Genomic DNA, 283,911 nt, shown 5'->3' on the forward strand with positions numbered 1-283,911 from the left:
GGGAAATGTGAAGAAATCATTAACCAATCAGTGTGAAAGAGGAAGGAAGTCACAAATATGGCAATAAGAGGAAGGAAGTCACAAATATGGCAAATTTGATTGTATAAATGCTACCTGAAAAGTTAGGGGGGTGTGCTCGATTTGTGGGAGACCACCGAGCACCCAGGCTTGCGCAACTCTGAAATAAATAAATAAATAAATGTCTCTCCTGAGTGTGTAATTATTGGCTCATTGCACACCGGGCAATGAATCCGCTTTTCGGACAACAGTTTTCTGGCACCCCAGATGGGACCCTCGCTGTAAAGCCTTGCCCGGATCGTCTTGCCAGTTCCAGCGGGGAGACACTGCTCACCGGACTCCAGCGCGCACCGACCGTTTTGTTCGGGGACTCCGTGAGCACCCTCCCTGGTCGGAACGGGTAAGCGACTCAAAGGTGCAACGCAGTAATTATTAAGAGACATTGCATAAAGGGTATGATACAAGGGTAATTGGTTGTGGTAACCAAAGGTAAGCTTTGTACACGTTTGGACAGTGACGACTGGAGTGTACGAAAGCGTAATTGGTAAGAACGTTCTTTTAAGGGTGGTAATATGGGAACAGGACAATCTGTGGGGGTATCCTCCTGTTCTCCTTTAGGATGCATCCTGAAACATTGGAGAAAGTTTGGTGGGAATCCTTTAACAAGGAGAAAATTAAAGGAATACTGTACTCAGTGGTGGCCAATGTATAAACTGGAGGATGAGGAAAAATGGCCAGAAATGGGAACGCTAAACTATAATACAATCTTGCAACTTATGTTGTTTTGCAGAAGACAGAACAAATGGGATGAGGTCCCATATGTAGATTTGTTCTTCTCTCTGAGAAATGATCATGAAACTAGAAAAAAAATGTAAGCTGTTGATCTCTGATTCAAATGTGTTAATGATGATGGGAAACAAAGAGAAAATGTCTCGGTGTTGCTCTGCTTGTAGCATTGGGAAAAGATGTTTAAAAGCGGGTGATGAGGAAGAGGATGTACAATTATTGGTCTCTCCTGAAAGAGATCAAGATAGTGTTAATAGCAGAAATAAGGGAAGTGAGGCATGTAGCCCGATTGCAGGCAGAACTCGGGCTACTCGGGCTCAACAAAATCCCGTGATTCAGGCCCCGCTGCGTCAAGCAGTCGGACCAGACGGGATGCCTGTGTATGTGAAGGTCCCTTTTTCAACTACAGATTTAATGAATTGGAAGGAGTCTGCCGGGTCGTACCGAGAAAATCCAGAAAAGATGTATCAATCCTTTAAAATGATAATTGAAAATCATAATCCAGATTGGCAGGATTTACAGGTGCTTTTAAATACTTTGCTTTCACCTGAGGAGAAAAGAATGGTATTAGATAAAGCTCAAGAGGAAAATGAAAGGCAAAATGCCAAAGACGGACCAGACCGTTTTATGCCGACCCGGGAACCGGGTTGGGATCAAAACACAGGGGCAGGCAGGTTAATGACTAAACAGTACCAACAGTTAATATTATATGGGGTAAAGCATGGAGTACCTAAGCCCCAAAATATTGCAAAACTATATCAAGTCGCACAGGGTAAGACTGAGGATCCCTCTGCATTTTACGAGCAGTTATGTGAAACTGCCCGAAAATGGACAGACTTGGATCCTGAGGACGAAGCAAATAAAATAACTTTTACTACATTATTTGTAGGACAATCAGCACCAGATATAAGGAGAAAGCTTCAGAAAGTAGATGGTATGTTGGGGATGTCGATATCGCAATTAATAGAAATTGCAGATAAGGTGTACAATAATAGGGAAGAAGTGGAGAGAAAGGAAAAACAAAAGGAGAAACTGAAAGATAAGAGGCAAAATGCTGCAATCTTGGCAGCTGCATTTGCCCAAGCACAAACTCCCTCTCAGGGAAGGAGTTTTCCGAAAGGACAAGGACGTAGAAGAGGGTATAGAGTAAGAGGGAATTTGGGAGATGGAATTCCGCTAAGGAGAGATCAGTGTGCAATTTGCAGGGGGAAGGGGCACTGGAAAAATGAGTGCCCGAAGAGACAAACAGACCGTTGGAAACCTGAGTCTGCATCTGTTCCAGAGGCAGATTTGCTCATGATTGGTACAGAGGATTCAGACTGACGGGGACCGGGGGTTGAGGAATTGGATTCCCCAGCCGAACCCCTGGTTTCAGTAAAGCTGGGGAACGAAACAGTTAAATTTTTAGTAGACACTGGAGCAGCATACTCAGTACTAAATAGCTGTAAGGGACCAATGAGTAAATTCTCTATGCCAGTAATTGGGGCCACGGGAAAGTGAGAGGTCAAACCTTTCTGTCAACCAATTAAATGTGAAATAGGAAATAAAGTGTTAACACATGAATTCTTATACATGCCAGAATGCCCATTACCCCTAATGGGGAGGGATTTACTGAATAAACTGGGGGCACAGATAACCTTTGATCAAAACAAAGTTAAGGTGCACATTCCACAAAGTAACGCCTGGAAGGCACAAGCATATATGTTGCAGAAAGCACTGGATTCCGAACAGGTGGAGGATGGACCAAGTGAAATTCCCTCTGAAGTAATGGACGCAGTAATCCCTTTTGTGTGGGCAACGGAGAAACCTGGAAGAGCCAGATGTGCAGAACCGGTAAAGGTGGAATTAAAACAAGGAGCTAAACCGGTAAGGTGAAAACAGTATCCCATGAAGTCAGAGGCCCGTGTTGGACTGGAGCCTATGATTAATAATTTCTTAAAGTATGGACTGCTGCGAGAATGTCAATCCGAGTACAATACTCCAATCCTGCCTGTAAAAAAAAAAAAAAAAAAAAAGAAAAAAAAAAGAAAAAAAAAAAAACTTTATGTACATGAGAGAGGGCACCAGGCTTTGGGAGTGCTTGTACAGACTTTAGGAAATTGGAAAATACCTGTGGCTTACTTTTCAAGACAGCTGGATAAAGTGAGTGCAGGGTGGCCAGGATGCCTCAGAGCAGTTGCAGCTGCTGTGCTGTTAATACAAGAGGCACGAAAATTGACGTTGGGACAAAAAGTGACTGTTTATGTGCCACATGCTGTTGCAGCAGTTTTAGAACAAAAAGGGCATCACTGGTTATCCCCGAGTAGGATGGTGCAGTACCAGGCAGTGATACTTGAGCAAGAAGATGTAACCATGAAGGTGTCTAATACCCTTAATCTGGCATCTTTATTGCCATTTCATGAAGGGGGAGGTTGGCTCATGACTGTCTGCAAACTATTGAGCGGGTATATTCCAGCCGTCCAGATTTGAGAGATGTTCCATTGCAGAATCCAGACTGCGAATTATTTACCAATGGAAGCAGTTTTATAATAAAGGGAGAAAGAAGGGCTGGATACGCTGTCATCACTTTGGAAGGAGAAATCGAAGCAAGATCACTACCAGCAAATACATCAGCCCAGAAAGCAGAACTGATTGCTTTAGCCCGGGCTCTGGAATTATCAGAGGGAAAATGGACTAATGTGTTTCAGAAGAAGCCCCCCCCAGGGGAAGTAGAAAGGGGCTTTATGCCCGGGGATTACTGGCAAATTGATTTTTCTGAATTACCAAAATGTAATGGATATAAATATTTGTTGGTAATTGTTGACACCTTTTCAGGGTGGCCTGAAGCTTTCCCGTGCCGTACCAATAAGGCCAGGGAGGTAGTAAAAATGTTATTAAAAGAAATTATACCAAGATTTGGGGTACCAGAAGGGTTTTCTTCAGATAGAGGACCTCATTTTATAGCAGAAATAGTACAGCAAATCTCAAAAATACTACAAATTAAATGGGACTTACATACCCCCTGGAGGCCACAATCCAGTGGAAAAGTTGAAAGAATGAATCAAACAATTAAGAGACAGATAGGAAAATTGTGTCAGGAGACTCAGATGAAATAGACTGATGTTTTACCTCTGGCATTATTAAGAATCAGAATAACCCCAAGGGTTAGGGAGAAAGTTAGTCCATTTGAGATTCTGTATGGTAAACCTTACACTGTAAATTTAACTGGAAATGAAATTCAAATGCACGTTAAGGGCGATCAAATTTTAAGTGATTATCTCTTGTCTATGGCAAAGGTTCTTACTTCTCTCCGTAGGTACATCCAGTTAAGATCTCCTGTACTTTTAGATTCACCTGTACATTCATTCCAGCCGGGAGATCAAGTGTATCTTCGGACCTGGAAGGACGAGCCATTGGTAGAAAAGTGGAGGGGACCGTATCTTGTACTGCTAACAACAAATACTGCTGTGAAACTGCAGGGAATTGATTCCTGGATCCACTACACCCGAGTGAAAGCAGTACCTCGAGAGACGTGGAAAGCTGAACAAGTTCAACCTCTAAAGTTAAAAATATATAAAGATATATGAGTTGTATTGGAAGCGAATCGGTTTTAAATTTAGATTGTATTCAGGAAAGAATTGCTTTAATCTGTTTGTTAGGAATAGGGTTAATATTGTTGTTATGGTATCTATGGTATCTGTGTAAAAATGTTCTCCCAAATAACCAGGGGAGAAATGTGGTGGTTAGTTTTTCTAAGTTACCTGAGCCAAACAATTAAAGGGAATCAGGAAGGATTTTGGAGCCATAATCTCCATTTGGAAGTAATTACGAAATCTATGAAGATAATTAACCAGAAGGATTGCTGGGTGTGTACCCACTTCCCTGAACATTCCAACAAGGGCTTCCCCCTAATTGGAGTGCCTCTTAATTTTTCCTTTATGGAATTTATGAAACAGATAAGAAATGATAGCGATCAAACAAAATATAATGAAACAACCGAACAGGAATGGGAAGTCCAGAGTGTGACAGGAGATTATTATCAATGCGTCCGAAGATGTAATAATAGTAATAGATGATGGGAAAAAAACTGTACCCTATGGAAAGCAACCGATCAACTGTACTGGAGCCATTAAGGTGGGAAGTTATAAAAATTGCTCTCATATACCTGAAATAGGTTATAAATGGCCAAGTAAGGAACTAAATGGATGGCATGTTCCGAAAGGTAGTGGATGGTATTGGTTGTGTGGGAACAAGGCACGAAAAGTGCTACCTCCTAATTGGTCAGGGATGTGTACTTTAGGGGCAATAATCCCTAATGTTACTATAAGAAAAGAATTGGATAATAAATATCAAAAATCCTGGCTAAGAACATTCATGAGGAGACAAAAGAGGGTCAATAATCCTTTAATAGATCGACCTACTAGGTTTCAGTCATTCGTAAGGTGGCTGTTTCCACAATTGGGAGTGAGTGAACTTGAAAAAGCAATAGTAAATATTTCAGCAGTTATTGAAAAAAAAATAGGGAATAAAACCTCTGATGCCATTGCAGCTTTACAAGAGGAGGTTTCAGAAATTGCTAAAATAAGTACCCAAAACAGGATGGCTCTAGATATGTTCTTGGCATCTCAGGGAGGAGTATGTACAGTAATAAATACTAGTTGCTGTGTATATGTGGATCAAAGCGGGAGAATTTCTACCGATCTAAATGAAATCTGGAAGCAGACTGAAATCTTACATGAGGTTCAGAAAGATGATACTTCTTTCGGATTTGAAGAAATATGGAAATGGTTGACTTCCTGGTTCCCTGATGTGAGCTCATGGGTTAAAAAATGTTTAACAATTTTAGGATTGGTGTTAGTAGTTTTTGTATGCGTTTATGTAGTGATTCAATGTATTTCTAAGTGTTATATGAAACTAATATGGGAAAGATTTTAAAAGAGTGAGACTAATATGAAAATGATCATATAAGTCTCAAAGGGGGGAATTGTTACAAGACAACCCTGAGAAGCTCAGAAAGAATGTTTGAAGTAGGTAGATTTGGATAACTTCTATCTTAGATAGAATTTATTTAGCATGAGTAGCCACACACTTGCTTAGCATAAGTAGCTAAATTTGCTGAAGCCTTAGGCCGTGCTCCTAGTTCGTTAAGAAAAGGCCTCAGAGCTGGTGCAGGCTGGAAAGATAAGGGAGTTACAAGCAGTCTGCATTCCTGTGCCCCACTCTCTGAAAGGGAGGATGCCAAGGCTGAGAAATAAGGCCTGTTTGGGCGCCAAGACCTTGGGAAGTAAAAAGCTTCCTCTCACTGTTAAAACAGTGATGATTAAGGGGTCTGGATTATGTCTTCTTCCTCAGGGCCTTGGAAGATAACACCTACTGACCCAGCTGGGGCAGTGTTAATTAATTGATCAGAACCTTGAGAAGCAGGGGTGGGACCCAGGGAAATGTGAAGAAATCATTAACCAATCAGTGTAGAAGAGGAAGTCACAAATATGGCAATAAGAGGAAGGAAGTCACAAATATGGCAAATTTGATTGTATAAATGCTACCTGAAAAGTTGGGGGTGGGTGCTCGATTTGTGGGAGACCACCGAGCACCCAGGCTTGCGCAACTCTGAAATAAATAAATAAATGTCTCTCCTGAGTGTGTAATTATTGGCTCATTGCACACCGGGCAACGAATCCGTTTTTCGGACAACAATATTGGGAGGGTTTTGTTACGATCCCAAGGACGAGATTAAGATGCTAAATCTGGTCAAATATCGTACAACCTTTTAACTTTATTTTCCACGAAGTGGGGAGAAAAGATGGGGGAAAAGCGAAGGGGAGGCGAAGGGAAGAGGGGAACAGAACAAGGGTAAGGGGAAAAGATAGAGAAAGTTGGAAAAGGAGAGAGGAAGCTAGCTACCACCACTCCGAGGCCGATGATGTTCCGCTGACTCCACTCGAATCACAGCTCAAGCTGGGGGCCTCCGACGAGGGACGAGGGATGAGGAGCGAGGGCCGAGAGAGGGAGCGAGAGGGGCCAAACAAAGAAATCCCTCGGCAATTATAGCTTTTTCAAGTTAAGTTTTCCCACCCCTCACATGGTAGTTCAGACCAATAGTAATATTTGGGTCTGGGGTCTCCTGCTCCTTGTTGGGTCTCATCACTGTCCCTAGGTAGGCCGTTTACTGTTGACGTTTCTGCTGACAGGTGTGTCTCCATTCTTGGGTCCAGCCATTAGCTCTCAAGGTCCTGACAAAGAAGGTGGTAACTCCAGCAATTAGCACTGTTTCAGCAGTGCACAGGAATGCAAACTGCTGGTAACTCCCTTATCATTCCCGCCTGCAGCAGCTCTGGGCCCTTTCTCACTGTACTAGGGAGTGCAGCCTAAGGCTTCAGCAAATTTAGCCACTCATGCCAAGCAGGTTTTATAGAAGTTGTGCTAAAAACGGACAATAATTTACAGTCCAGATCCCAAAGTCTCTGCCCGATTGTGGTCTCATTCAGTGCAGGCTCGGTGTATCCTGGGTGGTCGCAGGGAGACCATCTCGGGGGGTCACAGCAGCCCAGTCCTGTTTCTGCCAGGGACAGATGGCTTGTTCGGAGTTGTGGTCTGCCTGCACCCCATGCACCAAGAAATGTTTAAGGCAAAAAATTAATTCATCTGTCCGCCACAAACATATATGCATAAATATATATATGTATGTACGTATATGTGTGTCTATTTATTCCAGTATGTTTTCATCCAAGAGAAGATCAGCTAATATGAGTGGTCCTAACTGCCTAAGAAAATATCAAAAAAAATCTTGAACAAAATATCCTGAAAATCCTACTTCCAGGGTTCTTGGAGTGGTTGAAGTGTAGCTCTTCTCTGAAAAATAAAGCAGTAAAGATGCCTCGTGGGACATTACATTCAGAGTTCTCCAGTGAATCTTCCCGAGCGTGTTACTTCCTTGAGAGGAGGTGTTTCCCAGGAGCCAGCGCTACAAAGATCACTTAGGGCTCTGAGATGTGAGTCGAGTATTTTCCTCCTGGTACATCACTATCGATCTCCTGGTGGCTTCAGCCTGTGCTGCACTGTCGATGTCAACTCCAAAGTCCCCAAGAGCTTTGGGGAATTCCTTTGATGCTGCTTTCAGCTCTAAGTGTCTGGGTCTTAGCGAAAGACTAGAGGAGATGAACAGGATCCAGCTGGGCTGAACACATCCAACACTATAGACGAATTGAAATAGCAGATAAATGTGTGCGTGTGTAGTATTTGCCCAGCCTATAAACACATTGGAGCCCGATTCCCACCCTGGTGGCCTCATTCCACCCAGCGGAGATCCTTGGAAGGAAGGAAGGAGGGAGTTAAACTTGCCAGCCAGCTCTGGAGCAGGTTAAATTGGCTATTCGCCCAAAACATTTTGTTTGCCCAAGGGCAGTAGTGAAATTCTTTCTGCTGTTTTCTAACTTGCTGTTCAAGGAAGCCATGCTACTGTGTACAATAGCACTGGGGTGGGATTCATAGGCCGAATATGGGGGCCTTCCTCTAGGCTAGTTGCTTTTCTTCCTTTCTTAGTGGAAAACTCATCAGTGCAAGGAAAGCTGTTTATGCCAGGAAAACAGCAGTCCCCACTGCAGCTTGTGGTGCTGTAGCCTACTCTTTTTTGAGTTGCTTCCCACAATACTCACACTGTCCCCAGTCCCTCCTGCCTTACCCCTGCAATGCATTCTCAGCTGGTGGTACTTTTTGCCTGATTGCTAAAAGCCTCAGTTATGGGTTAATAGACCCATCAGAGGATGTGGTGTCAGCACAGTGGGTTCATCTCCCTTTTGGATCCTTGTGCCTTGAGGTTTGTACCTTCTTGTACTACTCCCGGGAGCAGAGTGAGCATCCCCAGCAGGTGACAGCTTCTCACATTGCTGGGAGCCATGGCTCAGTGCCTTTCTCTACCCCAAACCAGATCGTTCTCATGCTCAGCAGAAAGGCAGCCATGGATACTAGCAATGTGCTAATGCCACGAAGAACTCTACACTGGTCACTTGCCACTTGAGGACCCTGCACTGGGATCCATGAACAGCTGGTCACATTAGACATGTTATAGCCCCTTTGGAGCTGATGGAGGGAGAAACAGGCTTTCACAGGCAGGGTTTGGGTCCCTTAACACTAACTAGATGCCTGCAAGAGTTGTCTAGACCTGAGTACATCGCAGTGAGCTCAACTGGAGAAGAACCAGCACCCATCAACACACCCATTTCTCTCTGACCCATTCAGATGCCCCATCAACCAGGGACATATGAGGAGAGAGAGGAGAAGCATCCAGGAAAAGAAAAGATGAAAAGTGGCAAGAAAGGAGGAGAAAGGCAAGGCAAGAAATAGGATGTGAATCCTGGCTGTGCAACAGGTCATTTGTGAGGCAAATCAGCCTCTGTTGTGTGATAATGGCCTGAGGCCAGACTGGAAATGCTTATTGAGCGAGTCCTGGGAGAGGTGTGATGGAAGCTCTGGGGACAAGGACTGCCTAGAGACCTTAAAACGAAAAGACAGGTTTGATTTAGGACAATGATTCAAAAGAACATGCGGATTAGATGTGAGCTGTGGTATAAAGCTGTATCAGCCGAGCAGAGAAGCTGCCCATCAAGCGCCACGCAGGGAACAAGAGATTAACAACATCTGACCCATGGAGCAAAAGATGTCAGAACGAGTGCCCGCAGCCGGGAGACAAAGGGGTTCAAAGAACAGCTACTGGGGCAGGCGAGGTGCAGAAACTGGCTGTGGGCACGGGGGTGATGTTACTAGAAATGCCGCCAGCGAAGAACTGAGCAGGAGGGTGCGATGCCCGGCAGCAAACACTGGAGGGAGTGTGGGCAAAAGAGGCAGCAGCCAAAGACACAGGTGGTTTTCCTGCTATGCACGACCACAATGTGTTTTTTGTATTACTTTTGCTATTTTTGTTGTTATTACTGTTCATTAGCCTGGGCTTTATGGGGTGTGAGACTGAAGTTCTGCTCTAAGCAGTTTGTTATCCGAACGGAGAAAGGAGATGAGTAGCAGATGAAAGAGCAGCAACGGTTTATGGGGAGGGAGGGAAACTGAGGCAAGTCAAGGCGCTAGCAGCTTGCATTTTTTTGTGGAGATATTTTAAAGAATAAAGGAGTGCGAAAGAGCTGGATGCTACTGAGAGATTAGGCTCAAGTCAATAGTCACGGTTATGAGTTATTTCTGTTACAGCTGTTTTTTGGGTGGTCAGATTTAATGGCTGGACCATACTGAACTTGGCTGGAAGCACCTGCTATGGGCTATAGTTGTGGCAGGATGAGGCCAGGCACCAGAGGGTCCTAGATGGACTGGCCCAAAGGAGGAAGTCAAGAAGCCAAAGTGCCAGAGCCAGCAGGCTCCAAGAGCAAGCCAAGGTGTAGCTGAGAGATGGAATGAAGGTCAAGATCCCAAGGATATGGACAGCAGCTCAAGGCTTGAGAACAGCATCAGGCAGGCTGGTGTAAAAGAGAGAAAGGGAGGCAGGGTCAGAAACCAGTAAGGACCAGGCTGACCAGACAGGAGATGAGGTCGGGAGGAGGCCAGGAAACCAAGACATGGACCAGGACTGCAAGCTCTACAAACTGGTCAGGAGTCTTTGCACAGATGTGCCTTCAGGAACCATCAGCTACAGACAAAATTAGCAGGCAAAGGATGCAACTGTCAACAGAGTTGGAGTTTAGGAGAATTAAGAGGAGAGTGCGTCAGTCTGGGCCAATGCTTAATGTAGATGGGACATTAACAAGCCAGTATGAAGCAGTGTCAAGAGACTGAGGGACCTGCATGTTTCTTGTTTTAGTCTTCCCTGAATCCTAAGCAAATATTTGGTGCAATGTAACGATGCCGCTTTGAGGACAGGAAGAGAGGGCTGAAATGTATCCACTTGGAGGTTTGTAACTTGGATAAGGCCCAGCCTGGAACTTGGATAAGGCTCAGCCTGGAACTTATGGCACTAAATAATGTCTGAATCACTAATCATTATCATCGCAGAAAGAGAGTAACGATTGAGTCAGGGAATCATGGATGAATTACCTTGATTCCAATCCCTGGGAAAATACTGCAGAAGTTCTTACATAATCAGTTCCATATTTGGCCACTGGAGGACAATGTGGTGATGAAGAACAGCCTACATGACCTGCTGGGAGCAATTCTCAACAAACCACCCTAATTTCTATCTCTAACTGAGAAGTTGGCCTTGGTGACTAAGGTACTGAGGTTTTCTTCTAGGCAAGAGCCACAGACACATGGCCCGCACCTCAGCGAGCCAAGAGTAAGGAGAGCTTTGGAATCACCCACAGAGGGGAAAGGACTGGCGCTCTTCACAGTTCCCTGGCCGCAGGACAGGACAGGTCTGAGCTGAAACCCCAGGAAGCTTGATGGGGTCCCAAGGAGACGTGAGGGTGTCAGATCGTAGTGCTGACTTCCTTCCACAGCCAAGGAATTGGGCATCCCAGCAGCCTCCACAGCAGCATCAACTTGCTGCCAATCATGTGGCAAAGTTCCAATATAGGATTTGCTTTTGGCCTTCCGACAAACTATTTGCAGCTCAAAAAGTCACAGGTTGAGCATTTCTAGTGAAAAAACAATGACTTAAAAGAAGACTTTCAACACCGTCCCACATGCAGACTTATGTTCCAGACAGTATGCCCATAGCATGGGTGCACAATGTGTCTAGTCAGCAGTTTTTGAACAACCTCATGTGGGACAGACCATCTGCTGATATCCATATCAGCATAGAAGAACAGCAAGAAGTTTGGAAGGTAGGATCGAAATTCAACTGATCACTTTAAAGTGGAGGAATACCCTGAAAAAGATGAGGTAACAAGCAGCAGGAAAAGACTGAAGCCCTAAGCGCAGTAAATTTCACACAAACAGGATTTGGGAATTACCAGAAGGAGCCAAAACTGGGAGGAAATTAAAAAAAAAAAAAGAGGAAGGAGCAGAAATGAAAGATAACTAAGGAAGTGAGAACGTATGGTCAAATGCTGTTGGAAAAGGACCACATCAGTTTCGTTCTGGGCAACATCACCTATGTCAGAAGATGTAGTTGTACCTTGACTTAGAGATGGAGAAGCCGTAGCTGTAGCACCATGTCTGTATCTGGCCACTGCCCTTTAAGTAAGTTTGGGGGGAACTGGAGATGGAGAGGATAAGAATTGAGACAATCAGATGATTAGAAAGGGGAGTCTGAGGAACAGCTTGAAGGAACTGGGCTTGTTTGGTTTAGAAATGAAAAGCAGACAGGAGCTCTGGGGCAGGCTGCTGGGGATGAGGGTGAGCAATTGCTCTACTCGTCTGCTGTGATCTGGACAAGCAGAAATCAACTTAACTTGAAACATCAGAAAGTGGTTGGGGAACCAGAAACCCTGGGACTGGCTAAGAGGTGGTGAGATTGCCTTTCTTGGAGGATAAGAGCATGACGGTCAAATGTGTCACAGATGGTCTGTTTGACCCTACTGCGGAATGGGGAGGTGAGCTAGGTGGCTTCCTAGAGGCTTCTCCAGTTCATCCAGTTCTTCATGTCTACCATTTTTATGGATTATGTAATTCAGGAAGCCTTCTCAGAACCCGTATTTCCTCAGGTCCAATGCAATGTCTTAACCACAAACCCAATCCTATGCTATTTACGCTTCTGTAAGTGCCATTTACTCTTCCGCAAATTAAAGCATCCTATTTAATTCTGTGAAACACTCGCTTGCTTTGTTCAAAATGAGAGGGGAAAGAAAAAAGGGATTTCCTGCAGATACTCATTCCAGTTTCAAAATGAGTTCCCTTCCACCATCATTGTTTTTATTTTCTGAGAAGCAGCTAGGCAGCACATTTCATTCACACAGAATGTTTTGCTTCCAGCAGGGTTCAAGTGTTATTCCGCACACCTGAGGTAAAGAAGCAAATGATACTTTCGTATATACAAGAATTGCTCATCTGGTCAGGAAGCAAGAAGGGGAGTAGGTGAGCAGCATGTAACCAATGCCAATAGCTCAGTTCAGCATGATCCACAAAAAATATTCACGATGAAATTACTGAAATAAAAAACGTTCCTTCTCCAGATATCAAATACTTTTGGATTCACAAATGGATGTAAGGGAAGTTCATCACTTTCCGTTACAAGGAGAAAACACTAGGCATGTTTAATACATTTTTCGCCAGAAATTATATGCTGAGGCCTAGTCAAAATCCAGTAGCAGCAAATGGGGGTCAATAGTGAAAAAATAAATGGATCTGCAACTGTTTTTAAATTGTTTTAATGCGTGGAGTTTATAGCTCATTTTATTCATTAGCTCTGGATGTCTGCTAAGTTCTCGTGGCAGGACTGACGTTACTTCTGAAGACGTCAGAACCAACATTGCTCACATTCTCAGCAGGACTCATCTTTGTAAACACAGCAAGTTAGATTTAGGGCTTCTAAACAGAAATAGAGAGGGAAACGCACAAGGACATTGCTCACTTTTCAAAGCGAAGCTGCACTTTCAAGACTGACCCAATACTGTCATTTCGGGACTGTTTGAGCAACCACTGGAAAATAATAGAGCACTAAAAATAGCCAATAGGGGCTTATTAGCTCTTTAATTACACATTCGTTTTCCTTTCTTTAATCTACACTTGCCACTTTGCCCTGTGATCTCACCATGGACATTCATTGGGGGGTGCCCGGAGCTGTCCTGGGCTGGTGGACAGTACAATTTACTGCCAGTTCTCTGTAGGATCCAGTCCATCTTCTAATCCTTCCCTTCTCTGAAGACTGGAAGAATGTGATCCCCCCATGAAGCCCCCGGAAAGGCAAGCAGCAAGGAGATGAAAATGCAGAGAGAACAGGGTAGGAAGTGACAGTAACAGCCTCTGAAGTGCTCAAAGCTTGTCCCAGTACATGAAATCCACGTTGTCTTCAACAGAAGGCATGTGTTAAAGAAGCAGCCATGACTCCAGCTAAACAGACATCCATACAGCTTAAATATCAGTGGTGAGACCATTGTTCCCTGGGACAACTCCAGTTTTAAATCCTGCTCAACAGCTATGGTTGAGTAACATATTGCAAGTAAGCAATTCTGTAGTGTAGGATTCTCTACACAAAGGTGACCCTGAGAAGATCTAATTAGATGATGTAGTGGATGTGGCTAGGGTATTTCCTGCTACATCATTTTGACCTGCTAACCGCACCAACTCTAAAGCACTAACCTGGGCTCAAGCCCTGCAATGCCATTGTCCACACTGTTCAATTATTAGAGTGGTCCTTGGCCTGGTTTTGACCCAAACTCTAAACACTGCCCAAGGACAGTTTAGGAGTCAACAAAAGCCAGGAATTATTCCCAAGAGCAATGTGGATACAGCTACCCTGTTTTGGACCAGGGTACAATGCGAGTAGTGAAACACTGAGAACTGTTTGCTTAGTTCTGCTGGTCTTGCTGCAAGCCTGGTGGTGGCTATATCAAGAGAAAGCTGAGTGCCCTGGCAGCCACAGGGCTCATGGGCATGACTGGAGCAGCAGGAGGGGCAGGCAGCTCCGTACAGCCTTTTGTTATTGTCACCAGTAACATCCCCGAGGGTTGCAGCCTGGGTTGGGCATCTGTAGGACAGGGGGAAGAGAAGTGTGAATTTTGCCCACCAATCAAAGCAAAGAGGCTGTGCCTTTTTTACAGCAGGAGGCCTTCTCTTAAAAATGAGGGTACAGGAATGCATTTTCAGGCTCAGCTACCTAGTGATGCTTGGCAAAGTGGGTCTAAATAAACCAAGTGCTTCCCTGCATGAGCAGGTTAGACCCAGACTTATTGCTCCTGCAGGAAGGAATCACTGGAGGTGCTGAATCAGGCACCTCTCAACCCACCTGCTTTTCTGCTTGCAGAGCCAACCCAGAGCCTCCTGTTTGCCACCATTTCCTCCTATATCGCAACTGCTCCATTGTGGTACTCATGGCTGCAGGATGCTGTGGAAGGATACAGGGATTGAAAAGGTATCAGACACATTGCTGAAGGGCAGGTCCACCAGGAGCTATTGAACACGATAGTCCAGCTGCTACCTCCAGCTCAGAAAGGCTTTAAAGACATCATTACTAAGAGCCAAGGATATGTGCCAAACTAGACTGCTCTAGACTTGCCACGTTTCTCATGCCTTTTCCTAGACACCGACTAATGGGCACTGTTTCAGGCCATGTGCTGGGCTGGGTGGACCTTTGGTTTAATGCAACATGTTGGTTCTGATGAGGTGCTACTGAATGACGCTTAATGGTGCTTTCTGTGGAGCTCAAAGGCAACAAATCCACTGGTTTTCACAGCTTATTTAGCTGCTTGGATCCACAGCTCTGCTACCCCCACCTGCTGATGTCTGCCCCCACAACATACCTTGACAGACTGACAAGTTGGGATACAACAGCATCTCTGAGCTACAAGAAACCAAATGACTGAGTGATCTCATGCTCTTGCGACTTCCCGAGCAGCATGGAAACACTCTGTACCACATTCTTCAGGAGATTTCCGCTTTTAACACCACTAACTTTTTAATTTCCACAAGCTCCTTGTAAAACAGTAGCTGTGCCGGAGCTTTCATTTGTTCGCTCATGGTAGAGTCAATGAGCCAGGGAATGTATCATTGCACACTTATCCCACAAACACATTTAAATCCACATCTAATGCAAATGGCAGCACTAATAGCGCTTGTAAATATTGTTGTTTACTTAGCGTTCTCTGAAGCACTTGGAAAAGTGCTCTGCTTGAAAAGAAAATCTGCTTCAACTCAGCAGTCAGATCCCAACTTGTTCTATATTGAAAGAGGAATTTACAAACAGATAAAATTCACATGCACACATAATCAGATGTTTTATTAAGTTTTAGGCAAGGAGCTAGGAAAACCACAGCTAAATCTAGTGAGGTGTATCCCTAATAAATGCTGGGCTAGTGTGCACCTTCCCAAAGGTACTTAGAAAGAGGGGACTGCAAGGGTCACCCATGACAGGATCAGTGCTACCTAAGCTAGTCCTAGCTGAAACGCATCTAACCTCTTCTTCATCTCCAGTTATAGATACTCTACTCCTACCCAGATAACCTAGCCAACGTTGACTTATCCTAGCAGGACAAAGTTACTCCTGATTTATCACAAAACCCTCCTTTGCAGCCCGAAGCCCATTGGTTCACTTTTTCCTCACTGGTTGTTTTCTGGACTGTTTGTCTTATTGCAGTAAGTTCCCCAAGCGACCCTTGTGCCAGGCACCGTATAAACACACTGATCTTCAATTAAACAATTATTACGTGACTCGGCAGACTGCTCTGTGATTACAGAGGTGCTGAAAATGTCGGCTATTTCTGTAAAGGTAAATTAAACTTTGTCAGAACCCACATCTGGTTGCTGTAACTCTGCTGTTGCTTACCATGGTCCATACATGGTTTCAAGCTGGGCCAACTGGCAGTGACCCAAGCAGCCCTTAGACATTACTGAGGAGTTGGCACAGGTCACAGATCAGTCCCAACATGCAGTCTGGATATAGCCATTTGGACCCTCTCCATGGGTCCATGGACATATGTACCTCCACTCCTGTGAAAGGAATAATTTCCAAACCTTCCTCTTGAACTAAAGGCTGGGGGAGTCTCCAAATATTTCACAGTGAAATCCTGGTCCACATGGAGGGAACTGCTACTTTCCTTGTGCTATATAATGTGGCAGGAGTCCACTCTAGAGGCAGAGGAGGCATAGCAAAAAAAAGAGTCAGGTTAAAGACTGAGCTGAAGTTGTCCTCACCAAAGTGTTTGTCAGTAGCAAGTGAGAGAAAAGTATCGAGGAAAATTTTAAAAGTGAACTTGGCAGACAGATGAAAGGGTACAGGGAACCTTTTCTGTCAGAAGGATGTCCTGGGGTGGGTAATAGAAGAAAACATGGCCATGTAAAGCAATTTCTTTGCTTGTTTTCTCCCCCTTCTTCTAGGTGAAAACAGGGCTCTCCAGGGAATGCTGCTCTGCTCTGGCCTGGGTGTGAGTTAAAACCACTTGGTGTTCTTCCCTTTGCATTTATTTCTGCTTCTCTTCCCTTTCAGGACTGTGCCGTTCAAAGTTTGGATCATGGGATGGATGGATGAAGCCCGTCTCTGAAGCTCTCCTCACTCTGCAACTTTCTGGCATTGCACGTCTCTCTGCAGCTGCATTGCAGGTGGCATTTCCAGTCCTGGCTCTTCTGCCTTGGCAGAAGGTGAAAGTGCCAGTGCTGCTGCCCTTCATCAGCTGGTTTCTCAGCAGGAGTCACAGTCTCTGCAAATTGGAGGTGCTCCCACACTCGGTGCCTTGTGTCTGTGAGTTGCAGCTCGTCCTAACACAAAAAGGACCTGGTGTGTCCTGGCTGTTTTTTTCATCTTCTCTTTCCTTAGGTCCCTTCACAGCTTCATCCACTGTCCCTGGATCCCTGTAGCCTCATCCCTGTATTCCCCACCTCCTCTCCTCCTTCTTCTCCACCTCCCAGCATCAAAAACCACAGCACTAAAGCTTTTACCCCGGTGCTTGTGAGTCAGACTTGCGGTTCTGCTGGGATCTCATCACTCCTGACGTATCTGGGGAGCTGAGAGCACAGAGGGGTAAGAAGAGATCCTGTCTGAGGCTCAAGGCTGGTTAATCCATGAGAGTGTTTTGTACAGAGCTAGAGAGCTGTTCGGTGGCTCTCAGCCCACACTGCTGCCCCTGATGAGACATGCAGATCATCCCTATAGCCAGCAGCAGCAGCATGTACTGGGCTGTCACAGGGGGTAAGAAGGGAATGGTCTGTCTCCTTTCTGCTAGAAATATCTCTCTGCCCCTAGAAGAATAGGTGAAGCCACAGTGAGTACATGAGGTACTGTATAGTGAAGTAACCCCCATTCCCAAAATCACATAACCAAAATAGACTAGGACAGGGAAAATAAAGATCACCTGCATCTTAAAGATAGATAAAGAAGATGAGGTGGTTTTCCTAAATTCACACAGGGCATTTACAGAGCTGGCCCCAAGTCTCCTGAATCCAAATCTGATACCTTGTATGTCATTAATTAAAATGAGATCAGCTTTAGGGAGGATTTTGTTTGCTCGTTTTAAAACCAAGCACATTCCTTACCTCATGGAGAACCTGCACTGGAGTATTCCACGGGGTTACCAATGGGTTCCACGGTCCGCACTAAATTCTGCACTTTTGGCTGTCTGTCAAGGACAGGATCTTCTGATACATCAGCCCCACGTGACATACATGAGGCCTCGGAGTGGACTAAGGCGTAGCATTTGGATCGGGGGCCAGTCTCAGTCAAGGGTCTGAGGCACTGACACATTCCCCTTCCAGACCTCCACAACTCTTTCTGGTTGCTAGTGGAAGCTTGATGGAATTTCTCTGGGCAGGGTGTGGTGGTCAGAAAGGGAAAGATCTTCACACAGACTTAAGGCAATGGCGTGAAAAATCTGTCACAGATGCCACTCGCAGCACAAGTCCTCCTGTGGTGAAAATCCCATCTACCTCCTGTTGGGAAGCAGAGGAAGATGCCCACACAATAGCTAGCATACGCTGCACTGGTTTACATCCACTCCCAGAGGAAACAGTCTCCCTGCATGCCTTTCCTTAAAAGAAGTCAGGTTCTCCTGCAGCTTAGCTTTTCTGGCCATGACCTATTTCCTCTGACTCTAAAGCAGTCCAGCACACCTGGCAACATCCTTTGGGGAGACCAGTGTGTAGGGCTTGTTCTTCTGTCTGAGAGTCATGACCAGGGAAGACTCCAGCGCTCCCCCCAACCTGTGTCATTTTCCAGATGGCAATGTCTCCTTCCCTTCGGGAAGTGTGGATGCAATGTAGAAGGTGCCTGTCCTAGACTGGCTTGGAGAGAAGCATGAATTACTCATCTCAAAAAAGGTAGGTTGAGTAAAAATAAAGCAAGCTATCTGCACTGAGTGCCAATACTCCCCTGGTTTTCTTCACCCTGAATCTGATACCTCTCAACAGCCCATGCGTTCTCTGATGTCCCTCGGGTATAATTTTCAGCTTATACAGCTTCATGCTCCCAGCTCCTACCTTCTCCTGCTCCCTTGACCATTCAGTATCTCCCATATCTGACTTTCAAGGGAAATTTGGCAACGTCATGAAATTCAGATTCTGCCCAGAACATCCTGGAAGCCTGAGTATATTTGGTTCGGACCAATGTGTGTATGTCACAGCTCTCTTCCTACTGCGTATTCTTTGATAAGCAATGAAACACTGGACCTTCACAGATGCCTGGGGATAGCTCTGGAGTTATGTCAGTTCCTTTGCGAGCTATGACAGATACTGCAGAATAAGTTACACTCCTGCTCTCAGGTTTGTGGTATTTCCTTTCTGTTTGTTCTTTGTAATCACAGAGTTTTTTAAGGGAAAGTGGATACCTTCTGGAGAAGGTCACCTGCGATTTGGGACATCACTACAAGCAGTCCACTTTCCCATCACCTCCCAAGGGTCAGATGTTTGACAACAGGACTGGTTCCACAAAGCATTACAATTTTTAATGGCCTGGGCAAGTTTGATGAGGGACCTTCCTGCAGTCTGTGTACCCCGAATTTTCATTCTGCCCTGAAATACGTGGGTGGAGAAATTACAGGTTCATATTCCCACTGCTGCAAAACCCATTTCCAGAGTGAAGAGAACAGCAATTCCATGAAAGAAACAGGTACAGATGATGGCAGGGAATGTATTGCATGTCATGGACAATATTATCTGCTCTCCCTGATAATACCCAGAGGCTATCACCAAAGCACAGCACCCCACTGGCCCTCTGTAATGAGGGTCCACCTTCCCTTGTTGTTAGTGTGCTATGCAGTGCAGCAGGCCGGCACAATGTTCTCATAGGTTATGTCTATAGCAGTAAGTTAAACAGCTCCAGGGCAGATTTACGGGCACTGGAACTCATTCATCCATACCCTTCAACTGTTAGCACACTCCTCGGTACAGTTTTAAACCAGGTCAACAGGAACTGAGAATAAAACGACACAGCACACTGCAAACATGTTATTAAAATGAACTGTTTATATTATCTCAGTTGAGTCAATACATTATAATGTATTAAAATGGAAAGGTACAAAATTGAAATAAATACTTTCTGATTCATGTATAAATCTTCTGTCAAGATGACATTTTGTTTGTTTTTTCATCAGTACATGTTTCAATAAAACATTTAAAATGACATTTAAAGTATCATTTAAAATATGGTTCATGGAAGAAAAGGTTGAAATCAAACAACTTTTGGCTTGTTTTGGCATGAGATCTTGACACAATCTGGGTTCCCCAAAACCACGTAAATGGTGGTAAAATATAAATGCTCAAACTCATTTAAAAAAATAAACAGGCTTTACAAAACCCTCTGATCCTTGACTTAGCCACTTTTCTGTAGAGTCTGCACTTACGATATATACATTCATTAGTGTCCAAGGGAAGACAGCCACTGACTTTCATTTAAAGAGCTTGGTGGAGAGGCCTAACTAACAGTATGCAGCTGACTACAGTTAACACGGTTTAAAAAATTCCTGACAGTGCAAAAAACAGCTCAGAAATCAAAGCATACAAATGGGACAGGGAAGAGGCAAGTGCACAGGTCCAGATGTGAAGCAAAGCTCTAGGCATTTCGGCCAGGGCTACAGAACAGCTTTTGCCAGGATAATCCAACTGGTCAGCTACCCTGGCAAAGGATTGCCAGCATGCACTTAACATAGACTTGCAAATCAGCGCATTTGCTGACAGATCATTTCAGGTTCCCCTTCAGCTCCCAGTGGTATTCGCATTCCCAGGAATATACAGCTTGGCACACCGGAGACTTTTGCAGAGACTCCTTTGTTATTCACCGTGAATGCGAGAGCCATGCTAGCAAAATTCAGTCGTGTAAGCCTGGTCTGGGAGAGGAGGATGATCTCTAGACACGAAATTGCAGAGTGGGAAGGGAAGAGGGGAGTGTGAATGCGAGTTCAGGACCTTTGAGGAGAGGCAGTGGGGAATTCACTCCCAGCCAGCAGTTTTTATCAGGATCATGGAGCAGGCTTGTTCGTGTGCTTTAGTTTCAACAGTGTGCTTATTTCTTCTTTGTTGCCACAGCCAACGGCTGCTATGGTCCCTCTAACCTCTACCGTGTGCTTATTATTCTGGGGCAACGGACAAGGTGCTGTTTGGGTTGGACATCCCTGTTGGATAATGGTGACGTTTTCCAAATCTCAGTGCTTCAGGAACCTTTCAAGTTTCACCCAAAAGGGGAAAAGAAACACGGTTACATTAAAAATAACATGAAAAAGAACTTTCCTGCTAACCTCAGATGAAACTTCTCCATGCCTGGTACAGGTCCTGCAGGTAATGCTGCTGCTGGCAATCTAAACTGCATAAACTGAAGAGTGGGGTTTGGTTCCTTGGTTGGTTTTAAGGCAGTAAACGACTTCATCACCTCAGAAAGGAAATAAAACCACATCCTCGCTTGGATGAAGGACAGAGAGGATCAGAGATGGCTGCCTGTGCCAGTTCTCCTTCGAGCTCTGTAGGTTCACGGGGACTAACTCCGCTTGTGCACCTGGTTGCTCCCATCCGGCGTGCGAGGATCTCGCGGCACCAGCTGTTTGCAACGCTCTGAGCATTGCTGTTGATGCAGGGTTCCCACATCAAAGCAAGACCCATTTCAAAGGTTTGTGCTGCCTGTGCTAGAGGGTCAAGTGATGTGAAGGGGTGGAAGTCTTTCGCAGCTCATGAAATCTAACTATTGGGAATTGTTTGGAGAAGTCATTTACCTCCTCCCAAAAGAGCCAGTGCATCATAATTATAGCATCTTGTAGGAACATGCCAGATTCAAACTGTTCCCTCTTGAAAAACACCACAGCCACGGGGAAGTGAAGGACATGATTTGAGGCTGTTGGATATCTTTTCTGATATTTTCAAAATTAAGCATTTAGGGTTTCAAAACAGCTTTTCATTTCAAAATGCAGGGTAAATTTTTAAAAAAGGAGTATGCAACCAGGCAAAGATCAAAACAACCTCTCTCCAAGATACCGAAACAATGTTTTTGTTGGCCTATGCATTGTTTTGCATATTTTTATTTGTGTTTGCTGTTATCCTTGAGGTTTCCATGTCAGCTGGAAAAACAAATTCATAAAAATTTTTAAGGGATGGACAAATTCTTACCTATCCAGATCCCCTGTGCAGAAAACTTCATTAATCTCAGCAAAAGCTCCCCTATTCTACATTTTTGAGTTTGTGACTCAGCTTACAAAGGCAAAGGAAGCAGAAACTCTCTGAGTGCTGCTTTCTAGTTAGGGTGACCCATTTGAAGCTGCTCCAGGAATGTCCTTACATGTGTGGGTGAGAGACATTTTTTTTCTGCTGTTTTTACTTAACCGAAGTATGTGGGTGCACAAGAAGGATCTTTCATGAGCTCCTTTTCCTTTTCTGGGAGGATAATTTGCACATTTTCCTTTTTTATCATTTCTGTCCTTTCCATTTTTCTTTCAGCTTTCAAGAGACCAGTCTTTGGATCGTTGGGTCTATGGAAGGAAGCAGTGGAAATTCCTGCACTTGGATGGAAAGAAAACTGGATGAGACAAAGCTTTGGAAACAGTAACAACTTTGCTGACTATGTGGTGGGCTTGGAACCTCACAGGTTTTCCTCTTCTCCATTGCCAGTTGCTGGGATTCATGCTGTAAGTCCTGTTTGCCACAGCCCAAATCCATCGACTGCAGTGCGCATTGTCAAGGAGGGGCTGTCTCTGGGCATCAAGGTGCTATACTCTTAGCAAAGCAGTGCGATGATTCAAAGATGAGCTTTCTCCATACATCCTTTCAATAGCAACAGGCAAGAGGTTTCCCTGGGTGTTCCCACAGTGCTATATGACAACCTGGACCATGTCACAGAAAGCAGTGGCATCTAATACCCAACCAACATGTGCGCTTACACCAGATTCAGTGTTTCTAATGAGATTTTGCCACCCAGAGACTGGGTGGTCATGGTGACAAAGAGATTAATGATGTGGTGGTTGGCGGCTTGGGAGAATAGGGCAAAGCACCCTTCCTCTATGTGTGTTGGTACTTGGAGCTAACTCAGGAATAAGAGTGGAGCTTCCTCTGTTGCGCTGATCTCTTCCATGTGCCGTGTCCAGCCTCGCCCGGAGGGAGTTACTGCAAATGGCCCAAACTTTGGCACCAGATGAAAGCAATGAAAGCAGTGAAAACACTTATCATATTTCTTTTGCCAACACTGATGTCTTAAAGAGTTTGTCAGGATTGCAATGAGCTAATTTATGAATGCAGAGCATTTCTACTCCGCCCTCCAGATAAGGATCTCAATAACAGAGCCTCGCAACAGCCCCATGAGGTAGATATTATTATACCCAAGTGGGTAAACTGAGGCACGCGTAGAAGAAGTGGCTTGTTCAAGGTTACAGGGCAGGTGAGAGGAAAAGCTAAGAATAGGATCCAGGGATCCTTCATGCCCGTCTCTTGCTCTGAGTAACACTTCCTCTCTGAAAAAGAAGACACGTGGCTGTCTGCTGGAAGGTGGGAGAGACAGGCTGATGTGCTCCTGCCACAGCATTCCCAGAGATAACAAGCATTCATTTTTCTGTTTGAAGTCCAAGGTTTGGTTTGCTAAAGGCCAAGCAAGGACACTGAGCACAACAGCAAAGAAAGAGATGACCAAGATTAGATGAGAAACCGAGTCTGGAGGACATGGACAAAAGGGCAACCAGAACATAGCTCCACAGGGACATTTGTGGGCCCTCCACAAAAACACCCTCAAATAAACTTGGAAACTGTGATGGAAAGACTAAAAGGATTTGCTTTTACAGGTTCAGTGGCTTCCAGTGAACCTTTTACCTCCCCATCTCCCTGAAATGGATGTACTCGGAAAGAAAGAAAGAAGAAACGCACAAGGAAAGCCGTATAGTTTTCCCCATGTGTAATCTACCCATGCTTGGACAGACAAATGGGATATTTTCCCTTCCAACATTCTGCAAAGTGCTGCTAGGCAGAGAAAATACAGGGCAGACTGTCCCATGCAGAAGGTTTTGAGAGAGAGCACCTGGTGCAAGCTTTGCTACAGTAAGTTGGTTATTCTTACTGCGTTGGAAAGAAAACAGTCATGTAAAATCCTGCATAAATCCACAGCTCTGGCCTGTAAAATCTCAGCCCTGCCTGGTCTTTGCTGAATATTTTCAGGGCTTTAGTTTTTTTGGTTTTGTTTTTTCCCTTTATTTAGTTTCAAGAATGCAAATTAATGCTGGTTACAGAATTTATCCTTCTTAGGGTCAGGAAGGGGAAAGTCTATCTGTACAGGGAAATTCTAAGCAGAAGTGCGTGGGTTGCTGTTAGAGGGTGAGTGAAGCAGGTTGCCTGGCTTGTAAACCAAGCTACTATTTTTCAGGAGGGTTTTCATCTAACTCCAGAACACACTTGCATTAAGCAGAGCAAAGCCTGGTAGGCAACTAGAAGATGAATATCCTTCTGGCAGCTGTGGCATGCCCTTGGATGGTGAGTGTTAGAACAGCTCCAATTATTTCAGTGGGACTCTGATAATTTACATCAGCTGTATGGTTAATTACTTACATTAAAACATTTTCATGCTGGTCTTGAGAGAGGGGAGAAGGACTGACCATCAGAGACTAACTGGGAAGGGAATCAAAGATGTGCCACTGAGTGCTGAGCTGGCAGGTCTGCAGCACGCTGGTCTAAAAGCCAGCTTTCCCTCAAGGTATTTGGGGAGATAAAGGAGCAGATAGACCAAGGGTGAGAGTGACATTGCAAGAGCATACCTTCAGACTGCAGCTCTCAAGGAATAAGCTCTTTCCTAATAGGGCACAGCTCATTTTTCCAGACATCTTGAAGACACGGAAGGCCAGATTTCCAGATGTGAAATCCTGACTATTAAGAAAGGTCCTTGCAAGGGATTGAATATTGATGTCCTCTATCTGAAGATGCTCTACCTACTACCCTGAGGGATCTGAAGTAACTGATCTTGCAGCCTCTGAAAGCAAAACTTCATTTTCATTGGAGCTTCTCTATGTAAAGACTTAGGACTCAGGATTGACTGAATCCCTTTTAAAGAGTAGGAAAAAATCCACTGAGCATCATGCCATCAAACGTCAACCAGGTGATCTTCTCCTGTCACCCAAGAATCCTGTTTGGGCATTTCCACTCTTTTACGGGAGAATGTCTGGATCTGGAGTGAAGTAAGAAGGAAAGCAGATCACTTCTGCTTACCGAGCTGAGGAGGTGACCGCCACAAGCAGCTTCTCAGGGATGCAGCCAGTCCTGCAACGAATCACAAGGTTTGTAGTCAGCATCAAGCCCTCAAGTCAGTATCCACCAAGCTGTACGGTTTGGCCACGGGACAATCCATGTATCTGTACTCTAGGCAAGGATTCCTGCCAGTGCCTAATGTCAAGTGCTGTTTATTTCTTTCTGAACTAAAACCAGTTTAGTGGGACACCATGAAGCAGCAAACCCAAAGAGTGACTATGGTTTAAAACAAGTGGTAGAGCTCAGAAAAGATCAAGAGAAAGTTAATTGGACAATAGCTATGTATAAAGGAGGGAGACAAGGAAAGAGAGGATGAAATTGTCCTGTGTCTGGAGCAGAGGATGGGCTGACTTCTGTTGCCTGTTCCCCTGTTCAAAAGGAATGTTTTAAAAGCTTTTATGAAAGAAAAAGCTGATGAAAGCAAACTGGAGAAGCTTAGGTTACCCAGACATCTGTCATAGCCCAGCCCTGCAAGAACACGGGAAAGGTGAGTGGAATGACCCAGAAGGGGAAAATGAAACGAGCCGACCTGACCTCTCTGGTCATAGTGTGCACTTAGCCAGGAGTTGGGCCTGTTATTCTTAGGGAAGTTTCCCCTGAAGGTGTGGTCTATACCTCCGGCGCTAGACTGTTGCATAGAGTTGCGTGAGCTGGCGGACTTTGGGCGGGCTCTACCCCAGAGCTGGCTGTGTTTGAGTAACAGTGATCTGCCATTTATAGGCTGCATGAGCAAGATCGTGTTATGCTGGAAAACCCTTTGAGACCCTCTGGGTTGAAAAGCACTATGGAAATGAACAGCTCTATGTATCTAAGTCTAGCTCTATCTTATTTTTGAGAAAGGCCACTGGAGATTTTCAGGCATTAAGAGACAAGAGTGTGTCCGCATTAACCGGTGCGGGAGGTCAACCCCAGGAGCTGTTAAATAGTCACTAAAGCCCATGACTTTTGATGGTGTTGCTGCAATCCCTGCTGGAGGCTTGAAAATGTCCCCGTTCTGGTGGTTCAGCAGAAACGAAGCCTGGAGAAAAACTGAAGAGAACTTTGGTGGGGGCAGGAGGTGTGAAAACTAACCATGACCATCGCCCACAGACTCCCCGTTTCGACATTTGGTCCTAACTCTCATCATATTCATCGGGTTAGACTCAGCTCTGGAGGGCACAGAGCAAGCTGCTCTTGAACATGGAGGGCTTGTGCTTTCAGTAAGGGAGCATGGAGCTTACTGCAAAGTTTCATTTTGTTTCTTGTGGTAGCAAGGGCTGATCATCCACACTCCACTGTTGGTGCCCCGTTATTTCAGCAGCGTTAAACAGCTGTCGCTAAAAGCCAGATTTGTCCATTAGCTGGGAGAAAACCCAGGGGATGCCTGCCGTGATCCTGATAAAACGCATGCTGCCGAGAGGAAAATCCCAGCCTTGGTTAAGGAGGGAGCAAATCCTGCCCTCAAACCCCTCCGTTGTCAGAGACTGCCAGGCCTGATGCTGATCTCTTATGCCGGTGCCTGACAGGAGCAAGCCGCTCGGCTCATCCTTGTCTTAGTGGCACTCGCAGCCTGGCCTCTAGCATCTCCCAGCTGGCAAATAAGATCCCAACGGAAAGTCAAATCTGGACTTCACAGCAAATTAAATGGAATGCAACTGAATCAGAACTGTGATGCAAAACATCATTTTTGCTGGATGAAACGCAGTTTCCACAACCTGGTTTTAAGGAACAGTATTACATATAGATAGATACACTAGGCTAGATCTTGAGAAAAAAATAAATAAATATGCTAAATAAACTAAGGCATACAGTATAGGGGATATTCTGATCAACAAACCAATCACCATTAGAATCAAAAAGTAAACCAGCCTTTCACTTAGGACCCTAACAACATTTCTCAATGCACTAAGTACATTTTAAACCATGCAAGTTTACACAAACATCTTAACTAGGTTTTTTTTTTTTTTTTTTTACTTTTTAAAACACCAACATTATGCATTTCTTTGTTAATTATATTGGTTAAAGTTGCAGCCGTTTGCTGCCAAATATCAGATACATCATATACATATTTTTATACAGAATCTGGACAACACAACATTACACAGCCTAAAGAGAGAAAAAAAGATTATTTGTTCCTTTGTTTGTTTATTTTCACTTTTGTAAAAAATATGAAATGATGATAGGAAGGAGGGAGAAGGTGTGGGAAATCTTCTACCAAATTAAAGAATTATATCAAAAGAATTCCCAAATCACGGTACAACAAGGAAAAAAATGGTTCAAACTCAGCTCCACATTTAAGATTTTCTTAGCTGAGAAACAAGACTTTACACACAGAATGTATTAGTATTTAAAAATAGAAAGAATTGCAACACCATGCTGTCTGATTCCAAATACATCTTACTTAAAAAAAATTTTTTAAAGGGAAAAAAATCAATAAACTTAGTGACTGCAAAGTTATCTCGTTGGTTTGGATTTCCTACCTACTCAGGATGCATTGCTGTGCGATGGAGCTGGTCAGCCAACGTGGCCAGGACAACGCCAGGATAAAGAAATGACTCAGGATTTGCCCCCTGGTTCTGCTGGTCGCACGTTCGGGGCAGCGGGAGCTGTTAACAGCATCGGGAACCATCAAAACGGTTTGGGGTCTTTGCTTTTCCGTCTGCTGGGGTTGTTTGAGTGCAACTTTCTGACAAGAGCGGGGGTGACCTACTTGGTTCCCGTGGCCGTATCCTGCCCATCAACATCCCGTAGCAATGTATGTGTTTGGTTAGACGGAAAGGAAACAGAACCTGGAAATTAACCATGGAGGATGCTATCGTTGACATGCTAAGTATACAAAAATGTTAAAATTTCAGATATAATCCAAGATACAAAATCAGTTCTGACAAGAGTTTTGTTGTTGTTTTTTTTTTTGTTTTTTTAATAATAACTATTACAGTGCAAGGTTTCTTAAGTTAGTATTACAGTAAAAGGTGTGTATCTGGCTTTACAGTAACTGTATCACTGATTTTTGTTATGTATAGTAGGTCCCTGATGTTAAGTGTATGCACCAGTTTGAGAGAAAACCCCGCACAATAACGGCTCTTTGGCTTGAAATACATTTTTTTTTTCTTAAACAGTTACAAAATAACACATCAATTTCACAATTTCACAAGCACATACTTTTGCCTTAATAAAAAGCATGAAAACTTTGTCAAAACCCTGACACTTAAAGAAATGTAAAAACCGGTCAATGAGGGACGTGACTGTGTGTTTGCGTTGCGGCATTCTGCCACCCCACCGAGCTCCTCGAGTCTGAAGACGCTTTTGTGTTGTCAAACTGCTGCTTCTTGCCCATCCACCACTGTCTGGCCTGGGCTTCACAGCCTTGTTTGTGGCAGGCAGCCTGGTGTTCAGCTCCCACAGCTGGGAATTGAGTTTGTGCGTTTAACATTACAAATGATCTGCCTTTTGCATGAACGAGATCCCCAAAGCGAGATGCCGTCCATGCCCTGTGATTCCAAGCCACATGCGGATTGAGGGGGGTGTTTTTGTTTTAGAAATAATCAAGATGAGATACAAATGACTGTGCAGCCCTGGCAATCTCCCACCGCATGGGATTAACTCAAGGAAAATGCTGAGCTCCTACCCCAGAAGAACAACTTCACAGCTAAGCAAGCGGACTTGCAGAACGCACCACGAAGGAGGCAATTCAGGAATAGCTGGGGTGAAACTGTTTTGATGCCTTGGCATTTGTGCTTGGATGGCAAGATCACAGGGACCTAGAAATGGAGGAATGAAGGAGAAGTAGGATAGCTGTTATTTCAAGAAGGACTAATAATTTTGAGATGGACTAGAACAGCATTAAAATGTGTCAGTACTTTGAAAATTTCAGAAATCCACAAATTTTTAAGAGTTTGGACAGAATGAATATTATTGTTAAGATTTACTTTATCTGACTTAGATATTGAAAAGTTAACTTTCCAAGCCCAAGATAGTGACCCTCAACTTTCTCTTTGATTCTTGAAGAGTAATACCCACTCATCCTAGCAGAGATAGCTGAAGTAAAAGAGATGAATCGCTGTCTGGAGGTGCCTATTTCTCTCCAGTGACGACAAAAGGAGCCAAGGGTGATTTTCTTACAGGTTTACAGTCAGCTTTTCAACATCTAAAACCAAAGTGAATCCCACCTGTACTGCCATGACTACTTTTTGACTTAGAAAAACTAACACAATGGAGACATTGCATGCCATTTTTGCTAGTCGTGCAGCAAAGTCTTTTGTGTAAGGATGAGCCAACATTCCTGCTGTCCTTCTTCCACCCCAGCCCCATTAGAGAAGTTCAGACATTAAGTTCTAGGGGGCAAAATCACTGTAGAAGCTAGAGGTCTTAAATGTTTTCTAGAATAACTAGGCTTGCCCTTCTCAACTAGCCTCACAGACTAACTTCCCAGGGCTTCAGATAGTCCAGTTTTAAGCACTTGTCTTACCAGCTTTTGACTACTTCTGATCTAGCCTGGGAACTTGTGATCTAAGTATCTGAGGACTTTGTGGACAGGCAGTAAAGAAATCTCCATGGAGGTCCTGACTTTTCAGCCTTTTGGGGTTAGGCTTGTGGTTCTCTTAAGCTTACAGTTTGGGAAGAGAGGTGGTATATCTTTCACAGGATTTTTTTCCCCAGTTGAATTTCTCTTTGTCTTTTAAATTTATTTTTGCTTCAGAACAACTAAATAAAAGTGAGGACAGACTGCCTAGCACACCTAGCACATGCCTCCACACTTCTGCTGTTTTTCCAGCGGCTGATCAAACTTTGAGAGAAATTTCCCATTTAATGAAAACCCAAGACTGAGGAAGACCGTGATGAGAAAGTGTGTGTCTAATCCTTGAGCCTTTCCTCTTTAAAAGGAAGAGCATTTTTCCTGACCAGGGTTTTTGTTAAGTTTCCTCTACAACCCAGTGCACTGGCAGGTTTAACATGTTGAGGAGCTCCTCAGGCCAAGATTGAGGTGCGTTGGAGAGAGGTGTGGGTTTCGACAAGGACAGCTGCTGCAATGAGGAGCTGAGGAGCAAAGGCAGAGCTGAGTGGGGATGCTGGGCCTGACGGGAGGATGTGGTGTCTGACGGGACTGATGTGTGGCTGCTGGCACAGCCAAGATCATCCTGCTCTTGTGCTGAACTCATGCTTTTTTTTACAGTCTCAAAAGTGTTAGGAATAAAATCGAGGGGGTCAAGAGAAAGAGACAGGGATGGAAGATCTTTGAAAAAACGTTTGTCTTTATCCCCACTGAGCTCATAATATTCATTCAACCTCATTTAGCCTCTGGCTGGGATTTCATTTAGCCGAAGATTACAGATGCAATTTCTAAAATATGAGGGTGTTTTATTTCAATATAAAACATACCTTCTAAGTAATTCTGCAGCCTTTCCTATCTGAGTATCATGTATTTACCTACCTGGCCATTTGGAGTGGGGAGAGAAGCTGAAAGAGTGGTAAATCCCACTGAACTTTCACTGTCTAAAAATTAAAGTGCCTAGTCTAACCTCTTTACATCAGCTTCCTCTACCATTAGTGGAAGAAGACAGGCACCTTGGGCTAGGGATTCATCCCACAGATCTCACACAACTTTGTCAAGTCTAACTTTCCGGTCGGTGACATGAAGTGAGATGAATCTCGTCCATTTTACCTGAGTAAAGACAACTTGAAGAGACAGAAATTGCAGAGTCAAGCACTAAATTACTTTCTGTACTACTTTGAACAGTAGTACAGGGGACAGGGTCATTTCTGCTGTAAGCCTGTATTTTAGGTAGTTATGAGATTAGCTGAGAAACTCTTCTTGGAGCTGTGATTTAACCTTCAGCCTCAGATATTCCTGATTATTTTCTGACTACTGTTTTATTCCTTAGTTCAAAGTCTGGTTGGTTATAAAGTCAGATCAACCTGTTTGACTAAATTAGCAAGTTATTTTCACGCTTCTACTATTTTAAAGCTCGTTTAACTAAGAAGGGCCAAAGGTGACTGCAGTAAGCCAGGAACCCCTGCTAAACATAAGCAGAGTTAAATGGCATTGATTTCTAATTACAAAATAGCTACTCGGCCACAGTCTGAACATCCTTCAGTTCTACTTCTTTTTCTTTTAAATTACTTGCTCCCCTTTCAGTCAGTGAATTCTGCTATTTCATAATGGGCCAGGTAATGTCAATTAACAAGTAAGAGTGCTTATAACAATGTTTATAAGAGGTACATCAAAAACTGATGTCTGAGGTCTGAGGGACAGGAGCACTGTGTTGGAGGGAAAACTCAACTCAGTGGATCCTCCACCCTTCTTTCTTTCTATGTGAGATCAAAGATCAGGAACTGGCCAAGTGGAGATGCTTCCAGCCCCAGCGAGCACATGCAGAAACCAAGCTGGCATAAAACACTCTGGGTCCTTAGTGCAGAAAGCAACTCAGAGACAATGACTTGGAATAGGTGAAGAGTGAATCTCTCAGGAAGATATGTGTAACCTTTCATGGCTTTTGGCTTCGGTAGGTAAAAGATCCTGTGGGATTCCTGTGGGTAAAAGCTCAACCATTGTCCGTGTTGCTACAACCAGTGTAGATGGCTGGGGTCTCCAAATTTCAGCTGTCCTAATGCAGACATCTAGCCTAAGGCAGCTGTCTAGATCCATACTGTAGTCAGTAGGAAAAGACGGGCACTTCTGGAAAGCGATCTATCATATGCCTGCTTTAAGATGGGAGAAGGGACCCTAGGCAACCACCACACTTATCTTCTAGTTGGCTAAACATGGGTGCAGTGGCAACACTGAGGCCTTATCACCTACTCTGGAGTTGAAGCTGTGCTTCCTGCTCCCCCCTTGAACCAAGGGGGAAGAACGCCTTGAAATGGTTCTTCCTACTTTGGCCATACCTGACACATGCAGGTGACTATCCACTAGCCACAAAATCTTGGCACTTTGATATAGTCCTTATTTTTGCTTGAATTCTTGTTTGATTTAGTTTCATTTTGTTTCTTGTGGTAGCAAGGGCTGATCATCCACACTCCACTGTTGGTTTTTTTGGCCACTGATTCCTGTCCTAATTCACCCTAATTCACATCTGGTAGATGTAAGAAGGCTTTCCTTTTCCTCCATGCAGGTTTAATCTGATCCATCTGATCTGATCTTATCCACATGATCTCTTAGCAGGGGTTACTGGAGATTGCAGAGGATAGTGCTGTACAGATGCCCAAGTAAATGTTATCAGCTTTGCATCCCCCTTCTCATTGCTTGCCCACGCACACATCACCCAGAATATTTATCATTCCTCTGCTTAGCTGATGGTTCCTACAGGCAAAAATTGATTTATTCAACAATATTAGCCTAAAGCTATCCAAAGTTGCCCAAAATAAGAAAGGAACAGCGTATTATAGCTTTAAGCAGGCTGCTTCAGGGGGTATTTCTAAACTAAGATTTTACTTGCCAAATTTAGACTGCAGAAGGTAACGGATCATCTTGACCTATGTGTTTTTCTGATCTTGGCTAGAGGTTATGAAACAGCAACAAAATTCCTCTTACTTTTCGCAAACTTCATATAATGGACACGTTTCCTGGAAGATTTGGATTTTTCTTCAAGACTAAATTTCTTCTGATCACTTGCTGAGGACTCTAAAAAAAATACAGATGCCAGCTCCATTAGAGAAACGCTAGCCACAGAATGCAAACATCAGTATACTTAACTTTCCACCTCAGAATTAAGTCTCAATAACATATCACAACATATTACTGAAGAAAGCATGGCAAGTCTTGCCTGAGACATGTTACTGCATGATTTTTTTGCCACATTCTCTTCCCTTCCCATTTCCAACCTAATGTAATTTGAAAAGGGAGATAGAGGTACTTCAGGTCCAAAGCAAAGTCTGATTTAACATCATTTCTATGGTGAGCGGAGACTAATCAGGTCAGGGTCTACTGTGCTGTTTGTTACAAAACCATCTCTACTGGCAGAGTCTGAGAAAGCTGTAAAAAACAGGCAATACAAAATAAAACAGTAAACATGAGTGGATAGAGAAAGAAAAAAAAGTCACAGCAGATAGGCCTTCCACTTCTAGCAGTACTCAAAGTGCCTCCACCTGGATGTAGCATGATACATTGTAGGGAACGGCGATCGGAAGATCTCGCGATGGCACGGAAAGAGGAAGGAAGAGGAAGGATATGACGTAGAGATAGCAGTATGCTTGTAGGTATATAAGCAAATACATGCGTACAATAAACGCCATTTGCAGCATCCTCATATTGGTGTCAGTGCTCATTGGCCCGGAGGCAGGGGGAGCCTCCGTGCCGTCTCAGGCGAACGGGAGAGTGTCGCATCAGAAGGCGACAATACATCTATGTAAGGAAATTAAACAGCGGCAGAGCTTTACTATCCCTGAGGCCAACTGGAACAAACTGCCATATCTGTATTATTTATGTCTCCTAACTTCCGGAACAGAGCGGCTGCATCTAAACTGCTCACTAAGTCCCAAAGTTTGCTCAGGAGTTGCTTAGGAAAGCCCTTGTTGCTGCAGACCAAAACCATGTGGAGGACTAGTCTAATTTAGTCTAGTCTATTTAACAGCAGAGAAAGCAAGTTTTTGCGGCTTGGCAGATTAATGTCCTGGTACAGATGAACTCTTTGCATCCACAGAGCCTACTAATCTACAAGAAAGTCTTAGAAGTAGGTACCTGCTGTCCTACAAGAACTACTTTATTGGTCCTGTCCTGAAAAGCAATAGGCACTATGGGATTTTGTGCTCAATGACTCCAGAAAAAGCTATGCGGGTGTGATGTTTTTTTCTCCCAGCAGCAGCTGGGATGGGTAGGGCAATCAACCCATACCTTAAGGGCCAAGTTGAGTCACCTTTTTCATATGATTCCACGCCTGAATGCTCTGCAGACCAAGCTTTTTTGATGCAGGAATTACAGATTTCCACGGTTTGATAGGTAGTGCCACTTGATGATAGTCATTGAGCTAAAAATGAAATCTGCAGCCTGCAGTGGGAGAGTTTACTGCCAGAAAGCAGCCTCAGATCTACTCTTGCATTTACACACTAAACTCTACTGAGGGAAGGAAGGACTAGCAAATCCAGTTTTAGAATCTGCAGTTAGCTTGAAAAATTCTTAAAAAAAAGGGGGTGGGTCTATGGGGAAAGTGAGCATCACAAGGCAAAATATTCTGACCAGAGATGAGGTACTTCTGAGTCTGCTCTCTGATCCACTTGTGCTGAAGGGAATACTACTCAGCAATGGGTTTCTGCAGGGCTCCCTCCTGCGCCTCTTTCTTACAGCAAAAGGGGCACCAGCACCGCCTTGTGCTTTAAGGAGGAATTTCACTACTGAGCATAGAAATGTGCTCGTGTTTGCAAATAAGAGGTGTATCACGGCCTCTTCTAGTGACTGCTAATACCTCTGACGAGCTGAGCCAGTGCTGCAGGAATATTAATACACTTTTTAAAGCAATTCAGTCACAGCAATAAAGTTCCCTGGCATTTCTATAGCAAGTTTCACACAGATGAATATTCCAAAGCTCACTACACGGCTGGCATGTTTATCCCATTTTACAAATGGGAAGGGGATGGTCACGGCCCAAAGGGAGTCGTTCAGGACGACCTCCCTCCCCTTAGGACCAGCGACCAAGTTCGCGATGCCCTTGGACTGAATTAAGGTGAAAACGACACCAGCCAACCAGCTTTAAGATTTATTAAGGCAAAATGGAATCAACTAACTAGACATGTCTCGCGTCACACGTTTAGGAAAAAGAGAGGAAAAGGGGAAGACAGAGAGAGAGAGAGAAAGACAGATATCACCACCCGTGGATCCAGCGGCGTCCCGTTGGTCCTCTTCTCTTGGGAGTCTCAGCGGCAGCGGAGGTGGGGGGCAGAGGCGGGAAGCTCCCATCTGGTTCCGCTGACTCCGCTCGAGTTCTTCAGTCGTCCCAAGCAAGCCCCCCACCCCCCCATTCACCCAGTCTGCAGTTTTTATAGGTTCTTGCCCCACCTCTGGGCGGTGCTTCCTCACTTCCCATGCAGATTAACTGTCATGCGCAGTCCGCCCTCTCGGAACCTTCCAGAAACAGGCTGGGGCATCTGGGGGTCTCCTGCTCATGCGCAGATGGCAAATGAGTACGTGCGGTCCATGCCCTAGAGACGACCTTCTGCCCTTTTCACGCCCTTTTTACCTGTTTACCTCGCAGACGGCTCCTGGGGGCCCCGGCGCGGCATTGCCCGATGCGCCTTGGCAGCAGCGGCTTTGCAGCAGCAGCAGCAATGTCGAGACAAAACCTCATGGAGAGAACCGGTTCTCTACATCCCATTGTGGCCAGTGAAGGCCAAGAGGCACTTTGGGACCAGAGTGCGTCTTGGTCCAAGATGTCCTCCTAGGAAGGGGGAAAGCAGTTGTTCTCTGGAAGTGCTAATCTCCTTGCCCTGTGTGTAAAGACGGACAAGCTACCCAGCAACTGGCAGAGAGTGGGTGCCAGGTATGTTGTCCTGTGATGTGAGAATGGCAATCCTTTTGTTTTTCCCTCTTTCACCTTTCCCAGCAAAGGTGTCCATGTCCTTTGCTGCCTGCCATTGGCCATGGATGCTAGCCACCTTCCTCTTTGCTCTTGTGTTGTAACCAGGTTCCAAAATCTCCAAAACTGGAATGGAATCCCAGCACACGGTCATGGTTAATCACAGCTGAGATTAGGATTGAACCTCAGGGAATGGCCCATTTTAGCTTTCCAGGGTAGAGAGTGGGCACCCGTGGATAAGAAAGTGAAGGAAGACGTGGAGAGGCAGACGAGGTGCTAACAAAGGGTTTTCAAGATTTGTTTAGGGTCAAAGGCCTGTCTTTGTTGACCCGGCTGAATTGACGGCCATGGAATAGAAAGGGATCCCCTGCAGACGAGCTGCCAGGGAGAGGTGTCCCACAGACACTGACAGCTCCTCTGAGGGCCACCCCCAATACTGAATTTGGAGGTTAATGCAGTGCTTTACAAAGTTTCAGGCGTGGGGCTTTTGGGCTCCAGTTCATCTCACTGAAGGCTGTTTGTTGACCCAGGAGCCTTCTCCACCTGAGCTGACCTGCTGGGCTCCCTGGAGAGACCACACACAAAAAGAGGCACCCGGAATGTGCCCATCGCACTCAACGTGGGCTGAATCGCAGACAGGCTGGCACTGAAGTCCCTGCATGCAGGCATGAGTGCCCTTGCCCATGCACGATATCGAGGGCCCTTTCAGACTCCCTTCGGACTGCCTACAGTGCACACTTGCAGCACCGGTCCCAGCAGCTCCCTTCACTGTTTCCCCTCACTATCTCCCAGGAACCTGGCGATGTCTGGGAGACTCGAGGCCATCACAAATGACAGGAGACACCAGTATGTGTTTTGGCAACTCTACTAGTATGTGCATTTCCATTGGAGAGAAGAGTAGTGAGGGCTACGGGCTGAGGCACTGACTTCTTCCCTGCAAATATTCACAGCAGAGGGAGATGGCTTATATCTGAGGAATCCAGAGTCAGGAAAGCACTGTGGGTCTTGATCTTCCTTCCCTGTCTGCTCGCATTTCACCCCAGATGAATTTGCTCTCACTAGAGAAAGATGACACGGTTGCAACATTTCTCACCTGTAGCAACACTACTTTATTAGCTTTATTTAGAGAAGAGTGCACAACTGCTGTGAGCTCTGGGTGCAAGCCAGAGCTTTCCTGAGTGCTTTTCTGAGGGCCTCCCTGACCTCCCTGTTCCGCAGGCTGTAGATGAGGGGATTGACCAAGGGTGTGAGGACTGTATAGAAAAAGGAGAACACTTTGTTGAGCTGCCTCAGAGGGGCTGTTCTGGGCATCAGGTAGACAATGATGAGGGTGCCATAGAAAAGAGTGACAACAGTGAGGTGAGAGGAGCAGGTGGAGAAGGCCTTCTGCCTGCCCACACTCGATGGGATCCTCAGGATGGCAGCTATGATGCACACGTAGGATGCCAGAGTGAACAGGAAGGGGAAGACTACATCCAGGACACACAGAATAAAACTTACTATTGTAACCGCACGGGTGTCACTGCAGGCAAGGTCCAGCAAAGTGGTGAAATCACAGAAGAAGTGGTCAATAGCCTTGGGGCCACAGAACTTCAACTGCAATAGGAAAGAAGTGACTACTGTGCAGATAAGGAATCCCATTAGCCAAGACCCAGCTGCCATCTGGAGACAGAGCTTCCAGGCCATGAGGCTTGCATAGAGCAGGGGCTGGCATATGGCCAGGTACCGATCGTAGGACATCACAGTCAGCAGGAAACATTCAGTACCTGCTAAAGAAGCAAAAAAGTAGAACTGTACTATACAGCCATGAGCAGAGATGGTCCTGTCCCCGGTCAGGAAGCTGGCCAGCAGTCGGGGCAGGATGGTGGAGCTGTAGCAGATCTCCAAGGAGGACAGATTGCCCAGGAAGAAGTACATGGGGGTATGCAGACGCTGGTCTGCCATGACCACCACAACAATGAGGATGTTCCCAACCACAGTCACCAAGTAGATGATGAGTGAGAGGAGGAAGAGTGGTGTCTGGAGAGTGGGGATATTCCCCATTCCCAGCAGGCGAATCTCCACTGGCGATGTGCAGTTGTCCCATTCCCCTTTCTCCATGTAGCTCCCCGGGTCCCTCATTTTTCTTTTGCCAGCAAGGCGACCTAAGAGAAAGAAGATTTGTTTATTTCTTTTGGTCTTGTATAAAAGAACTGTGAAGGAAGCTTCTGTCAGAGAAAACATGGACTCTGGCAATTCTCTCAGAAAGTATTCACTCAGACTGTGACAGTGTCTCTACTACACCTGAGGTTATTCCAAAGAGCAAACTCAGTCCCTACCAGAGAGCAAAATACCTTTATGTGAGGGCCAGATGCCCTTTTTCCTCAAAGGAGGAGGACCGGCACCGCACCAAACAGCCGATCTCAGCTCTCTGAAACACTTGTTTTGGGAGGGACAGGCCATGTACTTCCTTTAACATGGTGTGGTCAGGAGTTCACATCCACGGCGCTGTGCAGTGGGACTGCCTGAGGGGATTCTCGGGCATCCTCCAAATGGGCTTTAGAGAGAAAAGTGAGATAGATGTGAGAGAAGGTGGATGCCTGAGCTCATCAGCCGATGTGAGGAAGAGAGATTTTGAGCAGGGTGGGCAGAGGGAGGAGGACAGGGAAGACCCTTTGGCTTGTATAACTCCCCCCAGCAATGGTTTCTGAGGGCTTTGGGGCTGCCTGGCGGCACAGCTCAGCAGGTGGACCTCAGCACCACCAGCTGTGCTCATGGGGCTCCCTGGGCAGCACTGCTAGGAGAAGGGGTGGGTATTTCCGTGGTGAGCAGCGGATGACATTGGGAAGGAGCATTGTTCTGCTCCTGTTTGTGGTAAGTGCCCAGGACGTACCTGTGTGCACGGCCAGGGAAAGTCCCTGCCTGAGGAACACAGCCCTCTACCCAGATCCTACCTCCCAGCAGAGGGGTGGGCGCCCCTCGGCAGGACTCTGGGCTGGCTCAGGGACAGCAAAGGCACAGACTCTAACTCCACACCCCCGGCAAGCTTTTCAGGACTCTGCTCAGCTAACAAGGGCATTGGAAGAAATGTGTGGAGGGGAAGAGGGAGCTGGAGTAGAGGACACCCAGGAAGGGAAATGCCTGTCACCTCTCTCACTCAAAGATGCCAGCATGCAAAGCCTCACCAGCTGAAAAGGAAGAGACCTGGCTCAGAAGACACAACGCAAACCTGCAGGCCTCAGGATGAGGTGACGATCTCTGCACTGATGGTGCCGGGCAATGACGACCAAGGTCGGGGTGTCACCCTCTGCCTCTTCCCACCACATCCTTCTCTCCCCTGAGCTCTCTGCAAGCCATGACCCAGGGCTCAGGCACTGCTCTGCCTTTGGTGTCTTCTTCTGGCAGCTCCTGTGGTGCACGTCCAGCAGCACCCAAATGCCCCCTGCTCTCCAGAGTGTCCTGGGGTTTATAGCACTAACGAGTCTCTGAAGGCTCCTGCTGCAGCTCGTCTCTCCCCAGGGTCTGCAGAGAGTGAGCAATGCATAATTGGCTCTCAAAGGAGACTGAAACCTCTGAGCTGGTGAGAACTTTGTAAACACTTCTGGCATACAGCTTTCCCCATAACTCTGGTCACTCCAAGTGTGGGACATGCTCCTTTGAAAAGGAAACTGAGGCAGAGAAATCATCAGGACTCCCCCAAAGTCATGATGCAAAGTCAGTAGTGAGCCCATGAATGGGATTCCCCTCACCTCCCTGCAGACAGCTGTGCATTCACTGACCCTCTCAGGTTTAGAGAGCCCTGATTGCCCGAGCTGGTCCCTCCAGCCTCCCCTGGTGGTCAGTGGGGAGGAAGAGGCCGAGCCACAGGCATTTCCAGGGGCCTCCTTGGCTGCTGTTGTGGCACCAATAGATGCCACCAGGCATGAGTCCTCTTGGCCCTGTTGGACTTGCATGTGATGAGATGCTGTCTCCTCGGCCTCTGCCCTGGATGGAAATGTAGGAAAGGGTGGCACAGTGGACAAAGACTTTATTGCTGTAGCTGCTAAGGACAGGAGACATGAATGTCAGGGGGAGGATTGTTTTTCATGAGAGGAAAAGTCATTTGAATTTAAACACGAAGGTGCGCGTGTAACATCTCAACGTGTTCCATCCTCATCCATTCAGGAGTGCTGGCACATGGGATGCCTTCTTCTGTGCATGGGAAGGCCATGTAGCTTAGATCTTGTAGTATGTCTCTGGCCTCCAGCAGCCTTTTGGGAAGGCTGAGAATCACCTCAAAGCTCTGTGTTACCTCTCCCGCCACTCGATCTTTCTCAAATATCCAAAAGCATTATAAATAGCCCTCGAGATATGTGTCAAAGGATCAAAGAATAACTCTGTTTTGGGAGGACTTCAGGAGGACTCTAGTCCAGCTCCAGTCAGGTTAGGTCGGATCAAGGTGCTCAGGCTTTATCCATTGGGCCCTGAAAAGCTCCAAGGATGGAGACTACGCAGCTTCCCCGGGCAACCTCTTCCAATGCTCGACTGTCTCATGGGGAAGCAGTTTCTCCATTCATCCAGTCTGAATGTCTCCTGTTTTACCTTATGCCCACTGTCTCTCATCCTCCAAACTTGCACTGCTGTGAAGAGCCTGGCTCTGTCTTCTTAACAGCTACTTTGTAGGCACTGGATGGATGATGTTATTTTCCCCCCTCTCCAAAGCCATCTCTTCTCCAGGCTGAAAAAACCCCCATTCCATCGCCTTTCCTCACAGGGAAGTGCTACAGCCCCCTTGATGCTCCTCTACTGAACTCACTCCACTTTGTCATTGTCTTTCCTTTATTTGGGACCCAGCACTGGTCATGGCACTCTAGATGTGATCTGAGTGCACTGAGTAATGGGGGGTGATCACTTCCCTCCATCTCCTGGCTGTGCTCCTGCGCATTCAGCCTAGGAGGCTGTTGGCCTTCCTCGCTGCCAGGGCACGCTGCTGGCTCACGCTCACTTGTCCATGCATCAGCACCTCCAGGGCCTTTTCTGCATAGTTGCTCCAGGCCAGTCTGTTGACAGAGCCCTGGTTGCACTAACAGGCTTTCATGGTCCTGACTAGACTCACCAGACGCCTGCACACACGCCCCTGCCCACAGTCCAGGAGTCCCATCTAAGCTCAGGCCTTCATCTTCTGTCCCATCTTGAGTTAGGTTGCAAGTGTGCCTGTCTGCAGCTGTATTACAGCTGTGCCTGTTCCTGACCACGGATCCTGTTGATCCGGAGTCTGACTCGCGGCCTGACTTTCTGAGTTGACCTTGGACCTACCTCATCTCTCTGTGACTGCCCTGCAATTACGGGGCTTTGTCTGACCTTGGTTACTGTCACTGGACCTGATCCTGATTTGCTGACTTGTGTTCCCAGCTTGACCTTGGACCCTCCTCGTCACCAAGAATTTGCCTGATGGTATGGAGTCTTGGTTGAACCTGGCTGTGATCTCCAGGTCTGCCTTGCTCGTCTTGCTCAGGTATGGTGGGGCTGGGCCCCGGCTGGTGGGGCCCCTGTCCTGTCAACCATTCTATCCCACTTGGCTCCCAGCATGCTATCCCTCCGGGAGCAGCCAGCTGTTGCTGCTCCCTGAAATCTGGCCCCAGCATATTTTGTTGCAAGGGGTTTTTACTTCTCAGAGACAAAATCTGACATCTGTCTTTCTTGAATTTCATGTGATGTCATGCTACCTGTTCATTGAGACTGTGGAGGTCCCTCTGGATGGCTGCCTTGTCTTTGAGCATATTGACTGGTATCCACCAAGTTTGTTCTGTTCTGCGGACATCCTCCAGGTGAGTGATCAAGATGTAAAATAAGACAGATCCCAGGAGAGACCCCTGAGGGACTGCACATGTTAATGGCCCCCAGGTAGAGTACAACCCATCAAACAGTCTATTGGGAGCCCAGTCACCCAACCAGTGTTATTCTTCTGGTTGTCCACCCATCTAGACATCACATCCTGACTTGAGAGATCATGTGGAAAGCCTTGTTAGAGACAAGGTGAGTGACATCCACTGGTCTTCCCTCTTCCACTGATCCAGTTGTTTTATCCTAGAAGGTAATAAGGTTGTTGGGGCAAGAGTTCAACTTGGGAAACCCATGCTGACTATTACCAGTCACATTCTTTTCCATGTGCTCACAAATATATTTCAAGAGGACTCACTCCATGATTTTCCAAGGCACTGCAGTGAGGCTGAGCAGCCTGTTGTTCCTTGGAGTATTAGAAGAATGATTAAAAGAATGGCCTGTACTGAAGAGGGGTTCAAATTTTGCTTTCTTCTGGGCATTGGGTATGCCTGTCCTCTTCACCACCGCCTCACAAAAATGATAGAGAGAGTCCTGGCAAGAACATTGATGACTTCCCTCAGCATGCTTGGATTTAGCCTGTTGGGTCCCATGGATTTTAGAAGTTGAGTTCTCATAACTAACCTCTTACTCAGGCCTCGTCCACTGCTAGTCCTACTGCTCCTTCTTGAACCTTGTCACTAATGACAGCGGAGTACTTCAGCCTTCTGTGTGTCTGCTGTCACTACGCCACCCACTCCATTCAGTAGGGCATCAGTCTTTCCTTGTTCAGCCTTTGACTACTGTCAACGGACGTCCTTGACATCCTTTTAAAGTCTCAGCTTCAGCTTTGGCTTTCCTGACACCATTCCTCCATGTGTGGGCCATGTTTCTCAGTTCCTCCTTTGTAGCTTCTCCCTGCTTCCACCCCCGGCATGCTGCTGCTTTGCATTGAAGCTCCACGCCAGCTGCCCCCACCCGCATTAAGGGAGGAGGAGACATTTCACATGAGGCAGTTTTAACACCTCCTGAAGGCCAGATGCTCTTTGGAAGGGGAAGCCACCAGTGCAGTAAACCTCCATGGGAAATGTTTTGGGATGATCTGACCTAACAGCCACCCCTAAAGAATGTCTCACCCCATAGCCAGAGCCCTTTCATCTTGAATAAATAAATAAATAAATAAATAAATGCAACCTCTTTTGGAAAGGAAATCCACAACCATCATAGCCCTCCGAATCAGCTAATCTCTTGCCCAGGTTCTGCCTCCTTGTCCAGCCTCTGTCTTGCAAGCTATGGAGATGGAATGTGCCTATGGCATGCTCAGTGGGCTGGTGCCTCCTCTCTTCTCTTCTCCCGCAGACAAGACCAGCAGGAGTTCAGTGGTCAGAAACCTTCCAGCTCAGAGGCAAGAACAGAGGATCTCCCAGAAATGGATCAGGCAAGGAGATCTGGAGGGAAGATCATCCCCAAACAAACACCACTGACCTCATATCGTGAACTAACTGAGAAGGTCAGGAGGCTCTGTTATCAAACTCATGCTCCTTCCAGGTCCCTGCTGGGAGCACAGCTTTCCTCCTGATCGACAGCCAGGACCCAGGGTCCAAGGCCAAAGCAGGATGGAGGGGTAATAGCTCCAGCCACTTCTGGGATTATTGCTCATAGTCCTGGTGTCCAAGAGGGTGTCTTTGTGGGATAGCGAACACAGGCCCCACTCTGATGTGGTGCAGAGCATCCTTCAACTCCCCTGCACAGGTCACTCCTAGCACAACCTGCTCCAGAGCTTCCCCAGGGAGATCAGAGTAGGGCTGGAAGTGGGGAACTCCCCAGGGACCCAGACTGAGCTTTGGGGTTTGGCTGGGTGCTGCACAGACCCCTTCCCCCTCCCACAACAGCATCCTCCCATTTTGCCAAGTTTTGAACAGACCCCTCTCCCCAGCTGATACTCGGTGCCCCTCTGACCCAGACCAGGAACCACCCCCAAATATGCTGAGCATGGGTCAGATTCCCCTGTTACAAAATATTGCCCCCCCCCCCCATGCTGGGCCCTTCACAACCATCCCCCATTTCTTCTCCCAAACCCGAGTCCATTAGGCCCCCACATCACCCCTTCCCTCAACATGCTCCCCACCCCAGGCCTTAAATCCTGCTGCCCTCCCATGGAATCCTGCCCTTGGGTGAAGTGAATCCTGCAACATCTCCCCAAGCATTTATGTCTCCCGTCTTGATGCCTCCGTCTGAGAGGGCTCCCCGGACTCCCATTAAGGCCAGTGGATGCAAAGAGGAAATCTGGGATCACAGTTCATGTCGGTCCAAAGTGTCCTCCTAGGAAGGGGGAAAGCAACTGCTCTCTGGAAGTGCCTTGTGAAAAGGCAGATGAGCTACTCTGCAGCTGTTACAGGATGGGCATCAGGTGTATTGCCCTGTGAGGTGAGAATGGCAATCCATTTGTTTTTCCATCTTTCACCTTTCTCAGCAAAGCTGCTTTCCCATTTCATGCCCGTTGCTGCCTGCCATTAACCAGGTAGAGCAAACAGAACCTCACTCTGATGATAGTCACATTCCTCTTTGGATTGTTCTTTCAATGAGGCTCCAAAATCTCCAAGCATGGAACAAAATTCTTACACATAGGTATCATTAAGCGTATCTGCCATGAGGATTGAACATCAAGGCCCAAAGTATTTGTAGCAATTTCCCGCTTGCTTTAGCAGTACCTGTGACGCTTTTATGAGAGCCTGGGTCATGTTTGCATTGAGAATCACTTCAGAACTACTTCTGAGAGGCTGCAAAAGCATCTCTGCAGAGCCCAGGGCATTTCCCACGCACACAGGGCATGTAAGGGAGCCATCGCATGCTTTTTCAGGGTGGAAGAAAGGAGGCACAGAAGTTCATCTCCAGAGATGCTGTAAACCACTCTCTTGCTCTATTTCTGGTAGTTTCAGAGGTCTGAGGATGAAGTGTTAGAAATGAGGTTCGAAGATGAAGTACAGGAGTGCGTGCCTTACTTTAATGCATAGAGTGCGTTGTCCTAAGGCCTTTAAGTTTACAGGAAAGAACCCTCACCTTTTTTGGAGAACTGGGAAGGGTTTTTTGTGCGACATGTGCTGAGAATAGGATTCACATATGGAGGTGCTGAGGACCACCTCTGTGGGTTCAGACTCCTGGAGGATGCAGGCCAAGGCTGATGGATATCAGGGGAATGGAGGCAGCACAGTCTCTCCAGCTGCTGGCATCCCAGGCACATGGGCCCCTATGACTCGTGCTCCCCACCGCAGTGGCTGGCACTGAGACCTTCTCACAGACACCTGCACACAGAAGAGACAGCCCCCTCAGCCCAGAAAATGGAGTTTAATGAGAAGGCAGGAGAGGCTGGGGGACATCAGGCGCAGGGCATGTCAAGCGTACTGACCAGCACCCTGTTCACATGTCATCCATTCCTTTCATCCCCTTTTCCCCTTTATTTTCTCATGCTTGTAGCCCCTCAAAACACCTTAATCCATCCCTTTTCCCGCCTTTGGTCTTTCCTTAAACATTCCATAGTAAGTCTTGCACAATCCCAAAATGCTCTTCCCAGCATCCCAGAATGTCTCATACTCCCATAGGCAGCAACCACCATCCTCAGTCTGCAAGGCCAATGGTTTATGACTGAAGGATTATGTGCACAATCAATCATAGATGTAACTTAGCAAAGTTTTCAAAGTTTCAGCATGCTATTAGTCACCTACTGAGGATCTGTTGCGGGTAAGGAATCTCTCGGCCTCAAGGAGTAACCTTGAGAGGCATCCCTGCTCAAGAGGAGGTTCTGCAGTGCGGCCTGCTGCCATGCAGGAGAGCTCCATGGGCTCTGGGCTGCCCCCTCTTTATGGGGGAGGAGATGATTGACTCATAGTCCTACTTACATGCTAGATGGGCCTTAGTTGGCGCATGCTCAATTAGCCCCTGCCTACGTGCTGTTTATGGGGAGGCCAGGTTGAGGGGCAGAGAGCACAGTGAGGTGGGAAGGAGCACAGCGTCACAGGTGTGTGTGCTGCTCTTGCTTTAGCCTATGGCACTGCTCCCGGCATACATCATACCTCAGCATGAACTGCGTGTTAGTCCCAAAGCTTTAGCAGGAGTGAACAGTCCCATCCTTGGTGACAACACAAATACTCCTTTTTTGGAGGAGAAGGGCATCATCTATAGGGGCATCTTCAATGTCTGTGTATTTGCCTGGTGTTCAGAGTCTGCGTGGTTTTAATGATCCTCCTTTCCAAATGGAGAGAGTCACCTTCCTGACTAGCCTCTAAAAAGCAAGTGAACATCTTTAAGATGTCCATTTGTAACTCAGTGTGCTGGGCTTTAGTTTGAGTGAGCTAACTGTGCTTGGATGCGAGTATGGTTGGAAATGTTCCTGTTTTCCCTAGCAGGATAGCACCTAGCTTGCAGTCTACCTCCCCAGTGGATCACCAAGTACTTTACAGAGGAGGTGCTGGTGGCTTGCCTGTTTTTCAACTAATGAAATAATGAAACCGATACAGTGAAAGAAAAGGGCTCTTGCCATGTGTTGAGGGAGGAGAGTGGGAAAGGACCTGAGCTCTTCCTTCTCCCCAGTCTTGCTGCTCTGAAAGAGTGGTGCTGGAAGCTGACGTGGTGGTTGCTCTTGTTCATGGATGCAACAGAGGTTGTAGCCACATGTAGCACTGCAAAAAGCCTTTCTTAATCAGGAGGTGGATTCATCAGAACTGAGTGTGACAACAGCGAAACAACCCATTTCTGTCTTTCCCTGCTTCTCTCAGGCGTTACCGACTAGCAGAAAATGCTCGTGACCAGGACAGACCCATGCAGCAGGCCAGGGCAGGGCTAAGCTTGTGGTGTTCGTTATTTCCATTTTAGGGATAGCCGACTGAGTGTTTTCAACCCTAAATGTTTGCACTCTTACATGTATGTTGTTGAGTGAAGAATGCCCTCATGCCAGTTGTGTCTTCCATGGGAAGGAGCAGCATTCTTCAACAAATGGCACTTTCACAGAGGTTTCCTGCGGGCATTTATTTCGTTTCTGTGTCATTCTGAGCACTCTGCTGTTTTAATCCTTTGCCTCATCTGTTCCGTAACACTTGAAAGGCCGCAGTGCACAAGCTTAGTTGACTTAGGGTACAAGATCGCAACATGTGTTTAGTCCTCTCCTACGTGTTTTGTGAGATATGTGGTGCATCTTTTTGACTTTCCGCTGTGATAAGGACTGAGATCAGAAATCCAAGCTTAACCATGGAAATGAGACTTCTTAGTCTCAATCTCAGCTGAAGAGCTATATAGGGAGGCTTTGATGGGCTGCTTAATGCTTGTTCAAAGCAAAGCAACTTGGTGGCTCTCTTGCCTCTATTTAACTGTGGAAGCAGTAGCACCTGGCTGCACATTTTGAGAGCGGCCATCCCTTAAAAGGAACTGGGGAGTACGGAAAAGGAGGAATTTGCTGGCTGATGGGGTGTACAAAATAGCCTTCCATTTTAGTCCTGAGCAAGACTTTGTGCATTGTCTGCTAGTCAAACAGTCTGACCTTGCTTTCTCGCACTTGGCTTGGAAAGGGCTAGCAAAACAGTGCTTTACTAAAGCCTGCAGACTAATGCTGCAGTCTGAGGAAAAAAGGGGAGGGGGGGGTTGTGTGTTTGGTTTACCCAGGTTCAAACAAGAAGGAGATTCTATTGCAGATCTGCGTATTTTATCCTAACGGCCCCGTGGTTTCTTTGCCTTCCTTAGGCAGACCGGGATGCCAGCAGCCATGTAGCAACCTGTCAAATGCACAGCATGGACTTATGATTGCCTGACTCCGGTATGGTCACCTCCGTTTGCCCTCGTGTTGTCAGCTGAGTTCCCTTTGAAGCTCACCGCCTTCAAGAGCTTCCAGGCTCCTGCCTTAGGTGCCTTGGTGTGGAGAATGCCTGCTGTGGTTGGCTGAAACCTCAGCGCTGTGAGGGCTGCGGCCTGATGTGGGAGAAGAGTTGTTGCTGTTCTTGTGTTCATTCCTTGGCTGCTTTCTTGTGTTTGCTAGTTCTCATGTCTTCTGTCAGCTTCCTCTCTTGCAGCTGTTGCCACTGATGTGAAAACAGACTGAAACAACCCTGCCCTTCCCAGCTAGGACTCGGAAATAAAAAAATAGGCTGCTCTTGCTAACTGAGCAGCAAACTGAGGAAGCCAGTTACCCGTGCTCTGAAACACTAGTGTGGTTTCCAAGCTCTAACTTAGGCTTTGACAAGCCTTGTTTAGCTGACTGCTGCACACGGGTTCATGTGCTCTCTACTCGGTCTCACGAGACCTTTCCTCAAACCATCAAACAGCAACCGCATGACCAGCACTGGCCTATAATGGCACTAGGCAGAAGTGACCTCACAAGCACAGCCAGCAGCCATGGCCATACCACTGGCCTAGCAGAGCCTCAGGCAGAAGTGACCTCAGAACCCCAAACAACAGCCATGTGACCAGTACTGGCCTATCCGGCACTAAAGCAGAAGTGACCTTGTGAAGGCTATTATTGAACTGCAACTGTCTAGAGGTAGCTGCTTAGCACAACTTAGAGAAAACTTGCTTAGCATGAGGAGCTGAACTTGCTGAAGCCTTAGGCCGCCCTCAGAGACCATGAGCAACTTTCACCTAGTTCCGTAAGAAAGGGCCCCAGAGCTGGTTCGAGCTGGAAAGAGGAGGGAGTGCCAAGCAGTCTGCATTCCTGTGTCCCACACTCGGAAAGGGAGGATGTCGAGCCTTTGAAATAAGGCCTGTGCAGGACATCGGGACCTTGAGGAACAAAGCCTGCTCTCACTGCTGGGGCAGTGCTACTCGTTGTGGTCTGGAATGACCTCCTCCTCGTCAGGACCTTGAGAGACACCAGTGGGACCCAACAAGGAACGATGGCACATCCGTCAGCAGAAACTGCAACAGCAAAAATAGGGAAAGAAACAGCCTGCCTAGGGACAACGATGGGACCTACTAAGGAACGGGAAGACCGCAGACCTGAATGTTACTATTGGTCTGAACTACCACGTGAGGGGTGGAGAACTTAGACTGAAAAGCTGTAATTGCCCAGGGATTTCTTTGTTCGGTGTCCGTCTTCAGAGGCACCCAGCTCAAGCTGTAATTACTGCACGCGCGTCATGAAAATTTATTTATTTAATTTGCTTTGATTTGGCTCTGAACTTCTCAGTGGGAGCCTAGGGTCGGACCCTGTAGTGGTGGCCGGTGAGCCTCCCCTTCTGTATATGACAGCCATAGCACTGGCCTATCAAGGGCCTCGGGCAGAAGTGACCTCACGACTGCAAAAAGTAGCCCTTTGCCTAGCACTGGCCTATTAGGCACTGGAGCACGAGGGACCTCACACCCACCACCAACAGCCATCGGCCTAGTACCTCACAGCCACAAGCAACAGCTACATGACCCTCAGTGCCTGATAGGCCAGTGGTGAAGAAGTGACCTCAGAACTGCAAACAGCAACCACATGACCAGCACTGGCCTATAACGGCATTATGCAGACGTGACATCACGAGCGCAGCCAGCAGCCAGGGCCATACCCCCGGCCTCTCGCGGCCTCAGGCACAAGTGACCTCACAGCCACAACCAGCAGCCATGGGACAAGGATTTCCAAGGCAGCTGTAAAGCCTTGTGCCTGCTACTGGCCTATCAGGCGCTGTGGCCCAGGGGACCTCACAGCTGCATTGAAACCATGTGCTTGCTGCTGGCCTATCAGGTACAGAGGCATAAGGACCTCACGACCACACATGGCAACCACATGACCAGCACCGGCCTATCCAGCACGGAGGCACAAGTGACCTCATAACCACCAACAGCAGCCCTGTGCCTAGCACTGGCCTATCAGGCACTGAGGCACAAGGGACCTCAAAGGCACAAACAGTGCTAATGGGTCTATTTTCTAGCTGTCACTTCCAGATGCACAAGTGGGCTAACGACGTGTAGCAAAGCAATCTGCTCGCTGCTGGCCCAGTCGTTCTGAGGAAGGAGTGACTGCACAGGCCTCACCGCAGCCACATGCCATCTGCTGGCCTAGCAGAGGGTAAGGCAAGAGTGACCTCCCATGCAAGACCAGCAGCCATGTGCCTGCCACTGGCCTCTCAAGTCCTGAAACAAAAATCCCCTCACAGTCTGCGTTGAAGCCACGTGCCTGTTGCTGGCCCAGCACGGACTGAGGCGCACGACCCGCAGACCCTAAACAGCACTGCTCTGCATAACGCTGCTCTGCCAGGTGCTCGCACAGAAGTGAGCTCAGAATCAGAAAGAGCAGCAATGGCTCTGCTGCTGGCCTATCCGATTCTTCAGCAACAGTGACCTCAGCATCTGCATCCAAGCCACGGGCTTGCTGCTGGCCTCTCCGGCACTGAGGCAGAAGGGACCTCACAAGCACAAAGGCAGCAATGTGCTTGATGCTGTCTACTCAGGCACTGAAGCCAAGGTCACCTCACGCGTACGGGAATGAGCAATGTGCCTGCCGGTGGCCAAGCAGATCCTGAGGCCAAATGACTTCACAAATACGGACACCAGCAATATGCATCGAGCTGGATTCTCAGCCGGTGCGGAGGCTGAAGTGACCTCACAGGCAGCCATGAAGCCATAGAGCTGCTCCTGGCCTGGTAGCAGCTGAGGCACAATTGACCTAAACAAGCACAAACAGCAGCAACATGCATGCTGATTGCCAATCACACACTGACACACAGCTGACCACAAAAGCACCACCAGCAGCAATGGGCCTGCTCCCCGTCTGTGAGGCACTGAGACACAAGAGGCCTCACCAGCATCACCAAAGCTGTGTGCGTGCTGTTGGCCTGCCGGGTTCAGAGGCACAACCGACCTCACAAGCACCAATGGCATTGACAGGCCTGCTGCTGGCCCTGTTTGGCACCGAGTCACAAGCGACCGGGAAAGTGCAAACCTTCACAGAGGAGAAGCTCACCTGGGCTTCTTGCAGGCTTCTGCAGATGGCTTTCCTCTCCTGGCAAGACTCTCTCCAGGTCATGGCACATCTCCACTCTGTCACCCTGGGTGCAAATCACAAAAGGAGACAGTGGATCTTGCTTTTCCCTCATTACCATCAAGTCCTGGCTGTGAGCCTTTGCACTGGAGCACCTGCACAGTGACAGCAGGATGACACTTCCATTTCTAGTGCCGAGGTAGAGAGATCAGCTGAGGGAGCAGCTGCACTGGAAAGGCTTTCTGACATTGTCAGATCAACTCAGCACTGCACCCGCCATCAGCCTGACGCCAGACCTCTGCTGTGCCAGCTGGTCTGCAAACACACTGTCTCTGCCCCCCAGAGCTGCCTGTTCTGCTAGGTACAACCACGTGCCAGCGAGAAGAGAGGGATGCAGGACACTTGCCGCTTGCACGCTCCCCAGGCACTGCTCTGCTCGCTGCCTTTCCGTGGCTCCTCCAACGCCTTACAGCAAATATGGCAAAGCAGCTGTCTGCATGTGGAGTCAGACTGGAAGTGGCTGGGGTGAACTGCATGGGGAATGGGGAAGGGCTACGGGTGCTACTTAGGGAAAGGGCTAAGGACGGGACTCTGCTGCCCCTCAGGAAAGGGGGATCAGGGCATGCCTGAAGAAGATCAAGAGACCCATTTGGCCCCATTTCCAGCCCTTTCAAGATTTCCAGTGTCTTCCCCTCCCAATCCCACTGCATACTCAGTTCACCCGCCAGCTCCTCTTCCCCACTCACCGTTCTCCCAAATGCCGCTGGCTTTTCTAAGTCCTTACACCACCACCTCCCACACACAGAGTGTTTCCACTCTGCTTCCAGAGCAAAACTGAGATTTTCTTTTAGAATCAAGATGCCAAGTTGATATTCAAATCTCTTGAGCAGAGGTGCAGTTCCTATGTAGGAAAAAAAAAAAAAAAAAAAGCCAGACAAAGGTGTAAAGACCTCCAGGTGGCTGAAAGATGGAGCCGGGCATATTTAGGAGAGATTCCAGATATGTTTCCCTGATCTGTAGTAAAGGTAGCTAGCCAAAGAAATGGTGTCTCCGTGTGTATACAATCTGAAAAAGTCCAGAACAGTTGAGGTTGGAGGACACCAGGAGATCATGTGTTCCAAATTCCTGTTGAAAGCAGGACCTTAGATGAGGTGGTCCAGGGACCTGTCAAGCCAAGTATGGAGCATTTCCAGCGAGGGAGATTCCACCACTTTGCTGCGTAACCTAGTCCAGTGTTGAACTGTTCTCACAGCGAAGAATTCTTCCTCCATCCAGATGGGATTTCCTCGGAAGCAATCTGTGCCCATTGACTCTTGTCCTGTCACCATGCATCCTTGGCTTGACTGAGTGTAGAAAATAGAGACTATTTTCTTCCCCTTTCTCATTCTGCTGGTACCTGGTCAGATGAGCTGAGCGAGTGCAAAAGGCTTTTGGTCTCCCTGCATTGCAAGGGATTCTCAGGATGGTGGTGATGATGCAGACAGAAGAGGCCAGGCTCAGTAGAAATGGGAAAAGAGCATCTATAAAAGAGATCAAGGAACTCAGCAGCAGGGTCATTGTAGGATCATCACAGGAGTGATTAATGATGGGCATGAGTTCACACAAGAAATTGTCTATCTCACCAGCACCAGAGAGACTTAGCTGTGACGTAAGGCACATGATTAGGGTACAAGCCACACATCCACCAATGTGGCTCACAGCTGCGAGGTCAAGATGTAATTTGATATTTGCTACTGAGATTCCTGCAGAGATTTGCCCCTTGCTCAGTACCAGGGGTAGACCCGTCTTGCCGGAAGATAACATTATGCACAGGCCAAGAAACCAAAACAATGAAGCTGTGCAATGCAGACCTACACAGAAACAGTGTACAAGGACACCAAGGCAAAAGACATGACCCCTGATGTGATCATGCAGCTGACATGCCCCGGATGAGCACAGTGTCCCTGTGGAGATGGTCCCCCTCACGCCGTCCCTTCAGAGGCATCCCCTCAGGCCCCTTTAGGACTCACACCTGGAAACAGAGAGAAGGTGATCCTGGCCTCTGCTCCTCCTGGCATCTCTGCTGCCCCACAGCCTCGCTCTTCAGTGCCGTCCGTAGCTCCCGCAGCAGTGTTTCCTCCAAACGCTCCCCTCTGGCCCCAGGCTCACCCAGCCCCTTGCGGCCACTTCTCTCTTCCTCCCATCACTAACTCCTCCCTCAGTCCCTCTCTCTCTACACCTCTTTTTGCTGAAATCCCACCGACAGTTAATGGGGGTGGGGGGTGGGGGATGACTAGGACAGGAGATAGCACACACTCTCACCCCCCTCCACTCTCTCTATGCCTCCGAAGGGAAAAGTGGACCAGGAAAACCTCAGGCAAAGAAGGCCCTGAGGGCCTCTGCCCTTTCCGTGGGGTTCAGGATACGGAATTATTGACAGGTTTCACCTTTCCACTTTTTTCTTTGCAGCAAAAAACAGTGTACTCAACTTTACACACTGCATTTATGAGGCATCATCTCCTTTCTGAAGTCTGGTTTCAAAGCTGGAAGTTGTGGATGAATACCTTCCTTTTGGAAAAGCTCTGAAGCATGGAGTGTTTGAGGCAGATTAATGCATAGGACAAGAAGAGCTGGAAGTCACTGCACAAAACATCGCTGGTTCAGCCCACTTCCAGTTAACTCCAGCTCACATTTGGTTTCCCAGTAAGAGCAGAGCAGGGTGTTACAGTGTTTCCCAGCCAGCGTAAGTCTTTGCTAGAGGCAGCTCAATCCATCGCCAGACATGTTAAGATGGAATGGCAGCTTTTAAGCTACAGTTGAAAACAGGAGTTTGGACAAGCATAGCATCCCCCTGGCACCCCCCGTCAGTCCTACATCAGTCAGCTGAAATTCCATGACCAAGTCAGTCTCTTTCCAAGGGAAAATCACAGAGGGAGGAGTCAGGGTTCTCAGCTGTGCTTTTTATTGTTAAAGGCAGGGTGAGCTCGGTGGCAAGTATGTGGCAGGCAAACGTCCTCCACAGCGAGGTGGAGTCACAGCTGGCTGTGCAGTGTGCCTGCACATGCCATTCCAGATGTGTGCAGCGGTGCCCCGGGAGAAGGGTGGTGCTGCAGGGTTGGACATTTGCGGGTCTGCACAGCGCCCAGCGTCCCTGTCACTCTCCACCCCACGCAGTGCAAGGCCAGGGGTATCAGAAGGGTGGTGGCCACGCTGGGCAGCTCCCAAAGGTGGACGCCAGCCTGCAGGGCAGGTCCCGGCTGATGCTGTCCCTCGTGAGCAGGACCAGGCAGAGCAACACGAGCTGCAGGCAGGCGAGGAGCACAAACAGCTTCCTGCAGGCCAGGAGAGGGTTCAGACAGCGGAGGGGAGAAATCTGTCTCATCTGTTTCCAGACATCACCTGCAGATGCCACCAGGCCAGCAACTGGCACCCTGCATCATGCTGGGCACACCACCCCCCTGCCCCGTTCCTGGGCCTCAGCTTAAGGGCCCAAGCATCTCGGCTCTGCTCTTCATCTCCCTACTGAGCCCAGAAACAACCACCACCTCCGCAACCCCGGGAGAAGGGAGCCTGAGCTGTGTCCGTGTTGAGAAGGGAGAAGCTGATGGATGCCTTGGGACCGCCAGCCTGGGCATCCCACCCCCCGCACACCAGCCCTGGCACGCCGAGCCCCACGCGGCAACTCACTGCAGCCAAAAAGTGATGCCCTGCCTCTTTGCCACCAGCTGCTCCTCCTGCAGGTCAAGGCACAGCAGGACACGTGTCGGTGTGGGCAAGACTGCTGGGCCTTGGGGGCTCAGAACCCCACCCTCATCCCCACTGAGACCAGTGCCCCCAAAGCCAACGGGTGCCCTGCACACCCTTTCTTCCCCAAGGCCCACGTCGGGCTTGTCCGTCCTACCAGCTTCACAGCCACCATCTCCCGCATAAGTGACGTGGACAGCCTGGCCGCCTGCTCCGTCTTCCCCCTGTTGTGGGCACCACAGGCAGTTGGGGTGTGAGGAGCGAGCTCGGCCGGCGTTGGGACTACCAGATGGGCAACAGGGACCCGGGGTGCTGGACAGGCTCTGCTGGGGCTGAGGCAAGGCACCCCAGGCTCCCAGCATCAAAAACACCCTTCCCTCCACTCCCTTCCCACGTCAGGCTCGGAGGGCATTTAGGAGAGGCTTGGAGCTCTTCAGAGCTGTTCAGAGCTGCTTCAAAGAGCCAACCAGTGTGCGGGTTGTTTGTTTGTTTTTCTTTCCATCAGGTACTTTGGAAAAGGCACTGGGCCCTTCCAAGAAGGTTTGGAGGACTCGAAGGGAGGCTGAAAGCTGTTGCAGAGCCCCTTAGGGCTGCCCAGAGCTGCTCAGCACTCGGCAGAGGATTTTAGAGCTTGCGCAAGTGGTCGACCGCTGTTCAGGGAAGGTCTGAAGCCACGCAGAGGCTGTTGGGAGTGCTCCAGAGGCATTCTAGTGGGGTTGGGAGCAGCTTAGATGTCATCGGAGGAGGATGAGATCAGGGGCTCTGTTGTCCGGGATTGGCACAGCCCTTCCCAAGCTGGGACTGGGGACACAGAGACCTGGGAGCTGCACAGAGCCCCGCCCCACAGGTTGGGCGCGGGGGCCTGTCCCCACTCACCCCACTGTCTGCCCTTGGAGGCCCTCGCGTCTCTCCCGGAGGCACTCGCGTTCTTTCCTCAGCACCTGGACGAAGGAAGGGCCCTGCTCAGTAGTCCACGCCAAGCCCACCGTGAGGGGGCTTTCCCCACACAAAGACCTCGTCCCGCCTTGCTTCCTACGCCTAGTACCTTCTCGATCTCAGCCTGCTCCCGCAGGGCCTCTGCCAGCTTGGCTGCTGACTGCTTCTCCTGCAAAGCAACCGGGCCACGTTGCAAAGAGCCCAGGTGGGACTGGCGATGCCCAGTCAGTCTGCAGGGCGCTGCGAGGCCAGCCGGGGCCAGGGAGGCAGGGACACAGGCGTCCTTGGGGGCTGGCACCACACCCAGCAGCTCTGCCCGCCTAAGCGGTGTTTTCACGGGGGTTACAGACCTGGTGGAGCTCCTTCCGGGCCGCGTCTCCCTCGGCCTTCACCTCCGTCAGCTCTGCCTGGGAGAGAAGAGGCAGTGGGAGCATCTCGGTGGGGGGAGCTGGAGGACCCCCAGGGACCAGTGTGGGCTCTAGGCCCAGGGCCCTGGCTGAGACTGGGCGTCCCCAAACCACGCAGTCCCCCCCACCCCTCTCAGGGTCCCTGGGGGAGCCAGCTGGACAGCGGAGCATCTGCCTCACCTGGAGCTGCGGGAGGACTTCTTTGGTCCTCTCCAGCTGCTGGGAGCTCTGGGCATGCTGCGCTGCCAAGGCGAAGTGCTGTGGAGATGAACCGGGGGTGAGGGCCAAGCGCGAGGGGGTCGTGGGGCAGCCAGAGGGGTGTCCGAGGGGGTGTTGGCACGGGGCTCTCGGTACCTCGGTGGTGAGCTCCTGCAGGGTGGTGCGGAGCTCCTCTTTCTCCTGCTCCTGCAGGGATGGGGACAGTGCTGGGGAGCAGGCCTTGGAGCCCCCCATGCACACGCCCGGGCATCCCCAGCACCTACCAAGCCCCGGAGCTGCTCCTGCATTGCAGCTGTCTCCTGCTCGCTCTCCTTCAGGCAGCTCAGGAGGGTGCTGAGCTCTTCCCTCAGCCCCACGTCGGGCTCCTCAGCCCCCTCCCAGGAGCGCTGCAGCCTGCGGGGTTGAGGAGAGGGGAGGCTGCTGAGTGCAGACCCCCAGGGCAGAGATCAGGCACCCAGGCAGGCGGGTAGCACCCAGAGCCCTCCGGGACGGGTGGCAGGGCCCGCCCCCCACCTCCACCCAGCCCCGCAGGGCCCCCATCGAGGGTCAAGGCATGCAGGGGCTGCAGACAGCCTCCGGGACCCGAGTCTCAGCCCCGAGCAGGATGGAGCCATGCCCACCCATCCATCCCTTCTTCCAACGCGCTGCTAGCTGCTCGCAGGACGCCACAAGCCTGCTCCTGCTCCAGCAGCTTCTCCAGCAGGTCCCGGCGTTCATCCTGGTGCCGCCGCAAGCAGAGCTGCAAGTCCTCCAGCTCCATGGGCACAGGCATGCACTGCAGGCCGAGGGGCCGGCAGCTCCTCTGGGCCAAAGGCGCTTCACCCCCTCAGCCCGAGAGAGCCCTTCTCCCAGGGGCCGCAGGCAGCTCGGTGTCCCGAATGCCAAGGATGCTGCTCTGCCCCACTGTGAGGTCGCCCCAGCCCGCCCCGCCTTGCCCTGCCCCAGGCTGCTGTGACACGGCTGCTCTTCTCTGACCTCACTGCTCCTCTCTGGCAGCACCGCTGTGGGGCTGCTGGAGCCCGAGGGGGACCCGGGGGTTGCAGAGGCCTCAGCCCCGCCCAGGGCTGTCTAGACACGGCCACCTCGACACCAGCCCGCAGGGACGTGCATTGGTGAGGGCAAGACTGCTGGGCTTTGGCGGCTCAGACCCCCACCCTCATCCCCACCGAGAGCTTGTGTAGAGAACTGGTACTAAATGCAATGTTGTCTCGACATTGCTGCTGCTGCTGCAGAGCTGCTACTGCCAAGGCGCGTCGGGCAATGCTGCACCAGTGTCCCCGGGAGCCGTCCGCGAGGTAAACAGCCTCGTGCACCTGCATGGGGGAAAAAGGGCGTGAAAAGGGCAGAAGGTCGCCTCTAGGGGAACAGCATGTCTGGCATGAACTGCACGTACACATTTGCCATCTGCGCATGAGCAGGAGACCCCCAGATGCCCCAGCCCATTTCTGGAAGGTTCCAAGAGGGCGGACTGCGCATGACAGTTAATCTGCATGGGAAGCGAGGAAGCACCGCCCAGAGGTGGGGCAAGAACCTATAAAAACTGCAGACTGGGTGAATGGGGGGGGCTTGCTTGCAAAGACTGAAGATCTCAGGCGGAGTCAGCAGAACACCATCGGACTCGGAGTGGTGGTAGCTAGTTTCTTTTCTCCTTTTCCAACTTTCTGTCTTTTCCCCTTACCCTTGTTCCCCTCTCCTCTTTGCCTTTCCCCACCTTTTCTCCCCACTCCACTGAAAATAAAGGTAAAAGGTTGTACGACATTTGACCGGTTTTAGGGTCTTAATCTCGTCCTTGGGATCATCACGAAACCTTCCCGATACTGGATCGGGACAACAGTCACATGCTTGAGGGCTGCCATTCAGAGGGACCTCAGCCGGGAGGAGGAATGGGCTGTCAGGAACCTTGTGAAATTCAGAAGGAGAAATGCCAGGCCCTGCACCTCGGAGAGACCAACACCCTGGAGCGATACACACTGGGGAGTCCCTGGCTGGGCAGGAGCTCTGAGGAGAAGGACCTGGGAGTCTTTGTGGGCAGCGAACTGAACATGAGCCAGCAGCATTCCTTGGCAGCCATGGAGGCCACAGCATCCTGGCCTGCATGAACCTGAGCAAAGCCAGGAGATCAGTGGAAGTGACTATCCCCCTCTACTCGGGCTTCTTAGAGCACATCTAGATCCTGCATCCAGTTGGGGCCCCGTGCAGAAGAATGCTGTTGATCACTCTGAGTGATTTCAGTGGCCAGACCCCAAGGTGCTTGGAGACTGGAGCACTTGCCCTGGGAGGAGAGGCTGAGGGAACGGGGCTTGTTCAGCCTGCAGAAGAGAAGGCTTTTGGGGTGACTCTTAGCAGATTCCCAACTCAAGGTGGCCACTGATAGTGAACCAGCCTTTTACAGGGATTCATGGCAGAAGAATGAGAGGAAATGGTTAAAAACTAAGATGGGATAGCAGGGAGAAAAATCAGTGAGGATAATGAAGCATTTGAAGAGCTTATGGCCTCTCTGTTCTTGGAGGCTTTCAGGACACTGTTGGACAAAGCCCAGAGGAACTCTAGTGTGACTTCAGTGTTGATCCCGATGAGAGCAGGAGGTTGGACTAGAAACCTCCCAAGGTCGCTTCCAACTGAAAGGGATGGGTGATTCTGGCATCTCTGGTGATAGCTACTGTGATTCTTGCACTCCTGAATTCCTTTTCTGTATGTGTTTTAGCACCACGCATGGCATCCCCAGAGCCAGGCCTTCCTCGTGGTGCGAGGTTACCTCTTTTTAATTATGGATGACTGCTTGTCCTCCTCACCATGTACAACACCTGTAACCACAACATGATGTCAAATGGGTGTGACGTATGCAGAATGTCATGGCATGAGGCTGATTGCACTCTAACAGGCCTAAGGTATACTGCAGATCCTGTAAAATCCAGAAGGATTGGAAGATCCATGAAACAACCTAGGCACACATTTGTAAGCTTGACTTTGTCACTGTGGGAGGCTGAGGGAGCTGGGTTTGTTCAGCCTGGAGAAGAGCAGGCTTTGGGCAGACCTAATGACAGCCTGCCCATACCTACCAGGAGGTCATCAAGAAGATGCAGCCAACCTCTTCACCATTGTGCACCATGGGAGGAGGAGTCCCAGGATGAGGCATTAGTTGAAACAGGAGAGGTTCAGGCTGGGGATAAGCAAAAACGTTTTACCCATCCAAAGAGTGAAGCACTGGGGCAGGTTGCCCAGAGAGGTTGTGCCACCTCCATCCTCAGAGGTTTTCAGGTCCTAAATGACTAAAGCCCTCAGCAACCTGGCAGGAGCTGACAGCTGAGCCTGCTGTGAGAAGCAGGTTGGGCTAGAGACAACCGGAGGTCCCTTCCAGCCTGAATGGTTTGGCATTTCCTTCTACCCTGGGTCTTCCCTAGTTGACCTTAGGGAAAACATTCAGCTTCCCCATGGCCATGGCTAGATTCAGGGCTGCTTGGCAGGTACCCCCAGTGGCCCTGATTTTTCATTGGCTTCACCTTCTTTGCATTGTCCCCTCTTTTCCACCTTACAAGCCCTTCTCTTTTACCACCCTGATCTCTTCCCATGCAATCAGCACACCACTGTTTACCCATTGACCCTGGTCTTGCTTGCTTTGTACCTTCCTTTGGCTTCTCTGAGATCATTGCCATGCTCATTTCAACCGTTTCTGGCAGTTCTTTTAAAACAGTGTGGCCTTTATTGGTTGGTCATGCTGTTATCCTGTCAGAGGCATGGCAAGATAGGATGAGCCATCTGCACACACACACATTCACAGCTGACACAAAGGAGCTTGAATTCAGAGGGACCTTGAGAAGCTTGGAGATGAGGCCAAGAGAAACCTCCTGAAGTTGTGAAAGGAGAAGCAGCAGGTTGGGCCTTGGGGGAGTGACCCTGAGGAGAAGGGCCTGGACATCAGGAGGGATGCTATATGGGTCTGTGGTGCATGCTCACCACAGATCAGACCAGCTGCATACGAGGCTGCATTAGGAAGCGTGTGGCCCCGCAGAGAAGGACAGTTACTATCCCCCTCCACCCAGCACTGGGGTGGCCACACCTGGAGAACAGTGTGTCCCAGTGTGGTACACCCAGTGCTGGAGGAATGGGGAGGACCTGGAGAGAGTGCAGAGGAGGTCTGCCAAGAGCAGGTATGGGTCATGCAGCACATGAGCTGTACAGGGAGGCTGAGGGACCTGGGCTACATTATCCTGGTGAAGTGGAGGCTAAGGGCAGTGGAGTAGCAGCCCGTGAGTGCTTGAAGGGAGGTTTCAAAGATTTTGGTGCTTTTTTTGGTGGTGGAAAGCAGCACGAGAAGGGGAAAGAGCTACAGTCTTCAGCTTGAGAGGTTCAGAATGGATGTTAAAAAAAGAAATGCCCCTTGAAGGGTAGTGCTGTGGTGCAAGAGGTCAGGCAGAGGGAGCCTGTGGTGAGCCCCTGGCTTTGTGTTTGAAGGAAAAGCAAGGGAGGGTGGAGAGACCTCAGTAAAGGTGGGCAGATCCCTGGGTGAGAGCAAGGAGGGGAAGCAGGCTGGGTGTCTACAGGCTGCAGTGGAGCAGGTGCAGGCATGGGACAGTGTAGGACAGCCTGTGGTGGAGAAGGCCAGGGGCACTGCCAAGGCTGAAAGCTTCCGACAGAACTGAGATCTTTGTCCTCTTGTCTATGGCTGCTGTACCTGCCACTGAGGCCTGCCAGAAGACACCATTTCCTTGTAGTCCAGGGCCTTGTTTCCTCCTCCTGCAGGGAGTCCTCTCGCTGTCCCTCACTCAGTGTGGCACACCCCCACCCTCACACTGCCCCCACAAAGAGCCCTGAGCAAAGCAGGAGGGAAACCATCACCCTACTCAGGGGCTGGGTGTCAGTGCTTGGCCATGTGGTATGATAAAACACATCCAGGTTTTCTAGGCATCAGAGCTACTCACACATTTTCTCTACCTACCTGTAATAACTGCCTCTGCTCTCATCAGCCCCTGGAGAGGCTTTGTGAGTAATGGCCCTCAGGGGGACCCATTAATACTCCAAGAAACTTTGGGATTTGCTTCTGAATTCAACTTCATGAGAGGTTGCTTCACTCTCCTCTCAGAATCTGAGGTTCATGGACTCAGCACCAAATACCCCTGAGGGGTCACTGCAATGCAAAAAGCCCTAACAAGCCATGTCTATCTCCATAATTTCCCTCAGTTTTTCAGATCAGGTGTGGCTAATTGGAGAGGTCTCAGGAGTGTCTTTACAAGAGGAAGACTTGAAGAAACACCTAAAAAAAGACAACAGATTCCTGCTTTTAAAGTTTTCTTTACTTTTCAGCTTACAGAACAAGTGATATGCATATTCTCCAATTCATAGGGACTCAGAGGGTCTCCCAATGAATCCTGATGTGTGAGAAAAGCAGGATTTTTGACAGCAGACATGTATGAACAGCCTTCCCCCTCCCCTCCCCAGCCCCACCATTTCTCTCTTCGGCCACTGGGGACCTACATCACCCTTGTAAAAATCAACCCTTTTTCCACTGGCGTCTGTAGCAGAGTGTTACAGCCTCTATGCACTAATTCCCACCTGCTTTCCTTTGAGAACTAGCTGCAAAGAGACATAGGAGGATAAACCTGAGCTGTGATCAAAACAACAAAACATGATACATTTGAATGAAAAATAAGATACACTCCTTAACTGCATGCTAAGTCCAAGGTGCCTCCAGTAATGTTCACTTTCCACAAGGAATAACCTTGCTAGAAATATTTTTGACAGCTAGACAGGAAAGGAAAGATAGCAACACAATTCAGGAGTTGTCTAAAGAAACAATGAGACTTCTGGAAGAGGAGGCAAGATGAGGTATGTGAGTGATTAAAGAGTAAGAGCAGGAGGAGAAATGGAAAACTATGGAAAGTTTCTTTCTACACATAGTCTGATGCAAAGATGACTGTAGAAATGATCAGTTTAATCAGGGCATGGGGAAAGATGCGAAAGATTGGTGAGGTTAAAAGCACAGTAGAACAGACAGAGCAGTGAGAATGCAAGTTTGAGGGAGACCAATATTTCTTGTCCTGGGATTCAAACCCTTCCCAAAAATTTCCAGGAGTTCCTCAAAGGAAAACATGGACAATTTATTAAAATTATTGAATTATTTCAGCTGAGGAAAAGGTACTCATATTTTTAACACATTTTTAAACAGTCCTTCACCTTTCCAGGCAGAGCTCAGGTGTCTAACCACAAGCATGCAGTGGCACTTGGAGAGGCCCTGGTGTATGTGAGGTACCTGCCTGGGCCTGGCAGCTCTCAGAGTTGACCTGTGGGAGACCAGAGCCCCTCTGAGGTGCAGATGGAGGCTGGGCAGAGGGGACCAAGGCACCTACAAAGACACCACATGTCTGTGTCCCTGTCACTGCATCTCACCCCAGGTGGAAATCACTTTCCTTTACAAAACACACACACACACACACACACACACACACACACACACACACACACACACACACACACACACAGAGACACACTCTCACTCACTCACTCACAGAATCCGCCCCAAACACCAACAAGGAGGAGTACAAGAACATAAAGACTGTTAAAAGCTGAAAAGTGTAAAAAATAATTCTTTGCTTTTTAATTTCTTCTTTGTTTCAATTTTATTGTCATTTTCTAAACATTTCTGTTATAATCAGGCCTACAGCATGATAAAAGACAACACCGAGTCCAGGGCTCACCAAAACCACTCCCTGCCCAGGGATGTCCATGCCACTCCTCGCTCTTTCCAAAGAGCCAGGCACACTCTGAGGGCTCAGGCTCTCTTGACCAGCAGTGGAAAACAGGGTGACCGGCTTCAATGAAATGAGATATCTTTGGATGGCCAAATTGGCACCAATCTCAACATACCTGTGCTGCAGTGCTGAGGCCCTAAACACCTAGCCACACTCCCGGGATGGTCAATGAAGTGTAACTGATTTTAGGCAGCAACAGGGAGGAGGCTGATCTCACCCAGTGCCAGACCCCTTCAAGGCAGATGTCTCTGCCTAATCCAGCTGCCTGCACTTCCCTTTCTAGGCAATAGAGAGAAATAAGGTGTCTCCCTGAGAGATCTTGGGAGACTTCTCCTGGTGACCAGCTAATGCTCCAGAAAGGTTCCCGTAGCTCCTGGATCACATTTCCCAGCACTGCCTGGGAACACAGCGACAACAGGGCATCTCGGGCAGCAGTAGCCTCTCTAGGTGCCCCAATTAATAAAGGCCTGAATGTAAACTTTTAGTCAAAAGTCCAAACCTATCCAAAGAAGAACTCTATGCAATAACTGAGAAAAGCCTTCCTTTCCAGAACTTCAAATGCTATTTGTCAATTCTCATGTTGTTTTTCCTTTCTTTTTTATTGGCAGCACCATGTCCATGCACTACAGTAATTACCTCCTCTGTTCGAGTATATACATATGTATGTACAGTTATTCATCACGCCCTATTTCCTACCAGCACTTTGAATGGGGAAGTTTTCTGCTGAGGAACACCTCTATTTAAATTGATGTACTTCTCTCTCTTCTGCCTCACTGCCCTGTCTTCTTCCTCGGCCTAATCTGTCTTTACAGAGCTCTCCCTAGAAACATGAACTGTGATTGAATCACAGCACCTAGGATGGATGAGACCTCTGGACGTCATGTCCCCCCAGTCCCAACTCCCTCCTCCATGCAGAGGGAACTAAATGAGCTTGCTCAGGGGCTCACTCCAATTGCACATAGTCCACAAAGGTACTAAGAGTGCGCTTCATCCCATGTCCCAGGCCATTAATGAAGAAATTCAACAGTGTTGCCCCCTGTGTTGATCACGGAGGGATGCCACCAGTAACCAGCCACCAGTTTGGCCTCCTCATACCACTAATCACAGCCTTTGGGCCTGATGGACCAGCCAGTCTTCCACCTGCTTTATGGTTGATTTATCGAGTGCAGATCTCAACAGTTTGGCTACAGGTAGAACATGGACGACTGTGTCAAAGGCCTTGCCAAAATGAGGGCACACCAAGTCCCCTGCTTTCCCCTTGTGCCCACAGTCTTCTGGTAGAAGGCATTCAGGTTGGTCAGGCACAGTTTCTATTTCCCTTTGCTCAGCCCATGCTGGCTCCTCCAATCCTTGCCCTCCAGATGCTTGGAGATGGTTTCCAGGAGCATTTGCTGCATCACCTTCCCAGGGACTCGCATGAAGCTGACCTGCATTCTTCCTCTTGCCCTTCTCTGGAAATGGGTGTGATGTCTGCCTTTTCCCAGATAGCAGGAACCTCCCTGCTTGCCCAGACATTTCAAAGACAATCAAGAGCAAAGTCACACGGGCACTAAAAGCCTTAGGGGCAGCTCTTACCGGTAGTATGTAAGGCAGAAAAGACAAGGAGAGACTCAGCTTTTTCCCTGTCCTTGTCACTATGTCCCCTGCCCCACTGAGCAGTGAGAGCACATTCTCCTTAGCTGCCTTCCTTCTGCTGCCAGCAGGCTTACAAAAGCCCTCCTGGTTGCCCTCCCCACCCCTTGTGAGCTCTGGCTCCAACTCCAGCTTTCCTAACTCCATCGCTGCACCCACAGGCAAGGTTTCTATCTGCCTCCTGGGCAGCCTCTTCCCTCTTCCACCCTCCGGGAACTTCCTTCCTGTGGTTGAACTCCTAAGTCAGGGTGCCCCTGGTCATCCATGCGGTTCTCCTGCCAGGCCCTGCTTGACTCCCATCACATCACACTGGCTTGTTCCTGGGCTTTGAGGATGTTGTCCCTGAAGATCCAGAAGGGATCCATGGCCTCTCTGCCCTCCAGGACAGTCTCCTGTGCCAATTAACCTGGTTCTGGCCTAACAGCAGCACTGGCACAGGTGACTTCCAGGAACCTACACCAACCAATCAGGTACTGAGGCAGAAGTGACCTCACAATCAGCACCGAAGCCCTTTGCTGGGTTCTGAGGTAGCAGTGACCTTACAGCCCCATATGTGAGCCCTGTGCCTGCTGCTGGCCTATCAGGTCCTGGGGCAGAAGTGACCTCACAAGCACAAACCCCAGCCATGTGCCTGCTCCTGGCCTGTCATGTTCTCTCACAGAAGTGACCCTCTCCTTGACTCCCAGCAAGGTGGGGAAGGTTGTTCTCTGGGGTTTGCTTGCTTCTGCAATAGCTTCTCAGGAGCTAGGAGAGGGCCTCGGAGGTGGCAGTGCCCTGGCCCCAGGCACACATCAGCACCTTCACTCTGCCAGCCATGGGACCTCTCTTTCCTCCCCGCCCAGTTCTCTGCTCTCCAAGCTGCTCTCCAACAGGGTGACAAGTGCCTGAGGTCCCCTTGCCCACACACAGGGCATGGTCCGGATGGATTCCCATGAGCACTGCCAGATGGTTGTCCCCAAGCACCTGACCCGGGAAGCGTTTGCAGGAGGGACACAATCGGTTATCACAGCCACAGGCAATGCAGTGCCATGAGGATCCCTCCAGGCCTGTTCTTCCAGCACTTCCTTGAATGACATGCTCGGGAGCAACAGGAAGGGCCAGGTCCCATCTGTGCCCATCCAGCCGGCTGCAGGGAGTCCCTGGGGTCCTGGTTTAGCCCAACAGAATGAAATTCTCAGTGTAGCGGCAGGGCTGCCACTCACTGCTGCCTTCCACACTGGTCCCGGAGCGTTGAGGTCCCCGACTGAAACCTTTGTTTGAGTGCCCAGCAACTGCCCCTTGGCTGGAAGGGGTGTCTCCAACCCTGATGCCCTCTATGCCACAGGGGGTGTCAGCAAAAGACCCGCCTTCCCCCAGGTACTGCTGCTCATGGAAGAAACAGCTCTGCCAGAGAGGGGTTAAATCCACCCATATTTGGAGATGTTTACCCGTGGGACTGCTGCCTTCATTCCCCCTCTTTGGAGATGTTTCCACTTTCTTCCTCCACCTTTCCCACAGAAACTTCTTGGACTCTGTGGTGGGTGTCATGAGCTGCTGTCATGAGCAATCGGAGGAGGCTGTACCCAGCCCTGTGGCTCAGGGACTGGGATCCTTGGCACCTGGGGAGGGTCCCTGCTCCTTGGCTTGCCCAGGCCTTTGCTGTGAGCTCTCATGCACACACTTACTCTTGCAGTGGGCTCCCCACGATGCCCAGATTATCGGCATGGCGTGTCCCTGGACTCTGTTCTTTCTCCAGAGGGATGATCCATGATGCAGGGGAGAAAATAGAGTGCAGTATAGACTGAGGAGTGACGAAGACACTGAGACACTGAAGAGTATAGAAAGCATCAGGTAGTTTATAGTCACCTGCCTGACATTCAGTCCTAATCCTTTCTCTTTCAAACCAAATGCAGGCTTCATCCCACAGCCACTGAAGCCAATGGGAAGTGTTTTTTCCTTCTTTTTTTTTTTTTTTTGCTTGCCCTCCCCCCATTTGGTGTGAGTATGAGTCCTAATGCTTTAATTAAAAAGCTAGACTTGCAAAAAACATGTTTTATCGCTAGAACATTATAATCCTAGCCATGCGCTTGGTGGTCGAGTAAAGAAATCATCTCTCTGGACCTCTCACCTTGAGCAAGCCTGGGTACCTCTGGCTCCAGCCACTTGGCAACTGGCAGAAAGGCCTTTCTTGTTCTGATTGCTTTAAAATGTTGGCAGTCCCTGGGCACTCTGTTGATCATACCGCTCTCCCCAGCATTGGTAGTCTGTCAGTTCTGCCCTTTATTTTGCTTCTTCTTTGGTGGAGGCTGCAGGGTATTTCATCTGTCGCACTGCACTTGCCCTGCACTTGTCTGTACTCTTGCTGATACAACCCATGATAATGGAAGCTGTCTTTGCTACAAGAGAACCCTGTTGCCTTCTTGTCAACTTGTTGAGCACCAGCACACCCATGTCCTTTCCTGCAAAGCTGCTCTCCAGCCAGTCCGCCCCAGCTTGCCCTGCTGCACAGGGTTATTTCCTCCCAGAGACAGGACATGGCTGAACTCCCCAGGCCTCTTTCAGCCCGCATCACCAGGCTGTCGCTGCCCCTCTGCTGAGCAGCCCTGCCCTCCAGCATGTCAACCACTCACCCCAGTTGGGGATCGTTCATGAACGGGCTGAGAGTGCACTCCATCCCACCATCGAAAACATTCCTAAAGACAGAAGGCATTGGCTCCAGTATTGACTCTGAAGAACGTCACTGGTAACCATTAGTCACTTGGACTCTGTGCCACTGTCCTCCACCCTCCGAGCCAGGCAGCCTCCACCTAGTTTCCCCCACACTCCACTGCTTACTCCTCCGTCCTCACTCTCCCCAGTCTGGCTACAAAGGTGCTAGGGAAGACCATGTCAAAGGCCTTCCTAAATGCAAGGCATGCAACAGGCACTGCACTCCCCTGGTCTGCACAGCCAGTCATCCCATCACAGAAGGCAAAGAGGTTGGTCAACAATTTGACTTGATGGCTTCATGCTGGCTGTTCCCAGTCCCTTCATGTGACTGGAACTAGCTTCCAGGAAGATCTGCTGATCCCTGGTGTGATGCTGACCAGCCCATCATTCCCCAGATCCTCTTTCTTGTCCTTCTTGAAGATGGATGCGATGTTTCAGGGGGAGTTGGGGAGGGCAGGGGCCAGGCAGCAGCTGTGAGGCTGTTCCAGCTCCTGCTGCACTGCTGATCCCAGCGGTATGGGGAGAGGGGACAGGAGATGGGGCAGTGAGGGGTGGGGCAAGTAAGCAGGGATGGGGGCAGGAGGGCAGTGGGGGCTGCAGTGAGGGGTGGTGGCCCGTGTTTCTGCAGCGCAGTGGCTGTTGTGTTAACCTTCCATGCAACAGTCCCACTCTGACCCCAGGCAGAAACAGGCCATTTCCCTGGTGCCCCTGCCACCCTCGCAGCAGGGTGGGGACATAGGAGGAGGGTGCTCTGCCTGTCCTGGTGCTCAGGGCAGCTCCCCGAGGCTGGCACAGCTTTGCCTGAGGGTCCTCTTGGTCCTCGGCCTCTGCTCTGGCATGGCTGGAGCAGGGACAAGAGCTGGTGGAGCAGGGCTGGGAGAGCTCGGGGAGCTTCTCCTTTGCAGTGGAGCAGTGAGGAGCATCGTGGCTCCCATCTGTGCCCTGTCCCTGCGCCTGCACATGGCCCCACTTCTGCTGTGCAGGCAGCGCACAGGGCAGGGTGCCTTCAGGGGTGGGGAAACACCCCCCAGCACAATATCCACAACAGCCCTTGGTGCCCCGTCCCCCCACAGCCCTCCTGCTTTGACAGCCTCCCTCAGCGCCTGTCCCCTGCCCTGCTCCAGCCATGTCCCATGTGGGGGTCAGCACACAGCCATCCATCGGGGTCTGCTGGGGTCTGGGCTGGGAGAGAGGCCGGGCAGGGCTGGCTGTTCCCCTTGATACAGGCCCTGAGCCCAGCAGGACGGAGCTGGCCACCCAGGGAAATGCACCCATAAACCTGGGGTGTGCGGCCAGGGCTGGAAACAGCCCATGTGAGAGGCTGGTCTGGGACGAATGCCTGGGGGCACCTTCTCCATCAGTCCGTGCAACCAAGGGCACAGAGCAGCCTTCTTTCTTCTGCACTGGCATGTCTTGGTTCCCCTGCATGAGACCTGGCTCTGCACCACAAACCCCCCAGTGTGTGTCCTCACCCTCCCCAGTCACACATCTGAGCTAACATTGGTGTTTCCCTCTCTTGGGCCCTTTCCAGCCCAGCTCAGCTGCTCCCCAGCTCTCCCCACCTCCCCTGCCCTCTCCCCTGCCCACCCAGCAGAGCAGACCAGGCTGGTGGTGGCTCCACAGCAGAGAGCTACAGAGCTCTGGGCACTCACACCACATCCCCTGACCCCCGGCAGGCACAGCAGGTCTGGGGGCAGGGGTGTGTGTGCCAGCTGCCCCATCAGCCTCCAAGCTGGAACAGGCCCCCGTGGCACAAGGAGGCAGAGCACAGTGACACTCTGCATCTCCCTTGTTCTTGTGCACAGGAGATTCCCTACCCCCAGACTGCCTGCAGCCCCCCGTGCCAGCCCCTCTCTCCAGCACAGCACAAGGGTCCCTGCCCTGGGGCTCCTCCGGCAGCTCCTGCTGCCCCAGGGACACAGCAGCCTGCCCTGTCTTGACCTCCACAGAAACAGATTTCTCTTTCTCGTTTATTCCTCCTTGCCAGCACACAATTGCTCCTTTGCTCTTCCAGGGATGTCCCTGCTCCCGGGAGAGTCTTTCCCCAGGGAAGTGCATCGGTGCTGCCCACCTGGCTGTTCCTGGACCCAACCCTGTGCTCCTCATGGGGCTCTGAGCTGGCAGTGCTGCTCAGCAGAGCAAGTGGGCTGTGGTGCACTGGGGCCACAGGGTGACTCTGCACCGGTGATTGCGTTGGGGGTGGGAAGCAGACCCAGCTGGATGGGCATCGTTGCATCTGACAACCCCCTACTGAGACATCTGTTGCCCTGTGGCCATGGACGATGCTCTGAGCAATTACAGGGCATTTCAAATGGCTCAGGCTGTGTTCAGGCGTGTCGCTAGATCCAGCCCATGGCTTTTCATTGAAGGTGACATGGACCACTCTGCAGGATCCCTTCCCTGGGCGTCCTTGGTCCCCACTGCCTCTCGTGGGATTGCAGAGCTCTCACTAGCCTGGACATTCACTGCTTTAGCCCTTTCCCTCTGGATGACTCCAGTGCATTTTGTGAAGCTCCATTCACTGCCCACCTCTAAGCACGTGGTGCCCTTGGGGATGCCCTGTGCTCTCCTGATGGATCTATACTCCCTTCGAGAATGACGACCATCAGTGTCCAGCCCTGTCCTATGGGAGATACCACTTGACCATTCTCCATCTCCAGGAGCACTGGGCACCCACAAGTGAGAGCTGAATCCAGCCCTCATTCCCTAACACATCACCTCTAAGCTCATTGCCTTGAGCCCAGGGAGAGCCCCGGAAAAGCACCAGGCCCTTTCAGGGGGAAAGTCCCTGAGCACATTCTTGGCTCCAGCTTTTGAAGGAGAGCCCAAGCTTCAAGCACCGCACTGGGGAAATCTCCTTTTATTACAGAGAGGCCAGCTGTAACACAGTGAGAGACACATTTACAGAAGACCTCTGGGTCAGAGAGACTAGGCTGTAAGGAAGTCGGATGAATTCCAACACTTCTGCACAAACATGATGATCACAGCAAGAATGCCCAAAGCACAAGAGTTTTCTGAGGTACTTAGAAACCACTTGTGAAGAGGGATGGGCAGCTCATTGCTGCTGCACTAAAAGCAGGTGAATCAGTTTCTTCAGGGCATCCCTGAGCTCCCTGTTCCTCATGCTGTAGATGAGGGGGTTCACTGCTGGAGGCACCACCGAGTACAAAACAGCCACCACCAGATCCAGAGGTGGGGAGGAGAGGGAGGGGGGCTTCAGGTGGGCAAATATGATGGTGCTGACAAACAGGGAGACCACAGCCAGGTGAGGGAGGCACATGGAGAGGGCTTTGTGCTGTCCCTGCTCAGAGGGGATCCTCAGCACAGCAGTGAAGATCTGCACATAGGACAGCACAATGAAGATGAAACACCCCAAGCCTAAACAGGCACTAACCACAAGCACCCCAAGTTCCCTGAGGTAGGAGTCTGAGCAGGAGAGCTTGAGGATCTGAGGAACTTCACAGAAGAACTGACCCAGGGCATTGCCGTGGCAGAATGTTACTCCAAATGTGTTGGCAGTGTGCAGCACCGCACTGAGAAAGCCACTGGCCCAGGCAGCTGATGCTATTTTGACACAAGCTCTGCTGCCCATGATGGTCCCATAGTGCAGGGGTTTACATATGGCAACATAGCGATCGTAGGCCATGACTGTGAGAAGAGAATACTCAGCCAACAAGAAAAAGGTAAAAAAAAAGAGTTGGGTAGCACATCCTGAGTAGGAAATGGCCCTGATGTCCCACAGGGAATTGGTTATGGATTTGGGGACAGTGGTGGAGATGGTGCCAAGGTCGAGGAGGGAGAGGTTGAGGAGGAAGAAGTACATGGGGGTGTGGAGGCGGTGGTCACAGGCTATGGCTGTGATGATGAGGATGTTGCCCAGGAGGGCAGCCAGGTAGATGCCCAGGAAGAGGGAGAAGTGCAAGAGCTGCAGCCCCCGTTTGTCCACAAATGCCAGGAGGAGGAACTCATCCAGGAAACTGCTGTTGGGCATTTGCTTCCTCTGAGCTTTGGGGACTGTCCAAGGAGGAAGAGGCATTGATAAGTTAAGTAGTTTTCTCTGAGCCAAACCCAAACTATTCTTAGTACAAACCTCCACCTTTCCTCTCTTCTCTCCCTTCATTCAGATCCCTTTTCTGATCGCTGGTTTATGCTGTCTGAGTGTGCCGTGCACAGCAGGGGTGTGGTGCTCTAGAGGAGTCAGTCCTGCTCTGCTGGGGTTGTAAATGGAGGTGTCAGACTGCCCCATGTACTTGGTGGGAATTCCTGGAGACAGCTGTCACAAGCTGAGTGCAGGGGATTCAGTCCAGTGACCCAGTGGGAATATCCTCTTTTAATCCTTGTGAGAGATGAATACAGCACTCATGGCAGCTGTCTCTGAAAGAGAAGACCCTTGCGAGGGATTCCTCTCCCCCAGCCTTGCCCTCCTGAACACAGGTGTCTGTGTCGGAATCAGCCCCACCAGCTCCCACTCCAGCAAGCCACAGAAACACTGAAGGGAAGGCAGGGCCTGACCCCACCCTTTCTAGACATCTCTGTTCCAGTGAGTTGGACCCTGTCCTCACATCAATTTACCCTCTGCACTTTTTCTGCAGGCTCTGCAATGGGAGTGGGATGTGACTAGCTCTGATGTACACACCCTGCAGCAGATTACAGCCACCCATTTTGTGGAAAGCTCCTTCAACAGTTTATTCAGAAAATGGGCTGCAGCGGAGGGATCTGATTCTATGTTTTTATGTTCTATGAGTTTTTAGATGCCTCCGTCACACCGTGGGAGCATTCTTTGATGCAGTAGAAATCTTTGGCATTTCAGTTTCTCTCAGCATTAGAACTTAAGTGTCCCAGCAGGAAAAGGGCTCACGGTGTCTATATGCTACAGACAGAGTCAGGGGATCTGGACTGTGCAGGAGTCTTGCTGCCCGCTGCCCTGTGCTAGCCCCTCTCCCAGCTAAAGGACAATCCCACTCCCAAGTTACTCTAAGAAAGGACCTGGGCTGAGGTGAGAGTGGAGGAATGTAGCTCCAGAGGGAAGATTTCCCCATTCTTCTCTCTCAGAGCAGACATGGAGAGTGTGCTCTGGAGAGCTCGTCAGAGCAGGTGAGGAGGTTTCTGACTTGCATGACCAGCACAAAGACTCTCTGCTATCACAGCTATGCTATGGCAGAGCTGAGGTCTTGTGGAGGGCAGCTTGCAGCCTGGCAGGACACCCCAGAGAGACAGTCAAGAGATCTGAAGATGGGGGGAGGAGGGGGGGCAGCCTTAAGGGAGAGTCAGATCACTCCCCAGTCAGATGAAATGCATTGCCTAGAAGGTTAGAAAGGGCCTTGGGCACATCACTGCCATGAAAATGGCTCCATGCAGGACCCACAGGGTCAGTGCCTTAACTGCAGCTGAACCCCTCTCCTTCACCCCAGAGAGCAGGACAGCAAGAAGCAGAGCAGCACAGAGAGGAGAGGAAACAAGCAGCAATACCATGACCCTGCCAGCAAAGGGAAAGCCAGGAGGGAGAGCCAGACGGGCAGTTAGGAAAGCCTTCCCCTTGCCCAGCTCTGCACACCACCTCCCAGGCAGCGGCATCGCAGCACAGTCACTCTCAGCCCCTTTGCCGTGCAGTGGGAAATGGGCACGTCACAGCAGAGATGCCTTTCTGCTCTGCTGCAGCTCATGCTGCTGAGGAGGGGGCTCCTGCCCTGCAGCCCATGGCCTTGAGGGCAGAGGCTGTGCTGGGTGGGAGAGGAGACACGGGGGGCTTGCTGAGAGGAAGATGTCTGCATTGCAGGAACTGACTGGAAGTTTTCCTAATTCCCCCTCCCACAGCATTTATGTCTCTACTTTCCTCTCACTCGCTGATCATATCTCCCCTGCCTGGAGCTTTTCCTCCTGGCAGCTCTTTCTCTGCCCCATCTCTTTTCCCTGCCAGTGCTCACAGACCCCATCCCACCCTCTGGGCACTTAGTCCTGCCCTGCAGAAACCTCCCAGCAGCAGGGCACTGCCCAGGGGCATCTCTGGCTTTGCAGGTGCTAAGGAGCAGGTCAGACAAACACTGGTGAGGCCAGGCAAGGTGATGGTGGTGCTTTCCGTAGGCAGAGCACTGGGTGAAAGGATGCAGTGAGGTCCCTCACAGAACTACTGATCTCTCACTGTAATGGTCTGGGAGCATCAGCCTCTTGTCCAAACCTCACAGCTCCTTTCCTCTCCCCTTGACCCGCCATCTGCCGGCTCCTGCAAAGAGTGGGAAACTGAAAGCAGAGACTCAGGAAAGGTCCTTCTCTTTCAGGGAACCCCGGCCATGGCTGTCTGCTTGAAAAGGTCCCCTGGAAATATCCTGGGGGTGAGGGAGAGCTGAGAGCAGCCCTGACCCCCGCAGCACCCTCTCAACAGGAGGATGAACCCACCCTTCTCGGGGTCGCTCCTTCCAGCCAGAGCTTCTCCCTGCAGCGCCCTGGGCAGCTCCCTGGGCAGGCTGAGTGCTGACCCTCGCAGGCGGCAGAGTCCCTGCCCCGGGCACACAGCACCCTGGGTCGCAGGGACACTGCTCTCAATTACAGCCCGCGCACACCTGGGGGCACTCCCTGGCTTCACACCCCAGCACCGTCCCTGGCAGAAGGTAGCCGTGATGGCCTGTCCCTCTGACGGTGTGGCTGGGAAGCCCTGCTCTAAAGCACCACCTGCTCCAAACAGGAGGAGCTGGCAGAGCCGCCCTGACAGACCCTCTCAGCTGTGGAAGGTGCCAGCTTCAGAGGAACCCTCCGGCAGTCACAGCAGCAATGGTGCCCTGCAGCCAGACTTACTGTGTTAGGGGCTGGGAAGATTTCTCCCTGCAGGCAGCTCTCAGCCATCCTCTGATGCCCCACTACCTTTAATTTCAGAGATGTCCATCTCATTCTGGCCCCTGCAGGCAGTGCCCGGAGTCCTGCTTCTCCAGGAAAAGGAGCTGCACTTGGACAGAGCTGGCTCTCTGCAGCGCCTGCCAGGTTGCCATGGGCTCCGGCAGCCCCAGGAGCCAAACCCAGCTCAGGAGCAGAGGCCCAGCTCATGACGTGACTTTCTCTGTCCCCTGGGCACCCTCGGGACCTTCCTGGGGCTCCAGGGCTGACAGTTCCTGGAAGGCAGCAGGGTCACCCCTGGGAAATAGCCACGGAAGTAGATGAAAATAGTCACCGAGGTTCCCTCTTGAAACAGTGCAGAGACTGACCCTGGCATTGCAGTTGGTCTCACCAGAGCATGGCTATCTAAGAGAGGTGGAAACGTCCCACTCTGGAAAGCCCTGCTCCCATCTCAGAAGAGCACAGGCACAAGAAGGGAGTTGGTTTGCTCCTGCTTCAGGGATGATTTAGAGGAGTTAATCAATACATCTAGTGCTCACTGAGAAGCCCCGGGGTGCAATAGGATACAGTTCCCTCCCGTGCTCTCCACAAACTCACAGGAGGTGGGATTGCCCTTGCCCAAGCTTAGTATGCACAAAATGCCTGTCTGCATGGCAGCTCCTTGTTTAAGCTCCCACTGGAATCAAGGGAGATGGAGGGAGGCACTCAGCTGTCCACGCACACACACACCCCCTTGGACATCTGAAGGGCTGGAGGTGGTCCAAGACATGTACCAGTTTCTCTGTGCTCTGATGGAACAATTATGAGACCCATATGCTTCCAGGACATCAGCTGGTTGCCAGGTGCAGAATCTCCTTGGCCATCTGAAATGACACTTCATGTCTACTACTGCAAGAGCTCTGCTCACTAGGAAGCCGAGACATATGCAGATCCCGACACTGCAAACAGCTCATGCAGGGCCATGTCAGATGCACGGGGTGTCCAGCACAACCACCAGGAAAAGCATGCCCTTTTGGAGTGGTTGCTGGGCAAACCCCCCCAAGGCATCTCGCATTTCCTACCTGTTCCCAAACAAGGGATTCCCACCACCGCCTTTAGGCAAAGTCCATCCCGTCTACATCCGAGCATGCTGCAAAGATGGAAGGCACATCACACCAAGGTCTCCACGCATGCCGACCCTCTCAAACCCCACTAGTTCGTCTCTCCCTAAACCTTTTCTCAGCCCTCATGCTATGAACAGGGATGGTGCTAATGATGCAACCACAGTGTGCCTGGCTTGCAGGCTGTTCAGGCCCAGGGACTTTCTCAGTGGCACCTTGTCTTTCCTGGAGATCTGGTCACCCCCATCACAGATGCCAAGGTGCTGCAGAGCCACCTCAGGGACCAAGCACCTCTCCTGCCATAGCTGCATGGCCAGCTCTCTTTTTTTCTGGCTTGTGAACAGGTATCACCATGACAAGTGTGCGCTCAGCCCTGGTGCCACAGCGGAGGTTCTGCAGCCCAGATGTACACAAATGCACAAAGCCTGGGGCACAAAGAAGAGGAAGTGGAGATGCACAAGCTGTCGCAGAACTGCAAAGGCTTAGAGCAGCCTGAGGAAGTCTGTGGATCACAGACCCCGGTTCTTATGGGGAGACTTGAATCTCCCGGACATTCAGTGGGAGGGCAATGCAGCAGGCTGCAAAGAGTCCAGGAGGATTCTGGAAGGTGTGGAGGAGAACTTCTTAGCACAGCGAAGCCTGATAGGTCAACAACGGTGACACATTCCTGGACCTAGAACCTGCCAACAAGGAACCACTGATGAGGGCTGTGATAATCAGTGTCAGCCTTGCCTGCAGTGGCCATGAGACAGTGGCGTTCCAGATCCTGAGCGACATGAGGAGGAAGAGTAGCAGAGTGCACACTCCACACTGTCAAATGAGAGATGGGGAGCAGGGAGAGGCTGCAAAGGAGGAATTGAGAAATGTTATCCAGGGAAGTAGGGAAGCTGTTAGGAAAGCCAAAGATCCTTTAGGGCTGATGCTTGCAAGGGATGTCAAGGGCAAAACAGATGATTTGCTATTGCTTCAGTAACAGTGAAAGCATGAACAAGGAAAATGTGGGCCCATGGCTGAGGACTGGGGCAGGTAATTTGGTAACAGCAGAGGTAGGTAGGTCTAGAGAACTCAAGCCCTTGGCTTCAGGCCCCACCAGCAAGGTGTCCTATGGCAGCCTGAATCACGGACTCCGATATGCTGGATCAGTATCAACTTTATTCAAGCAAGCAAGCCCTTTATATATCCTCTAGCCCAGGTTGGTGCTTTCCCGAAGGTCATGTTCCCATCATCACTCCTCCTCATTCCCTGCGGCTACTTCCTTATCCACATACTGCTATTTATTCCTCCCAAGGCTTTCGGCTCCTTAACTCTATCTTGTCCAATCCCTTGCTGTCTGCCCCTACAGCTTCAGGCTTCACCAGCAGTCTCCTAAGCTGTTGTGCATAGAGTCAGGACTCCAGACAAGAAAACCCACCCAAGGGATGAGTGAAGGGTGACTTGCATTAACTCAACCCATACAGATCTACGGGACTGGATGGGCTGCATGGGAGGACATTGAGAGAGCTGGCTGCTGCCATAGCAAGGCCACTCACTATCATCTTGGAAAGGTTGTGGACATCATAGGAGGTCCCAGTTATCAGAAGAAGGAAAATGTTGTGCCCGTCTACAAAAAAAGGCTGTAAGGACAACAGGGGGAGTTCCAGGACATTCCGCCTCCCTGGAGTGAGGAGTGTGTCAAGGAGCTCTTCATCTTGGATCACCTTTCTGAGCGCATGAAGGAGAAGAAGGTGCCTGGGAACACTCAGCATGGATTTCCTGCAGGGAAATCATTCCTGACCAACCTGGTTGCCTTCTGTGATAACAGAACTGTACTTGTAGCAGAACAGAGAGCAGTCGTTTACCCTGTTTTTAGGCAAGATGTTTGACACTATCTGCCACAATGTTCTCGTATACAAGTAAGGCATCATGGTAGGCTACAGTAGACATCCAGATGGGTGGAAAGCTGGTTGGATGATGGAGGTCAGATGGATTTTATGAATGGGTCAGGCTTTACCGAGAAGCCAGTGACAGATGGAGGGCGCAGGGGGATCTATACTGCGACCTGACCTGTCTAACAGCGTCATCAGTAACGTGGAGGACACACCTCTTATCTGAGTTGAAGCTGAAAGCTAATGGGGCAGAACAGTCAGGTGCTTGAGGGCTGCCATTCAGAGGGACTTCAGCAGGCAGGAAGAATGGGATGTCAGGAACTCTGTGAAATGCAACAAGGACAAATACCAGCTTCTTCACCTGGGATAGACCAACATCCTGCAGTGATATGGGCGGGAGTGTCTGGCCAGGCAGCAGCTCTGCAGAAAAGGATGTGGCAGTCTTTGTGGGCAGGGAGCTCAACATGAGCCAGCAGTGTTCCCTGGAAGCAGTGGAGGCCACAGCATCCTGGGCTGCATGAACAGCAGCATTGCCAGGAGACGGAGGGAAGTGATTATCCCCCTCTACTCAGCACTCCTCAGCGCACATCTAGATACACCATCCATTAAGGATCCCCTGTAGAAGAACGCTGTTGATCACTCAGAGTTCAAGGTGTTTGGAGGCTGGAGCACTTGCCCTGTGAGGAAAGGTTGAGGGAAGGGGGCTTGTTCAGCCTGGAAAAGGGAAGGGGTTTAGGGGGATGCGTAGCAGCTTCCCAATTCAAGGTTACTGCCAAGAAAGAACCAGGCTATTTGCAGAGATTCATGGCAGGAATCTTTGTCTCTGTGGAAGCATAAGGGAGCTGGGCTTGTTCAGCCTGGAGAAGGGGAGATCTAATAACAGGCTGCCCATACCTACCAGGAGGTCATCAAGAAGATGAAGGCAGCCTTTTCACCACTGTGTGCCATGGGAGGAGGAGGCCCAGTGGGCATTACCTGAAACAAGAGAGATTCAGGCTAGGGATAAGCAAAAATATTTTACCCATCCAAACAGTGAAGCACTGGGGCAGGTTGCCCAGAGAGGTTGTGCCACCTCCATCCTCAGAGGTTTTCAAGTCCTAAATGACTAAAGCCCTCAGCAACCTGCTTGGAGCTGACAGCTGAGCCTGCTGTGAGAAGCAGGTTGGGCTAGAGACAACCGGAGGTCCCTTCCAGCCTGAATGATTTTGCATTTCCTTCCATCCTGGACCTTCCCTTGTTGACCTTAGGGAAAACATTCAGCTTCCCCATGGCTATGCTCATTTCAACCGTTTCCAGCAGTTCCTTTACAACAGTACCACCTTTATTATCTGTAGTGTCCTGCAGTTGGTGATGCTGTTATCCTGTCAGAGGCATGGCAAGATAGGATGAGCCATCTGCACGCACACATTCACAGCTGACACAAAGGAGCTTGAGTCGAGAGGGACCTTAAGAAGCTTGGAGATTAGGCCAAGAGAAACGTCCTGAAGTTGTGCAAGGAGAAGCGGCAGGTTGGGCCTTCGGGGAGTGACCCTGAGGAGAAGGGCCTGGACATCATGAGGGATGCCATATGAGCCCATGGTGCATGCTCACCACAGATCCGGCCAGCTGCATAGGGGGCTGCATTAGGAAGCGTGTGGTCTGCCAGATGAGGACAGTTTTTATCCCCCTCCACTCAGCGCTGGGGTGGCCACATCTGGAGAATAGTGTGTCCACCTGTGGTACACCCAGTGCTGGAGGAATGGGGAGGACCTGGAGAGGGTCCAGAGGTCTGCCAAGATGGGGGTTTGGGTCATGCAGCACATGAGCTGTACAGGGAGGCCGAGGGACCTGGGCTACATTATCGTGGTGAAGTGGAGGCTAAGGGCAGTAGAGTAGCAGCCCGTGAGTGCTTGAAGGGTGATTTAAGGAATGGTGGCCCTTTTTTGGTAGTGGAAAGCAGCATGGGAAGGAGAAGCAGCCACAATCTTCAGCTTGAGAGGTTCAGAATGGATGTTAGAGAAAGAAATGCCCCTTGAAGGGTAGTGCTGTGGTGCAAGAGGTCAGGCAGAGGGAGCCTGTGGTGAGGCCCTGGCTTTGTGTTTGAAGGAAAAGCAAGGGAGGGTGGAGAGACATCAGTAAAGGTGGGCAGATCCCTGGGTGAGAGCAAGGAGGGGAAGCAGGCTGGGTGTCTACAGGCTGCAGTGGAGCAGGTGCAGGCATGGGACAGTGTAGGACAGCCTGGGGTGGAGAAGGCCAGGGGCACTGCCAAGGCTGAAAGCTTCCGACAGGACTGAGATCTTTGTCCTCTTGGCTATGGCTGCTGTACCTGCCACTGAGGCCTGCCAGAAGACACCATGTCCTTGTAGTCCAGGGCCTTGTTTCCTCCTCCTGCTGGGGGGGCCTGTGAGGTGCCATCTCACTGTCCCTCACTCAGTGTGGCACACCCCCACCCTCACACTGCCCCCACAAAGAGCCCTGAGCAAAGCGTGAGGGAAGGGATCACCCTACTCAGGGGCTGGGTGTCAGTGATGGCCATGTGGTATGATAAAACACATCCAGGTTTTCTAGGCATCAGAGCTACTCGCACATTTTCTCTACCTACCTGTAATAACTGCCTCTGCTCTCATCAGCCCCTGGGGAGGCTGTGTGAGTAATGGCCCTCAGGGGGACCCATACTCCAAGAAACTTTGGGATTTGCTTCTGAATGCAACTTCTTGAGAGGTTGGTTCATTGTCCTCTCAGAATCTGATCCAGGGACTCAGCACTAAATACCCCTGCTGAGGGGTCACTGCAATGCAAAAAGCCCTAGGGAGCCACGTCTATCTCCATAATTTCCCTCAGTTCTTCAGATCTGGAGTGGCTAATTGGAGAGGTTTCAGGAGTGTCTTTACAAGAGGAAGATATCAATGAGCACCTAGAAAAAGACAAAATATTCCGTCTTTTAAAGTTTTCTTTACTTTTCAACTTACAGAACAAGTGATATCCACATTCTCTGATTCATAGTGACTCCGAGGGTCTCCCAATGAATCCTGATGTGTGAGAAAAGCAGGATTTTTGACAGGAGACGTGTACAAACAGCCTTCCTCCCATCTCCCCAGCCCCACCATTTCTCTCATCAGCCACTGGGGACCTACATCACCCTTGTAAAAATCAACCCTTTTTTCCACTGGAGTCTGTAGCTGAGTGTTACAGCCTCTATGCACCAATTCCCACCTGCTTTCCTTTGAGAACTAGCTGCAAAGAGACATAGGAGGATAATTCTGAGCTGTGATCAAAACAACAAAACATGATACATTTGAATGAAAAATAAAATACACTCCTACTCCTACTACTTTCCTCTCACTCACTGATCATATCTCCACTGCCTGGAGCTTTTCCTCCTGGCAGCTGTTTCTCTGCCCCATCTCTTTTCCCTGCCAGCGCTCACAGATCCCATCCCACCCTCTGGGCACTCAGTCCTGCCCTGCAGAAACCTCCCAGCAGCAGGGCACTGCCCAGGGGCATCTCTGGCTTTGCAGGTGCTAAGGAGCAGCTCAGACAAACGCTGGTGAGGCCAGGCAAGGTGATGGTGGTGCTTTCTGTAGGCAGAGCACTGGGTGAAAGGATGCAATGAGGTCCCTCACAGAACTACTGATCTCTCACTGTAATGGTCTGGGAGCATCAGCCTCTTGTCCAAACCTCACAGCTCCTGTCCTCCCCCATTGCCCCCCCCCCCCCCCCCACCTCCCACCTCCTGCAAACAGTGGGAAACTGGAAGCAGAGACTCAGGAAAGGTCCTTCTCTTTCAGGGAACCCCGGTCATGGCTGTCTGCTTGAAAAGGTCCCCTGGAAATATCCTGGGGGTGAGGGAGATTGGAGAGCAGCCCTGACCCCCGCAGCACCCTCTCAACAGGAGGATGAAGCCGCCCTTCTCGGGGTCGCTCCTTCCACCCAGAGCTTCTCCCTGCAGCGCCCTGGGCAGCTCCCTGGGCAGGCTGAGTGCTGACCCTCTGTGGCGGACAGGACTTTTGCCTTAAACATTTCTTGGTACATAAGGTGCAAGCAAACCATAACCCCGAACAAGCCATCTGTTCCCGGCAGAAACAGGACTGAGCTGCTGCGACCCCTGAAATGGTCTCCCTGCGACCATTCAGGACACACCGAGCCTGCGCTGAACCAGGGCACGATCGGGCAGAGACTTTGGGACCTGGACTGCAAATTACTGCCGCTTAGCACAACTTTTATAAAACTTGCTTAGCATGAGTAGCTAAATTTGCTGAAGCCTCAGGCCGCACTCCCTAGTTAGTGAGAAAGGGCCCCAGAGCTGGTGCAGACTGGAAAGATAAGGGAGTTACAAGCAGTTTGCTTTCCTATGCGTCACACTCCGGGAGGGAGGATGTCCAGGCTTTGAAATAAGGCCTGCTTGGGCGCCAGGACCCTGGGAAACAAAGCCTCCCCTCACTGCTGAAACAGTGTTAATTAGGGGGGGTCTGGATTATATCCTGGTCGTCAGGACCTTGGGAGATAACACCTACTGTAACTGCTGGGGCAGTGCTAATTGCTGGAACAACACCTGTTTGTCAGGGCCTTGAGAAAGAAGGGCAGAACCTGAGGAATCAATAAATATTTGTCAGCAGACACCGTAGCAGTAAAGATAAGGGAGAAAAGCAGCCTGCCTAGGAACAATGATGAGACCCAATAAGGGAGCAGAAGACCCCAGACCCAAAAATTGCTAGTGGTCTGAACTACTGCATGAGGGGAGGGAAACTTCATTCGAAAAGCTATAATTGCCCAGGGATGTCTTTGTTTGGAGACGCGCTCTCTCTCTCTCTCTCGTCGGAGGCACCCAGCTTGAGCTGCAATTCGAACGGAGTCAGCAGAACATCATTGGCCCCGGAGTGGTGGTAGCTAGCTTCTTCTCTCCTTTTCTAACTTTTCTCTATCCTTTTCCCCTTATCCTTGTTCTGTTCCCCTCTTCCCTTCGCCTCCGCTTCGCCTTCTCCCCCCACCTTTTCTCCCCACTCCGTGGAAAATAAAGTTAAAAGGTTCTACGATATTTGACTGGTTTTAGCATCTTAATCTCATCCTTGGGATCGTAACGAACCCCCCCGCCGATATTGGATCGGGACACCCTCGCAGGCGGCAGAGTCCCCGCCCCGGGCACACAGCACCCTGGGTCGCAGGGACACTGCTCTCAATTACAGCCCGCGCACACCTGGGGACACTCCCTGGCTTCACACCCCAGCACCGTCCCTGGCAGAAGGTAGCCGTGATGGCCTGTCCCTCTGACGGTGTGGCTGGGAAGCCCTGCTCTAAAGCACCACCTGCTCCAAACAGGAGGAGCTGGCAGAGCCGCCCTGACAGACCCTCTCAGCTGTGGAAGGTGCCAGCTTCAGAGGAACCCTCTGGCAGCCACAGCAGCAATGTTGCCCTGCAGCCAGAGACTTACTGTGTTAGGGGCTGTGAAGATTTCTCCCGGCAGGCAGCTCTCAGCCATCCTCTGATGCCCCACTCTCTTCAACTTCGGAGACGTCCATCTCGTTCTGGCCCCTGCAGGCAGTGCCCTGAGTCCTGCTTCTCCAGGAAAAGGAGCTGCACTTGGACAGAGCTGGCTCTCTGCAGCGCCTGCCAGGTTGCCATGGGCTCCGGCAGCCCCAGGAGCCAAGCCCAGCTCAGGAGCAGAGGCCCAGCTCATGACGTGACTTTCTCTGTCCCCTGGGCACCTTCGGGACCTTCCCTGGGCTCCAGGGCTGACAGTTCCTGCAAGGCAGCAGGGTCACCCCTGGGAAATAGCCACGGAAGTAGATGAAAATAATCATCAAGGATCCCTCTCGAAACAGTGGAGAGACTGACTCTAGCATTGCAGTTGGTCTCACCAGAGCATGGCTATCTAAGAGAGGTGGAAACGTCCCACTCTGGAAAGCCCTGCTCCCATCTCATAAGAGCACAGGCACAAAAAGGGAGTTGGTTTGCTCATGCTTCAGGGATGATTTAGAGGAGTTAATCAATACATCTGGTGCTCACTGTGAAGCCCCGGGGTGCAATAGGATACAGTTCCCTCCCGTGCTCTCCACAAACTCACAGGAGGTGGGATTCCCCTTGCCCAAGCTTAGTGTGCACAAAATGCCTGTCTGCATGGCAGCTCCTTGTTTAAGCTCCCACTGGAATCAAGGGAGATGGAGGGAGGCACTCAGCTGTCCACACACACACACACACACACCCTTGGACATCTGAAGGGCTGGAGGTGGTCCAAGACATGTACCAGTTTCTCTGTGCTCTGATGGAACAATTATGAGACCCATATGCTTCCAGGACATCAGCTGGTTGCCAGGTGCAGAATCTCCTTGGCCATCTGAAATGACACTTGATGCCGACTACTGCAAGAGCTCTGCTCACTCGGAAGCCAAGACATATGCAGATCCCGAGATTGCAAACAGCTCATGCAGGGCCATGTCAGATGCATGGGGTGTCCAGCACAACCACCAGGTTTCTAGCAGGTACAGCACAGGACCTCCAGGAAAAGTCCTTGCTGTTTTGGAGTGGTGGCTGGGCAAACACCCCAGGGCATCTCGCATTTCCTGCCTGTTCCCAAACAAGGCATTCCCACCACTGCCTTTAGGCAAAGTCCATCCCATCTACATCCGAGCATGCTGCAAAGATGGAAGGCACATCACACCAAGGTCTCCACGCATGCTGACCCTCTCAAACCCCACTAGTTCTTCTCTCCCTAAACCTTTTCTCAGCCCTCACGCTATGAAGGAGGACTGTGCTAATGCTGCAGCCACAGTGCGCCTGGCTTGCAGGCTGTTGAGGCCCAGGGACTTTCTCAGTGGCACCTTGTCTTTCCTGGAGATTTGGTCACCTCCATCAGAGTTCCCAAGGTGCTGCAGAGCCAGCTCAGGGACCAAGCACCTCTCCTGCCACAGCTGCATGGCCAGCTCTCTTTTTTTTCTGGCTTGTGAACAGGTATCACCATGACAAGTCTGCGCTCAGCCCTGGTGCCACAGCTGAGGTTCTGCAGCCCAGATGTACACAAATGCACAAAGCCTGGGGCACAAAGAAGAGGAAGTGGAGATGCACAAGCTGTTGCAGAACTGCAAAGGCTTAGAGCAGCCTGAGGAAGTCTGTGGATCACAGACGCCGGCTCTTATGGGGAGACTTGAATCTCCCGGACATTCAGTGGGAGGGCAATGCAGCAGGCTGCAAAGAGTCCAGGAGGATTCTGGAAGGTGTGGAGGACAACTTCTTAGCACAGCGAAGCCTGATAGGTCACCAAGGGTGACACTTTCCTGGACCTGGAACCTGCCAACAAGGAACAACTAAAAGCAGGGAGAGGCGGCAAAGGAGGAATTGAGAAATATTGTCCGGGGAAGTAGGGAAGCTGTTAGGAAAGCCAAAGCGCCTTTAGGATTGATGCTTGCAAGGGATGTCAAGGGCAAAAAAGATGATCTGCTATTGCTTCAGTAAGAGTAAAAGCATGAACAAGGGAAATGTGGGCCCATGGCTGAGGACTGGGGCAGGCAATCTGGTAACAGCAGAGGTAGATTGGTCTGGGGAACTCAATCCCTTGGCTTCAGCCCCCACCAGCAATGTGTCCTGTGTCTGTCTGATTCACGGACTCCGATGTGCTGGATCAGAATCAACTTTATTCAAGCAAGCAAGCCCTTTATATATGCTCTATATGCCCGGGTCGATACTTCCCACAGTGATCTATGGTACTTTACCCTCCCCTTGTAAGCACCACGTTGTACTTTCCCGAAGGTCATGTTCCCATCATCACTCCTCCTCATTCCCTGCGGCTACTTCCTTATCCACATACTGCTATTTATTCCTCTCAAGGCTTTCGGCTCCTTAACTCTGTCTTGTCCAATCCCTCGCTGTCTGCCCATACATCTTTTTCATTTTTTAAACCAAATATTGCCAGTGCAGTGTGTATTTGCACAGCAAGTACTTGATGCAAAGTCCTTCGAGTCATTCTCTGCATAAGGCTTATTAAGCAGAGGAGATAGATGGCAAGGGCTAGAAATCTTAGCAAGATTACCAATCCACACACCAGTACCTTCCTGAACCCACATCCAGTCCTATCCCTCAAAAGGGTTCCACTCTGACTCTATCTACAACTTATTCGTAAGGTCATGTAGTCGCCATAAGCTTTTATGAATCAATATTGACCCTGCACGAGGCAGGCAGATATTGCCAGAAAATGTCCCGACATGGGCTCATCTTAACTGGCTCTCAGTCCTCGTTTGGTGTTTCGGGGGATGCGTCAACAAGTCGAATCAGCCGTGCAGGCATCCAACGAGGCCCGTTACCTGTGGAGACACAAGCATAACCTTTCCCCCATATTTTTAAGTCTGCTGGTTCACTCCATTGACCCCTTTCCAGGTTCCTGTAGTGAACCCGAGGCTGTTCTCACCACGTAGGGCATGAGAAATGCTTATTAACTGCACTTTGGTCCGTATAATGGTTTAAGAGGTTGAGAGCATATAAGCCTAGAGTGTCCAGCACACCACACGTTTCTAGCAGGTACCACATGGGACCTACAGGAAAAACAGGCCCTTTTGCAATGGTTGCTGGGCAAGTGTTGCGGGGCACCTCAGATTTCCTGCCTGTGACCAAACACCTGAATCCCACTGCTGCCTGCAGGCCAAGGCCATCCTGTCCACATTCAAGCAAGCTGTATTAGTGGAGGCCCATCACACCAAGGTCTCCGCTCATGTCCCTGCACTCTTGCAAACTTGTAACTCTCCTTGCTCTGAATCTCTTCTTGCCCCCAGATGATATCAACGAGGACTGTGCTAATGATGTCCACAGGGTGTCTGGATGCCAGGCTGTCCAGGCCCAGGGACTTTCTCAGTGGCACCTTGTCCCTCCTGGAGATCAGCTCACCTCTGTCACAGGCCCCACAGTACTGCAGAGGCACCTCAGGCAGAAAACCCCTCTCCCACCATTCGTGTACTGTCCAGCCCTGTTTCCCCCTCACCTTGGGCACTGCAGGGTTTGCTCTCTCAGTGGGAAGCTCCTTCACCATTGCATGGCCACCTGCTCTCTATGACAGCATGTCCCTGCTCTGAAGTGGGGCCACTGCATACACGGTGTCCTTGGCTCTTGGTATCAGGCATCACCATTATAAATGTGCACTCTGTGCCATAGCTGAGGCTCTGCAGCCCAAATATATGTGAATGTCTTCAGCCTGGGGCACAGACAGGAGCAGATGGAGATGCACAAGCTTTCACAGTGCTGCCACATGGCTGGAATCACTGAAATGTGGTGGAATCACTGGCACGACTGGAGGGCTGTGGTGGCAGGGTACAAGCCCTTCAGGAGAGATTGTTGGGGAAGATGAGGAGGGAGGTTGCCCTTTGTGTGAAGGGGCAGCTCAGATGTATGGAGCTCTTTTCTTTGGGATGGACAAGGGCCTGGGTGAGAGCTTGTGGGTGAGCATGAGTTTCAGACCACCCAATGAGGGAGAGGAGGTGGATGCATCTCTAATTAACGTGAGGAAGCCTGTGGATCACAGGGCCTGGTTCTTGTGCAGGGAATTGCATCGCCCTGTCACAGCAGAGTGCAAGCAGTCCAGGAGGTTGCTGGAGGGTGTCAGGCCATTGAGAGGGCTGACCACTCTCACAACCAGGCTCATCTTGGAAAGGTTGTGGAGATCGGGGCAGGTCCCAATGGCCAGAAAAAGGAATATGTTGTGCCCATTTTCAACAAAGGCCACAAGAACAACCTGGTCAGCTGCAGGCCATTCCACCTCACTTGAGTGAGGAGTGTGTCATGGAGCGATTCATCTTAGATCACCTTTCTGGGCACACGAAGGAGAAGAAGGCGACTTGGAAGAGTCCACATAGATTAACTGAAGGGGAATTGTTCCTGACCAACCTGATTGCCTTCTGTGAAAAAAGACCTGTACTGTGGAGGAGCGGAGAGTAGTGGAGGTCACTTGACCTGACTTTAAGCAAGGTATTCGATGCTGTCTTCCACCACGTTCTTGTATACAAGAAAGACATTACAGTAGGCTGAGTAGACAACCAGATGGGTGGAAAGCTGGTTGGATGGTCGAGTTCAGAGGATTTTTGTGAATGGGTCATTCTTTCCCTGGAAGTTGCTGACAAGTGGAGGGTGCAGAGGTCTATACTGCCACCTGACCTGTCTAACAGATTCATTTGTGGCCTGGAGGAGGCAATTCTCATCACATTTAAGATGACACCTAATGGGGCAGAACGGTCCCATGCTTGAGGGCTGCCATTCAGAGGGACCTCAGCCGGGAGGAGGAATGGGCTGTGAGGATCTTTGTGAAATTCAAGAAAGACAAATGCCCCTCGGATAGACCAACACCCTGCAGTGATACAGAGTGAGGAGTCCCTGGCTGGGCAGGAGCTCTGAGGAGAAGGACCTGGGAGTCTTTGTGGGCAGGGAGCTGAATGTGCACCAGCAGCATTCCTTGGTAGCCATGGAGGCCACAGCATCCTGGCCTGCCTGAAGCAGAACAAAGCCAGGAGAGTGAGGGAACTGACTATCCCCCTCTACTCAGGCTTCTTAGAGCACATCTCGATCCTGCATCCAGTTGGGGCCCCGTGCAGAAGAATGCTGTTGATTACTCTGAGTGATTTCAGTGGCAGGCCCCCAATGTGTTTGGGGGCTGGAGCACTTGACCTGGGAGGAGAGGTTTGTTCAGCCTGGAGAAGGGAAGGCTTTTTGCAGAGACTCTTAGCAGCTTCCCAAACTCAAGGTGGCCACCCACAGTGCACCAGTTTTTTTACAGGGATTCATGGCAGAAGAATGAGAGGAAATGGTTAAAAGCTAAAATTGCAGAGCAGGGAGAAAAATCAATGAGGATAATGAAGCATTTGAAGAGTTTATGGCCTCTCTTCTTCGATGCTTTCAGGATGCTGTTGGACAAAGCACGGAGGAACTTGGTGTGCCTTCAGCGTTGATCCTAGAGACCTCCCAAGGTGCCTTCCAGCTGAAATGAATGGGTGATTCTGTCCTCTCTGGCAATAGCTACTGTGATTCTTGCACTCCTGAATTCATTTTCTGCCTGTGGGTTAGCACCACACATGGCGTCCCCAGAGCCAGCCCCTCCTAGCAGTTTGAGGCCATCAAACTACATGAGATAAAACTATGAGCAGATTAACTGCATGTGTCTTGTCCTGCTCTGGTCAGAGTAGTTCAGATTCAGGGCTGCTTGGCAGGTACCCCCAGTGGCCCTGATTTTTCATTGGCTTCACCTTCTATTGCATTTTCACCTCTTTTCCACCTTACAAGCCCTTCTCTTTTACCACCCTGATCTCCTCTCATGCAATCAGCACACCTCTGTTTACCCATTGACCCTGGTTTTGCTTGCTTTGTACCTTCCTTTGGCTTCTCTGAGATCATTGCCATGCTAATTTCAACTGTTTCTGGCAGTTCTTTTGAAACAGTGTGGCCTTTATTGGTTGGTCATGCTGTTATCCTGTCAGAGGCATGGCAAGATAGGATGAGCCATCTGCACACACACACATTCACAGCTGACACAAAGGAGCTTGAGTTGAGAGGGACCTTGAGAAGCTTGGAGATGAGGCCAACAGAAACGTCCTGAAGTTGTGCAAGGAGAAGCGGCAGGTCCTGCCTTGGGGGAGTGACCCTGAGGAGAAGGGCCTGGACATCAGGAGGGATGCCATATGAGCCTGTGGTGCATGCTCACCACAGATCCGTCCAGCTGCATACGGGGCTGCATTAGGAAGCGTGTGGCCCCCCAGACAAGGACTGTTTTTATCCCTCCACTCAGCACTGGGGTGGCCACACCTGGAGAACAGTGTGTCCCAGTGTGGTACACGCAGTGCTGGAGGAATGGGGAGGACCTGGAGAGAGTGCAGAGGAGGTCTGCCAAGAGGAGGCTTGGGTCCTGCAGCACATGAGCTGTACAGGGAGGCTGAGGGACCTGGGCTACATTATCCTGGTGAAGTGGAGGCTAAGGGCAGTAGAGTAGCAGCCCGTGAGTGCTTGAAGGGAGGTTTCAAAGATTTTGGTGCTTTTTTTGGTGGTGGGAAGCAGCACGAGAAGGGGAAAGAGCTACAGTCTTCAGCTTGAGAGGTTCAGAATGGATGTTAAAAAAAGAAATGCCCCTTGAAGGGTAGTGCTGTGGTGCAAGAGGTCAGGCAGAGGGAGCCTGTGGTGAGCCCCTGGCTTTGTGTTTGAAGGAAAAGCAAGGGAGGGTGGAGAGACCTCAGTAAAGGTGGGCAGATCCCTGGGTGAGAGCAAGGAGGGGAAGCAGGCTGGGCGTCTACAGGCTGCAGTGGAGCAGGTGCAGGCATGGGACAGTGTAGGACAGGCTCTGGTGGAGATGGCCAGGGGCACTGCCAAGGCTGAAAGCTTCCGACAGAACTGAGATCTTTGTCCTCTTGGCTATGGCTGCTGTATCTGCCACTGAGGCCTGCCAGAAGACACCATGTCCTTTTAGTCCAGGGCCTTGTTTCCTCCTCCTGCAGGGAGTCCTCTCGCTGTCCCTCACTCAGTGTGGCACACCCCCACCCTCACACTGCCCCCACAAAGAGCCCTGAGCAAAGCAGGAGGGAAAGCATCACCCTACTCAGGGGCTGGGTGTCAGTGATGGCCATGTGGTATGATAAAACACATCCATGTGTTCTAGGCATCAGAGCTACTCGCACATTTTCTCTACCTACCTGTAATAACTGCCTCTGCTCTCATCAGCCCCTGGAGAGGCTTTGTGAGGAATGGCCCTCAGGGGGACTCATTAACACTCCAAGAAAATTTGCAATTTGCTTCTGAATTCAACTTCATGAGAGGTTGCTTCACTCTCCTCTCAGAATCTGAGGTTCATGGACTCAGCACCAAATACCCCTGAGGGGTCACTGCAATGCAAAAAGCCCTAGGGAGCCATGTCTATCTCCATAATTTCCCTCAGTTTTTCAGATCAGGTGTGGCTAATTGGAGAGGTCTCAGGAGTGTCTTTACAAGAGGAAGACTTGAAGAAACACCTAAAAAAAGACAACAGATTCCTGCTTTTAAAGTTTTCTTTACTTTTCAGCTTACAGAACAAGTGATATGCATATTCTCCAATTCATAGTGACTCAGAGGGTCTCCCAATGAATCCTGATGTGTGAGAAAAGCAGGATTTTTGACAGCAGACATGTATGAACAGCCTTCCACCTCACATCCCCAGCCCCACCATTTCTCTCTTCGGCCACTGGGGACCTACATTACCCTTGTAAAAATCAACCCTTTTTCCACTGGCGTCTGTAGCAGAGTGTTACAGCCTCTATGCACCAATTCCCACCTGCTTTCCTTTGAGAACTAGCTGCAAAGAGACATAGGAGGATAATTCTGAGCTGTGATCAAAACAACAAAACATGATGCATTTGAATGAAAAATAAGATACACTCCTTAACTGCATGCTAAGTCCGAGGTGCCTCCAGTAATGTTCACTTTCCACAAGGAATAACCTTGCTAGAAATATTTTTGACAGCCAGACAGGAAAGGAGAGATAGCAACACAATTCAGGAGTTGTCTAAAGAAACAATGAGACTTCTGGAAGAGGAGGCAAGATGAACTATCTGAGTGATTGAAGAGTAAGAGCAGGAGGAGAAATGGAAAACTATGGAAAGTTTCTTTCTACACATAGTCTGATGCAAAGATGACTGTAGAAATGATCAGTTTAATCAGGGCATGGGGAAAGACGTGAAAGATTGGTGAGGTTAAAAGCACAGTAGAACAGACAGAGCAGTGAGAATGCAAGTTTGAGGGAGACCGGTATTTCTTCTCCTGAGATTCAAACCCTTCCTGAAGATTTCCAGTAGTTTCTCAAGGGAAAACGTGGACAGTTTATTAAAATTATTGAAATATTTCAGCTGAGGAAAAGGTGCTCATATTTTTAAAACAGTTTTAAACAGTCCTTCACCTTTCCAGGCAGAGCTCAGGTGTCTGACCATAAGCACCCAGTGGCACTTGGAGAGGCCCTGGTGTATGTGAGGTACTTGCCTGGGCCTGGCAGCTCTCAGAGTTGACCTGCGGGAGACCGGAGCCCCTCTGAGGTGCAGATGGAGGCTGGGCAGAGGGGACCAAGGCACCTACAAAGACACCACATGTCTGTGTCCCTGTCACTGCATCTCACCCCAGGTGGAAATCACTTTCCTTTACAAAACACACACACACACACACACACACACACACACACACACACACACACACACACACACACAGACACAGACACACTCTCACTCACTCACTCACAGAATCTGCCCCAAACACCAACAAGGAGGAGTACAAGAACATAAAGACTGTTAAAAGCTGAAAAGTGTAAAAAATAATTCTTTGCTTTTTAATTTCTTCTTTGTTTCAATTTTATTGTCATTTTCTACACATTTCTGTTATAATCAGGCCTACAGCATGATAAAAGACAACACCGAGTCCAGGGCTCACCAAAACCACTCCCTGCCCAGGGCTCTCCATGCCATTCCTCACTCGTTCCAAAGAGCAAGGCACACTCTGAGGGCTCAGGCTCTCTTGACCAGCAGTGGAAAACAAGGTGACCGGCTTCAGTGAAATGAGATATCTTTGGATGCCCAAATTGGCACCAATCTCAACATACCTGTGTTGCAGTGCTGTTTTAAAGGAGGCCCTAAACATCTAGCCACACTCCCGGGACGGTCAATGAAGTGTAACTGATTTTAGGCAGCAACAGGGAGGAGGCTGATCTCACCCAATGCCAGACCCTTCCGTGCAGATGTCTCTGTCTAATCCAGCTGCCTGCACTTCCCTTACTAGGCAATGGAGAGAAATAAGGTGTCTCCCTGAGAGGTCTGGAGAGACTTCTGCTGGTGACCAGCTAATGCTCCAGAAAGGTTCCTGTAGGTCCAGGATCACATTTCCCAGCACCACCTGGGAACACAGTGACCCCAGGGCATCTCAGGCAGCAGTAGCCTCTCTAGGTGCCCCAATTAATAAAGGCCTGAATGTAAACTTTTAGTCAAAAGTCCAAACCTATTCAAAGAAGAACTCTATGCAATAACTGAGAAAAGCCAGGAATTACCACCTCTGTTTGACTATATACATATACGCGTACAGTTATTTGTCATGCCATATTTGCTCCCAACACTCTGAATGGGGAAATTTTCTTCTGAGGAAAAACTATATTTAAATTAACATACTTCCTTGCTCTTCTGCCTCTCTGCCCTGTCTTCTTCCTCTGCCTATTCTGTCTTTACAGAGCTCTCAATGGAAACGATCATTGTGATTGAATCACAGCACCTAGGATGGACGAGACCTCTGGACGTCATGTCCCTCCAGTCCCACCTCCCTCCTCAATGCAGAGGGAACTAAATGACCTTGCTCAGGGGCTCACTCCAATTGCACATAGTCCACAAAGGTACTAAGAGTGCGCTTCATCCCATGTCCCAGGCCATTAATGAAGAAGTTCCACAGTGTTGCCCCCTGTGTTGATCACGGAGGGATGCCACCAGTAACCAGATACCAGTTTGGCCTCCTCATACCACTAATCACAGCCTTTGGGCCTGATGGACCAGCCAGTCTTCCACCTGCTTTATGGTTGATTTATCGAGTGCAGATCTCAACAGTTTGGCTACAGGTAGAACAGGGACGACTGTGTCAAAGGCCTTGCCGAGATGAGGGCACACCAAGTCCCCTACTTTCCCCTTGTGCCCACAGTCTTATGGTAGAAGGCAATCAGGTTGGTCAGGCAGAGTTTCCATTTCCCTTATTCAGCCCATGCTGGCTCTGCCAATCCTTGCCCTCCAGATGCTTGGAGATGGTTTCCAGGAGCATTTGCTGCATCACCTTCCCAGGGACTCGCATGAAGCTGACCTGCATTCTTCCTCTTGCCCTTCTCTGGAAATGGGTGTGATGTCTGCCTTTTCCCAGATAGCAGGAACCTCCCTGCTTGCCCGGACATTTTGAAGACAATCAAGAGCAATGTCACACAGGCACTAAGAGCCTTAGGGGCAGCTCTTACCAGTAGCATGTAAGGCAGAAAAGACAAGGAGAGACTCAGCTTTTTCCCTGTCCTTGTCACTATGTCCCCTGCCCCACTGAGCAGTGAGAGCACATTTTCCTTAGCTGCCTTCCTTGTGCTGCCAGCAGGCTTACAAAAGCCCTCCTGGTTGCCCTCCCCACCCCTTGAGAGCTCCAGCTCCAACTCCAGCTTTCCTAGCTCCATCGCTGCACCCACAGGCAAGGTTTCTATCTGCCTCCTGGGCAGCCTCTTCCCTCTTCCACCCTCCGGGAACTTCCTTCCTGTGGCTGAACTCCTAAGTCAGGGTGCCCCTGGTCATCCATGCGGTTCTCCTGCCAGGCCCTGCTTGACTCCCATCACATCACACTGGCTTGTTCCTGGGCTTTGAGGACGTTGTCCCTGAAGATCCAGGAGGGATCCATGGCCTCTCTTCCCTCCAGGACAGTCTCCTGTGCCAATTAACCTGGTTCTGGCCTAACAGCAGCACCGGCACAGGTGACTTCCAGGAACCTACTCCAACCAATCAGGTACTGAGGCAGAAGTGACCTCACAACCAGCACTGAAGGCCTTTGCTGGGTTCTGAGGTAGCAGTGACCTTACAGCCCCATATGTGATCCCTGTGCCTGCTGCTGGCCTATCAGGTCCTGGGGCAGAAGTGACCTCACAAGCACAAACCCCAGCCATGTGCCTGCTCCTGGCCTGTCATGTTCTCTCACAGAAGTGACCCTCTCCTTGACTCCCAGCAATGTGGGGAAGGTTGTTCTCTGGGGTTTGCTTGCTTCTGCAAGAGCTTCTCAGGAGCTAGGAGAGGGCCTCGGAGGTGGCAGTGCCCTGGCCCCAGGCACACAGCAGCACCTTCACTCTGCCAGCCATGGGACCTCTCTTTCCTCCCCCCAGGTCTCTGCTCTCCAAGCTGCTCTCCAACAGGGTGACAAGTGCCTGAGGTCCCCTTGCCCACCCAGAGGGCATGGTCCTGATGGATTCCCATGAGCACTGCCAGCTTGTTGTCCCCAAGCGCCTGACCCGGGAAGCGTTTGCAGGAGGGAGACAATCGGTTATCACAGCCACAGGCAATGCAGTGCCATGAGGATCCCTCCAGGCCTGTTCTTCCAGCACCTCCTTGAATGACATGCTCGGGAGGAACAGGACGGGCCAGGTCCCATCTGTGCCCATCCAGCCGGCTGCAGGGAGTCCCTGGGGTCCTGGTTTAGCCCAACAGAATGAAATTCTCAGTGTAGCGGCAGGGCTGCCACTCACTGCTGCCTTCCACACTGGTCCTGGAGCGTTGAGGTCCCCAACTGAAACCTTTGTTTGAGTGCCCAGCAACTGCCCCTTGGCTGGAAGGGGTGTCTCCAACCCTGATGCCCTCTATGCCACAGGGGGTGTCAGCAAAAGACCCGCCTTCCCCCAGGTACTGCTGCCCATGGAAGAAACAGCTCTGCCAGAGAGGGGGTAAAATCCACTAGTATTTGGAGATGTTTACCCCTGGGACTGCTGCCTTCATTCCCCCTCTTTGGAGATGTTTCCACTTTCTTCCTCCACCTCTCCCACAGAAACTTCTTGGACTCTGTGGTGGGTGTCATGAGCTGCTGTCATGAGCAATCGGAGGAGGTTGTACCCAGCCCTGTGGCTCAGGGACTGGGATCCTTGGCACCTGGGGAGGGTCCCTGCTCCTTGGCTTGCCCAGGCCTTTGCTGTGAGCTCTCATGCACACACTTACTCTTGCAGTGGGCTCCCCACGATGCCCAGATTATCGGCATGGCGTGTCCCTGGACTCCGTTCTTTCTCCAGAGGGATGATCCATGATGCAGGGGAGAAAATAGAGTGCAGTATAGACTGAGGAGTGACGAGAAGAAATATCACTGAAGAGTATAGAAAGCATCAGGTAGTTTAAAGTCACCTGCCTCATATTCATTCCTAACCATTTCTCTTTCAAACTAAATGCAGGCTTCATCCCACAGCCACTGGGAAGCGTTTTTTTGGCTCCCCCTCCACCTCCCAGTTGGTGTGAGTATGAGTCCTAATGCTTAATTAAAAAGTTAGACTTGCAAAAACATGTTCTATCACTAAAACAGCATAATCCTGGCCAAGCACTTGGAGGTTGAGTAAAGAAGAAGTCCCTCTGGAGCTCTCACCTTGAGCAAGCCTGGGTACCTCTGGCTCCTGTCACTTGGCAACTGGCAGAAAGGCCTTTCTTGTTTTGAGTGCTTTAAAATGTTGGCAGTCCCTGGGCACTCTGTTGATCATACCGCTCTCCCCAACACTGGTAGTCTGCCAGTTGTGCCCTTTATTTTGCTTCTTTTTGGTGGAGACTGCAGGGTATTTCATCTGTCCCACTGCACTTGCCCTGCACTTGTCTGTACTCTTGCTGATACAACCCACGATAACGGAGGCTGTCTTTGCTACAAGAGCACCCTGTTGCCTTCTTGTCAACTTGTTGAGCACCAGCACACCCAGCTCCTTTCCTGCAAAGCTGCTCTCCAGCCAGTCCGCCCCAGCTTGCCCTGCTGCACAGGGTTCTTTCCTCCCAGGGACAGGACACGGCTGAACTCCCCAGGCCCCTTTCAGCCCGCATCACCAGGCTGTCGCTGCCCCTCTGCTGAGCAGCCCTGCCCTCCAGCATGTCAACCACTCACCCCAATTGGGGATCATTCATGAACAGGCTGAGAGTGCACTCCGTCCCACCATCAAAATCATTCCTAAAGACAGAAGGCATTGGCTCCAGTATTGACTCTGAAGAACGTCACTGGTAACCATTAGTCGCTTGGACTTTGTGCCACTGTTCTCCACCCTTCGAGCCAGGCAGCCTCCACCTAGTTTCCCCCACACTCCATTGCTTACTCCTCCGTCCTCACTCTCCCCAGTCTGGCTACAAAGGTGCTAGGGAAGACCATGTCAAAGGCCTTCCTAAATGCAAGGCATGCAACAGGCACTGCACTCCCCTGGTCTGCACAGCCAGTCATCCCATCCCAGAAGGCAAAGAGGTTGGTCAACAGTTTGACTTGATGGCTTCATGCTGGCTGTTCCCAGTCCCTTCATGTGACTGGAACTAGCTTCCAGGAAGATGTGTTGATCCCTGGTGTGATGCTGACCAGCCCATCATTCCCCAGATCCTCTTTCTTGTCCTTCTTGAAGATGGATGCAATGTTTCAGGGGGAGTTGGGGAGGGCAGGGGCCAGGCAGCAGCTGTGAGGCTGTTCCAGCTCCTGCTGCACTGCTGATCCCAGTGGTATGGGGAGAGGGGAGAGGAGATGGGGCAGTGAGGGGTGGGGCAAGTAAGCAGGGATGGGGGCAGGAGGGCAGTGGGGGCTGCAGTGAGGGGTGGTGGCCTGTGTTTCTGCAGCACAGTGGCTGTTGTGTTCACCTCCCATGCAACAGTCCCACTCTGACCCCAGGCAGAAACAGGCCATTTCCCTGGTGCCCCTGCCACCCTCGCAGCAGGGTGGGGACATAGGAGGAGGGTGCTCTGCCTGTCCTGGTGCTCAGGGCAGCTCCCCGAGGCTGGCACAGCTTTGTCTGAGGGCCCTCTTGGTCCTCGGCCTCTGCTCTGGCATGGCTGGAGCAGGGACAAGAGCTGGTGGAGCAGGGCTGGGAGAGCTCGGGGAGCTTCTCTTTTGCAGTGGAGCAGTGAGGAGCATCGTGGCTCCCGTCTGTGCCCTGTGCCTGCGCCTGCACATGGCCCCACTTCTGCTGTGCAAGCAGCGCACAGGGCAGGGTGCCTTCAGGGGTGGGGAAGCACCCCCCAGCACAATATCCACAACAGCCCTTGGTGCCCCGTCCCCCCACAGCCCTCCTGCTTTGACAGCCTCCCTCAGCGCCTGGGCCCTGCACAGCTCTGGCCATGTCCCACGTGGGGTTGAGCACACAGCCATCCATCGGGGTCTGCTGGGGTCTGGGCTGGGAGAGAGGCCGGGCAGGGCTGGCTGTTCCCCTCGATACGGGCACTGAGCCCAGCAGGACAGAGCTGGCCACACAGGGAAATGCACCCATAATCCTGGGGTGTGCGGCCAGGGGTGGAAACAGCCCATGTGAGAGGCTGGTCTGGGACGAATGCCTGGGGGCACCTTCCCCATCAGTCCGTGCAACCAAGGGCACAGAGCAGCCTCCTCTCTTCTGCACTGGCATGTCTTGGCTCCCCTGCATGAGACCTGGCTCTGCACCACAAACCCCCCAGTGTGTGTCCTCACCCTGCCCAGTCACACAGCTGAGCTAACATTGGTGTTTCCCTCTCTTGGGCCCTTTCCAGCCCAGCTCAGCCCCTCCCCGGCTCTCCCCACCTCCCCTGCCCTCTCCCCAGCCCTCCCAACAGAGCAGACCAGGCTAGGGAATGGCTCCACAGCAGAGAGCTACAGAGCTCTGGGCACTCACACCACATCCCCTGACCCCCGGCAGGCACAACAGTTCTGGGGGGCATGGGTGTGTGTGCCAGCTGCCCCATCAGCCTCCAAGCTGGAACAGGCCCCCGTGGCACAAGGAGGCAGAGCACAGTGACACTCAGTGTCCCTTGTTCTTGTGCACAGCAGATTCCCTACCCCCAGACTGCCTGCAGCCCCCCATGCCAGCCCCTCTCTCCAGCACAGCACAAGGCTCCCTGCCCTGGGGCTCCTCAGGCAGCTCCTGCTGCCCCAGGGACACAGCAGCCTGCCCTTACTTGACCTCCATAGGAACAGATTTCTCTGTCTCGTTTATTCCTCCTTGACAGCACACAATTGCTCCTTTGCTCTTCCAGGGATGTCCCTGCTTCCGGGAGAGTCTTTCCCCAGGGCAGTGCATGGGTGCTGCCCACCTGGCTGTTCCTGGACCCAAGCCTGTGTTCCTCATGGGGCTCTGAGCTGGCAGTGCTGCTCAGCAGAGCAAGTGGGCCGTGGTGCCCTGGGGCCACAGGGCGACTCCTCACTGCTCATAGTGGTCAGGGTGGGAAGCAGACCCAGCTGAATGGGCATCATTGCATCTCACAACCCCCTACCAAGGTGTCTGTTGCCCTGTGGCCATGGACGATGCTCTGAGCAATTACAGGGCATTTCAAATGGCTCAGGCTGTGTTCAGGCGTGTCGCTAGATCCAGCCCATGGCTTTTCCTTGAAGGTGACATGGACCACTCTGCAGGATCCCTTCTCTGGGCCTCCTGGGTCCCTGCTGCCTCTTGTGGGATTGCAGAGCTCTCACTAGCCTGGACATTCACTGGTTTAGCCCTTTCCCTCTGGGTGACTCCACTGGATTTTGTGAAGTTCCATTCACTGCCCACCCCTAAGCACATGGTGCCCTTGGGGATGCCCTGTGCTCTCCTGATGGATCCATACTCCGTTTGAGAAGGACGGGCATCAGTGTCCAGCCATGTCCTATGGGAGATACCACTTGACCATTCACCATCTCCAGGAGCACTGGGCACCCACAAGCGAGAGCTGAATCCAGCCCCCATTCCCTAACACATCACCTCTAAGCTCATTGCCTTGAGCCCAGGGAGAGCCCCGGAAAAGCAACAGGCCCTTTCAGGGGGAAAGTCCCTGAGCACATTCTTAGCTCCAGCTCTTAAAGGCGAGCCCAACCTTCAAGCACTGCACTGGGGAAATCTGCTTTTATTACAGAGAGGCCAACTCTGACACAGTGAGAGATATTTACATAATACCTCTCGGTCAGGCAGACTGGGTTCATGGCTGTAAGGAAGTGGTATGAATTCCAACACTTCTGCACAAACATGATGATCACAGCAAGAATGCCCAAAGCACAAGAGTTTTCTGAGGTACTTAGAAACCACCTGTGAAGAGGGATGGGCAGCTCATTGCTGCTGCACTAAAATCAGGTGAATCAGTGTCTTCAGGGCATCCCTGAGCTCCCTGTTCCTCATGCTGTAGATGACAGGGTTCACTGCTGGAGGCACCACCGAGTACAAAACAGCCACCACCAGATCCAGAGACGGGGAAGAGAGGCAGGAGGGCTTCAAGTGGGCAAATATGACAGTGCTGACAAACAGGGAGACCACGGCCAGGTGAGGGAGGCACATGGAGAGGGCTTTGTGCTGGCCCTGCTCAGAGGGGATCCTCAGCACAGCAGTGAAGATCTGCACGTAGGACAGCACAATGAAGATGAAACACCCAAACATTAAACAGGCAGTAACCACAATAACCCCAAGTTCCCTGAGGTAGGAGTCTGAGCAGGAGAGCTTGAGGATCTGGGGGATTTCACAGAAGAACTGGCCCAGGGAGTTACCTTGGCAAAATGTTACTCCAAATGTGTTAGCAGTGTGCAGCACCGCACTGAGAAACCCACTGGCCCAGGCAGCTGCTGCCATTTTGACACGCTCTGCTGCCCATGATGGTCCCATAGTGCAGGGGTTTACATATGGCAACATAGCGATCGTAGGCCATGACTGTGAGAAGAGAATACTCAGCCAAAACAAAAAAGGCAAAAAAGAAGAGTTGGGCAGCACATCCTGAGTAGGAAATGGCCCTGGTGTCCCACAGGGAATTGGCCATGGATTTGGGGACAGTGGTGGAGATGGTGCCAAGGTCGAGGAGGGAGAGGTTGAGGAGGAAGAAGTACATGGGGGTGTGGAGGCGGTGGTCGCAGGCTACGGCTGTGATGATGAGGCCGTTGCCGAGGAGGGCAGCCAGGTAGATGCCCAGGAAGAGTGAGAAGTGCAAGAGCTGCAGGTGCCGTGTGTCCGCAAATGCCAGGAGGAGGAACTCATCCAGGAAACTGCTGTTGGACATTTGCTTCCTCTCAGCTTTGGAGACTGTCCAAGGAGGAAAAGGCATCGATAAGTTAAATAGTTTTCTCTGAGCCCAAAACTAAGCTATTCTTAATACAAACCTCCACATTTTATCTCCCCTCCCCCTTTTTTCAGCTCTCTTTTCTGATCACTGGTTTGTGCTGGCTGAGTGTGCTGTGCACAGCAGGGCCCTCGGGGTGTGGGCTCCAGAGGAGTCAGTCCTGCTCTGCTGGGGTTGTAAATGGAGGTGTCAAAATGCCCCCAGGATTTGGGGGGGATTCCTGGAGATGGGAACTGTGAGCTGAGTGAAGGGGATTCAGTCCAGTGACCCAGTGGGAATATCCTCTTTTAATCCTTGTGAGAGATGAATACAGCACTCATGCCAGCTGTCTCTGAAAGAGAAGACCCTTGCGAGGGATTCATCTCCCCCAGCCTTGCCCTCCTGAACACAGGTGTCTGTGTCAGAATCAGCCCCACCAGCTCCCACTCCAGCAAGCCACAGAAACACTGGAGTGAAGGCAGGGGATGACCCCACCCTTTCCAGACATCTCTGTTCCAGTGAGATGGACCCTGCCCTCACATCAGTTTACCCTCTGCACTCTTTCCCCAGGCTCTGCAATGGGAGTGGGACGTGACTAGCTCTGATGTACACACCCTGCAGCAGGTTACAGCCACCCATTTTGTGGAGAGTTCATTCAACAGTTTATTCAGAAAATGGGCTACAGTGGAGGGATCTCATTCCTGAGCCTTCAGATGCCTCCATCGCACCGTGGGAGCATTCTTTGATGCAGTAGAAATCTTTGGCATTTCTGTTTCTCTCAGCATTAGAACTTAAGTGTCCCAGCAGGAAAAGGGCTCACGGTGTCTATATACTACAGACAGAGTCAGGGGATCTGGACTGTGCAGGAGTCTTGCTGCCCGCTGCCCTGTGCTAGCACCTCTCCCAGCTAAAGGACAATCCCACTCCCAAGTTACTCTAAGAAAGGAGCTGGGCTGAGGTGAGAGTGGAGGAATGTAGCTCCAGAGGGAAGGTTTCCCCATTCTTCTCTCTCAGAGCAGACATGGGGAGTGTGCCCTGGAGAGCTCGTCAGAGCAGGTGAGGAGGTTTCTGACTTGCATGACCAGCACAAAGACTCTCCGCTATCACAGCTATGCTATGGCAGAGCTGAGGTCTTGTGGAGGGCAGCTTGCAGCCTGGCAGGACACCCCAGAGAGACAGTCAAGAGATCTGAAGATGGGGGGGCAGCCTTAAGGGAGAGTCAGATCACTCCCCAATCAGATGAAATGCATTGCCTAGAAGGTTAGAAGGGGCCTTGGGCACATCACTGCCATGAAGACAGCTCCACGCAGGACCCACAGGGTCAGTGCCTTAACTGCAGCTGAACCCCTCTCCTTCACCCCAGAGAGCAGGACAGCAAGAAGCAGAGCAGCACAGAGAGGAGAGGAAACAAGCAGCAGTACCATGACCCTGCCAGCAAAGGGAAAGCCAGGAGGGAGAGCCAGACGGGCAGTTAGGAAAGCCTTCCCCTCACCCAGCTCTGCACAGCACCTCCCAGGCAGCGGCATCGCAGCACAGTCACTCTCAGCCCCTTTGCCGTGCAGTGGGAAATGGGCACGTCACAGCAGAGATGCCCCTCTGCTCTGCTGCAGCTCAGGCTGCTGAGGAGGGGCTCCTGCCCTGCAGCCCATGGCCTTGAGGGCAGAGGCTGTGCTGGGTGGGAGAGGAGACACGGGGGGCTTGCTGAGAGGAAGATGTCTGCATTGCAGGGACTGACTGGGAGTTTTCCAAATTCCCCCTCCCACAGCATTTATGGCTTTACTTTCCCCCCACTCGCTGATCATATCTCCACTGCCCGGAGCTTTTCCTCCTGGCAGCTCTTTCCCTGCCCCATCTCTTTTCCCTGCCAGCGCTCACAGACCCCATCCCACCCTCTGGGCCCTCAGTCCTGCCCTGCAGAAACCTCCCAGCAGCAGGGCACTGCCCAGGGGCATCTCTGGCTTTGCAGGTGCTAAGGAGCAGGTCAGACAAACGCGGGTGAGGCCAGGCAAGGTGATGGTGGTGCTTTCTGTAGGCAGAGCACTGGGTGAAAGGATGCAATGAGGTCCCTCACAGAACTACTGATCTCTCACTGTAATGCTCTGGGACTATCAGACTCCTGTCCAAATCTCACAGCTCCTTTCCTCTCCTCTTGCCGCCGCGCCCCCCCCACTTCCCAGCTGCTGCAAGCAGTGGGAAACTGAAAGCAGAGCCTCAGGAAAGGTCCTTCTCTTTCAGGGAACCCCAGCCATGGCTGTCTGCTTGAAAAGGTCCCCTGGAAATATCCTGGCGGTGAGGGAGATCTGAGAGCAGCCCTGACCCCCACAGCACCCTCCCAACAGGAGGATGAAGCCGCCCTTCTCGGGGTCGCTCCTTCCACCCAGAGCTTCTCCCTGCAGCGCCCTGGGCAGCTCCCTGGGCAGGCTGAGTGCTGACCCTCGCAGGCGGCAGAGTCCCTGCCCCGGGCACACAGCACCCTGGGTCGCAGGGACACTGCTCTCAATTACAGCCCGCGCACACCTGGGGGCACTCCCTGGCTTCACACCCCAGCACCGTCCCTGGCAGAAGGTAGCCGTGATGGCCTGTCCCTCTGACGGTGTGGCTGGGAAGCCCTGCTCTAAAGCACCACCTGCTCCAAACAGGAGGAGCTGGCAGAGCCGCCCTGACAGACCCTCTCAGCTGTGGAAGGTGCCAGCTTCAGAGGAACCCTCCGGCAGCCACAGCAGCAATGTTGCCCTGCAGCCAGAGACTTACTGTGTTAGGGGCTGTGAAGATTTCTTGCTGCAGGCAGCTCTCAGCCATCCTCTGATGCCCCATTATCTTCAACTTCTGAGATGTCCATCTCATTCTGGCCCCTGCAGGCAGTGCCCGGAGTCCTGCTTCTCCAGGAAAAGGAGCTGCACTTGGACAGAGCTGGCTCTCTGCAGCGCCTGCCAGCTTGCCATGGGCTCCGGCAGCCCCAGGAGCCAAGCCCAGCTCAGGAGCAGAGGCCCAGCTGATGATGTGACTTTTTATGTCCTCTGGGCACCCTTGAGACCTTCCTGGGGCTCCAGGGCTGACAGTTCCTGGAAGGCAGCAGGGTCACCCCTGGGAAATAGCCACGGAAGTAGATGAAAATAATCAGCGAGGGTCCTGCACTAAACAGTGCAGAGACTGATTCTAGCATTGCAGTTGGTCTCACCAGAGCATGGCTGTCTAAGAGAGGTGGAAACCTCCCACTCTGGAAAGCCCTGCTCCCATCTCATAAGAGCACAGGCACAAGAAGGGAGTTGGTTTGCTCATGCTTCATGGATGATTTAGAGGAGTTAAGCAATACAACCAGTGCTCACTGAGAAGCCCCGGGCTGCAATAGGTTACAGTTCCCTCCCGTGCTCTCCACAAACTCACAGGAGGTGGGATTCCCCTTCCCACGTTTAGTGTGCACAAAATGCCTGTCTGCATGGCAGCTCCTTGTTTAAGCTCCCACTGGAATCAAGGGAGATGGAGGGAGGCACTCAGCTGTACACGCACACACACAGCTGTTCGGACATCTGAAGGGCCAGAGGTGATCCAAGACATGTACCACTTTCTCCTTGCTCTGATGGAACAATTATGAGACTTCCAGGACATCAGCTGGTTGCCAGGTGCAGAATCTCCTTGGCCATCTGAAATGACACTTGATGCCGACTACTGCAAGAGCTCCGCTCACGATAAATCTGAGACATATGCAGATCCCGACATTGCAAACAGCTCATGCAGGGCCATGTCCGATGCACGGGGTGTCCAGCACAACCACCAGGTTTCTAGCAGGTGCAGCACGGGACCTACAGGAAAAGTCCTTACCCTTTTGGAGTGGTTGCTGGGCAAACACCCCAGGGCATCTCGCATTTCCTGCCTGTTCCCAAACAAGGCATTCCCACCACTGCCTTTAGGCAAAGTCCATCCCATCTACATCTGAGCATGCTGCAAAGATGGAAGGCACATCACACCAAGGTCTCCACGCATGCCGACCCTCTCAAACCCCACTAGTTCGTCTCTCCCTAAACCTTTTCTCAGCTCTGATGCTATGAACAGGGATGGTGCTAATGCTGCAGCCACAGTGTGCCTGGCTTGCAGGCTGTTGAGGCCCAGGGACTTTCTCAGTGGCACTTCGTCATTCCTGGAGATCTGGTCACCTCCATCACAGGCCCCAAGGTGCTGCAGAGTCAGCTCAGGGACCAAGCACCTCTCCTGCCACAGCTGCGTGGCCCAGCTCTGTTTTTTTTCTGGCTTGTGAACAGGTATCACCATGACAAGTCTGCGCTCAGCCCTGGTGCCACAGCGGAGGTTCTGCAGCCCAGATGTACACAAATGCACAAAGCCTGGGGCACAAAGAAGAGGAAGTGGAGATGCACAAGCTGTTGCAGAACTGCAAAAGATTTCAGCAGCCTGAGGAAGTCTGTGGATCACAGACGCCGGCTCTTATGGGGAGACTTGAATCTCCCGGACATTCAGTGGGAGGGCAATGCAGCAGGCTGCAAAGAGTCCAGGAGGATTCTGGAAGGTGTGGAGGACAACTTCTTAGCACAACGAAGCCTGATAGGTCACCAAGGGTGACACTTTCCTGGACCTGGAACCTGCCAACAAGGAACAATTGATGAGGGCTGTGATAATCAGTGTCAGCCTTGCCTGCAGTGGCCATGAGACAGAGGCGTTCCAGATCCTGAGGGGAATGAGCAGGAAGAGTAGCAGAGTCGACACTCTGGATGTCAGAGGAGCAGACTTGGGCCTACTCGTGGAGGGATCCTGTGGCAGGCAGCTCTGAAGGGCAGAGGAACTCAAGAAAGGTGGCAGGTCTTTAAGGACATCATCCTCTAACCTCAGGTATGGCCCATACTGATGTCCAGGAGAGCAAGCAGAGATCTCAGGAGACAGAGCGGCTGAAGAGGGAACTCACAACTGAACAACAGTACAGAAAGGCAGCACACAGGAACAGAAAGCAGGGAGAGGTGGCAAGGGAGGAATTGAGAAATGTTGTCCAGGGAAGTAGGGAAGCTGTTAGGAAAACCTAAGCGCCTTTAGGACTGAGGCTACAAGGAATGTCAAGGGCAAAAAAGATGATCTGCTATTGCTTCAGTAACAGTGAAAGCATGAACAAGGGAAATGTCGGCCCATGGCTGAAGACTGACTGGGGCAGGCAATCTGGTAACAGCAGAGGTAGATGGGTCTGGGGAACTCAATCCCTTGGCTTCAGCCCCCACCAGCAAGGTGTCCCGGGCCATTGTGCCTAGAGTCAGGAGTCCTGAAGAGAAAAACAACCAGCAGGGCCTGGGGATTGAGGCAGGAATTATTGGTAAGTGTACAGGATTGGATGGGCTGCAGCTGAGGATGCTGAGAGAGCTGGCCTCTATCTAGCAAGGCCACTCTCTGTCATCTTGGAAAGCTGTGGAGACTCAGGGAGGACCCAATGACTGGAGAAGGGCAAATGTTACATCCCTCTTCCATAAAGGCCACAAGCACAACCTGGGCAACTACAGGCCGTTCAGACTCACTTTGATGAGGAGAGTGTCATGCAGCGAGCCCCCTCTGATCACATTTCCAGGTAAAGGAAGGAGAATGAGGTGCCTGGGAAGAGTCAGCACAGATTTCCTGAGAGGAAATCATGCCTCACCAACGTGATGGCTTTCTATGTTAAAAGAACTCTATTTATGGACAAACAGAGAGCAGTGAATGTCAGTTACCTCAACTTTCAGAAGGCTTTTGACACTTTCTCCCACAGTATACTTGCACACAAACTGGGCCTCTATGGTCTGAGTGGCTGGACAAGCAAATGGTCAAAGAACTGCCATCATAGCTGGATCATGGGGCTCAGAGGGTAGTGGTGAATGGGTAGCATTGTTCCTGGAGGGTTGAAGAGTAATGGAGCACCACAGGGTCTCTCCTGGGACCTCTCCTGTTTTACACCTTATGAATGAGCTGCAGGGGCAACTTTTGTCACGGTTGTACACGACCCCAAACTGAGTGGGCACCAGTCTTCATCTTGAGGACTGCCACTGAGAATGACCTAGACAGGCAGGAGCAATAGGCTGCCAGGAATCTCATGAAATTCTGCAAGGACAAATGCCAGGTTCCTGCACCTAGGACAGACCAACTCTCTGCAGACATCCAGGCTGGGCACTGCGGGGCCATGGAGCAGCTCTGCGGAAAAGGACATGAGCATTTTGGCAGACACAAGGCCAAATATGAGACAGCCGTGTGGCCGGGCAGCAAAGGCGGCCAACAGCACCTTGGGCCGTATGAATAGGAGCACGGCCAGGAGGTCAAGGGAAGTGATCAGACCCTTCTGCTCTGCACTTCCTACACAACATGTACAATACTGCACCCACTTTTTAGCCCTCCAGGACAAGGGTCCCCCTGTACGAGGAGATTCTCAAGAAGACAAAGCCAGGCTCTTCAGAATGGTGCATGCTGGAGGAGGAGAGACCACAGCCATAGGTTGAAACCAGAGAGGAACACGCTGTAGAGAAGCAAAAACTTTGCTGCTGAGAAGACACGCAAGCACTGGAACATGTTGCCCAGAGAAGCTCTGCTATCTGCAGCCTTGGAGGTTTTCCAGCCTGTATCAAGCCCTCAGCAACCTGCTCCGACTCCAAAGCTCATCCTGCCGTGAGCACAAGGTTGGGCTAGAGGCTGCCTCAGGTCCCATCCACCTGGAAAGATTCCTCCAGCTCTACTCTTGTTGATGTTAGGGAAAGCCCTCAGGTCTCCTTCACCATGGAAGCAACTCAGGCACAAGTATGAGCAGATCAACTAGCTTTCCTGTCCAGCTGCACTCAGAGATGTCCAGCTGCAGGGCTGCTTGGCAGGTACCCCTGAACAGCCCTGATCACTCCTTTCCTTCACCTTTCGTTGGGTTTTCTCTCCTTTACCCCTTCCATGTTCAGCCCTCTTAATATCCTCATACCCGTCCATACAAGCAGCCCCCCTCTGGTTACCCTTTCCCCAAAGGCCCTGGTTGTGCTTGCTTTGTACCCTCATCTGCCATTTCTGAGATGATTGGCAGGGTCATTCCTACCTAGGTCAGCAATTCCATGGAACTAGGACCTCCTTTTTTAGTACTTGAAGTAATCTGCAATTCCTCCTGTTACCTTGCCAGAGGCACCACAAGTCAGCATGCACCATCTACACACACACATTAAGAGCTGACACAATGAGCTTCAGTGCGGGGGACCCTCAGAAACTTGGGGATTCAGCCAACAGGAACCTCATGAAGTTTTACCAAGACAAGTGGCAACTCCTGCACATGGGAAAGAACAACCCTGTGCACCAGGACAGGCTGGGACCTGAGTGCCTCAGGAGTGGCCTGAGGAGAAGGGCGTGTGTGTTGTCACATGAACCAGTGGATTGTGCTCGCTCTGAGTGAGTTCAGATGCCTTTGGAGTTGCATTAAGAGGAGTGTGGCTACCAAAGAGAAGGGGCATTAGTATCCCCCTTGACTCAGTACTAGTGTGCCCAGAAGAAAAGCTGGGCAAAAGTCCTGGTAAAGGCAGAAACTTCCCCAGATTTGCTACCAGGTCTGGCCCATAGCTGTGGACCCTGCCAGGCACCAGGCTCCCACACAAAGCCCTCCACATGACGGCTCTTAAGGGCACATTTGCTCTTCTCAGGCCTATCACGTCTATCTTAAGCAGCGCCGATGGAGAAACCTTGCTGAGGACCTGGAAAAGCAAAGAGCCTGCTGTGGTGCTTCAGGGAGGAAGGCTGCCTCCTGTCCCACACTCTCTGACATCCTCCTTCTCCAAACAGTGACCCACAGGAGAAACCAGCCCTGAGTGAGGCTCACTCTTACCCCCCTCCGCTCTCTCTAGGCCTCCCAAGGGAAAAGTGGACCAGGAAAACCTCAGGCAAAGAAGGCCCTGAGGGCCTCTGCCCTTTCCGTGGGGTTCAGGATACGGAATTATTAACAGATTTCGCCTTTCCACTTTTCATTTCTTTGCAGCAAAAAATAGTGTACTCAGCTTTACACACTGCATTTATGAGGCATCATCTCCTTTCTGAAGTCTGGTTTCAAAGCTACAAGTTGTGGATGAATATCTTCCTTTTGGAAAAGCTCTGAAGCATGGAGTGTTTGAGGCGGATTAATGCATAGGACAAGAAGAGCTGGAAGTCACTGCACAAAACATCGCTGGTTCAGCCCACTTCCAGTTAACTCCAGCTCACATTTGGTTTCCCAGTAAGAGCAGAGCAGGGTGTTACAGTGTTTCCCGGCCAGCGTAAATCTTTGCTAGAGGCAGCTCAATCCATCGCCAGACATGTTAAGATGGAATGGCAGCTTTTAGGCTACAGTTGAAAACAGGAGTTTGGACAAGCATAGCATCCCCCTGGCACCCCCTGTCAGTCCTACATCAGTCAGCTGAAATTCCATGACCAAGTCAGTCTCTTTCCAAGGAAAAATCACAGAGGGAGGAGTCAGGGTTCTCAGCTGTGCTTTTTATTGTTAAAGGCAGGGTGAGCTCGGTGGCAAGTATTTGGCAGGCAAACGTCCTCCACAGCGAGGTGGAGTCACAGCTGGCTGTGCAGTGTGCCTGCCCATGCCATTCCAGATGTGTGCAGCGGTGCCCCGGGAGAAGGGTGGTGCTGCAGGGTTGGACATCTGCCGGTCTGCACGGCGCCCAGCGTCCCTGTCACTCTCCACCCCACGCAGTGCAAGGCCAGGGGTATCAGAAGGGTGGTGGCCACGCTGGGCAGCTCCCAAAGGTGGACGCCAGCCTGCAGGGCAGGTCCCGGCTGATGCTGTCCCTCGTGAGCAGGACCAGGCAGAGCAACACGAGCTGCAGGCAGGCGAGGAGCACAAACAGCTTCCTGCAGGCCAGGAGAGGGTTAAGACAGCGGAGGGGAGAAATCTGTCTCATCTGTTTCCAGACATCACCTGCAGATGCCACCAGGCCAGCAACTGGCACCCTGCATCATGCTGGGCACACCACCCCCCTGCCCCGTTCCTGGGCCTCAGCTTAAGGGCCCAAGCATCTCGGCTCTGCTCTTCATCTCCCTACTGAGCCCAGAAACAACCAGCACCTCCGCAACCCCGGGAGAAGGGATCCTGAGCTGTGTCCGTGTTGAGAAGGGAGATGCTGATGGATGCCTTGGGACCGCCAGCCTGGGCATCCCACCCCCCGCACACGAGCCCTGGCACGCCGAGCCCCACGCGGCAACTCACTGCAGCCAAAAAGTGATGCCCTGCCTCTTTGCCACCAGCTGCTCCTCCTGCAGGTCAAGGCACAGCAGGACACGTGTCGGTGTGGGCAAGACTGCTGGGCCTTGGGGGCTCAGACCCCCACCCTCATCCCCACTGAGACCAGTGCCCCCAAAGCCAGCGGGTGCCCTGCACACCCTTTCTTCCCCAAGGCCCACGTCGGGCTTGTCCGTCCTACCAGCCTCACAGCCACCATCTCCCGCATAAGTGACGTGGACAGCCTGGCCGCCTGCTCCGTCTTCCCCCTGTTGTGGGCACCACAGGCAGTTGGGGTGTGAGGAGCGAGCTCGGCCGGCATTGGGACCACCAGATGGGCAACAGGGACCCGGGGTGCTGGACAGGCTCTGCTGGGGCTGAGGCAAGGCACCCCAGGCTCCCAGCATCAAAAACACCCTTCCCTCCACTCCCTTCCCACGTCAGGCTCGGAGGGCATTTAGGAGAGGCTTGGAGCTCTTCAGAGCTGTTCAGAGCTGCTCCAAAGAGCCAACCAGTGTGCGGGTTGGTTGTTTGTTTTCTTTCCATCAGGTACTTTGGAAAAGGCACTGGGCCCTTCCGAGAAGGTTTGGAGGACTCGAAGGGAGGCTGAAAGCTGTTGCAGAGCCCCTTAGGGCTGCCCAGAGCTGTTCAGCACTCGGCAGAGGATTTTAGAGCTTGTGAGAGTGGTCGACCGCTGCTTAGGGAAGGTCTGAAGCCACACAGAGGCTGTTGGGAGTGCTCCAGAGGCATTCTAGTGGGGTTGGGAGCACCTTAGATGTTGTCGGAGGAGGATGAGATCAGGGGCTCTGTTGTCCGGGATTGGCACAGCCCTTCCCAAGCTGGGACTGGGGACACAGAGACCTGGGAGCTGCACAGAGCCCCGCCCCACAGGTTGGGCGCGGGGGCCTGTCCCCACTCACCCCACTGTCTGCCCTTGGAGGCCCTCGCGTCTCTCCCGGAGGCACTCGCGTTCTTTCCTCAGCACCTGGACGAAGGAAGGGCCCTGCTCAGTAGTCCACGCCAAGCCCACCGTGAGGGGGCTTTCCCCACACAAAGACCTCGTCCCGCCTTGCTTCCTACGCCTAGTACCTTCTCGATCTCAGCCTGCTCCCGCAGGGCCTCTGCCAGCTTGGCTGCTGACTGCTTCTCCTGCAAAGCAACCGGGCCACGTTGCAAAGAGCCCAGGTGGGACTGGCGATGCCCAGTCAGTCTGCAGGGCGCTGCGAGGCCAGCCGGGGCCAGGGAGGCAGGGACACAGGCGTCCTTGGGGGCTGGCACCACACCCAGCAGCTCTGCCCGCCTAAGCGGTGTTTTCACGGGGGTTACAGACCTGGTGGAGCTCCTTCCGGGCCACGTCTCCCTCGGCCTTCACCTCCGTCAGCTCTGCCTGGGAGAGAAGAGGCAGTGGGAGCATCTCGGTGGGGGGAGCTGGAGGACCCCCAGGGACCAGTGTGGGCTCTAGGCCCAGGGCCCTGGCTGAGACTGGGCGTCCCCAAACCACGCAGTCCCCCCACCCCTCTCAGGGTCCCTGGGGGAGCCAGCTGGACAGCGGAGCATCTGCCTCACCTGGAGCTGCGGGAGGACTTCTTTGGTCCTCTGCAGCTGCTGGGAGCTCTGGGCATGCTGCGCTGCCAAGGCGAAGTGCTGTGGAGATGAACCGGGGGTGAGGGCCAAGCGCGAGGGGGTCGTGGGGCAGCCAGAGGGGTGTTCAAGGGGGTGTTGGCACGGGGCTCTCGGTACCTCGGTGGTGAGCTCCTGCAGGGTGGTGCGGAGCTCCTCTTTCTCCTGCTCCTGCAGGGATGGGGACAGTGCTGGGGAGCAGGCCTTGGAGCCCCCCGTGCACACGCCCGGGCATCCCCAGCACCTACCAAGCCCCGGAGCTGCTCCTGCATTGCAGCTGTCTCCTGCTCGCTCTCCTTCAGGCAGCTCAAGAGGGTGCTGAGCTCTTCCCTCAGCCCCACGTCGGGCTCCTCAGCCCCCTCCCAGGAGCGCTGCAGCCTGCGGGGTTGAGGAGAGGGGAGGCTGCTGAGTGCAGACCCCCAGGGCAGAGATCAGGCACCCAGGCAGGCGGGTAGCACCCAGAGCCCTCCGGGACGGGTGGCAGGGCCCGCCCCCCACCTCCACCCAGCCCCGCAGGGCCCCCATCGAGGGCCAAGGCGTGCAGGGGCTGCAGACAGCCTCCGGGACCCGAGTCTCAGCCCCGAGCAGGATGGAGCCATGCCCACCCATCCATCCCTTCTTCCAACGCGCTGCTAGCTGCTCGCAGGACGCCACAAGCCTGCTCCTGCTCCAGCAGCTTCTCCAGCAGGTCCCGGCGTTCATCCTGGTGCCGCCGCAAGCAGAGCTGCAAGTCCTCCAGCTCCATGGGCACAGGCATGCACTGCAGGCCGAGGGGCCGGCAGCTCCTCTGGGCCAAAGGCGCTTCACCCCCTCAGCCCGAGAGAGCCCTTCTCCCAGGGGCCGCAGGCAGCTCGGTGTCCCGAATGCCAAGGATGCTGCTCTGCCCCACTGTGAGGTCGCCCCAGCCCGCCCCGCCTTGCCCTGCCCCAGGCTGCTGTGACACGGCTGCTCTTCTCTGACCTCACTGCTCCTCTCTGGCAGCACCGCTGTGGGGCTGCTGGAGCCCGAGGGGGACCCGGGGGTTGCAGAGGCCTCAGCCCCGCCCAGGGCTGTCTAGACACGGCCACCTCGACACCAGCCCGCAGGGACGTGCATTGGTGAGGGCAAGACTGCTGGGCTTTGGGGGCTCAGACCCCCACCCTCATCCCCACCGAGAGCTTGTGTAGAGAACTGGTACTAAATGCAATGTTGTCTCGACATTGCTGCTGCTGCTGCAGAGCTGCTACTGCCAAGGCGCGTCGGGCAATGCTGCACCGGCGTCCCTGGGAGCCGTCCGCGAGGTAAACAGCCTCGTGCACCTGCATGGGGGAAAAAGGGCGTGAAAAGGGCAGAAGGTCGCCTCTAGGGAAACAGCATGTCTGGCACGAACTGCACGTACACATTTGCCATCTGCGCATGAGCAGGAGACCCCCAGATGCCCCAGCCCGTTTCTGGAAGGTTCCGAGAGGGCGGACTGCGCATGACAGTTAATCTGCATGGGAAGCGAGGAAGCACCTCCCAGAGGTGGGGCAAGAACCTATAAAAACTGCAGACTGGGTGAATAGGGGGGTCGGGGGGGCTTGCTTGGGACGACTGAAGAACTCGAGCGGAGTCAGCGGAACCAGATGGGAGCTTCCCGCCTCTGGCCCCCACCTCCGCTGCCGCTGAGACTTCCAAGAGAAGAGGACCAACGGGACGCTGCTGGATCCACGGGTGGTGATATCTATCTTTCTCTCTCTCTCTCGCTCTGTCTTCCCCTTTTCCTCTCTTTTTCCTAAACGTGTGACGTGAGATGTGTCTAGTTAGTTGATTCCATTTTGCCTTAATAAATCTTAAAACTGGTTGGCTGGTGTCGTTTTCACCTTAATTCAGTCCAAGGGCATCACGAACTTGGTCGCTGGTCCTAAGGGGAGGGAGGTCGTCCTGAACGACTCCCTTCGGGCCGCAACATGGGAGTCCAGGGAGCCCTCTCAGATGGAGGCATCAACACGAGAGATGCACCTGCTTGGGGAGATGTTGCAGCATTCATTTCACCCAAGGGCAGAGGAGCCCAAGGCAGACACCTGAATCTACTCGGTGACTGCCAGCCCCCACTCTTTCTGGAAGGATAAGCACTCCTGGAGGAGAATCACCCTCCTGCTGGATCCACCCATGCTGTGAGGGGGGAAGTCTTGCATCAGAGGGACTGGGGTTTTGGCCAGCTTCCCTAAATTGGAGGATGGGACTTATGGATCTTTCTTGGAGACCGCCAAACACCTCCATAAAGAGATCAATGAGAGGGCAATGAATCAAGCCCCTCCACTGGACACAGTCTGCACTGGGGAACAGGAATCTCAGCCCTCCTGTTCTCTGCAGATTCTTGCAAAGCAGATCTGTGAAAGTCAGCCCGATAGTGCCAGCCCTGCTGGAACACTGCTGGCGTTCTTTAGCAGAAATCATCACTAGCTGGATCTTGTTTGCAAAGTGTTTTACACGCAAAGCCTCATTCCCTCGTCCCCCCCTCTTCTGTTCACATCTCTATTTCTCCCTGATACATTTTTTCTTTTTTCCCCCACAGGAGAGGCATTGCGAAGAAATGCATGTCTCTTCCCTCCTGATATACTCATTTCTTCAGTGAGAATGTGTTTTGTGCTGGACTTCATGGGAGGGCACCAGGATTTAAGAACAGGGATGGTGGACGTGTTGAGGGAAGGGGTGATGTGGTGGCCTAGTGGGTTGAGGAGATGGGGGACGGTTGTGAAGGCCCAGCGTGGGGGCCAGTGCCATGCTCAGCATGTCTGGGGGTGGTTCCTGGCCTCGCTCCGAGGGCCTGGGCAGCACCGTGCGCAAAGGGGCACCCAGTGTCACCCAGGGAGAGGGCTCTGTTCAAGCCCTGGCAAAACGGGAGGATGCTGTTGTGGGAGGGGGAAGGGGTCTGTGCAGCACCCAGCCAAACTCGAGGGGCTCAGCTGGGGCCCTGGGGAGCTCCCCACTCCTGGCCCTGCTGTGATCTCCCCGGGCACGGTCTGGAGCAGGGTCTGCTGGGAGTGACCTGTGCAGCGGAGCTGAAGGATGCTCTGCCCCACGTGTGAAAGAGGCCCACGCTTGCTGCCCCACACGCGCACCCTCGGGCACCCCAGGCACAGGGACAGGGACCCCAGCCCTGCCTGCAGCTGTTACCCTTTGCATCCGCCCTTGTCCTTGGGCCCTGGCTCCTGTCTCTGGACGGGGAGGAAAGCTGTGCCCCTGGCAGGCACAGGCGATTCCCTCGGCGTGGGGCAGGGCAGCAGAAACGCGGCACCTCCCTTTCATCACCCTTGGGGCAGAACAACCAGCTCTAAGGAACGTCCATCACACAGCAGTCACCAAAGCCCAGACTAAATGGGACTAGTAGGGTGCAAGCGGGTAGAGCAGGTCAGAGGTACTTGGACGTTGGGCCGTATTCCGAGAAAATAACCCCGCAGGGGCCCTTTGACAGGCCTGGCCGCCAAATGGCCCCGGGGCCGCAGGGGACCATCAGTCAGGGCTCTGGCTGCAGCCCCAGCGCTGCCCAGCATCTCCCCCCTAGCCCCAGGTGTCCAGGGACAGGCGAGGGAGAGAGGGAAGGGGAGAGGGAGAGAGGGAGGGAGGAAGGGAAGGAGGGAAGGAGAGAGGAGAGAGAGAGAGGAGGGAGGGAGGAGAGAGAAAGGGGAAGAGAAGGGGGAAGGAGGGAGAGATGGAGGGAAGGAGAGAGGGAATGAAAAGAGAGGGAGGAAAGAGGGAGGGAGAGAGGGAGAGAAGAAGAGAAGGCAGGAGAGGGGGAGGGAGGAAAGGAAAGAGGGAGGAAGGTAGAGAGGGAAGAAGGGGAAGGAAAGAGGGAGGAAAGGAGAGAGAGAGGGGAGGGAAGGAGGAGAGAGAGCTTTCTCTCCCTGTTTTTAGTGCAGGGAGGAGGGAAGAGGGAAGGAGGGAGAGGTGGAAGGAAGGAGAGAGGGAAGGAAAAGGAACAGAGAGAGAGGCAGGGAGGGAGGGGAGGAGCAGAGGAGGCCACGGCAGCCCTGGGGGCACACAATTGCTCCTTTGCTCTTCTCCAGGGATGTCCCTGCTCCCGGGAGAGTCTTTCCCCAGGGAAGTGCATCGGTGCTGCCTGCCCAGCCATTCCTGGATCCAACCCTGTGCCCCTCTAGGGGCTCCGAGCTGGCAGTGCTGCTCAGCAGAGCAAGTGGGCTGTGGTGCCCTGGGGCCACAGGGTGACTCCTCACTGGTCGTAGTTTTGCGTGTTGGATGCAGACCCAGCTGGATGGGCATCATTGCACCTGGTGATCCCCTACCGAGACATCTGTTGCCCTGTGGCCATGGATGATGCTCTGAGCAATCACAGGGCATTTCAAATGGCTCAGGCTGTGTTCAGGCGTGTCGCCAGATCCAGCCCATGGCTTCTCATCGAAGGTGACATGGACCACTCTGCAGGCTACCTTCCCTGGGCCTCCTGGGTCCCAGCTGCCTCTAGTGGGATTGCAGAGCTCTCACTAGCCAGGACATTCACTGCTTTAGCCCTTTCCCTCTGGATGACTCCACTGGATTTTGTGAAGCTCCATTCACTGCCCACCACTAAGCACATGGTGCCCTTGGGGATGCCCTGTGCTCTCCTGATGGATCCATACTCCCTTCGAGAAGGACAAGCACTGGTGTCCAGCCATGTCATATGGGAAACACCACTTGACCATTCACGATCTCCAGGAGCACTGGGCACCCACAAGTGAGAGCTGAATCCAGCCCTCATTCCCTAACACAGCACCTCTAAGCTCATTGCCTTGAGCCCAGGGAGAGCCCCAGAAAAGCACCAGGCCCTTTCAGGGGGAAAGTCCTTGAGCACATCCTTGGCTCCAGCTTTTGAAGGAGAGCCCAATCTTCAAGCACTGCACTGGGGAAATCCCATTTATTACAGAGAGGACAGCTCTGACACAATGAGAGACACATTTACAGAACACCTCTGGGTCAGGCAGACTGGGTTCATGGCTGTAAGGAAGTGGGATGAATTCCAACACTTCTGCACAAACATGATGATCACAGCAAGAATGCCCAAAGCACAAGACTTGTCTGAGGTACTTAGAAACCGCCTGTGAAGAGGGATGGGCAGCTCATTGCTGCTGCACGAAAACCAGGAGAATCAGTTTCTTCAGGGCATCCCTGAGCTCCCTGTTCCTCATGCTGTAGATGAGGGGGTTCACTGCTGGAGGCACCACCGAGTACAAAACAGCCACCACCATAACTCTCTAGGTCAATGCAGACATCTCAGCTCTCCCTTAAAAGCACTTTAACTTCCAGAAAGGTTTCTCAGCAAAGCGGGGAGTTGGGCTTGCATGTCAGCGTGTTTTCAAGTCTTGCGTCAGTAATGAAACGCACAAAGAAAATCCACAATATATCTTTAACTGTTCTCCTTCAACTCCTCTCCCTGCCCCTTTTAAAAGGAATAAATTTAGGACTGTTTTCAACTCTGAATAAATAAAAACATACAGTGCCAAAAATAAGCCTGCTCTTGGATTGTAGCCTACTCTTGCCTCAGAAAACTGGCTTCTATTTAGTACATAAAAAATCTTCTGCCTGCCTTTAATTTCAAAAATAACCAGTGGTACCTGATTCAAAGGCTACTGAAATCAAGGAACTGGCATTGGTTTCTCTAGGCTTTAGAACAAACTGTTGCAGTATGTGACTGAGAACTGTCTGGCTATGTAAAGGTGCATGCATGTTTGTTTTGTATGTAAGATGAAAATAGATGTATAACCCAGAGTAGAGAAAATGCTGTTAAATATTCTGTTTATATCTTAGGCAGCCAGCTCATCTCAGCGTAGATAATGCCTTTGCCGTTACGAAGACTGTGTCAGGGTGTGGAAGGAAGGCCCTGTGTTGCTTTGTGTCTATCATCTCCCCTCGTCTTCCTCACAGTAATTTTCCTGGCTTAGGCTGCAGGGTCTTCCTTTACAACAGCTACAGCTGTGCTGGAAGGTTTTATATCCCCATTTCATTATAAACTCAGACAAAGGCTTTGTCTTCCCCCCACCCCAAATCATACAGATAAAAAGGATAATACCAGACCCAAAGATTGCTTCCAAGATGCGAATGCTTAGGGTTTTTAGAACAGACAAAACCAACATTTGTTTGCCCCCATCTCTTTACTAAGTTACGGATGTGAATGCTATAGAGGATGTTTTTAAGGCTCTGTTAGCTGCATTCTGATCCTTTCTCTGCCCCCCACCCCAACATACCTTTATTATGCAGTATGAGCTATCCTGTGTCTTATAGCTGTTTGTCATTATGCATCTGCCTTCCCAATGGCAACTGTATTTTTGGTGAGAGACACATTGATTTTGTGTGTTTTGTTTTAAAATAGTAAACACTTCGGGGTTGCCTGGGAGTGTCAGGTGGCTTCCTGATTAATCACCCAGCTACATAATGTTGTTGCTATTTTAGTGTTTATGATATTTTGCTGGAGGCTTTAGTAGTAAATTAAAAATACTTAATATCTCGTGTGTGCTAATGCCCGCAAATGAATTAAGTTGCAGGCAAGCAAATAAATAGTAACTTGTGGTTTATTGCTGTATTTCATTACAAATTGTCTTACAGTACAAAAGCTCTAGTTGCTTAGACACTGCAGAAGAATCCTTACGCTTTTGCCCTTAAATCCTCCTTAGGGTCTTGGGGCTCAGGAACAAGGGAATACAGAACATATCAAGGTTCACGTGAAAAACAACATGCTGGGGTTAGGAGCAACCATCAATGACGAGGTGAGCACTAGACCTAGGTAAGAAAATGTGGCTCCCATTTCAGCTAAAGCACAACCTTTGTAATGGGACTTCAGTGAAATCTGCTGTCACTCCTGGTGGCGGTATACACCTGTGTGAACATCTCTGCAGAAACTCTTGACCTTCAGTTTAGTTACGCTCTGTTGGGTGTTTTGGGAGAAAGTGGCTATTTGGAAAGGTTACAGTGAGTACAGGAGGCTGTTCAGAGAATAGTGGCTTTCTAGCAAACCACTAAAATACTTCCTTCCTCTGTGTCTCTTCTGTAAAGGCTACCTGGCTTAGCTTTATGCCTTCTGTCTTTCCTTCTGGAACAGTCACCTTCCTGAGTGGAGCTCAGGTACATAGCAAAAGCAGAATTTAGTCTTAAAGGTACTGGATTCTGAGTCAACATCTCGAGTAACATTGTTGCCGGAAAATCACCTTAATATTTCCTGCCTGCTGTTGAAAACATCTTGCCCAGACTATGGCACGCAGAGCCAACAGCAGCTCCGTATTCTTTGAAGACATGCAAACACAACCCTTATCCCTTCTGCACTTTGGAGTGACTGTAACAAGCCGCTGTTAGTGTTGCCACCTGTGGAGTTTCAGAGGGTCCCTCCTGCCAAGAAGGGTTGAGTACCTGCCATTAAGTTACTTCTCATAGTGCAGAATCTTAATACACTTTTTAGTGAAATTTCTGTTAGGACTGAAAGCTCTTGCCTTGTATTCATGTGGGTGATATTTACAGGACAGCTGGATTGCTCGTCAGGATGACTTCAACCAGCTTCTGGCTGAACTGAATGATTGCCATGGACAGGGTGAAACAGGTAGGTTCATGCTTTGCTCAGTCAGATGCTGGAAGCTTAACAGGGTTTCCATTCTTTCTGTCTTAAAAGGCTAGCTGGGACCTAATCCTTTGGGCTGCTCATAGTATGGGGTTGACAACTTCCCTTCCTCCCCCTCTCCCTGAAAATCAGTGGGAGCAGAAGGACGTGTCATCCATGATCATGCTAAAGTTTGTCTAATTGGATGTGTAAATCTTAGTGTGTTGTTTTTGCTCTGGGTCGGGCTCCTGTTAAAGGCTTTTTATTGAGATAGCAAACATCAACATTTTGAACTTGTGTGTTTTACCCAAGACCACAACATAGAGGAGGACCTTTTGCTGGGATGTGCTACAACAGCACTTGTTTCTTTGAAAAGCAGCCAGAGTGAGTATGAAAGCTCACAACAAAAACATTCGCCATTGCAACGCGTTTGCCTTTGTTTAGCTAAGGAACTGTTGCATCTGGCTTGCATGCTCTGGTGGTTTCTTAACTGCCTACTTTTCCTGCCCTCAAAGAACTGCTTTTTAGCTTTTGACTCAGGGTTATGCATTTCTGTTTTGAATGTGGTATAATGTGATTTTTCTAGCCGTGATGTAGAGCACACAAGTGGGGAAACTATACAGCTTCCCCAAAAGAGCTATATATAAAGTCATCTAATTTTGAAAAGCTCTTGCTGTATGTTCAGTCTGACCTTTGTTTAAAAAATGAAGTAATGCTTCAATGGTGGGTGTAAGCTTACAGAAAGAACTGCACACATCAAAGCTGGTTTATCATCTCTCCTTTAGTTAGACTGGTACATCTCTCAAGTTCAGACTCTAACCGCATATCTGAACAAGCCTCTGTGGAGTGTCATTAAATCAAGAGGATCTGCTGGACAGCCTGTCCGCATGCTGCCAGTGGCAGAATTGTCACCCTAGTGAATTCAGCAAGTAGAGAGCAGAAGATTTTCTAGGAGAGGGAGGGTAGAAGGAGGAGGAGGAAAGTCAATTACAAGAAGGATCAAATTAGTTGTTTAGGGAAAAGTTTAATTCCTTGACTCTTGTAGTTGGTGACAGTCCAGAAAATGAGGATTAAAATTCTGGATCTAAAGCTTAAACTTTTTTTTAATTGCTATGTTAGTCATCCTTGTGCACTGCAGCCCTAATTGTGATCTGAGGCCACACAGTGCTAGGTGCTGTAGTTAAAATCCTAAAGCGGTAAAATAGCATATTGTAGGGAAATTCCGAAAGTTCCTGTCTGTCTTTATGTATAAATCCTACCCAAGTTCCAACTTGAGCGATGGGAAGATCAGTTAGGTGTAACTGGTGGGAAACCTGCAAACTGATGAGCAGAGAGCTGAAATGACTTGCCCAAGGACACAGTGAGTCAGCACAGAGGCAGGTTCAGTGAGCAAGGCTGACTTGTTCCTAAACCTGTGCTGTATTCCCTGGGTCATCTGTACGGATGCAAAGTGGCCCCCTAAAGCCATATTTCTCTCTGTCATATGGAGTTATTTTTCCATGGTCTTTTTAGCAACTGTGACAAGAGATTTCCATCACTGAGGATAAATTTGGGTGCAAGTTGAAAGGTCCCAGTAGGATTCAAGTTTGGTGATTTACAGACCGCAAGCATTGCTCTGAAACTTGTTTTTTGGCTGTTGTTTAAGCTGGCAAAACTCATCCAGATAACTCTGCTTGCAGCCGTGCTCCAAGATCAAATGCTTGCCCATGGTTAACCTGTTTTGCACCAGGACTCCCCAAGTCCTTCTCTGCCAAGCTGCTCTGCAGCAGGTCGGCCCCCAGGCTGTCCTGCTGCATGGGCTTCTTGCTGCTCAGAGGCAGGACCCTGCACTTGCCTTTGCTCAGCTGCAGGAGATTGCTCTCTGCCCATCTCGCCAGCCTCTCGAGAGCCCTCTGAATGGCAGCACGACCCTCCAGGCTGCGAGCCCCTTCTCCCGCTTCTGTAGCCTCAGCACACTTGCTGCTTTGAAAAGTGCAGGCCAAGGGCTTGTCTCCTTTCAGGCTTGCTGTGGCTCTGTGCAGCTGCCTTGGAGCCACAAAGAGCCTGCTTTTGTGTTGTCAGGAGACCCTCGTGCTGTATGGGATGCTCCCTGGCCACGGGCTTTCAGGCGGTGAGGCGAGCGTCTCCCCGGCAAGGCAGGGGTGAAGGCATCCCCATTTAGGAACAGGAGGTGTGCATCTGCCATTTCGTGCAGCACCTGAGAGCAGGTCTGCAGCTCCTGCCTGACATCTTGCAATACACTCTGAGGAGAGCCAATGCAAGGGGTGAGGAGGAGGTGGGAAAACACGGCAGGATTACCTGTGCTCGCTTCCCAACCCCCCCATCATGCTGGCCTACCCCGTTGTTTCCTCTCAAGCTAGGGGCTGCCAAGAGCTCGCCCTCCTAGTTACTGCAAGCTTTGCCAGAGACCAACCCTGCTCTGCAGTTGTTTCATAGGAGTGCTTAGGGAGATGTAACTTTTTGTATATCACTGAGTATCTACTCTAGAGAGAGAAGTGTTTTGTAGCGATGTGGCCATCTCTGCTCTGCCTTGCCTGTTTGGTGGGACTGAGGCCAGAGCAGCCTGAGCTGGTACGTGACATGGTGCAGAGGAGCAGGAGGCTTTGGGGGGAGCCTGGCACCAGCCTCCCTCGGCTGAGTGGGATTGCTGGGGCCTGAGCTGAAGCTGTGCAGGAAGGCTGTGGAAAAAAGCGGTGCTGGAAGTGAAAGAAATATCCCTTCGACAAGTCTCCAGCGTTCCCCTCCAGACCCTCCTCCCTGGTGCCCTAGGGAGCGGGAGTGACGGCTCTTCTCTTTTGCACACCCAGAGACTTCTCCAATGCCACGTCTCCTGGTGTCTGTCCCTCTCCGAGTGGGTGTGCACGTGTGCATCGTGTCGCGGCATGTCGTGTCCTCCTTGGAGTAGAGGCCTCTGCAAAGCTCTTGACTGCCCCTGCGGTCCCTTGCTGCCCTCCTAAGCCGTGGTGCCCGGGGGAGCAGGCTGGTGAATGCCAGCCAAAGCTGGTGGGCTGCACGTGTTGTGTGAAGTCTGGGCTTTGTGCAACAGAAGTGGAGGCAGAGAAAAGGCAGGTGGAGGGCGCAGGGAAAGCTGAGTGTAGAAACCTGCTGCTCAGGGCCTGGAGGAAGAGGACAGGGTTGTTCCCTGTGACCAGTGGGCTGGAACTGCAAAGCCCCGGGCTGTGCAGGAGGCCTGAGGGGAAAGGACCCTGCAGTGAAGGAACCTTTCTGCAAGTCGTCAGCCTTTATCACCAAGCTGTCCTCCCGGGGAATCGCTCCTGCAGTTCTCTTGCTTTGGGCCTTACAAGTTCACAAAATACTGCTGCATCCTGTCAATGTTGTGGGTGCCCCCCTCAAGCTGCAGGGTTTGCGTTTGGGCGGTAGCCTCTGTCAGGGCAGCTGGTGGGAGGAGTGTGGGTTGGCGGAAGGGTGAGTTTTGAGCGGCCACAGGATCAGTTCTGTAACTGGCTGCTTGGCTGAAGAGCCAGTCTGATTTACAGTGTGTGAAACCTCTTCCTATTCTTCCAGGGAAGATGAAGCAGAGCTCCCGAGAGTCCAAGTGTGCTTGGGATTTGTGAACCATTTGCTTCCCCTTTGTTCAGAGAGGTGATAAAAAAACAGTGCTTCCCCCAGCACCCACACAGGCTCGTGGCTGGCTGTGTGCACGTGAGCTGGCTGTGCCTCTGGGGATGGGGTCACTTGGCCCAGCAGATCGCCTTTCCCCATGCATTTTCCTTGCTGCTCTTTTCAGACTATCGATTGAAGGTGTTGCCTCCTCCTGTCAATGTGGAGCCTTCTGCAGTTCCTCAGAAGCTTTCATTTTTTGTCCTAGTGACACAGGCAATAGGGACTGACTGCTCTCACAGTTCAGAGAGAAGTGCAACCAGAGCACCTAAGCAAGGGGGGCTTCCTTTCCCTGGAGTCAGGACTTGTCCTGGTGCAGAGGCACATGGCAGCTGCAGGTGCTGCTGCCTGGCTACTGCTGGCAGAGTAGCAGCATGTTATCATTTGCGGGGGTTTGCAACTGGATATGGTGCATTATGGGCATTGAAACACTTGTTGGGTCAGAGAACTAAGCAAGTTCCCCTCAGAATGACCCCGGTCACCTTCATGGCTGCGTTTCCAAGGGACCTGCATGGCTGAGGTTCTGTGCTGCTTGCCATGGGAGACGGGGGCATTCAGGCATGCAGAGGGAATGTGGACCAAGAAAGCAGCATTTTGCACCTGCTTTGCGCAGCCCTCAGTGCCCCTGGGCCTGCAGAGCAGTGGGGAAGCAGGCCTGCTGCCTGGAGCCCGTCTCAGCAGGGAGGTGTGTCAGATGCCCTCCTCTCTGACCAGGTTCTGTCAGGTATTCCACGCGTGGGAGGGGAACTCTTTGCATTTGAAATGAACAGGTCAAGATCAAGGTGACAACAAAGAACAAGGCGGTGTTTATTAACAGTAGGAGCAGAGCAGGTAGCATCATTCGCAATGCACGGAGAGCTTTTGGTGACCAGCCTTTCAAGATCTCATCCCAAGGCTGTTCAGTCAGGCGGGTTTCCACTTTTGCTCACTGAATCAGTTTGCTAGATCATCCCTCATTTTTCCTTCTCTCTCTTCTCAGTGTTTTCCAGTTCTGCACAGACATTTAGTGGCCTTGGCGGGGATTTTTGGGAAAGCTGTCTAGTTGATGGAAGGTCACTCCAAGTGTTACCGAGGTATTAAATGGTGCCAAAGAAGACATCTTGTGTTCAGTCCCAGGAGAAGCTAAGCAGTACTTCTGCTTGGTGATTTGATCAAAAGCAGATGTCCCATTCCAACAGCTAACGTTGCCAACTTCACAGCTGACATCATCTTTGCAGGGAATACAACTGAAGGTGCATACCCAGATGCCTCCCAAAGCATTGTCATATGCTCGTCATGTCTCGGTACCACAGGCAAGTTGCCGGGCGCAGGGACCAGCTGAGTGTTTCCTCCTGCCTAATTCCAGAGCTCTGGGCGTGGTAGGACAGGTCAATCCCTGCCTGCATAGCCAGTAGCTGAGGTGCTGGCTAACCTCCTCAGTGCCATGAGTACGGCAATGCAAATGATCTCCTGCCAAGGCAGGTGCCCACACATTCCCATGAAAGACACTAGGAATGACAGCATCTTGGCCTCAAGCCATTCCTTTTGTATGAATGTCCCTGATGCGTCCAGTCCCTAGCAACAGGAAGAAGAGCTCTTTGGTAGCTGCATTCTAAGGGCCTGTAATACTTTTCAGCACGCATAGCTTTTTTTCCCTTCTTGCGTTAATGGCTCGGTTGTTAGCTGCCCTTCTTAGGCAGCTAAGAGCACTTTCTCCAAGGGAGTGTGGTTCTCCTGGCACCCTTGCCAAACTTTAGAGCCTATGGCAACGGTGTAATCCTTTCCGCCTTGCACATTTTGTTGCCATAATCCCGCCTTGCACATTTTGTTGCCGTAATCCCATGGGCATGTAGGCTGGGGGGTGCCCCCTCGATGGTCAAGCAAGCATTTCCTTTTTGAAAGCACTTAATGCTGCCTGGTGTTGAGGTTCCCAATTCCGTAGGGAGCTTTTCCTCAGCAAATCATGCAGAGGTGCTACTTGAATACGGAATCCAGGAAAGTGTCACCTCCAAAACCCCCCAAGTTCCTCAGACAGGTCTCAAGGGTTTTGATCTGAAAGTGTGGGAATGTTTTCTATCACCTCTCATATAGATTCTGGCAGTGTTTTCCGTCCCCCTATCCATCGGGTGCCCAAGAAGGTGACCCCTGGGCTGGATCCTTGACAGGATTCACACACGGCTCCCAGTTGATGTGCTGCAGGGGTCCCAGGGAAACTGCCAGGGGAGTTTCTTCCAGCAGGAACCGTGCGGGTTGTGGTTTCCACCTCCAAATCCTTCTGTGCAGAACCTCGGGCCCTGAGCACATGCCTTGGAGACACCTCTGCCGTGTCCTGTGCACAGCTGGGGCATGGGCAGGGGGGCAGAGTGTCCTGCTTGGACGTGGTGGATCTCGCGGCTGATACTGTGAGGCCATAGAGGGAACTCTCGTGGTCAGGCAGGTCTAGGGAGGCTCTTCATAAGGGGGGGTTCTTCCAGAATTCCTCTGCTCCACCCTCCTCTCGAAACACTTCCTCCGCTGCCTTGAAATGGGGCCTTGCTGATATGCCACAGGCAAGGGCTTTTCTTGTCTCCCTGGACAATTGTGCAGGAGAACTGACTGTCCTTGGGGAGCTGTCTCTCTGGCAGCTCCTGTTTTCCCAGGCCCCCAGCTCTGGAGGATTTTTGGGCACCTTTTCCTGCCAAAGAGCATGACACGCAGCGCTTTCCGATGGCTCTGCCAGGTGTCCTGCCGTCCTCGGTGCACTTGATGGAAAAAGCCTGGGGCCTCTTTCGAAAGGTCTTTTGTGGAGTAGAGGGTGAAAGTAGTGTGGAAGTGGGGAAGACGGAGGCATCAGATGAGGCAAGGAGCTGTGCAGGGAGCAGCTGGAGGCTGTTTGGGGCAGAGAGAGCTGTTTGATAGCTGGGAAGGCAATCCTGCACGGTGTTGTTCCAGTGCCTCCTTCTGCAACCTTAGCTGTTACTGCTGCCCTGGCAGTTTGCCCTCCCTCTCGCTGGCCTCCTGCTCCCTTGCCCAGCCTTCCAGGCGGTCGTGGCAGGACAGGTCTGGTTCTGAGAAGCACCTGTCCATGCTGCTGATGCCACTGGTGAAATTGCTCAGGGAAGGGGCAGAGACGCAGGTAGGATAGGGCCTGCGGAGACTGCTGCTCCTGCCCTTGGGCTGCTCCAGCTCCAACACGGGGGTGCTGCCTTCAGCTTGCGGCTCCGCGCTGTTGCAGGCAGAACCGTCATGCTGAGGAGCCCCTGGGTGTCCTGTGGGGAGAAAGAGCCTGCTAGGTCTTTGTTAGGGGCCACCTGAAGATACAAGGGGGCTTTCGCTGTGGAACCACGCACCCTAGGAAAACAAGGACCCCCGAGGACAATGTCCTGTGAGAGTGCACTTCTAGGCCAGCGTTAGCAACTAGGAGAGGAGCAGAAGTGCACAGACGTTTCCCATCTGGGAGGAATGCTGTTCTGGGAGTGCTGTCCTTTGGAAAGTGTTCCAGGGGGCAACCACTGCACTACCATGTTCAAGTGTCTGCAGCTCTCTGCATTGCCACAGCCTTCTGTCTTCTGCTATGCAAGGCAAGACTGCAAACCAGCAGCGCTGGCCTGGCACAACCATCAGTGCCTCCTCCTACCTGTGGAGCTGTTGGTGTGCTCCGGTGACTCCTGGGCCGAGGGACTGAAGGGCAAGGTGATGTCCTCCCCAAATATTGCTCGGCAGTTGTCTATTAGGAACGCCACCAGGGCTGTCACCTGCACACAGAAAACCCGTGATGTCAGAGATTTGCCTGTCCTGTTGCACATAGTCCTGATGTGGGGCGCCCCAATGTTCAGAGGTGCTGCTTCGTTGAGCTTTGGCAAGGGCACGGGGCTGTGCGGGGCTGGCCCCGAGCTGCGCCAAAGGCGGGAGCCAGGGGCTGAACTCCGCAGACCTTGTCGTTCCTCTCCTTCAGCTCTGCCAGCGTGAGCACGTTGTCCGTGCAGGGGCTCAGCATATTTGGCCCCACGCAGATCGCAAGGTTGCTGGTGTCCATCTTGCTGGTCTCCACGTTTTCGCTGATGTGATGCAGCACAGCGAGCAAGCGCTGCAGCAGCAGGAGGTTTGCTGTGGGCAGGCTGTCGGCCACCCTAGGGAACACAAACCAAAGGGAAGGTTAAAGATGCAGGGCACAGGCACCGCTCTGCCTTCACGGGAGCAAGCTGGAGTGCCCTCCAAAATGGTGGGACCGGTTCAAACTCTTACTCCTTCAGCTTGTCAATTTTGTCCTGCTGGCTTGGCTTCTCCAGCGCTTGCATCCACTCCTCGTAGAGGCTGTCCGCGAGGAGTTTGGAGGGGATATCCCGAAGAAAGTCCTGCAAGGCCAAGGTCCTTTAGAGGATGCTCTCAACAGTGCCAGTGAGCAGAGAGGGAGCATCGCGGTGCCTTGGGCTCACAAGCAGGCAGGTTGCTTTGAGCTGCCTGCTCCCAAAGGTGCTCCTGAGCACTGAGAGCGCGGGGGGCTGTGCGAGTGCGTGCCAAACGCACTGGTGTTAGTGCAGGAGCAGGACCCAGCTCCTAGCTGAGCCTTTGGTGCAGCCCTGAGTCTCCGTGGTCCTCCCTGAGGAGAGGAGGATGCTGAGGAGGAGGTGGAGGAAGGGAGTTTCCCATGGTCATGCAGGGAATCAGGGGCAGAACTAGGGCAGCTGACAATCTGAGGGGGAAGAAAAGTGCCACAGTGTCCTGAGCCTGAAGCCCGGAGTCTGGCTTCAGTAGGCTTTTAGCTTGGAGTGCCACCGAGGGGAGTGGAGGCACTGCCAGGGGCCCATGCACATGAGGCACGTGCTCGGAGAGCTGTGTGCTCTGCTGGTGCAAGGAATTCACCTTCAGCACCACTGCCAGGAGGTGCACGGGTCTGCTGTCCAGGTCAGCGCTCTTGCCCTGGTTTAGGACCTCCTTCAGCTCCTTGCGGGCCTTCTCGCTCGCCGCCTTCCTGAAGATGCCCTCGGTGGCAGGCCCTTTCTCATACAGTATAGCCAGGAGCTCCTGCAGGAAGGAATGGACAGGTTTGGACTTGGGGGCACACTCTGCTTTGCTTGCCTTAGTAGCTCCTTCTCGCTCCACGTCGATCACACTGGCAATAACCTGGTATTTCCTAGGCACCCGTGCCAGTGGTGTGGGCTGGAGCAAAGCCGCAGAGCTGGCCCCCGTTCCCCCCTGGGCTGGGACCTGGCCTGCAGGCCTTGCGTGTCAGCAGCGCGTGTGGAGGGGGAAGCCCCAAAGCGCCTCTCTCTTGAGAGCCCCAGCACAAGTGCTGGGCAGGCTGTGTCGCGCGAGAGGCCCGAAGCAGCGTGCCTCTGTGGGCAGGCTTGCTTACCTGGACTGGCTGGGGCAGGCCCCCGTCTTGCCCGCAGAGAGCTGCCAGAGGCTGGCCAAAGAGAGCCGCCCTGGGGCCAGAGGCGAGCTGCCCTGGGACAGGGCAGGCCCTGCTGGCAGGGGTTCCTCGCCGAGCAAGTGGCCAGGAGATCACCTGCCTTCTTGCCTTCGCTCCCTCTGCTGCAAGCAAAAGCAAAGCCCAACTCAGGGTAGAAAACCTGGCGCAGAGGCTGCCTTTTGCGTGTGTGCGGTGCCCTGTGCTGCAGGGTCTCCCGCAGCTTGTCCGGAGGCGCCGAGGTTTTGCACGGGGGGAGGGAACAAGCAGCCTGTCCGAAGGCAGCTGCTGCCGTTCTTTCTCCGACTCACCAGCCAAGTGGCCAAGTGCCTCTTCGCCGTCGGAAGGGTCCAAGCGGGGGCCTTTCTTGGCGTCAGCCTGTGAGAAAGGGCTGATGGTTACAGAGCCGCCCCTCCTCAGTGGGGGCCTCGAGGGAGCTGCTCAAGCGATGTTGCTGCAGCAATGCAGGCATGTGGGAGAGGCTGCCAGGAAAAGCGGGGTGGTCCAAGGGCTGCGGAGGAGAGGCTGGAGGTGCAGGCCTGACGCTGTGTCTCTGTGCCACGGGGGCTGTGGCAAAGGCTGCTGCTGCAGCCAGCGCCCCCGAAGCGGCCCTGCAGCCCCCAGCCCCCTGCACAGTTGCAGGCTGCTCCCTTGATCCCGAGCAGCCCCCGTGCGGCACAAGGGGTCTGCACGTGACCGCAGGGACAGTCTGCCGTGCCGTGCTCTCCCTGGCACCAGGCATTTGCTGCCTTTGCATGCCCCAGGGAGCTGCCGCGCGGTGCGGAGATCGCCCGCGTGCGCAGGCAGCCCGGGCAGGGCACAGGGAGCCCCTGCTCACCTCTACCGAAATCAGCGTCTCCACGGTCGCCGCTGTCAGTGACATCTCCTAGGCAAGAGAGCAAAGAGGCGCCGTGAGAAACTTGTGCAAGGGTGGGTTTGGGGAAGGCGAGCCACTGTTGGGGCAGAGCGGCGAGTGTGAGGACACTTACGGGACCGTAGAAGCCAATGACCTTGGTGAGGAGCCGCAGGGAGGGCAGTCGGGTGAGCCTGGCTCCTGGGGCTCCTGGGCTCTGCCTGTGCACAGGGAAGGGCACGGGAAGAGCTCTGTCACCCCCAGCCCTCGCTGCTCTCTCTGCTGCCAGCCAGCCCCACGCTGCCTGGCAGCCCGACCCCCGAGAGCCTCCCGCAGCGCTGGCTGCCAGCACCGCTCTGCAGCTCCCGGCGTCGGTGCTGACTGCAACCGCGAGGCTGAGCAAGTCACGCGGCTCTGCGCAGGAGCTGCCCTGGGCAGTGGGGGCACCTTTCCCCACCGACATTTGGGTCTTTCTGCGTGCAGCTCCACCGGGAGCACTCGCCCACTCTCAGCCTTGCGGCGGCAGGTTGCATTCCCTGGCAGAGCTTACCGGAGCATCGTGTCCAGCCAGAGCTGCTTCACCTCCTGCGACCTGCAGCACAAAGGAGACCCAGCCTCAGCCCCGCTGCCCCTCCTCCTGCTTGGGACAGATGCGGCCCCAAACAGCTCTCGCCCCCGTGGGCAGAGTCCCCGGGCCAGGGCCGAGCCACGTGGGGCAGGACAGGGGCTCGCGCAGGGCCCTGGGACCTGTCGCCCCCACTCACCCAAAGGTCACCACGCAGAGGTTGGTGGGCCAGACGAGGATGAGGGTGCGGCTGCACTTGAGGCCAAAGACCTCCTCCTCCTCCTCCTCAGGCCTGGCTGCGGCTGCCTCCTCGCTGCACAGCACCCAGAGCTCGCTGAGCCGCACGCGGTGCTTCAGCCAGAAGATGGAGCCGCACCTGCAGGGAGGCAGAGCAGGGCCTGGGGTGTGGGTGTGCAGCGTGGGGGCCACCCCAGCTGTCCCCCAGGAAGAGCCGTTTCCCAGGGCAGAGCCATGGGGAGGGTGGCCCCGAGCCCCAGGCAGCAGCAAGGAGCCTCCTTTGCAGCCGCCACGCAGAGGCCGTTGGAGAAGTGGCTGCAGGGCAGTGATGCCAGCAGCACCCTTGGTGAGGGCCTGCAAGGGAGGAGGACAAGAGCAGGAGCCTGTGCCCTTCTCCTGCCCCCTGCTCTCCTTCCAGAGCAGTGCTGGGCATGCAGCGTTCCCGCGGGAGACCCTGGCCGAGGCGGTGCTGGGGAGGAAGGAGGGCTGTGGTGGCTCTTCTTACTTGAAGCTGGCGATGGCGACCGCGTGGGGGAAGAGCAGGAGGTGCCTCTGGCGCGTGCGCTGGTGCCGCGTCACCTGCACAGGGAGGGTGAGCAGGAGCTGGGGGCTCCCGCTGGAGACGAAGGTGCCGAGGGGCGGCGGGGGCCGGGAGGCTGCCCTGCGCCAGAGCCCGCGGCGGGCGCCAGGAGCCACGGGGCCAGGGGCCCCGGGCTGTGCCTGGGTGGCAGCAGCGCCGCGGGCGCCGCAGATGTTGGCCTGCCCCATGGCGCCGAGGCCGGGCAGACGGCTGCGGCAGCGCCAGGCACCGACCAGGCCTGCGTGAGGCTGGACACGTGTCCCTGTGCCGGGCAGTGACCCCAGGCTGGGAGCCACCTCTGTCCGCACTGCCCCACGCCAGCGCAGTGCCGCACGGGGAGGGACACGCGCTGGTGGCCGTGGCCGGGTCACTGTGATGCCACTGTGGCACATTGTGATGCGCCGGCCGGGACGGGTGGAGCCCTGGGGGCTGCAGGAGTGACAGGCCATCTCCCGGCCTCTGTCTCCTCCGACGCTGGGGCATTTCCATGTCTGCAGTCTGGGACATGGGAGGAACTGTGTTCAGAGTATGTGCAGTAAAATGAGTTCTGTAGAGTACAAAAAGAAAACCTCAACTAAAAACACACACCGGGTTTCTGTGTAGGCCCTGGGATGCTGTGCCTGCTGCCTTTCTTGAAAGCCGTTCCTGAGAGGGCATTTCCCCCACAGGTTTCCAAATCACAGAATCAGCAACTGGTTGAGGTTGGAAGGGACCTTTGGAGATCATCTAGTTCAACCCTCCTTCTCACTAACCTCCTTTCAGGTTTGGAAAGGATGCCATTAAGTCCCCTCCAGAGCCAACTCTTCTTCAGGCTTAGATAAAGCGCTACAGCCCCCCGACCATCGTGATTACTGTCTGTTGGACTTGCTCCAGCTTATCGACCTCTCAGGTTAACCATGGGCAAGCATGTTATAGAGTTGGCCATCATCCAGTTTCAATTGGCATTAAAAGTCAGCTGAAAAACTTCTTTGTTCTTAAAGAACTGGTGTAGTTGCCAGAGCTGGTTTGTAATTAGAAATTGGGAAGGAAGGGTTTTGTGGGCGTTCATATGCCAACATTCAAATAGCCTTGATCTACATAGCATTAGCTTTCTTCACTTTTTCTAGCCGATCAGCTAGTGAGGAGGTTTGATTCCTGCTTCTTCTGCTGGGTTCCTGAGTGATGACGGTTGTGTCCCTGTAGAGAACCGGTTCTCTACATGCGGTTTTGTCTCGACATTGCTGTCCCTACACTTAAGGGACAATAAGGGGCTGTGGGACACTTGGCAAATAGTCTACATTGGCCCTTTTCGCCTCTCAGAAGGGAAGAGGCATGTATTGGTAGGAGTCGAGGTAATTTCAGGATTAACCCAAGCTGAAGCTGTCCCGCGAGCAACAGGGGAATGGACAGTGAACAGTCTGAAATCATGGTTCAGTTGTTTTCCTAAACCCAGAGTTATCCAATCAGATAACAGTAGCCACTTTACTGCCGGAGTAGTCCAAGAATGGGCACGAGATGAAGGGATACAACGGATTTTCCATACCCCATATTATCCCCAGGCAAACGGTACTGTAGAACGTACAAACGGACTCTTAAAACGAACCCTGAGACCGCACAATCCCGGATGGGCGTGACGAATATCTGATGCAGTAACTAAAGTCAATGGACGATGGGGAGTAAATGGCTGCCCCAGACTCACTGCTTTTTGCCCTAATCCTCCATCCCTCTTACCCGGGACTAGGGAGAATAAGAAACCGAGGAATCCCTTGTATTACCCGGGACAACCGGTTCTAGTGCACTTACGCACTGTGGGACAAATACCTCTAGTACTAAAAGCTTCAAAAAATCTGTATGCATGGGTAGCTACTGATGCCCGTGGGAAAGATCTTAGAATCCATACCAGGTGGATCCTCCCTTCCTTTTAGGTCAATTAATCTGAAAGGAAGAGGGCACTGAGGAAGAAGACTTGTCTTATGTCGAGCTTGAGTGTCCTCAACGATACTACCTGTGGTAGTTAGAATAGTTATTTTTATCATTTTTTGTAATTGTGTGCTGCGATCATAATTAGCTTTATTGTTGAAAACACAACAGCCAAGAATGGCATTCTTAACCTGTGTTGGAAAGATACTTCTTGTCTTAATGTGCTTACATGTGCTATGGCAAACCTACCACCAGCATACACTTCTGGGGCTTGGTATTGTACCGGCCAAATAGGTGATGAGGCAACCACATTCTTCAGCCCTCTGGGCAACAGAGATGCAGCTTACTTTCAATTCCCACCAGGGATAAACGGGCCATTTGCTCAGGGCATTGGAGCTAAGAAAGGGCATTATTGGATCTGTGGACACACAGCACACAAATTTTTACCCGCGGGGTGGTTGAGAATTTGTTATATAGGGGTTATCAAACCTTTGTTTTTCCTTTTACCAGAAACAAGCGGACCTCGGTTAGGCATAAAGGTACATGATAACCTTGGAGACAGAAGTGTTGCCTGTAAGACGGGATCCATTAAAGTAAATTTGGGTGGGACACAAAAAGTGGGGAAATAATGAGTGGCCTCCTGAACGAATAATTCAACATTACGGGCCTGCAACCTGGAATAATCAGACTACAAGCGGCTCTAGAAATTATTACCAACAAAACCGCTGACGCAATAGATCTTTTAACTCGGCAATCCCAACAGATGCACACGGCAATCCTTCAGCACCACATGGTTTTTAGATTACCTGTTAGCTGAAGAGGGAGAAGAGTGTGGGAAATTAAATATTCCTAATGGTTGTTTGGAAATAGATGATGTAAGCGAAGTAGTTCTCCAGTTAACCAAAGATATCAGAAAAATAGCCCACGTCCCCGTCCAAACCTGGAACGGCTGGAGTGGCGATTTGTAGTCCTGGTTACTGGGGGCACCGTGGGTGAAACAGTTAATATTGTATTTGTTAGGTGCAGTTGCCGCCTTAATGTTCTTGTATCATTCCTTGCTTTGTTCAATTAATCGGACATGTTGTGTCAAATATGCAATTTGTTCCTACCACCTTGCCCAACGGCATAAAGAAAATCCGTGCCATCCATTGGCCATGGCCAACCACAGTACCCATCATTTCCCAGTTTCTCCTGAAGGAGGAAATTGCATATTGACATCCACAGCGCATTTGCCAGCTGTTTTATGCCTATTGTAACGATACTACCTCCTTAACTCAGTTTTGATGTCTGTTTTGTAAAGCTAAATGTTGTTGAAGTTGTTAAGGAATAAGCTTGCATTGAGCAAGACCTCTGTTTTTTACCCAAACCTATGTTATTCCCGCGACTTCCCCCCTGTCCCTAATTCTCTCTCCCTTCCTTCCTTCCTTGCTTGCTTGCTTTCTCTCTCTCTCTCTCTCTCTCCTGCTGCCAAGATGCAATGTCAAGACACAGGGTGGTGTAGAGAACCAGTTCTCTACATGCAGTTTTGTCTCAACATTGCTGCTGCTGCTGCAAAGCCGCTGCTGCCAAGGCGCATCGGGCAATGCCGCGCCGGGGCCCCCGGGAGCCGTCCGCGAGGTAAACAACCTCATGCACCTGCACGAGGTAAAAAGGGCGCAAAAAGGGCAGAAGGTCATCTCTAGGGCACGGACTGCACGTACTCATTTGCCATCTGCACATGAGCAGGAGACCCCCAGATGCCCCAGCCTGTTTCTGGAAGGTTCCGAGAGGGCGGACTGCGCATGACAGTTAATCTGCATGGGAAGCGAGGAAGCACCGCCCAGAGGTGGGGCAAGAACCTATAAAAACTGCAGACTGTGTGAATGGGGGGTGGGGGGCTTGCTTGGGACGACTGAAGAACTCGAGCGGAGTCAGCGGAACCAGATGGGAGCTTCCCGCCTCTGCCCCCCACCCCCGCCGCCGCCGAGACTCCCAAGAGAAGAGGACCAACGGGACGCTGCTGGATCCACGGGTGGTGATATCTGTCTTTCTCTCTCTCTCTCTCTCTCTCTCTCTCTGTCTTCCCCTTTTCCTCTCTTTTTCCTAAACGTGTGACGTGAGACGTGTCTAGTTAGTTGATTCCATTTTGCCTTAATAAATCTTAAAACTGGTTGGCTGGTGTCGTTTTCACCTTAATTCAGTCCAAGGCCATCACGAACTTGGTCACTGGTCCTAAGGGGAGGGAGGTCGTCCTAAATGACTCCCTTTGGGCCGCAACATGGGAGTCCAGGGAGCCCTCTCAGACGGAGGCATCAACACGAGAGATGCACCTGCTTGGGGAGATGTTGCAGCATTCATTTCACCCAAGGGCAGAGGAGCCCAAGGCAGACACCTGAATCTACTCGGTGCTGCCAGCCCCCACTCTTTCTGGAAGGATAAGCACTCCTGGAGGAGAATCACCCTCCTGCCAGATCCACCCATGCTGTGAGGGGGGAAGTCTTGCATCAGAGGGACTGGGGTTTTGGCCAGCTTCCCTAAATTGGAGGATGGGACTTATGGATCTTTCTTGGAGACCGCCAAACACCTCCATAAAGAGATCAATGAGAGGGCAATGAATCAAGCCCCTCCACTGGACACAGTCTGCACTGGGGAACAGGAATCTCAGCCCTCCTGTTCTCTGCAGATTCTTGCAAAGCAGATCTGCGAAAGTCAGCCCGATAGTGCCAGCCCTGCTGGAACACTGCTGGGTTCTTTAGCAGAAATCATCACTAGCTGGATCTTGTTTGCAAAGTGTTTTACACGCAAAGCCTCATTCCCTCGTCCCCCCCTCTTCTGTTCACATCTCTATTTCTCCCTGATACATTTTTTCTTTTTTCCCCCACAGGAGAGGCATTGCGAAGAAATGCATGTCTCTTCCCTCCTGATATACTGATTTCTTCAGTGAGAATGTGTTTTGTGCTGGACTTCATGGGAGGGCACCAGGATTTCAGAACAGGGATGGTGGACGTGTTGAGGGAAGGGGTGATGTGGTGGCCTAGTGGGTTGAGGAGATGGGGGACGGTTGTGAAGGCCCAGCGTGGGGGCCAGTGCCATGCTCAGCATGTTTGGGGGTGGTTCCTGGCCTCGCTCCGAGGGCCTGGGCAGCACCGTGCGCAAAGGGGCACCCAGTGTCACCCAGGGAAAGGGCTCTGTTCAAGCCCTGGCAAAATGGGAGGATGCTGTTGTGGGAGGGGGAAGGGGTCTGTGCAGCACCCAGCCAAACTCGAGGGGCTCAGCTGGGGCCCTGGGGAGCTCCCCACTCCTGGCCCTGCTGTGATCTCCCCGGGCACGGTCTGGAGCAGGGTCTGCTGGGAGTGACCTGTGCAGCGGAGCTGAAGGATGCTCTGCCCCACGTGTGAAAGAGGCCCACGCTTGCTGCCCCACACGCGCACCCTCGGGCACCCCAGGCACAGGGACAGGGACCCCAGCCCTGCCTGGAGCTCTTACCCTTTGCAGCCCCCCTTGTCCTTGGGCCCTGGCTCCTGTCTCTGGACGGGGAGGAAAGCTGTGCCCCCAGCAGGCACAGGCGATTCCCTCGGCGTGGGGCAGGGCAGCAGAAACGCGGCACCTCCCTTTCATCACCCTTGGGGCAGAACAACCAGCTCTAAGGAACGTCCATCACACAGCAGTCACCAAAGCCCAGACTAAATGGGACTAGTAGGGTGCAAGCGGGTAGAGCAGGTCAGAGGTACTTGGACGTTGGGCCGTATTCCGAGAAAATAACCCCGCAGGGGCCCTTTGACAGGCCTGGCCGCCAAATGGCCCCGGGTCCGCAGGGGACCATCAGTCAGGGCTCTGGCTGCAGCCCCAGCGCTGCCCAGCATCTCCCCGCTAGCCCCAGGTGTCCAGGGACAGGCGAGGGAGAGAGGGAAGGGGAGAGGGAGAGAGGGAGGGAGGAAGGGAAGGAGGGAAGGAGAGAGGAGAGAGAGAGAGGAGGGAGGGAGGAGAGAGAAAGGGGAAGAGAAGGGGGAAGGAGGGAGAGATGGAGGGAAGGAGAGAGGGAATGAAAAGAGAGGGAGGAAAGAGGGAGGGAGAGAGGGAGAGAAGAAGAGAAGGCAGGAGAGGGGGAGGGAGGAAAGGAAAGAGGGAGGAAGGTAGAGAGGGAAGAAGGGGAAGGAAAGAGGGAGGAAAGGAGAGAGAGAGGGGAGGGAAGGAGGAGAGAGAAAGGAGGAGGGAAGAGGGAAGGAGAGAGAGGTGGAAGGAAGGAGAGAGGGAAGAAAAAGGAACAGAGAGAGAGGCAGGGAGGGAGGGGAGGAGCAGAGGATGCCAGGGCAGCCCTGGGGGCACACAATTGCTCCTTTGCTCTTCTCCAGGGATGTCCCTGCTCCCGGGAGAGTCTTTCCCCAGGGAAGTGCATCGGTGCTGCCTGCCCAGCCATTCCTGGATCCAACCCTGTGCTCCTCATGGGGCTCCGAGCTGGCAGTGCTGCTCAGCAGAGCAAGTGGGCTGTGGTGCCTTGGGGCCACAGGGTGACTGCTCACTGGTCGTAGTTTTGCGTGTTGGATGCAGACCCAGCTGGATGGGCATCATTGCACCTGGTAATCCCCTACCGAGGCATCTCTTGCCCTATGGCCATGGATGATGCTCTGAGCAATCACAGGGCATTTCAAATGGCTCAGGCTATGTTCAGGCGTGTCGCGAGATCCGGCCTATGGCTTCTCATCGAAGGTGACATGGACCACTCTGCAGGCTACCTTCCCTGGGCCTCCTGGGTCCCTGCTGCCTCTCGTGGGATTGCAGAGCTCTCACTAGCCTGCACATTCACTGCTTTAACCCTTTCCCTCTGGATAACTCCACTGGATTTTGCCAAGCTCCATTCACTGCCCACCCCTAAGTACGTGGTGCCCTTGGGGATGCCCTGTGCTCTCCTGATGGATCCATACTCCCTTCGAGAAGGACAGGCACTGGTGTCCAGCCATGTCCTATGGGAGATACCACTTGACCATTCACCATCTCCAGCAGCACTGGGCACCCACAAGTGAGAGCTGAATCCAGCCCTCATTCCCTAACACAGCACCTCTAAGCTCATTGCCTTGAGCCCAGGGAGAGACCTGGAAAAGCAACAGGCCCTTTCAGGGGGAAAGTCCTTGAGCACATTCTTGGCTCCAGCTTTTGAAGGAGAGCCCAACCTTCAAGCACTGCACTGAGGAAATCCGCTTTTATTACAGAGAGGACACCTGTGACACTGTGACACACATTTACAGAGGACCTCTGGGTCAGGCAGACTGGGTTCATGGCTGTAAGGAAGTGGGATGAATTCCAACACTTCTGCACAAACACGATGATCACAGCAAGAATGCCCAAAGCACAAGACTTGTCTGAGGTACTTAGAAACCACTTGTGAAGAGGGATGGGCAGCTCATTGCTGCTGCACTAAAAGCAGGTGAATCAGTTTCTTCAGGGCATCCCTGAGCTCCCTGTTCCTCATGCTGTAGATGAGGGGGTTCACTGCTGGAGGCACCACCGAGTACAAAACAGCCACCACCAGATCCAGAGCTGGGGAGGAGATGGAGGGGGGCTTCAGGTGGGCAAATATGATGGTGCTGACAAACAGGGAGACCACGGCCAGGTGAGGGAGGCACATGGAAAGGGCTTTGTGCTGTCCCTGCTCAGAGGAGATCCTCAGCACAGCAGTGAAGATCTGCACATAGGACACCACAATGAAAACGAAACACCCAAAGCGTAAACAGATACTAACCACAAGCACCCCAAGTTCCCTGAGGTAGGAGTCTGAGCAGGAGAGCTTGAGGATCTGGGGGATTTCACAGAAGAACTGGCCCAGGGCATTGCCATGGCAGAATGTTACTCCAAATGTGGTCCCAGTGTGCAGCACCGCACTGAGAAACCCACTGGCCCAGGCAGCTGCTGCCATTTTCACGCAGGCTCTGCTGCCCATGATGGTCCCATAGTGCAGGGGTTTACATATGGCAACATAGCGATCGTAGGCCATGACTGTGAGAAGAGAATACTCAGCCAAAATGAAAAAGGTAAGAAAAAAGAGTTGGGCAGCACATCCTGAGTAGGAAATGGCCCTGGTGTCCCACAGGGAATTGGCCATGGATTTGGGGACAGTGGTGGAGATGGTGCCAAGGTCAAGGAGGGAGAGGTTGAGGAGGAAGAAGTACATGGGGCTGTGGAGGCGGTGGTCGCAGGCTACGGCTGTGATGATGAGGATGTTGCCCAGGAGGGCAGCCAGGTAGATGTGTCAGCCTTGCCTGCAGTGGCCATGAAACAGTGGAGTTCCAGATCCTGAGTGATATGAGGAGGAAGAGTAGCAGAGCCCACACTCTGGATGTCAGAGGAGCAGACTTGGACCTACTGGTAGAGGGATCCCGTGGTAGGTAGGTCTGAAGGACAGAAGAACTCAAGAAAGGTGGCAGGTCTTTAAGGACAGCATCCTCTAAGCTCAAGAATGTCCCATACTGATGTGCAGGAGAGCAAGCAGAGATCTCAGGAGACAGAGTGGCTGAACAGGGAACTCACAACTGAACAACAGGACAAAAAGGCAGCACAGGCATGGGGAACAGAAAGCAGGGAGAGGCCGCAAAGCAGGAAGTGAGAAATGCTGTCCAGGGAAGTAGGGAAGCTGTTAGGAAAACCTAAGCGCCTTTAGGACTGAGGCTACAAGGAATGTCAAGGGCAAATACATGATCTGCTATTGCTTCAGTAACAGTGAAAGCCTGAACAAGGATAACGTGGTCCCGTTCCTGACTGGGGCAGGCAATCTGGTAATAGCAGAGGTAGATGGGTCTGGGGAACTCAATCCCTTGGCTTCAGCTCCCACCAGCAAGGTCTCCCAGGCCATTGTGCCTAGAGTCAGGAGTCCTGAGGAGAAAAACAACCAGCAGGGCCTGAGGACTGAGGCAGGAATTATTGGTAAGTGTACAGGATTGGATGGGCTGCAGCTGAGGATGCTGAGAGAGCTGGCCTCTATCTCGCAAGGCCACTCTCTGTCATCTTGGAAAGCTGTGGGGACTCAGGGAGGACCCAATGACTGGAGAAGGGCAAATGTTACATCCCTCTTCCACAAAGGCCACAAGCACAACCTGGGCAACTACAGGCCGTTCAGACTCACTTTGATGAGGAGAGTGTCATGCAGCGAGCCCCCTCTGATCACATTTCCAGGTAAAGGAAGGAGAATGAGGTGCCTGGGAACAGTCAGCACAGATTTCCTGAGGGGAAATCATGCCTCACCAACGTGATGGCTTTCTATGTTAAAAGAACTGTATTTATGGACGAACAGAGAGCAGTGAATGTCAGTTACCTCAACTTTCAGAAGGCTTTTGACACTTTCTCCCACAGTATACTTGCACACAAACGAGGCCTCTATGGTCTGAGTGGCTGGACAAGCAAATGGTCAAAGAACTGCCATCATAGTTGGATGATGGGGCTCCTCTCGCTGCTGAAACAGTGCTGATTAGGGGGGGGTCTGGACTATCTCGGGGTCCAGATCATATTCCCTTTGTCTGGACCTTGGGAGATAACACCTACTATCACTGCTGGGGCAGTACTGATTTGTCAGGGCCTTGAGAGACAAGGGCAGGACCCGAAGAATGAAGACACATCCACCAGCAGAAACCACAACAGTAAACAACCTACCGAGGCACCCAATAGGGAGCAGGAGACCCCAGACCTAAATATTACTATTGGTCCAAACTACTGTGTGAAGGGTGGAGAGCTTAGATTGGAAAGTATCATTGCCCAGGGATTTCTTTGTTCGGGGTCCCTCGTCGGAGGCACCCAGCCTGAGCTGTAATTCGAACGGAGTCAGCAGAACATCATTGGACTCGGACTGGTGGTAGCCAGCTCTTTCTCTCCTTTTCCAGCTTTCTCTATCTTTTCCCCTTACCCTTGTTCCCCTCTTCCCTTCGCCTCTCCTTCACCTTTCCCCACCTTTTCTCCCCACTTTGTGGAAAATAATGTTAAACGGTTGTATGATATTTGACCGGTTTTAGCGTCTTAATCTCATCCTTGGGATCGTAACGAAACCCCCCCCGATATTGGATCGGGACAAGGGATGGGGTTGGATTTTAAATTCTGCGCCCCGATTGCTACATGAGCAAACTGTAAACCCTGACTGATAAAGAGTGAGCCCCACAAAAGAAAGGAATAACCCGTAACTCCTGGGTGAGAGACCCTCAGCAGCAAGCTAAACAATCAACCTTAAGTGAAAAATTCCAAACCCTCAGCTTTAAGCAACAAGCACCAAAGCACCCAAAGCTGTTTCCAGAGCATGGAAACAGTCAAGAGAAGCCAAGGAGTTTTGCCCGCAGCTTAGGAAGTTTTCCCTTCCTTTAGAAGTACAGCAGAACAGGAAGACAAGCACCAGAATTGCGTTACAGTTGCTGTTTAGAGGCTTGGTTTTAGCCACCATTCAAATGTGAGCATGTGCAAGCGTCACTCCACGGGACTGCACTAAGCTGCACTTGCACTGAACCTACCTGAAAGCCTGCAAGCACTAATTCATCTCTGGGTCAGGCAATTAGTATGTTTGGTCCTCTCAGCTCCGTGGGCAAACGGCCACAGCCAGCGGCGCCAGTGACCACGGCTAGGGGACGAACGCCTCGCACCTCCCAGCCCCACTCACGTACGATGCAGCCCAGGACTTAGCCGTGTCCACGCCGCAAGTCAGAGCTCATCCTCCACAGCCGGCCGCGCATCTCCGCAGAGCTCCCAGCTGCAACGAGGCTCCTTCGACTGCCTGACTGGGCTTCGGCACCTGCAAAGAGGCCAGAGCGGTTACCGAGAGGCCGGGCAACTGCACGGCCCTCCTACTAGAACTGCTCCCTAGTCCAAGGCCCATGATTGTTCCCACAGTCGTGACCGACCCTCCCGTGCTGCTTCAGTCACCCTCTCTGGCACTGCTTCATCGCAAAGATGTCAGAGCGGCTCTCACGCACAGGCAGGCTCGCTCAGGCACCCGGCCACCTCCAGCCTTCGCTAGATGGTCCTCTGCAGGGAAACTGCCTCTGACGGACACTCTCAGAAAGCACTGTCCAGCCAAGGCAGGATAAAAACTGAGGCCTCCAAAAACTCCAGACTCCAGAGAGACGGAGCTGATGGGTTATGGTAGGTTGTGGTTTTGCTGTGTACTCTGGCGCTGTTGCTCGTACACATGTAACCCCATTTCTCTGCTATAGCAAAGTTACTTTTGTAGCTGGCTCCTAAAAGGAACCGTAACTTGCGACAGCAAAAATCCCGTCTGACGGCAGTGGTAACCGGTAGCTTTTCGTGGCAGCATGTAGTTGTTGCCTGAGGTTCCGAACACCTAGGATTAACACAATCTATAAATACAAAAATACTGCCGCTACAGAGTGTAAAGCCAAGCCAAGATTTCTGCAACCGAAAAAGAAAAACCTCTTTGCGTCTGACAGAACGAGCCGTACGCACCAGCGCCTGTAGCTCAAGGCTAGCGACTCCTCCCGGGCGACGCTCTTCTGGCAGGCTGCGGATCCGAACTCCTCCCGTCCTGCCTAAGAGTCTCCGCTGGGACACGATGACTTTGCCAGGCAGCGCCTGTTGATGGAGGCAGAGTAAAATCCATCGCCCTGCAAAAGTACAGAGCAAAGAAAGAAGAAAAAAAAAAATCAAAGCTCTGCAGAAAATCGTAAGACTCCAAAGCTGTCTGCAAGCACAAAAGCGGATCTAATACGCACACGAGCAAGGTAAATGAGAATACACGAGCCACGAATACTGCTTCCCCCAGCCCCTGGTTTGGAAGCTATGGTGACAGTCGGGCTTGCCGTGACAGGGAAGTTAGACTAAGCAGCCGCTAGAGATTAATCTTTCAGAAACCTTCTGTGTCTGCATCTCTGGCACAACCGTGCTCTGCCCCTCCATCCATTCAGGCACACGCCAGAAGATCCACTGCTTGTAACACTTGCACAGTAACCACCCCTCTGCCCCCGCTCGTTAAGATCAGCGCCCGCTGTGCCACTTGGATAGAGGATACTCTGCTGTCTCTTCATTTCCCTGACGTTACTACTTTAGAAGTAACTGAACAGATTGGATTGCCCCTGTGCGATCAAAGCTAAAAGTCTCAAAGACGCTTATCAGCCCAGATTGCTGCTAAACAGTCTTTCTCACAGCCAGAGAATTTTTGTTCTGGCCCCAAAGGGGACGTAAGGGTGAGGCTACCGGCACTCACTTTCCTTTACCGCCATTTTCTAGCGGTGCTGCTCCCACGGAGTCAGCAGATGTGGAAAGCATTACCGAAAAAGGCTTTCCTTGTCCTGGGAATTTGAGGGCAGCAGGTTTTACAGCCACTTCTCCCAGTTCAGTGAAAGCAGCGTCACGTTCCGTGTCCCAGCTCCATTCATGACTCCCTCCCAGTACTTTCCACCACGGTCTGCTGATACCGGCAAAGCCACGTTAACGCTGCTGGAGGAAATTAAATCTTCCTAAAATTGCTCCAAGTTGGAACTGATGAGATGGAGCCTTAATTCCACAAGGCTTTAACCCTTCTTCTATCCACCGTCTTCCTGTTTCCCCAAATACCATTGCCAGGTAACTAACCCGGGGCTCGCACTCATTGAGCCTTCCTGAAATTGATCTCTTAGTTTTACACTTCAGACACTTCTCTCTCGCTCGCTTCCTCTTCAATAAATCTGGTCACTTGACTACCAGTCCCCTAAGATAATAATTTGCTGTCTCGCAGCTCTTAAAAGTATGATGCTTCACAGACACGTAAAGTCACACGCAGAGATGAATGTACGCAGCATACGTCTCGTAATGCGTACAGACCTTCCATTATATGTTGGTGATCTATTATTCCAATCACTATTAACAGCGATCCTTCCTCACCAGGAGGAACGGGCTTTCCCTTTTTCTAGCAGAGGGAGACAGCTTTCACTTGGCTCCATTTGATTTTATTACTTCAGCTTGCTTATATTCATATATAGTCTCTTCAACTTCAGCCACGGCAATTAATCTAAAAAAGTAAGTATTACATCTTTTCCTTTCCATAGCTGCATGTACGATAACAAAACAAAAGAGAAACAGCCAAAGCAAAGCTAAGGCACATACAGGTAACAGCAGCCACAGGGTAGGAATGGGTTACTTAGTCCTCAGTGCTGCCTCGGGGAGGCCGAAATAATGACTAACAGTCATTATCGATAGTTACCTTAGTTACCCGTGCCAGAACGCCGCCTCCTGTAGCAGTTCCTGGTGATATCGAGGGTCCACTGCATTTTGGCTTCCTTGTTTCATCCCGTCCCTTCGGTATTAATCACAAGAAAATGCTTGTCCGTCTCTTCTCTTTGTCAGCATTTGCTGTCCTTGGTGCCATCTCTGTAAGAAAGCGATAAACTCGCGTTTTACTTTCAGGGAAACACTTAGGTTTACGCATGATCTTTTTCTCTTTACTCTGTTTTCTCCCCCCCCTCCCTTTTTTTTCCTTCTTTCCCTTAAAGGAAAGATATTAATACGGCACGTTACATCATACGTTACAGGGTAAACAGTCTGGAAACGTTACATACAGCAATTAGGGCTAGGTTATTAGGCAGGCGGGCACGTCGCCTAATACTTACCCAACGCCATCTTCCATGAAACCTTATTTTTATTCTGCTTCGGTATTACTGTGACTGTTCTCAAACCCTTGTAGACGCGCACTTAACCGATAACACTCTCGATCTTTAACTACGTGGAAGAACGATAGCCCTTGATTTGCCCGTCTCCATTTCAAACCTATTACCTTTTCGAGACAGCGCCTAGATTCCTCTTACGCTCGGATGCTGGCCTCACAGGCGACAACCAAAACGAACAACCGGATCCCCAGGTCTCGCTGCTTCTCTTCGAGATGTCCCCCTTCGGTGGACTACCCTGCCAAACAAACCAAAAAGACTGCCGAGGCCGCGAGGGTATCAGGTGTTTGGACCACTTCTCCGAGGCTTTCGGGGTGACTGACGTAACCGCGGCGGTAATTAAGAGTCCCCATTGTCCCACAGGCTGGAGCAAGACATTGCTGCTGCTCTGAGGAGGTGCCTAAAAGCCACGCTGTTTTCTGTAGCGTCACTGGGGCTTCCCAGGGCCCATCGGTGTTCTCTTTGGCTTTTCCCGAGCCTTTTAGGTTTTTTAGGCTATTCCTTAGCCCACCATTTCATGGCAATGTTCTCCTTAAACATTGTGCACAGCACGATTATCCCAGATCAGCCACATCGTGTACGTACAGAGGCTTCTCAGAGGCGGCTCAGAAGAAAAGAGAGAAAAATCTCTTTGTCATCTGCGCATCCACCCGTCAACACTCTTCACCAGGAAGCGCTGTAAACTCCCGGTTCCCTAAAGCGGGACTGAGTCGAGGCGGAGACGCAGATCACATCCCATCTTTGTTAGAATGCCTCACTGCTGCGGGGACCGGGCCTGGGAGTGGTTTTAGGAATGTTTGGGGCTTTGGACAGAGTGCAGGGGAAGGTCTGGAGTCAGTGACAACGTTGCGGCAGGGCTCAGAGGTGTTGTGGGGCCTGTGCGGGTGTTGGAGCAGGATTTATGGGTGGTTTAATGGCTTTGGGGGGGGCTGGTTGCAGGAAGGGTGGGACTCTGCGGGGCCCTCGGGGTGGGGGTGCCATCCCAGATGTGTAGGGAGCGCACAGGGGTGCCCCACGTGGCTGTCAGCTCGGCGGGAGGAGCCACCGGTCTCCCACCCCACCAGACGGGGGTGGGGGGGGAGGGGAGAGGAGGAGGAGGGATCTATGAGCTCGCACAGAACGCCAGAGGAGGCAGCAGGGAACTCACCAAGGGCCCCGCATCCCAGAAGAGCTGCCAAGGAACCCGCGTCCCAGACGAGAGGAGGCATCAGGCTGCCGTGCCGCTGCTGGACACATCCAGACCCCCGCGCAGACACCCCCACACACACTCCTCCAGGCTGCGTCCGCAGGGGCGAGCGCACGCCCTGGCCCGCGCTGGGGAGCAACCGCAGCCCTACAGGCGACACACGGAAAAGGGAGAGTCAGAGCCGCGCTCCGGCAGACCCGGCGCGGCGCGGCGCAGCGCGGAGCCAGGCCCGACCCCTCCCCCCGCCCCGCCGCCTCCACGCAGCGACGGCCCCACCAGCCAGGACACAGCCCGACGCCCGCGGCCACCCAAAAGTACACCCTCGCCTCACCAGGGCCCCCACATGCTCGACTCCAGGCGGCCTCTGCCCTCGCCCGCCGCCGCCCAGCCAAAACACCCGCCCTGCTCGCCGCCATCGCGCTCCCTGCTGCCGCGCATGCGCCGCCGGCCGCCAAGTGCGCGCAGCCGCACCGCGCACGGGCTGGCTACGGACCGCGCGGGAGGGGCGGGGGGGAGCGGCAGCGGCAGCGGCAGCGGCAGGGAGGCGAGACCCGCAATGGCGCCCTCGCGTGGTCGCAGCGCCGCGCTGCAGCCGGCCGGCTCCCGCGGGCGACCCCGGCGCTCAGGCCGAGCAGCGAGCGCCCCGAGGCTGCTCTGCCCGCGCCCGAGAGAGCGGCGGGGATCCGCGAGCAGGCGCCGGGGCTGCGCCGGGGAGAGAGTGCCGCGGAGCCGCTCCGAGACGGCACTGCCCGTCCCCGCGCCCCCAGGAAGCGCCGAGAAGGAAAAGCCCTCTCGGGAAAAGCGCTCCCGGTCCGTGAGCACCGGGCAGGGGGCACGAGCGCGGCCCCTTCGCTTACCCGTCCCCGAGAGAGCGGAGAGTAGCGGCCAACGCGGCGACCGGCAGCGCACACGTGTGCGCCGGCTGCCTGCACTGCTCTTCGCACGCAGCGGTGGCCGGCGGCGGCTGCAGTGCTGCCTCGTCGACACGCGAGGACAGCGGTGAGCGGGGCGGAACGCAGTGCGCGTGCGCAACGCCGCTGAGCGTGCAGTGCCGCTTTTCAGACCCGCGATGGCAGCAGTGAGCGCGGCGGAACGCAATGCGCATGCGCGCTCCCTTTCGCTGCAGTACCGCCTTCTCCCCAGGGTCAGGGTCCACTCAATAAACAAAATGGTGTGATAAATGTTGTAATCTGCTCCAAGTGCCTTCGTATAAGAGAACGACATCAAAATGAGGTATTATTGCATTTAGTCTCCACTACACGTGCTACCCCAGCACCACGGACTTGCTTTAAAGGATCAGTGACGTACGCGGTCTGGCAGTAATTAATATGCACAGAATAAATATGCACTCGATCAAGTAGGAGTGTGTTGGAAACTTGCACGGGAGGAGCTGACGGAGGGAAGACCCAGACGCTCAATATGAGTGATCAGTGTACTTCAACTTTATTAGGTGTGGTCTTTCTTTATATAGTATAGGACTAATCAGGCTCATACATATTGCAAAAGCTGAGCTCCTTATTGGTAACAGCAATTTGGTTTACCCAGCAACTTCTGCATTACATCACCCGCAAGTTCCCAGGACTAATCATTGATAACACCTTGGAGCCAAGGACAATGTGTCCTTGGCTCTAGCTGTTTTTACTCTCATACGGGACTTGGCTCACATCAACTGTGTGCGATATATACTTAGTTCTGCTTCCTTTAGTTGTTCAATCTTCACATGACCTCTGCCCTCAAGCCAGTCCTCCACAATTCCCCCGTTTTTATTTTGTGCGAGAAAGACTTTTTTAGTTAATTGTTCAAGCTTTTGTGTTAAGCAGCCAAAAATCACTCTTACAGCAATTAAAATTAATACAATTATGAATAGAATACGTAGCCCTTCTTTGATCAAGCTCAAAATCCAGGTACTCACATTACCAAACATCTTTCTAAACAGATCATCAAACCAATTATACTGTACGGTGATTCTCTGGGTGTGGTCCTTTAGCCATTTCAATTGCTCATGGATTGACTGTCCATGATCAGAAAGATTAAAACAACACATTCCTTCAAAATCCTCACACCCGCGTCCCTGTGCCAAAAGCAGAAAGTCTATAGCTGCTCTATTTTGCAACACTGCATGTCTCAGGCTATCCATATCCTGTGACATTTCAGAGAGAATTTGTGTAGTAACATTTGATTGCCTAACAGCCCAACAAGCAAGTTTATTTAGATTAGACATGGCATGCGCAACTGCAACGTTAGGAGCTAAAGCTGCGGCGAAAAACCTTTCCGCAGGCCCCCATAATTCTACATCATCAGCGCAATCTGAACCTAGTTTTTTCAATTCACGCTTGCCTCGACGATTCTCACTTCTTCTATGTTTGATTGCTGCAGTCAGATTTGACCAACGCTGATCATGTAAGTCAGGGGCAAAGAGTGTCAGACGTCCTATATAACAAGGTCCCCCATAAGCGTTTCCTGGCATGCCTTGCCATGCTCTGTCACCACAAATTAGAAAAATACCAGGAGGCAGTGCCTTAGGGGCACTCATAGGCCACATTGAGTTGTGATCATTTACTCCATAGGCCCCAAGTGGCTCACTATTATTGGAGTTATTCCACCCACAATAATTACCATTGGCGTTAAACCCTAAAGTTCTAGACGTTATGTTCGTCCAATGAGTCTTATTTTGTTTACCTTTATTTAGTATAAAACAGGTTTGTGTCCAATTATCACTAGTGTTTCCTACTGCTACTGACCCTAACAAATCTAATTCTTGTGGATCCCATGGCAACGATATATTAAGATGTTGCAGTGCAGCAACCACTCCGTCTGAGAGGTTGCTCAAGAAGGACCCACTTAAAAGAGTGAGTGAAGTTGAGTATGGGCCTAACAGCTTGACCAATTCCTTTGGAGCTCCTATAGACACCCCAAATAGACACGTCCGGAAGGGATCGCTTCCTAAGGCTAGAGACAAACAAAAGGTGCACTGGTTAGTTTCGTTAGCCCATGTAACCCACATATTCTGTTGAGTATCAATCTGAGACAACATTGTAGACCCTTCAGCAATTATCATAATCAATAGGACAATTTTGCGCAGAGTTGTCTGTCCGATTCCGAGCATGGTCTTTGTCCACAGTCGCTCCTTCGTCTATCACAGGTTTCGTAAATCTGCTGGGAACCCAAACCGGTCCTGTGGGAGAAGATATACACACATAACCACGCCCTACGTATATTACCTCTGCTGGACCTATCCATACTCCCGTTTTCATGTCCCGGTATTTTACTCTAAAGGTCCGGCTACCAGCCTTTTCTTCTTCTATATGATGTTTGATTGCTGGTGGTTCTTTGTTGTCCCCGAATACACACAAATAGTTTAGTACGAATAGGGTCTTATCAATTTTTTCCTTGATGTCTAGGATGTCCTTAAACTTCTCTATATATTGTTTGACAGTGCTGTTTGCTCGTTCAACAACCGCCTGACCATTCTAGGTCGTTGGGTTTCAATGGCAGCCAAATGGTATTCGGTGGTGCTCCCTCAATTTGCAATATTCGGTTTCTTCCTTTCCTAATGAGTTCGGCCATCGTTGAAATTTTTTCTTGAATAGTTCGTTTTGGTTGTAACGGTGGTGCTATCCATTCTAGTACAATGGGTTCCGCCAACCCTCTTTTTTCCCCGTTTTTATTTTGTGTTGTGTAATGGCTCCCATTAGGTATTGTGGGCCACATAAAATAGTAAGATCAAGTGGCTGATTTTCCAGGCGTCGATGCATAGCACGCGTAGTAATTAGCGATGCAATTTCCTGGAGTACCCGTTGCTGTTCCTCTGTGAGCGTGACGGCAGCCGCTGGGTCTGTTCCCTTCAGCAAGGGGCGTAGCAGATTTAAAAGTTCATTAGGAATGCCAACAACCGGACGGATCCATTGGAGGTCTCCTAATAGTTTTTGAGCATCATTGAGTGTTCTTATGTCAGTCCTGATTGTCAATTTCTGTGGTCTGATGGTGGCATTCGAAATGTGCCAACCTAGATACTGCCAGGGGCTGGATTCTTGTACCTTTTCCGGGGCCACTACAAGTTCCTTTTTCTTTAATTGTGTGATTAGATCAAATTTTTGTTCAGGAGAAAAGGGGGTTTTTTGTGCCAACAATATGTCGTCCATGTAGTGATATATCATGGTCTCTGGCCACTGTTGACGTAACGGTTGAAGTGCCGCATCGACATAGAGTTGACAGAGGGTTGGTGAGTTTCGCATACCCTGCGGTAGTACTGTCCATTCAAATCTTTGGTCTGGCCCCTCTCTATTGATAGCAGGGAGTGTAAATGCAAATCGCTGTTTATCATCTTCATGGAGGGCTATAGTAAAGAAACAGTCCTTTAAATCTATGATTAGCAGGTGCCAGCCTTCTGGGATCATTGCTGGATTGGGTAATCCCAGTTGTAAAGCACCCATGTCATGCATCTGTCTGTTTACAGCACGTAGATCGTGTAAAAGTCTGTATTTGCCGGATATTTTCTTGATCACAAATATTGGGGTATTCCAAGGGCTGGTAGATAGTCTTAGATGACCTTGTTTGTACTGTTCCTTTACTAGTTCATGTGCTTGAATGAGACTTTCCTGTTTAAGCGGCCATTGCTCTACCCACACAGGCTGATCAGTCCTCCAGCTGAGTGGGATTGGGAAAGTCCAGGCAATGGCCGGTGCTATAAAGGGTGTTCCGAGGTAAGCACCATACCCATCTGGGCAAGGATATCGCGCCCTATTAATGCTTGCACTCCTTCAGGTAGGGGTAAAATGGAAACGGAGCAATTAACCACCTTGTTCCCTATAGTCCATTGTAGCATCGATGATTTCCGGGCGAGGGTGACCCCGCCTACTCCAGCTACCGTGGAGCTGGTCTCTCGGGTTGGCCAATGCTGGGGCCAAATCTTAGTGCTAATTATTGATACATCCGCTCCAGTGTCCAATAAGGCATTAGTGCGTATAGATTCTTCCTTATACTTTACAGTCACAGTTTGTCGGGGCCTTTGATGCATTCCGACAGTCAGTAATACTACACTTCCAGTGGAACCAAAAGCACCATAGCCTCGTGGTTGCTCTTTCGCTGGTGCCACCCCTACAGTCAGGTGGGGAAGCGGAATAAGCTGGGCTATTCTCGATCCTTGTGGTATGTGCATAGGTGGAAACATTGCTGAAACCACAATTTGTACTTCCCCGAAATAGTCCTTGTCGATCAATCCTGTCAAAACTTGTAATCCTTTCATTGTAGCGGGCGATCTTCCAATCAGTAAGGCACCTACTGGCTCATGATGATTAATAATTACTGGTCCGTAGACATTCGTCCGGATTCTTGTTGGCTTTGTATCCAATAAGGTGGCGTCTACTGCTGTTGCCAAGTCCAGCCCGAGACTCCCTCTGGTGGCTGGTCGAAGACAAAGGGGTTCATGCCGTTCGGAGTGGAGCTGGGCGCCGGCTGAGGTGGTTGTGTTAACTGCGGGGGTTGCTGAGTTGTTGTGGTGAATGCCGCCTTTTGTGTCGTCGCGGGGCGGCTCGTCCCGCTTCTCTGGGCGTTTCCCGAGCCAGCCTTCCAGCAAGCCACTCCATCATGTTTGCTGCTTTTGCATTTGGGACACCATACTCTACTAGCTTGGCATTCTCTGCGAAGATGACCAACAATGCCGCATCGGTAGCAGTGTGCCGATCGTCGATTAGGGGGGATATTTCCGCCGGGATTTTGCAAAGGAGCAAGGGCAGCGAATACCTGTCTTTGATTCTGTTGCATATTATCCCGCAACGCCTGTGCTTGCTCTCTCATGCTCTCTCCTAATTGTTTCACCGCCTCTACTAGCATAGCTTGCGGTCCTACAGGTACCTGCGCCATTCTTTCTAGCCCCTCCTCAATAGTCCATGTTCCCGGGAGCGTGGCTAAAATACTACGCGTTGAAGGGTTACTATTCTGTATTGCACATTGTTTCAAGATAGTCCCTTTCAGATAATCTGGTACCCCTGCTGCTTGTATAGCATTGGCTACTCTGTCAATAAATAAGCCGAAAGGCTCTTCCCGGCCCTGCTTTATTCCCATATAAGATGGGATACCCCCTGGCTCCTTTAATTGATCAAGCACCCGCCTTGCTAGTTTCATTGATTCTTTAGCTTTATCTGGTCCCAGCAGGGCCTGCGCTTCTAAGCGGAAATACGCGCCTATCCCCATCAACTCATCTAACGTTACTCCATACAACGGGTCCCCTGGAGCCCTTATAACAGCTACCGCTTCCTGGCATACTGCGTGCCAATGCGCGTTAAACAGCAGCTGCTGATGCTGTGTTAGTATTAACTTCATTATGCTGCGTATGTCCCCCGGCAACAATATATTTGTCCCCCAAATATAGTCCAACATCTGTTGGGTTGGTTCCCCCTTTATTCCCGAATTTTTTTTTTCTTTTTTTTTTTTTTTTTTCTTTTTCAAACTGCTTTTATTAGTGGTTTCTGACCATTAATATCATAGAGAAAAACTTATTTCACATTGATAGCCTGAGATGGGTGTCCTCAGATAACTGTGGCCAAAGGAAGAGGAGAAGGAGGAGAGGAGAAAAAGGGGGGGGGGGAGAGAGGGGGGGGAGAGAGAGAGGGGGGAAGAGAGAGAGGGGGGGAGAGAGAGAGGGGGGGAGGGGGGGAGAGGGGGGGAGAGGGGGGGGAGAGGGGGGGAGAGAGGGGGGGAGGGAGAGGGGGAGGGGGAGGGGGGGGGAGGGAGGGGGGGGGAGGCGCTGAGGGAGGAGGGGGGATCTGCCGCATGGTCAATGTTGCTCCTTTTGGCAGGCCTGTGTTCCCAGACCCTCCCTGGGCAATAGTAAAGGTTCGAGGGGGGTGATGGGTATGGGGACACAGGGGACACCTCTGCATGCGGGGGTTCCTTGAACCCATCGGGGCTTCCCAAACGCTCCGCGGCGGCGGCAGCTACTTTCTTTTTTGTTTTTGTTTTTGTTTTTTTGGGTTTTTTTTGTTTTTTTTCTTTTTTTTTTTCCCCTTTTTTTTCCTTTTTTTTTCTTTTCTTTTTTTTTCTTTTCTTTTTCTTTCTTTTTTTTTTTCTTTGAGGTGCGAGAGCATTAGCAACTGCCCTCCACGGCTTCATCAGCTTTTTTGCTGTCTTGTTGTCACTTATTACTTCATCAAACAACTTGTCCCCAAAATTTTTCCATTCAGTTTGTTCGAACATGGTATCTGGGTTAACAAAACACCCCTTAGCCACTCCGTAAGCTAATAGCCCTGGGAGTTCCTTATGACATTCTATTCCTTGAGTACCTCGCTTTTCTAAAAAGCATCTTAATAAATAATAAGCCGCTTGTCACTCCGTGGTTACTCACTTACCGTTGCAACCTTTGCAAGACCTGCGGCGAGACTTTCTGGCAGGACCCCGTCTCGTCCTGGGCACGGACCCCCTTTGTTTGTGTCCTCTCCACCTCCTCTGTAACTCTGGCACGTAGACCCCCTTTTGTGTCTCGTCGCCTTTAGCACAGCAGGACCAGCTCTCTCTAGCATTCTGTCGACTCCTGAGTTTTTAATCACCGAGTCCCTGACCGGCAGGGTCCCTGTTCGGGCGCCATTTGTTGGAAACTTGCACGGGAGGAGCCGACGGAGGGAAGACCCAGACGCTCAATATGAGTGATCAGCGTACTTCAACTTTATTAGGCGTGGTCTTTCTTTATATAGTATAGGACTAATCAGGCTCATACATATTGCAAAAGCTGAGCTCCTTATTGGTAACAGCAATTTTGTTTACCCAGCAACTTCTGCATTACATCACCCGCAAGTTCCCAGGACTAATCATTGATAACACCTTGGAGCCAAGGACAATGTGTCCTTGGCTCTAGCTGTTTTTACTCTCATACGGGACTTGGCTCACATCAACTGTGTGCGATATGCACTTAGTTCTGCTTCCTTTATTTGTTCAATCTTCACATGACCTCTGCCCTCAAGCCAGTCCTCCACAGAGCCAAGATCGAGGAGGGAGAGGTTGAGGAGGAAGAAGTACATGGGGGTGTGGAGGCGGTGGTTGCAGGCTACGGCTGTGATGATGAGGATGTTGCCCAGGAGGGCAGCCAGGTAGATGCCCAGGAAGAGGGAGAAGTGCAAGAGCTGCAGCTGCCGGGTGTCCACAAATGCCAGGAGGAGGAACTCATCCAGGAAACTGCTGTTGGGCATTTGCTTTCTCTCAGCTTTGGGGACTGTCCAAGGAGGAAAAGGCATTGACAAGTTAGTTTTCTCTGAGCCAAGCCCAAACTATTCTTAATAGAACCCTCCACATTTCCTCTCTTCTCTCCTTTCATTCAGATCCCTTTTCTCATCTCTGGTTTATGCTGTCTGAGTGTGCCATGCACAGCAGGGCCCTCTGGGTGTGGGCTCCAGAGGAGACGGGTGCGACAAGCTGAGTGAAGGGGATTCAGTCCAGTGACCCAGTGCAAATATCCTCTTTTAATCCTTGTGAGAGACGAATACAGCACTCATGGCAGCTGTCTCTGAAAGAGAAGACCCTTGCGAGGGATTCATCTCCCCCAGCCTTGCCCTCCTGAACACAGGTGTCTGTATCAGAATCAGCCCCACCAGCTCCCACTCCAGCAAGCCACAGAAACACTGAAGGGAAGGCAGGGGATGACCTGACCCCTTCTAGACATCTCTGTTTGAGTGAGATGGACCCTCTCCCCACATCAGTTTACCCTCTGCACTCTTTCCCCAGGCACTGCAATGGGAGTGGGACATGACTAGCTCTGATGTACACAGCCTGCAGCAGATTACAGCCACCCATTTTATGGAGAGTTCATTCAACAGTTTATTAAGAAAATGGGCTGCAGTGGAGGGATCTGATTCTTGAGTTTTCAGATGCCTCCATCGCACCGTGGGAGCATTCTTTGATGCAGTAGAAATCTTTGGCATTTCCGTTTCTCTCAGCATTAGAACTTAAGTGTCCCAGGAGGAAAAGGGCTCACGGTGTCTATATACTACAGACAGAGTCAGGGGATCTGGACTGTGCAGGAGTCTTGCTGCCCGCTGCCCTGTGCTAGCACCTCTCCCAGCTAAAGGACAATCCCACTCCCAAGTTACTCTAAGAAAGGACCTGGACTGAGGTGAGAGTGGAGGAATGTAGCTCCAGAGGGAAGATTTCCCCATTCTTCCCTCTCAGAGCAGACATGGAGAGTGTGCTCTGGAGAGCTCGTCAGAGCAGGTGAGGAGGTTTCTGACTTGCATGACCAGCACAAAGACTCCCTGCTCTCACAGATATGCTATGGCAGAGCTGAGGTCTTGTGGAGGGCAGCTTGCAGCCTGGCAGGACACCCCAGAGAGACAGTCAAGAGATCTAAAGAAGGGTGAGGGGGGGCAGCCTTAAGGGAGAGTCAGATCACTCCCCAATCAGATGAAATGCATTGCCTAGAAGGTTAGAAGGGCCTTGGGCACATCACTGCCATGAAGACAGCTCCATGCAGGACCCACAGGGTCAGTGCCTTAACTGCAGCTGAACCCCTCTCCTTCACCCCAGAGAGCAGGACAGCAAGAAGCAGAGCAGCACAGAGAGGAGAGGAAACAAGCAGCAGTACCATGACCCTGCCAGCAAAGGGAAAGCCAGGAGGGAGAGCCAGACGGGCAGTTAGGAAAGCCTTCCCCTCACCCAGCTCTGCCCACCACCTCCCAGGCAGCAGCATCGCAGCACAGTCACTCTCAGCCCCTTTGCCGTGCAGTGGGAAATGGGCACGTCACAGCAGAGATGCCCCTCTGCTCTGCTGCAGCTCAGGCTGCTGAGGAGGGGGCTCCTGCCCTGCAGCCCATGGCCTTGAGGGCAGAGGCTGTGCTGGGTGGGAGAGGAGACACGGGGGGCTTGCTGAGAGGAAGATGTCTGCATTGCAGGGACTGACCGGGAGTCTTCCAAATTCCCCCTCCCACAGCATCAGTGTTTCTACTTTCCCCTGATGCGCTGATCATATCTCCCCTGCCCGGAGCTTTTCCTCCTGGCAGCTCTTTCCCTGCCCCATCTCTTTTCCCTGCCAGCGCTCACAGACCCCATCCCTCCCTCTGGGCCCTCAGTCCTGCCCTGCAGAAACCTCCCAGCAGCAGGGCACTGCCCAGGGGCATCTCTGGCTTTGCAGGTGCTAAGGAGCAGGTCAGACAAACGCTGGTGAGGCCAGGCAAGGTGATGGTGGTGCTTTCTGTAGGCAGAGCACTGGGTGAAAGGATGCAATGAGGTCCCTCACAGAACTACTGATCTCTCACTGCAATGGTCTGGGAGCATCAGCTTTTGTCCAAACCTCACAGCTCCTTTCCTCCCCTGTTGCCCACCTCCACCTCCCGGCTCCTGCAAAGAGTGGGAAACTGGAAGCAGAGACTCAGGAAAGGTCCTTATCTTTCAGGGAACCCCGGCCATGGCTGTCTGCTTGAAAAGGTCCCCTGCAAATATCCTGGGGGTGAGCAAGAGCTGAGAGCAGCCCTGACCCCCGCAGCACCCTCTCAACAGGAGGATGAACCCACCCTTCTCGGGGTCGCTCCTTCCACCCAGAGCTTCTCCCTGCAGCGCCCTGGGCAGCTCCCTGGGCAGGCTGAGTGCTGACCCTCGCAGGCGGCAGAGTCCCTGCCCCGGGCACACAGCACCCTGGGTCGCAGGGACACTGCTCTCAATTACAGCCCGCGCACACCTGGGGGCACTCCCTGGCTTCACACCCCAGCACCGTCCCTGGCAGAAGGTAGCCGTGATGGCCTGTCCCTCTGACGGTGTGGCTGGGAAGCCCTGCTCTAAAGCACCACCTGCTCCAAACAGGAGGAGCTGGCAGAGCCGCCCTGACAGACCCTCTCAGCTGTGGAAGGTGCCAGCTTCAGAGGAACCCTCCGGCAGCCACAGCAGCAATGTTGCCCTGCAGCCAGAGACTTACTGTGTTAGGGGCTGGGAAGATTTCTCCCGGCAGGCAGCTCTCAGCCATCCTCTGATGCCCCATTATCTTCAACTTCGGAGATGTCCATCTCATTCTGGCCCCTGCAGGCAGTGCCCGGAGTCCTGCTTCTCCAGGAAAAGGAGCTGCACTTGGACAGAGCTGGCTCTCTGCAGCGCCTGCCAGGTTGCCATGGGCTCCGGCAGCCCCAGGAGCCAAGCCCAGCTCAGGAGCAGAGGCCCAGCTGATGACGTGACTTTCTCTGTCCCCTGGGCACCCTCGGGACCTTCCCTGGGCTCCAGGGCTGACAGTTCCTGGAAGGCAGCAGGGTCACCCCTGGGAAATAGCCACTGAAGTAGATGAAAATAATCACCGAGGATCCCTCTCGAAACAGTGCAGAGACTGACTCTAGCATTGCAGTTGTTCTCACCAGAGCATGGCTATCTAAGAGAGGTGGAAACGTCCCACTCTGGAAAGCCCTGCTCCCATCTCAGAAGAGCACAGGCACAAGAAGGGAGTTGGTTTGCTCCTGCTTCAGGGATGATTTAGAGGAGTTAATCAATACATCTAGTGCTCATTGTGAAGCCCCAGGGTGCAATAGGATACAGTTCCCTCCCGTGCTCTCCACAAACTCACAGGAGGTGGGATTGCCCTTGCCCAAGCTTAGTGTGCACAAAATGCCTGTCTGCATGGCAGCTCCTTGTTTAAGCTCCCACTGGAATCAAGGGAGATGGAGGGAGGCACTCAGCTGTCCACGCACACACACACACCCCCTTGGACATCTGAAGGGCCAGAGGTGGTCCAAGACATGTACCACTTTCTCCTTGCTCTGATGGAACAATTATGAGACCCATATGCTTCCAGGACATCAGCTGGGGGCCAGGTGCAGAATCTCCTTGGCCATCTGAAATGACACTTGATGCCGACTACTGAAACAGCTCCGCTCATTAGGAAGCCGAGACATATGCAGATCCCGACATTGCAAACAGCTCATGCAGGGCCATGTCAGATGCACGGGGTGTCCAGCACAACCACCAGGTTTCTAGCAGGTGCAGCACAGGACCTACAGCAAAAGTCCTTGCCGTTTTGGAGTGGTGGCTGGGCAAACACCCCAGGGCATCTCGCATTTCCTGCCTGTTCCCAAACAAGGGATTCCCACCACTGCCTTTAGGCAAAGTCCATCCCATCTACATCCGAGCATGCTGCAAAGATGCAAGGCACATCACACCAAGGTCTCCACGCATGCTGACCCTCTCAAACCCCACTAGTTCTTCTCTCCCTAAACCTTTTCTCAGCCCTCACGCTATGAAGGAGGACTGTGCTAATGCTGCAGCCACAGTGTGCCTGGCTTGCAGGCTGTTGAGGCCCAGGGACTTTCTCAGTGGCACCTTGTCTTTCCTGGAGATTTGGTCACCTCCATCACAGGTGCCAAGGTGCTGCAGAGTCATCTCAGGGACCAAGCACCTCTCCTGCCACAGCTGCATGGCCAGCTCTCTTTTTTTCTGGCTTGGCAACAGGTATCACCATGACAAGTCTGTGCTCTGCCCTGGTGCCCCAGCTGAGGTTCTGCAGCCCAGATGTACACAAATGCACAAAGCCTGGGGCACAAAGAAGAGGAAGTGGAGATGCACAAGCTGTCGCAGAACTGCAAAGGCTTAGAGCAGCCTGAGGAAGTCTGTGGATCACAGACGCCGGCTCTTATGGGGAGACTTGAATCTCCCAGACATTCAGTGGGAGGGCAATGCAGCAGGCTGCAAAGAGTCCCGGAGGATTCTGGAAGGTGTGGAGGACAACTTCTTAGCACAGCGAAGCCTGATAGGTCACCAAGGGTGACACTTTCCTGGACCTGGAACCTGCCAACAAGGAACAATTGATGAGGGCTGTGATAACCAGTATCAGCCTTGCCTGCAGTGGCCATGAGACAGAGGCGTTCCAGATCCTGAGCGACAGGAGAAGGAAGAGTAGCAGAGTCGACACTCTGGATGTCAGAGGAACAGACTTGGACCTACTGGTAGAGGGATCCCGTGGTAGGCAGCTCTGAAGGGCAGAGGAACTCAAGAAAGGTGGCAGGTCTTTCAGGACAGCATCCTCTAAGCTCAAGAATGGCCCATACTGATGTGCAGGAGAGCAAGCAGAGATCTCAGGAGACAGAGCGGCTGAAGAGGGAACTCACAACTGAACAACAGTACAAAAAGGCAGCACACAGGAACAGAAAGCAGGGAGAGGCGGCAAAGGAGGAATTGAGAAATGTTTTTCGGGGAAGTAGGGAAGGTGTTAGGAAAGCCAAAGCGCCTTTAGGATTGGTGCTTGCAAGGGATGTCAAGGGCAAAAAAGATGATCTGCTATTGCTTCAGTAAGAGTAAAAGCATGAACAAGGGAAATGTGGGCCCATGGCTGAGGACTGGGGCAGGCAATCTGGTAACAGCAGAGGTAGATGGGTCTGGGGAACTCAGTCCCTTGGCTTCAGCCCCCACCAGCAAGGTGTCCTGTGTCTGTCTGATTCACGGACTCCGATGTGCTGGATCAGAATCAACTTTATTCAAGCAAGCAAGCCCTTTATATATGCTCTATATGCCCGGGTCGGTACTTCCCACAGTGATCTATGGTACTTTCCACTCCCCTTGTAAGCACCACGTTGTACTTTCCCGAAGGTCATGTTCCCATCATCACTCCTTCTCATTCCCTGCGGCTACTTCCTTATCCACATACTGCTATTTATTCCTCCCAAGGCTTTCGGCTCCTTAACTCTATCTTGTCCAATCCCTCGCTGTCTGCCCATACATCTTTTTCATTTTTTAAACCAAATATTGCCAGTGCAGTGTGTATTTGCACAGCAAGTACTTGATGCAAAGTCCTTCGAGTCATTCTCTGCATAAGGCTTATTAAGCAGCGGAGATAGATGGCAAGGGCTAGAAATCTTAGCAAGATTACCAATCCACACACCAGTACCTTCATGAACCCACATCCAGTCCTATCCCTCAAAAGGGTTCCACTCTGACTCTATCTACAACTTATTTGTAAGGTCGTGTAGTCGCCATAAGCTTTTATGAATCAATATTGACCCTGCACGAGGCAGGCAGATAGTGCCAGAAAATGTCCCGACATGGGCTCATCTTAACTGGCTCTCAGTCCTCGTTTGGTGTTTCGGGGGATGCGTCAACAAGTCAAATCAGCCGTGCAGGCATCCAACGCGGCCCGTTACCTGTGGAGACGCAAGCATAACCTTTCCCCCATATTTTTAAGTCTGCTGGTTCACTCCATTGACCCATTTCCAGGTTCCTGTAGTGAACCCGAGGCTGTTCTCACCACGTAGGGCATGAGAAATGCTTATTAACTGCACTTTGGTCCGTATAACAGTTTAAGAGGTTGAGAGCATATAAGCCTAGAGTGTCCAGCACACCACACGTTTCTAGCAGGTACCACATGGGACCTACAGGAAAAACAGGCCCTTTTGCAATGGTTGCTGGGCAAGTGTTGCGGGGCACCTCAGATTTCCTGCCTGTGACCAAACACCTGAATCCCACTGCTGCCTTCAGGCCAAGGCCATCCTGTCTACATTCAAGCAAGCTGCATTAATGACAGCACGTCCCTGCTCTGAAGTGGGGCCACTGCATACATGGTGTCCTTGGCTCTTGGTATCAGGCATCACCATTATAAATGTGCACTCTGTGCCATAGCTGAGGTTCTGCAGCCCAAATATATGTGAATGTCTTCAGCATGGGGCACAGACAGGAGCAGATGGAGATGCACAAGCTTTCACAGTGCTGCCACATGGCTGGAATCACTGAAATGAGGCGGAATCACCCACACGACTGGAGGGCTGTGGTGGCAGGGTACAAGCTCTTCAGGAGAGATTGTTGGGGAAGATGAGGAGGGAGGATGTCCTTTGTGTGAAGGGGCAGCTCAGATGTATGGAGCTCTTTACTTTGGGATGGACAAGGGCCTGCGTGAGAGCTTGTGGGTGAGCATGAGTTTCAGACCACCCGATGAGGGAGAGGAGGTGGATGCATCTCCTTTAATTAACGTGAGGAAGCCTGTGGATCACAGGGCCTGGTTCCTGTGCAGGGAAATGCATCACCCTGTCACAGCAGAGTGCAAGCAGTCCAGGATGTTTCTGGAGGGTGTCAGGACTTTGAGAGGGCTGACCACTCTCACAACCAGGCTCATCTTGGAAAGGTTGTGGAGATCGGGGGAGGTCCCAATGACCAGAAGAAGGAATATGTTGTGCCCATTTTCAACAAAGGCCACAAGAACAACCTGGGGAGCTGCAGGCCATTCCACCTCACTTGAGTGAGGAGTGTGTCATGGAGCGATTCATCTTAGATCACCTTTCTGGGCACACGAAGGAGAAGAAGGCGACTTGGAAGAGTCCACATAGATTAACTGAAGGGGAATTGTTCCTGACCAATCTGATTGCCTTCTGTGAAAAAAGACCTGTACTGTGGAGGAGCGGAGAGTAGTGGAGGTCACTTGACCTGACTTTAAGCAAGGTATTTGATGCTGTCTTCCACCATGTTCTTGTATGCAAGAAAGACATTACAGTAGGCTGAGTAGACAACCAGATGGGTGGAAAGCTGGTTGGATGAGCGAGCTCAGAGGATTTTTGTGAATCGGTCATTCTTTCCCTGGAAGTTGCTGACAAGTGGAGGGGGCAGGCGGTCTATACTGCCACCTGACCTGTCTAACAGATTCATCTGTGGCCTGGAGGAGGCAATTCTCATCACATTTAAGATGATACCTAATGGGGCAGAACGGTCACATGCTTGAGGGCTGCCATTCAGAGGGACCTCAGCCGGGAGGAGGAATGTGCTGTCAGGATCTTTGTGAAATTCAAGAAAGACAAATGCCCCTCGGATAGACCAACACCCTGCAGTGATACAGAGTGAGGAGTCCCTGGCTGGGCAGGAGCTCTGAGGAGAAGGACCTGGCAGTCTCTGTGGGCAGCAAGCTGAACGTGAGCCAGCAGTATTCCTTGGCAGCCATGGAGGCCACAGCATCCTGGCCTGCATGAACCAGAACAAAGCCAGGAGAGCAAGGGAAAAGACTATCCCCCTCTACTGTACTACTAGCACATCCAGATCCTGCATCCAGTTGGGGCCCCGTGCAGAAGAATGCTGTTGATCATTCTGATGATTTCAGTGGCAGGCCCCCAAGGTGCTTGGAGACTGGAGCATTTGGCCTGGGAGGAGAGGCTGCGATGATAAGTTTGTTCAGCCTGGAGAAGGTAAGGCTTTTGGGGTGACTCTTAGCAGCTTCCCAACTCAAGGTGGCCACTGATAGTGAACCAGGCTTTTAAAGGGATTCATGGCAGAAGACTGAGAGGAAATGGTTAAAAACTAAGATGGGATAGCAGGGAGAAAAAAATCCATGAGGATAATGAAGCATCTGAAGAGCTTATGGACCACCTGTTCTTGGAGGACCCTGTTGGAAAAAGCCCGGAGGAACTTGATGTGACTTCAGTGCTGATCCTGATGTGAGCAGGAGGTTGGACTAGAGACCTCCCAAGATCCCTTCCAACTGACATGGATGGGTGATTCTGACATCTCTGGTGATAGCTACTGTGACTCCTGCACTCCTGAATTCCTTTTCTGCATGTGTTTTAGCACCACGCATGGCATCCCCAGAGCCTGCCCTTCCTCGTGCTGCGAGGTTACCTCTTTTTAAATATGAATGACTGCTTGCCTTACCATCTACAGCACCTGCGCACTACAACATGATGCCAAATGAGTGTGATGTATGCAGAAAGTCATGGCATGAGGGTGGTTGCACTCTAACAGCCCTAAGGTATTCTGCAGATCCTGTAAAATCCAGAAGGATTGGAAGAACCATGAAGCAACCTAGGCACACATTTGTAAGCTTGACTTTGTCAGTGTGGGAGGCTGAGGGAGCTGGACTTGTTCAGCCTGGAGAAGAGGAGGCTTTGGGCAGACCTAATAACAGCCTGCCCATACCTACCAGGAGATCATCTAGAAGATGGAGCCAGCCTCTTCACCACTATGCATCATGGGAGGAGGAGGCCCAGGATGAGGCATGAGCTGAAACAAGAGAAGTTCAGGCTGGGAATTAGGGCAAACATTTTACCCATCCAATCAGTGAAGCACTGGGGCAGATTGCCCAGAGAGGTTGTGCCATCTCCATCCTCAGAGGTTCTCAAGTCCTAAATGACTAAAGCCCTCAGCAACCTGCTTGGAGCTGACAGCTGAGCCTGCTGTGAGAAGCACGCTGGGCTAGAGACAACGTGAGGTCCCTTACAGCCTGAATGATTTGGCATTTCCTTCACCCTGGGTCTTCCCTTGTTGACCTTAGGGAAAACATTCAGCTTCCCCATGGCCATGGAAGTACATCAGACAAAAGTATGAGTACATCAACTGCATGTGTCTTGTCCTGCTCTGGTCAGAGCAGTTCAGATTCAGGGCTGCTTGGCAGGTGCCCCCAGGTGGCCCTGATTCTTCATTGGCTTCACCTTTTCTTGCATTTTCCCCTCTTTTCCACCTTACAAGCTCTTCTCTTTTACCACCCTGATCTCCTCCCATGCAATCAGCCCTCCTCTGTTTACCCTGTCCCCATTGACCCTGGTCTTGCTTGCATTGTACCTTCCTTTGGCTTCTCTGAGATGGCTGCCATGCTCATTTCAACCATTTCCAGCAGTTCCTTTACAATAGCACTGCCTTTATTATCTGTAGTGTCCTGCAGTTGGTCATGCTGTTATCCTGTCAGAGGCATGGCAAGATAGGATGAGCCATCTGCACACACACATTCACAGCTGACACAAAGGAGCTTGAGCTGAGAGGGACCTTGAGAAGCTTGGAGATTAGGCCAACGGAAACCTCCTGAAGTTGTGCAAGGAGAAGCGACAGGTCCTGCCTTGGGGGAGTGACCCTGAGGAGAAGGGCCTGGACATCAGGAGGTTTGGGATGTCCAGAGCTGGAGGAATGGGGAGGACCTGGAGAGGAGGTCTGCCAAGGTGGGGGTTTGGGTCATGCAGCACATGACCTGTACAGGGCTGTACTGGGCTACATTATCGTGGTGAAGTGGAGGCTAAGGGCAATAGAGTAGTAGCCCATGAGTGCTTGAAGGGTGGTTTCAGAGATGGTGGCCCTTTTCTTGGTGGTGGGAAGCAGCATGAGAAGGGGAAAGAGCCACATTCTTCAGCTTGAGAGGTTCAGAATGGATGTTAGAAAAAGAAATGCCCCTTGAAGGGTAGTGCTGTGATGCAAGAGGTCAGGCAGAGGGAGCCTGTGGTGAGCCCCGGCTTTGTGTTTGAAGGAAAAGCAAGGGAGGGTGGAGAGACCTCAGTAAAGGTGGGCAGATCCCTGGGTGAGAGCAAGGAGGGGAAGCAGGCTGGGTGTCTACAGGCTGCAGTGGAGCAGGCGCAGGCGTGGGACAGTGTAGGACAGCCTGGGGTGGAGATGGCCAGGGGCACTGCCAAGGCTGAAAGCTTCCGACAGAACTGAGATCTTTGTCCTCTTGTCTATGGCTGCTGTACCTGCCACTGAGGCCTGCCAGAAGACACCATTTCCTTGTAGTCTAGGGCCTTGTTTCCTCCTCCTGCAGGGAGTCCTCTCACTGTCCCTCACTCAGTGTGGCACACCCCCACCCTCACACTGCCCCCACAAAGAGCCCTGAGCAAAGCAGGAGGGAAAGCATCACCCTACTCAGGGGCTGGGTGTCAGTGCTTGGCCATGTGGTATGATAAAACACATCCAGGTTTTCTAGGCATCAGAGCTATTCACACATTTTCTCTACCTACCTGTAACAACTGCCTCTGCTCTCATCAGCCCCTGGAGAGGCTGTGTGAGTAATGGCCCTCAGGGGGACTCATTAACACTCCAAGAAAATTTGCAATTTGCTTCTGAATTCAACTTCATGAGAGGTTGCTTCACTCTCCTCTCAGAATCTGAGGTTCATGGACTCAGCACCAAATACCCCTGAGGGGTCACTGCAATGCAAAAAGCCCTAACAAGCCATGTCTATCTCCATAATTTCCCTCAGTTTTTCAGATCAGGTGTGGCTAATTGGAGAGGTCTCAGGAGTGTCTTTACAAGAGGAAGACTTGAAGAAACACCTAAAAAAAGACAACAGATTCCTGCTTTTAAAGTTTTCTTTACTTTTCAGCTTACAGAACAAGTGATATGCATATTCTCCAATTCATAGGGACTCCGAGGGTCTCCCAATGAATCCTGATGTGTGAGAAAAGCAGGATTTTTGACAGCAGACATGTACAAACAGCCTTCCTCCTCCCCTCCCCAGCCCCACCATTTCTCTCTTCGGCCACTGGGGACCTACATCACCCTTGTAAAAATCAACCCTTTTTCCACTGGAGTCTGTAGCAGAGTGTTACAGCCTCTATGCACCAATTCCCACCTGCTTTCCTTTGAGAACTAGCTGCAAAGAGACATAGGAGGATAATTCTGAACTGTGATCAAAACAACAAAACATGATATATTTGAATGAAAAATAAAATACACTCCTTAACTGCATGCTAAGTCCAAGGTGCCTCCAGTAATGTTCACTTTCTACAAGGAATAACCTTGCTAGAAAGATTTTTGACAGCCAGACAGGAAAGGAGAGATAGCAACACAATTCAGGAGTTGTCTAAAGAAACAATGAGACTTCTGGAAGAGGAGGCATGATGAACTATCTGAGTTATTAAAGAGTAAGAGCAGGAGGAGAAATGGAAAACTATGGAAAGTTTCTTTCTACACATAGTCTGATGCAAAGATGACTGTAGAAATGATCAGTTTAATCAGGGCATGGGGAAAGACTTGAAAGATTGGTGAGGTTAAAAGCACAGTAGAACAGACAGAGCAGTGAGAATGCAAGTTTGAGGGAGACCAATATTTCTTCTCCTGGGATTCAGACCCTTCCTGAAGATTTCCAGGAGTTCCTCAAATGAAAACATGGACAGTCTTTTAAAATTATTGAATTATTTCAGCTGAGGAAAAGGTGCTCATATTTTTAACACATTTTTAAACAGTCCTTCACCTTTCCAGGCAGAGCTCAGGTGTCTAACCACAAGCATGTAGTGGCACTTGGAGAGGCCCTGGTATATCTGAGGTACTTGCCTGGGCCTGGCAGCTCTCAGAGTTGACCTGCGGGAGACGGGAGCCCCTCTGAGGTGCAGATGGAGGCTGGGCAGAGGGGACCAAGGCACCTACAAAGACACCACATGTCTGTGTCCCTGTCACTGCATCTCACCCCAGGTCTGGAAATCACTTTCCTTTACAAAACACACACACACACACACACACACACACACACACACACACACAGAGACACACTGTCACTCACTCACTCACAGAATCTGCCCCAAACACCAACAAGGAGGAGTACAAGAACATAAAGACTGTTAAAAGCTGAAAAGTGTAAAAAATAATTCTTTGCTTTTTAATTTCTTCTTTGTTTCAATTTTATTGTCATTTTCTAAACATTTCTGTTATAATCAGGCCTACAGCATGATAAAAGACAACACCGAGTCCAGGGCTCACCAAAACCACTCCCTGCCCAGGGCTCTCCATGCCACTCCTCACTCGTTCCAAAGAGCCAGGCACACTCTGAGGGCTCGAACTCTCTTGACCAGCAGTGGAAAACAAGGTGACTGGCTTCAATGAAATGAGATCTTTGGAAGGCCAAATTGGCACCAATCTCAACATACCTGTGCTGCAGTGCTGAGGCCCTAAACACCTAGCCACACTCCCAGCACGGTCAATGAAGTATAACTGATTTTAGGCAGCAACAGGGAGGAGGCTGATCTCACCCAGTGCCAGACCCCTTCAAGGCAGATGTCTCTGCCTAATCCAGCTGCCTGCACTTCCCTTTCTAGGCAATAGAGAGAAATAAGGTGTCTCCCTGAGAGGTGTTGGGAGACTTCTCCTGGTGACCAGCTAATGCTCCAGAAAGGTTCCCGTAGCTCCTGGATCACATTTCCCAGCACTGCCTGGGAACACAGCAACAACAGGGCATCTCGGGCAGCAGTAGCCTCTCTAGGTGCCCCAATTAATAAAGGCCTGAATGTAAACTTTTAGTCAAAAGTCCAAACCTATTCAAAGTAGAACTCTATGCAATAACTGAGAAAAGCCTTCCTTTCCAGAACTTCAAATACTATTTGTCAATTCACATGTTGTTTTTCCTTTCTTTTTTATTGGCAGCACCATGTCCATGCACTACAGTAATTACTTCCTCTGTTTGAGTATATACATATGTATGTACAGTTATTCATCACGCCCTATTTCCTACCCGCACTTTGAATCGGGAAGTTTTCTGCTGAGGAACACCTCTATTTAAATTGACGTACTTCTCTCTCTTCTGCCTCTCTGCCCTGTCTTCTTCCTCGGCCTAGTCTGTCTTTACAGAGCTCTCCCTAGAAACATGAACTGTGATTGAATCACAGCACTTAGGATGGACGAGACCTCTGGATGTCATGTCCCCCCAGTCCCACCTCCCTCCTCCATGCAGAGGGAACTAAATGAGCTCGCTCAGGGGCTCACTCCAATTGCACATAGTCCACAAAGGTACTAAGAGTGCGCTTCATCCCATGTCCCAGGCCATTAATGAAGAAGTTCAACAGTGTTGCCCCCTGTGTTGATCGCGGAGGGATGCCACCAGTAACCAGCCACCAGTTTGGCCTCCTCGTACCACTAATCACAGCCTTTGGGCCTGATGGACCAGCCAGTCTTCCACCTGCTTTATGGTTGATTTATCGAGTGCAGATCTCAACAGTTTGGCTACAGGTAGAACAGGGATGACTGTGTCAAAGGCCTTGCCAATATGAGGGCACACCAAGTCCCCTGCTTTCCCCTTGTGCCCACAGTCTTCTGGTAGAAGGCAATCAGGTTGGTCAGGCACAGTTTCTATTTCCCTTTGGTCAGCCCATGCTGGCTCCTCCAATCCTTGCCCTCCATGTGCTTGGAGATGGTTTCCAGGAGCATTTGCTCCATCACCTTCCCAGGGACTCGCATGAAGCTGACCTGCATTCTTCCTCTTGCCCTTCTCTGGAAATGGGTGTGATGTCTGCCTTTCCCCAGATGGCAGGAACCTCCGTGTTTGCCCTGACATTTCAAAGACAATCAAGAGCAATGTCACACAGGCACTAAGGGCCTTGGGGACCAGGGGGGCCTGGGGGCAGATCTTACCAGTAGTATGGAAGGTAGAAAAGACAAGGAGAGACTCATCTTTTTCCCTGTCCTTGTCACTATGTCCCCTGCCCCACTGAGCAGTGAGAGCACATTCTCCTTAGCTGCCTTCCTTGTGCTGCCAGCAGGCTTACAAAAGCCCTCCTGGTTGCCCTCCACACCCCTTGAGAGCTCCAGCTCCAACTCCAGCTCCAGCTGAACTTTGGCTTCCCTAACTCCATCGCTGCACCCACAGGCAAGGTTTCTATCTGCCTCCTGGGCAGCCTCTTCCCTCTTCCACCCTCCGGGAACTTCCTTCCTGTGGCTGAACTCCTAAGTCAGGGTGCCCCTGGTCATCCATGCGGTTCTCCTGCCAGGCCCTGCTTGACTCCCATCACATCACACTGGTTTGTTCCTGGGCTTTGAGGACGTTGTCCCTGAAGATCCACGAAGGATCCATGGCCTCTCTGCCCTCCAGGACAGTCTCCTGTGCCAATTAACCTGGTTCTGGCCTAACAGCAGCACAGGCACAGGTGACTTCCAGGAACCTACACCAACCAATCGGGTACTGAGGCAGAAGTGACCTCACAATCAGCCCTGAAGCCCTTTGCTGGGTTCTGAGGTAGCAGTGACCTTACAGCCCCATATGTGAGCCCTGTGCCTGCTGCTGGCCTATCAGGTGCTGGGGCAGAAGTGACCTCACAAGCACAAACCCCAGCCATGTGCCTGCTCCTGGCCTGTCATGTTCTCTCACAGAAGTGACCCTCTCCTTGACTCCCAGCAAGGTGGGGAAGGTTGTTCTCCGGGGTTTGCTTGCTTCTGCAAGAGCTTCTCAGGAGCTAGGAGAGGGCCTCGGAGGTGGCAGTGCCCTGGCCCCAGGCACACAGCAGCACCTTCACTCTGCCAGCCATGGGACCTCTCTTTCCTCCCCCCAGGTCTCTGCTCTCCAAGCTGCTCTCCAACAGGGTGACAAGTGCCTGAGGTCCCCTTGCCCACACACAGGGCATGGTCCTGATGGATTCCCATGAGCACTGCCAGATGGTTGTCCCCAAGCGCCTGACCCAGGAAGCGTTTGCAGGAGGGACACAATCGGTTATCACAGCCACAGGCAATGCAGTGCCATGAGGATCCCTCCAGGCCTGTTCTTCCAGCACTTCCTTCAATGACATGCTCGGGAGGAACAGGACGGGCCAGGTCCCATCTGTGCCCATCCAGCTGGCTGCAGGGAGTCCCTGGGGTCCTGGTTTAGCTCAACAGAATGAAATTCTCAGTGTAGCGGCAGGGCTGCCACTCACTGCTGCCTTCCACACTGGTCCCGGAGCATTGAGGTCCCCGACTGAAACCTTTGTTTGAGTGCCCAGCAACTGCCCCTTGGCTGGAAGGGGTGTCTCCAACCCTGATGCCCTCTATGCCACAGGGGGTGTCAGCAAAAGACCCTCCTTCCCCCAGGTGCTGCTGCCCATGGAGGAAATGGCTCTGCCAGAGAGGGGGTAAAATCCACCCATATTTGGAGATGTCTACCAGTGAGACTGCTGGTCCTCATTCCCCCTCTTTGGAGTTGTTTCCACTTTCTTCCTCCACCTCTCCCACAGAAACTTCTTGGACTTCGTGGTGGGTGTCATGAGCTGCTGTCATGAGCAATCGGAGGAGGCTGTACCCAGCCCTGTGGCTCAGGGACTGGGATCCTTGGCACCTGGGGAGGGTCCCTGCTCCTTGGCTTGCCCAGGCCTTTGCTGTGAGCTCTCATGCACACACTTACTCTTGCAGTGGGCTCCCCACGATGCCCAGATTATCGGCATGGCGTGTCCCTGGACTCAGCTCTTTCTCCAGAGGGATGATCCATGATGCAGGAAAGAAAATATAGCGCAGTATAGACTGAGGAGTGACTAGAAGAAATATCACTGAAGAGTATAGAAAGCATCAGGTAGTTTATAGTCACCTGCCTGACATTCAGTCCTAATCCTTTCTCTTTCAAACTAAATGCAGGCTTCATCCCACAGCCACTGAAGACAATGGGAAGTCTTACTCCCTCTGCCCCCACCCCCAGTTGGTGTGAGTAGAAGTCGTAATGCTTTAATTAAAAAGTTAGACTTGCAAAAACATGTTCTACCACTAAAACAGCATAATCCTGGCCATGCGCTTGGAGGTTGAGTAAAGAAGAAGTCCCTCTGGAGCTCTCACCCTTGAGCAAGCCTGGGTACCTCTGGCTCCAGCCACTTGGCAACTGGCAGAAAGGCCTTTCTTGTTTTGATTGCTTTAAAATGTTGGCAGTCCCTGGGCACTCTGTTGATCATACCGCTCTCCCCAGCATTGGTAGTCTGCCAGTTGTGCCCTTTATTTTGCTTCTTTTCTGGTGGAGGCTGCAGGGTATTTCATCTGTCCCACTGTACTTGCCCTGCACTTGTCTGTACTCTTGCTGATACAACCCACGATAACGGTGACTCTCTTTGCTACAGGAGCACCCGGTTGCATTCTTGACAACTTGTTGAGCACCAGCACACCCAGGTCCTTTCCTGCAAAGCTGCTCTCCAGCCAGTCCGCCCCAGCTTGCCCTATTGCACTTAGCATGAGTGGCTAGATTTGCTGAAGCCTTAGGCCGAGCGTGGGAAAAGTAACGAATCTTTACTTTGTTTAATAAAAAAAAGTGCCTCAGAGCTCGTTCAGGCTGGGAAAATAAGGAAGCCACACGCAGTCTGCGCACCTGTGTCACCGACTCCGAGAGGGAAGGCGCCAAAACAATTGGGAAAACAAGACCTTGGGAGACAACCGCCAGACCCAACAAAACAGAAGTACAACCGTCATCAGGTTGAAATTAAGTCGAAAAGACTATAATTACCCAGCATTTGTTTATGTTAGGGTCCCCCTTTGGAGACACCCAGCTCGAGCTGTAATTACTGCACATGCGTCATTAAAATTTAATTATCTGATTTGTTTTGATTTGGCTCTGAACTTTACTTGTGGGAACCTAGGGTCAAGCCCTGTTATGGTGGCCGACAAGCCTAACTTCCATAACAGTTTGGCACCCCAGATGGGACCCTAGGCGACCACTGTCGGGGCCTCTCGTCTCCAAACGATCATCTGGCGCCATCGGGTGAGTTCACCTGGGATCTTTGGCAGCGAGGGGCACTGAGAGTGAGTCTTAAACTCCCGCCTAAATTCTAAAATCTGGTCTGGTAACAGTGCACTGAAGGGGGTACGCGGACTGGCCACCGTAAGGCGTACCAGGGGGACGGGCGCGAGTCCCATCCCCAGGGGGACGGGTAGGAGTCCCATCCCCAGGGTTAGACTGGGTTTAAGTCCCAGCTCGGTCCGGCCGGAGGAGGGGTGCACAGCCTGATCAGCATAAGGCGCACTGCAAAACTTTGAGACCGAAATTTAGTTCACCCACAGCAACCCATAGGACTAACACCAGCAGAAATTCTCTTCGGGAGACATTTAGCTATACTAAGCACTTGTTATTCCAGCTAAGACCAGCCTGTTAGACGGAGATGAACAACTAGCCCAGTATGTTCTAAGTATTCAAAAAAGGTTTGAAAATCTTTGAAAATATATATATATACATATGCTCAATGATATCAATCCACACCACCTGAAATACAGGTGCCTGATATACAGCCTGGGGATGAAGTTTTAGTTAAAGTATTTTCACAAAAATCCAAGTTAAAACCTAAACGGAACAGGCCATATACTGTCATACTATGTTCTTATTTTGCTGTTACAGTTGAACTGTACTTGTGTATGTTAAAAAAGGATGTGTATGTGTAAGAACACTTTGTAATCTTACATTCATAGATGGCATTGTTGTAGATACAAGTAATCACTCAAATATTTGTATTTGTAACTTTACCAGAATCATGGGATGTGATTTTAATTATTCGGCTCCTATTACGTCTTATCAATTGTTACAATCTAATTACACAATTCAAAATTTACTACCTGCCCCCACTGGAATGAATCTCACACTGGTGAAGAAACTACTACCACATGATGACCTGCGTCGACTGCTACAACGCATCCAAAGCAGTGGACAGAAAACTCTAATCACTGTTCATCATGATGCGGAAGAGATACACCACGTCTTGGAAAGGGTAAAAAGGGACGGAGAACATCATGGCTGGGAAACTCTCCTCGGATGGTCACCTGCTCACCAACTGCAACAGGGATTTATAATCACGTGTTGCATGGAGTAGTAACTGTGTAAAGTTTAACTGTGTTATGCCTATTACTTATGATCATATTATACCTAAGATTATGGAAAGTGATAGTACGCCTCCAAAGGCTTCAAGAACTCCGTTTAAAGTATTAGCAGGGATGCTTAATAAAAAAGAGGGGGGGACTGTTAAAGAATATTGAGCTGAAACTGTCCAGAGGTAGCTGCTTAGCACAACTTATATAAAACTTGCTTAGCATGAGTAGCTAAATTTGCTGAAGCCTTAGGCCGCACTTAGATAAAATAATGAACCTTTACCTAGTTCAGTAAGAAAAGGGCCTGAGAGCTGGTTCAAACTGGAATGATAAGGGAGTTACAAGCAGTCTGCATTCCTGTGCTTCACACTCCGAAAGGGAGGATGTCAAGGCTTTGAAATAGGCCTACTTGGGCGCCAGGACCCTGGGAAACAAAGCCTCCTCTCCTTGCTGGAACAGTGTTAATTAGGGGGTCTGGACTATCTCGGGGTCTGGATTATACCCCCTTCGTCAGGACCTTGGGAGACAACACCTACTGTCCCTGCTGGGGCAGTGCTAATTGCTGGAACAGCACCTCTTTATCAGGGCCTTGAGAGACAAGGGCAGGACCCGAAGAATGAAGACACATCCACCAGCAGAAACCGCACCAGTAAAGATAAACAGCCTACCTAGGGACAGCGATGGGACCCAATAAGGAGCAGGAGACCCCAGACCTAAATATTACTATTGGTCCAAACTACCGCGTGAGGGGTGGAGAGCTTAGATTGGAAAGTGTAATTGCCCTGGGATTTCTTTGTTTGGGGTCCCTCTTCGGAGGCACTCAGCTTGAGCTGTAATTACTGCACGCATGTCATTAAAATTTAGTTATTTAATTTGCTTTGATTTGGCTCTGAACTTTTCTGCAGGAACCTAGGGTCGGGCCCTGTTATGGTGGCTGACAAGCCTAATTTCCATAACAGGATTGCTGGGTGTGTACCCACTTCCCTGAGCATTCCAACAAGCGCTTCCCGCTACCTGGAGTGCCTCTTAATTTTTCCTTTATGGAATTTATAAAACAGATAAGAAATGATAGTGCTCAAATGAAATATGATGAAACAACAGAACAGGAATGGGAAGTCCAGAGTGTGACAGGAGATCATTATCAATGTATCCAAAGATGTCATAAGAGTAATAAATGTTGGGAGAAAACTCTACTTTACGGAAAACAGCTGATCAACTGTACTGGAGCCATTAAGGTAGGAAGTTATGAAGATTGCTCTCGGGTACCCGAAATAGGTTATAAGTGGCCAAGTAAGGAGCTCAATGGATGGCGTGTTCCAAAAGGTAGTGGATGGTATTGGATGTGTGGGAACAAGGCACGAAAAGTGCTACCTCCTAATTGGTCAGGGACAGGTACTTTAGGGGCAAGCATCCCTAATATTACTGTAACAAAAGAATTGAGTAATACAGATCAAAAATGGTGTTTAAGAACATTCATGAGGAGACAAAAGAGGGTCAGTGATCCTTTAATAGGTTGACCTACTTGGTTTCATTCATTCACAAGGTGGCTGTTTCCACAAGTGGGAGTGAGTGAACTTGAAAAAGCAAGAGTAAATCTTTCAGCAGTTATTGAGCAAATAGGGAATAAATAATAGGAGGTTTCAGAAATTGCTAAAATAACCACCCAAAACAGAATGGCTCTAGATATGTTCTTGGCATCTCAGGGAGGAGTATGTACAGTAATAAATACTAGTTGCTGTGGTATATGTGGATCAAAGCGGGAGAATTTCTACCGATCTCAATGAAATCTGGAAGCAGACTGAAATCTTACATGGGGTTCAGAAAGATGATAGCTCTTTTGGATTTGAAGAAACATGGAAATGGTTGACTTCCTGGTTCCCTGAGGTAAGCTCATGGGTTGAAAAGTGTTTAACAATTTGGGGGATGGTGTTATTAGTTTTTGTATGTGTTTATGTAGTGATTCAATGCATTTCTAGATGTTGTACCAAGTTAATAAGGGAAAAATTTTAAAAGAGGGAGACTAATATGAAAATGATCATGTAAGTCTCAAAGGGGGGAACTGTTACAAGACAACCCTGGGAAGCTCAGAAATAATGTTTGAACCAGGTCGATTTGGATAACTTCTATCTCTCTTTTCTAAAAAGAAGCATTAAGTCTGAAGCTGTCTAGAGGTAGCCACTTAGATAAAACTTGCTTAGCATGAATTTGCTGAAGCTTTAGGCCGCACACTTGCTTAGCATGAGTAGCTAAATTTGCTGAAGCCTTAGGCCGCACTCCTAGTTCAGTAAGAAAGGGCCCCAGAGCTGGTGCAGGCTGGAAAGATAAGGGAGTTACGAGCAGTCTGCATTCCTGTGCCCCACACTCTGAAAGGTAGGATGTCCAGGCTTTGAAATAAGGCCTGCTTGGGCGCCAGGACCTTGGGAAGCAAAGCCTCCTCTCACCGCTGAAACAAAGTTAGTTAAGGGGTCTGGACTATCTCCCCCTCGTCAGGACCTTGGGAGATAACACCTACTGTCCCTGCTGGGGCAGTGTTAATTGCCGGAATTACTATCTCCCCTCATCAGGACCGTGAGAGACAGGGGTGGGACCTGGGGAATGAAGAAATCACTAACCAATCAGTGTAAAAGGGAAAACTGCAAATCTGGCAACTTGTTTGTATAAATGCTACTTGAAAAGTTGGGGGGGTGTGCTTGATTTGTGGGAAACCACCGAGCACCCAGGCTTGCACAACTCTGAAATAAATAAGCAAATGTCTCTCCTGAGTGTGTAATTATTGGCTTATTGCACACCGCGCAACGAATCCGCTTTTCGGACAAGACGACTGCACTGTATTTGTCTTCTGATGATACAAATAGTCTTGCTAACAAGGCTTACTTCAGCATTGTACCACAAATATGTACATCACCACACACTTAGGAAGCCAGTGGTAGGTCACTCTGGGCTCCATCAGAAAGAACACCACTTGTTTAAAGAGCCCGTCCTGGAGACCAGGGGGCAAAAGTTGCTTATAGCTGCCATCATTTAAGGACACTGCAACTAGGCAGGCAGACAAAGTGGTGCTGGTAAGAGAGTGCAAATACAAGATATGTTCTGGGTCTTTCTGGTTGATGACATTCTCTAAAAAATCTTCTACATATGCTGTAATCTAACACCCTCCCATCAGCTATTTATAACCATAAAGGAACGGAATCTCCAGAGGGTCAAACCTCCCCTAGTGCTGCGGGGGGCGGGGGTGGGGGGGTGGGAGTTGTCTGCCTGGCATGCGGGGAGCCGTAGTTTTCACCACGGCATGCCGGGAGCAGTCGTCTTCCGTCACCGGGCTTCCGGGCCGCCATTTTCACGTGCACGGTATGCTGGGAGGTGTAGTCTTCTCAGACGGGGCTACTGGGTGACCATGCTGCGCCTCTCGAGGTGGCGGGGGCGGGCAGGTCCCTGCCAGCGGGGCTCCCACCAGCCGGCCGCGTCGTGCTCTGTGGCAGGCCGGGAGCTGTAGTTCCAGGGGCCGGTGCCTTCTCAGCCCTGCAGCACTGGCCCGCTGGGTCTGTTCCTTACTGGACACGTGTCACTCGTGCCTGAGTCCCCACAGGTCACGCGGGACAGTGGAATGCCCCTGTTTTTCCCCGGTACAGGGCAGGAAGCATTTTCCATCTCTGGTGGTGTTGCAAGACAACCTTGGAAGCTCAGAAAGAGTGTTCCTGCTGTTTAAACTAGGCAGATGAGGAGAACCTCTTTCTCTCTCTCTCTATTTCCTGGGAGGAAATAATTCTTTAATCAAGGCCATCCTAGAACTGCTAAAGCCTTAAAGAAACTGTAAATCAAAATGTTTTGTTTTCTATGCATACATTGCCAATTTAGCAAAAGAATTGGAGGTATCCCCTAACTGAACTGTCCTCGCTGTAATACAAAAAGATCACGCCCATAGGTCAGAAAGACCCGTGCCCGGGTGACGACCCCTCCCCTGAGCATGCGTAGTAGTAAAATGGTGTGTAAGCAATATTAGAATTGTATGTAAATCTCTAACCAATCGGTGTAAAAGGGAAAGCTGCAAACCTGGCAATTTGTTTGTGTAAATGTTACTTGGAAAGCCGGGGCGGGGGGGGGGTGTGCTTGATTTGTGGGAAACCACCAAGCACCCAGGCTTGCGCAACTCTGAAACAAATAAGCAAATGTCTCTCCTGAGCATGTAATTATTGGCTTAGTGCACACGGGGCAACGAATCCGCTTTTCGGACAGCAGTGTGACCGGGCAGGGTTGTCCCCGGGGGCTGGGGCTGTCCCTCTTGGAAATGGAGAGGCCAGGGAGAGAATGAGGGGCGCTGCGGGCTCCTGGGAGTCGTAGCTTTGCTCAGGACTGGGGCCAGTTAGGCAGCCGCTGGGAGGAGCGGCGGTGCTGGGAGGGCACGGTGCGGAGCTGTCCTGCTGTGCAGCGCAGGGGAAAGTCGACCAGCACCGTTGCTGTCCGAGGACCCTGGAACAGCCCGAGAGACCCTGGAACAGCCACCCCACGGACACCTTGTCACTGCCTCGCAAGGCCACTGCGTTCAGGTACGTTTGACTACATCCAGCAGAAGAAATGTAAGCCGAAGGATCAGGGCAAATAGCTGCTTGTCTAGGTTTGTTACCTAGCGACGCCCTGGCAAAGCTTTTTATGAACACTCCTACTTGATCGAGTGCATATTCATTCCGTGCATATTAATCACTGCCAGACCGCGTACGTCACTGATCCTTTAAAGCAAGTCCGTGGTGCTGGGGTAGCACGTGTAGTGGAGACTAAATGCAACAATACCTCATTTTGATGTCGTTCTCTTATACGAAGGCACTTGGAGCAGATTACAACATTTATCACACCATTTTGTTTATTGAGTGGACCCTGACCCTGGGGAGAAGGCGGTACTGCAGCGAAAGGGAGCGCGCATGCGCATTGCGTTCCGCCGCGCTCACTGCTGCCATCGCGGGTCTGAAAAGCGGCACCGCACGCTCAGCGGCGTTGCGCACGCGCACTGCGTTCCGCCCCGCTCACCGCTGTCCTCGCGTGTCGACGAGGCAGCACTGCAGCCGCCGCCGGCCACCGCTGCGTGCAAAGAGCAGTGCAGGCAGCCGGCGCACACCTGTGCGCTGCCGGTCGCCGCGTTGGCCGCTACTCTCCGCTCTCTCGGGGACGGGTAAGCGAAGGGGCCGCGCTCGTGCCCCCTGCCCGGTGCTCGCGGACCGGGAGCGCTTTTCCCGAGAGGGCTTTTCCTTCTCGGCGCTTCCTGGGGGCGCGGGGACGGGCAGTGCCGTCTCGGAGCTGCTCCGCGGCACTCCCTCCCCGGCGCAGCCCCGGCGCCTGCTCGCGGATCCCCGCCGCTCTCTCGGGCGCGGGCAGAGCAGCCTCGGGGCGCTCGCTGCTCGGCCTGAGCGCCGGGGTCGCCCGCGGGAGCCGGCCGGCTGCAGCGCGGCGCTGCGACCACGCGAGGGCGCCATTGCGGGTCTCGCCTCCCTGCCGCTGCCGCTGCCGCTCCCCCCCGCCCCTCCCGCGCGGTCCGTAGCCAGCCCGTGCGCGGTGCGGCTGCGCGCACTTGGCGGCCGGCGGCGCATGCGCGGCAGCAGGGAGCGCGATGGCGGCGAGCAGGGCGGGTGTTTTGGCTGGGCGGCGGCGGGCGAGGGCAGAGGCCGCCTGGAGTCGAGCATGGGGGGGCCCTGGTGAGGCGAGGGTGTACTTTTGGGTGGCCGCGGGCGTCGGGCTGTGTCCTGGCTGGTGGGGCCGTCGCTGCGTGGAGGCGGCGGGGCGGGGGGAGGGGTCGGGCCTGGCTCCGCGCTGCGCCGCGCCGCGCCGGGTCTGCCGGAGCGCGGCTCTGACTCTCCCTTTTGCGTGTGTCGCCTGTAGGGCTGCGGTTGCTCCCCAGCGCGGGCCAGGACGTGCGCTCGCCCCTGCGGACGCAGCCTGGAGGAGTGTGTGGGGGGGTGTCTGCGCGGGGGTCTGGATGTGTCCAGCAGCGGCACGGCAGCCTGATGCCTCCTCTCGTCTGGGACGCGGGTTCCTTGGCAGCTCTTCTGGGATGCGGGGCCCTTGGTGAGTTCCCTGCTGCCTCCTCTGGCGTTCTGTGCGAGCTCCTAGATCCCTCCTCCTCCTCTCCCCTCCCCCCCTACCCCCGTCTGCTGGGGTGGGAGACTGGTGGCTCCTCCCGCCGAGCTGACAGCCAGGTGGGGCACCCCTGTGCGCTCCCTACACATCTGGGATGGCACCCCCACCCCGAGGGCCCCGCAGAGTCCCACCCTTCCTGCAACCAGCCCCCCCCAAAGCCATTAAACCACCCATAAATCCTGCTCCAACACCCCCACAGGCCCCACAACACCTCTGAGCCCTGCCGCAACGTTGTCACTGACTCCAGACCTTCCCCTGCACTCTGTCCAAAGCCCCAAACATTCCTAAAACCACTCCCGGGCCCGGGCCCCGCAGCAGTGAGGCATTCTAACAAAGATGGGATGTGATCTGCGTCTCCGCCTCGACTCAGTCCCGCTTCAGGGAACCGGGAGTTTACAGCGCTTCCTGGTGAAGAGTGTTGACGGGTGGATGCGCAGATGACAAAGAGGTTTTTCTCTCTTTTCTTCTGAGCCGCCTCTGAGAAGCCTCTGTACGTACACGACGTGGCTGATCTGGGATAATCGTGCTGTGCACAATGTTTAAGGAGAACATTGCCATGAAATGGTGGGCTAAGGAATAGCCTAAAAAACCTAAAAGGCTCGGGAAAAGCCAAAGAGAACACCAATGGGCTCTGGGAAGTCCCAGTGACGCTACAGAAAACAGCGTGGCTTTTAGGCACCTCCTCAGAGCAGCAACAATGTCTTGCTCCAGCCTGTGGGACAATGGGGACTCTTAATTACCGCCGTGGTTACGTCAATCACCCCGAAAGCCTCGGAGAAGTGGTCCAAACACCTGATACCCTCGCGGCCTCGGCAGTCTTTTTGGTTTGTTTGGCAGGGTAGTCCACCGAAGGGGGACATCTCGAAGAGAAGCAGCGAGACCTGGGGATCCGGTTGTTCGTTTTGGTCGTCGCCTGTGAGGCCAGCATCCGAGCGTAAGAGGAATCTAGGCGCTGTCTCGAGAAGGTAATAGGTTTGAAACGGAGACGGGCAAATCAAGGGCTATCGTTCTTCCACGTAGTTAAAGATCGAGAGTGTTGTCAGTTAAGTGCGCGTCTACAAGGGTTTGAGAACAGTCACAGTAATACCGAAGCAGAATAAAAATAAGGTTTCATGGAAGATGGCGTTAGGTAAGTATTAGGCGATGTGCCCGCCTGCCTAATAACCTAGCCCTAATTGCTGTATGTAACGTTTCCAGACTGTTTACCCTGTAACATATGATGTAACGTGCCGTATTAATATCTTTCCTTTAAGGGAAAGAAGGAAAAAAAAAGGGAGGGGGGGGAGAAAACAGGGTAAAGAGAAAAAGATCATGCGTAAACCTAAGTGTTTCCCTGAAAGTAAAACGCGAGTTTATCGCTTTCTTACAGAGATGGCACCAAGGACAGCAAATGCTGACAAAGAGAAGAGACGGACAAGCATTTTCTTGTGATTAATACCGAAGGGACGGGATGAGACAAGGAAGCCAAAATGCAGTGGACCCTCGATATCACCAGGAACTGCTACAGGAGGCGGCGTTCTGGCACGGGTAACTAAGGTAACTATCGATAATGACTGTTAGCCATTATTTCGGCCTCCCAGAGGCAGCGCTGAGGACTAAGTAACCCATTCCTACCCTGTGGCTGCTGTTACCTGTATGTGCCTTAGCTTTGCTTTGGCTGTTTCTCTTTTGTTTTGTTATCGTCCATGCAGCTATGGAAAGGAAAAGATGTAATACTTACTTTTTTAGATTAATTGCCGTGGCTGAAGTTGAAGAGACTATATATGAATATAAGCAAGCTGAAGTAATAAAATCAAATGGAGCCAAGTGAAAGCTGTCTCCCTCTGCTAGAAAAAGGGAAAGCCCGTTCCTCCTGGCGAGGAAGGATCGCTGTTAATAGTGATTGGAATAATAGATCACCAACATATAACGGAAGGTCTGTACGCATTACGAGACGTATGCTGCGTACGTTCATCTGTGCGTGTGACTTTACGTGTCTGTGAAGCATCATACTTTTAAGAGCTGCGAGACAGCAAATTATTGTCTTAGGGGACTGGTAGTCAAGTGACCAGATTTAGTGAAGAGGAAGGGAGCGAGAGAGAAGTGTCTGAAGTGTAAAACTAAGAGATCAATTTCAGGAAGGCTCAATGAGTGCGAGCCCCGGGTTAGTTACCTGGCAATGGTATTTGGGGAAACAGGAAGACGGTGGATAGAAGAAGGGTTAAAGCCTTGTGGAATTAAGGCTCCTTCTCATCAGTTCCAACTTGGAGCAATTTTAGGAAGATTTAATTTCCTCCAGCAGCGTTAACGTGGCTTTGCCGGTATCAGCAGACCGTGGTGGAAAGTAGTGGGAGGGAGTCATGAATGGAGCTGGGACACGGAACGTGACGCTGCTTTCACTGAACTGGGAGAAGTGGCTGTAAAACCTGCTGCCCTCAAATTCCCAGGACAAGGAAAGCCTTTTTCGGTAATGCTTTCCACATCTGCTGACTCTGTGGGAGCAGCACCGCTAGAAAATGGCGGTAAAGGAAAGTGAGTGCCGGTAGCCTCACCCTTACGTCCCCTTTGGGGCCAGAACAAAAATTCTCTGGCTGTGAGAAAGACTGTTTAGCAGCAATCTGGGCTGATAAGCGTCTTTGAGACTTTTAGCTTTGATCGCACAGGGGCAATCCAATCTGTTCAGTTCCTTCTAAAGTAGTAACGTCAGGGAAATGAAGAGACAGCAGAGTATCCTCTATCCAGGTGGCACAGCGGGCGCTGATCTTAACGAGCGGGGGCAGAGGGGTGGTTACTGTGCAAGTGTTACAAGCAGTGGATCTTCTGGCGTGTGCCTGAATGGATGGAGGGGCAGAGCACGGTTGTGCCAGAAATGCGGACGCAGAAGGTTTCTGAAAGATTAATCTCTAGCGGCTGCTTAGTCTAACTTCCCTGTCACGGCAAGCCTGACTGTCACCGTAGCTTCCAAACCAGGGGCTGGGGGAAGCGGTATTCGTGGCTCGTGTATTCTCGTTTACCTTGCTCGTGTGCGTATTAGATCCGCTTTTGTGCTTGCAGACAGCTTTGGATTCTTACGATTTTCTGCAGAGCTTTGATTTTTTTTTTTCTTCTTTCTTTGCTCTGTACTTTTGCAGGGCGATGGATTTTACTCTGCCTCCATCAACAGGCGCTGGCTGGCAAAGTCGTCGTGTCCCAGCGGAGACTCTTAGGCAGGACGGGAGGAGTTCGGATCCGCAGCCTGCCAGAAGAGCGTCGCCTGGGAGGGGTCGCTAGCCTTGAGCTACAGGCACTGGTGCATACGGCTCGTTCTGTCAGACGCAAAGAGGTTTTTCTTTTTCGGTTGCAGAAATCTTGGCTTGGCTTTACACTCTGTAGCGGCAGTATTTTTGTATTTATAGATTGTGTTAATCCTAGGTGTTCGGAACCTCAGGCAACAACTATATGCTGCCGCGAAAAGCTACCGGTTACCACTGCCGTCAGACGGGATTTTTGCTGTCGCAAGTTACGGTTCCTTTTAGGAGCCAGCTACAAAAGTAACTTTGCTATAGCAGAGAAATGGGGTTACATGTGTACGAGCAACAGCGCCAGAGTACACAGCAAAACCACAACCTACCATAACCCGTCAGCTCCGTCTCTCTGGAGTCTGGAGTTTTTGGAGGCCTCAGTTTTTATCCTGCCTTGGCTGGACAGTGCTTTCTGAGAGTGTCCGTCAGAGGCAGTTTCCCTGCAGAGGACCATCTAGCGAAGGCTGGAGGTGGCCAGGTGCCTGAGCGAGCCTGCCTGTGTGTGAGAGCCGCTCTGACATCTTTGCGATGAAGCAGTGCCAGAGAGGGTGACTGAAGCAGCACGGGAGGGTCGGTCACGACTGTGGGAACAATCACGGGCCTTGGACTAGGGAGCAGTTCTAGTAGGAGGGCCGTGCAGTTGCCCGGCCTCTCGGTAACCGCTCTGGCCTCTTTGCAGGTGCCGAAGCCCAGTCGGGCAGTCGAAGGAGCCTCGTCGCAGCTGGGAGCTCTGCGGAGATGTGCGGCCGGCTGTGGAGGATGAGCTCTGACTTGCGGCGTGGACACGGCTAAGTCCTGGGCTGCATCGTACGCGAGTGGGGCTGGGAGGTGCGAGGCGTTCGTCCCCTAGCCGTGGTCACTGGCGCCGCTGGCTGTGGCCGTTTGCCCACGGAGCTGAGAGGACCAAACATACTAATTGCCTGACCCAGAGATGAATTAGTGCTTGCAGGCTTTCAGGTAGGTTCAGTGCAAGTGCAGCTTAGTGCAGTCCCGTGGAGTGACGCTTGCACATGCTCACATTTGAATGGTGGCTAAAACCAAGCCTCTAAACAGCAACTGTAATGCAATTCTGGTGCTTGTCTTCCTGTTCTGCTGTACTTCTAAAGGAAGGGAAAACTTCCTAAGCTGCGGGCAAAACTCCTTGGCTTCTCTTGACTGTTTCCATGCTCTGGAAACAGCTTTGGGTGCTTTGGTGCTTGTTGCTTAAAGCTGAGGGTTTGGAATTTTTCACTTAAGGTTTATTGTTTAGCTTGCTGCTGAGGGTCTCTCACCCAGGAGTTACGGGTTATTCCTTTCTTTTGTGGGGCTCACTCTTTATCAGTCAGGGTTTACAGTTTGCTCATGTAGCAATCGGGGCGCAGAATTTAAAATCCAACCCCATCCCTTGTCCCGATCCAATATCGGGGGGGTTTCGTTACGATCCCAAGGACGAGATTAAGACGCTAAAACCGGTCAAATATCGTACAACCGTTTAACATTATTTTCCACAAAGTGGGGAGAAAAGGTGGGGAAAGGCGAAGGAGAGGCGAAGGGAAGAGGGGGACGAGGGTAAGGGGAAAAGATAGAGAAAGCTGGAAAAGGAGAGAAAGAGCTGGCTACCACCAGTCCGAGTCCAGTGATGTTCTGCTGACTCCGTTCGAATTACAGCTCAGGCTGGGTGCCTCCAAAGAGGGACCCCGAACAAAGAAATCCCTGGGCAATGATACTTTCCAATCTAAGCTCTCCACCCTTCACACAGTAGTTTGGACCAATAGTAATATTTAGGTCTGGGGTCTCCTGCTCCCTATTGGGTCCCTCGATAGGTTGTTTACTGTTGCGGTTTCTGCTGGTGGATATGTCTTCATTCTTCGGGTCCTGCCCTTGTCTCTCAAGGCCCTGACAAATCAGTACTGCCCCAGCAGTGATAGTAGGTGTTATTTCCCAAGGTCCAGACAAAGGGAATATGATCTGGACCCCGAGATAGTCCAGACCCCCCCTAATCAGCACTGTTTCAGCAGCGAGAGGAGCCCCATCATCCAACTATGATGGCAGTTCTTTGACCATTTGCTTGTCCAGCCACTCAGACCATAGAGGCCTCGTTTGTGTGCAAGTATACTGTGGGAGAAAGTGTCAAAAGCCTTCTGAAAGTTGAGGTAACTGACATTCACTGCTCTCTGTTCGTCCATAAATAGAGTTCTTTTAACATAGAAAGCCATCACGTTGGTGAGGCATGATTTCCTCTCAGGAAATCTGTGCTGACTCTTCCCAGGCACCTCATTCTCCTTCCTTTACCTGGAAATGTGATCAGAGGGGGCTCGCTGCATGACGCTCTCCTCATCAAAGTGAGTCTGAACGGCCTGTAGTTGCCCAGGTTGTGCTTGTGGCCTTTGTGGAAGAGGGATGTAACATTTGCCCTTCTCCAGTCATTGGGTCCTCCCTGAGTCTCCACACCTTTCCAAGATGACAGAGAGTGGCCTTGCGAGATAGAGGCCAGCTCTCTCAGCATCCTCAGCTGCAGCCCATCCAATCCTGTACACGTACCAATAATTCCTGCCTCAGTCCTCAGGCCCTGCTGGTTGTTTTTCTCCTCAGGACTCCTGACTCTAGGCACAATGGCCTGGGAGACCTTGCTGGTGGGGGCTGAAGCCAAGGGATTGAGTTCCCCAGACCCATCTACCTCTGCTGTTACCAGATTGCCTGCCCCAGTCAGGAATGGGACCACGTTATCCTTGTTCAGGCTTTCACTGTTACTGAAGCAATAGCAGATCATCTTTTTGCCCTTGACATTGCTTGTAGCCTCAGTCCTAAAGGCGCTTTGGTTTTCCTAACAGCTTCCCTAGTTCCCTGGACAGCATTTCTCACTTCCTGCTTTGCAGCCTCTCCCTGCTTTCTGTTCCCCATGCCTGTGCTGCCTTTTTGTCCTGTTGTTCAGTTGTGAGTTCCCTGTTCAGCCACTCTGTCTCCTGAGATCTCTGCTTGCTCTCCTGGACATCAGTATGGGCCATTCTTGAGCTTAGAGGATGCTGTCCTTAAAGACCTGCCACCTTTCTTGAGTTCTTCTGTCCTTCAGACTTACCTACCACAGGATCCCTCTAAGAGTAGGTCCAAGTCTGCTCCTCTGACATCCAGAGTGTGGGCTCTGCTACTCTTCCTCCTCATATCACTCAGGATCTGGAACTCCACTGTTTCATGGCCACTGCAGGCAAGGCTGACACATCTACCTGGCTGCCCTCCTGGGCAACATCCTCATCATCACAGCCGTAGCCTGCGACCACCGCCTCCACACCCCCATGTACTTCTTCCTCCTCAACCTCTCCCTCCTTGACCTTGGCACCATCTCCACCACTGTCCCCAAATCCATGGCCAATTCTCTGTGGGACACCAGGGCCATTTCCTACTCAGGATGTGCTGCCCAACTCTTTTTTTTTTGCCTTTTTTGTTTTGGCTGAGTATTGTCTTCTCACAGTCATGGCCTATGATCACTATGTTGCCATATGCAAACCCCTGCACTATGGGACCATCATGGGCAGCAGAGTGTGTGTCAAAATGGCAGCAGCTGCCTGGGCCAGTGGGTTTCTCAGTGCGGTGCTGCACACTGGGACCACATTTGGAGTAACATTCTGCCAAGGCAGCTCGCTGGGCCAGTTCTTCTGTGAAGTTCCCCGGATCCTCAAGCTCTCCTGCTCAGACTCCTACCTCAGGGAACTTGGGGTGCTTGTGATTACTGTTTGTTTAGGCTTTGGGTGTTTCATCTTCATTGTGGTGTCCTATGTGCAGATCTTCACTGCTGTGCTGAGGATCCCCTCTGAGCAGGGCCAGCACAAAGCCCTCTCCATGTGCCTCCCTCACCTGGCCGTGGTCTCCCTGTTTGTCAGCACTATCATATTTGCCTACCTGAAGCCCCCCTCCCTCTCTTCCCCGTCTCTGGATCTGGTGGTGGCTGTTTTGTACTCGGTGGTGCCTCCAGCAGTGAACCCCCTCATCTACAGCATGAGGAACAGGGAGCTCAGGGATGCCCTGAAGAAACTGATTCTCCTGGTTTTCGTGCAGCAGCAATGAGCTGCCCATCCCTCTTCACAGGTGGTTTCTAAGTACCTCAGACAAGTCTTGTGCTTTGGGCATTCTTGCTGTGATCATCATGTTTGTGCAGTAGTGTTGGAATTCATCCCACTTCCTTACAGCCATGAACCCAGTCTGCCTGACCCAGAGGTCTTCTGTAAATGTGTCTCTCATTGTGTCAGAGCTGTCCTCTCTGTAATAAATGGGATTTCCCCAGTGCAGTGCTTGAAGATTGGGCTCTCCTTCAAAAGCTGGAGCCAAGGATGTGCTCAAGGACTTTCCCCCTGAAAGGGCCTGGTGCTTTTCCGGGGCTCTCCCTGGGCTCAAGGCAATGAGCTTAGAGGTGATGTGTTAGGGAGTGAGGGCTGGATTCAGCTCTCGCTTGTGGGTGCCCAGTGCTCCTGGAGATCGTGAATGGTCAAGTGGTGTTTCCCATATGACATGGCTGGACACCCGTGCTTGTCCTTCTCGAAGGGAGTATGGATCCATCAGGAGAGCACAGGGCATCCCCAAGGGCACCACGTGCTTAGTGGTGGGCAGTGAATGGAGCTTCACAAAATCCAGTGGAGTCATCCAGAGGGAAAGGGCTAAAGCAGTGAATGTCCTGGCTAGTGAGAGCTCTGCAATCCCACTAGAGGCAGCTGGGACCCAGGAGGCCCAGGGAAGGGATCCTGCAGAGTGGTCCATGTCACCTTCAATGAGAAGCCATGGGCTGGATCTGGCGACACGCCTGAACACAGCCTGAGCCATTTGAAATGCCCTGTGATTGCTCAGAGCATCATCCATGGCCACAGGGCAACAGATGTCTCGGTAGGGGATCACCAGGTGCAATGATGCCCATCCAGCTGGGTCTGCATCCAACACGCAAAACTACGACCAGTGAGGAGTCACCCTGTGGCCCCAGGGCACCACAGCCCACTTGCTCTGCTGAGCAGCACTGCCAGCTCGGAGCCCCATGAGGAGCACAGGGTTGGATCCAGGAATGGCTGGGCAGGCAGCACCCATGCACTTCCCTGGGGAAAGACTCTCCCGGGAGCAGGGACATCCCTGGAGAAGAGCAAAGGAGCAATTGTGTGCCCCCAGGGCTGCCCTGGCCTCCTCTGCTCCTCCCCTCCCTCCCTGCCTCTCTCCTTCTCTCTGTTCCTTTTCCTTCCCTCTCTCCTTCCTTCCACCTCTCCCTCCTTCCCTCTTCCCTCCTCCCTGCACTAAAAACAGGGAGAGAAAGCTCTCTCTCCTCCTTCCCTCCCCTCTCTCTCTCCTTTCCTCCCTCTTTCCTTCCCCTTCTTCCCTCTCTACCTTCCTCCCTCTTTCCTTTCCTCCCTCCCCCTCTCCTGCCTTCTCTTCTTCTCTCCCTCTCTCCCTCCCTCTTTCCTCCCTCTCTTTTCATTCCCTCTCTCCTTCCCTCCATCTCTCCCTCCTTCCCCCTTCTCTTCCCCTTTCTCTCTCCTCCCTCCCTCCTCTCTCTCTCTACTCTCTCCTTCCCTCCTTCCCTCCCTCTCTCCCTCTCCCCTTCCCTCTCTCCCTCGCCTGTCCCTGGACACCTGGGGCTAGGGGGGAGATGCTGGGCAGCGCTGGGGCTGCAGCCAGAGCCCTGACTGATGGTCCCCTGCGGCCCCGCGGCCATTTGGCGGCCAGGCCTGTCAAAGGGCCCCTGCGGGGTTATTTTCTCGGAATACGGCCCAACGTCCAAGTACCTCTGACCTGCTCTACCCGCTTGCACCCTACTAGTCCCATTTAGTCAGGGCTTTGGTGACTGCTGTGTGATGGACGTTCATTAGAGCTGGTTGTTCTGCCCCAAGGGTGATGAAAAGGAGGTGCCGCGTTTCTGCTGCCCTGCCCCACACCGAGGGAATCGCCTGTGCCTGCCGGGGGCACAGCTTTCCTCCCCGTCCAGAGACAGGAGCCAGGGCCCAAGGACAAGGGCGGATGCAAAGGGTAACAGCTGCAGGCAGGGCTGGGGTCCCTGTCCCTGTGCCTGGGGTGCCCGAGGGTGCGCGTGTGGGGCAGCAAGCGTGGGCCTCTTTCACACGTGGGGCAGAGCATCCTTCAGCTCCGCTGCACAGGTCACTCCCAGCAGACCCTGCTCCAGACCGTGCCCGGGGAGATCACAGCAGGGCCAGGAGTGGGGAGCTCCCCAGGGCCCCAGCTGAGCCCCTCGAGTTTGGCTGGGTGCTGCACAGACCCCTTCCCCCTCCCACAACAGCATCCTCCCATTTTGCCAGGGCTTGAACAGAGCCCTCTCCCTGGGTGACACTGGGTGCCCCTTTGCGCACGGTGCTGCCCAGGCCCTCGGAGCGAGGCCAGGAACCACCCCCAGACATGCTGAGCATGGCACTGGCCCCCACGCTGGGCCTTCACAACCGTCCCCCATCTCCTGAACCCACTAGGCCACCACATCACCCCTTCCCTCAACACGTCCACCATCCCTGTTCTTAAATCCTGGTGCCCTCCCATGAAGTGCAGCACAAAACACATTCTCACTGAAGAAATGAGTATATCAGGAGGGAAGAGACATGCATTTCTTCGCAATGCCTCTCCTGTGGGGGAAAAAAGAAAAAATGTATCAGGGAGAAATAGAGATGTGAACAGAAGAGGGGGGGACGAGGGAATGAGGCTTTGCGTGTAAAACACTTTGCAAACAAGATCCAGCTAGTGATGATTTCTGCTAAAGAACGCCAGCAGTGTTCCAGCAGGGCTGGCACTATCGGGCTGACTTTCGCAGATCTGCTTTGCAAGAATCTGCAGAGAACAGGAGGGCTGAGATTCCTGTTCCCCAGTGCAGACTGTGTCCAGTGGAGGGGCTTGATTCATTGCCCTCTCATTGATCTCTTTATGGAGGTGTTTGGCGGTCTCCAAGAAAGATCCATAAGTCCCATCCTCCAATTTAGGGAAGCTGGCCAAAACCCCAGTCCCTCTGATGCAAGACTTCCCCCCTCACAGCATGGGTGGATCCGGCAGGAGGGTGATTCTCCTCCAGGAGTGCTTATCCTTCCAGAAAGAGTGGGGGCTGGCAGCACCGAGTAGATTCAGGTGTCTGCCTTGGGCTCCTCTGCCCTTGGGTGCAATGAATGCTGCAACATCTCCCCAAGCAGGTGCATCTCTCGTGTTGATGCCTCCATCTGAGAGGGCTCCCTGGACTCCCATGTTGCGGCCCGAAGGGAGTCGTTCAGGACGACCTCCCTCCCCTTAGGACCAGTGACCAAGTTCGTGATGCCCTTGGACTGAATTAAGGTGAAAACGACACCAGCCAACCACTTTTAAGATTTATTAAGGCAAAATGGAATCAACTAACTAGACACGTCTTGCGTCACACGTTTAGGAAAAAGAGAGGAAAAGGGGAAGACAGACAGAGAGAGAGAGAAAGATAGATATCACCACCCGTGGATCCAGCAGCGTCCCGTTGGTCCTCTTCTCTTGGGAGTCTCGGCGGCAGCGGAGGTGGGGGGCAGAGGCGGGAAGCTCCCATCTGGTTCCGCTGACTCCGCTCGAGTTCTTCAGTCGTCGCAAGCAAGCCCCCCACCCCCCCATTCACCCAGTCTGCAGTTTTTATAGGTTCTTGCCCCACCTCTGGGAGGTGCTTCCTCGCTTCCCAGGCAGATTAACTGTCATGCGCAGTCCGCCCTCTCGGAACCTTCCAGAAATGGGCTGGGGCATCTGGGGGTCTCCTGCTCATGCGCAGATGGCAAATGAGTACGTGCAGTTCGTGCCAGACATGCTGTTTCCCTAGAGGCGACCTTCTGCCCTTTTCACGCCCTTTTTCCCCCATGCAGGTGCACGAGGCTGTTTACCTCGCGGACGGCTCCCGGGGACACTGGTGCAGCATTGCCCGACGCGCCTTGGCAGTAGCAGCTCTGCAGCAGCAGCAGCAATGTCGAGACAACATTGCATTTAGTACCAGTTCTCTACACAAGCTCTCAGTGGGGATGAGGGTGGGGGTCTGAGCCCCCAAAGCCCAGCAGTCTTGCCCTCACCAATGCACGTCCCTGCGGGCTGGTGTCGAGGTGGCCGTGTCTAGACAGCCCTGGGCGGGGCTGAGGCCTCTGCAACCCCCGGGTCCCCCTCGGGCTCCAGCAGCCCCACAGCGGTGCTGCCAGAGAGGAGCAGTGAGGTCAGAGAAGAGCAGCCGTGTCACAGCAGCCTGGGGCAGGGCAAGGCGGGGCGGGCTGGGGCGACCTCACAGTGGGGCAGAGCAGCATCCTTGGCATTCGGGACACCGAGCTGCCTGCGGCCCCTGGGAGAAGGGCTCTCTCGGGCTGAGGGGGTGAAGCGCCTTTGGCCCAGAGGAGCTGCCGGCCCCTCGGCCTGCAGTGCATGCCTGTGCCCATGGAGCTGGAGGACTTGCAGCTCTGCTTGCGGCGGCACCAGGATGAACGCCGGGACCTGCTGGAGAAGCTGCTGGAGCAGGAGCAGGCTTGTGGCGTCCTGCGAGCAGCTAGCAGCGCGTTGGAAGAAGGGATGGATGGGTGGGCATGGCTCCATCCTGCTCGGGGCTGAGACTCGGGTCCCGGAGGCTGTCTGCAGCCCCTGCACGCCTTGGCCCTCGATGGGGGCCCTGCGGGGCTGGGTGGAGGTGGGGGGCGGGCCCTGCCACCCGTCCCGGAGGGCTCTGGGTGCTACCCGCCTGCCTGGGTGCCTGATCTCTGCCCTGGGGGTCTGCACTCAGCAGCCTCCCCTCTCCTCAACCCCGCAGGCTGCAGCGCTCCTGGGAGGGGGCTGAGGAGCCCGACGTGGGGCTGAGGGAAGAGCTCAGCACCCTCTTGAGCTGCCTGAAGGAGAGCGAGCAGGAGACAGCTGCAGTGCAGGAGCAGCTCCGGGGCTTGGTAGGTGCTGGGGATGCCCGGGCGTGTGCACGGGGGGCTCCAAGGCCTGCTCCCCAGCACTGTCCCCATCCCTGCAGGAGCAGGAGAAAGAGGAGCTCCGCACCACCCTGCAGGAGCTCACCACCGAGGTACCGAGAGCCCCGTGCCAACACCCCCTCGGACACCCCTCTGGCTGCCCCACGACCCCCTCGCGCTTGGCCCTCACCCCCGGTTCATCTCCACAGCACTTCGCCTTGGCAGCGCAGCATGCCCAGAGCTCCCAGCAGCTGGAGAGGACCAAAGAAGTCCTCCCGCAGCTCCAGGTGAGGCAGATGCTCCGCTGTCCCAGGGACCCTGAGAGGGGTAGGGGGGACGGCGTGGTTTGGGGACGCCCAGTCTCAGCCAGGGCCCTGGGCCTAGAGCCCACACTGGTCCCTGGGGGTCCTCCAGCTCCCCCCACCGAGATGCTCCCACTGCCTCTTCTCTCCCAGGCAGAGCTGACGGAGGTGAAGGCCGAGGGAGACGTGGCCTGGAAGGAGCTCCACCAGGTCTGTAACCCCCGTGAAAACACCGCTTAGGTGGGCAGAGCTGCTGGGTGTGGTGCCAGCCCCCAAGGACGCCTGTGTCCCTGCCTCCCTGGCCCCGGCTGGCCTCGCAGCGCCCTGCAGACTGACTGGGCATCGCCAGTCCCACCTGGGCTCTTTGCAACGTGGCCCGGTTGCTTTGCAGGAGAAGCAGTCAGCAGCCAAGCTGGCAGAGGCCCTGCGGGAGCAGGCTGAGATCGAGAAGGTACGAGGCGTAGGAAGCAAGGCAGGACGAGGTCTTTGTGTGGGGAAAGCCCCCTCACGGTGGGCTTGGCGTGGACTACTGAGCAGGGCCCTTCCTTCGTCCAGGTGCTGAGGAAAGAACGCGAGTGCCTCCGGGAGAGACGCGAGGGCCTCCAAGGGCAGACAGTGGGGTAAGTGGGGACAGGCCCCCGCGCCCAACCTGTGGGGCAGGGTTCTGTGCAGCTCCCAGGTCTCTGTGTCCCCAGTCCCAGCTTGGGAAGGGCTGTGCCAATCCCGGACAACAGAGCCCCTGATCTCATCCTCCTCCTCCGACATCTAAGCTGCTCCCAACCCCACTAGAATGCCTCTGGAGCACTCCCAACAGCCTCTGCGTGGCTTCAGACCTTCCCTGAACAGCGGTCGACCACTCACGCAAGCTCTAAAATCCTCTGCTGAGTGCTGAACAGCTCTGGGCAGCCCTAAGGGGCTCTGCAACAGCTTTCAGCCTCCCTTCGAGTCCTCCAAACCTTCTTGGAAAGGCCCAGTGCCTTTTCCAAAGTACCTGATGGAAAGAAAAACAAACAAACAACCCGCACACTGGTTGGCTCTTTGAAGCAGCTCTGAACAGCTCTGAAGAGCTCCAAGCCTCTCCTAAATGCCCTCTGAGCCTGAAGTGGGAAGGGAGTGGAGGGAAGGGTGTTTTTGATGCTGGGAGCCTGGGGTGCCTTGCCTCAGCCCCAACAGAGCCTGTCCAGCACCCCGGGTCCCTGTTGCCCATCTGGTGGTCCCAATGCCGGCCGAGCTTGCTCCTCACACCCCAACTGCCTGTGGTGCCCACAACAGGGGGAAGACGGAGCAGGCGGCCAGGCTGTCCACGTCACTTATGCGGGAGATGGTGGCTGTGAGGCTGGTAGGACGGACAAGCCCGACGTGGGCCTTGGGGAAGAAAGGGTGTGCAGGGCACCCGTTGGCTTTGGGGGCACTGGTCTCAGTGGGGATGAGGGTGGGGGTCTGAGCCCCCAAGGCCCAGCAGTCTTGCCCACACCGACACGTGTCCTGCTGTGCCTTGACCTGCAGGAGGAGCAGCTGGTGGCAAAGAGGCAGGGCATCACTTTTTGGCTGCAGTGAGTTGCCGCGTGGGGCTCGGCGTGCCAGGGCTCGTGTGCGGGGGGTGGGATGCCCAGGCTGGCGGTCCCAAGGCATCCATCAGCTTCTCCCTTCTCAACACGGACACAGCTCAGGATCCCTTCTCCCGGGGTTGCGGAGGTGGTGGTTGTTTCTGGGCTCAGTAGGGAGATGAAGAGCAGAGCCGAGATGCTTGGGCCCTTAAGCTGAGGCCCAGGAACGGGGCAGGGGGGTGGTGTGCCCAGCATGATGCAGGGTGCCAGTTGCTGGCCTGGTGGCATCTGCAGGTGATGTCTGGAAACAGATGAGACAGATTTCTCCCCTCCGCTGTCTTAACCCTCTCCTGGCCTGCAGGAAGCTGTTTGTGCTCCTCGCCTGCCTGCAGCTCGTGTTGCTCTGCCTGGTCCTGCTCACGAGGGACAGCATCAGCTGGGACCTGCCCTGCAGGCTGGCGTCCACCTTTGGGAGCTGCCCAGCGTGGCCACCACCCTTCTGATACCCCTGGCCTTGCACTGCGTGGGGTGGAGAGTGACAGGGACGCTGGGCGCCGTGCAGACCGGCAAATGTCCAACCCTGCAGCACCACCCTTCTCCCGGGGCACCGCTGCACACATCTGGAATGGCATGTGCAGGCACACTGCACAGCCAGCTGTGACTCCACCTCGCTGTGGAGGACGTTTGCCTGCCAAATACTTGCCACCGAGCTCACCCTGCCTTTAACAATAAAAAGCACAGCTGAGAACCCTGACTCCTCCCTCTGTGATTTTTCCTTGGAAAGAGACTGACTTGGTCATGGAATTTCAGCTGCCTGATGTAGGACTGACGGGGGTTGCCAGGGGGATGCTATGCTTGTCCAAACTCCTGTTTTCAACTGTAGCTTAAAAGCTGCCATTCCATCTTAACATGTCTGGCGATGGATTGAGCTGCCTCTAGCAAAGACTTACGCTGGCCGGGAAACACTGTAACACCCTGCTCTGCTCTTACTGGGAAACCAAATGTGAGCTGGAGTTAACTGGAAGTGGGCCGAACCAGCGATGTTTTGTGCAGTGACTTCCAGCTCTTCTTGTCCTATGCATTAATCCACCTCAAACACTCCATGCTTCAGAGCTTTTCCAAAAGGAAGGTATTCATCCACAACTTGTAGCTTTGAAACCAGACCTCAGAAAGGAGATGATGTCTCATAAATGCAGTGTGTAAAGCTGAGTACACTGTTTTTTGCTGCAAAGAAATGAAAAGTGGAAAGGCGAAATCTGTTAATAATTCAATACACTGAACCCCACGGAAAGGGCAGAGGCCCTCAGGGCCTTCTTTGCCTGAGGTTTTCCTGGTCCACTTTTCCCTTCGGAGGCCTAGAGAGAGCGGAGGGGGGTGAGAGTGTGTACTATCTCCTGTCCTAGTCATCCCCCACCCCCCACCCCCATTAACTGTCGGTGGGATTTCAGCAAAAAGAGGTGCAGAGAGAGAGGGACTGAGGGAGGAGTTAGTGATGGGAGGAAGAGAGAAATGGCCGCAAGGGGCTGGGTGAGCCTGGGGCCAGAGGGGAGCGTTTGGAGGAAACACTGCTGCGGGAGCTACGGACGGCACTGAAGAGCGAGGCTGTGGGGCAGCAGAGATGCCAGGAGGAGCAGAGGCCAGGATCACCTCCTCTCTGTTTCCAGGTGTGAGTCCTAAAGGGGCCTGAGGGGATGCCTCTGAAGGGATGGCGTGAGGGGGACCATCTCCACAGGGACACTGTGCTCATCCGGGGCATGTCAGCTGCATGATCACATCAGCGGTCATGTCTTTTGCCTTGGTGTCCTTGTACACTGTTTCTGTGTAGGTCTGCATTGCACAGCTTCCTTGTTTTGGTTTCTTGGCCTGTGCACAATGTTATCTTCTGGCAAGACGGGTCTACCCCTGGTACTGCGCAAGGGGCAAATCTCTGCAGGAATCTCAGCAGCAAATATGAAATTCCATCTTGACCTTGCAGCTGTGAGCCACATTGGCGGATGTGTGGCTTGTACCCTAATCATGTGCCTTACGTCACAGCTAAGTCTCTCTGGTGCTAGTGAGATAGACAATTTCTTGTGTGAACTCATGCCCATCATTAATCACTCCTGTGATGATCCTACAGTGATCCTGCTGCTGAGTTCCTTGATCTCTTTTATAGAAGCTCTTTTCCCATTTCTACTGAGCCTGGCCTCTTCTGTCTGCATCATCACCACCATCCTGAGAATCCCTTGCAATGCGGGGAGACAAAAAGCCTTTTGCACTTGCTCAGCTCATCTTACCAGATACCAGCAGAATGAGAAAGGGGAAGAAAATAGTCTCTATTACACAACTTCCCCACTTCTTTCCTTTGGGCAAGACATCGACAGCAGTAGCTACAGCATGGCAGGACCCAGAAACTCCTTGGCAGAGAAGCTCTTCACCTCTGCAGAAAAGGCAGCTCCCAACAGAGGAGGTTGCTGCAGGGGCTGAGCAGGCTTGAAGGGAGGGGAAAGTCCTCTCCTGCACTGACCCATTAGCAAGAAGACTGTGGGGAGTGGAAGTCGGGGGAAAGAGCTGTGGGAAAAGGCTTTGCTAATGCCCGGCAGGAAGGACAGCCACCTCCCAGGCGGCATCAGCGCACAGCCAGCAGGTCGAGGGCAGTGGGGCTGCCCCTCTGCTCTGCACTGGTGAGACCATGCCGGGAGGGCTGGCCCCCAGCAGGGGCTTCCCAGGGCTCTGGGACAGGCAGGGACACCCGGGAGCGACTGCAGCAGAGGTGCCCAGCACAGGACGGGGCTGGAGCCCATGGCCCACGCTGGGCAGGCTGCAGGCACTTCCCTGGTGCAGGAGCAGCCGTTCCCTCGGCCAGGCGAGATGGTCCATGGGAAGGGTCTCCAGGAGAGCAGCCCCCAGCACCACAGCCCCTTCCCCAAGGAGGCACCCTTCAGCCCCCAGCATCCCACCATGCAGTAGAGCCAGGCAGGGCCCCTGCGGGTGGGGACCGAGCCAGGCATGCTGTCACCACGGCCTCCTCGTGTCAGCAGTGACCTCAGCACCGCTGTTCCAGAGGCATTAAGAGGCTGGTGGTGGGAGAGGGCCCAGGATCGAGCTCTCCGCTCCTGCCTGCCAGCAGAGCTCCAGCCATGAACCAGGTGAAGCGGCTGTGGGAGCAGGGAAAGGCAGGCACAACCATCTGGGACCAACACACCGCCCTTTTTCAGACCAGTGCAGCCACCCCAGAGCCCATGGAGCTGGACCCCCCTGAGGAGGAGGAGGAGCCCCTGGAGCTGGACCCCCCTGAGGAGGAGGAGGAGCCCATGGAGCTGGACCCCCCTGAGAGGCAGCCCATCCCGTACCCTGTTGCCCTCCCCCAGGGACCAAAGAGGAGGAGGAGGCACTAGCCTGGCAGGAGGCCCCCTGCTCCCCATCAGCTGGGGCATGGCCCCCCAGCAAGACCAGGCTGCTGCTGGCACCTGGCCAGGGAGAGCTGAGCCAAAGGTGCCGGGGGAGGCCAAGGGTCGCCGGGCCACGCATTGCCTCCTGGCCTGCACCTGGCTGCCAGGCAGTAGGATCTTCCCAGCAGGGACAGGGCCAAGTATTGTATTTTTTAATGTGGTCTGCTGGTGATGGGTGACACCCATCCCGACGCCTCACCAGAAAGGCCCCCGGGTCTCCGGCCAGGCTCAGAAAATCACTGCCCGCGGGGCAGCGGGACACGATGGAGGGAGGAGCAGCCTGGGATGGTGCAGAACTTGGTACGGGATGTTCAGGGGAGGAACCAAGGGCAGGGAGAGGGAGGCATCAGGGTGGTTTGGGGAGGAACAGGTGAGGGAAAGCAGAAGGAAAAGGGGATAAAAGGGGCCGGTCACGTGTGGACAGGCAGCTGCTTACACACTACTCTTTCCCCGCCCTGCCCCTGACAGCACAGCCCAGCCTGTCTCCTCCTCCAGCCCCGTTCCCGACCGTGATCCCGGCCCAGGGGCTCCCCAGCCTGCGTGCACGGGGCGTGCGGAGGAGGTCTAAGGGCAGCAGCAGGAGCCGCACCACAAGCCACGGGGACTTGGGGATCCCACTCCCAAGGAGCCCCAGGGGGGAAGACTGGGCACGTGAAGAGCCTCAGCTCTGCCCTGAAGAGCCGGGTCAGCGCCAGAGCTGCTGGGAGGAGCCGGGTCCGGCCTGTGGCGCCCAGCGAGGGCCCTCGGCCGCCCCTTCCTGCCGGCAGCTGCCAGGCGCAGGGCCCGGGCATGGGCCCCGCTCCCCTGAGCCCCCAGACCTCCGGGGCAGCGGGGCTGGGGGCCGCAGAGGGCCCGGCTCCCCGACACTCCCGGCCCCACACACCGCCCCACCACGGCTGCCCTGGCTGGGCCCAACTGCCCCAGGGCGGGGACACCTCCCCCAGGGCCGAGGGAAGTCCCGCCTGGCGTTGCCTGGCAATGGCAACAGCTGCAGGTCACGTGGTCTCCTCCTGCCCCTCCCCCCGGGTGCTGCCTAGCAACAGCGGCCCTTGGGCCCCCAGGGCTGCCCTGGCCTCCTCTGCTCCTCCCCTCCCTCCTTCCCTTCTTCTCTTCCTCCTTCCCTTTTCCTTCCCTCCCTCTGTTTTCTGAAAAGCGGATTCATTCCCTGGTCTACAATAAGCTAATAATTACACAGGAGAGACATCTGCTTATTTCTTTTAGAGTTGTGCAAGCCTGGGTGCTCGGTGGTTTCCCACAAATCCAGCATACCCTGGCCTGCTTTCCAAGTAGCAATTATGCAAACAAATTGCAAGGGTTGCAACTTTCCCTTTTGCACTGATTGCTTAGTGATTTACATACAATTATAATATTGCTTATACACCATTTTACTACTGTGCATGCTCAGGGAAGGGGTCCTCGCCCAGGCGCGGGTGTTTTTGACCTATGGGCATGATTTTTTGTATTCTAATGAGTTAGGGATACATGGACATTGAATTCTTTCACCAAATTGTCAATATTAACATAGAAAATAAGATTAATAGATTTAATGTTTCTTCAGGGCTTTAGCAGTTCTAGGATGTCCTTCATTAAAGAAGGCTTCTTCTCAGAAAACAGAGGAGGTTGGCCACTGCCTTCTCACCAGGGAGAGTCACTGAAGCGTGGTCGGGGCTGATGGTCTCGATCCAGCTGCCTTCCATCTCGCTTGCCCCCTTGCCCTTGGCTCTCCTGTCCATCCAGGGACAAAGGACGCTCTTGGCGTCTCGTCACCCAAAACTCTCCAAGGTGCCCCTCTCCTCTGCCTGTCGGCGAGGGGCCCCAACGTGGCCCTGCTGCCTCTTGTCCCCGCTCCTGGTTGTGGAGCGGCTCCGCAGGGCAGCGGTGGGGAGCGCGTGAGCAGTGCCCAGCAGCTCCGGGGCCTCGCAGGGAAGTGAGGGCTCTGCCGTGGCACCAGGGAGACCTGCCTGTGATGCGGCAGCACGTGCCACTGCGACCTCAGCGGGTGTCATCTGGGGCTCAGTAGGTCATCCCCATGGAGATGGCAGAGGCAGGGAGGCAGCAGAGCCATTTCCCCTCCTGTCCTGCAAAGCAGTCCCCTCCCTTCCCCCCCAGTTCTGTCCCAGAACTCTCTGAGAAATCCTTGAGGAACGTCTGCAGACAGTGCCAAAGGCAGTGACCTCTCTCCAAGGGGGCCCTGGAGGAGTCACTTCTGCAGCCCCGCACCCACAGCTCTCTGCCCTGGGCAGAGCTGTGCGGGCAGCTGGGACTTGGGGGCTGCTTTGGGGTTTGATGTTTTTCAGAGACGGGCTGCAAGTGCTGTGGGATGAAAGAGCACAAAGCGTGGCCACACGCTGAGATGCTTTGGTGAGCCTCACTCAGGGCTGGTTTCTCCTGTGGGTCACTGTTTGGAGAAGGAGGATGTCAGAGCGTGTGGGACAGGAGGCAGCCTTCCTCCCTGAGGCACCACAGCAGGCTCTTTGCTTTTCCAAGTCCTCAGCAAGGTTTCTCCATCGGCGCTGCTTAAGATAGACGTGATAGGCCTGAGAAGAGCAAACGTGCCCTCAACAGCCATCATGTGGAGGGCTTTGTGTGGGAGCCTGGTGCCTGACAGGGTCCACAGCCATGAGCCAGACCTGGTAGCAAATCTGGGGAAGTTTCTCCCCTTCCCAGGACTTTTGTCCAGCTTTTCTTCTGGGCACACTAGTACTGAGTCAAGGGGGATACTAATGCCCCTTCTCTTGGTAGCCACACTCCTCTTAATGCAACCCCAAAGGCATCTGAACTCACTCAGAGCGAGCACAATCCACTGGTTCATGTGACAACACACACTCCCTTCTCCTCAGGCCACTCCTGAGGCAGTCAGGTCCCAGCCTGTCCTGATGCACAGGGTTCTTCTTTCCCATGTGCAGGAGTTGCCACTTTATAAAACTGCATGATGTTCCTGTTGGCTGAATCCCCAAGTTTCTGAGGGTCCCCCGCACTGAAGCTCATTGTGTCATCTGTTAATGTGTGTGCGTACATGGCTCATGCTGACGTGTGGTGCCTCTGGCAAGATAACAACAGGGAGAATTGCAGAAATAGCAGCTGAGGGTACAAAGCAAGCACAGCCAGGGCCTTTTGGAAAAGGATAAGCAGAGGTGGGCTGTTTGTCTGGACAGGTATGAGGATGGTAAGAGGGTTGAACATGGAAAGGGTAAAGGAGAGAAAACTCCAACAAAAGGTGAAGCAAAGGAGTGTTCAGGGCTGTTCAGGGGTACCTGCCAAGCAGCCCTGCATCTGGACATCTCTGAGTGCAGCAGGACAGGAAGGCTAGCTGATCTGCTCATACTCGTGCCTGACTTGCTTCCACGGTGAAGGAGCCCTGAGGGCTTTCGCTAACATCAGGAAGAGTAGAGCTGGAGGAATCTTTCCAGGTGGATGGGACCTGAGGCAGCCTCTAGCCCAACCTTGTGCTCACGGCAGGATGAGCTTTGGAGTCGGAGCAGGTTGCTGAGGGCTTGATACAGGCTGGAAAACCTCCAAGGCTGCAGATAGCAGAGCTTCTCTGGGCAACATGTTCCAGTGCTTGCGTGTCTTCTCAGCAGAAAAGTTTTTGCTTCTCTACAGCGTGTTCCTCTCTGGTTTCAACCTATGGCTGTGGTCTCTCCTCCTCCAGCATGCACCATTCTGAAGAGCCTGGCTTTGCCTTCTCAAGGATCTCTTTGTACAGGAGGTCCCTTGTCCTGAGGGGCTAAAAAACGGGTGCAGTATTGTACATGTTGTGTAGGAAGTGCAGAGCAGAAGGGTCTGATCACTTCCCTTGACCGCCTGGCCGTGCTCCTATTCATACGGCCCAAGGTGCTGTTGGCCTTCTTTGCTGCCCGGCCACACGGCTGTCTCATATTTGGCCTTGTGTCTGCCAAAATGCTCATGTCCTTTTCCGCAGAGCTGCTCCATGGCCCCGCAGTGCCCAGCCTGGATGTCTGCAGGGAGTTGGTCTGTCCTAGGTGCAGGAACCTGGCATTTGTCCTTGCTGAATTTCATGAGACTTCTGGCAGCCTATTGCTCCTGCCTGTCTAGGTCCCTCTCAGTGGCAGTCCTCAAGATGAAGACTGGTGCCCACTCAGTTTGAGAAAATCTATAACCGCGATGAAAGTTGCCCCCTGCAGCTCGTTCCTAAAGGTGTAAAACAGGAGAGGTCCCAGGAGAGACCCTGTGGTGCTCCATTCCTCTTTAGTCCTCCAGGAACAACGCTACCCATTCACCACTACCCTCTGAGCCCCATCATCCAACTATGATGGCAGTTCTTTGACCATTTGTTTGTCTAGCCATTCAGACCATAGAGGCCTAGTTTGTGTGCAAGTATACTGTGGGAGAAAGTGTCAAAAGCCTTCTGAAAGTTGAGGTAACTGATGCTCACTGTTCTCTGTTCATCCACAAAAACAGTTCTTTTAACATGGAAAGCCATCACGTTGGTGAGGCATGATTTCCCCTCAGGAAATCTGTGCTGACTGTTCCCAGGCACCTCATTCTCCTTCCTTTACCTGGAAATGTGATCAGAGGGGGCTCGCTGCATGACACTCTCCTCATCAAAGTGAGTCTGAACGGCCTGTAGTTGCCCAGGTTGTGCTTGTGGCCTTTGTGGAAGAGGGATGTAACATTTGCCCTTCTCCAGTCATTGGGTCCTCCCTGAGTCTCCACAGCTTTCCAAGATGACAGGGAGTGGCCTTGCTAGATAGAGACCAGCTCTCTCAGCATCCTCAGCTGCAGCCCATCCAATCCCGTACACTTGCCAATAATTCCTGCCTCAATCCTCAGGCCCTGCTGATTGCTTTTCTCTTCAGGACTCCTGACTCTAGGCACAATGGCCCGGGACACCTTGCTGTTGGGGCCTGAAGCCAAGGGATTGAGTTCCCCAGACCTATCTACCTCTGCTGTTACCAGATTGCCTGCCCCAGTCAGTCTTCAGCCATGGGCCCACATTTCCCTTGTTTATGCTTTCACTGTTACTGAAGCAATAGCAGATCATCTTTTTTGCCCTTGACATTCCTTGTAGCCTCAGTCCTAACGGCGCTTTGGCTTTCCTAACAGCTTCCCTACTTCCCTGGACAACATTTCTCAATTCCTCCTTTGCCACCTCTCCCTGCTTTCTGTTCCTGTGTGCTGCCTTTTTGTCCTGTTGTTCAGTTGTGAGTTCCCTCTTCAGCCACTCTGTCTCCTGAGATCTCTGCTTGCTCTCCTGGGCATCAGTATGGGCCATGCCTGAGGTTAGAGGATGCTGTCCTGAAAGACCTGCCACCTTTCTTGAGTTCCTCTGCCCTTCAGAGCTGCCTGCCACAGGATTCCTCTACCAGTAGGTCCAAGTCTGCTCCTCTGACATCCAGAGTGTTGACTCTGCTACTCTTCCTACTCATTCCCGTCAGGATATGGAACTCCACTGTTTCATGGCCACTGCAGGCAAGGCTGACACTGATTATCACAGCCCTCATCAATTGTTCCTTGTTGGCAGGTTCCATGTCCAGGAAAGTGTCACCCTTGTTGAGCTGTCAGGCTTCGCTGTGCTAAGAAGTTGTCCTCCACACCTTCCAGAATCCTCCGGGACTCTTTGCAGCCTGCTGCATTGCCCTCCCACTGAATGTTCGGGAGATTCAAGTCTCCCCATAAGAGCCGGCATCTGTGATCCACAGACTTCCTCAGGCTGCTCTAAGCCTTTGCAGTTCTGCAACAGCTTGTGCATCTCCACTGCCTCTTCTTTGTGCCCCAGGCTTTGTGCATTTGTGTACATCTGGGCTGCAGAACCTCAGCTGTGGCACCAGGGCTGAGCACAGACTTGTCATGGTGATACCTGTTCACAAGCCAGAAGGAAAGAGAGCTGGGCCATGCAGCTGTGGCAGGAGAGGTGCTTGATCCCTGAGCTGACTCTGCAGCACCTTGGCACCTGTGATGGAGGTGGCCAGATCTCCAGGAAAGACAAGGTGCCACTGAGAAAGTCCCTGGGCCTCAACAGCCTGCAAGCCAGGCACACTGTGGCTGCAGCATTAGCACAGTCCTCCTTCATAGCGTGAGGGCTGAGAAAAGGTTTAGGGAGAGAAGAACTAGTGGGGTTTGAGAGGGTTGTCATGCATGGAGACCTTGGTGTGATGTGCCTTGCATCTTTGCAGCATGCTCGGATGTAGATGGGATGGACTTTGCCTAAAGGCAGTGGTGGGAATCCCTTGTTTGGGAACAGGCAGGAAATGCAAGATGCCCTGGGGTGTTTGCCCAGCAACCACTCCAAAAGGGTAAAGACTTTTCCTGTAGGTCCTGTGCTGTACCTGCTAGAAACCTGGTGGTTGTGCTGGACACCCCGTGCATCGGACATGGCCCTGCATGAGCTGTTTGCAATCTCGGGATCTGCATATGTCTTGGCTTCCGAGTGAGCGGAGCTCTTGCAGTAGTCGGCATCAAGTGTCATTTCAGATGGCCAAGGAGATTCTGCACCTGGCCCCCAGCTGATGTCCGGGAAGCATATGGGTCTCATAATTGTTCCATCAGAGGAAGAAGAAAGTGGTACGTGTCTTGGACCACCTCTGGCCCTTCAGATGTCCAAGGGTGTGTGTGTGTGCGTGTATGGCTGAGTGCCTCCCTCCATCTCCCTTGATTCCAGTGGGAGCTTAAACAAGGAGCTGCCATGCAGACAGGCATTTTGTGCACACTAAACTTGGGCAAGGGCAATCCCACCTCCTGTGAGTTTGTGGAGAGCACGGGAGGGAACTGTATCCTATTCCACCCCGGGGCTTCTCAGTGAGCACTCGATGTATTGATTAACTCCTCTAAATCATCCCTGAAGCAGGAGCAAACCAACTCCCTTCTTGTGCCTGTGCTCTTATGAGATGGGAGCAGGGCTTTCCAGAGTGGGACGTTTCCACCTCTCCTAGATAGCCATGCTCTGGTGAGACCAACTGCAATGCTAGAGTCAGTCTCTCCACTGTTTCGAGAGGGATCCTCGCTGATTATTTTCATCTACTTCAGTGGCTATTTCCCAGGGGTGACCCTGCTGCCTTCCAGGAACTGTCAGCCCTGGAGCCCAGGGAAGGTCGCGAAGGTGCCCAGGGGACAGAGAAAGTCACGTAATGAGCTGGGCCTCTGCTCCTGAGCTGGGCTTGGCTCCTGGGGCTGCCGGAGCCCATGGCAAGCTGGCAGGCGCTGCAGAGAGCCAGCTCTGTCCAAGTGCAGCTCCTTTTCCTGGAGAAGCAGGACTCCAGGCACTGCCTGCAGGGGCCAGAATGAGATGGACATCTCCGAAGTTGAAGAGAGTGGGGAATCAGAGGATGGCTGAGAGGTCCCTGCCGGGAGAAATCTTCACAGCCCCTAACACAGTAAGTCTCTGGCTGCAGGGCACCATTGCTGCTGTGGCTGCCGGAGGGTTCCTCTGAAGCTGGCACCTTCCACAGCTGAGAGGGTCTGTCAGGGCGGCTCTGCCAGCTCCTCCTGTTTGGAGCAGGTGGTGCTTTAGAGCAGGGCTTCCCAGCCACACCGTCCGAGGGACAGGCCATCACGGCTACCTTCTGCCAGGGACGGTGCTGGGGTGTGAAGCCAGGGAGTGCCCCCAGGTGTGCGCGGGCTGTAATTGAGAGCAGTGTCCCTGCGACCCAGGGTGCTGTGTGCCCGGGGCAGGGACTCTGCCGCCTGCGAGGGTCAGCACTCAGCCTGCCCAGGGAGCTGCCCAGGGCGCTGCAGGGAGAAGCTCTGGGTGGAAGGAGCGACCCCGAGAAGGGTGGGTTCATCCTCCTGTTGAGAGGGTGCTGCGGGGGTCAGGGCTGCTCTCAGCTCTCCCTCACCCCCAGGATATTTGCAGGGGACCTTTTCAAGCAGACAGCCATGGCTGGGGTTCCCTGAAAGATAAGGACCTTTCCTGAGTCTCTGCTTTCAGTTTCCCACTGTTTGCAGCAGCTGGGAGGTGGGGGTGGGCAAAGGGAGAGGACAGGAGCTGTGAGGTTTGGTCAAGAGGCTGATGCTCCCAGACCATTGCAGTGAGAGATCAGTAGGTCTGTGAGGGACCTCACTGCACCCTTTCACCCAGTGCTCTGCCGACAGAAAACACCACCATCACCTTGCCTGTCCTCACCAGCGTTTGTCTGACCTGCTCCTTAGCACCTGCAAAGCCAGAGATGCCCCTGGGCAGTGCCCTGCTGCTGGGAGGTTTCTGCAGGGCAGGACTGAGTGCCCAGAGGGTGGGATGGGGTCTGTGAGCGCTGGCAGGGAAAAGAGATGGGAAAAGAGCTGCCAGGAGGAAAAGCTCCAGGCAGGGGAGATATGATCAGCGCATGAGGGGAAAGTAGAAACACTGATGCTGTGGGAGGGGGAATTAGGAAAACTCCCAGTCAGTCCCTGCAATGCAGACATCTTCCTCTCAGCAAGCCCCCCGTGTCTCCTCTCCCACCAGCACAGCCTCTGCCCTCAAGGCCATGGGCTGCAGGGCAGGAGCCCCCTCCTCAGCAGCCTGAGCTGCAGCAGAGCAGAGGGGCATCTCTGCTGTGACGTGCCCATTTCCCACTGCACGGCAAAGGGGCTGAGAGTGACTGTGCTGTGATGCCGCTGCCTGGGAGGTGCTGTGCAGAGCTGGGAGAGGGGAAGGCTTTCCTAACTGCCCGTCTGGCTCTCCCTCCTGGCTTTCCCTTTGCTGGCAGGGTCGTGGTACTGCTGCTTGTTTCCTCTCCTCTCTGTGCTGCTCTGCTTCTTGCTATCCTGCTCTCTGGGGTGAAGGAGAGGGGTTCAGCTGCAGTTAAGGCACTGACCCTGTGGGTCCTGCGTGGAGCTGTCTTCATTGCAGTGATGTGCCCAAGGCCCCTTCTAACCTTCTAGGCAATGCATTTCATCTGATTGGGGAATGATCTGACTCTCCCTTAAGGCTGCCCCCCCTCACCCTTCTTTAGATCTCTTGACTGTCTCTCTGGGGTGTCCTGCCAGGCTGCAAGCTGCCCTCCACAAGACCTCAGCTCTGCCATAGCATAGCTGTGATAGCGGAGAGTCTTTGTGCTGGTCATGCAAGTCAGAAACCTCCTCACCTGCTCTGACGAGCTCTCCAGAGCACACTCTCCATGTCTGTTCTGAGAGAGAAGAATGGGGAAATCTTCCCTCTGGAGCTACATTCCTCCACTCTCACCTCAGTCCAGTTCCTTTCTTAGAGTAACTTGGGAGTGGGATTGTCCTTTAGCTGGGAGAGGTGCTAGCACAGGGCAGCGGGCAGCAAGACTCCTGCACAGTCCAGATCCCCTGACTCTGTCTGTAGTATATAGACACCGTGAGCCCTTTTCCTCCTGGGGGCAGTTTGACACCTCCATTTACAACCCCAGCAGAGCAGGACTGACTCCTCCGGAGCCCACACCCCGAGGGCCCTGCTGTGCACGGCACACTCAGCCACCGTAAACCAGCCATCAGAAAAGGGATCTGAACAAAGGGAGAGAAGAGAGGGAATGTGGAGGTTTGTACTAAGAATAGTTTGGTTTGGGCTCAGAGAAAACTATTTAACTTGTCAATGCCTTTTCCTCCTTGGACAGTTCTGAAAGCTCAGAAGAAGCAAATGCCCAACAGCAGTTTCCTGGATGAGTTCCTCCTCCTGGCATTTGTGGACAAACGGGGGCTGCAGCTCTTGCACTTCTCCCTCTTCCTGGGCATCTACCTGGCTGCCCTCCTGGGCAACATCCTTATCATCACAACTGTAGCCTGCGACCACCGCCTCCACACCCCCATGTACTTCTTCCTCCTCAACCTCTCCCTCCTCGACCTTGGCTCCATCTCCACCACTGTCCCCAAATCCATAACCAATTCTCTGTGGGACACCAGGGCCATCTCCTACTCAGGATGTGCTGCACAGGTCTTTTTTTTTTGCCTTTTTCGTTTTGGCTGAGTATTCTCTTCTCACAGTCATGGCCTACGATCGCTATGTTGCCATATGTAAACCCCTGCACTATGGGACCATCATGGGCATCAGAGCGTGTGTCAAAATGGCAGCAGCTGCCTGGGCCAGTGGTTTTCTCAGTGCGGTGCTGCACACTGGGACCACATTTGGAGTAACATTCTGCCAAGGCAACTCCCTGGGCCAGTTCTTCTGTGAAATCCCGCAGATCCTCAAGCTCTCCTGCTCAGACTCCTACCTCAGGGAAGCTGGCTTTATTGTGGTTACTGTTTGTTTAGGCTTGGGGTGTTTCATCTTCATTGTGGTGTCCTATGTGCAGATCTTCTCTGCTGTGCTGAGGATCCCCTCTGAGCAGGGACAGCACAAAGCCCTCTCCATGTGCCTCCCTCACCTGGCTGTGGTCTCCCTGTTTCTCAGCACCATCATATTTGCCTACCTGAAGCCCCCCTCCCTCTCTTCCCCACCTCTGGATCTGGTGGTGGCTGTTTTGTACTCGGTGGTGCCTCCAGCAGTGAACCCCCTCATCTACAGCATGAGGAACAGGGAGCTCAGGGATGCCCTGAAGAAACTGACTCACCTGGTTTTAGTGCAGCAGCAATGAGCTGCCCATCCCTCTTCACAAGTGGTTTCTAAGTACCTCAGACAAGTCTTGTGCTTTGGGCATTCTTGCTGTGATCATCATGTTTGTGCAGTAGTGTTGGAATTCATCCCACTTCCTTACAGCCATGAACCCAGTCTGCCTGACCGAGAGGTATTATGTAAATGTCTCTCACTGTGTCAGAGTTGGCCTCTGTAATAAAAGCATATTTCCCCAGTGCAGTGCTTGAAGGTTGGGCTCTCCTTTAAGAGCTGGAGACAAGAATGTGCTCAGGGACTTTTCCCCTGAAAGGGCCTGTTGCTTTTCTGGGGCTCTCCCTGGGCTCAAGGCAATGAGCTTAGAGGTGATGTGTTAGGGAATGAGGGCTGGATTCAGCTTTTGCTTCTGCGTGCCCAGTGCTCCTGGAGATGGTGAATGGTCAAGTGGTATCTCCCATATGACATGGCTGGACACCAGTGCCTGTCCTTCTCGAAGGGAGTATGTAACCATCAGGAGAGCACAGGGCATCCCCAAGGGCACCGTGTGCTTAGGGGTGGGCAGTGAATGGAGCTTCACAAAATGCAGTGGAGTCACCCAGAGGGAAAGGGCTAAAGCAGTGAATGTCCAGGCTAGTGAGAGCTCTGCAATCCCACGAGAGACAGCGGGGACCACGGAGGCCCAGGGAAGGGATCCTGCAGAGTGGTCCATGTCATCTTCAATGAAAAGCCATGGGCTGGATCTAGCGACACGCCTGAACACAGCCTGAGCCATTTGAAATGCCCTGTGATTGCTCAGAGCATCGTCCATGGCCACAGGGCAACAGACGCCTCAGTAGGGGGTTGTCAGATGCAATGATGCCCATCCAGCTGGGTCTGCTTCCCACCCCCAACGCAATCACCCTTGCAGAGTCACCCTGTGGCCCCAGGGCACCACAGCCCACTTGCTCTGCTGAGCAGCACTGCCAGCTCGGGGCCCCATGAGGAGCACAGGGTTGGGTCCAGGAACAGCCAGGTGGGCAGCACCAATGCACTGCCCTGGGGAAAGACTCTCCCGGGAGCAGGGACATCCCTGGAAGAGCAAAGGAGCAATTGTGTGCTGGCAAGGCAGAATAAAGGAGACGGAGAAATCTGTTCCTATGGAGGTCAAGTAAGGGCAGGCTGCTGTGTCCCTGGGGCAGCAGGAGCTGCCGGAGGAGCCCCAGGGCAGGGAGCCTTGTGCTGTGCTGGAGAGAGGGGCTGGCACGGGGGGCTGCAGGCAGTCTGGGGGTATGGAATCTCCTGTGCACAAGAACAAGGGAGATGCAGAGTGTCACTGTGCTCTGTCTCCTTGTGCCACGGGGGCCTGTTCCAGCTTGGAGGCTGATTCGGCAGCTGGCACACACATCCCTGCCCCCCAGAGCTGCTGTGCCTGCCGGGGGTCAGGGGATGTGGTGTGAGTGCCCAGAGCTCTGCAGCACCCTGTTGTGGGCACTGCTGTGGGGCCATCTCTAACCTGGGCTGCTCTGCTGGGTGGGCTGGGGAGAGGGCAGGGGAGGTGGGGAGAGCCAGGGAGGGGCCGAGCTGGGTTGGAAAGGGCCCAAGAGAGGGAAACACCAATGTTAGCTCAGCTGCGTGATTGGGAAGGGTGAGGACACACACTGGTGAGTTTGTGGTGCAGAGCCCGGTTTCATGGATGGGAACCAAGACCTGTCAACACAGAAGAGAGGAGTAAGCAATGGATTGTGTGGGAAACTAGGTGGAGGCTGCCTGGCTTGAATGGTGGAGAACAGTGGTACAAAGTCCAAGAGACTAATGGTTACCAGTGACGTTCTTCAGAGTCAGCACTGGAGCCAATGCCTTTTGTCTTTAGGAATGATTTTGATGGTGGGACGGAGTGCACTCTCAGCCAGTTCATGAACGATCCCCAACTGGGGTGAGTGGTTGACATGCTGGAGGGCAGGGCTGCTCAGCAGAGGGGCAGCGACAGCCTGGTGATGCGGGCTGAAAGGGGCCTGGGGAGTTCAACCATGTCCTGTCCCTGGGAGGAAAGAACCCTGTGCAGCAGGGCAAGCTGGGGCGGACTGTTTGAAGAGCAGCTTTGCAGGAAAGGACCTGGGTGTGCTGGTGCTCAACAAGTTGACCAGAAGTCGACAGGGTGCTCTTGTAGCAAAGAGAGTCACCGTTATCGTGGGTTGTATCAGCAAGAGTACAGACAAGTGCAGGAAGAGTGCAGTGGGACAGACGGAATACTCTGCAGCCTCCACTAAAAAAATAAATAAATAAAAATAATTAAAATAATTTAAAAAGCAAAATAAAGGGCAGAATTGGCAGACTACCAGTGTTGGGGAGAGCGGTATGATCAACAGAGTGCCCAGGGACTGCCAACATTTTAAAGCAATCAAAACAAGAAAGGCCTTTCTGCCAGTTGCCAAGTGGCTGGAGCCAGAGGTACCCAGGGTTGCTCAACGGAGAGAGCTCCAGAGGGACTTCTTCTTTACTCGACCTCCAAGCACATGGCCAGGATTATGCTGTTTTAGTGATAGAACATGTTTTTGCCAGTCCATCTTTTTAATTAAAGCATTAGGACTCATACTCACACCAAATGGGGGGAGGTGGAGGAGGAGTCCGAAATTGCTTCCCATTGGCTTCAGTGGCTGTGAGATGAAGCCTTCATTTCGTTTGAAAGAGAAAGGATTAGGACTGAATGTGAGGCAGGGGACTATAAACTACCTGATGCTTTCTATACTCTTCAGTGATATTTCTTCTAGTCACTCCTCCGTCTATACTGCACTCTATTTTCTCCCCTGCATCATGGATCATCCCTCTGGAGAAAGAACTGAGACACGCCATGCTGATAATCTGGGCATCGTGGGGAGCCCACTGCAAGAGTAAGTGTGTGCATGAGAGCTCACAGCAAAGGCCTGGGCAAGCCAAGGAGCAGGGACCCTCCCCAGGTGCCAAGGAACCCAGTCCCTGAGCCACAGGGCTGGGTACAGCCTCCTCCGATTGCTCATGACAGCAGCTCATGACACCCACCACAGAGTCAAGTAACTTTCTGTGGGAGAGGTGGAGGAAGAAAGTGGAAACAACTCCAAAGAGGGGGAATGAAGGCAGCAGTCCCACGGGTAAACAAATATGGGTGTATTTTACCCCCTCTCTGGCAGAGCCATTTCCTCCATGGGCAGCAGTACCTGGGGAAAGGAGGGCCTTTTCCTGACACCCCCTGTGGCATAGAGGGCATCAGGGTTGGAGACACCCCTTCCAGCCAAGGGGCAGTTGCTGGGCACTCAAACAAAGGTTTCAGTCGGGGACCTCAAAGCTCCAGGACCAGTGTGGAGTGGCAGCCCTGCCGCTACACTGAGAATTTCATTCTGTTGGGCTAAACCAGGACCCCAGGGACTCCCTGCAGCCGGCTGGATGGGCACAGATGGGACCTGGCCCTTCCTGTTGCTCCCAAGCATGTCATTCAAGGAAGTGCTGGAAGAACAGGCCTGGAGGGATCCTCATGGCACTGCATTGCCTGTGGCTGTGATAACCGATTGTCTCCCTCCTGCAAACGCTTCCCGGGTCAGGCGCTTGGGGACAACCATCTGGCAGTGCTCATGGGAATCCATCAGGACCATGCCCTCTGGGTGGGCAAGGAGACCTCAGGCTCTTGTCACCCTGTTGGAGAGCAGCTTGGAGAGCAGAGACCTGGGGGGAGGAAAGAGAGGTCCCATGGCTGGCAGAGTGAAGGTGCTGCTGTGTGCCTGGGGCCAGGGCACTGCCACCTCCGAGGCCCTCTCCTAGCTCCTGAGAAGCTATTGCAGAAGCAAGCAAATCCCAGAGAACAACCTTCCCCACACTGCTGGGAGTCAAGGAGAGGGTCACTTCTGTGAGAGAACATGGCAGGCCAGGAGCAGGGATGTTGGGGACCAAAACAGGATGGCACTGTGTAAGACAGCATGGAATCTCTAAGACAGAAAGTGGTGATGTGGTAACTATGATCTGTGGCCAGAATATGTGCACGCGATTTGCCAGTCATCATGATGTGCCTTCCTCCCTACGTACCAGCAGCCATGATGTGTCTTCTTCCCTGTGTACCAGCAGTCACGGTGTGCGTTCCTACCTACGTGTCGGCAGCTACGGTGGGCCTGTCTTGCTGGCCTGCCTGCTAGGGATCAGGAGATGTCTTCCTACCTATCACAAGATGCCACAATGCTTAGGAGATACTTGGAGGAGTGGCTGGGCTTGGTTGTTATATAACCAGCCATTGTGTTTTTCAATAAAAGATCTTCGCACTACCCTACCTCAGGTCCGTGTCGTCATATGCCGCACTTCACCTTTTTTTGCATTTTCCCCTCTTTTCCACCTTACAAGCCCTTCTCTTTTACCACCCTGCTCTACTCCCATGCAACCAGCACACCTCTGTTTACCCTATACCCATTGACCTGGTTTTGCTTGCTTTGTATCTTCCTTTGGCTTCTCTGAGATGGTTGCCATGCATTTCCAGCAGTTCCTTTAAAACAGCACGGCCTTTATTATCTATGGTGTCCTGCAGTTATTCATGCTGTTATCCTGTCAGAGGCATGGCAAGATAGGATGAGCCATCTGCACACACACACATTCACAGCTGACACAAAGGAGCTTGAGCTGAGAGGGACCTGGAGAAGCTTGGAGATGAGGCCAAGAGAAACGTCCTGAAGTTGTGCAAGGAGAAGCGACAGGTCCTGCCTTGGGGGAGTGACCCTGAGGAGAAGGGCCTGGACATGAGGAGGGATGCCATATGAGCCTGTGGTGCATGCTCACCACAGATCCGGCCAGCTGCATACGGGGCTGCACTAGGAAGCGTGTGGCCCCCCAGACAAGGACAGTTACTATCCCCCTCAACCCAGCACTGGGGTGGCTGCATTTTCAATCATGTGTCCAGGTGTGGGATGCCCAGTCCTGGAGGAATGGGGAGGACCTGGAGAGGGTCCGGAGGAGGTCTGCCAAGAGGGGGCTTGTTGCCTGCAGCACATGAGCTGTACAGGGAGGCTGAGGGACCTGGGCTACATTATCCTGGTGAAGTGGAGGCTAAGGGCACTAGAGTAGCAGCCCATTAGTGCCTGAAGGGTGGTTTCAGAGATGGTGGCCCTTTTCTTGGTGGTGGGAAGAAGCACGAGAAGGAGAAGCAGCCACAGTCTTCAGCTAGAGAGGTTCAGACCAGGCATTATAGAAATAAATATCACTTGAAGGGTAGTGCTGTGGTGCAACAGGTCAGGCAGAGGGAGTCTGTGGTGAGCCCCTGGCTTTGTGTTTCAAGGAAAAGCAAGGGAGGGTGGTGTAGGACAGCCTGGGGTGGAGATGGGCAGGGGCACTGCCGAGGCTGAAAGCTTCCAACAGAACTGAGATCTTTGTCCTCTTGTCTATGGCTCCTGTACCTGCCACTGAGGCCTGCCAGAAGACACCATTTCCTTGTAGTCCAGGGCCTTGTTTCCTCCTCCTGCTAAGGGGGTCTGGGACGTGCCATCTCATTGTCCCTCACTCAGTGTTGCACACCCCCACCCTCACGCTGTTCCCCCACAAAAAGCCGTGAGCAAAGCAGGAGTGAAAGGCTCACCCTACTCAGGGGCTGGGTGTCAGTGATGGCCCTGTGGTATGATAAAACACATCCAGGTTTTCTAGGCATTAGAGCTACCTGCACATTTTCTTTACCTACCTGTAACAACTGCCTCTGCTCTAATCAGCCCCTGGAGAGGCTGTGAGAGTAATGGCCCTCAGGGGGACTCATTAACACTCCAAGAAAATTTGCAGTTTGCTTCTGAATTCAACTTCTTGAGAGGTTGGTTCATTCTCCTCTCAGAATCTGATGTTCATGGACTCAGCACCAAATATCCCTGAGGGGTCATTACAATGCAAAAAGCCCTAACAAGCCATGTCTATCTCCATAATTTCCTTCAGTTCCTCAGAGCTGATGTGGCTAATTGGAGAGGTTTCAGGCGTATATTTAGAATAGGAAGATTTCAATGAGCACCTAAAAAAAGACAAAAGATTCCTGCTTTTAAAGTTTTCTTTACTTTTCAGCTTACAGAACAAGTGATATCCATATTCTCCAATTCATAGGGACTCAGAAGCCATGGGCCGGATCTCGCGACATGCCTGAACACAGCCTGAGCCATTTGAAATGCCCTGTGATTGCTCAGAGCATCATCCATGGCCATAGGGCAAGAGATGCCTCGGTAGGGGATCACCAGGTGCAGTGATGCCCATCCAGCTGGGTCTGCATCCAACACGCAAAACTACGACCAGTGAGCAGTCACCCTGTGGCCCCAGGGCACCGCAGCCCACTTGCTCTGCTGAGCAGCACTGCCGGCTCGGAGCCCTATGAGGAGCACAGGGTTGGATCCAGGAATGGCTGGGCAGGCAGCACCGATGCACTTCCCTGGGGAAAGACTCTCCCGGGAGCAGGGACATCCCTGGAGAAGAGCAAAGGAGCAGTTGTGTGCCCCCAGGTCTGCCCTGGCCTCCTCTGCTCCTCCCCTCCCTCCCTGCCTCTCTCTTTCTCTCTGTTCCTTTTCCTTCCCTCTCTCCTTCCTTCCACCTCTCTCCTTCCCTCTTCCCTCCTCCTTTCTCTCTCCTCCTTCCCTCCCCTCTCTCTCTCCTTTCCTCCCTCTTTCCTTCCTCCTTCTTCCCTCTCTACCTTCTTCCCTCTTTCCTTTCTTCCCTCCCCCTCTCCTGCCTTCTCTTCTTCTCTCCCTCTCTCCCTCCCTCTTTCCTCCCTCTCTTTTCATTCCCTCTCTCCTTCCCTCCATCTCTCCCTCCTTCCCCCTTCTCTTCCCCTTTCTCTCTCCTCCCTCCCTCCTCTCTCTCCTCTCTCCTTCCCTCCTTCCCTTCCTCCCTCCCTCTCTCCCTCTCCCCTTCCCTCTCTCCCTCGCCTGTCCCTGGACACCTGGGGCTAGGGGGGAGATGCTGGGCAGCGCTGGGGCTGCAGCCAGAGCCCTGACTGATGGTCCCCTGCGGCCCCGGGGCCATTTGGCGGCCAGGCCTGTCAAAGGGCCCCTGCGGGGTTATTTTCTCGGAATACGGCCCAACGTCCAAGTACCTCTGACCTGCTCTACCCGCTCGCACCCTACTAGTCCCATTTAGTCAGGGCTTTGGTGACTGCTGTGTGATGGACGTTCCTTAGAGCTGGTTGTTCTGCCCCAAGGGTGATGAAAGGGAGGTGCCGCGTTTCTGCTGCCCTGCCCCACGCCGAGGGAATCGCCTGTGCCTGCCGGGGGCACAGCTTTCCTCCCCGTCCAGAGACAGGAGCCAGGGCCCAAGGACAAGGGGGGCTGCAAAGGGTAACAGCTCCAGGCAGGGCTGGGGTCCCTGTCCCTGTGCCTGGGGTGCCCGAGGGTGCGCGTGTGGGGCAGCAAGCGTGGGCCTCTTTCACACGTGGGGCAGAGCATCCTTCAGCTCTGCTGCACAGGTCACTCCCAGCAGACCCTGCTCCAGACCGTGCCCGGGGAGATCACAGCAGGGCCAGGAGTGGGGAGCTCCCCAGGGCCCCAGCTGAGCCCCTCGAGTTTGGCTGGGTGCTGCACAGACCCCTTCCCCCTCCCACAACAGCATCCTCCCATTTTGCCAGGGCTTGAACAGAGCCCTCTCCCTGGGTGACACTGGGTGCCCCTTTGCGCACGGTGCTGCCCAGGCCCTCGGAGCGAGGCCAGGAACCACCCCCAGACATGCTGAGCATGGCACTGGCCCCCACGCTGGGCCTTCACAACCGTCCCCCATCTCCTCAACCCACTAGGCCACCACATCACCCCTTCCCTCAACACGTCCACCATCCCTGTTCTTAAATCCTGGTGCCCTCCCATGAAGTCCAGCACAAAACACATTCTCACTGAAGAAATGAGTATATCAGGAGGGAAGAGACATGCATTTCTTCGCAATGCCTCTCCTGTGGGGGAAAAAAGAAAAAATGTATCAGGGAGAAATAGAGATGTGAACAGAAGAGGGGGGGACGAGGGAATGAGGCTTTGCGTGTAAAACACTTTGCAAACAAGATCCAGCTAGTGATGATTTCTGCTAAAGAACGCCAGCAGTGTTCCAGCAGGGCTGGCACTATCGGGCTGACTTTCGCAGATCTGCTTTGCAAGAATCTGCAGAGAACAGGAGGGCTGAGATTCCTGTTCCCCAGTGCAGACTGTGTCCAGTGGAGGGGCTTGATTCATTGCCCTCTCATTGATCTCTTTATGGAGGTGTTTGGCGGTCTCCAAGAAAGATCCATAAGTCCCATCCTCCAATTTAGGGAAGCTGGCCAAAACCCCAGTCCCTCTGATGCAAGACTTCCCCCCTCACAGCATGGGTGGATCCGGCAGGAGGGTGATTCTCCTCCAGGAGTGCTTATCCTTCCAGAAGGAGTGGGGGCTGGCAGCACCGACTAGATTCAGGTGTCTGCCTTGGGCTCCTCTGCCTTGGGTGAAATGAATGCTGCAACATCTCCCCAAGCAGGTGCATCTCTCGTGTTGATGCCTCTGTCTGAGAGGGCTCCCTGGACTCCCATGTTGCGGCCCGAAGGGAGTCGTTTAGGATGACCTCCCTCCCCTTAGGACCAGTGACCAAGTTCGTGATGCCCTTGGACTGAATTAAGGTGAAAACGACACCAGCCAACCACTTTTAAGATTTATTAAGGCAAAATGGAATCAACTAACTAGACACGTCTCGCGTCACACGTTTAGGAAAAAGAGAGGAAAAGGGGAAGACAGAGAGAGAGAGAGAGAGAGAGAGAGAGAGGGAAAGACAGATATCATCACCCGTGGATCCAGCGGCGTCCCGTTGGTCCTCTTCTCTTGGGAGTCGCGGCGGCGGCGGGGGTGGGGGGCAGAGGCGGGAAGCTCCCATCTGGTTCCGCTGACTCCGCTCGAGTTCTTCAGTCGTCCCAAGCAAGCCCCCCACCCCCCCATTCACCCAGTCTGCAGTTTTTATAGGTTCTTGCCCCACCTCTGGGCGGTGCTTCCTCGCTTGCCATGCAGATTAACTGTCATGCGCAGTCCGCCCTCTCGGAACCTTCCAGAAACGGGCTGGGGCATCTGGGGGTCTCCTGCTCATGTGCAGATGGCAAATGAGTATGTGCAGTCCGTGCCCTAGAGATGACCTTCTGCCCTTTTTGCGCCCTTTTTACCTCGTGCAGGTGCACGAGGTTGTTTACCTCGCGGACGGCTCCCGGGGGCCCCGGCGCGGCATTGCCCGATGCGCCTTGGCAGCAGCGGCTTTGCAGCAGCAGCAGCAATGTCGAGACAAAACTGCATGTAGAGAACTGGTTCTCTACACCACCCTGTGTCTTGACATTGCAGCTTGGCAGCAGGAGAGAGAGAGAGAGAGAGAGAGAGAGAGAGAGAAAGCAAGCAAGCAAGGAAGGAAGGAAGGGAGAGAGAATTAGGGACAGGGGGGAAGTCGCGGGAATAACATAGGTTTGGGTAAAAAACAGAGGTCTTGCTCAATGCAAGCTTATTCCTTAACAACTTCAACAACATTTAACTTTACAAAAGAGACATCAAAACTGAGTTAAGGAGGTAGTATCGTTACAATAGGCATAAAACAGCTGGCAAATGCGCTGTGGATGTCAATATGCAATTTCCTCCTTCAGGAGAAACTGGGAAATGATGGGTACTGTGGTTGGCCATGGCCAATGGATGGCACGGATTTTCTTTATGCCGTCGGGCAAGGTGGTAGGAACAAATTGCATATTTGACAGAACATGTCAGATTAATTGAACAAAGCAAGGAATGATACAAGAACATTAAGGCGGCAACTGCACCTAACAAATACAATATTAACTGTTTCACCCACGGTGCCCCCAATAACCAGGACTACAAATCGCCACTCCAGCCGTTCCAGGTTTGGACGGGGACGTGGGCTATTTTTCTGATATCTTTGGTTAACTGGAGAACTACTTCGCTTACATCATCTATTTCCAAACAACCGTTAGGAATATTTAATTTCCCACACACTTCTCCCTCTTCAGCTAACAGGTAATCTAAAAACCATGTGGTGCTGAAGGATTGCCGTGCGCATCTGTTGGGATTGCCGAGTTAAAAGATCTATTGCGTCAGCGGTTTTGTTGGTAATAATTTCTAGAGCCGCTTGTAGTCTGATTATTCCAGGTTGCAGGCCCGTAATGTTGAATTATTCGTTCAGGAGGCCACTCATTATTTCCCCACTTTTTGTGTCCCACCCAAATTTACTTTAATGGATCCCGTCTTACAGGCAACACTTCTGTCTCCAAGGTTATCATGTACCTTTATGCCTAACCGAGGTCCGCTTGTTTCTGGTAAAAGGAAAAACAAAGGTCTGATAAACCCTATATAACAAATTCTCAACCACCCCGCGGGTAAAAATTTGTGTGCTGTGTGTCCACAGATCCAATAATGCCCTTTCTTAGCTCCAATGCCCTGAGCAAATGGCCCGTTTATCCCTGGTGGGAATTGAAAGTAAGCTGCATCTCTGTTGCCCAGAGGGCTGAAGAATGTGGTTGCCTCATCACCTATTTGGCCGGTACAATACCAAGCCCCAGAAGTGTATGCTGGTGGTAGGTTTGCCATAGCACATATAAGCACATTAAGACAAGAAGTATTTTTCCAACACAGGTTAAGAATGCCATTCTTGGCTGTTGTGTTTTCAACCATAAAGCTAATTATGATCGCAGCACACAATTACAAAAAATGATAAAAATAACTATTCTAACTACCACAGGTAGTATCGTTGAGGACACTCAAGCTCGACATAAGACAAGTCTTCTTCCTCAGTGCCCTCTTCCTTTCAGATTAATTGACCTAAAAGGAAGGGAGGATCCACCTGGTATGGATTCTAAGATCTTTCCCACGGGCATCAGTAGCTACCCATGCATACAGATTTTTTGAAGCTTTTAGTACTAGAGGTATTTGTCCCACAGTGGGTAAGTGCACTAGAACCGGTTGTCCCGGGTAATACAAGGGATTCCTCGGTTTCTTATTCTCCCTAGTCCCGGGTAAGAGGGATGGAGGATTAGGGCAAAAAGCAGTGAGTCTGGGGCAGCCATTTACTCCCCATCGTCCATTGACTTTAGTTACTGCATCAGATATTCGTCGCGCCCATCCGGGATTGTGCGGTCTCAGGGTTCGTTTTAAGAGTCCGTTTGTACGTTCTACAGTACCGTTTGCCTGGGGATAATATGGGGTATGGAAAATTTTTCAGTTTTCAGTTTTTCAGCTGACTTTTAATGCCAATTGAAACTGGATGATGGCCAACTATATAACATGCTTGCCCATGGTTAACCTGAGAGGTCGATAAGCTGGAGCAAGTCCAACAGACAGTAATCACGATGGTCGGGGGGCTGTAGCGCTTTATCTAAGCCTGGAGGAGAGTTGGCTCTGGAGGGGACTTAATGGCATCCTTTCCAAACCTGAAAGGAGGTTAGTGAGAAGGAGGGTTGAACTAGATGATCTCCAAAGGTCCCTTCCAACCTCAACCAGTTGCTGATTCTGTGATTTGGAAACCTGTGGGGGAAATGCCCTCTCAGGAACGGCTTTCAAGAAAGGCAGCAGGCACAGCATCCCAGGGCCTACACAGAAACCCGGTGTGTGTTTTTAGTTGAGGTTTTCTTTTTGTACTTTACAGAACTCATTTTACTGCACATACTCTGAACACAGTTCCTCCCATGTCCCAGACTGCAGACATGGAAATGCCCCAGCGTCGGAGGAGACAGAGGCCGGGAGATGGCCTGTCACTCCTGCAGCCCCCAGGGCTCCACCCGTCCCGGCCGGCGCATCACAATGTGCCACAGTGGCATCACAGTGACCCGGCCACGGCCACCAGCGCGTGTCCCTCCCCGTGCGGCACTGCGCTGGCGTGGGGCAGTGCGGACAGAGGTGGCTCCCAGCCTGGGGTCACTGCCCGGCACAGGGACACGCGTCCAGCCTCACGCAGGCCTGGTCGGTGCCTGGCGCTGCCGCAGCCGTCTGCCCGGCCTCGGCGCCATGGGGCAGGCCAACATCTGCGGCGCCCGCGGCGCTGCTGCCACCCAGGCACAGCCCGGGGCCCCTGGCCCCGTGGCTCCTGGCGCCCGCCACGGGCTCTGGCGCAGGGCAGCCTCCCGGCCCCCGCCGCCCCTCGGCACCTTCGTCTCCAGCGGGAGCCCCCAGCTCCTGCTCACCCTCCCTGCGCAGGTGACGCGGCACCAGCACACGCGCCAGAGGCACCTCCTGCTCTTCCCCCACGCGGTCGCCATCGCCAGCTTCAAGTAAGAAGAGCCACCACAGCCCTCCTTCCTCCCCAGCACCGCCTCGGCCAGGGTCTCCCGCGGGAACGCTGCATGCCCAGCACTGCTCTGGAAGGAGAGCAGGGGGCAGGAGAAGGGCACAGGCTCCTGCTCTTGTCCTCCTCCCCTGCAGGCCCTCACCAAGGGTGCTGCTGGCATCACTGCCCTGCAGCCACTTCTCCAACGGCCTCTGCGTGGCGGCTGCAAAGGAGGCTCCTTGCTGCTGCCTGGGGCTCGGGGCCACCCTCCCCATGGCTCTGCCCTGGGAAACGGCTCTTCCTGGGGGACAGCTGGGGTGGCCCCCACGCTGCACACCCACACCCCAGGCCCTGCTCTGCCTCCCTGCAGGTGCGGCTCCATCTTCTGGCTGAAGCACCGCGTGCGGCTCAGCGAGCTCTGGGTGCTGTGCAGCGAGGAGGCAGCCGCAGCCAGGCCTGAGGAGGAGGAGGAGGAGGTCTTTGGCCTCAAGTGCAGCCGCACCCTCATCCTCGTCTGGCCCACCAACCTCTGCGTGGTGACCTTTGGGTGAGTGGGGGCGACAGGTCCCAGCGCCCTGCGCGAGCCCCTGTCCTGCCCCACGTGGCTCGGCCCTGGCCCGGGGACTCTGCCCACGGGGGCGAGAGCTGTTTGGGGCCGCATCTGTCCCAAGCAGGAGGAGGGGCAGCGGGGCTGAGGCTGGGTCTCCTTTGTGCTGCAGGTCGCAGGAGGCGAAGCAGCTCTGGCTGGACACGATGCTCCGGTAAGCTCTGCCAGGGAATGCAACCTGCCGCTGCAAGGCTGAGAGTGGGCGAGTGCTCCCGGTGGAGCTGCACGCAGAAAGACCCAAATGTCGGTGGGGAAAGGTGCCCCCACTGCCCAGGGCAGCTCCTGCGCAGAGCTGCGTGACTTGCTCAGCCTCGCGGTTGCAGTCAGCACCGACGCCGGGAGCTGCAGAGCGGTGCTGGCAGCCAGCGCTGTGGGAGGCTCTCGGGGGTCGGGCTGCCAGGCAGCGTGGGGCTGGCTGGCAGCAGAGAGAGCAGCGAGGGCTGGGGGTGACAGAGCTCTTCCCGTGCCTTTCCCTGTGCACAGGCAGAGCCCAGGAGCCCCAGGAGCCAGGCTCACCCGACTGCCCTCCCTGCGGCTCCTCACCAAGGTCATTGGCTTCTACGGTCCCGTAAGTGTCCTCACACTCGCCGCTCTGCCCCAACAGTGGCTCGCCTTCCCCAAACCCACCCTCGCACAAGTTTCTCATGGCGCCTCTTTGCTCTCTTGCCTAGGAGATGTCACTGACGGCGGCGACCGTGGAGACGCTGATTTCGGTAGAGGTGAGCAGGGGCTCCCTGTGCCCTGCCCGGGCTGCCTGCGCACGCGGGCGATCTCCGCACCGCGCGGCAGCTCCCTGGGACATGCAAAGGCAGCAAATGCCTGGTGCCAGGGAGAGCACGGCACGGCAGACTGTCCCTGCGGTCACGTGCAGACCCCTTGTGCCGCACGGGGGCTGCTCGGGATCAAGGGAGCAGCCTGCAACTGTGCAGGGGGCTGGGGGGCTGCAGGGCCGCTTCGGGGGCGCTGGCTGCAGCAGCAGCCTTTGCCACAGCCCCCGTGGCACAGAGGCACAGCGTCAGGCCTGCACCTCCAGCCTCTCCTCCGCAGCCCTTGGACCACCCCCGCTTTTCCTGGCAGCCTCTCCCACATGCCTGCATTGCTGCAGCAACATCGCTGGAGCAGCTCCCTCGAGGCCCCCACTGAGGAGGGGCGGCTCTGTAACCATCAGCCCTTTCTCACAGGCTGACGCCAAGAAAGGCCCCCGCTTGGACCCTTCCGACGGCGAAGAGGCACTTGGCCACTCGGCTGGTGAGTCGGAGAAAGAACGGCAGCAGCTGCCTTCGGACGGGCTGCTTGTTCCCTCCCCCCGTGCAAAACCTCGGCGCCTCCGGACAAGCTGCGGGAGACCCTGCAGCACAGGGCACCGCACACACGCAAAAGGCAGCCTCTGCGCCAGGTTTTCTACCCTGAGTTGGGCTTTGCTTTTGCTTGCAGCAGAGGGAGCGAAGGCAAGAAGGCAGGTGATCTCCTGGCCACTTGCTCGGCGAGGAACCCCTGCCAGCAGGGCCTGCCCTGTCCCAGGGCAGCTCGCCTCTGGCCCCAGGGCGGCTCTCTTTGGCCAGCCTCTGGCAGCTCTCTGCGGGCAAGACGGGGGCCTGCCCCAGCCGGTCCAGGTAAGCAAGCCTGCCCACAGAGGCACGCTGCTTCGGGCCTCTCGCGCGACACAGCCTGCCCAGCACTTGTGCTGGGGCTCTCAAGAGAGAGGCGCTTTGGGGCTTCCCCTTCCACACGCGCTGCTGACACGCAAGGCCTGCAGGCCAGGTCCCAGCCCAGGGGGGAACGGGGGCCAGCTCTGCGGCTTTGCTCCAGCCCACACCACTGGCACGGGTGCCTAGGAAATACCAGGTTATTGCCAGTGTGATCGACGTGGAGCGAGAAGGAGCTACTAAGGCAAGCAAAGCAGAGTGTGCCCCCAAGTCCAAACCTGTCCATTCCTTCCTGCAGGAGCTCCTGGCTATACTGTATGAGAAAGGGCCTGCCACCGAGGGCATCTTCAGGAAGGCGGCGAGCGAGAAGGCCCGCAAGGAGCTGAAGGAGGTCCTAAACCAGGGCAAGAGCGCTGACCTGGACAGCAGACCCGTGCACCTCCTGGCAGTGGTGCTGAAGGTGAATTCCTTGCACCAGCAGAGCACACAGCTCTCCGAGCACGTGCCTCATGTGCATGGGCCCCTGGCAGTGCCTCCACTCCCCTCGGTGGCACTCCAAGCTAAAAGCCTACTGAAGCCAGACTCCGGGCTTCAGGCTCAGGACACTGTGGCACTTTTCTTCCCCCTCAGATTGTCAGCTGCCCTAGTTCTGCCCCTGATTCCCTGCATGACCATGGGAAACTCCCTTCCTCCACCTCCTCCTCAGCATCCTCCTCTCCTCAGGGAGGACCACGGAGACTCAGGGCTGCACCAAAGGCTCAGCTAGGAGCTGGATCCTGCTCCTGCACTAACACCAGTGCGTTTGGCACGCACTCGCACAGCCCCCCGCGCTCTCAGTGCTCAGGAGCACCTTTGGGAGCAGGCAGCTCAAAGCAACCTGCCTGCTTGTGAGCCCAAGGCACCGCGATGCTCTGCTCACTGGCACTGTTGAGAGCATCCTCTAAAGGACCTTGGCCTTGCAGGACTTTCTTCGGGATATCCCCTCCAAACTCCTCGCGGACAGCCTCTACGAGGAGTGGATGCAAGCGCTGGAGAAGCCAAGCCAGCAGGACAAAATTGACAAGCTGAAGGAGTAAGAGTTTGAACCGGTCCCACCATTTTGGAGGGCACTCCAGCTTGCTCCCATGACGGTGGAGCGGTGCCTGTGCCCTGCATCTTTAACCTTCCCTTTGGTTTGTGTTCCCTAGGGTGGCCGACAGCCTGCCCACAGCAAACCTCCTGCTGCTCCAGCGCTTGCTCGCTGTGCTGCGTCACATCAGCGAAAACGTGGAGACCAGCAAGATGGACACCAGCAACCTTGCGATCTGCGTGGGGCCAAATATGCTGAGCCCCGGCACGGACAACGTGCTCACGCTGGCAGAGCTGAAGGAGAGGAACGACAAGGTCTGTGGAGTTCAGCCCCTGGCTCCCGCCTTTGGCGCAGCTCGGGGCCAGCCCCGCACAGCCCCGTGCCCTTGCCAAAGCTCAACGAAGCAGCACCTCTGAACATTGGGGCGCCCCACATCAGGACTATGTGCAACAGGACAGGCAAATCTCTGACATCACGGGTTTTCTGTGTGCAGGTGACAGCCCTGGTGGCGTTCCTAATAGACAACTGCCGAGCAATATTTGGGGAGGACATCACCTTGCCCTTCAGTCCCTCGGCCCAGGAGTCACCGGAGCACACCAACAGCTCCACAGGTAGGAGGAGGCACTGATGGTTGTGCCAGGCCAGGGCTGCTGGTTTGCAGTCTTGCCTTGCATAGCAGAAGACAGAAGGCTGTGGCAATGCAGAGAGCTGCAGACACTTGAACATGGTAGTGCAGTGGTTGCCCCCTGGAACACTTTCCAAAGGACAGCACTCCCAGAACAGCATTCCTCCCAGATGGGAAACGTCTGTGCACTTCTGCTCCTCTCCTAGTTGCTAACGCTGGCCTAGAAGTGCACTCTCACAGGACATTGTCCTCGGGGGTCCTTGTTTTCCTAGGGTGCGTGGTTCCACAGCGAAAGCCCCCTTGTATCTTCAGGTGGCCCCTAACAAAGACCTAGCAGGCTCTTTCTCCCCACAGGACACCCAGGGGCTCCTCAGCATGACGGTTCTGCCTGCAACAGCGCGGAGCCGCAAGCTGAAGGCAGCACCCCCGTGTTGGAGCTGGAGCAGCCCAAGGGCAGGAGCAGCAGTCTCCGCAGGCCCTATCCTACCTGCGTCTCTGCCCCTTCCCTGAGCAATTTCACCAGTGGCATCAGCAGCATGGACAGGTGCTTCTCAGAACCAGACCTGTCCTGCCACGACCGCCTGGAAGGCTGGGCAAGGGAGCAGGAGGCCAGCGAGAGGGAGGGCAAACTGCCAGGGCAGCAGTAACAGCTAAGGTTGCAGAAGGAGGCACTGGAACAACACCCTGCAGGATTGCCTTCCCAACTATCAAACAGCTCTCTCTGCCCCAAACAGCCTCCAGCTGCTCCCTGCACAGCTCCTTGCCTCATCTGATGCCTCCGTCTTCCCCACTTCCCCACTACTTTCACCCTCTACTCCACAAAAGACCTTTCGAAAGAGGCCCCAGGCTTTTTCCATCAAGTGCACCGAGGACGGCAGGACACCTGGCAGAGCCATCGGAAAGCGCTGCGTGTCATGCTCTTTGGCAAACCGCAGGAAAAGGTGCCCAAAAATCCTCCAGAGCTGGGGGCCTGGGAAAACAGGAGCTGCCAGAGAGACAGCTCCCCAAGGACAGTCAGTTCTCCTGCACAATTGTCCAGGGAGACAAGAAAAGCCCTTGCCTGTGGCATATCAGCAAGGCCCCATTTCAAGGCAGCGGAGGAAGTGTTTCGAGAGGAGGGTGGAGCAGAGGAATTCTGGAAGAACCCCCCCTTATGAAGAGCCTCCCTAGACCTGCCTGACCACGAGAGTTCCCTCTATGGCCTCACAGTATCAGCCGCGAGATCCACCACGTCCAAGCAGGACACTCTGCCCCCCTGCCCATGCCCCAGCTGTGCACAGGACACGGCAGAGGTGTCTCCAAGGCATGTGCTCAGGGCCCGAGGTTCTGCACAGAAGGATTTGGAGGTGGAAACCACAACCCGCACGGTTCCTGCTGGAAGAAACTCCCCTGGCAGTTTCCCTGGGACCCCTGCAGCACATCAACTGGGAGCCGTGTGTGAATCCTGTCAAGGATCCAGCCCAGGGGTCACCTTCTTGGGCACCCGATGGATAGGGGGACGGAAAACACTGCCAGAATCTATATGAGAGGTGATAGAAAACATTCCCACACTTTCAGATCAAAACCCTTGAGACCTGTCTGAGGAACTTGGGGGGTTTTGGAGGTGACACTTTCCTGGATTCCGTATTCAAGTAGCACCTCTGCATGATTTGCTGAGGAAAAGCTCCCTACGGAATTGGGAACCTCAACACCAGGCAGCATTAAGTGCTTTCAAAAAGGAAATGCTTGCTTGACCATCGAGGGGGCACCCCCCAGCCTACATGCCCATGGGATTACGGCAACAAAATGTGCAAGGCGGGATTATGGCAACAAAATGTGCAAGGCGGAAAGGATTACACCGTTGCCATAGGCTCTAAAGTTTGGCAAGGGTGCCAGGAGAACCACACTCCCTTGGAGAAAGTGCTCTTAGCTGCCTAAGAAGGGCAGCTAACAACCGAGCCATTAACGCAAGAAGGGAAAAAAAGCTATGCGTGCTGAAAAGTATTACAGGCCCTTAGAATGCAGCTACCAAAGAGCTCTTCTTCCTGTTGCTAGGGACTGGACGCATCAGGGACATTCATACAAAAGGAATGGCTTGAGGCCAAGATGCTGTCATTCCCAGTGTCTTTCATGGGAATGTGTGGGCACCTGCCTTGGCAGGAGATCATTTGCATTGCCGTACTCATGGCACTGAGGAGGTTAGCCAGCACTGCAGCTACTGGCTATGCAGGCAGGGATTGACCTGTCCTACCACGCCCAGAGCTCTGGAATTAGGCAGGAGGAAACACTCAGCTGGTCCCTGCGCCCGGCAACTTGCCTGTGGTACCGAGACATGACGAGCATATGACAATGCTTTGGGAGGCATCTGGGTATGCACCTTCAGTTGTATTCCCTGCAAAGATGATGTCAGCTGTGAAGTTGGCAACGTTAGCTGTTGGAATGGGACATCTGCTTTTGATCAAATCACCAAGCAGAAGTACTGCTTAGCTTCTCCTGGGACTGAACACAAGATGTCTTCTTTGGCACCATTTAATACCTCGGTAACACTTGGAGTGACCTTCCATCAACTAGACAGCTTTCCCAAAAATCCCCGCCAAGGCCACTAAATGTCTGTGCAGAACTGGAAAACACTGAGAAGAGAGAGAAGGAAAAATGAGGGATGATCTAGCAAACTGATTCAGTGAGCAAAAGTGGAAACCCGCCTGACTGAACAGCCTTGGGATGAGATCTTGAAAGGCTGGTCACCAAAAGCTCTCCGTGCATTGCGAATGATGCTACCTGCTCTGCTCCTACTGTTAATAAACACCGCCTTGTTCTTTGTTGTCACCTTGATCTTGACCTGTTCATTTCAAATGCAAAGAGTTCCCCTCCCACGCGTGGAATACCTGACAGAACCTGGTCAGAGAGGAGGGCATCTGACACACCTCCCTGCTGAGACGGGCTCCAGGCAGCGGGCCTGCTTCCCCACTGCTCTGCAGGCCCAGGGGCACTGAGGGCTGCGCAAAGCAGGCGCAAAATGCTGCTTTCTTGGTCCACATTCCCTCTGCATGCCTGAATGCCCCCGTCTCCCATGGCAAGCAGCACAGAACCTCAGCCATGCAGGTCCCTTGGAAACGCAGCCATGAAGGTGACCAGGGTCATTCTGAGGGGAACTTGCTTAGTTCTCTGATCCAACAAGTGTTTCAATGCCCATAATGCACCATATCCAGTTGCAAAACCCCGCAAATGATAACATGCTGCTACTCTGCCAGCAGTAGCCAGGCAGCAGCACCTGCAGCTGCCATGTGCCTCTGCACCAGGACAAGTCCTGACTCCAGGGAAAGGAAGCCCCCCTTGCTTAGGTGCTCTGGTTGCACTTCTCTCTGAACTGTGAGAGCAGTCAGTCCCTATTGCCTGTGTCACTAGGACAAAAAATGAAAGCTTCTGAGGAACTGCAGAAGGCTCCACATTGACAGGAGGAGGCAACACCTTCAATCGATAGTCTGAAAAGAGCAGCAAGGAAAATGCATGGGGAAAGGCGATCTGCTGGGCCAAGTGACCCCATCCCCAGAGGCACAGCCAGCTCACATGCACACAGCCAGCCACGAGCCTGTGTGGGTGCTGGGGGAAGCACTGTTTTTTTATCACCTCTCTGAACAAAGGGGAAGCAAATGGTTCACAAATCCCAAGCACACTTGGACTCTCGGGAGCTCTGCTTCATCTTCCCTGGAAGAATAGGAAGAGGTTTCACACACTGTAAATCAGATTGGCTCTTCAGCCAAGCAGCCAGTTACAGAACTGATCCTGTGGCCGCTCAAAACTCACCCTTCCGCCAACCCACACTTCTCCCACCAGCTGCCCTGACAGAGGCTACCGCCCAAACGCAAACCCTGCAGCTTGAGGGGGGCACCCACAACGCTGACAGGATGCAGCAGTATTTTGTGAACTTGTAAGGCCCAAAGCAAGAGAACTGCAGGAGCGATTCCCCGGGAGGACAGCTTGGTGATAAAGGCTGAAGACTTGCAGGAAGGTTCCTTCACTGCAGGGTCCTTTCCCCTCAGGCCTCCTGCACAGCCCGGGGCTTTGCAGTTCCAGCCCACTGGTCACAGGGAACAACCCTGTCCTCTTCCTCCAGGCCCTGAGCAGCAGGTTTCTACACTCAGCTTTCCCTGCGCCCTCCACCTGCCTTTTCTCTGCCTCCACTTCTGTTGCACAAAGCCCAGACTTCACACAACACGTGCAGCCCACCAGCTTTGGCTGGCATTCACCAGCCTGCTCCCCTGGGCACCACGGCTTAGGAGGGCAGCAAGGAACCGCAGGGGCAGTCAAGAGCTTTGCAGAGGCCTCTACTCCAAGGAGGACACGACATGCCGCGACACGATGCACACGTGCACACCCACTCGGAGAGGGACAGACACCAGGAGACGTGGCATTGGAGAAGTCTCTGGGTGTGCAAAAGAGAAGAGCCGTCACTCCCGCTCCCTAGGGCACCAGGGAGGAGGGCCTGGAGGGGAACGCTGGAGACTTGTCGAAGGGGTATTTCTTTCACTTCCAGCGCCGCTTTTTTCCACAGCCCTCCTGCACAGCTTCAGCTCAGGCCCCAGCAATCCCACTCAGCCAAGGGAGGCTGGTGCCAGGCTCCCCCCAAAGCCTCCCGCTCCTCCGCACCATGTCACGTACCAGCTCAGGCTGCTCTGGCCTCAGTCCCACCAAACAGGCGAGGCAGAGCAGAGATGGCCACATCCCTACAAAACACTTCTCTCTCTAGAGTAGATACTCAGTGATATACAAAAAGTTACATCTCCCTAAGCACTCCTATGAAACAACTGCAGAGCAGGGTTGGTCTCTGGCAAAGCTTGCAGTAACTAGGAGGGCGAGCTCTTGGCAGCCCCTAGCTTGAGAGGAAACAACGGGGTAGGCCAGCATGATGGGGGGGTTGGGAAGCGAGCACAGGTAATCCTGCCGTGTTTTCCCACCTCCTCCTCACCCCTTGCATTGGCTCTCCCTCCGAGTGTATTGCAAGATGTCAGGCAGGAGCTGCAGACCTGCTCTCAGGTGCTGCACGAAATGGCAGATGCACACCTCCTGTTCCTAAATGGGGATGCCTTCACCCCTGCCTTGCCGGGGAGACGCTCGCCTCACCGCCTGAAAGCCCGTGGCCAGGGAGCATCCCATACAGCACGAGGGTCTCCTGACAACACAAAAGCAGGCTCTTTGTGGCTCCAAGGCAGCTGCACAGAGCCGCAGCAAGCCTGAAAGGAGACAAGCCCTTGGCCTGCACTTTTCAAAGCAGCAAGTGTGCTGAGGCTACAGAAGCGGGAGAAGGGGCTCGCAGCCTGGAGGGTCGTGCTGCCATTCAGAGGGCTCTCGAGAGGCTGGCGAGATGGGCAGAGAGCAATCTCCTGCAGCTGAGCAAAGGCAAGTGCAGGGTCCTGCCTCTGAGCAGCAAGAAGCCCATGCAGCAGGACAGCCTGGGGGCCGACCTGCTGCAGAGCAGCTTGGCAGAGAAGGACTTGGGGAGTCCTGGTGCAAAACAGGTTAACCGTGGGCAAGCATTTGATCTTGGAGCACGGCTGCAAGCAGAGTTATCTGGATGAGTTTTGCCAGCTTAAACAACAGCCAAAAAACAAGTTTCAGAGCAATGCTTGCGGTCTGTAAATCACCAAACTTGAATCCTACTGGGACCTTTCAACTTGCACCCAAATTTATCCTCAGTGATGGAAGTCTCTTGTCACAGTTGCTAAAAAGACCATGGAAAAATAACTCCATATGACAGAGAGAAATATGGCTTTAGGGGGCCACTTTGCATCCGTACAGATGACCCAGGGAATACAGCACAGGTTTAGGAACAAGTCAGCCTTGCTCACTGAACCTGCCTCTGTGCTGACTCACTGTGTCCTTGGGCAAGTCATTTCAGCTCTCTGCTCATCAGTTTGCAGGTTTCCCACCAGTTACACCTAACTGATCTTCCCATCGCTCAAGTTGGAACTTGGGTAGGATTTATACATAAAGACAGACAGGAACTTTCGGAATTTCCCTACAATATGCTATTTTACCGCTTTAGGATTTTAACTACAGCACCTAGCACTGTGTGGCCTCAGATCACAATTAGGGCTGCAGTGCACAAGGATGACTAACATAGCAATTAAAAAAAGTTTAAGCTTTAGATCCAGAATTTTAATCCTCATTTTCTGGACTGTCACCAACTACAAGAGTCAAGGAATTAAACTTTTCCCTGAACAACTAATTTGATCCTTCTTGTAACTGACTTTCCTCCTCCTCCTTCTACCCTCCCTCTCCTAGAAAATCTTCTGCTCTCTACTTGCTGAATTCACTAGGGTGACAATTCTGCCACTGGCAGCATGCGGACAGGCTGTCCAACAGATCCTCTTGATTTAATGACACTCCACAGAGACTTGTTCAGATATGCGGTTAGAGTCTGAACTTGAGAGATGTACCAGTCTAACTAAAGGAGAGATGATAAACCAGCTTTGATGTGTGCAGTTCTTTCTGTAAGCTTACACCCACCATTGAAGCATTACTTCATTTTTTAAACAAAGGTCAGACTGAACATACAGCAAGAGCTTTTCAAAATTAGATGACTTTATATATAGCTCTTTTGGGGAAGCTGTATAGTTTCCCCACTTGTGTGCTCTACATCACGGCTAGAAAAATCACATTATACCACATTCAAAACAGAAATGCATAACCCTGAGTCAAAAGCTAAAAAGCAGTTCTTTGAGGGCAGGAAAAGTAGGCAGTTAAGAAACCACCAGAGCATGCAAGCCAGATGCAACAGTTCCTTAGCTAAACAAAGGCAAACGCGTTGCAATGGCGAATGTTTTTGTTGTGAGCTTTCATACTCACTCTGGCTGCTTTTCAAAGAAACAAGTGCTGTTGTAGCACATCCCAGCAAAAGGTCCTCCTCTATGTTGTGGTCTTGGGTAAAACACACAAGTTCAAAATGTTGATGTTTGCTATCTCAATAAAAAGCCTTTAACAGGAGCCCGACCCAGAGCAAAAACAACACACTAAGATTTACGCATCCAATTAGACAAACTTTAGCATGATCATGGATGACACGTCCTTCTGCTCCCACTGATTTTCAGGGAGAGGGGGAGGAAGGGAAGTTGTCAACCCCATACTATGAGCAGCCCAAAGGATTAGGTCCCAGCTAGCCTTTTAAGACAGAAAGAATGGAAACCCTGTTAAGCTTCCAGCATCTGACTGAGCAAAGCATGAACCTACCTGTTTCACCCTGTCCATGGCAATCATTCAGTTCAGCCAGAAGCTGGTTGAAGTCATCCTGATGAGCAATCCAGCTGTCCTGTAAATATCACCCACATGAATACAAGGCAAGAGCTTTCAGTCCTAACAGAAATTTCACTAAAAAGCGTATTAAGATTCTGCACTCTGAGAAGTAACTTAATGGCAGGTACTCAACCCTTCTTGGCAGGAGGGACCCTCTGAAACTCCACAGGTGGCAACACTAACAGCGGCTTGTTACAGTCACTCCAAAGTGCAGAAGGGATAAGGGTTGTGTTTGCATGTCTTCAAACAATACTGAGCTGCTGTTGGCTCTGCGTGTCATAGTCTGGGCAAGATGTTTTCAACAGCAGGCAGGAAATATTAAGGTGATTTTCCGGCAACAATGTTACTCGAGATGTTGACTCAGAATCCAGTACCTTTAGGACTAAATTCTGCTTTTGCTATGTACCTGAGCTCCACTCAGGAAGGTGACTGTTCCAGAAGGAAAGACAGAAGGCATAAAGCTAAGCTAGGTAGTCTTTACAGAAGAGACACAGAGGAAGCAAGTATTTTAGTGGTTTGCTAGAAAGCAACTATTCTCTGAACAGCCTCCTGTACTCACTGTAACCTTTCCAAATAGCCACTTTCTCCCAAAACACCCAACAGAGCGTAACTAAACTGAAGGTCAAGAGTTTCTGCAGAGATGTTCACACAGGTGTATACCGCCACCAGGAGTGACAGCAGATTTCACTGAAGTCCCATTACAAAGGTTGTGCTTTAGCTGAAATGGGAGCCACATTTTCTTACCTAGGTCTAGTGCTCACCTCGTGATTGATGGTTGCTCCTAACCCCAGCATGTTGTTTTTCACGTGAACCTTGATATGTTCTGTATTCCCTTGTTCCTGAGCCCCAAGACCCTAAGGAGGATTTAAGGGCAAAAGCGTAAGGATTCTTCTGCAGTGTCTAAGCAACTAGAGCTTTTGTACTGTAAGACAATTTGTAATGAAATACAGCAATAAACCACAAGTTACTATTTATTTGCTTGCCCGCAACTTAATTCATTTGCAGGCATTAGCACACACGCGATATTAAGTATTTTTAATTTACTACTAAAGCCTCCAGCAAAATATCATAAACACTAAAATAGCAACAACATTATGTAGCTGGGTGATTAATCAGGAAGCCACCTGACACTCCCAGGCAACCCCGAAGTGTTTACTATTTTAAAACAAAACACACAAAATCAATGTGTCTCTCACCAAAAATACAGTCACTATTGGGAAGGCAGATGCATGATGACAAACAGCTATAAGACACAGGATAGCTCATACTGCATAATAAAGGTATGTTGGGGTGGGGGGCAGAGAAAGGATCAGAATGCAGCTAACAGAGCCTTAAAAACATCCTCTATAGCATTCACATCCGTAACTTAGTAAAGAGATGGGGGCAAACAAATGTTGGTTTTGTCTGTTCTAAAAACCCTAAGCATTCGCATCTTGGAAGCAATCTTTAGGTCTGGTATTATCCTTTTTATCTATATGATTTGGGGCGGGGGGAAGACAAAGCCTTTGTCTGAGTTTATAATGAAATGGGGATATAAAACCTTCCAGCACAGCTGTAGCTGTTGTAAAGGAAGACCCTGCAGCCTAAGCCAGGAAAATTACTGTGAGGAAGACGAGGGGAGATGATAGACACAAAGCAACACAGGGCCTTCCTTCCACACCCTGACAGAGTGTTCGTAACGGCAAAGGCATTATCTACGCTGAGATGAGCTGGCTGCCTAAGATATAAACAGAATATTTAACAGCATTTTTTCTACTCTGGGTTATACATCTATTTTCATCTTACATACAAAACAAACATGCATGCACCTTTACATAGCCAGACAGTTCTCAGTCACATACTGCAACAGTTTGTTCTAAAGCCTAGAGAAACCAATGCCAGTTCCTTGATTTCAGCAGCCTTTGAATCAGGTACCACTGGTTATTTTTGAAATTAAAGGCAGGCAGAAGATTTTTTATGTACTAAATAGAAGCCAGTTTTCTGAGGCAAGAGTAGGCTACAATCCAAGAGCAGGGTTTTTTTTGGCACTGTAAGTTTTAATTTATTCAGAGTTGAAAACAGTCCTAATTTTATTCCTTTTAAAAGGGGCAGGGAGAGGAGTTGAAGGAGAACAGTTAAAGATATATTGTGGATTTTCTTTGTGCGTTTCATTAGTGACGCAAGACTTGTTAAAGTGCTTTTAAGGGAGAGCTGAGATGTCTGCATTGACCTAGAGAGTTATTCTTAGCACCAAAGCCAGTCACCTCACCCCCTTACCGCACAGGGATAGGCTGGAAGCTGAAAGGAATACAGCTCACACACTACATTTCAGTCATTCAGGGAACACATCAGAAGTAACCTTTCAAAAATAGGTGAAAGATTAAAGCAGATCCTGGAGTTGTTTTAAACAATATAAAAGGCCATGGAGAGAACTGAGGGGATAAAGGCAACATAAAGTCTTCTCTAATACTTATCTGATTTTACATCCATGCTCCTGTTTTTACTGGGGGACATTATCTTGTTTGGGAGGGGAGTGGGGAATGGAAAGGAAGAAAGCCAGAAGTTAGTGAGTACCTGTGTAAAAAACCTAAAAATTTAACATTGCTCAAGTTTTCTCTGCATTCTCATCAGACTTCAAGAATAAATTACATAAAAAGAAGACGTCTGTTTAAACGCTGGGACCGAGAGTCACCAGCAAGTCTTCCACCCAGATCTCTCCTCTTCTCAGCGTTTTTAGTTCAAGAAAAGTTTAGAGACAACCTTTCAGCTAGACAATTCTCCTTTAAGTCATACCTTTCCTTTGGACCAGCCCATCTTTTCCAGCATCTTCTGGCCAAATTTAGATTCATCTTTACTCCAAGCACTGTTTCGTGGATCCACAGACCACTTCTGCCTTCTACGGGCTACAGCAAGAAGGAAAAGTCAGGCTCCGTTTATATTGTGCTTACAGTGTGCATATTATTTATTTCTAATCAATTCAAGAGAAGTCCTTCATTCCAAAAAACAGAACTTATGCCAGACCAAACATGTTTTTGGGGGGGTTATTTTTACCAAATTATAGATTGCAAAGAAGTCCAGTGAAAAATATTACTATTAATGTGAATAATGCCACAGCAAGATAGCTATGGAATTGGTCAAACCCTGGGGACGGGCTGCACTTTAGCAAAGGCTTTAAGAATTGTCATTTAAAAGTGCAGGCCTAAGTTCTGTTTGAACTTTATTTTACATTTGGCTTCAACAGGTGATCTATAGAAGAGATGTCAAAGCTGGTTTTCCTAGCTCTGACAAATGTCTACTGTCCATCCTTCCTCTTATCGAGAATACAGGAGATCTAGTATCTGCCTTCATAACAAAAAGCCAAACCCCAAATAAAACCTAATCACTCATATGGAATGACAGAGCAGAAATCTACCGAATTTCAGATTTTGGATTTGCCACAAAATGGCTTATTCAGAAACCCTGCAAAAGTCAATAGAAATTACTGCAGGTGTCAGAGATCTTCAGGATCTGGGTTCTTCTGTTCTAAATCTACTACTGAATAACTACAATGCCCCATGCCCAAATACATATGTTTGCCTTTATCACTACGAATAACTTCACTGAAATCGAGGAAGAAAAGTTACTACAGTTAACCAGTCACATTAAGTGTGCACCTAAACATATGCAGGAAGAGCACTGTAATAAAACAAGATGAAAAGAATGGGAGACAGGAAGATTACAAACTTCATTAAACAAGATGGGAAATGGAGAATCATTATGACCGATTAACTCAAGGCCATAAAAAGTCAGTAGGAACCCATGTCCACCGAGACATTTTCATAACAATCAGGAAATCATCTTTCCCTAAAATGCAGTACTCACAATCTGGGCCAGAGGGAGAGAATATCACAGCGAAGTTCAATTTATTTTTAGCCTCATCTTGGTTCTTTCTTAAATAAAAACTAATGCTACCAGAAAGTGTGATGGTGGTTGGTTTTTTTAAACATTTTTTGAAGCTTCGAAGCTCAAAATAGGCTACATAAGGCAGTCCCTTAAAAAGCAGAAGTCTGACAAAGAATTTCGTAAAACACCAAACAGTCTGTTAAAAAGATTTTACAGTATAAGTGACTCAGTGCTGTGACAGAAATCCACACAACACTCGTTCGGTCCACTTCTCTATAGGCAAATGATTGACCTATTTCCATCAGGCAGCCTTCAGAGAAACAAACATCCACTACAAACCCTGTGCTGGTAACACAACGTGGTAAAGTGCTACTGTGGACTGGGATTTTTACACGGGCCCAAGCAGATTAGGCTTCCCAACCGCTCCGCTGCGAACAGAACGCCTGGCTAGGTGGCTCACTTCACTCATTTACTGTGTTTGAGACAGTCAGCTAGGAATTTGGGGCAATCAATTTCACATGCTTTATCATCTTCCTTCACCCAAGATACAGACAATTTCTAGGGACCCAGGTTTCAGAGGGTTGATAGGGGGAATGAATTAAAAAGATATCAATCAAGCTGGGCAGTAAAAGTTAAGGCCTACCAAAACTGGGAAAATCTTGGCCATTGCTTCCTTGAGTAGCTAAGCGTGAAACAGACATTAAGGTTAATAAAAAGAACCAATTTCATAGAGAAGGTTAGGCTCCCCAGCTGAGCAGCAGCCTTCCTTTCAATCATATTTTCTAATTATTCCCTTTGTTTAAAATCCCTCAATTAGCAACAACTCTCCTTCACTGAGTCACTAAAACCAACTTGCTCAATTTTATTTTTGAATCTATCTATAACACCATACTCAGTATGCTCACCTACTATTTTGCTCTCTGTAACTAGTTCCCCAAGTGGCGAGGTTGCAAATCCCAAGAAATTAAAGTCAATGCAATTCACACATTTGTAAAGTACAGTGTGTATCTAAGGATTTGTCTACGCAGTAGAAGTAATCCATGCCAACTGAACGTGTGAATTTAAATTAATTTCCAAACTGAATTGTTTGATGAAGCTCAACTGATCCACTTTAAAAGTTAATTTTGATTAATTTTCCAGAATATCTCTCTGTAGACAAGCCCCAAGACATTTTACTCCCAGGAGAACCCTGATAACAAAACACGAGGAGACTTAATGCAAAGATTTCTTAAGCTTGAAATTTTAAGAGACCTTCCTCTTCCCAGCACTTTTAATCCATGTACTTCAAACCTTGTAACTACTGTAAGGGGATTAATCCTCACATTTCTGTCATGTTAACACAGTCTTATTTTCAAATAGCATAAGCTAGTTGCAGGAAACTACAGGAAGTTGCTTATATTGATCAAAAGTACTTAAGAAGAATCAGGAACACTTTCATGTCACATATAGCAATCATAAAATCATCTACCCTCTCCAAACAAATGATAAAAAAGGTATTTAGCCTACAATTTGTCAGAGATGTTTGCTCACAGAGGTCTTTTAAAAATCTACTCTCTTCCAGCTAAAAAGTTCAGCTCTGAAGTTAACACCAACGTTCTGGGCTGCTCTTAGAAAATGATGCTAGAGATATTAATGAAATTCTGGGCAAGTAGCATCATCCAGTGGAGAAAAGTGTCATTTCTTTAGATACTCCCTTAACCCAGAAGCCCCACTATTTGGAAGAGATCAATTACTAAACTGTTTTGCCCAAACAAATATGTGCACCAGACATGGAATTAAACTATAATTTTCTGAAAGTAAGCTAGGAGGCATTCAAGAGCTCTGACTCACCCAGTTCATTTCCCCAAATGACCAAATTCTATGTTTGCATTCACAAATCCTTCTGACCCAGTACCCAACTTCTAACTTTGCCCATGTCTCTATAGCATGCAAGATTATGGGTTCCCATCCAAACCAGAGCTGTGGGCCTACATCTAGTGATAACAAGGACAGTAATAAATAGGCTGAATTTGCCTTCAATGATCAGGAAAAGAAAAAGATACAGTCCACAGACAGGAATTTTTTTTTAATTCCAAGCTAGGAAACCCATCCATATAGTTTTTTCCCTCCAAAATGAGCACCACTAAGACAGACAGTTAATTATCAAAGTTTATTAAAAACTCTGAGTTAAAAATAAGTGAAAAATAAAAGCTAACCTTTTGCCCATTTCTGCTACTGATATGCTTTTAAACTCAAACTACATAAACTGTTATTTTAGGTTCCTGATATGCATGTGCTTCCACAGTTGTAGTAAAACCAGTTAACCCCTCTCCCCATCTCTCTTTTGGGATTAGTAGGAGCATGTGAACTTGACGCAGAATTGCAAACAAGAATACAAGTGTATTACACGGCCTTACTGAATTTGCAGGTGATGAACAAAAACGTACAATTCTGGAAAGGTGGCTTTCAGTAGTTAGATTTGTTTTTAAGACAACCGATTTCCAAAGGGTTTTTTTGTTTGTTTATTTTTCACTATATCCAGAAGCATTAACGTAGCATTACAATACTGAAACTTGCAGTACCAAATTAAAAAAAGAAGAAATTCTCAAAAATGGTACCAACAAAGTTGACATCTGAAATAATCAGAAAGGTACATGCATAAAAGCAATTTTCAACAATTCAGATCTGTATCTCCCAATGGAAACCAGATTTTCTGTTTAGCCAGTACGCTTATGTCCATCTTTCCTACAGTTAAGGAAACAAATTTATTAGACCTTCTGTTATGATTTTCAGGGTATCTTGACAACAGTTAATCTTACCAATATCAGCTAAGAACATTAACAACAACCACACACAAGTATACCAGAGCTGTTACATAAAAACCTACATGAATGCAGTATTCTGTAACTACGCAGTAGTCTGTAACTATTACTAGAAAAGTTTCTTGTTGCATTGGCACTCTCCATTAACAAGACGAAATATTGTGCGTGCGTAATTGAGAGGTTTACACACAGATTTACATTTACTAGAGAAAGCTACTTTACAGAAACGCTTCTTGAATTTGGAAGACAAGGTAACAAAAACTTTGTTTCTGCGGAAAAAAAAAAAAAAAACCCACCTCAGGCCAACCCCAAGAGAGTTCTGTATCCTGAATAGATGAACTTCACCCAAAGAAAAGTTATCGACCGGGATATTCACCCCAAGGCTTTAATCGATGCTGTTAGATATAGGGAGCCCAAGCCTTCCAGCATCTCAGAGGTAGGAGCAAAGCCCTTTTTGATTCCAGTGTCGGGGGGAGGGGGGAAGAAATTACCCAGGTGGCTCGTAACAACATAGAAAACCTTCACGAATGCTCCATTCAGCAACACCCTTGTGCGAAAGGCTTACGAGAAATGGCTCAGCCTTAGACATGAGTTCTCCCAGTGAGCCCAGGGGATCTACTGCACTTAGAGCTACGCAGGCTGGTGCCTTTACCGAAGCAGCCGCCTAAAACCCTTCATCTCCTGCTCTCTCCTTCCCCCACAGCGGAATTTCGCCCTGGCCCCAACCCCCCGGCCTCAGGGCAGCCGCCCAGCGCCCAGGCCTGGCGGAGGGCGGCGCGGGGCAGCCCTGAGGCGACCCCCGCTCCCCGCTACAGCGGTAGCGCCCAGACCGGCACCCTCCCCGCAGGGATAACGGCTCCTTCTCCTCGCCATTCCCGCCATCACCCCCCGCTGCAGGTGGAATCACCCCCCAGCAAGCGGTTCCTCCCCCGGGGAGCCCCGAGAAGCCACTCACGCTCTGCCAGCATCGCCATCCTGGGGGCCTGCCTCCCTCCCTCCCTCCCTCCCGGCCGCTGAGGCGCCAGCCCGGCTCCTGGGACGCCGTCGGGGGCCTTCCGCGCTTTCGGGCGCAGGAAAAGGCGGAGAAGGCGCAGCCTGCTTGAAAAGCCACGAAGCAGCCGGGCGCAACCATCACCCGTGAGGAAACAGAGGCTGTAAAGCTATCTTCCGGGTGATAAACCTTAAAAAAATACGTAGTATATCGAATATCGGCTATTCCCGCGCATATTTCCGTGGATATTAGACAGGCGTTTCTGCGGGCAGCTGAAGCGCTCGCACATGGCCGGGAGGGGGGAGCGGGGTGTCGCCGACCCCCAGAGAGGCTCCGAGCCGCCCGGCGGCCTCTGCCCAGCGCGTTGGGGGCCCTGAGGGCCCCGGGCAGCCTCGGAGCACGGCAGGGAGCTGCCACAGCTGCCTCACTCCCCTCAGGGTCGGGAGGGAGGGTTGGCAGGGCCATTTGGGGCGTTCAGCCGTCTCCACAGGCAGAGCCGGTTGTGGGGGGGTTGGCGGGGGTCGGGAAATTACCTAGAAAGTTGGTCAAGAGCAGGGTGAATCGTGCTGGTAGGGTATTGTCTTGCCTTAGAAATTTTATGAGTGCAGGTTAGCTCAGTTTGCACTTTTCTCAAAGAGTTGTAGGGCTGGAGAGGCCCTCACAATGCTGCGTCCACCAGCTTGTGCTCATCCTCTGGTCCCAGGAGAAGTTCAGCTTTATGGCATGATCGCGGCAGCTCTTGGTGGTATCTACTTCTTACGGACATCCAAAGAAGAGCCTCCAAAGCCTCTTCAGGAAAACTATGCCTTTATCTCCTTTTCACGATTTTTAAGATTCTGAGATTCCTCCCCTCCACCTGCCCAAATCGTCCTTGCTGTAATATAAGCACTCTGCTTCTTGCCTTACCCACTTAAGATGTGGAAACAATTTATTCCTTCCTTCCTTCCTTCCTTCCTGCAACAAGCTTTTATGCATTTGAAGACTGAGCACATTGCCTCCTCGGTGTTTACTTGCTGAATCAACCACGCCTGTTTAGCAATCTTTCTTTGTGGGTCATGTTTTGGAGCACTCTGATCATTCATGTCTTCTGTTCTCTACCTGCTTTCTAGTTGTCTCATCTTATTTGAAATACAGCACCGAAAACACGACACAGGGATTGCTGCTGAGTTTCTGAGAGCACTTACTAGAGTTGTAGGCTGCTTCCTCTTTGTCTGAGGCTACATTTTTCATCTTTCAATGTTTTGTTCTCTAACCTCCATATACCCTTCAGGGAAGTGCTACTTAATTAGGGGTTTTGCATTCTGTGTTCATGCAGCGGATTAATGCTGTCTTTTGCCCCTTCTGAATCAATACTGATTTTCTTCAGACTGTATTTCCATTTTGTTCATGGTGTTCTGAATTCCAGACCTATCCTTCAGTGTGTCTGCTGTCTCTTTCCCAGCTTGGAGTCACCTGCAAATGCAGTAAGTGTACCCTGTACCGTAAGTCAGGTCACTAATGAAAATATTGAATATGATTTGTTCTTGGCAAGCCTATACCCTTTCAAATAGTTTGTTGATTTATTTCTATAGTTTAACTTCAGTTCCTGTTACACTGACTGCTCTGACTGCCCCAGTTCCTCCTTTACCACTCCCTCTTTAAAGAAGGGTATCAGATTGGCCCTTTCATAGTCTTCTAATCTCACATCCAACCTATACACGTTCTCATAATACGTACTTTGACCTGATGGTTTTGTCAGTTCTCTAAGTATTTTCAGGTCGCATTCTTCAGGCTTGACTGATGTGAAAACAAATAAAATACTTTCCAGTCCTTTACCACCTGAGACAGAGATCTTCTTCCTTTGCTTCTGTTGCTAACTGTGTTAGCCACTTGATTGCTGTTAATTCCTTTCATGAAGACAGGATGGATGAATCACATCATGCCCCCTCTGCTGCGCAGTGGGTCAGCCTTGCCCTCGGTCTTCCTGTTGTGACTCTTACATTACATAAAGGTGTCTCATTGCTGGTTGTATCTTATTCCGTGCCTTGACTTTTCTCATTTTGTCCCTTTTACTCATACTATGTGTCTGTATGCAGTCTGCGTGACTTGGCCTTGACTCTACTTGTTCCTTCAGCTTGCAGCTAGGTGTTAGGCACTGGTGCTCTTATCAGTGTTAAATTAAGGAATGGCTGGCTACCATTAGTTCATAGACCAAGTTCTTTATATTGCCCAGTAATTCTCTGAGCTTATTGAGGTCTACTTGAAATCTATTATTTTTATTTGACTCCTCTCTCCTCCTTGAGGAGGAATCATCATTTGTAGCTGGAAATTACCAGGTACCTTGGTAGCTTTCAGGTCACTTTCACTTAAAATTTCCCTCCAGGGGGAAATCCCTAGAGGTCAGAATCAACCCTTAGAAGAGCCTTCTTTCTCTTTGCTTTACCTCCTGTACTAAAAAAATATCACATATACCACAGACCTGCTTGGATTATCTAGAACAGGGTCCATCTGCTCCCTTAAGTGTGTACAAGGCAGACCTCTAATTTGAACTCCTGGTGTTTGTCTCTCTCTCCTGACACAGGGGGAGTTTAGATACCCAGTTGATTCTTCGGATAGCTCAAGTTGAATCTCCTCCTTGGTACCTTCCTGGTGGAAGTCAGGCTAGATGAAATCTCTTGTCACCACCCACTTTGTCATTCTGCTAGTTCTCAAAAATCATTTGTCACCCAGTCTGCCTTCTGGCGCTCTCAGGTCACCTACTAGGATGCTCTTCCCCTTTCTTTACCACTCAGAGACTCTCAGCAGGGGCCACTCTTTACCTAGTGTCTGGATCTGAAAGACAAGGTGTTTTATCCTCACCTCAACCATCCTTCTACCTGTGTTTTCTGACCAAAGTACTCCACAGTAATAGCCATTTCTATGAATTATCCCGCCGAGGTCTCTATTCCATCAGTTAAAGTGTAGTGTCATCCATACAGTAAATGTTTTAATGGCCACTTTCCTGGGTGAGCCATTTCACCAGCCACATTCTGCTTTCATTTTTCATTCTGCACCGCTAAAAGTCTCTTAGCTGAGAGTGCTGGTGTAATATCTTATTGCTCCCATAGACAGCAGCATTACACACATTTGCGTGAGCTTCACTGTGGTCTTAAGGAAATCACTGAAGGTGTAAGATTGGAAGTAATTTCAGTTAAAAGACTCCTTGAGGTTGAGATTTGCTGCTTGTTTATTTTTGAAACTTCATAGTCAACTGCATCAAAGCACTTCTACTTCCATTATTATATTACTCCCCTGTTTGCAAAGAATCACAGCTCAACAAGTAAATGAAACCATACCTGCTTTAATTATTGATCACTGTATTTTACATTGCAGTAGGCTTGAGGTCCAGTGTCCAAATCATTCTGTACAGATGTAGATGTGTAGATATGTGTCTGTGAATTGATAATTTAAGGTTCTCATCCCAGATTTAAGCACGTGAACATGCACGAGGGCAGTGAAATTAGGTAATACACTGAAAAAAGAGAATGTTCCATCCAGAGGCAAATGCTGTATTTCATAATTACATACCTGAGTAAAAGGTATGAACATTGTCCCGATCCAATATTGGGAGGGTTTTGTTACGATCCCAAGGACGAGATTAAGATGCTAAATCTGGTCAAATATCGTACAACCTTTTAACTTTATTTTCCACGAAGTGGGGAGAAAAGGTGGGGGAAAAGCGAAGGGGAGGCGAAGGGAAGAGGGGAACAGAACAAGGGTAAGGGGAAAAGATAGAGAAAGTTGGAAAAGGAGAGAGGAAGCTAGCTACCACCACTCCGAGGCCGATGATGTTCCGCTGACTCCGCTCGAATCACAGCTCAAGCTGGGGGCCTCCGACGAGGGACGAGGGACGAGGAGCGAGGGCCGAGAGAGGGAGCGAGAGGGGCCAAACAAAGAAATCCCTCGGCAATTATAGCTTTTTCAAGTTAAGTTTTCCCACCCCTCACGTGGTAGTTCAGACCAATAGTAATATTTGGGTCTGGGGTCTCCTGCTCCTTATTGGGTCTCATCACTGTCCCTAGGTAGGCCGTTTACTGTTGACCTTTCTGCTGACAGGTGTGTCTCCATTCTTGGGTCCAGCCATTAGCTCTCAAGGTCCTGACAAAGAAGGTGATAACTCCAGCAATTAGCACTGTTTCAGCAGTGCACAGGAATGCAAATTGCTGGTAACTCCCTTATCATTCCCGCCTGCAGCAGCTCTGGGCCCTTTCTCACTGTACTAGGGAGTGCGGCCTAAGGCTTCAGCAAATTCAGCCACTCATGCCAAGCAGGTTTTATAGAAGTTGTGCTAAAAATGGACAATAATTTACAGTCCAGATCCCAAAGTCTCTGCCCGATTGTGGTCTCATTCAGTGCAGGCTCGGTGTGTCCTGGGTGGTCGCAGGGAGACCATCTCGGGGGGTCACAGCAGCCCAGTCCTGTTTCTGCCAGGGACAGATGGCTTGTTCGGAGTTGTGGTCTGCCTGCACCCCATGCACCAAGAAATGTTTAAGGCAAAAAATTCATTCATCTGTCCGCCACAAACATATATGCATAAATATATATATGTATGTATGTATATGTGTGTCTATTTATTCCAGTATGTTTTCATCCAAGAGAAGATCAGCTAATATGAGTGGTCCTAACTGCCTAAGAAAATATCAAAAAAAATCTTGAACAAAATATCCTGAAAATCCTACTTCCAGGGTTCTTGGAGTGGTTGAAGTGTAGCTCTTCTCTGAAAAATAAAGCAGTAAAGATGCCTCGTGGGACGTTACATTCAGAGTTCTCCAGTGAATCTTCCCGAGCGTGTTACTTCCTTGAGAGGAGGTTTTTTCCCTGGAGCCAGCGCTACAAAGATCACTTAGGGCTCCGAGATGTGAGTCGAGTATTTTCCTCCTGGTACATCACTATCGATCTCCTGGTGGCTTCAGCCTGTGCTGCACTGTCGGTGTCAACTCCAAAGTCCCCAAGAGCTTTGGGGAATTCCTTTGATGCTGCTTTCAGCTCTAAGTATCTGGGTCTTAGCGAAAGACTAGAGGAGATGAACAGGATCCAGCTGGGCTGAACACATCCAACACTATAGACAAATTGAAATAGCAGATAAATGTGTGCGTGTGTAGTATTTGCCCAGCCTATAAACACATTGGAGCCCAATTCCCACCCTGGTGGCCTCATTCCACCCAGCGGAGATCCTTGGAAGGAAGGAAGGAGGGAGTTAAACTTGCCAGCCAGCTCTGGAGCAGGTTAAATTGGCTATTCGCCCAAAACATTTTGTTTGCCCAAGGGCAGTAGTGAAATTCTTTCTGCTGTTTTCTAACTTGCTGTTCAAGGAAGCCATGCTACTGTGTACAATAGCACTGGGGTGGGATTCATAGGCCGAATATGGGGGCCTTCCTCTAGGCTAGTCGCTTTTCTTCCTTTCTTAGTGGAAAGCTCATCAGTGCAAGGAAAGCTGTTTATGCCAGGAAAACAGCAGTCCCCACTGCAGCTTGTGGTGCTGTAGCCTACTCTTTTTTGAGTTGCTTCCCACAATACTCACACTGTCCCCAGTCCCTCCTGCCTTACCCCTGCAATGCATTCTCAGCTGGTGGTACTTTTTGCCTGATTGCTAAAAGCCTCAGTTATGGGTTAATAGACCCATCAGAGGATGTGGTGTCAGCACAGTGGGTTCATCTCCCTTTTGGATCCTTGTGCCTTGAGGTTTGTACCTTCTTGTACTACTCCCGGGAGCAGAGTGAGCATCCCCAGCAGGTGACAGCTTCTCACATTGCTGGGAGCCATGGCTCAGTGCCTTTCTCTACCCCAAACCAGATCGTTCTCATGCTCAGCAGAAAGGCAGCCATGGATACTAGCAATGTGCTAATGCCACGAAGAACTCTACACTGGTCACTTGCCACTTGAGGACCCTGCAGTGGGATCCATGAACAGCTGGTCACATTAGACATGTTATAGCCCCTTTGGAGCTGATGGAGGGAGAAACAGGCTTTCACAGGCAGGGTTTGGGTCCCTTAACACTAACTAGATGCCTGCAAGAGTTGTCTAGACCTCAGTACATCGCAGTGAGCTCAACTGGAGAAGAACCAGCACCCATCAACACACCCATTTCTCTCTGACCCATTCAGATGCCCCATCAACCAGGGACATATGAGGAGAGAGAGGAGAAGCATCCAGGAAAAGAAAAGATGAAAAGTGGCAAGAAAGGAGGAGAAAGGCAAGGCAAGAAATAGGATGTGAATCCTGGCTGTGCAACAGGTCATTTGTGAGGCAAATCAGCCTCTGTTGTGTGATAATGGCCTGAGGCCAGACTGGAAATGCTTATTGAGCGAGTCCTGGGAGAGGTGTGATGGAAGCTCTGGGGACAAGGACTGCCTAGAGACCTTAAAACGAAAAGACAGGTTTGATTTAGGACAATGATTCAAAAGAACATGCGGATTAGATGTGAGCTGTGGTATAAAGCTGTATCAGCCGAGCAGAGAAGCTGCCCATCAAGCGCCACGCAGGGAACAAGAGATTAACAACATCTGACCCATGGAGCAAAAGATGTCAGAACGAGTGCCCGCAGCCGGGAGACAAAGGGGTTCAAAGAACAGCTACTGGGGCAGGTGAGGTGCAGAAACTGGCTGTGGGCACGGGGGTGATGTTACTAGAAATGCTGCCAGTGAAGAACTGAGCAGTAGGGTGCAATGCCCGGCAGCAAACACTGGAGGGAGTGTGGGCAAAAGAGGCAGCAGCCAAAGAGACGTGTGGTTTTCCTGCTATGCACGACCACAATGTGTTTTTTGTATTACTTTTGCTATTTTTGTTGTTATTACTGTTCATTAGCCTGGGCTTTATGGGGTGTGAGACTGAAGTTCTGCTCTAAGCAGTTTGTTATCCGAACGGAGAAAGGAGATGAGTAGCAGATGAAAGAGCAGCAACGGTTTATGGGGAGGGAGGGAAACTGAGGCAAGTCAAGGCGCTAGCAGCTTGCATTTTTTTGTGGAGATATTTTAAAGAATAAAGGAGTGCGAAAGAGCTGGATGCTACTGAGAGATTAGGCTCAAGTCAATAGTCACGGTTATGAGTTATTTCTGTTACAGCTGTTTTTTGGGTGGTCAGATTTAATGGCTGGACCATACTGAACTTGGCTGGAAGCACCTGCTATGGGCTGTAGTTGTGGCAGGATGAGGCCAGGCACCAGAGGGTCCTAGATGGACTGGCCCAAAGGAGGAAGTCAAGAAGCCAAAGTGCCAGAGCCAGCAGGCTCCAAGAGCAAGCCAAGGTGTAGCTGAGAGATGGAATGAAGGTCAAGATCCCAAGGATATGGACAGCAGCTCAAGGCTTGAGAATAGCATCAGGCAGGTTGGTGTAAAAGAGAGAAAGGGAGGCAGGGTCAGAAACCAGTAAGGACCAGGCTGACCAGACAGGAGATGAGGTCGGGAGGAGGCCAGGAAACCAAGACATGGACCAGGACTGCAAGCTCTACAAACTGGTCAGGAGTCTTTGCACAGATGTGCCTTCAGGAACCATCAGCTACAGACAAAATTAGCAGGCAAAGGATGCAACTGTCGACAAACAGAGTTGGAGTTTAGGAGAATTAAGAGGAGAGTGGGTCAGTCTGGGCCAATGCTTAATGTAGATGGGACATTAACAAGCCAGTATGAAGCAGTGTCAAGAGACTGAGGGACCTGCATGTTTCTTGTTTTAGTCTTCCCTGAATCCTAAGCAAATATTTGGTGCAATTTAACGATGCCGCTTTGAGGACAGGAAGAGAGGGCTGAAATGTATCCACTTGGAGGTTTGTAACTTGGATAAGGCCCAGCCTGGAACTTGGATAAGGCTCAGCCTGGAACTTATGGCACTAAATAATGTCTGAATCACTAATCATTATCATCGCAGAAAGAGAGTAACGACTGAGTCAGGGAATCATGGATGAATTACCTTGGTTCCAATCCCTGGGAAAATACTGCAGAAGTTCTTACATAATCAGTTCCATATTTGGCCACTGGAGGACAATGTGGTGATGAAGAACAGCCTACATGACCTGCTGGGAGCAATTCTCAACAAACCACCCTAATTTCTATCTCTAACTGAGAAGTTGGCCTTGGTGACTAAGGTACTGAGGTTTTCTTCTAGGCAAGAGCCACAGACACATGGCCCGCACCTCAGCGAGCCAAGAGTAAGGAGAGCTTTGGAATCACCCACAGAGGGGAAAGGACTGGCGCTCTTCACTGTTCCCTGGCCGCAGGACAGGACAGGTCTGAGCTGAAACCCCAGGAAGCTTGATGGGGTCCCAAAGAGACGTGAGGGTGTCAGATCCTAGTGCTGACTTCCTTCCACAGCCAAGGAATTGGGCGTCCCAGCAGCCTCCACAGCAGCATCAACTTGCTGCCAATCATGTGGCAAAGTTCCAATATAGGATTTGCTTTTGGCCTTCCGACAAACTATTTGCAGCTCAAAAAGTCACAGGTTGAGCATTTCTAGTGAAAAAACAATGACTTAAAAGAAGACTTTCAACACCGTCCCACATGCAGACTTATGTTCCAGACAGTATGCCCATAGCATGGGTGCACAATGTGTCTAGTCAGCAGTTTTTGAACAACCTCATGTGGGACAGACCATCTGCTGATATCCATATCAGCATAGAAGAACAGCAAGAAGTTTGGAAGGTAGGATCGAAATTCAACTGATCACTTTAAAGTGGAGGAATACCCTGAAAAAGATGAGGTAACAAGCAGCAGGAAAAGACTGAAGCCCTGAGCGCAGTAAATTTCACACAAACAGGATTTGGGAATTACCAGAAGGAGCCAAAACTGGGAGGAAATTAAAAAAAAAAAAAAAAAAAGGAAGGAGCAGAAATGAAAGATAACTAAGGAAGTGAGAATGTATGGTCAAATGCTGTTGGAAAAGGACCACATCAATTTCGTTCTGGGCAACATCACCTATGTCAGAAGATGTAGTTGTACCTTGACTTAGAGATGGAGAAGCCGTAGCTGTAGCACCATGTCTGTATCTGGCCACTGCCCTTTAAGTAAGTTTGGGAGGAACTGGAGATGGAGAGGATAAGAATTGAGACAATCAGATGATTAGAAAGGGGAGTCTGAGGAACAGCTTGAAGGAACTGGGCTTGTTTGGTTTAGAAATGAAAAGCAGACAGGAGCTCTGGGGCAGGCTGCTGGGGATGAGGGTGAGCAATTGCTCTACTCGTCTGCTGTGATCTGGACAAGCAGAAATCAACTTAACTTGAAACATCAGAAAGTGGTTGGGGAACCAGAAACCCTGGGACTGGCTAAGAGGTGGTGAGATTGCCTTTCTTGGAGGGTAAGAGCATGACGGTCAAATGTGTCACAGATGGTCTGTTTGACCCTACTGTGGAATGGGGAGGTGAGCTAGGTGGCTTCCTAGAGGCTTCTCCAGTTCATCCAGTTCTTCATGTCTACCATTTTTATGGATTATGTAATTCAGGAAGCCTTCTCAGAACCTGTATTTCCTCAGGTCCAATGCAATGTCTTAACCACAAACCCAATCCTATGCTATTTACTCTTCTGCAAGTGCCATTTACTCTTCTGCAAATTAAAGCATCCTCTTTAATTCTGTGAAACACTCGCTTGCTTTGTTCAAAATGAGAGGGGAAAGAAAAAAGGGATTTCCTGCAGATACTCATTCCAGTTTCAAAATGAGTTCCCTTCCACCATCATTGTCTTTATTTTCTGAGAAGCAGCTAGGCAGCACATTTCATTCACACAGAATGTTTTGCTTCCAGCAGGGTTCAAGTGTTATTCCGCACACCTGAGGTAAAGAAGCAAATGATACTTTCGTATATACAAGAATTGCTCATCTGGTCAGGAAGCAAGAAGGGGAGTAGGTGAGCAGCATGTAACCAATGCCAATAGCTCAGTTCAGCATGATCCACAAAAAATATTCACGATGAAATTACTGAAATAAAAAACGTTCCTTCTCCAGATATCAAATACTTTTGGATTCACAAATGGATGTAAGGGAAGTTCATCACTTTCCATTACAAGGAGAAAACACTAGGCATGTTTAATACATTTTTCACCAGAAATTATATGCTGAGGCCTAGTCAAAATCCAGTGGCAGCAAATGGGAGTCAATAGTGAAAAAATAAATGGATCTACAACTGTTTTTAAATTGTTTTAATGCGTGGAGTTTATAGCTCATTTTATTCATTAGCTCTGGATGTCTGCTAAGTTCTCGTGGCAGGACTGACGTTACTTCTGAAGATGTCAGAACCAACATTGCTCACATTCTCAGCAGGACTCATCTTTGTAAACACAGCAAATTAGATTTAGGGCTTCTAAACAGAAATAGAGAGGGAAACGCACAAGGACATTGCTCACTTTTCAAAGCGTAGCTGCACTTTCAAGACTGACCCAATACTGTCATTTCGGGACTGTTTGAGCAACCACTGGAAAATAATAGAGCACTAAAAATAGCCAATAGGGGCTCATTAGCTCTTTAATTACACATTCGTTTTCCTTTCTTTAATCTACACTTGCCACTTTGCCCTGTGATCTCACCATGGACATTCATTGGGGGGTGCCCGGAGCTGTCCTGGGCTGGTGGACAGTACAATTTACTGCCAGTTCTCTGTAGGATCCAGTCCATCTTCTAATCCTTCCCTTCTCTGAAGACTGGAAGAATGTGATCCCCCCATGAAGCCCCCGGAAAGGCAAGCAGCAAGGAGATGAAAATGCAGAGAGAACAGGGTAGGAAGTGACAGTAACAGCCTCTGAAGTGCTCAAAGCTTGTCCCAGTACATTAAATCCAAATTCAACAGAAGGCATGTGTTAAAGAAGCAGCCATGACTCCTGCTAAACAGACATCCATACAGCTTAAATATCAGTGGTGAGACCATTGTTCCCTGGGACAACTCCGGTTTTGAATCCTACTCAACAGCTATGGTTGAGTAACATATTGCAAGTAAGCAATTCTGTAGTGTAGGATTCTCTACACAAAGGTGACCCTGAGAAGATCTAATTAGATGATGTAGTGGATGTGGCTAGGGTATTTCCTGCTACATCATTTTGACCTGCTAACCGCACCAACTCTAAAGCACTAACCTGGGCTCAAGCCCTGCAATGTCATTGTCCACATTGTTCAATTATTAGAGTGGTCCTTGGCCTGGTTTTGACCCAAACTCTAAACACTGCCCAAGGACAGTTTAGGAGTCAACAAAAGCCAGGAATTATTCCCAAGAGCAATGTGGATACAGCTACCCTGTTTTGGACCAGGGTACAATGCGAGTAGTGAAACACTGAGAACTGTTTGCTCAGTTCTGCTGGTCTTGCTGCAAGCCTGGTGGTGGCTATATCAAGAGAAAGCTGAGTGCCCTGGCAGCCACAGGGCTCATGGGCATGACTGGAGCAGCAGGAGGGGCAGGCAGCTCCGTACAGCCTTTTGTTATTGTCACCAGTAACATCCCCGAGGGTTGCAGCCTGGGTTGGGCATCTGTAGGACGGGGGGGAAGAGAAGTGTGAATTTTGCCCACCAATCAAAGCAAAGAGGCTGTGCCTTTTTTACAGCAGGAGGCCTTCTCTTTAAAATGAGGGTACAGGAATGCATTTTCAGGCTCAGCTACCTAGTGATGCTTGGCAAAGTGGGTCTAAATAAACCAAGTGCTTCCCTGCATGAGCAGGTTAGACCCAGACTTATTGCTCCTGCAGGAAGGAATCACTGGAGGTGCTGAATCAGGCACCTCTCAACCCACCTGCTTTTCTGCTTGCAGAGCCGACCCAGAGCCTCCTGTTTGCCACCATTTCCTCCTATATCGCAACTGCTCCATTGTGGTACTCATGGCTGCAGGATGCTGTGGAAGGATACAGGGATTGAAAAGGTATCAGACACATTGCTGAAGGGCAGGTCCACCAGGAGCTATTGAACACGATAGTCCAGCTGCTACCTCCAGCTCAGAAAGGCTTTAAAGACATCATTATTAAGAGCCAAGGATATGTGCCAAACTAGACTGCTCTAGACTTGCCACGTTTCTCATGCCTTTTCCTAGACACCGACTAATGGGCACTGTTTCAGGCCATGTGCTGGGCTGGGTGGACCTTTGGTTTAATGCAACATGTTGGTTCTGATGAAGTGCTACTGAATGAAGCTTAATGGTGCTTTCTGTGGAGCTCAAAGGCAACAAATCCACTGGTTTTCACAGCTTATTTAGCTGCTTGGATCCACAGCTCTGCTACCCCCACCTGCTGATGTCTGCCCCCACAACATACCTTGACAGACTGACAAGTTGGGATACAACAGCATCTCTGAGCTACAAGAAACCAAATGACTGAGTGATCTCATGCTCTTGCGACTTCCCGAGCAGCATGGAAACACTCTGTACCACATTCTTCAGGAGATTTCCGTTTTTAACACCACTAACTTTTTAATTTCCACAAGCTCCTTGTAAAACAGTAGCTGTGCCGGAGCTTTCATTTGTTCGCTCATGGTAGAGTCAATGAGCCAGGGAATGTATCATTGCACACTTATCCCACAAACACATTTAAATCCACATCTAGTGCAAATGGCAGCACTAATAGCGCTTGTAAATATCGTTGTTTACTTAGCGTTCTCTGAAGCACTTGAAAAAGTGCTCTGCTTGAAAGGAAAATCTGCTTCAACTCAGCAGTCAGATCCCAACTTGTTCTATATTGAAAGAGGAATTTACAAACAGATAAAATTCACATGCACACATAATCAGATGTTTTATTAAGTTTTAGGCAAGGAGCTAGGAAAACCACAGCTAAATCTAGTGAGGTGTATCCCTAATAAATGCTGGGCTAGTGTGCACCTTCCCAAAGGTACTTAGAAAGAGGGGACTGCAAGGGTCACCCATGACAGGATCAGTGCTACCTAAGCTAGTCCTAGCTGAAACGCATCTAACCTCTTCTTCATCTCCAGTTATAGATACTCTACTCCTACCCAGATAACCTAGCCAACGTTGACTTATCCTAGCAGGACAAAGTTACTCCTGATTTATCACAAAACCCTCCTTTGCAGCCCGAAGCCCATTGGTTCACTTTTTCCTCACTGGTTGTTTTCTGGACTATTTGTCTTATTGCAGTAAGTTCCCCAAGCGACCCTTGTGCCAGGCACTGTATAAACACACTGATCTTCAATTAAACAATTATTACGTGACCCGGCAGACTTCTCTGTGATTACAGAGGTGCTGAAAATGTCGGCTATTTCTGTAAAGGTAAATTAAACTTTGTCAGAACCCACATCTGGTTGCTGTAACTCTGCTGTTGCTTACCATGGTCCATACATGGTTTCAAGCTGGGCCAACTGGCAGTGACCCAAGCAGCCCTTAGACATTACTGAGGAGTTGGCACAGGTCACAGATCAGTCCCAACATGCAGTCTGGATATAGCCATTTGGACCCTCTCCATGGGTCCATGGACATATGTACCTCCACTCCTGTGAAAGGAATAATTTCCAAACCTTCCTCTTGAACTAAAGGCTGGGGGAGTCTCCAAATATTTCACAGTGAAATCCTGGTCCACATGGAGGGAACTGCTACTTTCCTTGTGCTATATAATGTGGCAGGAGTCCACTCTAGAGGCAGAGGAGGCATAGCAAAAAAAAGAGTCAGGTTAAAGACTAAGCTGAAGTTGTCCTCACCAAAGTGTTTGTCAGTAGCAAGTGAGAGAAAAGTATCGAGGAAAATTTTAAAAGTGAACTTGGCAGACAGATGAAAGGGTACAGGGAACCTTTTCTGTCAGAAGGATGTCCTGGGGTGGGTAATAGAAGAAAACATGGCCATGTAAAGCAATTTCTTTGCTTGTTTTCTCCCCCTTCTTCTAGGTGAAAACAGGGCTCTCCAGGGAATGCTGCTCTGCTCTGGCCTGGGTGTGAGTTAAAACCACTTGGTGTTCTTCCCTTTGCATTTATTTCTGCTTCTCTTCCCTTTCAGGACTGTGCCGTTCAAAGTTTGGATCATGGGATGGATGGATGAAGCCCGTCTCTGAAGCTCTCCTCACTCTGCATCTTTCTGGCATTGCACGTCTCTCTGCAGCTGCATTGCAGGTGGCATTTCCAGTCCTGGCTCTTCTGCCTTGGCAGAAGGTGAAAGTGCCAGTGCTGCTGCCCTTCATCAGCTGGTTTCTCAGCAGGAGTCACAGTCTCCGCAAACTGGAGGTGCTCCCACACTCGGTGCCTTGTGTCTGTGAGTTGCAGCTCGTCCTAACACAAAAAGGACCTGGTGTTGAATAAGACCATCCTCAATGGTGTCCTGGCTGTTTTTTTCATCTTCTCTTTCCTTAGGTCCCTTCACAGCTTCATCCACTGTCCCTGGATCCCTGTAGCCTCATCCCTGTATTCCCCACCTCCTCTCCTCCTTCTTCTCCACCTCCCAGCATCAAAAACCACAGCACTAAAGCTTTTACCCCAGTGCTTGTGAGTCAGACTTGCGGTTGTGCTGGGATCTCATCACTCCTGACGTATCTGGGGAGCTGAGAGCACAGAGGGGTAAGAAGAGATCCTGTCTGAGGCTCAAGGCTGGTTAATCCATGAGAGTGTTTTGTACAGAGCTAGAGAGCTGTTCAGTGGCTCTCAGCCCACACTGCTGCCCCTGATGAGACATGCAGACCATCCCTATAGCCAGCAGCAGCAGCATGTACTGGGCTGTCACAGGGGGTAAGAAGGGAATGGTCTGTCTCCTTTCTGCTAGAAATATCTCTCTGCCCCTAGAAGAACAGGTGAAGCCACAGTGAGTACATGAGGTACTGTATAGTGAAGTAACCCCCATTCCCAAAATCACATAACCAAAATAGACTAGGACAGGGAAAATAAAGACCACCTGCATCTTAAAGATAGATAAAGAAGATGAGGTGGTTTTCCTAAATTCACACAGGGCATTTACAGAGCTGGCCCCAAGTCTCCTGAATCCAAATCTGATACCTTGTATGTCATTAATTAAAATGAGATCAGCTTTAGGGAGGATTTTGTTTGTTCGTTTTAAAACCAAGCACATTCCTTACCTCATGGAGATCCTGCACTGGAGTATTCCACGGGGTTACCAATGGGTTCCACGGTCCGCACTAAATTCTGCACTTTTGGCTGTCTGTCAAGGACAGGATCTTCTGATACATCAGCCCCACGTGACATACATGAGGCCTCGGAGTGGACTAAGGCGTAGCATTTGGATCGGGGCCAGTCTCAGTCAAGGGTCTGAGGCACTGACACATTCCCCTTCCAGACCTCCACAACTCTTTCTGGTTGCTAGTGGAAGCTTGATGGAATTTCTCTGGGCAGGGTATGGTGGTCAGAAAGGGAAAGATCTTCACACAGACTTAAGGCAATGGCGTGAAAAATCTGTCACAGATGCCACTCGCAGCACAAGTCCTCCTGTGGTGAAAATCCCATCTACCTCCTGTTGGGAAGCAGAGGAAGATGCCCACACAATAGCTAGCATACGCTGCACTGGTTTACATCCACTCCCAGAGGAAACAGTCTCCCTGCATGCCTTTCCTTAAAAGAAGTCAGGTTCTCCTGCAGCTTAGCTTTTCTGGCCATGACCTATTTCCTCTGACTCTAAAGCAGTCCAGCACACCTGGCAACATCCTTTGGGGAGACCAGTGTGTAGGGCTTGTTCTTCTGTCTGAGAGTCATGACCAGGGAAGACTCCAGCGCTCCCCCCAACCTGTGTCATTTTCCAGATGGCAATGTCTCCTTCCCTTCGGGAAGTGTGGATGCAATGTAGAAGGTGCCTGTCCTAGACTGGCTTGGAGAGAAGCATGAATTACTCATCTCAAAAAAGGTAGGTTGGGTAAAAATAAAGCAAGCTATCTGCACTGAGTGCCCATACTCCCCTGGTTTTCTTCACCCTGTATCTGATAGCTCTCAACAGCCCATGCGTTCTCTGATGTCCCTCAGGTATTATTTTCAGCTTATACAGCTTCATGCTCCCAGCTCCTACCTTCTGCTCCCTTGACCATTCAGTATCTCCCATATCTGACTTTCAAGGGAAATTTGGCAATGTCATGAAATTCTGATTCTGCCCAGAACATCCTGGAAGCCTGAGTATATTTGGTTCGGACCAATGTGTGTATGTCACAGCTCTCTTCCTACTGTGTATTCTTTGATAAGCAATGAAACACTGGACCTTCACAGATGCCTGGGGATAGCTCTGGAGTTATGTCAGTTCCTTTGCGAGCTATGACAGATACTGCAGAATAAGTTACACTCCTGCTCTCAGGTTTGTGGTATTTCCTTTCTGTTTGTTCTTTGTAATCACAGAGTTTTTTTAAGGGAAAGTGGATACCTTCTGGAGAAGGTCACCTGTGTTTTGGGACATCACTGTACAAGCAGTCCACTTTCCCATCACCTCCCAAGGGTCAGATGTTTGACAACAGGACTGGTTCCACAAAGCATTACAATTTTTAATGGCCTGGGCAAGTTTGATGAGGGACCTTCCTGCAGTCTGTGCACCCCGAATTTTCATTCTGCCCTGAAATACGTGGGTGGAGAAATTACAGGTTCATATTCCCACTGCTGCAAAACCCATTTCCAGAGTGAAGAGAACAGCAGTTCCATGAGGGAAACAGGTACAGATGATGGCAGGGAATGTATTGCATGTCATGGACAATATTATCTGCTCTTCCTGATAATACCCAGAGGCTATCACCAAAGGACAGCACCCCACTGGCCCTCTGTAATGAGGGTCCACCTTCCCTTGTTGTTAGTGTGCTATGTAGTGCAGCAGGCCGGCACAATGTTCTCATAGGTTATGTCTATAGCGGTAAGTTAAACAGCTCCAGGGCAGATTTACGGGCGCTGGAACTCATTCATCCATACCCTTCAACTGTTAGCACACTCCTCGGTACAGTTTTAAACCAGGTCAACAGGAACTGTCCTAGATAATCCTTGGACTCGACACAGGAGTTAGTATAGACCATTCCCATCAGGCAGTTCAGATGTGACCACCCTGCTCTGGAGGCTGAGGGAGTCCGATAGCATGGACCTAGCCAGATGGTGCCTCAGGGCCAGGGACGTAGTCATAGCCTTTACTCTCTGTCTCAGGCAGATTTGCTTTCTTCTCCATGCAACAACGGTCCCCAGCATGCAGTCTCCCCCGTACAGTGGGGTACCACGAAAGGCCTCACAGCTTGCTCATCCTGGGTGCCCACAGGCAAGAGTTAACCACTGCATGATAGACCTGCTTCTGAGGGAGCTCTGCTTGCACAGCCCACGTGATCCTTGGCCTTTCTCTATGAACTGATGGGTCAAGGGGTCAGTTGTTAACTGGGCTAAATGTGGGTTTGGATTCATCAGGAAGCTGGGAGAGGGACTCAATAGGAGGCACAACCTGGGAACTGGAGAGAAGAAGCAACAGCCCAGGTCATCAGCAGCGTTATAGACATGTCCCTCTAAGCGGCGAGATAGACATTTTCCAGGATAGGGACATGGAAGAGCGGGAGGTGACAAAACGTGGCTGAAGAAGAGCAGGAGCTGAATTTGGGGACTGGTGGAAGAGACAGTAAATCTTTATTTAGGGGTGAGTGTGTCCAGCAGGGACAGGACAGGTATCAGCCACTTAGTCCCTGTGTGAATAGGCTCACCTGGGAGTTTCAGTGTGGGAATCACTCCACTGCCAAAGGCTGCAAACTGCTTCCCCTGCAGCGTACACACAGGAGACGAGGTTTGGCTGTGCCATCCCTTTGGCAAATCCGCAGGGAGGCAGCTTTACCTAGACCCATCAGCAGATAATTAGATTTGCAGCTACGCAGTAGTTTACCCTAATCCTGGACCCTCCTTACCCACCAGCTCTTCTGCCCTCTGAGGCTACCACATCCTGTGATTCCAGTGCCCATTCGGTTTTCCCAGAGCATCCTGCTAAAGATGCAGTCTTGCTCTGGTCTTAAAATAAACTCAGGATTGCTGGGATCTGAAATGCTCAGATCTGCTTTTGGTTTCATAGACTCTGTCCAGCAGCTCTTCCAGTATGGAGCAGAAAGGAGAGAATAAAACGACACAGCACACTGCAAACATGTTATTAAAATGAACTGTTTATATTATCTCAGTTGAGTCAATACATTATAATGTATTAAAATGGAAAGGTACAAAATTGAAATAAATACTTTCTGATTCATGTATAAATCTTCTGTCAAGATGACATTTTGTTTGTTTTTTCATCAGTACATTTTTCAATAAAACATTTAAAATGACATTTAAAGTATCATTTAAAATATGGTTCATGGAAGAAAAGGTTGAAATCAAACAACTTTGGGCTTGTTTTGGCATGAGATCTTGACACAATCTGGGTTCCCCAAAACCACGTAAATGCTGGTAAAATATAAATGCTCAAACTCATTTAAAAAAATACACAGGCTTTACAAAACCCTCTGATCCTTGACTTAGCCACTTTTCTGTAGAGTCTGCACTTACGATATATACATTCATTAGTGTCCAAGGGAAGACAGCCACTGACTTTCATTTAAAGAGCTTGGTGGAGAGGCCTAACAAACAGTATGCAGCTGACTACAGTTAACACGGTTTAAAAAATTCCTGACAGTGCAAAAAACAGCTCAGAAATCAAAGCATACAAATGGGACAGGGAAGAGGCAAGTGCACAGGTCCAGATCTGAAGCAAAGCTCTAGGCATTTCGGCCAGGGCTACAGAACAGCTTTTGCCAGGATAATCCAACTGGTCAGCTACCCTGGCAAAGGATTGCCAGCATGCACTTAACATAGACTTGCAAATCAGCGCATTTGCTGACAGATCATTTCAGGTTCCCCTTCAGCTCCCAGTGGTATTCGCATTCCCAGGAATATACAGCTTGGCACACCGGAGACTTTTGCAGAGACTCCTTTGTTATTCACCGTGAATGCGAGAGCCATGCTAGCAAAATTCGGTCGTGTAAGCCTGGCCTGGGAGAGGGGGATGATCTCTAGACACGAAATTGCAGAGTGGGAAGGGAAGAGGGGAGTGTGAATGCGAGTTCAGGACCTTTGAGGAGAGGCAGTGGGGAATTCACTCCCAGCCAGCAGTTTTTATCAGGATCATGGAGCAGGCTTGTTCGTGTGCTTTAGTTTCAACAGTGTGCTTATTTCTTCTTTGTTGCCACAGCCAACGGCTGCTATGGTCCCTCTAACCTCTACCGTGTGCTTATTATTCTGGGGCAACGGACAAGGTGCTGTTTGGGTTGGACATCCCTGTTGGATAATGGTGACGTTTTCCAAATCTCAGTGCTTCAGGAACCTTTCAAGTTTCACCCCAAAGGGGAAAAGAAACACGGTTACATTAAAAATAACATGAAAAAGAACTTTCCTGCTAACCTCAGATGAAACTTCTCCATGCCTGGTACAGGTCCTGCAGGTAATGCCGCTGCTGGCAATCTAAACTGCATAAACTGAAGAGTGGGGTTTGGTTCCTTGGTTGGTTTTAAGGCAGTAAACAACTTCATCACCTCAGAAAGGAAATAAAACCACATCCTCGCTTGGATGAAGGACAGAGAGGATCAGAGATGGCTGCCTGTGCCAGTTCTCCTTCGAGCTCTGTAGGTTCACGGGGACTAACTCCGCTTGTGCACCTGGTTGCTCCCATCCAGCGTGCGAGGATCTCGCGGCACCAGCTGTTTGCAACGCTCTGAGCATTGCTGTTGATGCAGGGTTCCCACATCAAAGCAAGACCCATTTCAAAGGTTTGTGCTGCCTGTGCTAGAGGGTCAAGTGATGTGAAGGGGTGGAAGTCTTTCGCAGCTCATGAAATCTAACTATTGGGAATTGTTTGGAGAAGTCATTTACCTCCTCCCAAAAGAGCCAGTGCATCATAATTATAGCATCTTGTAGGAACATGCCAGATTCAAACTGTTCCCTCTTGAAAAACACCACAGCCACGGGGAAGTGAAGGACATGATTTGAGGCTGTTGGATATCTTTTCTGATATTTTCAAAATTAAGCATTTAGGGTTTCAAAACAGCTTTTCATTTCAAAATGCAGGGTAAATTTTTAAAAAAGGAGTATGCAACCAGGCAAAGATCAAAACAACCTCTCTCCAAGATACCGAAACAATGTTTTTGTTGGCCTATGCATTGTTTTGCATATTGTTATTTGTGTTTGCTGTTATCCTTGAGGTTTCCATGTCAGCTGGAAAAACAAATTCATAAAAATTTTTAAGGGATGGACAAATTCTTACCTATCCAGATCCCCTGTGCAGAAAACTTCATTAATCTCAGCAAAAGCTCCCCTATTCTACATTTTTGAGTTTGTGACTCAGCTTACAAAGGCAAAGGAAGCAGAAACTCTCTGAGTGCTGCTTTCCAGTTAGGGTGACCCATCTGAAGCTGCTCCAGGAATGTCCTTACATGTGTGGGTGAGAGACATTTTTTTTCTGCTGTTTTTACTTAACTGAAGTATGTGGGTGCACAAGAAGGATCTTTCATGAGCTCCTTTTCCTTTTCTGGGAGGATAATTTGCACATTTTCCTTTTTTATCATTTCTGTCCTTTCCATTTTTCTTTCAGCTTTCAAGAGACCAGTCTTTGGATCGTTGGGTCTATGGAAGGAAGCAGTGGAAATTCCTGCACTTGGATGGAAAGAAAACTGGATGAGACAAAGCTTTGGAAACAGTAACATCTTTGCTGACTATGTGGTGGGCTTGGAACCTCACAGGTTTTCCTCTTCTCCATTGCCAGTTGCTGGGATTCATGCTGTAAGTCCTGTTTGCCACAGCCCAAATCCATCGACTGCAGTGCGCATTGTCAAGGAGGGGCTGTCTCTGGGCATCAAGGTGCTATACTCTTAGCAAAGCAGTGCGATGATTCAAAGATGAGCTTTCTCCATACATCCTTTCAATAGCAACAGGCAAGAGGTTTCCCTGGGTGTTCCCACAGTGCTATATGACAACCTGGACCATGTCACAGAAAGCAGTGGCATCTAATACCCAACCAACATGTGCGCTTACACGAGATTCAGTGTTTCTAATGAGATTTTGCCACCCAGAGACTGGGTGGTCATGGTGACAAAGAGATTAATGATGTGGTGGTTGGAGGCTTGGGAGAATAGGGCAAAGCACCCTTCCTCTATGTGTGTTGGTACTTGGAGCTAACTCAGGAATAAGAGTGGAGCTTCCTCTGTTGCGCTGATCTCTTCCATGTGCCGTGTCCAGCCTTGCCCGGAGGGAGTTACTGCAAATGGCCCAAACTTTGGCACCAGATGAAAGCAATGAAAGCAGTGAAAACACTTATCATATTTCTTTTGCCAACACTGATGTCTTAAAGAGTTTGTCAGGATTGCAATGAGCTAATTTATGAATGCAGAGCATTTCTACTCCGCCCTCCAGATAAGGATCTCAATAACAGAGCCTCGCTACACCCCCGTGAGGTAGATATTATTATACCCAAGTGGGTAAACTGAGGCACGCGTAGAAGAAGTGGCTTGTTCAAGGTTACAGGGCAGGTGAGAGGAAAAGCTAAGAATAGGATCCAGGGATCCTTCATGCCCGTCTCTTGCTCTGAGTAACACTTCCTCTCTGAAAAAGAAGACACGTGGCTGTCTGCCGGAAGGTGGGAGAGACAGGCTGATGTGCTCCTGCCACAGCATTCCCAGAGATAACAAGCATTCATTTTTCTGTTTGAAGTCCAAGGTTTGGTTTGCTAAAGGCCAAGCAAGGACACTGAGCACAACAGCAAAGAAAGAGATGACCAAGATTAGATGAGAAACCGAGTCTGGAGGACATGGACAAAAGGGCAACCAGAACATAGCTCCACAGGGACATTTGTGGGCCCTCCACAAAAACACCCTCAAATAAACTTGGAAACTGTGATGGAAAGACTAAAAGGATTTGCTTTTACAGGTTCAGTGGCTTCCAGTGAACCTTTTACCTCCCCATCTCCCTGAAATGGATGTACTCGGAAAGAAAGAAAGAAGAAACGCACAAGGAAAGCCGTATAGTTTTCCCCATGTGTAATCTACCCATGCTTGGACAGACAAATGGGATATTTTCCCTTCCAACATTCTGCAAAGTGCTGCTAGGCAGAGAAAATACAGGGCAGACTGTCCCATGCAGAAGGTTTTGAGAGAGAGCACCTGGTGCAAGCTTTGCTACAGTAAGTTGGTTATTCTTATTGCGTTGGAAAGAAAACAGTCATGTAAAATCCTGCATAAATCCACAGCTCTGGCCTGTAAAATCTCAGCCCTGCCTGGTCTTTGCTGAATATTTTCAGGGCTTTAGTTTTTTTGGTTTTGTTTTTTCCCTTTATTTAGTTTCAAGAATGCAAATTAATGCTGGTTACAGAATTTATCCTTCTTAGGGTCAGGAAGGGGAAAGTCTATCTGTACAGGGAAATTCTAAGCAGAAGTGCGTGGGTTGCTGTTAGAGGGTGAGTGAAGCAGGTTGCCTGGCTTGTAAACCAATCTACTATTTTTCAGGAGGGTTTTCATCTAACTCCAGAACACACTTGCATTAAGCAGAGCAAAGCCTGGTAGGCAACTAGAAGATGAATATCCTTCTGGCAGCTGTGGCATGCCCTTGGCTGGTGAGTGTTAGAACAGCTCCAATTATTTCAGTGGGACTCTGATAATTTACATCAGCTGTATGGTTAATTACTTACATTAAAACATTTTCATGCTGGTCTTGAGAGAGGGGAGAAGGACTGACCATCACAGACTAACTGGGAAGGGAATCAAAGATGTGCCACTGAGTGCTGAGCTGGCAGGTCTGCAGCACGCTGGTCTAAAAGCCAGCTTTCCCTCAAGGTATTTGGGGAGATAAAGGAGCAGATAGACCAAGGGTGAGAGTGACATTGCAAGAGCATACCTTCAGACTGCAGCTCTTAAGGAATAAGCTCTTTCCTAATAGGGCACAGCTCATTTTTCCAGACATCTTGAAGACACGGAAGGCCAGATTTCCAGATGTGAAATCCTGACTATTAAGAAAGGCCCTTGCAAGGGATTGAATATTGATGTCCTCTATCTGAAGATGCTCTGCCTACTACCCTGAGGGATCTGAAGTAACTGATCTTGCAGCCTCTGAAAGCAAAACTTCATTTTCATTGGAGCTTTTCTATGTAAAGACTTAGGACTCAGGATTGACTGAATCCCTTTTAAAGAGTAGGGAAAAAATCCACTGAGCATCATGCCATCAAACATCAACCAGGTGATCTTCTCCTGTCACCCAAGAATCCTGTTTGGGCATTTCCACTCTTTTACGGGAGAATGTCTGGATCTGGAGCGAAGTAAGAAGGAAAGCAGATCACTTCTGCTTACTGAGCTGAGGAGGTGACCGCCACAAGCAGCTTCTCAGGGATGCAGCCAGTCCTGCAACGAATCACAAGGTTTGTAGGCAGCATGAAGCCCTCAAGTCAGTATCCACCAAGCTGTATGGTTTGGCCACGGGACAATCCATGTATCTGTACTCTAGGCAAGGATTCCTGCCAGTGCCTAATGTCAAGTGCTGTTTATTTCTTTCTGAACTAAAACCAGTTTAGTGGGACACCATGAAGCAGCAAACCCAAAGAGTGACTATGGTTTAAAACAAGTGGTAGAGCTCAGAAAAGATCAAGAGAAAGTTAATTGGACAATAGCTATGTATAAAGGAGGGAGACAAGGAAAGAGAGGATGAAATTGTCCTGTGTCTGGAGCAGAGGATGGGCTGACTTCTGTTGCCTGTTCCCCTGTTCAAAAGGAATGTTTTAAAAGCTTTTATGAAAGAAAAAGCTGATGAAAGCAAACTGGAGAAGCTTAGGTTACCCAGACATCTGCCATAGCCCAGCCCTGCAGGAACACGGGAAAAGTGAGTGGAATGACCCAGAAGGGGAAAATGAAACGAGCCGACCTGTCCTCTCTGGTCAGAGTGTGCACTTAGCCAGGAGTTGGGCCTGTTATTCTTAGGGAAGTTTCCCCTGAAGGTGTGGTCTATACCTCCGGCGCTAGACTGTTGCATAGAGTTGCGTGAGCTGGCGGACTTTGGGCGGGCTCTACCCCAGAGCTGGCTGCGTTTGAGTAACAGTGATCTGCCATTTATAGGCTGCATGAGTAAGATCGTGTTATGCTGGAAAAGCCCTTTGAGACCCTCTGGGTTGAAAAGCACTATGGAAATGAACAGCTCTATGTATCTAAGTCGAGCTCTATCTTATTTTTGAGAAAGGCCACTGGAGATTTTCAGGCATTAAGAGACAAGAGTGTGTCCGCATTAACCGGTGCGGGAGGTCAACCCCAGGAGCTGTTAAATAGTCACTAAAGCCCATGACTTTTGATGGTGTTGCTGCAATCCCTGCTGGAGGCTTGAAAATGTCCCCGTTCTGGTGGTTCAGCAGAAACGAAGCCTGGAGAAAAACTGAAGAGAACTTTGGTGGGGGCAGGAGGTGTGAAAACTAACCATGACCATCGCCCACAGACTCCCCGTTTCGACATTTGGTCCTAACTCTCATCATATTCATCGGGTTAGACTCAGCTCTGGAAGGCACAGAGCAAGCTGCTCTTGAACATGGAGGGCTTGTGCTTTCAGTAAGGGAGCATGGAGCTTACTGCAAAGTTTCATTTTGCTTCTTGTGGTAGCAAGGGCTGATCATCCACACTCCACTGTTGGTGCCCCGTTATTTCAGCAACGTTAAACAGCTGTCGCTAAAAGCCAGATTTGTCCATTAGCTGGGAGAAAACCCAGGGGATGCCTGCTGTGATCCTGATAAAACGCATGCTGCCGAGAGGAAAATCCCAGCCTTGGTTAAGGAGGGAGCAAATCCTGCCCTCAAACCCCTCCGTTGTCAGAGACTGCTGATCTCTTATGCCGGTGCCTGACAGGAGCAAGCCGCTCGGCTCATCCTTGTCTTAGTGGCACTCGCAGCCTGGCCTCTAGCATTTCCCAGCTGGCAAATAAGATCCCAACGGAAAGTCAAACCTGGACTTCACAGCAAATTAAATGGAATGCAACTGAATCAGAACTGTGATGCAAAACATCATTTTTGCCGGACGAAACGCAGTTTCCACAACCTGGTTTTAAGGAACGGTATTACATATAGATAGATACACTAGGCTAGATCTTGAGAAAAAAATAAATAAATATGCTAAATAAACTAAGGCATACAGTATAGGGGATATTCTGATCAACAAACCAATCACCATTAGAATCAAAAAGTAAACCAGCCTTTCACTTAGGACCCTAACAACATTTCTCAATGCACTAAGTACATTTTAAACCATGCAAGTTTACACAAACAACTTAACTAGGTCTTTTTTTTTTTTTTTTTACTTTTTAAAACACCAACATTATGCATTTCTTTGTTAATTATATTGGTTAAAGTTGCAGCCATTTGCTGCCAAATATCAGATACATCATATACATATTTTTATACAGAATCTGGACAACACAACATTACACAGCCTAAAGAGAGAAAAAAAGATGATTTATTCCTTTGTTTGTTTGTTGGTTTTCACTTTTGTAAAAAATATGAAATGATGATAGGAAGGAGGGAGAAGGTGTGGGAAATCTTCTACCAAATTAAAGAATTATATCAAAATAATTCCCAAATCACGGTACAACAAGGAAAAAAATGGTTCAAACTCAGCTCCACATTTAAGATTTTCTTAGCTAAGAAACAAGACTTTACACACAGAATGTATTAGTATTTAAAAATAGAAAGAACTGCAACACCATGCTGTCTGATTCCAAATACATCTTACTTAAAAAAATTTTTTTAAAGGGAAAAAAATCAATAAACTTAGTGACTGCAAAGTTATCTCGTTGGTTTGGATTTCCTACCTACTCAGGATGCATTGCTGTGCGATGGAGCTGGACGGCCAACGTGGCCAGGACAACGCCAGGATAAAGAAATGACTCAGGATTTGCCCCCTGGTTCTGCTGGTCGCACGTTCGGGGCAGCGGGAACTGTTAACAGCATCGGGAACCATCAAAACGGTTTGGGGTCTTTGCTTTTCCGTCTGCTGGGGTTGTTTGAGTGCAACTTTCTGACAAGAGCGGGGGTGACCTACTTGGTTCCCGTGGCCGTATCCTGCCCATCAACATCCCGTAGCAATGTATGTGTTTGGTTAGACGGAAAGGAAACAGAACCTGGAAATTAACCATGGAGGATGCTATCGTTGACATGCTAAGTATACAAAAATGTTAAAATTTCAGATATAATCCAAGATACAAAATCAGTTCTGACAAGAGTTTTGTTGTTGTTTTTTTTTTGTTTTTTTAATAATAACTATTACAGTGCAAGGTTTCTTAAGTTAGTATTACAGTAAAAGGTGTGTATCTGGCTTTACAGTAACTGTATCACTGATTTTTGTTATGTATAGTAGGTCCCTGATGTTAAGTGTATGCACCAGTTTGAGAGAAAACCCCACACAATAACGGCTCTTTGGCTTGAAATACATTTTTTTTTTCTTAAACAGTTACAAAATAACACATCAATTTCACAATTTCACAAGCACATACTTTTGCCTTAATAAAAAGCATGAAAACTTTGTCGAAACCCCGACACTTAAAGAAATGTAAAAACCGGTCAACGAGGGACGTGACTGTGTGTTTGAGTTGCGGCATTCTGCCACCCCACTGAGCTCCTCGAGTCTGAAGATGCTTTTGTGTTGTCAGACTGCTGCTTCTTGCCCATCCACCACTGTCTGGCCTGGGCTTCACAGCCTTGCTTGTGGCAGGCAGCCTGGTGTTCAGCTCCCACAGCTGGGAATTGAGTTTGTGCGTTTAACATTACAAATGATCTGCCTTTTGCATGAACGAGATCCCCAAAGCGAGATGCCGTCCATGCCCTGTGATTCCAAGCCACATACGGATTTAGGGGGGTGTTTTTGTTTTAGAAATAATCAAGATGAGATACAAATGACTGTGCAGCCCTGGCAATCTCCCACCGCATGGGATTAACTCAAGGAAAATGCTGAGCTCCTACCCCAGAAGAACAACTTCACAGCTAAGCAAGCGGACATGCAGAACGCACCACGAAGGAGGCAATTCAGGAATAGCTGGGGTGAAACTGTCTTGATGCCTTGGCATTTGTGCTTGGATGGCAAGATCACAGGGACCTAGAAATGGAGGAATGAAGGAGAAGTAGGATAGCTGTTATTTCAAGAAGGACTAATAATTTTGAGATGGACTAGAACAGCATTAAAATGTGTCAGTACTTTGAAAATTTCAGAAATCCACAAATTTTTAAGAGTTTGGACAGAATGAATATTATTGTTAAGATTTACTTTATCTGACTTAGATATTGAAAAGTTAACTTTCCAAGCCCAAGATAGTGACCCTCAACTTTCTCTTTGATTCTTGAAGAGTAATACCCACTCATCCTAGCAGAGATAGCTGAAGTAAAAGAGATGAATCGCTGTCTGGAGGTGCCTATTTCTCTCCAGTGACGACAAAAGGAGCCAAGGGTGATTTTCTTACAGGTTTACAGTCAGCTTTTCAACATCTAAAACCAAAGTGAATCCCACCTGTACTGCCATGACTACTTTTTGACTTAGAAAAACTAACACAATGGAGACATTGCATGCCATTTTTGCTAGTCGTGCAGCAAAGTCTTTTGTGTAAGGATGAGCCAACATTCCTGCTGTCCTTCTTCCACCCCAGCTCCATTAGAGAAGTTCAGACATTAAGTTCTAGGGGGCAAAATCACTGTAGAAGCTAGAGGTCTTAAATGTTTTCTAGAATAACTAGGCCTACCCTTCTCAACTAGCCTCACAGACTAACTTCCCAGGGCTTCAGATAGTCCAGTTTTAAGCACTTGTCTTACCAGCTTTTGACTACTTCTGATCTAGCTTGGGAACTTGTGATCTAAGTATCTGAGGACTTTGTGGACAGGCAGTAAAGAAATCTCCATGGAGGTCCTGACTTTTCAGCCTTTTGGGGTTAGGCTTGTGGTTCTCTTAAGCTTACAGTTTGGGAAGAGAGGTGGTATATCTTTCACAGGATTTTTTTTCCCCAGTTGAATTTCTCTTTGTCTTTTAAATTTATTTTTGCTTCAGAACAACTAAATAAAAGTGAGGACAGACTGCCTAGCACACCTAGCACATGCCTCCACACTTCTGCTGTTTTTCCAGCGGCTGATCAAACTTTGAGAGAATTTTCCCATTTAATGAAAACCCAAGACTGAGGAAGACCGTGATGAGAAAGGGTGTGTCTAATCCTTGAGCCTTTCCTCTTTAACAGGAAGAACATTTTTCCTGACCAGGGTTTTTGTTAAGTTTCCTCTACAACCCAGTGCACTGGCAGGTTTAACATGTTGAGGAGCTCCTCAGGCCAAGATTGAGGTGCGTTGGAGAGAGGTGTGGGTTTCGACAAGGACAGCTGCTGCAATGAGGAACTGAGGAGCAAAGGCAGAGCTGAGTGGGGATGCTGGGCCTGACGGGAGGATGTGGTGTCTGACGGGACTGATGTGTGGCTGCTGGCACAACCAAGATCATCCTGCTCTTGTGCTGAACTCATGCTTTTTCTTACAGTCTCAAAAGTGTTAGGAATAAAATCGAGGGGGTCAAGAGAAAGAGACAGGGATGGAAGATCTTTGAAAAAACGTTTGTCTTTATCCCCACTGAGCTCATAATGTTCATTCAACCTCATTTAGCCTCTGGCTGGGATTTCATTTAGCCAAAGATTACAGATGCAATTTCTAAAATATGAGGCTGTTTTATTTCAATATAAAACATACCTTCTAAGTAATTCTGCAGCCTTTCCTATCTGAGTATCATGTATTTACCTACCTGGCCATTTGGAGTGGGGAGAGAAGCTGAAAGAGTGGTAAATCCCACTGAACTTTCACTGTCTAAAAATTAAAGTGCCTAGTCTAACCTCTTTACATCAGCTTCCTCTACCATTAGTGGAAGAAGACAGGCACCTTGGGCTAGGGATTCATCCCACAGATCTCACACAACTTTGTCAAGTCTAACTTTCCGGTCAGTGACATGAAGTGAGATGAATCTCATCCATTTTACCTGAGTAAAGACAACTTGAAGAGACAGAAATTGCAGAGTCAAGCACTAAATTCCTTTCTGTACTACTGTTCAAGGGACAGGGTCATTTCTGCTGTAAGCCTGTATTTTAGGTAGTTATGAGATTAGCTGAGAAACTCTTCTTGGAGCTGTGATTTACCCTTCAGCCTCAGATATTCCTGATTATTTTCTGACTGCTGTTTTATTCCTCAGTTCAAAGTCTGGTTGGTTATAAAGTAAGATCAACCTGTTTGACTAAATTAGCAAGTTATTTTCACGCTTCTACTATTTTAAAGCTCGTTTAACTAAGAAGGGCCAAAGGTGACTGCAGTAAGCCAGGAACCCCTGCTAAACATAAGCAGAGTTAAATGGCACTGATTTCTAATTACAAAATAGCTACTCGGCCACAGTCTGAACATCCTTCAGTTCTACTTCTTTTTCTTTTAAATTACTTGCTCCCCTTTCAGTCAGTGAATTCTGCTATTTCATATTGGACCAGGTAATGTCAATTAACAAATAAGAGTGCTTATAACAATGTTTATAAGAGGTACATCAAAAACTGATGTCTGAGGTCTGAGGGACAGGAGCACTGTGTTGGAGGGAAAACTCAACTCAGTGGATCCTCCACCCTTCTTTCTTTCTATGTGAGATCAAAGATCAGGAACTGGCCAAGGGGAGATACTTCCAGCCCCAGCGAGCACATGCAGAAACCAAGCTGGCATAAAACACTCCGGGTCCTTAGTGCAGAAAGCAACTCAGAGACAATGACTTGGAATAGGTGAAGAGTGAATCTCTCAGGAAGATACGTGTAACCTTTCATGGCTTTTGGCTTCGGTAGGTAAAAGATCCTGTGGGATTCCTGTGGGTAAAAGCTCAACCATTGTCCGTGTTGCTACAACCAGTGTAGATGGCTGGGGTCTCCAAACTTCAGCTGTCCTAATGCAGACATCTAGCCTAAGGCAGCTGTCTAGATCCATACTGTAGTCAATAGGAAAAGACGGGCACTTCTGGAAAGTGATCTATCATATGCCTGCTTTAAGATGGGAGAAGGGACCCTAGGCAACCACCACACTTATCTTCTAGTTGGCTAAACATGGGTGCAGTGGCAACACTGAGGCCTTATCACCTACTCTGGAGTTGAAGCTGTGCTTCCTGCTCCCCCCTTGAACCAAGGGGGAAGAACGCCTTGAAATGGTTCTTCCTACTTTGGCCATACCTGACACATGCAGGTGACTATCCACTAGCCACAAAATCTTGGCACTTTGATATAGTCCTTATTTTTGCTTGAATTCATCCACACTCCACTGTTGGTGCCCCGTTATTTCAGCAGCGTTAAACAGCTGTCGCTAAAAGCCAGATTTGTCCATTAGCTGGGAGAAAACCCTCACAGCCACAACCAGCAGCCATGGGACGAGCGCTGCCCTTTTAGTTACTGAGGAAGAAGTGACCTCACAAAGGCACACACCCGCCACGTGACCAGCACTGGCCTATCAGGCGCTGAGGCACAAGCGACCTCAAATGCACAGAGAAAGCCATGTGACCAGCACTGGGCTAGAGGGCTTTGAGGCACAAGGGAACTCACAACCACAGACAACCGCCATGGCCTTAGCAGTGGCCTAGCAGGCACCGATGCACAAACAACCTCCCAGCCAGGAACAACAACCGTGGGCCTAGCACTGGCCTGTCAGACAGGGAGGTACAAGTGACCTCACAGCCACAACCAGCAGCCATGGGACAAGGATTTCCAAGGCAGCTGTAAAGCCTTGTGCCTGCTACTGGCCTATCAGGCGCTGTGGCCCAGGGGACCTCACAGCTGCATTGAAACCATGTGCTTGCTGCTGGCCTATCAGGTACAGAGGCATAAGGACCTCACGACCACACATGGCAACCACATGACCAGCACCGGCCTATCCAGCACGGAGGCACAAGTGACCTCATAACCACCAACAGCAGCCATGTGCCTAGCACTGGCCTCTCAAGTCCTGAAACAAAAATCCCCTCACAGTCTGCACTGAAGCCACGTGCCTGTTGCTGGCCCAGCACGGACTGAAGCGCACGACCCGCAGACCCTAAACAGCACTGCTCTGCATAACGCTGCTCTGCCAGGTGCTCGCACAGAAGTGAGCTCAGAATCAGAAAGAGCAGCAATGGCTCTGCTGCTGGCCTGTCCGATTCTTCAGCAACAGTGACCTCAGCATCTGCATCCAAGCCACGGGCTTGCTGCTGGCCTCTCCGGCACTGAGGCAGAAGGGACCTCACAAGCACAAAGGCAGCAATGTGCTTGATGCTGTCTACTGAGGCACTGAAGCCAAGGTCACCTCACAAGTACAGGAATGAGCAATGTGCCTGCCGGTGGCCAAGCAGATCCTGAGGCCAAATGACTTCACAAATACGGACACCAGCAATATGCATCGAGCTGGATTCTCAGCTGGTGCGGAGGCTGAAGTGACCTCACAGGCAGCCATGAAGCCATAGAGCTGCTCCTGGCCTGGTAGCAGCTGAGGCACAATTGACCTAAACAAGCACAAACAGCAGCAACATGCATGCTGATTGCCAATCACACACTGACACACAGCTGACCACAAAAGCACCACCAGCAGCAATGGGCCTGCTCCCCGTCTGTGAGGCACTGAGACACAAGAGGCCTCACCAGCATCACCAAAGCTGTGTGCGTGCTGTTGGCCTGCCGGGTTCAGAGGCACAACCGACCTCACAAGCACCAATGGCATTGACAGGCCTGCTGCTGGCCCTGTTTGGCACCGAGTCACAAGCGACCGGGAAAGTGCAAACCTTCACAGAGGAGAAGCTCGCCTGGGCTGCTCGCAGGCTTCTGCAGATGGCTTTCCTCTCCTGGCAAGACTCTCTCCAGGTCATGGCACATCTCCACTCTGTCACCCTGGGCGCAAATGACAAAAGGAGACAGTGGATCTTGCTTTTCCCTCATTACCACCAAGTCCTGGCTGTGAGCCTTTGCACTGGAGCAGCTGCACAGTGACAGCAGGATGACACTTCCATTTCCAGGGCCGAGGTAGAGAGATCAGCTGAGGGAGCAGCTGCACTGGAAAGGCTTTCTGACATTGTCAGGTCAACTCAGCACTGCACCCGCCATCAGCCTGACGCCAGACCTCTGCTGTGCCAGCTGGTCTGCAAACACACTGTCTCTGCCCCCCAGAGCTGCCTGTTCTGCTAGGTACAACCACGTGCCAGCGAGAAGAGAGGGATGCAGGACACTTGCCGCTTGCACGCTCCCCAGGCACTGCTCTGCTCGCTGCCTTCCCGTGGCTCCTCCAACGCCTTAGAGCAAATATGGCAAAGCAGCTGTCTGCATGTGGAGTCAGACTGGAAGCGGCTGGGGTGAGCTGCACGGGGAATGGGGAAGGGCTACGGGTGCTACTTAGGGAAAGGGCTAAGGACAGGACTCTGCTGCCCCTCAGGAAAGGGGGATCAGGGCGTGCCTGAAGAAGATCAAGAGACCCATTTGGCCCCATTTCCAGCCCTTTCAAGATTTCCAGTGTCTTCCCCTCCCAATCCCACTGCATACTCAGTTCACCCACCAGCTCCTCTTCCCCACTCACCGTTCTCCCAAATGCCGCTGGCTTTTCTAAGTCCTTACACCACCACCTCCCACACACAGAGTGTTTCCACTCTGCTTCCAGAGCAAAACTGAGATTTTCTTTTAGAATCAAGATGCCAAGCTGATATTCAAATCTCTTGAGCAGAGGTGCAGTTCCTATGTAGGAAAAAAAAAAAAAAAGGCCAGACCAAGGTATAAAGACCTCCAGGTGGCTGAAAGATGGAGCCGGGCTTATTTAGGAGAGATTCCAGATATGTTTCCCTGATCTGTAGTAAAGGTAGTTAGCCAAAGAAATGGTGTCTCTGTGTGTATACAATCTGAAAAAGTCCAGAACAGTTGAGGTTGGAGGACACCAGGAGATCATGTGTTCCAAATTCCTGTTGAAAGCAGGACCTTAGATGAGGTGGTCCAGGGCCCTGTCAAGCCAAGTATGGAGCATTTCCAGCGAGGGAGATTCCACCACTTTGCTGCGTAACCTAGTCCAGTGTTGAACTGTTCTCACAGCGAAGAATTCTTCCTCCATCCAGATGGGATTTCCTCGGAAGCAATCTGTGCCCATTGACTCTTGTCCTGTCACCATGCATCCTTGGCTTGACTGAGTGTAGAAAATAGAGACTATTTTCTTCCCCTTTCTCATTCTGCTGGTACCTGGTCAGATGAGCTGAGCAAGTGCAAAAGGCTTTTTGTCTCCCCGCATTGCAAGGGATCCTCAGGATGGTGGTGATGATGCAGACAGAAGAGGCCAGGCTCAGTAGAAATGGGAAAAGAGCTTCTATAAAAGAGATCAAGGAACTCAGCAGCAGGATCACTGTAGGATCATCACAGGAGTGATTAATGATGGGCATGAGTTCACACAAGAAATTGTCTATCTCACTAGCACCAGAGAGACTTAGCTGTGACGTAAGGCACATGATTAGGGTACAAGCCACACATCCACCAATGTGGCTCACAGCTGCAAGGTCAAGATGGAATTTGATATTTGCTGCTGAGATTCCTGCAGAGATTTGCCCCTTGCTCAGTACCAGGGGTAGACCCATCTTGCCAGAAGATAACATTATGCACAGGCCAAGAAACCAAAACAAGGAAGCTGTGCAATGCAGACCTACACAGAAACAGTGTACAAGGACACCAAGGCAATAGACATGACCGCTGATGTGATCATGCAGCTGACATGCCCCGGATGAGCACAGTGTCCCTGTGGAGATGGTCCCCCTCACGCCGTCCCTTCAGAGGCATCCCCTCAGGCCCCTTTAGGACTCACACCTGGAAACAGAGAGGAGGTGATCCTGGCCTCTGCTCCTCCTGGCATCTCTGCTGCCCCACAGCCTCGCTCTTCAGTGCCGTCCGTAGCTCCCGCAGCAGTCTTTCCTCCAAACGCTCCCCTCTGGCCCCAGGCTCACCCAGCCCCTTGCGGCCATTTCTCTCTTCCTCCCATCACCAACTCCTCCCTCAGTCCCTCTCTCTCTGCACCTCTTTTTGCTGAAATCCCACCGACAGTTAATGGGGGTGGGGGGTGGGGGATGACTAGGACAGGAGATAGCACACACTCTCACCCCCCTCCGCTCTCTCTAGGCCTCCCGAGGGAAAAGTGGACCAGGAAAACCTCAGGCAAAGAAGGCCCTGAGGGCCTCTGCCCTTTCCGTGGGGTTCAGGATACGGAATTATTGACAGATTTCGCCTTTCCACTTCTCATTTCTTTGCAGCAAAAAACAGTGTACTCAGCTTTACACACTGCATTTATGAGACGTCATCTCCTTTCTGAAGTCTGGTTTCAAAGCTGGAAGTTGTGGATGAATACCTTCCTTTTGGAAAAGCTCTGAAGCATGGAGTGTTTGAGGTGGATTAATGCATAGGACAAGAAGAGCTGGATGTCACTGCACAAAACATCGCTGGTTCAGCCCACTTCCAGTTAACTCCAGCTCACATTTGGTTTCCCAGTAAGAGCAGAGCAGGGTGTTACAGTGTTTCCCAGCCAGCGTGTTTGCTAGAGGCAGCTCAATCCATCGCCAGACATGTTAAGATGGAATGGCAGCTTTTAAGCTACAGTTGAAAACAGGAGTTTGGACAAGCACAGCATCCCCCTGGCACCCCCCGTCAGTCCTACATCAGGCAGCTGAAATTCCATGACCAAGTCAGTCTCTTTCCAAGGAAAAATCACAGAGGGAGGAGTCAGGGTTCTCAGCTGTGCTTTTTATTGTTAAAGGCAGGGTGAGCTCGGTGGCAAGTATTTGGCAGGCAAACGTCCTCCACAGCGAGGTGGAGTCACAGCTGGCTGTGCAGTGTGCCTGCACATGCCATTCCAGATGTGTGCAGCGGTGCCCCGGGAGAAGGGTGGTGCTGCAGGGTTGGACATTTGCCGGTCTGCACGGCGCCCAGTGTCCCTGTCACTCTCCACCCCACGCAGTGCAAGGCCAGGGGTATCAGAAGGGTGGTGGCCACGCTGGGCAGCTCCCAAAGGTGGACGCCAGCCTGCAGGGCAGGTCCCGGCTGATGCTGTCCCTCGTGAGCAGGACCAGGCAGAGCAACACGAGCTGCAGGCAGGCGAGGAGCACAAACAGCTTCCTGCAGGCCAGGAGAGGGTTAAGACAGCGGAGGGGAGAAATCTGTCTCATCTGTTTCCAGACATCACCTGCAGATGCCACCAGGCCAGCAACTGGCACCCTGCATCATGCTGGGCACACCACCCCCCTGCCCCGTTCCTGGGCCTCAGCTTAAGGGCCCAAGCATCTCGGCTCTGCTCTTCATCTCCCTACTGAGCCCAGAAACAGCCACCACCTCCGCAACCCCGGGAGAAGGGATCCTGAGCTGTGTCCGTGTTGAGAAGGGAGAAGCTGATGGATGCCTTGGGACCGCCAGCCTGGGCATCCCACCCCCCGCAAACCAGCCCTGGCACGCCGAGCCCCACGCGGCAACTCACTGCAGCCAAAAAGTGATGCCCTGCCTCTTTGCCACCAGCTGCTCCTCCTGCAGGTCAAGGCACAGCAGGACACGTGTCGGTGTGGGCAAGACTGCTGGGCCTTGGGGGCTCAGACCCCCACCCTCATCCCCACTGAGACCAGTGCCCCCAAAGCCAACGGGTGCCCTGCACACCCTTTCTTCCCCAAGGCCCACGTCGGGCTTGTCCGTCCTACCAGCCTCACAGCCACCATCTCCCGCATAAGTGACGTGGACAGCCTGGCCGCCTGCTCCGTCTTCCCCCTGTTGTGGGCACCACAGGCAGTTGGGGTGTGAGGAGCGAGCTCGGCCGGCATTGGGACCACCAGATGGGCAACAGGGACCCGGGGTGCTGGACAGGCTCTGCTGGGGCTGAGGCAAGGCACCCCAGGCTCCCAGCATCAAAAACACCCTTCCCTCCACTCCCTTCCCACGTCAGGCTCGGAGGGCATTTAGGAGAGGCTTGGAGCTCTTCAGAGCTGTTCAGAGCTGCTTCAGAGAGCCAACCAGTGTGGGGGTTGTTTGTTTGTTTTTCTTTCCATCAGGTACTTTGGAAAAGGCACTGGGCCCTTCCAAGAAGGTTTGGAGGACTCAAAGGGAGGCTGAAAGCTGTTGCAGAGCCCCTTAGGGCTGTCCAGAGCTGTTCAGCACTCGGCAGAGGATTTTAGAGCTTGTGCGAGTGGTCGACCGCTGTTCAGGGAAGGTCTGAAGCCACGCAGAGGCTGTTGGGAGTGCTCCAGAGGCATTCTAGTGGGGTTGGGAGCAGCTTAGATGTCATCGGAGGAGGATGAGATCAGGGGCTCTGTTGTCCGGGATTGGCACAGCCCTTCCCAAGCTGGGACTGGGGACACAGAGACCTGGGAGCTGCACAGAGCCCCGCCCCACAGGTTGGGCGCGGGGGCCTGTCCCCACTCACCCCACTGTCTGCCCTTGGAGGCCCTCGCGTCTCTCCCGGAGGCACTCGCGTTCTTTCCTCAGCACCTGGACGAAGGAAGGGCCCTGCTCAGTAGTCCACGCCAAGCCCACCGTGAGGGGGCTTTCCCCACACACAGACCTCGTCCCGCCTTGCTTCCTACGCCTAGTACCTTCTCGATCTCAGCCTGCTCCCGCAGGGCCTCTGCCAGCTTGGCTGCTGACTGCTTCTCCTGCAAAGCAACCGGGCCACGTTGCAAAGAGCCCAGGTGGGACTGGCGATGCCCAGTCAGTCTGCAGGGCGCTGCGAGGCCGGCCGGGGCCAGGGAGGCAGGGACACAGGCGTCCTTGGGGGCTGGCACCACACCCAGCAGCTCTGCCCACCTAAGCGGTGTTTTCACGGGGGTTACAGACCTGGTGGAGCTCCTTCCGGGCCGCGTCTCCCTCGGCCTTCACCTCCGTCAGCTCTGCCTGGGAGAGAAGAGGCAGTGGGAGCATCTCGGTGGGGGGAGCTGGAGGACCCCCAGGGACCAGTGTGGGCTCTAGGCCCAGGGCCCTGGCTGAGACTGGGCGTCCCCAAACCACGCAGTCCCCCCACCCCTCTCAGGGTCCCTGGGGGAGCCAGCTGGACAGCGGAGCATCTGCCTCACCTGGAGCTGCGGGAGGACTTCTTTGGTCCTCTCCAGCTGCTGGGAGCTCTGGGCATGCTGCGCTGCCAAGGCGAAGTGCTGTGGAGATGAACCGGGGGTGAGGGCCAAGCGCGAGGGGGTCGTGGGGCAGCCAGAGGGGTGTCCGAGGGGGTGTTGGCACGGGGCTCTCGGTACCTCGGTGGTGAGCTCCTGCAGGGTGGTGCGGAGCTCCTCTTTCTCCTGCTCCTGCAGGGATGGGGACAGTGCTGGGGAGCAGGCCTTGGAGCCCCCCGTGCACACGCCCGGGCATCCCCAGCACCTACCAAGCCCCGGAGCTGCTCCTGCATTGCAGCTGTCTCCTGCTCGCTCTCCTTCAGGCAGCTCAAGAGGGTGCTGAGCTCTTCCCTCAGCCCCACGTCGGGCTCCTCAGCCCCCTCCCAGGAGCGCTGCAGCCTGCGGGGTTGAGGAGAGGGGAGGCTGCTGAGTGCAGACCCCCGGGGCAGAGATCAGGCACCCAGGCAGGCGGGTAGCACCCAGAGCCCTCCGGGACGGGTGGCAGGGCCCGCCCCCCACCTCCACCCAGCCCCGCAGGGCCCCCATCGAGGGCCAAGGCGTGCAGGGGCTGCAGACAGCCTCCGGGACCCGAGTCTCAGCCCCGAGCAGGGTGGAGCCATGCCCACCCGTCCATCCCTTCTTCCAACGCGCTGCTAGCTGCTCGCAGGACGCCACAAGCCTGCTCCTGCTCCAGCAGCTTCTCCAGCAGGTCCCGGCGTTCATGCTGGTGCCGCCGCAAGCAGAGCTGCAAGTCCTCCAGCTCCATGGGCACAGGCATGCACTGCAGGCCGAGGGGCCGGCAGCTCCCCTGGGCCAAAGGCGCTTCACCCCCTCAGCCCGAGAGAGCCCTTCTCCCAGGGGCCGCAGGCAGCTCGGTGTCCCGAATGCCAAGGATGCTGCTCTGCCCCACTGTGAGGTCGCCCCAGCCCGCCCCGCCTTGCCCTGCCCCAGGCTGCTGTGACACGGCTGCTCTTCTCTGACCTCACTGCTCCTCTCTGGCAGCACCGCTGTGGGGCTGCTGGAGCCCGAGGGGGACCCGGGGGTTGCAGAGGCCTCAGCCCCGCCCAGGGCTGTCTAGACACGGCCACCTCGACACCAGCCCGCAGGGACGTGCATTGGTGAGGGCAAGACTGCTGGGCTTTGGGGGCTCAGACCCCCACCCTCATCCCCACCGAGAGCTTGTGTAGAGAACTGGTACTAAATGCAATTTTGTCTCGACATTGCTGCTGCTGCTGCAGAGCTGCTACTGCCAAGGCGCGTCGGGCAATGCTGCACCAGCGTCCCCGGGAGCCGTCCGCGAGGTAAACAGCCTCGTGCACCTGCATGGGGGAAAAAGGGCGTGAAAATGGCAGAAGGTCGCCTCTAGGGGAACAGCATGTCTGGCACGAACTGCACATACACATTTGCCATCTGCGCATGAGCAGGAGACCCCCAGATGCCCCAGCCCGTTTCTGGAAGGTTCCGAGAGGGCGGACTGCGCATGACAGTTAATCTGCATGGGAAGCGAGGAAGCACCGCCCAGAGGTGGGGCAAGAACCTATAAAAACTGCAGACTGGGTGAATGGGGGGGTCGGGGGGCTTGCTTGGGACGACTGAAGAACTCGAGCGGAGTCAGCGGAACCAGATGGGAGCTTCCTGCCTCTGCCCCCCACCTCTGCTGCCGCCGAGACTCCCAAGAGAAGAGGGCCAACGGGATGCTGCTGGATCCACGGGTGGTGATATCTATCTTTCTCTCTCTCTCTGTCTTCCCCTTTTCCTCTCTTTTTCCTAAACGTGTGACGCGAGACGTGTCTAGTTAGTTGATTCCATTTTGCCTTAATAAATCTTAAAAGTGGTTGGCTGGTGTCGTTTTCACCTTAATTCAGTCCAAGGGCATCACGAACTTGGTCGCTGGTCCTAAGGGGAGGGAGGTCGTCCTAAACGACTCCCTTCGGGCCGCAACATGGGAGTCCAGGGAGCCCTCTCAGATGGAGGCATCAACACGAGAGATGCACCTGCCTGGGGAGATGTTGCAGCATTCATTGCACCCAAGGGCAGAGGAGCCCAAGGCAGACACCTGAATCTACTCGGTGACTGCCAGCCCCCACTCCTTCTGGAAGGATAAGCACTCCTGGAGGAGAATCACCCTCCTGCCGGATCCACCCATGCTGTGAGGGGGGAAGTCTTGCATCAGAGGGACTGGGGTTTTGGCCAGCTTCCCTAAATTGGAGGATGGGACTTATGGATCTTTCTTGGAGACCGCCAAACACCTCCATAAAGAGATCAATGAGAGGGCAATGAATCAAGCCCCTCCACTGGACACAGTCTGCACTGGGGAACAGGAATCTCAGCCCTCCTGTTCTCTGCAGATTCTTGCAAAGCAGATCTGCAAAAGTCAGCCTGACAGTGCCAGCCCTGCTGGAACACTGCTGGCGTTCTTTAGCAGAAATCATCACTAGCTGGATCTTGTTTGCAAAGTGTTTTACACGCAAAGCCTCATTCCCTCGTCCCCCCCTCTTCTGTTCACATCTCTATTTCTCCCTGATACATTTTTTCTTTTTTCCCCCACAGGAGAGGCATTGCGAAGAAATGCATGTCTCTTCCCTCCTGATATACTGATTTCTTCAGTGAGAATGTGTTTTGTGCTGGACTTCATGGGAGGGCACCAGGATTTAAGAACAGGGATGGTGGACGTGTTGAGGGAAGGGGTGATGTGGTGGCCTAGTGGGTTGAGGAGATGGGGGACAGTTGTGAAGGCCCAGCGTGGGGGCCAGTGCCATGCTCAGCATGTTTGGGGGTGGTTCCTGGCCTCGCTCCGAGGGCCTGGGCAGCACCGTGCGCAAAGGGGCACCCAGTGTCACCCAGGGAGAGGGCTCTGTTCAAGCCCTGGCAAAATGGGAGGATGCTGTTGTGGGAGGGGGAAGGGGTCTGTGCAGCACCCAGCCAAACTCGAGGGGCTCAGCTGGGGCCCTGGGGAGCTCCCCACTCCTGGCCCTGCTGTGATCTCCCCGGGCACGGTCTGGAGCAGGGTCTGCTGGGAGTGACCTGTGCAGCGGAGCTGAAGGATGCTCTGCCCCACGTGTGAAAGAGGCCCACGCTTGCTGCCCCACACGCGCACCCTCGGGCACCCCAGGCACAGGGACAGGGACCCCAGCCCTGCCTGGAGCTGTTACCCTTTGCATCTGCCCTTGTCCTTCGGCCCTGGCTCCTGTCTCTGGACGGGGAGGAAAGCTGTGCCCCCGGCAGGCACAGGCGATTCCCTCGGCGTGGGGCAGGGCAGCAGAAACGCAGCACCTCCCTTTCATCACCCTTGGGGCAGAACAACCAGCTCTAATGAACGTCCATCACACAGCAGTCACCAAAGCCCAGACTAAATGGGACTAGTAGGGTGCGAGCGGGTAGAGCAGGTCAGAGGTACTTGGACGTTGGGCCGTATTCCGAGAAAATAACCCCGCAGGGGCCCTTTGACAGGCCTGGCCGCCAAATGGCCCCGGGGCCGCAGGGGACCATCAGTCAGGGCTCTGGCTGCAGCCCCAGCGCTGCCCAGCATCTCCCCCCTAGCCCCAGGTGTCCAGGGACAGGCGAGGGAGAGAGGGAAGGGGAGAGGGAGAGAGGGAGGGAGGAAGGGAAGGAGGGAAGGAGAGAGGAGAGAGAGAGAGGAGGGAGGGAGGAGAGAGAAAGGGGAAGAGAAGGGGGAAGGAGGGAGAGATGGAGGGAAGGAGAGAGGGAATGAAAAGAGAGGGAGGAAAGAGGGAGGGAGAGAGGGAGAGAAGAAGAGAAGGCAGGAGAGGGGGAGGGAGGAAAGGAAAGAGGGAGGAAGGGAGAGAGGGAAGAAGGGGGAAGGAAAGAGGGAGGAAAGGAGAGAGAGAGGGGAGGGAAGGAGGAGAGAGAAAGGAGGAGGGAAGAGGGAAGAAGGGAGAGGTGGAAGGAAGGAGAGAGGGAAGAAAAAGGAACAGAGAGAGAGGCAGGGAGGGAGGGGAGGAGCAGAGGAGGCCAGGGCAGCCCTGGGGGCACACAATTGCTCCTTTGCTCTTCTCCAGGGATGTCCCTGCTCCCAGGAGAGTCTTTCCCCAGGGAAGTGCATCGGTGCTGCCTGCCCAGCCATTCCTGGATCCAACCCTGTGCTTCTCATGGGGCTCCGAGCCGGCAGTGCTGCTCAGCAGGGCAAGTGGGCTGCGGTGCCCTGGGGCCACAGGGTGACTCCTCACTGGTCGTAGTTTTGCGTGTTGGATGCAGACCCAGCTGGATGGGCATCACTGCACCTGGTGATCCCCTACCGAGGCATCTCTTGCCCTATGGCCATGGATGATGCTCTGGGCAATCACAGGGTATTTCAAATGGCTCAGGCTGTGTTCAGGCGTGTCGCTAGATCCGGCCCATGGCTTCTCATCGAAGGTGACATGGACCACTCTGCAGGATCCCTTCCCTGGGCCTCCTGGGTCCCAGCTGCCTCTTGTGGGATTGCAGAGCTCTCACTAGCCAGGACATTCACTGCTTTAGCCCTTTCCCTCTGGATGACTCCACTGGATTTTGTGAAGCTCCATTCACTGCCCACCCCTAAGCACGTGGTGCCCTTGGGGATGCCCTGTGCTCTCCTGATGGATCCATACTCCCTTCGAGAAGGACAGGCACTGGTGTCCAGCCGTGTCCTATGGGAAACACCACTTGACCATTCACCATCTCCAGGAGCACTGGGCACCCACAAGTGAGAGCTGAATCCAGTCCTCATTCCCTAACACATCACCTCTAAGCTCATTGCCTTGAGTCCAGGGAGAGCCCCGGAAAAGCAACAGGCCCTTTCAGGGGGAAAGTCCTTGAGCACATTCTTGGCTCCAGCTTTTGAAGGAGAGCCCAAGCTTCAAGCACTGCACTGGGGAAATCTGCTTTTATTACAGAGAGGCCAACTCTGACACAGTGAGAGACATTTACAGAGGACCTCTGGGTCAGGCAGACTGGGTTCATGGCTGTAAGGAAGTGGGATGAATTCCAGCACTTCTGCACAAACATGATGATCACAGCAAGAATGCCCAAAGCACAAGACTTGTCTGAGGTACTTAGAAACCACTTGTGAAGAGGGATGGGCAGCTCATTGCTGCTGCACTAAAAGCAGGTGAATCAGTTTCTTCAGGGCATCCCTGAGCTCCCTGTTCCTCATGCTGTAGATGAGGGGGTTCACTGCTGGAGGCACCACCGAGTACAGAACTGCCACCACCAGATCCAGAGCTGGGGAGGAGATGGAGGGGGGCTTCAGGTGGGCAAATATGATGGTGCTGACAAACAGGGAGACCACGGCCAGGTGAGGGAGGCACATGGAAAGGGCTTTGTGCTGTCCCTGCTCAGAGGGGATCCTCAGTACAGCAGTGAAGATCTGCACATAGGACACCACAATGAAGATGAAACACCCAAAGCCTAAACAGGCACTAACCACAAGCACCCCAAGTTCCCTGAGGTAGGAGTCTGAGCAGGAGAGCTTGAGGATCGGGGGAACTTCACAGAAGAACTGGCCCAGGGCATTGCCATGGCAGAATGTTACTCCAAATGTGTTAGCAGTGTGCAGCACCGCACTGAGAAAACCACTGGCCCAGGCAGCTGCTGCCATTTTGACACACACTCTGATGCCCATGATGGTCCCATAGTGCAGGGGTTTGCATATGGCAACATAGTGATCATAGGCCATGACTGTGAGAAGAGAATACTCAGCCAAAATGAAAAAGGTAAGAAAAAAGAGTTGGGCAGCACATCCTGAGTAGGAAATGGCCCTGGTGTCCCACAGGGAATTGGCCATGGATTTGGGGACAGTGGTGGAGATGGTGCCAAGGTCAAGGAGGGAGAGGTTGAGGAGGAAGAAGTACATGGGGGTGTGGAGGCGGTGGTCGCAGGCTACGGCTGTGATGATGAGGATGTTGCCCAGGAGGGCAGCCAGGTAGATGTGTCAGCCTTGCCTGCAGTGGCCATGAAACAGTGGAGTTCCAGATCCTGAGTGATATGAGGAGGAAGAGTAGCAGAGCCCACACTCTGGATGTCAGAGGAGCAGACTTGGACCTACTGGTAGAGGGATCCCGTGGTAGGTAAGTCTGAAGGGCAGAGGAACTCAAGAAAGGTGGCAGGTCTTTCAGGACAGCATCCTCTAAGCTCAAGAATGGCCCATACTGATGTCCAGGAGAGCAAGCAGACATCTCAGGAGACAGAGTGGCTGAACAGGGAACTCACAACTGAACAACAGGACAAAAAGGCAGCACAGGGATGGGGAACAGAAAGCAGGGAGAGGCTGCAAAGCAGGAAGTGAGAAATGCTGTCCAGGGAAGTAGGGAAGCTGTTAGGAAAACCTAAGCGCCTTTAGGACTGAGGCTACAAGCAATGTCAAGGGCAAAAAGATGATCTGCTATTGCTTCAGTAACAGTGAAAGCCTGAACAAGGATAACGTGGTCCCATTCCTGACTGGGGCAGGCAATCTGGTAACAGCAGAGGTAGATGGGTCTGGGGAACTCAATCCCTTGGCTTCAGCCCCCACCAGCAAGGTCTCCCAGGCCATTGTGCCTAGAGTCAGGAGTCCTGAGGAGAAAAACAACCAGCAGGGCCTGAGGACTGAGGCAGGAACTATTGGTAAGTGTACAGGATTGGATGGGCTGCAGCTGAGGATGCTGAGAGAGCTGGCCTCTATCTAGCAAGGCCACTCTGTCATCTTGGAAAGCTGTGGAGACTCAGGGAGGACCCATGACTGGAGAAGGGCAAATGTTACATCCCTCTTCCACAAAGGCCACAAGCACAACCTGGGCAACTACAGGCCGTTCAGACTCACTTTGATGAGGACAGTGTCATGCAGCGAGTCCCCTCTGATCACATTTCCAGGTAAAGGAAGGAGAATGAGGAGCCTGGGAACAGTCAGCACAGATTTCCTGAGAGGAAATCATGCCTCACCAACGTGATGGCTTTCTATGTTAAAAGAACTCTATTTATGGACGAACAGAGAGCAGTGAATGTCAGTTACCTCAACTTTCAGAAGGCTTTTGACACTTTCTTCCACAGTATACTTGCACACAAACTAGGCCTCTATGGTCTGAGTGGCTGGACCACCAAATGGTCAAAGAACTGCCATCATAGTTGGATGATGGGGCTCCTCTCGCTGCTGAAACAGTGCTGATTGGGGGGGGGGGTCTGGACTACCTCGGGGTCCAGATTATATTCCCTTTGTCTGGACCTTGGGAGATAACACCTACTATCACTGCTGGGGCAGTACTGATTTGTCAGGGCCTTGAGAGACAAGGGCAGGACCCGAAGAATGAAGACACATCCACCAGCAGAAACCGCAACAGTAAACAACCTACCGAGGGACCCAATAGGGAGCAGGAGACCCCAGACCTAAATATTACTATTGGTCCAAACTACTGTGTGAAGGGTGGAGAGCTTAGATTGGAAAGTATCATTGCCCAGGGATTTCTTTGTTCGGGGTCCCTCTTTGGAGGCACCCAGCCTGAGCTGTAATTCGAACGGAGTCAGCAGAACATCATTGGACTCGGACTGGTGGTAGCCAGCTCTTTCTCTCCTTTTCCAGCTTTCTCTATCTTTTCCCCTTACCCTTGTTCCCCTCTTCCCTTCGCCTCTCCTTCACCTTTCCCCACCTTTTCTCCCCACTTTGTGGAAAATAATGTTAAACGGTTGTATGATATTTGACCGGTTTTAGCGTCTTAATCTCGTCCTTGGGATCGTAACGAAACCCCCCCGATATTGGATCGGGACAAGGGATGGGGTTGGATTTTAAATTCTGCGCCCCGATTGCTACATGAGCAAACTGTAAACCCTGACTGATAAAGAGTGAGCCCCACAAAAGAAAGGAATAACCCGTAACTCCTGGGTGAGAGACCCTCAGCAGCAAGCTAAACAATAAACCTTAAGTGAAAAATTCCAAACCCTCAGCTTTAAGCAACAAGCACCAAAGCACCCAAAGCTGTTTCCAGAGCATGGAAACAGTCAAGAGAAGCCAAGGAGTTTTGCCCGCAGCTTAGGAAGTCTTCCCTTCCTTTAGAAGTACAGCAGAACAGGAAGACAAGCACCAGAATTGCGTTACAGTTGCTGTTTAGAGGCTTGGTTTTAGCCACCATTCAAATGTGAGCATGTGCAAGCGTCACTCCACGGGACTGCACTAAGCTGCACTTGCACTGAACCTACCTGAAAGCCTGCAAGCACTAATTCATCTCTGGGTCAGGCAATTAGTATGTTTGGTCCTCTCAGCTCCGTGGGCAAACGGCCACAGCCAGCGGCACCAGTGACCACGGCTAGGGGACGAACGCCTCGCACCTCCCAGCCCCACTCACGTACGATGCAGCCCAGGACTTAGCCGTGTCCACGCCGCAAGTCAGAGCTCATCCTCCACAGCCGGCCGCGCATCTCCGCAGAGCTCCCAGCTGCAACGAGGCTCCTTCGACTGCCTGACTGGGCTTCGGCACCTGCAAAGAGGCCAGAGCGGTTACCGAGAGGCCGGGCAACTGCACGGCCCTCCTACTAGAACCGCTCCCTAGTCCAAGGCCCGTGATTGTTCCCACAGTCGTGACCGACCCTCCCGTGCTGCTTCAGTCACCCTCTCTGGCACTGCTTCATCGCAAAGATGTCAGAGCGGCTCTCACGCACAGGCAGGCTCGCTCAGGCACCCGGCCACCTCCAGCCTTCGCTAGATGGTCCTCTGCAGGGAAACTGCCTCTGACGGACACTCTCAGAAAGCACTGTCCAGCCAAGGCAGGATAAAAACTGAGGCCTCCAAAAACTACAAACTCCAGAGAGACGGAGCTGACGGGTTATGGTAGGTTGTGGTTTTGCTGTGTACTCTGGCGCTGTTGCTCGTACACACGTAACCCCATTTCTCTGCTATAGCAAAGTTACTTTTGTAGCTGGCTCCTAAAAGGAACCGTAACTTGCGACAGCAAAAATCCCGTCTGACGGCAGCGGTAACCGGTAGCTCTTCGCGGCAGCATATAGTCATTGCCCGAGGTTCCGAACACCTAGGATTAACACAATCTATAAATACAAAACTACTGCCGCTACAGAGTGTAAAGCCAAGCCAAGATTTCTGCAACCGAAAAAGAAAAACCTCTTTGCGTCTGACAGAACGAGCCGTACGCACCAGCGCCTGTAGCTCAAGGCTAGTGACCCCTCCCGGGCGATGCTCTTCTGGCAGGCTGCGGATCCGAACTCCTCCCGTCCTGCCTAAGAGTCTCCGCTGGGACACGACGACTTTGCCAGCCAGCGCCGGTTGATGGAGGCAGAGTAAAATCCATCGCCCTGCAGAAGTACAGAGCAAAGAAAGAAGAAAAAAAAAAAATCAAAGCTCTGCAGAAAATCGTAAAAATCCAAAGCTGTCTGCAAGCACAAAAGCGGATCTAATACGCACACGAGCAAGGTAAATGAGAATACACGAGCCACGAATACCGCTTCCCCCAGCCCCTGGTTTGGAAGCTACGGTGACAGTCGGGCTTGCCGTGACAGGGAAGTTAGACTAAGCAGCCACTAGAGATTAATCTTTCAGAAACCTTCTGCGTCCGCATTTCTGGCACAACCGTGCTCTGCCCCTCCATCCATTCAGGCACACGCCAGAAGATCCACTGCTTGTAACACTTGCACAGTAACCACCCCTCTGCCCCCGCTCGTTAAGATCAGCGCCCGCTGTGCCACTTGGATAGAGGATACTCTGCTGTCTCTTCATTTCCCTGACGTTACTACTTTAGAATGAACTGAACAGACTGGATTGCCCCTGTGTGATCAAAGCTAAAAGTCTCAAAGACGCTTATCAGCCCAGATTGCTGCTAAACAGTCTTTCTCACAGCCAGAGAATTTTTGTTCTGGCCCCAAAGGGGACGTAAGGGTGAGGCTACCAGCACTCACTTTCCTTTACCGCCATTTTCTAGTGGTGCTGCTCCCACGGAGTCAGCAGATGTGGAAAGCATTACCGAAAAAGGCTTTCCTTGTCCTGGGAATTTGAGGGCAGCAGGTTTTACAGCCACTTCTCCCAGTTCAGTGAAAGCAGCGTCACGTTCCGTGTCCCAGCTCCATTCATGACTCCCTCCCAGTACTTTCCACCACGGTCTGCTGATACCGGCAAAGCCACGTTAACGCTGCTGGAGGAAATTAAATCTTCCTAAAATTGCTCCAAGTTGGAACTGATGAGAAGGAGCCTTAATTCCACAAGGCTTTAACCCTTCTTCTATCCACCGTCTTCCTGTTTCCCCAAATACCATTGCCAGGTAACTAACCCGGGGCTCGCACTCATCGAGCCTTCCTGAAATTGATCTCTTAGTTTTACACTTCAGACACTTCTCTCTCGCTCGCTTCCTCTTCAGTAAATCTGGTCACTTGACTACCAGTCCCCTAAGACAATAATTTGCTGTTTCGCAGCTCTTAAAAGTATGATGCTTCACAGACACGTAAAGTCACATGCAGAGATGAATGTACGCAGCATACGTCTCGTAATGCGTACAGACCTTCCGTTATAAGTTGGTGATCTATTATTCGAATCACTATTAACAGCGATCCTTCCTCGCCAGGAGGAAAGGGCTTTCCCTTTTTCTAGCAGAAGGAGACAGCTTTCACTTGGCTCCATTTGATTTTATTACTTCAGCTTGCTTATATTCATATATAGTCTCTTCAACTTCAGCCACGGCAATTAATCTAAAAAAGTAAGTATTACATCTTTTCCTTTCCATAGCTGCATGGACGATAACAAAACAAAAGAGAAACAGCCAAAGCAAAGCTAAGGCAGATACAGGTAACAGCAGCCACAGGGTAGGAATGGGTTACTTAGTCCTCAGCGCTGCCTCGGGGAGGCCGAAATAATGACTAACAGTCATTATCGATAGTTACCTCAGTTACCCGTGCCAGAACGCCGCCTCCTGTAGCAGTTCCTGGGGATATCGAGGGTCCACTGCATTTTGGCTTCCTTGTTTCATCCCGTCCCTTCGGTATTAATCACAAGAAAATGCTTGTCCGTCTCTTCTCTTTGTCAGCATTTACTGTCCTTGGTGCCATCTCTGTAAGAAAGCGATAAACTCGCGTTTTACTTTCAGGGAAACACTTAGGTTTACGCATGATCTTTTTCTCTTTACCCTGTTTTCTGCCCTCCCCCCCCCCCTTTTTTTTCCTTCTTTCCCTTAAAGGAAAGATATTAATACGGCACGTTACATCATACGTTACAGGGTAAACAGTCTGGAAACGTTACATACAGCAATTAGGGCTAGGTTATTAGGCAGGCGGGCACGTCGCCTAATACTTACGTAACGCCATCTTCCATGAAACCTTATTTTTATTCTGCTTCGGTATTACTGTGACTGTTCTCAAACCCTTGTAGACGCGCACTTAACCGACAACACTCTCAATCTTTAACTACGTGGAAGAACGATAGCCCTTGATTTGCCCGTCTCCGTTTCAAACCTATTACCTTTTCGAGACAGAGCCTAGATTCCTCTTATGCTCGGATGCTGGCCTCACAGGCGACGACCAAAACAAACAACCGGATCCCCAGGTCTCGCTGCTTCTCTTCGAGATGTCCCCCTTCGGTGGACTACCCTGCCAAACAAACCAAAAAGACTGCCGAGGCCGCGAGGGTATCAGGTGTTTGCACCACTTCTCCAAGGCTTTCGGGGTGATTGATGTAACCGCTCCGCTTCACGTTACTCACAGCTACCTTCATCGAGTACTTAGGGCTAAACCTGTTCCTATTTGCAGAGGGGCTTGTTGCTTGTTTAAACTTGACATATAGTCCACAACCTGCTCTGCGTGCTCCCTAGTCCCTTCTGCTTTTGCAACACTTGTGGTAATTCAAGGCGGTAATTAAGAGTCCCCATTGTCCCACAGGCTGGAGCAAGGCATTGCTGTTGCTCTGAGGAGGTGCCTAAAAGCCACGCTGTTTTCTGTAGCGTCACTGGGGCTTCCCAGAGCCCATTGCTGTTCTCTTTGGCTTTTCCCGAGCCTTTTAGGTTTTTTAGGCTATTCCTTAGCCCACCATTTCATGGCAATGCTCTCCTTAAACATTGTGCACAGCACGATTATCCCAGATTAGCCACATCGTGTACGTACAAAGGCTTCTCAGAGGCAGCTCAGAAGAAAAGAGAGAAAAATCTCTGTCATCTGCGCATCCACCCGTCAACACTCTTCACCAGGAAGCGCTGTAAACTCCCGGTTCCCTAAAGCGGGACTGAGTCGAGGCGGAGACGCAGATCACATCCCATCTTTGTTAGAATGCCTCACTGCTGCAGGGCCCGGGCCCGGGAGTGGTTTTAGGAATGTTTGGGGCTTTGGACAGAGTGCAGGGGAAGGTCTGGAGTCAGTGACAACGTTGCGGCAGGGCTCAGAGGCGTTGTGGGGCCTGTGCGGGTGTTGCAGCAGGATTTATGGGTGGTTTAATGGCTTTGGGGGGGGCTGGTTGCAGGAAGGGTGGGACTCTGCGGGGCCCTCGGGGT

The 283,911-nt window shown here is 51.6% G+C and overlaps 4 protein-coding genes, 4 long non-coding RNA genes and 1 pseudogene across 12 annotated transcripts; 4 read left to right on the forward strand and 5 right to left on the reverse strand.

Annotated features, from left to right (window-relative positions):
• Positions 1-28,605: 28,605 nt before the first annotated feature.
• LOC135325828 (PIN2/TERF1-interacting telomerase inhibitor 1-like) lies at positions 28,606-234,516 on the reverse strand. The gene is made up of 6 exons (XM_064503806.1): positions 234,483-234,516; positions 229,638-229,747; positions 227,627-227,719; positions 226,803-226,881; positions 32,513-32,602; positions 28,606-28,742 (listed from the first exon to the last, which is right to left on the reverse strand). Exons 1-6 carry the CDS (start codon positions 234,499-234,501, stop codon positions 28,606-28,608), a joined length of 528 nt encoding a protein of 175 aa, XP_064359876.1. The 5' UTR covers positions 234,502-234,516.
• Positions 36,609-37,586, reverse strand: LOC135325812 (olfactory receptor 11A1-like). Its single transcript, XM_064503791.1, has one exon. The coding sequence runs from the start codon at positions 37,584-37,586 to the stop codon at positions 36,609-36,611; it is 978 nt and encodes a 325-aa protein (XP_064359861.1).
• On the reverse strand, positions 69,589-70,169 carry LOC135325836 (olfactory receptor 14A16-like; the record flags this gene model as incomplete). The annotated part of the gene is made up of 1 exon (XM_064503812.1): positions 69,589-70,169. A coding segment is annotated over one exon (555 nt), but the record flags the coding sequence as incomplete, so codon positions are not given.
• Positions 116,342-132,642, forward strand: LOC135325876 (uncharacterized). Its single transcript, XR_010386605.1, has 3 exons — positions 116,342-116,548; positions 117,294-117,372; positions 130,498-132,642. It is a non-coding gene; the product is annotated as an uncharacterized LOC135325876 (long non-coding RNA).
• On the reverse strand, positions 123,635-128,356 carry LOC112984260 (T-cell activation Rho GTPase-activating protein-like). Its single transcript, XM_064503854.1, has 10 exons — positions 127,976-128,356; positions 127,348-127,803; positions 127,197-127,244; positions 126,670-126,736; positions 126,305-126,483; positions 125,812-125,973; positions 125,194-125,303; positions 124,883-125,078; positions 124,586-124,703; positions 123,635-124,217 (listed from the first exon to the last, which is right to left on the reverse strand). Exons 2-10 carry the CDS (start codon positions 127,672-127,674, stop codon positions 123,925-123,927), a joined length of 1,500 nt encoding a protein of 499 aa, XP_064359924.1. The 5' UTR covers positions 127,675-127,803; positions 127,976-128,356; the 3' UTR covers positions 123,635-123,924.
• LOC135325845 (uncharacterized) lies at positions 139,929-143,415 on the reverse strand. Of its 2 annotated transcripts, none has more exons than XR_010386592.1 (4): positions 143,240-143,415; positions 142,203-142,325; positions 141,633-141,799; positions 139,929-140,058 (listed from the first exon to the last, which is right to left on the reverse strand). It is a non-coding gene; the product is annotated as an uncharacterized LOC135325845 (long non-coding RNA). The 2 variants fall into 2 exon arrangements; XR_010386591.1 differs by having other exon boundaries at positions 142,203-142,330.
• On the forward strand, positions 175,400-186,395 carry LOC135325839 (uncharacterized). 4 transcript variants are annotated; one of them, XR_010386584.1, is made up of 6 exons: positions 175,400-175,513; positions 176,423-176,550; positions 176,955-177,121; positions 178,696-178,853; positions 178,976-179,094; positions 179,525-186,395. It is a non-coding gene; the product is annotated as an uncharacterized LOC135325839 (long non-coding RNA). The 4 variants fall into 4 exon arrangements; XR_010386585.1 differs by lacking the exon at positions 178,976-179,094; XR_010386583.1 differs by lacking the exon at positions 179,525-186,395 and having other exon boundaries at positions 178,976-179,309.
• LOC135325835 (uncharacterized) lies at positions 188,220-190,315 on the forward strand. Its single transcript, XR_010386580.1, has 3 exons — positions 188,220-188,471; positions 188,576-188,640; positions 189,293-190,315. It is a non-coding gene; the product is annotated as an uncharacterized LOC135325835 (long non-coding RNA).
• On the forward strand, positions 215,489-226,042 carry LOC135325869 (T-cell activation Rho GTPase-activating protein-like; annotated as a pseudogene).
• Positions 234,517-283,911: the final 49,395 nt, after the last annotated feature.

Source organism: Dromaius novaehollandiae, unplaced genomic scaffold (assembly GCF_036370855.1).
Source record: "Dromaius novaehollandiae isolate bDroNov1 unplaced genomic scaffold, bDroNov1.hap1 HAP1_SCAFFOLD_30, whole genome shotgun sequence".
Taxonomy (NCBI): Eukaryota; Metazoa; Chordata; class Aves; order Casuariiformes; family Dromaiidae; genus Dromaius; species Dromaius novaehollandiae.

Excerpts from the sequence above, each read along its gene's own strand:
- LOC135325812 (XM_064503791.1), bottom strand. The coding sequence starts at position 37,586 with ATGGAGAAAGGGGAATGGGACAACTGCACATCGCCAGTGGAGATTCGC.
- LOC112984260 (XM_064503854.1), bottom strand. The coding sequence starts at position 127,674 with ATGTCGGTGGGGAAAGGTGCCCCCACTGCCCAGGGCAGCTCCTGCGCA. Across the intron at positions 127,245-127,347 it reads TCATTGGCTTCTACGGTCCC|GAGATGTCACTGACAGCGGC; the intron begins GTAAGTGTCCTC and ends TCTCTTGCCTAG. Across the intron at positions 126,484-126,669 it reads GGCACTTGGCCACTTGGCTG|CAGAGGGAGCGAAGGCAAGA; the intron begins GTGAGTCGGAGA and ends TTTTGCTTGCAG.
- LOC135325828 (XM_064503806.1), bottom strand. Across the intron at positions 32,603-226,802 it reads CCATGGACAGGGTGAAACAG|AGTCCTCAGCAAGTGATCAG; the intron begins GTAGGTTCATGC and ends TATTTTTTTTAG. Across the intron at positions 28,743-32,512 it reads TTATATGAAGTTTGCGAAAA|GTCCCTGTGATCTTGCCATC; the intron begins GTAAGAGGAATT and ends CTCCATTTCTAG.